General features: G+C 43.9%; 2 protein-coding genes and 1 long non-coding RNA gene across 3 annotated transcripts; 1 reads left to right on the plus strand and 2 right to left on the minus strand.

Annotated features, from left to right (window-relative positions):
- Positions 1-11,842: 11,842 nt before the first annotated feature.
- LOC125548794 lies at positions 11,843-13,003 on the minus strand. The gene is made up of 2 exons (XR_007301168.1): positions 12,292-13,003; positions 11,843-12,198 (listed from the first exon to the last, which is right to left on the minus strand). It is a non-coding gene; the product is annotated as an uncharacterized LOC125548794 (long non-coding RNA).
- Positions 13,004-20,474: 7,471 nt separating this feature from the next.
- Positions 20,475-21,897, plus strand: LOC125548795 (coatomer subunit zeta-1-like). Its single transcript, XM_048712336.1, has 4 exons — positions 20,475-20,768; positions 20,875-20,952; positions 21,422-21,506; positions 21,587-21,897. Exons 1-4 carry the CDS (start codon positions 20,632-20,634, stop codon positions 21,644-21,646), a joined length of 360 nt encoding a protein of 119 aa, XP_048568293.1. The 5' UTR covers positions 20,475-20,631; the 3' UTR covers positions 21,647-21,897.
- A 1,583-nt stretch (positions 21,898-23,480) lies between these two features.
- On the minus strand, positions 23,481-26,841 carry LOC125545236 (protein ALP1-like). The gene is made up of 2 exons (XM_048709129.1): positions 26,616-26,841; positions 23,481-24,752 (listed from the first exon to the last, which is right to left on the minus strand). Exons 1-2 carry the CDS (start codon positions 26,746-26,748, stop codon positions 23,695-23,697), a joined length of 1,191 nt encoding a protein of 396 aa, XP_048565086.1. The 5' UTR covers positions 26,749-26,841; the 3' UTR covers positions 23,481-23,694.
- Positions 26,842-288,358: the final 261,517 nt, after the last annotated feature.

Below are 288,358 nucleotides of genomic sequence, written 5' to 3' on the forward strand. Positions count from 1 at the left end.
TGGTGGATGAGTACTGTACTCCATAGCGTCACCAACCAATCCTCAACAGAAACATCACGAGTGGTGTGTGGCAGCTGGTTAGAAGTTAGAACCGGGTCTTTGACTCAATCGGACTAACAACAAGCTGACGACTCAGCATTCAGCAACGAACATGATAAAACCGGCACGATTCACCAGACGTGCTCATTGAATTTTATTACATCAAGGAACACAACAGTACTCCATCTGTTTCTAAATATAAGTCATTTCAAATATTTCAATACAAACTACATATGCGATAAATCGCGTGTGTACATGCAAGCACGCGAGGTCGTTATCAGAACTACTCGTGTCCACATGATTCGTGCTACTACAATACGCCGTTGCCGTATAACCTTTTCCTGGTCAGTGTACATCAGCTGGTGTAGTGCTCGTATTGCCAGTGCAACCCAATAAATGGCCCACATGGCAGCCTCACGCATTGAAACGGCAGGCGCGTCGACGGGAATTGATTGCACGGCATTAAAGCCTCATATATTGATGACCACCATTCCGCAACGGCAACTCGACGGGTAGTTTTTCTCCTCCCGCCTTCATCACGCTGCAGCACATCTCTTATTTACCGTCCTTCTCATGTTCATCTCCTCTCTCTCTCTCTCTCTCTCTCTCTCTCTCTCTCTCTCTCTCTCTCTCTCTCTCTCTCTCTCCGCTCAATGCCTCACGACGATTTGTTGGCTCCTGCAGCATTTCTACTCCTCTAGCACGGGCACGGCCATGGTGTTGTTTTTTCTGTAGCAAAAATCCTAATCCCGAGCTGGCCTACGTGAGAGTAAACCACTAAATATGGAAAGTGTGCTGAAGATTGGGAGTTGTTGTTTTGTTCGAGGATTCAAACCCGGCTAGAAAAGAAGTAAAAAGAAACTCTACCAATCCCATATTGTGCTGAAGATTGGGAGTTGTTGTTTTGTTCGAGGATTCAAACCCGGCTAGAAAAGAAGTAAAAAGAAACTCTACCAATCCCATATTGTGCTGAAGATTGGGAGTTGTTGTTTTGTTCGAGGATTCAAACCCGGCTAGAAAAGAAGTAAAAAGAAACTCTACCAATCCCATATTGTGCTGAAGATTGGGAGTTGTTGTTTTGTTCGAGGATTCAAACCCGGCTAGAAAAGAAGTAAAAAGAAACTCTACCAATCCCATATTGTGCTGAAGATTGGGAGTTGTTGTTTTGTTCGAGGATTCAAACCCGGCTAGAAAAGAAGTAAAAAGAAACTCTACCAATCCCATATTGTGCTGAAGATTGGGAGTTGTTGTTCTGTTCGAGGATTCAAACCCGGCTAGAAAAGAAGTAAAAAGAAACTCTACCAATCCATACTCTAGACGCACTAAAAGATCTACTAGCCTAATAAAAAGAACAACAGTTGAATGCACTACTCCATACTCCACTGATTCATACCACTAATCCCCATCGGGGAAGCTTAATGCCATGTCGACCTTCTCGTTCTTGGCTCTCCAAGTGGTAGGTTGACATGGGTGTACAACGAGGTCTTGGGTGATGACCAGAGGTGCATGCTACAATTTGTCAGTAATTTTAGTTTTTGCTTGACAAAAACAACATTCCATCATGCACTTCGCATGCAGAAGATAGTGATGTGCAGGTATCCATGTTCATGTTTGGGATTTCCAGAACATGCTACAGTTTCCTTTATTATTTTCTTCATATTTTTTCCCGAACGGATTTGTCGTCTAAATGTTGGAACCCTTTACTATGGAATACTCATCTTCCAAACAGATTCGAAGGAGAAAAACATTGATGCTATTCAGTTTAATCGCCATGCAAAGGAGAAAACAAAGAGAAGTTACTTTGGTTCTGGATGAGTAATTTGTATTTAACTAGGAGCAGGCCTCATTTACTACGGCGAACGTTAATTGCATTGAATGGTAACCTACAGCCCTGCACCCTGATCATAAACACACCAGTAGTTGGCCCACGTTAAATGTATTAACGTTGTGTATTTGCCAGCTTATCTCTGTGTATTGCCGCAGTATCCAGTTAATCACTATATTAAGTGCGAATCGCTAGCATCAATGGTCGATCAGGATAACATCCTCGCGTGGTACCATGTCCCAAAAATTCGTGTCGAATGTATATAGACATATTTTTGAGAGTAGATTCATTCATTTTGCTTCATATGTAGTTCATATTTGAAATCTTTAAAATGTTTTATATTTAGAAACGGAGGGAGTAGATGATTACGCGTGGGCTAGATCATGCTTCGCACTAGTCCCATGGCCACAGACGTGACTACTCGGACTGCACGATTCTGGCCGGAACGCAAAAGTCAACCTGACTTGTTTGAACATGCGACTTTTGGGATTTGTTAGTGGCTCAGGTGTCCGCGTTTTTCCTTATCTTGCTTGGATTTGCAGCTTAAAAAGGTCTGCGAAAATTAGGTCGTCCATGTCAAGTTACCCTCCATTTACTATCAGCTAATTCAGAATCATGCATGCGAGCCCAGTATTTTCAGAACTCAAGTTTCTTTATCTGTAAAAATATTAGTCTCAAAGCAATGTTGAAGGGTTGAAGATAAAAAGTTCCACGTAGCTTGACCTACAGAGATACTTTACCAAAATATTAAGCCCATGCGAGCTAGCTACCTTGTCTAGGATGGAAATTCTGCAGCTTTAAAAAATGTCTATCAAAATTAGGCCGTCCAAGTCAAGCTACCTGCACCCACCGGACGACATCGGCAAATTCAGCATGACGCATCAGCTGTCCCATAATTTGCAGCAATCAAGTTGATTTCTTCATCTGCAAAATATTAGGCCCACGCGAGTCAAGCATGGTTCCAATAATTCCGCGCCACACCTCCGTTCAACTCAGGCTTCCTTTTGTATGAACCGATTTCCCTTTCAACATGTGCGTACGAACAAATCCTTTTGGAAGCAGAAGGCGAAGAGGAGGTAGGTACGTACGAACACACGTTGCTAATGGCGACTGGTCCCGAATGCTGATCCACTAGTAGAACACGATCTCATGCTAGCTAGCTAAGTCAAGAGGAAATAAGGATGCGGATGGAATGTACGCGCCATCGAGACAGCAGGCCAGCCGGTCGAAAGAGAAGGGTTTCATATGGGTCAATGGCTCAACTAGCTAGCTAGGCAGGTTGTCCAAAAAGTGCATCCAAAACATGGAAGGCTATCATTGTAGGGAGAGAGATGCTCAAGAAAGAACTAATTCGACGAGTGGGAGATGGATCAACAACCGAAGTGTGGCATGACCATTGGATAGAGGGCTCCACGTCCATGACTCCAATGGGTGCACTCAAGCCGAACTCTATTCAGCTTGTGGCTGACTTGATTAATCCGGAGACAAATCAATGGGACGTAGAAACCATTCGGAGTCTGTTTTTTCCCCCCGGATGCTGATGCAATTTTGGCCATGCCTAGACCGAGAGCAGCAGGTACAGACATATGGGCATGGGCCTGGGAGAAGTCTGGTATTTTCACAGTTCGGTCAGCCTATCGGCAAACGATGCAAACTAAGCTTCAGCTGACGGCAACGGTAGGCTCATCTTCTGGAGACGAGGGAGTATGGCGTGCTTTGTGGAAGCTGAATGTGCTACCTAAAATTTGAGTTTTCTGGTGGCGAGTGCTTAAGGGCTTCCTACCAAATCATGGTGAGCTGCGATGACGACATATCAAGCAGTCGCCAAACTGTCCCATGTGTGGACATGAGAACGAAACTCTGTTTCATTCGCTGATGGAGTGCGACCATGTGGTATGGTTCTGGGAGGCGGCGGAGAGGTTTTTTGATATACGTATCCCAAGGCTACACCCGATGACATGGTTCAGAGAACTGATTGATCATAAGATGTTTGAGCAAGAGGAGGCTGCTATTATGGTTACGGTAATGTGGGCGGTGTGGCACTCAAGAAATAGATATACTCATGGAGAACAAGTGTATCAGCCGTCGCAATCCATGATCATCATAGAAGAGATAGTGCGAGCGCTTGAGTTCCCTGTTAGTATGAAGAACCAGCCTGTTTGTCCCCCACGGTGGCAGCCACCGGACGAGGGTTGGGTCAAGATCAATACGGATGGAGCTACACTCTCGGCACAGGTGCGAGGAGGAACGGGCTTTGTTGCCCGTGATCATCATGGTTTCTTTCTTAGAGCAGGAGGCTCAAGGTATGAGGGGATAATTGATCCGTTGACACTTGAACTCCTTGCATATAGAGATGCGCTTTCCTTGGCATATGATATGGGGTTACATAGAGTTGAAGTCGAAACAGATTGCCAGGAGATCATACGGCTGTGGGAGTCACCGCAGAAATCGTCATGTTACCATCTCTTAAAAGAGATTGAAGTGTTGAGTACTTTTTTCCGGGGATTTAAGCTACGGTTTGCCAACCGGCGTTGTAATACGGTGGCTCACCGGGTAGCTAGACATTCTTTAGAACTTTCTTTTTCTCAGCTCATGTATGAGACAATCCTTGGGTGACTGGCTGATTCCTTACAGTCAGACATGCTAACGCCAAATGAATAAAGAGCCAACTGGTGTTTTAGCTTCAAAAAAAAAAAGGCAGGTTGCCGATCGAGGTTTACCTGCCGCTGTTGTGGAATTCTTGGAGCTCTTTGCCTTTGCCCGAGATTGGTCACACACATATGCATGTGCCGGTTTTGCTAGCTTAAGTTATAAGCTACCGAGTCAAATCATCTGAGGGAAATGCGTCTGTCACATGTCACACAGCAGGTAGCTGCGGTTGGTCATGAAATGAGGATCTATGTGCTGGGAATTACTCTCTCCGTCCTAGTATAATATAAAAGCGTTTTTGACACTAGTGTACATTAGATGTACTTCCTCCGTCTAAACGCTCTTATATTCCTTTACGGATGAAGTATGTGGCATCGCAATCTCAGGTCAGATCATAGTAAAACTTGTAAGTTAATAGCGAAGTGCACGGCATGTATGCAAATCTAAGGCATATATGGTGGTATCTAGTGAGCAAATGATGCAGCAGAGAATAATTAATCTGCGCCCAAATATTACCGCGCCTGTTGATCAGGTCCCGGCCGGCATCGTGGATGGCATGAAACCCGTTGTCGCTAGCTGCAGTTCGCGGGCGATGAGCCTCCCATGATCCTACTATCGATGGCTGCAATTGCAATCAATTTCTTGCTGGTATTTTATTTGAATATGGTGAAGTGGACAGATATATGCATGCGTAAGGACCATGGTGGCCTGGGTATTATTGCCTCGCGCCGCATGAATGTCGCCTCATGTTGCGCGGGGTATGGCGGATCCTGCGACATGAGGACGGCTTATGGCTACAACTCATTAGGGCAAAATACCTTGGGGGTGAGCCTCTCATGGCCTGCGCTAGGTCGGGAGGATTGCAAATTTGACGCTCTATTTAAAGGATTAAGGAGGACATCCATCTAGGAATTTTCTTGGCCATAGGAGATGGGAGTGGGGTCCAATTTTGGTTGGACCCCTAGCTGGGGACCGAGCCGTTGCGTGAGTGTTTTCCGGGCCTATTTCGATATGCACAGACCCAATGATTCTTTTTTTCCACCGCATTTCAAGGCGGACAACGAAATATTTGGTTCCGTCGCACCTTTGGACAAGCGAAGACTGTCGCTTGGACTAGACTATGGGACACACTGCCTCAGGTACTACCGGACTATCCAAACACTGTATCCAGGCGGTTGGCGCCGACAGCGGAATTGTCGGTGAGCACGGCATATCATGCCATATGGCAGCCACCTTTCACTCCTTGTCTGTCCCCGTAGTGGAAAGCCCCACTACCCCTTAAAATTAAAATATTTGTGTTGCAGTTACTACGAGATCGTGTCTCCTCGGGGACAGAGGTACTTAAGCAGCATGGCCCCGGCGACGGGCTATGTTCCCTCTATGCAGTATCGGAGACTGGGACGCGCATCCTATTCTCCTATACGGCGGAGCGAGTATTATGGGCATTCGTCCATGAGGTGTTAGGCCGGGTCCGACTGGGAGGCCCTCGATCTCGCGGAGTTCCTCCAATATAGGGCTTTGCTACGGTCGAGGCATCGCCACCTTTTTTGGCTTATATTCGTGGCGATGACTTGGACACTTTGGACGACTCGTTATAAGATGGTCATAGAAAAGGTCTTTCCGAGGAAGGCATCTGATTTCTTCTTCAAAATCCTTGTTTTTATGCAGCACCGGCACCCGCTCTCAAGGCAGCGTGATCACGACAGGCTCGGCCTCATGATGGATGCGCTCTTGCCTTTTGCGCGTCGGCTATCCTCCTTGTAGTGCCGCTTAGCGGCTGCCACTAGGTGGCTTTTTTTCTATTTCTTTCATGTTTTCTTGGGCTTAAATGTGTTGTGGCTCCAATCGTTGTTCTTGAGATGTTGGTTGGATGTTGGTTATTTGATTTGTTGCTTTATTTATAAAGCAGGACGAAAGCCTATTTCGAGAGGACTTACCATTGGATGAGATTAATCAAAACTCTACAAACTACTCCTTCTGTCCCATAATATAAGACGTTTTTGTAAGTTAACATAGCTTGCAAAAACGTCTTATATTATGAGACGGAGGGAATATAATATAGAGTTTTTTAAATCAAAATTTACAAACTAGCTAGAGACCTTGTGTCTATACTGTTAGCTCAAATGGTCCAATAGAGAATAGTATATAAACACTATTCTGATCACGGGATCAGAATAATATTCTGATCACAACTTGACCTGCCCCGCTAATAGTACGTTGAACTTCCCTGTGAACTAGGTTGAACTTCCGCCAACATTGCCAAATGAGGCTTGCGATATATCGTTGGAAAGCTATGGACACCAATATCATGACCCAACTTAAATTTTTGGCAAAATATAAGCGGTTTAAGAGCAGTTTTGAAAACCGTTTTTTCTTCGCACAAAAAACGTGAATCGTATTTTCGATCGCATTTCTAAATCGTTTATCGAAATGAGGCATATAATATGGCGTTGGAAAGCTGCTGCAAAACCGCTCCTTCCACATGTTGAAAGTTTTCTCTAATTCCCTATGGTTAAAGAGTAATTTGAAAAAACGTAAAATTTCGTAAACCGAACAGCTGAGTTCGTTTTTTTGATGTCATTTTGAAACGGCTAATCCAATGGAGGCATATGATACGGCATTGGAAAGCTTATGAAAATACGCTACTTTTTCATCTTGAAAGTTTTTTTTCTAATTTTGAATGGTTTAAGAGTAATTTAGAAAATGGTCCAAGTCCTACCGAGTTCGTATTTTCGAGCTAATTTTTTAACCGTGCGTCCGAATGCAGCAAATGATATGGCGTTGGAAAGCTTGAACAAATGCGAAACTTTTTGGTATGTATTGTTTCTCCCAATTCTTTACGGTTTTAAGTCAGTTTCGAAAATGGCGAAAAACGTATTTTTGCTGTAATTTCTACAAACTTTATCAGAATGGGGCAAATAATATACCGCTGAAAAGCTACGGAAAATGCGAAACTTTTTCATGTTGATGGTTTTCTCTGATTCCTACTCGTTTTCAAGTAATTTCGAAAACGGCGGGATCATGCGTTCTGCCTTTATCGCGAAACAGATTTTTCGAAAATGCACCGCGTGAAGAACCTGAACTTCTCAGCGCGTGTACCTGAACTTCACTCTATTTTTCACGTGATTTTTTTTGCTCGTAGGTCTCCATCCACTTCTCGTAACTCTCCATCCACTCACCGGTATTGAGCAAGTGATATACCGGTGGAAAGCTATTGTAAGCACACAACTTTCCCGTGTTGATCGTTTTTTCATACTCGCGATGATTTTAAAAGTTTTTCATCTCAAATTCATTCACTATAGTAGTCGAACTTCGTGTTGTTTTCATGTTGAACTTCTGTGACGTATTTTTGTTTTAAATTTTCTCATCCATTTTGTCAGTGTTACACAAATGATATTCTTTTTGTACAAACCTCTATCACAATATATTTTTTAACTTTCTCCGACCGAGGACTTGAACTTACACAAATGATATTCCTGTTGTTTTGAAGTAAATTAAAGAAATGACGAGATCATGATTTCTGCCTTCATTGCGAATGGAAACGCACTGCGTGAAGTAGTTGAACTTCTCGGGAATATTTGTTTGAACTTCACTCTGTTTCACTTTATTTGTATTTTGTTCTTATATGAAATACACACCATGTAGTACGTGAACTTCCGGTTGTTATCACTTTGAACTTCTCTGTGGTTTGAGAGAATTATTTTAAAACACAAAAAAGAACTTTTTTATGTATTTTGGACATCTAAATACACGATGAACCTCTCTCACAAGAATTTTTTGAACTTTTCCTCGCCGAGCATTTGAACTTCTAGCAACCATTTTTTGTTTATGAGTTGTTTTTAAAAGTGCAAAAAATGGCGTTGTGTTTTTTATTTTTTGAACAGGTAAATCCAAGGTTTTAATAAACTCTGAACTTCTTTGTTATTTCAATTTGAACTTCACCTTTTTTTATATTTTGAGTAAAGAATTGTATTCGATTTTTATACGAAAAAAATCAAACATGGAAATACAAGGTGAACCTCTCTCGCAAGAATTTTTCCACGGGCCGAGCACTTGAACTTCTTTCAACAAACCTTTTAAGCTTTTATTTTTTCTATACTTTTATTCTCACCTGAAATGCATTCCTTGCATTACTTGAACTCCTCATTGTTTTTACCTTGAACTTCTGTCACGTATTTTTGTTCAACCTCTCTCACAACAATTTTTAAACTTTCTCGGGTCGAGCACTTGAACTTCTAGCAACAAAACTTTAGACTTTGCATTTTCATTCTTTTTAATACAAATGCATACCGTATAGTACGTAAACTTCTGGCAGCTATCAGTCTGAACTTCTGAGATCATGTCTTCTGACTTCATCATAAAAACAGAGTCTCCGAAAATGCACTTCGTGAAGAGGTTGAACTTCTGGAGCAGTTGTTTTTGAACTTCACTCTGTTTTCACGTGTTATTTTTTACCCGTAACTCTCAAACCACTTACCGAAATTGAGCAAATAATATACCAATGGAAAGCTGTTGAAAACATGAAACTTTCCCGTGTTGATCAATTTTTCATACTCGTGATGGTTCAAAAGAATTTTTTTGAATACACAAAAACGTGTTTTAAACGGTATACATGAAATTTTAAACCTTTCATCGAAATGTAGCACATAATATACCGTTGGAAGGCTTATGAATAGCAACAAGTTTTTCATGTAGACAGGTGTTACAAATTCGTTGTCGTTTGAGAGCAGTTTTTAAAATGGCAAAACAACGTTGTCTTTTTTTTTGCCTTTTTTCAACATGTAAACAAACGACAGACGTCTCGCACATGAATTTTGAACTATGCTACGAGGAGCACGTGAACTTCTTGCAACAAACCTTTTAAGGTTTTAGTTTTCTATTCTTATATTCTTTATCTCGTAACGCATTCTGTGTAGTAGTTAAATTTCCCGTTGTTTTCACCTTGAACTTTTGTCACATATTTTTGTTCAACCTCTCTCATAAGAATTTTTGAACTTTTCTCGGGCCGAGCACTTCTAGCAACATCATACTGCTCATTGTTTTCATTTTGAACTTCTGTCACGTATTTTTGTTTGTAATTTCTCACTCGTTCATCGGTGTTACACAAATGATATACCTTTTTAGAAACCTGTTGAAAGACGCGGCTTTTGCTAATACGGTTAAACTTTTGTTTTGAGCAAACGTAGACTGATTTTTAACCATTTATTTTGAAATAGAGCATACAATATATCCTTAGAAAGTTGTTGAATAGGAGAAACTTTTTTTTCACAGAGAGCATTTTATTTTCAAATTTTTAATGGATTGGGAGAATTATTTTAAAACACTAAAACAATATATTTTGTGTTTTAGCATGTAAATACACTGTGAACCTCTCCCACAAGAATTTTTGAACTTTCTTCGACCGAGGACTTGAACTTCTAGCAAGAAAAAAAATCTGACTTTGCCGTTTTATTCCTTTTTCTCATATGAAACACACATCATGTAGTACGTGAACTTCTCGCTGCTATCACTTTGAAATGCTCTCTCCTCTTTTTTTGCCCCGACTCCTAAGGCACTCATCAAAATTGAGCATTTAAATCCTAGGATTTTCATAATCTGTGAACTTCGCCCTTTTTTTAATTTGAACTTCTTAGTTTTATTCTTAGAAAAAATGACTTTTACGTAAACATCATGCAAGCTTTTCTTATATTGAACTTCATACTTTAATTTTGCATATAAACAAGAAGGATTGTTTCTGATATTGTAAATAAACATCAAATTTTACAGTTTTTCATTTTTAAACTTCATGGTTGATTCTTTAATAACAAGGGATATCTGAGTTTTTTAATAACGCTAACATCCTAGTTTTTAATAAACATCAAACCACTTCGTTATTTTGGTATGAACTTCTTTGTTATTTCAATTTAAACCCCTAGGTTTTTAAGAAACGAGGAAAATTCAATTCTTTGTAGATTTTCATCTACTCTATTTTTTAAATTTAATTATGTTAGTTATTTCTAGTAAGGGGGAATCTAAGTGTTGTAGTAAACAATGAATCGCTCAGTATTTAAATTTGACTTCTAGAGTTAAAACTTGAACTTCTAAGTTTTTGAATACTTTTTGAACTTCTTTTGTTGTTTTTTATTTTTGAGTTTTCATAGATATCGAGCTTATTCATGTTTTATTTGAACTTCTTAGCTTTATTGGCTAGTAATGTGAAAACCTTTTTATAAACGTCGAACCGCTCCGTTTTATAAACTAGAACTTCTACTTGTGTCTTGATTTTTAAATGTACCAAGTTTTTAGTTGACCTTCTCAGATTTATTTTTAAAACGAAGGAAAACTATTTTTCTACAAACATTTTAACTACTTTTTTATTTGAACTTCTTCCTCAATTTTCTTTTAACTTCTCCATTTGTATTTTAGATATCATGGACAAAATTTGATCATGTATGTACTAGTTAGCATTCCATTTTTTTTGAACTTATCGTTTGTTGTTCTTGAACTTCCTCTTTTTGCGCTTGTGTTATCTTAATTTGAAGCTCCCCTTTTTCTTTTTAACATGGAAATCTAAGCCCTTTTATAAACATTGAACGGCTCTCCTATTTCCGTTCAAACTTCTTGGTTTTTATTCTTTAGTGACGGGGAAAATACGGGTATTTTTGTAAACATCGGACAACTCCGTTGCTTTAAATTGGAGTTCTTGATTTTTATTCTCTAGTGATGGTGAAAATCCGAGTTTTATAACAAACACTTGAACTACTCCATTAATTTAATTTGAACTTCTTTGTTTTTTTAGAAATGGGAATGTGCTTTTTGTATAAACTTTTGATCTGCACTATAGTTTTAGTTTGAACTTCTTTGTTATTTTTTAGAAACAAGGCAATACAAGGTTTTTATAATCATTGAACTCTTTTTTATGTTTTTCCAAATTGAATATCATGATTTTGTAGTTTTCAAACAGGAAAAATCCAAATAATTTATTCTTGTTATTTAGACACAAGGAAAATCTGATTCTTTTATTAACATCGAATTGCTCGCCTTTTTACATTTGAACGTCCTTGTTTTTTTAGAAAAAAGATCGTTCTTCTATAAACACAAATTGTTGTCTATAATTTTTGAAGTCCAAGAAGCGGCGTCGCGCGATGCCGGGCATGGGGAAGATGAACAAAGCTGTCAATTGGTTAAGCGGTGTCCGACAGGGTCGCCCCGGAGGACGGCGGCGGAGAACGACTCCGTCGGCCGTGAGCAGGAGGAAATCCCCACATGCAACTTCTCGTGCCTCGCACAAACTACTAACCAAACTCATACAAACTCAATACAAAAATCGCACAAAGTCCTGCACCGATGTTTCTGTGTATCAAATTAGAACATAATTAAAAGGGGGTATATTTCTACAGAAATCCAATCAGAATCATATCTATTTTTCTTGTGCACATAATGAGAGAGAGAGAGGAACGTAAACAATAAAGTGTCAGCTTGTACTAGCAGCACCAGTAGCAAAATATTGAGAGGAAGGTGGAAGCAACAGTAACACCAGGGAACAATAGCACGGGGCAGCACCACAAGCAAGAGAGAGTGCGTGCATCAACAGCAACAGAACTGCGTCCGCATGCGAGAACCCAGGAGCAGCTGTCGTTGCTCATCCTCTCTCTCCCATTCTCCCGGTCGAACAGACTGTTGAAGAGAACCAGCAGCCATAGCGCCTTTGCAAAGAGAGCAAGTAATAGACGGTCGATCAAAGGTCAGCGGTACTGGTGCCATGTGCTCGCTTGAACAGGGGAGGAAATTATGCTCACCCAATGATCTTGAACTTGAACAGAGTAGAGGAGGAGAGGAAAAATTCCAACCCCAACGTATTTGAACGGGTAAGGGACGGCCAACGCCGTGGGCACATGAAGTTCAGCTCCTTCATATGGGGAAGAAGTAGGGTGGGGAACTGCACCGTATTAGGGACGGGAGGCACTCGGCCCCGCGGTGGCAGGAGGACGGGGCTTGGGCGGCGGGGGAGGAGCTCCATGGCGGCGGTTGGAGGATCTCAGCCACGCGGCGGGGCGGGGATCTCACGGTGCGTGGGTGGGCGCGGTGGCGGGGATCCAATGCGCCTGTGGCACGTTGGTGGTGCCGGAGGACAGCGGGGTGGCGGCGCGGTCATCGCAGCGGGCGGATCCAGGGACGGCGGCGGATGTACCCCAGGGGTGGGGCGGCGCAGTGGTTGAAGCAGGGGGAGATGGCCACCGCGGTCGAACCAGGAGAGGGGGGGGAGATGGCTGTGGTGCGGGATCCTGGTCTACCGCGGCGCGCTTCACCGGAGCCAGGGTCGTGGCCGGGGCCGGCGCCGGAAGGGGTGGGTTGGGGCGCCTCCGCGCAGGTAGTTGCGGGACGGCGGGTGGAGGGTGGGAGGTCGGGGTGTTGGGCGGATCGGCAGCCCCGCGGCGGTGCGCCGGGTGGGTAGGGATCGAGGGGTGGGGAGAGTGATAGGTGCGGGAGGTGGGGGACGGTTTTTTTTTTTCTTCTGCGAGATCTCAGGAAAATGGAATCGCAGCTATACAGGGCGCGTTGTGATCCAAATAGTTATTCTAATCTCATGATTAAAATAATGTCACATATATATATATATGGATTGTGCTATTCGTCACTCTGGGTGAGAAATAGTTATTCTTCACCCACTCTATTTTATCATTAATGCACCGTAATTTTACGTTCCGTAAATTTTGTCTTATTTCCGACACAAAAAGAGACCGTAAGAAAATATATAATCATCGTAAAAAATATTTTATGTTATGTAAAATTGTAAACGTAAAAACATAGTCTAAAATACACATAAACTACAAATTTTCTTGTCTTATGACCTATATTTTTATTTTCTTATATCAAATTTTACGTAGTGAATCAATAGGAATGTAACTATTTGAATTTCAAACGTAATTTAATTATGAAATGATCGTAAGATTACCTCGGGTGAAGATTAATTTATTCTGCACCCTGGGTGATGAATAGTAACACTATATATATATATATATATATATATATATATATTAGATACATTATTTTATAAATTTTGACCGAGAAAAATATCTTCATGTAGAATACCAACTACATTTTTTTAGTTGGGACTACATATATTAGATACATTATTAGACATATTTCCCCATTGTATATATTTAATATTATTTATACAAGTTTTTATAAATAACATTCTTTATAAAATTGGTCAAAGTCTGACTTTTTTTTAACTGCAAAACGTTATGAAACGGAGGGAGTTTTTCTTTCACCCTAGGCGAAAACCGATACTTCCGCTGCAGACTCCCTTCCTTGAACAGTATGTAACCTATGCTCATACATAGATCTCCGATTAGGACGTGCACAAGTCCAAGCTTACCTAAGTTTCGTGACTGTATTTGTCGGCAGACTAATCTAACTCCAGGTCCATTTCCATGTTTCAGAACCCAGAAGATTAGGACGTGTTACCAGTTAAGAGATAAAGTTTCTGGTCTGTGCCTCCTGTCTGGGTGTAAACTAGCAAGATCCGGGAGATATATCCACATCAGAAGATCATATCTCATCGCTGTTCAGGCGACTGATCGAGTGCCATGTACTGATTACTACTAGTACGGCACTACCGACTAGGCTCACCCACCAGTCAGAAAGTCAGCACACGAGGAGGACTTCTGATGTGGTTGCTTTCACGAGTAGTCGAGTTTGGCTTTGGAGGCCTTCCTGGTAGTTGCTGAAGGGGGTTGTTTGATCCTCGAGCAACCTTGCTGAAGGGAGTTGGGCGGGAAAGTGAGGCCGTTTTTCCTCACGACCTGATCCGAGTTCCGTGTTGATCGACAAGGTGTGACATGTACGTGCGCGCGTACGTGGTTGTGTGACGGTGTGAGCATTGCGTGTGGTTGTATGTCTCTCTCTTATGTAGTTAGGAAAAATTGTGTCCCTCGCGGACTTGGCTTTTCTTGCCTTACTATTTTTTTTACCGAGCCTAAGAGCATCTACAGCCGGGTTTCTCATACCCGTCTCAAACGTTCGGACAAGATGTCCGGTCAGTGACCGGTCACAAAAATTCGACCCAACCGGACCTCTTAAACGGGTCTCAAACGCCCGAGCTGACCGACACCCCTCATATCCATCCCAAATATAGGGCGGATATAAGGCGGTCCGGGCATGCCCGGGCGCGTCCGCCTGACAGGTCCGGCCCACCTCGGACCCCGCAAAAAAACTTCAATCCGAACCGAACGGCGAGCTCAAACCTTAGCGCATTCTCTCCCTCTCTCGCTCCGTCCGTCCACTCCTCTCCCTCTCCGGTTCCGATCCCATCCACCACCACGAGCAACTTCGGCGCCGACTCTGGCTCGGAGCTCGACTACATGGAGGAGATGGCCCTCCGCATTGCGCTGGAGCGGTCCAAGGTCGAGACCGGCGGCAGCTCCAGATCTGGAGCGTCGCCGCATCTCCCGCACCGGCCCCACGTCGTCTCCTTCCCCCGCCGTCCGCTCCTGCACGTGGCCAACGCTGGGTGCTTGTGCCTGCGCCTCCGGCTCGCACGCGCACTTCGGAGTCGGAGGCGCGTGCCGCGAGAGGTAGCATGCACGAGAGAGGGGAGCGGCAGAGCAATCCGCGCGCCGCCGCCGCGGGACGGAGCCGGACGTTGACGAGGACGCGTGTCTCCTCGCTTGGGTGTACCGCCGCTCCCTCACGACGGCGGAGACGGACTGTCGCCACCTCCGACGGAAGAACGCCAAGGCGCTTTGGCTATCCATTGAGCAGTCGGAGCGCGAGGCGAAGGAGACAACACTGGGGGAAGGCTCGGGTGGCAAGGCTGAAGCGGGGAGCAGGACAGGGCGGTCCGTCGGATGAAGGGGGTCATCGTCCTCTCCAACTCCGACTCCGACGGCGGCGATGGGTACACCTCGTCGTCCGACGAGCAAGACCCTCCACCAGCCGCGGATGCGTACAGCTGCGCCGACGACCGGAAGGGCAAAGGCCCGGCGAGGAAATGATGATTCCGGCCCCCCTTCTCCTCAATGTTTATATCGTTTTAGTTGTAGAAGTTTATGAACTTGTCCGTGAACGAACTATGATCTTTTGGATGTTGTGAAGTGTGTTTATCCGTTACAGCCGATGTTGTGTTCCTTTACAGCTCAATTTTGTTGTCCGTCGCCTGATCACGTAGAATAGATCAACGTGTGCATGGATAGTATGGATATAAGACGCCGGATATGAGATACGTGGATGCAGAATGACAAATATAAGGGGTGTCTGGCCAGTGCCCGCGGACGCGCCCGGCCGCGTCCGCGGGCGTTTGAGGGGCCGGATTTGCCAAGTCTAGCTATAGATCCTCTAAGACCATGTTTGGACTCACTAGTAGTTTGAAAATATCTCCATCCATTCTCTTGTTCTTTTTCATCAGGTGTATTGAATTTTTCGATGGTTGGACTTTTTTTTGTCTTTCAGCAAGTTTGTAGAAAAAAAGAAGTCAAAATCAACATGTCTCGACTAATAAAGTTCCCCTCTTTGCAATAGAAGAAATCAACACTATTAGATCCATCGTGGAATATTTTTTCCATTTTAATACTTTTGGTGCTGATTTTTTAAAAAAAATTGGTCAAAAATAGAAATTTAGACTTTTGAAAAGAGATTATGCTTGAATCATTTTAATCCGTACCTAATTTGTTTATAAAAGGATAAATCTGCACTTAATTTTTCAAAAATAAATCCAAAATATACTCATACATACAATTTGGGTTGCGGACGTGCAATATGGACGAGTAAAACTTTGCTTCAAAATATGATATAACTTGATCCGCAAATACTAACAAATAAGTTTATTTTTTCTGAGGTCAACTTTTCCATAACTTACACATATATATAGTTCACGCCACAAAAATTTACTCCCTCCATTTCTAATTATTTTCTTTCTAGAGATTTCAACAAGTGACTACATACGGAGCAAAATGAGTGAATCTACACTTTAAAATATGTCCATATACATCCGTATGTGGTAGTTCATTTGAAATCTCAAAAACACAAGTATTTAGGAACGGATAGAGTATATATGGATCTTTTAGATTTCTTTAGAAACGTTCAGGTAAGTATGGTTTTCTCTTTCACAAAAAATAGGCAGCATACCCCCCGGGCGCGCCTGAGGGCAGCGCAACACTGGGCCGACCCAGCTAGCTGGAGGCCACATAATCGTTTTTTCTCTGATTTGTTTTGTTTTCTGTTCTCATTTTTTTTACTTTTGTTATACATCCAAATATTCTAGATATATGTATTACAAAAAATACTCTACATACAATATTTAAAAAGTTGTTAATCTAGCATTTATAAAAATGTTAAATGTGTATAAAAAACATGTTTCTCATGTATACGAAATATGTAATACAAAAAATACAATGTGTCGGAAAAAGTTTGATCATATATGTTAACATTTTGAATAGAGAATCTGAGAAAAATGTTAATCATATATTTCAAAAAAATTAAACATGTATAAAAATGTTTTTGATGTATACCAAAAATGTTTAATGTGTATTAAAAAGTTTTTAAAACATGAACTTTAGAAAATGTTGACTATGTATCAAAGAAATATCAAGCAAACATTTAAAAAATGTAACCATGTATAAAACAATGTTATTGATATAAACCAAAATGTACACTATGTATGAAAAAGTGGTCATCAAACACAAAGATTTGAAAACATCTTAATCATGTATTGAGAAAATGTTAAAGATGTAAAAAAAACTGTTCCTCCCATATATGAAAATTTTAGAACATGTCTTAAAAATTTGGGATATAAAAATTTTAAAAAATATTGATCATGTATAAAAAGATTAATCATACATTTAAAAAATCTTAAACATGTAATAATATTGTTTGCTCATATATACCGACAAAGAACAATGTGTATTAAGAAAGTAGTCATCAAACATATTTTTTTAAAATATTAATGATGCATTTGAAAAATATTAAACAAGTATACAAAAATCTTGATGTATACGTAAAATATACAAAAAAAATATATATGTGTGTGTTAAAGAAATAAGAAAAAAATAAAGAAACAGAAGAAAGAAACAAAAGAAACACCACAGAAATGAAGAAAAATAGAAAAATCAAAGAAAACCCTGAAAATCCATGAGAAAATTAAGACAAACCAACAAATAGAAAGCAAACCTAAAGAAAAGAAAAGAAAAAAGGAAACAAAGAAAGAACAAAGACCGAGAAAGAAACAAAAAGTTGAAGAAAAGGGAAAAACCAGTAAAACCAAGATAGAAACCAAAAAATCTGATGGAAAAACAAAAAAGCAAAAGAAAATAATGAAGAAACAAAGACACTGATAAGATCCTAAAAAATTGAAAAAAATGATTGAAAGCAAATAAAAACGGAAAATGGAAAAAATAAAGAAAATAAAAACAAAAATTGAAATAAAACCGGATCAAACAAGTGCAGTGAGCGAGCGAGGAGCGAAAGATTAGTCGATCCCAAGTGAGTGATGGAGGAGAACCTTGAGACGAGAGAAGTTATAGCAAGACATAGTGACATCACTAATTAAGTGTACCCTTGCAAATGTCATTCCCACCTTCCCAGGATGCGACAAGCGGCGCATTTCATGTGCGCCACTTATTGCAATCTAGGAGTTTCTTTTTTCTCGTTGAGTCGTTTTTTCAAACCTTAAACGATGCAACCAAACCGTGAACCATTTTCACCATTAAATTTCTCACTATATCCCATGTTAATAGGTCTGACAAGCTTATTTTCATGAAAAAATCAAAAAAAAAATCAAGCCGGAATCACGGTTTTCCCTCACCTTTTTCTCTTTTCGAGAGGCATAGTTGTGCCCCTCACGAAAGCAAGTCTTTGCCTTCAGAGTAGCGAAAATAAAAAAATAACTCTTTTTTTTCATTTCCGAGAGGCACAACTATGTCTCTCGTGGAAGCAAACTTGTACCTTCATGAGAAGCAAATCTGTATCTTACGTGAAAAAGAAAAAAACAACGCGTTTCCCCTTTTCGAGAGACATAGCTGTGTCTCTCGTGAAAGCAAATCTGTGCCTTTCACAGAAGAAAAAATCATGTTTTTTTACTCTTTTTGAGAGTGCCTCTCACGGAAGCAAACCCGTGCCTTCATGAGAAGCAAATTTGTACCTCTCACGGAAGCAATTTTTTCTCAAGAGGCACAACCGTGCCTCTCTCGGAAGCAAATCTGTGCATCCATGAGAAGCAAATCTGCACCTATCGCTGAACCAAACGAACACATCCTCCCCCCACCCGCCCCCCCCCTCTTTCTAGAGGCATAACTGTACCACTCACGGAAGCAAATTTGTGTCTCCACAAGAATCGAATCCGTACCTTTCGCCGAAACAAAAAAAACACATAGGAAAATATGTGTCTCTTGCAAAAGCAAAAAAAAATCTCAATTTTTTCTCCAACTAAGAAAAACTGGGAAAATGAAAATCCGAAAAACACCATCTAAAATCCGAAAATTGCTACAAAAAAAATCCCGAGGAGAGCCCAACATATGGCGGCGAGGTGACGCGCTCTCAGCCCACAAAAAGATCCTTGCGGGGCTGTCGCGAGCCGGTACCCAATGAAACGGAACCATTTGCAGGGTAGCCCAATAAGCAGCCTCGGTCGTAGTTTGGGCCGGGTCCGATAAACCACTTTTCTCACACGAAAATGAAAAGGAAATAAAAAAAACTACTCCACTCTGTCCTCGTTGTCTATTGATCTTCGTCCTGGTCGCCCTCCCTCTCGCCTGCGCTCGCACAGCAGACCCGCCGCTCCCTCCGGCACGCCGTCGTCCATCCCGCCCTCCGGCGCCCGCAATCCTCCTCCCCCCGACATGGTATCCCTTCACCTGCGTCCCCACTCTGTCCAGCAATCCGACGGCCGCGCGTCCCCGTTTGCCGTTTACTTAGGGTTTAATGCCCAGAACCGCGATGGCAAAATCACCTTTTGTGGGCGCGTTTTCATCTCATGTCTTCGTCGGCGAAATTGCGCATGCGAGGTTTTATACTCCGAATTTCCGCCTGCAGGATGATTATTTCTCAGAGTTGTTTGGCTTGGTCTTGCCGTAGCGTCCTGCCCTTCGGCAAAACCTCTGCTGGAAGCGGAAGGAGCCTGGCGCAAGTACTACCCGCACGACTGCCTCCGCGCCTCCAGACTGGCTTTCGAGAAAGTCGTCTTCGTGAGACCCAGAAACCAGCGGCATGTTCGGAGGGTAGTTTGCTCTGTGAAAGCGAGAGAGTTTTTTTTTCACTGTAATATTGATCTGCACTCTGGGTAATGTAGAATGCAATTTTAATTTCCATGACTCGGGATTAGTCTGTAGAAACTGCCATCTTCTGGACACTGATTAGCACACTCATGTCTGCAACAAATGGGCCGTGTTTACTGTTGTTGGATCACAATTGTATCCTGCAGACACCATAGGTGTATCTTCTCGCTATGGAGATTCATGCCGTCTTTTGCTCATCTATGTGTCTTTTTCTTGACTTTTGAAAGGATACTAATCGGCTTTCATTTTGTCGCCAATCCATTGGGTTTGGTCGTGTGGGTGGTGTACAACAATGGTGTATATTTTATCAAAACACACACGAATATGCGTGTATTTCGTAAGTGAAAGGAGTCTGTACAACAGAACTGGGAAGAAAACACCTAGCCATCACAAAGTAAACAACAGAACTACTCCTGAATATCTATCCAGCACCACCCTGCATCATCGGTCATCGTCAAGCTGCTGGTCTCACACTCGCGTCCAGTGTCATCTGCCACGTGAATGGATCACGTCTATGATGAATACCTCTCCATGTATTTTTGCATTTTTCTTGTAATCTTGTCTTGCCGGCTAATTGTCAATGGTTGAGTTTCCCCAGTTTTACTGCAGATGTTTAGCTCTACTATAGCAGTCACAACAAGTTCTTTTGTTGTTTGTATCTACTGTGATGCTCTGCTCGACACCATTTTATATGTATTGCCTTTTCTTGGGTAAACTTAGTTCTTGGTATTTCAATTGCTCTTATGTTCTGCTAAGAAAACAAAGTAATTTACTACATCCTATCTGGTAGTTTTTGTAGTTCTATAGTCATCCAGCTATTTACATTGATTAGTTTGTTTTGTTTGTTATTTTGCAGCTGATGTGGTAATGTTTGATGGCTACATTATTGTGTACAAGTTCATCCAAGATCTCCATTTTTTTGTAACTGGAGGGGATGAGGAGAATGAGCTCATTTTAGCGTCAGTTCTTCAGGGGTTTTCTGATGCTGTTGGCGTTCTTCTCAGGTTCTGCATATCCCTTTTTGTGGTTTACCCCCCCCCCCCCCCCTCATGTTGCCAGATTGTTTTCTCTGGATTTACTTATCAATGTGAGTATTTTCTCTCCTTCCAGAAACAATGTAGACAAAAGGACTGCACTTGAAAATCTGGATCTCATCTTTTTGTGCCTTGACGAAGTTGTTGATGGAGGGTAATTCCCATGCTTCCACATGCTATTATGCTACGCAGTTGGTTTCCTTTAAAAATAAATAAATTCCGGCTCCTTTTCCGTGGAGTGGTGCATGCCATAACCATTTTCTGTTTTTTTGTATCTTCAGCAACGAATTCAATTAGTAGCACTTATACTTTCATAATTCGGATCACCTATGTAGAGTTGATAGCAAAGGTTAATTTGAACGTTATGGATGATTTACTGTTCACTGTTTTCAAGAAACAATCGTGCCCGATTTCTATCACCACACAACAACCGTTCAGATATTTATAAATCGGACTATGATTTATGTCTTAGCTGTTGAGGACATGAGCAAAATAACCTCAAGTTAACCTTTGCGCTTGTGCCATGATAATACAGATTTAAAGACTTTCTGGTCTGTCAGATTGTAATTTGTTTGATGAGTTGCGGACCTGCATATAGTTGATTGTTCACAAACGCCTTGCAGGATTGTTCTGGAAACGGATGGAAATGTGATAGCCGAGAAGGTGTCAGGCCATGGATTGGAAGGAGCCGGGTCGTTCACTGAGCAGGTATAACACAGTTGTGATAATGGTTCCAGCTGAAACCTATCTACTTCCAGATGACTTATTCTTCTCCCATCTACTTGCAGACGATAAGCCAAGCCCTAGCGACAGCAAGAGAGCACTTCGCGAGGTCTCTTCTGAAGTAGTGTGTGTAGGCATCTTTCGGGTTGGCGATGCACCCAGCATTGAACTCCTGTGTTTCCTCTTGTAGCACAGTGCACCTAGTTTGCAAGAAAGAAAGAACGAGAAAATGACTTGAATCTTTGCGCGTGAGTTCGTTCGTCTGTTGTTGTGGTGCTCGTCGACATTTTGTCGCAGAGATGTATGTGCGGCCTAAGTGCCTAACTGGTTACCAGATTCCCTTCTAAAGTCTGTATAAGAAACTTGTGATGGTGCAGTCGTTGGTCTTGTTGTCTCACCTCCCTTTTGGTGCATAATAGCAATCCAGCAACAGCACATGATGCTACCAATTTCTTGTGATCTGCGACTTTCTTCCATCCTGTTAAAAAAAGAACCTTCTACCATGATCATTTGAGTTTTCCTCTATATCATCCTGTGCACCTTCTACCATCCTTTTGCTTTCCCTTGCAGGTCGGGCTATTCTTGTTCGCGCGGCTCTCCGGGCCCTTCCTATATATGCTATGAGTGCGTTGCTGCTGCCCATCGGAACGCTTCAACAAATTGACAAACGCTGTAGGGCCTTCTTCTGGTCAGGGCAGGATAAAACTACGGGAGAGCAATGCAAAGTGGCTTGGGACCTTATGTGCGCTCCATTCGCGAACGGGGGTCTAGGCTTCTCCTCGCTCAAACACATGAATGTCTGTCTTCTTCTTCGTCACCTGTCAAAACTGCATGACTCTGGCGCTGCCCCAGCCCCGTCCTACCTAGTTACCAAATATGGCTGGTCTCCTACCCACGACCTGGGCGCTGGGGATTCAGCTGCGTCGCCAGTCTGGCGCGATATCTTTAAACACCTTGACTTCTTCCGATCCATTACGTCGGTTAAACTCGGGAATGGGGCCACCACCTCGTTCTGGAATGATCTTTGGCTCCCAAACAACCAAACTACTCTTGCATCTCACTTTGCTGCTCTCTACACTCACTCCAATAGGCAGTCGGCCTCAGTTGCTAGAGTGCTGGATTCGCCAGATCTGAACCTCGATCTTGCTCCTTGATTATCCCTTGTAGCTGAGAATGAATTGGTTGCATTGCGTAATATTATGGCTTCGGTTAACTTGGATTCACAGGTGCACGACACCAGGGTCTGCAGCCGAGAAGGCAAAGGCCCTTACCACAAGTTTGGCTTATAATGCAATATGGCACGAGCATCCGCCGGACCCGATGGCGGCTGCTATCTGGAAAAATTATGCGCCAAACAAGTGTCGCATCTTCATGTGGTTGACTCACAAAGATCGAGTATACACCAATGAGCGTAGGTTGCGTCGCTCAATCGCTTCCTCTGATGCCTGCCCGTTCTGCGGCACCTGCGAGGATATCACTCACCTTCTTCTCCGCTGCTCTACTCTTCAGCCGCTCTGGGACGAGCTCCACACCCTTTATAGGGGGTCGCCGCGCAACGTCGCGGATATCTGGCATCAGGCCCCGCGGGACAAAGTTTGTTCCACCGTCCTCACCGCAATCTTCTGGAACACCTGGAAGCGCCGGAACACCAAGGTCTTTCGACACGAAACCCTTCACATCCATCACATTGCTAGGGTAGCGGCGGACGATCTGAAGCTTTGGTCTCAAAGATGCAAGAATGCCCTGCGAAAATCGCTGCTCCTAGATTGGGGCGCTATGTTGTCAAGCCTGGCCGAGAGATTGTAACCTAATGTAATCTTCGGCACCCCCCTCCCCCCCCCTCCTATCTCTCCCACTGTAATTCTCTTCTGTGTAAACTGTTTTTATGAAATAATATATGGTTCAGGCCGGCGTAAGCCCGCCGTTGACGCGTAAAAAAAAAAAAGAATATCATGCCAGTAACGAGCAACGCAGACTCTCTTCAAAGTAACCGCAATTCAGGTTACAACTTCTATGACCTATTTAATAATACCAATAACAATCGCAGCAAACCGTCTCAAGGGTAACAAATATCCAGATCACGATTCTATGTTCTGTAGCTATCATTTGTTTCATGTCGAGCAGAGAGAAAAATAGGCGAAGAGGCGCACGGTATGCAGCTAGAGGGCGAGAATCACTCCGGCAATTTGCCGCCTAGCCTGCTGACATACTGGCAAAGCACGTCCCTCTGTGCGACCGCACCGTCGTCGGCCACATTGCTGAACTGCTGATAGTAACCGTCATCATGGTCGTGCGACGCCGGTGCCCGTTCTCTGTGTGTGTCCCCGAGGTCGATCATGATGTTGGTGAGCAGGCAGCAGGCGTAGATGATCCTCGGTAGCCGGTGCTTGTCAGGCCTCCACAGCTCCCCCTTGAGTACCTGCCACCTTTCCTTCAGCCTGGCCATAGCACCCTGCACCACCATTCTCGCCGTGGCGTGCTGCTTGTTGAATGCTGCTTTTGCTGGAGACAGATCGCGCTCTTGGTATGGAGTCATCAGCCAGGGAAGGAGAGGGTAGCCCGTGTCCCCGATGATGTACTCTCTGACCACTGACCCTGCTGGCTCCCCAGGAAGCTCCATTTGTCCGTCCAGCCTCCCGCCTTTCTCGCACAGCTTGTAGAAGCCCGAGGTGCGCAGGATGCAGGAGTCATCCATGCTCCCAGGCCAGCCACTGACAACGTCTCTGAACCGCATGTCGGGGTCGACAACGGCCTGCAGGACCATGCTGTTCCTGTTCTCACAGTCAAGCCAGACATTGCTGTTAGGCTGAGCTGAAGAGCACATGAGGATGTGTGTTGTGTCTATGGCGCCGCAGCAGTTGGGGAGGCCCTGGAGCTTTTCGAACTTTGCTTTGATGGTCGCCATCTCCTCAGGGTCAGGCCACTTCAGATGACTGATTGCGTGATCCTCCAAGGACTCAATGAACTTCCAAGTGATGTTTGAGATTGCTGAGTGGTTCATTCCAAAGCGATTCCCTATGCTCAGAAGTGACTCACCAGTCGTCAGTCTCAACAGAGCAACAGCTACTTGATCCTCCAACGCAAGAATCGTCTTGTCTCCAAACCTGAAATTTCTGAAACCCTGTGTCTTTCTTGAGAAGTCCCCGGTAATAAGAGTGCAAATGTAGTCGAATGTCTTCCTCGACATCTTGAAGACTGACTCAAAGTTCTGGCAGTCTTTGGAGTAGTGTCCTGTGTAAACAACAGATTGCAGTGTCACAATTTGATATCATAATTTATTGTACCACAAAACTGTGTGGCAAACATGAACATCAAATGTATACATTTTACAATGCAAGAGATCCAATTCATTCTTCCCATGCTTTTACAATGCGAGAGATTCAATTCATTCTTCAACATGAACAGCAAATGTATAAGTCTTATCCCTATCATGTCTACATACACTTTGGCAAGGAAGAAGATACCTAATCCTTACAGCGAGTTAAAACTTAGAAATGACAGGTAATGAAAATCTTATAGCAATACTGCGAAATTTCCACCAACTAATAGATAAGTCTACTCTATCAGCATATCTGATGCAACCTAAACAGAGTTATGAATGTGCTGGGAAACTGGTACAAGAAATGGTTAAACTAAGAAAAAGCAAATTGTATGAGTAACTGTAGAAGATAATTCAAAGTATACGAGTAAATCATCGATCCGGATTAATTAAATATATAAATTAAATCAGTACATGCCTTCAGCACTCAGTTTAAAGAGTTGTGTAGATTTCAGACAAAACATTTCCTAGAGCTTGAGGGATTCCAAAATCCACTGTCTAAGGACTTGCGAAACATGTCTTGACCATAAGAGAGCATGGCATCATGCCACATGAGGAACATTTGCTCAGGAGAACTTCTCTCGGGAAACTGTCTGCAATGACCCATTCGCTTCATACTCATACACCATGTTGACAGAGCCTACTGAATCTAAATAGATTAGTCGACTATTTAATTGAATATACAGTTAACGTCTTTGAGAAAGGATCTACGAGTTACATACTAGAGTTGCAATCTTGTAGATATCATTACCATTTTTAAGTAAAGTGGTTGTGGATTCAAACACTTCCTCTTCTTAAGTATTATAAGTGTGAGAAGTTTTAAGAATATTTAAGCTAGTACTGCATCGCTCAACCCATGTGATGATCTGTATGAGCCACAGTAACTGTCTTCTAAATTGGCAGTCCGTCTATTTCTACCCAAATAGTAGCAACAATACTATGACCACCAATAGCACAGAATAAAAACAATTATCGAATTGTGTGGGACTATCTGTGAACAGATAGGCCGGGTTTTCCTCTACAACATGTACAGCAACTTTTGACTGAATTCTTCAGGAAATGTAAACAAGTTACTTCACATGCTTCAGAAAAGGAAAGGAAGGGTTAGTTCTTGTAGCATCGAGGCTTGAACAATCGAGCAAGGGATTGTGGATGAGGTCGACGCAATGGGCACAACTGACACCACCTGCAGAGTTATGAAGCCCCAAAACACCATTGCACACATGCTTGGTAGATCTGAAATGGAGACGAAGAACCAAGAAAACCGCAAATGTCAAAACTAACCGCTCTCCCCCAACAATCCCCGACCCGGTCGAGGCCAGCCATAGCCGCCGCACTCGCAAGCTCCTATTGTTCGTGCCCTCGGAGAACAATCTAGAACGCCCCGCCCGCCGGAGACTGCCCGTGCCTCCGCGCGCCTTACCGTACACGAGCCTCAACAGCCGACCACCCCTCCAAGAAGCGCACCGAACAAAGCAGATTCACTGCACTAAACGCCCAGATTAAGGCCGCTGATTAAGCAAGGCCATCGAACGCGCGCGCGCAGGAAGCAGTGCAAATTCAACGGCGGCCCTCCCTGATCCAGCACCACCGCCGAAATCTGCCCACGCGCAATCTCCTACGCGAGGCGGGAGGGTGCCGCGCATTACCGAGGGCCGCGAGGCCACGGCGAGCCGCGGGACGAGGGACGGGCACGGGCGAGGACGGGCAGCAACAGTGGTCCAACCAGGGAGACGGAAAGAAACAGGAGAGATGGAGCATGGACGTGTGTATACCTGCTGCAAGCCTGCGGGAGAAGGAGTCCCACCAATCGGCGGCGTCGGGCGGGGGCAAGGGCGCCATCACCCCCGCCGGCAGGGCCTTCTCGGGGTGCCGCTTCCGGCGCTTGGCCCCCCTCAGTGGTGCCATGACGACGAGGAGGAGTCGAGGAGAAGGATAGCTAATTTCCGGAGGAGAGATCAAGAAAAGAAAAGAAGCAGCCGAGGCAGGGCAGCGGCAGCAACCCCCCAATGACTTAAAAAGACCCACCCAGTTGTTGCTCACAGTGCCAAAGAAACAGAGTTCGCTGCCGCCGCTATGTTTTTTTTGTAGTGGTGGTAGCATGCAACAGGCCAAGTAGCAGTATGTTTTTTGGCCACAAGATGGCATGCAATTTTTGCATCATGCAAGTGAGACTAGGATCTTGGCAAGATGGGAGCTCTTGGGTTTTTGGAGAACTGTCTTGTGTTTATCCGCGATTCTATCTATGGAAACATCGTAATTCTTTTGCCAGTTTTTATTACCTTCTATGACCGTGTGCATCGACCGATGTAGAGGCCAGGGGCGCTACCCTGTTGTAGCTGATAACACTCGTCTCATTGATCTGTATAATAGGAAAAAAAATCATATGTTTCAAGCCGCGATTTATGATTGTAATGTAAAAAGTTGAGGAAACTGCGCTACTATCCGGTCCCCCTTTATTAATATGCTCGCTTGTTTGCTCCTTTGCGAGATCTAATCTGAGCCGATGGTTTGTGCATGATGCCTCTCGCGAGTTCGTCAATGTAGACCCAGGTGCGGCCCGTGGTTTCTGTGCTCGTGCTTGGCGCGTTGCGCTGCATGTAGGGCCATGGTCACGTTGTATTGGCTTTCTTATATGCTAAGCATCAATTTTGCCTCATTTTAAAAAGATAAAAAATGCCTCAACACATTCATGTGTTGCCGACTCGGGCTTGTGCGGTGAACATCCACAACCTCAAACTCCTCAGCCAGCAGCCATTTGCGAAAAAGAGACTCGAAATAGCTGTTCTGGTGTTCCCAGGGTGGCTGCCATTGTGATCCACGAAGGAAATCATTTTTAGGGTCCTATATGTACCGTTTGTGTATGCTCGTACAATCTTAGATGCATATGGATGGATGTAACATGACGTGCATAGATGCTTCAGACAATACGCAAAGTATTACCACTTCTTATTGTCATAGAAACAATAAAGAGATGGGGTCACTACTAGGTAAAACCTTATACACAAAATCTTACCAGTAGCGGTTGTTAAAAAAGGGCGCTAGTGCTAAATAGCAGTATCGCATGCAGGTTAAACGCGCTACAGATACACACGTAGCAGTAACACGTCTCCCTTTAAACGCGCTACTACTAAAATTCTCACTACTAAGCCGATAGCTACATATAGTAGTAGCGGTCTTTTAGAAACAGCGCTACCGCTAATATTATTTTAGCAGCGCGTTTACGTTGAAAGGCGCTACTGCTAATGAAAATAAAATAAAATAAAAAACAAATAGAAAAGTAAATAAAAATAAAAGAAATAGAAAAAGGAGAAAGGAAAAAAATGTAAAGAAAAATAAATAAAAAAGGAAAAAAATGGAGAAAGGCATAGCAGTAGCGTATGTTCATAAGAGGCGCTATAGATGTAGTAGTAGCGCCTGTTTAGACCCCCGCTATAGAAAGAGAAAAGAAAATAAGAAAAGAAAAGGAAAATATATAGCTATAGCAGTAGCGCGTTTAGTAAAAATCGCTATAGCTAACTTAGCTATAGCGCTTTTTCTGAAATGCGCTACTGCTAAGTTTGACTTAACCAAAAGCGCCCCCTTCCCCGCCACCACTTCTCCCCCAAATCCCTTGCCCCACTTCGCCGCCGTCTCCCAATTCGTCGTCGCCCCACTTCGCCGCCGTCTCCTGCCGGCGTCGACGCCCCCGGAGCCACCAGAGTCGTGCGCCGTCGATGCCACCGGAGCCACCCCCAACGCCACCGGAGCCGCGTGGCCTCATCAACGCCACCGGAGCCGCCCTCAGCGCCACCGGAGCCACCCTCGATGCCCCTGCCTCCCTCGCCGTCACCGGAGACGCCCTGCCTCCCTCGCCACCACCAGGGCCATCCTTTGTAAGCCCCCACCCCTCCTCTCTCTCATGCATAGCACAAACATTGGACAGAGAGCTAGCTAGATAGGTTAACTAGTTTAATTAGGTTAATTATCTAGGTTATTGCAAAATTTTAGTTAGGGCTTTGACAGAGAACTAGTTAGGTTAACTAGTTTAATTAGGTTAATTATCTAGGTTAGTGCAAAAATTTATTTAGGGCTTTGACAAAGAACTAGCTAGGTTAACTAGTTTAATTAGGTTAATTATCTAGGTAAAGTAGGTTAATTAGGTTCGTTAGGTTAACAAGCTAGGTTAACTAACTAGGTTAAATAGCTAGCTTAATTAGGTTAACAAGCTAGGTTAACTAACTAGGTTAAATAGCTAGGTTAATTAGGTTCATTAGGTTAACAAGCTAGGTTAGAGGAAAAATTTATTTTAAAGCATTAGGTTAGAAGGGTTAGAGAAATGGAGTTCCTTTGTAATTTAATTGGGTTCTGTCCTAGGCAGAGAAGGGTTAGAGAAAGTAATGTGTGTGTGTGTGAGAGAGAGAGAGAGAGGAATAGCTAGAACATAATTTGGGTTCTGTGCTAGGCAGAGAAGTGTTCAATGAGGTCATTTTGCAAAGGTTTTTGAGTTTTGAAAAGACCACTATTTTTCTAGGAAAAGAATTTAGGCAAGTTTTATTTTAAAGATGATCCCTTCCTAGACTTTTATTGTTGATTATATCTTTCCATTGAAGTGGTCATGTTATATCTTTTCATTGAAGTGGTTCGATTGTGCCCAAGTGGCCTTTTGTTGTTTCTAGGGAATGAAGCTGAGTGGCCTATGTTTTGCCGGAATGTTGATTCATTTCCGTTCCGGCAAATTTCAGGTGCTCGATTTGTCCACTTTTTAGCAAAGGTCATGCCGAAATTTTCCGTGAATTTCGGCATGACTTGTGCTACAAACTAGGACATATCGAGTGCCTGGGATTTGCCGCACTAGGAAGGAGTCAACGTTCCTGCAAAACATAGGCTTTTTTATGTCATTATTCATTTTATTAGGTCTAGAATTAATTGACTAGATTTAATCGTAGAAACATGGCTAGCAACGATGAAGGACGGGGTTCTGGTGATTGCGACAACGTCTACCTGGCGGGAGACGAATTTTTGAGCCTTGCCGACGATCAACGAATGTTGTTACTGGGCACACCTGTCGCACCGGAGACTGAGACCGACATCCAGACCGGCGTTGAGACTGAGACCGTGATAACCCACAAGAGGGGATCGCAATAGTTTTCGAGGGTAGAGTATTCAACCCAAATTTATAGATTCGACACAAGGGGAGCTAAATAATATTTGAAGGTATTAGCAGCTGAGTTGTCAATTCAACCACACCTAGAGATTAATTATCTGCAGCAAGGTGATCAGTAGGAAAGTAGTTTGATAGTTTTGATAATAGTGACAGCAGCAACGGTAACAGTAACAGTGATAGCAGTAATTTGTAGCAAGTGTAACAGTGATGATAGCAATAGTAACGCAGCAAGATCAATAAGGATAAATTCGTAGGCATTGGATCGGTGACTTGTTGGATGATATTCATCATGAGACAGTTATAACCTAGAGCGATACGGCACTAGCTCCAGTTCATCGATATAATGTAGGCATGTATTCCGTAAATAGTCATACGTGCTTTATTAAAAGAACTTGCATGACATCTTTTGTCCTACCCTCCCATGGCAGCGGGGTCCATATTGGAAACTAAGGGATATTAAAGCCTCCTTTTAATAGAGAACCGGAACAAAGCATTAACACATAGTGAATACATGAACTCCTCAAACTACGGTCATCACCGGGAGTGGGCCCGGTTGTTGTCACTCCGGGGTTGCCGGATCATAACTGTAGTAGGTGACTATAACTTCCAAGATCGGATCTAGAACATGGATATAAAGATGATAACATAAATGGTTCAGATCTGAAATCATGGCACCCGGGCCCAAAGTGACAAGCATTAAGCATGGCAAAGTCATAGCAACATCAATCTAAGAACATAGTGGATACTAGGGATCAGGCCCTAACAAAACTAACTCGATTACATGATGAATCTCATCCAACTCCTCACCGACCAGCGAGCCTACGAAGAAATTACTCACTCCCGGTGGGGAGCATCATGGAATTGGCGATGGAGAAGGGTTGGTGATGACGAAGAACGAAGATCCCCCTCTCTGGAGCCCCAAACGGACTCCAGATCTGCCCTCTCGAGGAAGAACAGGGCCCGGCGGCGGCTCCGTCTCATGGATCGCGGTAATTCTCTCCCTGAATTTTTTCTGGAAATATGTGAATTTATAGTATAGGGGGGTCGTCAGCGGGGCCACCAGGTGGGTACAACCCACCTGAGCGCGCCAGGAGAGGGGGGCACGCCCTGGTGGGTTGTGCCCACCCAGGGCCCCCTCTTTGGTGGATCTTGGCTCCAGTAATTCTTATTATTGATATAAAAAATCCTCAAGAAGTTTTGTTCCATTCCGAGAACTTTTATTTCTGCACAAAAACAACACCATGGTAGTTCTACTGAAAACAACGTCAGTCTAGGGTTAGTTTCATTCAAATCATGCAAATTAGAGTCCAAAACAGGAGGAAAAGCGTGAGAAAAAGTAGATATGTTGGAGACGTATCAACTCCCCCAAGCTTAAACCTTTGCTTGTCCTCAAGCAATTCAGTTGATAAACTGAAAGCGAGAAAGAAAAACTTTTACGAACTCTTTTGCTCTTGTTTGCATAAAAAGCTTAAACAACACCCAGGTTTTCAGCCAACATTATAACTAACCATGTCGACAATAACTCTTAAAGATTATAATGAATCATATCAATGACATAATCAGCTAGCGAGCAATAATAAGATATCTCAAATGGTAACACATTGTCAAAATAACCATGAGTTAATATGAAAATAATGGTATCTCTCTAGCCCTTTCTGAGACCGCAAAACATAAATGCAAATCACCTCCAAAGTTCAAGTAGGGACTAAACATTGTAATTCATGGTAGAAAAGATCCAGTCATGATGCACCCAACATTAGCTACACACAATGCATAAATCATGACCGTTGTGCTCTACTCGGTTTCTGGCGCTTGTTTTTAGAAGGTGATGACACAACATAAAAGTAAATAGAAAGTCCCTTCGCAGAGAGAAGCAGTGATTTGCAGAGGTGCCAGAACTCAGTTTTTAAAACTGAGATAAATGATATTTTGAGACATGCAACCTTCTTATTCACTTCACGACCATCAGTTATCAACATCTTCCATGATAAGCATGCTAGTGGCGGTTCCCAAGCGGTAAAAGTAAAGGTTTTGACTCCATTGGGAGTTTTTGTTTAATTATTTCAGAGATGAACTCTTTTTCATGTTTGCAGTTCGGGACTGGGCATCCCTATTACCGCCCATTTTCTCGTGCGGTGGCGAGTGAATAAACACTCGACCTGAGAATAACCCTCTTAGCACGGAAGATATTGACCATCTCCTGTCATTCCATGAACGATCCAGGCACACAAAACGGATAATGTTTTAGAAGTTTTAGAGGTGGCACATGCAAATTTACTTAGGACGGTAGGGTAATACCATATATAGGTAGGTATGGTGGACTCATCTGGAATAACTTTGGGTTCAAGGTTTTTGATGTACAAGCAGAATCCCCACTTAGTACAAGCAAAGGCTAGCAATTAAGGTTGACAAGCGGCCAGCTAGAGAGCAACAGCGATCATAACCATGCATTATGCGTAAGTAACATTGGACACTAGCATGAGTAGGATATGAACACCATGAATATAAACATTATAGAGGCTATGTTGGTTTTGACTCAACTACATGCATGAACATGTACTAAGTCAAGCCACTTGAACATTCAGAAGAGGATACCATATCATCATACTACATCACAATCATCTTAACGCTATGTTGATATCCAAGATAGAAGCATTATTAACTCCCAGCTACTTATGCATGGCACGAGAAACTATAATCTCTAATTTTCATTGCAAACATGTTTAATCATAACGGGATGAATCATGGATGCTAGGTTAAACATATTTACACAGACAAGACACGTCGAGTTCATACGAGTTTCTCTTTGCCATGGCCAGTTCATCGAATGTCGTCATTATTGCCTTTCACTTGCACGACCGAATGATATGAAAATAATAATAGTGCAAGAGTGCCATGGACTAAGCTGGAATCTGCAAACATTTTATTCAACGGGAGAAGACAAAGCAAAATGGGCTCTTTATTAGTTCAAAAATTATTCATATGAGAGCCACTCAACATTTTCATCATGGTCTTCTCCTTGGTACAACTCAAACAAAAGAAAAGAAATTCAGAGAAACACACTGAAATATTTTTTTGGAGTTTTTGGTTTTCTTAAGCAAGCAAATAACGGAAAAGCAAAAACGAGAAAAACTATTTACACGAGAAAGCTCTCAACAAGCAAAAGAAGAACAAGGACATATTTTTGGGTTTTCTTTTTAGTACTACTACTAAGCATGCATAGAAAGTAAATTAACTACAACTAATTTTTTTGGTTTTTCTAAGGTTTTTCAAACACACAAGAAGAAAGCAAGAAAATAAATCTAAGCATGGATGATACAATGAAAAAGTGTGAGCGCCGACAAATAGAATGATATGTGAGCATGAATATAATGTCGGTGAGAACACGTACTCCCCCAAGTTTAGGCTTTTGGCCTAACTTGGTAATCAGTCAGTAGCCTGGATAATAGTCGGCGTGGTAGCTCACGGAGGCTCTTGGTGCGGATGCCTCAGCACGCCGTGCCGCCACCACTGTTGTGTTATGAGCTCAGGCCTCGCTCTCAAGAATAAAATATCTTTCCTTGTTGTGATAATCATAGAGAGCAGGCGCAGGAAAATATGTGTCCACAACATGTGATTGGTTAAACAACAAATTATAAGTGAAGTTATCAGCCCTTCCCTTGAGAATTTTATGATCTTTCAAGGCATCAAAATCTAAATATCGAGTGGGTAGGATAGGATCAAAGGGCAAAGCTGAGACACCCAGCCCTCGTGCTAGGAGTGTGGCATAAATTCCACCATAGAACCAGCCACTTCTAGCATTGTGCTGAAGTCTGCGTGCAACAATCGCTCCAAGGTTATAATTCCTTTCACCAGTGAGAGCGGTGTAAAGGAGGCTCAAGTCTGGCGCACAAAGTATGCTACAGTCTTGCTTGCCTACTATGCATTTCCTGTTAAATAATGCAAAATACTGAATTGCGGGAAAATGTATGCTCTTTATTCTTCCTTGTCTCACTCCTCTATTTTCACCATAGCAAAGGCTACTCAAGAAAGACTCGTACTCAACCATGGGTGGCTCATCAAGTGAACTCCAAAATGGCAGTTTGCAATGATAAGCAAAATTCTCCAGTGGGATAGTATAAGGATTATCATAAAGCATAAACGACACCCTAGGCTCACGTGGAAAATATTTAAATCCTTTGACAAATGATTCAGTGAGAAGTTGGTGTTGTGCACACTTATCTGATAGGTAGGGACCGAGGCCGGCATTGTGAACATATTGCTAAAATTCTTCCTTAATGCCCACGCCCACCATATATTCATCGCTAGGCCATAAACATGTCTTGGTGGCGGCATCTCGCGTGGAACTTTCACTTGGTTCAACATAAGACCGACGAGCAGAACTGTCACTAGAAGATGCCTCCAAGGATCGTCTCCTCGAAGAACTCCTTCCAAATAGGTTCATCATGACCACGTACAATTTTCTGAAAATAAAATTTTTTGAGTGACAAAATTTTTCAACATAACTTTGTAAGATTGATAGCAACTACTCATAGGGATACATAGAGGCCATAACAAGCATTCAAACAACTTAGAACACTAAGAATTCAACATGCAAGAACATCTACAGCAGCACCAAGAGTAGCTAATTATTCAAAGTATAAGCCACTAAAACAAAAACTAATTGGACAAATGATGGAGTCACATACCAAGCAACAATCTCCCGAAACAGTTTCGGAAATAGAGCTTCGAGCAAAGAGATCGAAATCCGCGGGTTTGAGCTCAAGAACACGGGGAGAGGATTTTTTTTCTGGAGTTAAGTGATGATGTGGTATGAAGAGGTAACTAAGGGGGCCCACGTGGGGACCACAACCCACCAGGTCGCGCCTGGGGGTGCTGGCGCGCCCAGGTGGGTTGTGCCCACCTGGTGCACCTCCATCCGATGTTATTTGCACCAAAAATTCTCAAATATTCAAAAAAAATCATATTAAATTTTCAGGGCATTCTGAGAACTTTTATTTTTTGGTCATTTTTTATTGCACGGGAAATTCAAAAAACAGACAACACATGGCATTTTATTTTATTTAACTAATAAAATAGAGAATAAAGAGTAGGGACAGACAGTAGTGCTTACTAAATTCATCAACTTCATACCGTTCAAAAATGATCCATTAATAAGGTTGATCAAGTCTTATTAACAACCACTTTCGATTAGCATGAAACCGAAGAACTTTCGTAAATCACTAAGTTACCTGAATGGGGATATGCATTTCCCCAACAATAAGTATTTCATATTTCTTTTTGGCAGTAGGTAGAGGTATTTGAAAACTTCCAATAGTGATTGTCAGAGATTTTTCAATAACATTAATACCATTTAATTACTTGGAATTGTTTCTTCAGAAAGTGCACCGTGTGCTCATTACCACTGATATGAAAAGTGGCCTTGCTTATATTGCAATCAATAACAACCCTTGCAGTATTCAAGAAGGGTCTACCAAGGATATACAACATGTTGTCGTCCTCGGGCATCTCAAGTATAACTAAGTATGTCAAAATAGTAACATTAGCAACAACAACGGGCACATCCTCACAGATACCGATAGGTATGGCAGTTGATTTATCAGCCATTTGCAAAGATATTTCAGTAGGTATGAATTTATTCAAGTCAAGTCTTTTATATAAAGAGAAAGGCATAACACTAACACCAACTCCTAAATCACACAAAGCAGTTTTCACATAATTCTTTTTAATAGAGCAAGGTATAGTTGGTATTCCCGGATCTCCAAGTTTTTTAGGTACTCCATCCTTAAAAGTATAATTAGCAAGCATAGTGGAGATTCCAGCTTTCGATATTTTATCTTATTTGTGATGATGTCTTTCATATACTTTGTATAAGGAGGCATTTTCAAGATATCAGTCTAGCGAGTACGCAAAAAGACTGGCCTCAACATTTCAGCAAAGCGTTCAAATTCTTCATCATCATTCTTTTTGGTTTACTTGGGTGGAAAAGGAATAGGTTTTTGAACCCACGGTTCTCTTTCTTTACCGTGTTTTCTAGCCACAAAGTCTCTTTTGTCATATCTTTTGTTTTTAGCTTGTGGGTTATCAAGATCAACAGGTGGTTCTATCTCAACATCATTGTATGGTTCTTTATCATTGGTTGGTTGAGAGTCTTCAAGAAGCTCATCATTATCTTTTTCATTATCATTAGGTGAGTGTTCATTACTAGATTGAGTTCCAGTAACAGAGATAGAAACTTCATTTTCATTATCAGGAGATTTTTCTATTTCAGGTTCACTAGAAGTGTGGAAAGTCCTATCATTTTTCTTTTTCTTTTTCTTTCTAGTAGGACTAGGTGCACTAGTGTTAGCTCTTTGTGAATCTTGTTCAATTCTTTTAGGGTGTCCCTTAGGATAAAGTGGTTCCTGAGTCATTTTACCTCCTCTAGTTGCAACTCTAAGAGCAAAGTCATGCATATTATTATTCATTTCATCAAGCAATTCTCTGTGAGATTTAGCTACTTGTTCTAATTGAGTTTGAACCATAGAAGCATGTTTTCCAACACCTCTAACATCATTTGATATTCTAAATAACAAGTCACTCAAGCAAGCAATCATATCAGAATTATATTTCAATTGTTTCATAACATTTGCATTAAAGTGATCTTGTTTTCTAATATAGTTTTCAAACTCATAATTAAAGGCATTGACTAGGATGCATATTGTGAGGATTGTCATTATCATTGAACTTCATAAGAGAATTTACCTCTACCACCTTAGGCAGTGGTGGTGTATTAAGCCCATGTATTTCTTCAATAGGAGGTAAATTTTTAACATCCTCAGCTTTAATACCTTTTTTCTTCATAGATTTCTTTGCCTCTTGCATATCTTCAGGACTAAGATATAATATACCCCTCTTCTTCGGAGTGGGTTTAGGCGGTGGTTCAGGAATAGTCCAATCAGCATAGTTTTTAACATGTTATTCAATAATTCTTCAGCTTGTCCAACAGGTCGTTCCCTGAAAACACAACTAGCACAACTATCTAGGAAGTCCCTAGAAGCATCGGTTAGTCCATTATAAAAGGTATCAAGTATTTCATTTTTCTTAAGAAATTCACCAAGTGGCGCATCATCATTATCAAGCAAGGTACTAGCATCATCATAAGCATCATTCATAGTAGAAGTAGCATCATCAATAACTTGCGACATATCATAATTAATAGCATGTGGTGATGTTGCAAGTTTATTCATAACAGAAGATGAATCTAAAGCAGAACTGGATGGCAGTTCCTTACCTCCCCTCGTCCTTGAGGGAAATATCTTGGTCTTAGGATCCTTGAGATTCTTCATAGTGATAATATGATAATAATAATCCCAAGTGACTCAACAAATATAGCTATGCTCCACGGCAACAGCGCTATAAAAAGGTCTTGATAACCCACAAGTATAGGGGACCACAACAGTTTTCGAGGGTAGAGTATTCAACCCAAATTTATCGATTCGACACAAGGGGAGCCAAAGAATATTTCAAGGTATTAGCAACTGAGTTGTCAATTCAACCACACCTGGAGATTAATTATCTGCAACAAGGTGATCAATAGCAAAGTAGTTTGATAGTTTTGATAATAGTGACAGCAGCAACGGTAACAGTAACAGTGAGAGCAGTAATTTGTAGCAAGTGTAATAGTGATGATAGCAATAGTAATGCAACAAGATCAATAAGGATAAATTCGTAGGCATTGGATCAGTGACTTGTTGGATGATATTCATCATGAGATAGTTATAACCTAGAGCGATACGGCACTAGCTCCAGTTCATCGATATAATGTAGGCATGTATTCCGTAAATAGTCATACGTGCTTTATTAAAAGAACTTGCATGACATCTTTTGTCCTACCCTACCGTGGCAGCGGGGTCCATATTGGAAACTAAGGGATATTAAGGCCTCCTTTCACTACAAAAAAAATACACTTCCGTGATGATACGTGTTTGTCACAGTAGGTGACATTTTCTGTCATGCATGTACATCCATGACAAATTTATGACAGAATCAAGATAGTCATATCTGTGCTGTCGTAGAAGTGTTCCATGACATTACCAAAATTATCATCACGGAAGTGTCCACTTCCATGACAACAAATCGCGCGTCACAGAAGTGCTTTCGTCAAGGGTGAACGACATATGGCATCCACCGTAACGGAACACCGTTAAGCTATCGGGTCCAGTTTTGGATCTGATAACCCGTTAACAGCCCCGACCAATGGGGATTTTCCACGTGTAAAATCATCATTGGCTGGAGGAAACACGTGTTGGATCACCGTTGGGACATATGTCATCCACTCATTGGACCCAAAGTGCCTATGATACGCCGACACGTGGCACGACCCAACAGAGGCCCATTCCTGTGAAAAGGCCGGCCCGTTTGACTTGGTTAAAAGGTGGCGGGCCAGCCCATGACAAGCCTGTTAACGGCCTGTTCGCATATAGCCCATTTATAGCCCGCTATCCCAGGGCCCGTTTACGGCCTATCCGAATTAGGCCCAATAGTGTCATCTGGGCCGTCCAATATAATTCTAGCCTATTTTAACTTCCGGCCCATGTATGGCCCATGACGTCTTTCGGCCCATATGAGGCCCTTAGTAACCCTCGGCCCATGGTAAAACTGGCCCGTAATGAACAGTGTATCACTTTATACCCATTAACGGCCCATTATTCCGTTGGGCCGTTTCCAGCCCATGATATCTTTCGGCCTTCTCAGGGCCCATTTATTCTTGGGCTCATTTCCAGCATTCGGTTACTTACAGCCCGTTACTGTCATTTTCTTCTTGTGGGCCAAATTCAGCCCGTGGTTACAGTCGGCCCGTTAATACGTTGGGCCATTTTCATGTCGAAAAAAACCCGTTGGGCTGTTTTCATAGAGTTATCAAATACGGCCAATAAACGGCCTGTTATTGTCCACGAATAGTACGACCATGATTGGCGAAATGACGATACACCCCATAGAAGGCCCATGGATCCTATGACCCGTAAAAGGCCCATGGATCGTATAGTCCATAGAAGGCCCATGGATCCTACGGTCCGTATAGAAGGCCAATGGATCCTACGGCCCGTAGAAGGCCCATGGATCATACGGCCCACAGGAGGCCCATGGTTACAACAATCCGTGTGTTGCCATGATTATTTTGGCGTAGTTTCCAAAAATAGGTTATTGTGGCCACTAGAAAAACACAGAAAAAGAAATGCAGTGACTACAAGCAAACAACTAAACAAGACAACAAGGAAATAAATAAGCAAGCAATTAACGCTAGCCTATTACCGCTATTACACATATTACATCCACTGGGCATCAAAGTTCGCCACCAGTGCAAATATAGGGAACAAAGCAGCATATTACATACACTGGCTGTCAAAATTGGCCACCAGTGCAAATAAACGCGGCAGCAAAACAAGAGCATAACTGAAACAACTTCAGAAGAGCTCAAGAAACGTGGTATCCACCATGCTGGCAATAAACTTAGCAAGCTTATTAGCTTTGTCCTGTTTGGTGCTAAAATCCTCCAGCGCTTGCTGTTGCACCAGAAAGTATGCATCTGAATGCTCCAAGGACTTCCGCAGTCCTTCCGCTTCTTGTCGCAGCACAGCTGATCGATGTCTTTCAGCTTGTAGTTGAGACTCAAGAAACCGAACTGATTTAGACAGTGAGTTTGAATAGCTTGTGCAAGCGGTAGTGGCCAGTAACTCCAACACTAATCCAAGACAGGACTTTGGGGTTGTCTCCCTGTCTTCGAGATAGTCTTCCTTAGCTGTTTTATCAGCTTTGTTGGAGACCAACAAGGATGTGTCACTATCCTGAACCTTATCTGCATTACTTCCTTTACCATTGCTTAATAAGGCACTCTTCCCCAATATTTTGTTAGCATTCTAAAAGAAGAAACAAGAAGACACATAATAGTTTAGCATGTACTAGTATATGAAACTCATTTCGGTGAACCAGTTCATTAGTAAGGTGGACAGGATTAAACTACCAAGTCTTCTATTGCCAAGTACTAGTACATAATAAAAGCACCAAACAAACATATATCTATGTCCTATGGTCACTGCATTGTCTTGCCAAATCAAAATAGAGACACGGTTCAAATCATATCAGTTCAAGACAAAGCAGTAGTGAAAGAATACAAAGCGTGGGAAACTACACGGCACAACAAGATTTCAGATGGGTACCACGGGTCTACATGTACAACAACACTATTGGCTCTGTTGTGATGCTAGTAATGTGCATGATATGAGAAGTCAACTGTATACACAATTGAAATTGAAATCAATAGAGATATCGATAAGAGCAAGCCTGTTAAAGAAACATGCGTGAACATACCTGTTGTGCCATTGAAGTTTCAATTGGATCCTTCAATTTAAAAATAAGTTTGTATGAGTAAATACAATGATACAAGAGCAAAGTAGTATGCACGATAGCAATCATAGTTAAAAAAGGCACGCCTAAGCGAGCGCTTAAGCACGCCTAGGCTCTAGGCGTTGGCGAAATGCATTGCGCATAACTACGCTTAATCTGTGCATAACTGCGCATATGCATGCGCTTTGGTCAGTAAAGCGCAAGGCGGTGGCAAAACACACAATTAACGCCTAGCGCTTTTTTGAACTATGATAGCAATGGAATCTTAAATTAGAACAGTTGTTCTTCAGGTTTAGGCACTTGTTCTACATGAACAGAGTACAGTAAGACGCAAGAATATAGTACTTAAAAATAGAAAATGAGCTCATAGACCTTACCACATTCTTGGTTCGGGACCAGTACAGAACAAGGCGTTCCCAGTCATCGTCCAGTAAATGTGTCTCAGGAGAATGTAAGGGAATTTGATGAGTTTCTTTGTTGGTGAAGTATGTTTTCTTCAGGTAATTCCGATACTGCCACCAAGCATTCTTGAAGATAGCAGAGGTATTAGCACAGGTTACCTCATCCCGAGTTTCCAAATCGATCCTTCTCTACAGAGAAAAATGAGAAAATTTGCTGTATTATAACCATCATGGAGGTAGGATGTATGGGACAAAGCAAAGTAATTGCTATGAATAACATTACTTACACATAACTCCTGGACAAAAACCTACAACTGGCATTTTCCTTCATCTTCAGTATAATATTTCCAAGATGGGAAGATACGCACATACGATTTAACAACATCAAATGCGATAGATGCTAAACTACGACTAGTTGGTTGTGCTTCCTCCACAGGAATAGGCATACTAACTGATGGAGTTGGGGTTCGCCGTGGTAGTACTGGCCCTTTGGGCACTGGAGTTGCCTTACTTACTGCTTTTGTTTGGGAGCTCTGTGGTGGAGATGGTGCTGTGTCAACAAGAACTGGGTTACTATCTGCTAGGGTTGGGGTTAGATTGGGTGAAGCTATTTCTCTGTCCATCGCAGTAGGGGTACAATCTGCAAGAGTTTGGGTTATGTGTGGTAGGGCTGGTTCTCGTGCATGTACAACCGGGGTGCTATCTCCACCAAGAGGTAGCACTGTTTTATTTGAAGATCGTGTTTTTAGTCCGCTAGATGCTGGCATCACCCGCTCCAATTCAAATGGCTGATAAACAGGAAACATAGTTGAATGTACAGGCATTGTATGAGAGACAGATGCAATAGATAGTGTGGGAAAAAGAGGGCATGAAATAGTTGACATGTATATTGTTTAACTAAAATGGATAGCATGACATAATTTCACATATATGATGTCTATCTAAACTGGATAGCATAGCATAACATAATTCAAAGATATGATGAATAACTAAACAGGATTGCATGCCATAATTCACCTACATGTTATCTAAGTAATCAGGATCGCATCATTTAATTCACATATGTGATTTATATGCTAAACAGAGGGCATTAGATATGATGTCTGAACTAAGAACATGGTATTAAATATTGTGTATATGATGCCTGCAATGCAAGACACCATATGCATGATATGAGTAGTATAACCGTGCCAAGTTAGAGCATACACCTCGGTGGGGGAATAGGACTGATCATCTGTCTCTGAATCCATCTATGAGAAGCTATCAGGACCCAACAAGAGATCTGCTTCGACAGGTAGCATTGTCTGCGCTGAAGGCCTTGTTTTCACTCCAGATTTTTCAATCTCCCACCCAAATGGCTGATTCACAGGAAGAGTAGTTTAATGTACAAACATTGTCGACAAATGGAAATGTAATGAAGAAAAGGATGGGCAAGATATCATTCAAATATATGATGCCTGGTTAAACAGGATGTCATTGCACATTTCACATATATTATGGCTGGCTAAAAGACATGAGACTGCACAATTCCCATATATGATACAGAAACTAAACAGGTGGCATTACAGAACATGTCTAAACTAAGAAGATGACATATATGATGTCAAAAGTAGGCACTGCAAGGTAACATATGCATGATATGACTAACATCATCATGCCAAGGTAGAGCAAACACCTTGGGGGTAAATAGGAGTGGTCAGCGGCGTCTGAATCCGCCTCAGAACAGATATCTTCCTCTGGATTACAATCTGGAGAGGGGTGGGGAGGGTTTGCCATTGAACCCACCATGGAGCAATGTCTGCATGACATTGTATTGCCACGCAAAACTCTTCTATTTTTCTCTACATGTTCAGCATGACTGTGCAGAATATCTGACACACATACAAAACAAATATGGTGAGATTATGTAAGGAGAGCATGCAGAAATTTAGAGTGATGGTAAAAACTAGTGGATGGATCCAAAAACAATGATAGCAGGCTGATGATTGCTTTAATTTAATAAAAAGATAGATGATGGTTGCTTTACTATTTGTTTCCCACCCAAGATGAACAACATAGGCATACCCTAGGTGAACCAGATATTAGACAGATATACTATTCATTGCTTCCTCGATATGTGCCCTCAACTAATTTAGAACTCAAGTTTGAACATTAATTTGGACCTGACTTGGAGTCCAAGAGGTGAACAGGACGATAAAGTAGTAGGTAATTTTAAGCAATGCATAACATAAGAAGAAACAAAATAGTGCGACCTCTCTTGTGGACCCGTGTACTCCTCGGGTTCATCTGCTGAGTTGATGATGGTGATGCCGTTGTGATGGGTGCCGGCGGCAGGGAAGGAGATCTGAGGCGGCGAAAGACGGTCAGGAGTCGTGATGTCTGGTTTGGTGGATGTTTCTGTCGATGGAGCAGCTCAGTTCAGGTGGACGACGTCGCGGCAGGAGCAGGACAAACCACACAAAGTTCCCTTCGACACCTACCTGTAACTGAAGTAATTCTGTAAGGGCTCATTTGGCTTGCATGATTCTAAAAACACAGGGATAGGAAAAACACAGGAATAGGATAGGAATGCACATGGTAAACAAAGCATTTGTAAACACAGGATTTCTGTCAACTTGAGTGTTTGGTTTACAGGAATTGGAAGAGTAGAGGAATGCAAAGAAAGATGGCCAAAATAAAGTGAAACCATATGAAAGCATGTACAGTTAGAATGTTATTCTGCCACTAATGCACTTGGTCTTGTTTTCATGCATAGGATTTTGAAAAGTAGGTCTAGGTGGATGTTTTGCTTCATTCCTTTCAACAAAATGCATGAATAATTGAATAGTAGAGTGCCATTGGAAAATTCCCTATTGCTATGTTTTTTCTTTGAACCAAAATGGCCCTAATGGATCGACATGAATATATAGTAATAAGTGATGCAACAAGTGTACAACCTCTTTGTCGTAGCTGTGTCGACCTCAACATCATTGGTTTGGTCGCTGAAGTAGTTGAGGCAGAGGTGGCTGTCAGAGGTGTGGAGGAAGATCTGAGGAATCTGTAGACGGCGTCCAGGGCACTGCTCTGTTGTGATGGATCGTTCTGTCGTTGGAGCAGCCCTGGTGAGCCGTAAGACGTCAAGGCTGAAGTAGCACAAGACAGACATCGTCAATCTCAAGTGGGATTCTAATAGCATCTCCAATAGATGATGTAAAATATATGTAAAATTTACATCACCAAAAACCACCTGACTACAACCGATGAGGTAAAAACGGTTGACTCTGAACTTAACTGTCGAAACTGAAATTTACTGTGGAATCTGAATGTTAGTGTCAAAACTGAACGCAATGGTAGCAGAGAGGCACTTGACATGTAGTTTAGGGAGGGCCAGCAGTTCATCTTCAACCTGCACCCCCCCTGAGCCGCCAGCCACCACCGGCCGAACCGCCGGCCCCAACACCGCCTCGCTGCCCCGAAACAACTCCCCGCCACCGGTCCGCCGCCGCCCCGGCCAGCCCTATAGGCCCCCCGCCCCCACCCCGAACCCTAAGATAGATAGTGGGGTACCTCTCTGGCGAGGCCCCGTCCCCGCTGCGCGTGGTTCTTCCTTAACTCCGGCTAGCCCCCCCACCCCCTGAAAATCGACTGACCCAAAAGTCGATTCAGTCGACTGATGTGTAGCTAAATCGGAGCAGAGCAGCAGCACGAGCGAGAGGGAGAGCAGCAGCAGTAGTGCGAGCGAGCGAGAGCCAGAGCAGCAACAGCTGGGCGAGCGAGCGATCGAGTGAGAGCCGGAGCAGCAGCAACAACGCGAGCGAGCGAGAGCCGAAGCAGCAACAGCAGATCCGGCTGGTATGGACGCCACTGACGAAGGGGCCTCGCACTGGGGGAGAGCCGCCGTGGAGATGTCGCCCGCGGCGCCGGCTTCAAGGTAGCCGCACCATGGGGGTACGGGATGGAGCACCGTCGGCGCCGGGAGGTCGAGCTAAGGAGAAGGTGCGATGCGATGAGTGTACAACCTCTTTGGTGGCGCCGAGTAGGCCTCGGCTTCGTCCGAGGAGTCGGTGAGGATGATGCGGTTCCGGTGGAGCAGGTTAAGCGGCGCTGTGGGGATGGAGCAGCTGCGATAGACGAGGCGATCGTCGAAGCAGCTCCTTGGAGGTGGAGGACGGGGCGGCTGAACGGCGGGACGGAGAGATGGACAACGGATCCTCATCCGGGGAGGTGGACGAGGGACGTCGACCTGTTGCGGTGGACGACGTCGTTGGGGATGAGGCTCCGGCTGGGCAGTGGTGAGGTGGCGGACGGAGGAGGGTGGGGTTTCGCGGTTGCAGCGGAGAGGTTATGGCGGCCTGGGATTCTGAATGGCAAAAAGGAGGCAATGGGAAGGGGTGAACCATGACTTAGGGGCGCGCTTTTCCAAAATGTAGGGTGTGTTACAAAAGTACCCCACACCGATTTGAACTAGCGGCCCTTTCAGCTCAGGGTTAGAAGGGGGATTTCGCGCATCGGGATTTGGCAGCTGGAGGGAGTTTTCGCGCGCGTTGTAATTTCGGGATTGCAAGGCGCGGGTTGTGAAGGCGCCAGTTTTGGAAGCACGATATCTGAATTTTCGGGATATAACAAGGCGCCGGTTGAATTTTAGGGACAAGCCTAACGTGTAATTGTTGGAAATATGCCCTAGAGGCAATAATAAATTGGTTATTATTATATTTCCTTGTTCATGATAATCGTTTATTATCCATGCTAGAATTGTATTGATAGGACACTCAGATACATGTGTGGATACATAGACAACACCATGTCCCTAGTAAGCCTCTAGTTGACTAGCTCGTTGATCAATAGATGGTTACGGTTTCCTGACCATGGACATTGGATGTCGTTGATAATGGGATCACATCATTAGGAGAATGATGTGATGGACAAGACCCAATCCTATGCCTAGCACAAAGATCGTGTAGTTCGTATGCTAAAGCTTTTCTAATGTCAAGTATCATTTCCTTAGACCATGAGATTGTGCAACTCCCGGATACCGTAGGAATGCTTTGGGTGTACCAAACATCACAACGTAACTGGGTGGCTATAAAGGTTCACTACAGGTATCTCCGAAAGTGTCTGTTGGGTTGGCACGAATCGAGACTGGGATTTGTCACTCCGTGTAAACGGAAAGGTATCTCTGGGCCCACTCGGTAGGACATCATCATAATGTGCACAATGTGATCAAGGAGTTGATCACGGGATGATGTGTTACGGAACGAGTAAAGAGACTTGCCGGTAACGAGATTGAACAAGGTATCGGGATACCGACAATCGAATCTCGGGCAAGTATCGTACCGATGGACAAAGGGAATTGTATACGGGATTGATTGAATCCTTGACATCGTGGTTCATCCGATGAGATCATCGTGGAACATGTGGGAGCCAACATGGGTATCCAGATCCTGATGTTGGTTATTGGCCGGAGAGTTGTCCCGGTCATGTCTGCATGGTTCCCGAGCCCGTAGGGTCTACACACTTAAGGTTCGATGATGCTAGGGTTATAGGGAATAGATATACGTGGTTACCGAATGTTGTTCGGAGTCCCGGATGAGATCCCGGACGTCACGAGGAGTTTTGGAATGGTCCGGAGGTAAAGATTTATATATGGGAAGTCATCATACGGTCATCGGAATAATTCGGGGGTTACCGGTATTGTACCGGGACCACTGGAGGGGTTCCGGGGGTCCACCGGGAGGGTCCACCTGCCCCGGAGGGCCTTATGGGCTGTGTGTGGAGAAGGGACCAGCCCCTTAGTGGGCTGGGCGCCTCGCCCCTAGGGCCCATGCGCCTAGGGTTTGGGGGAACCCTAAAGGGGGGGGCGCCCCCCTTGCCTTGGGGGGCAAGGCAACCCCCCTTGGCCGCCGCCCCCTCCTCAGATTGGATCTGAGGGGGCCGGCCCCCCTCTCCCTTGCCCCTATATATATGTGGGAGGTGGGAGGGCAGCCGCACCCAAGTTCTAGCGCAGCCCTCCCCCTCTCCCAAGTCCTCCTCCTCTCCCGCGGTGCTTGGCGAAGCCCTGCAGGATTGCCACGCTTCTCCTTCACCACCATGCCGTCGTGCTGCTGCTGGATGGAGTCTTCCCCAACCTCTCCTTCTCCCCTGGCTGGATCAAGGCATAGGAGACGTCACCGGGCTGTACGTGTGTTGAACGCGGAGGTGCCGTCCGTTCGGCACTAGGATCATCGGTGATTTGGATCACGACGAGTACGACTCCATCAACCCCGTTCACTTGAACGCTTCCGCTTAGCGATCTACAAGGGTATGTAGATGCACTCTCCTTCCCCTTGTTGCTAGATTACTCCATAGATTGATCTTGGTGATGCATAGAAAATTTTAAATTTCTGCTACGTTCCCCAATAGTAATATTGTACTTGTACGTACCAAATCAATTCGCACTTCCCTCAACCAAAAAGAAAACGAAAAAAACAAAACTATTCACACCACACAAAGAGAGAGTCTTGCCCCGTTTTACTATAAAAATGCTATTTAAAGCTACTCATACCAACAATTTAGTGCAATTAAATGCTATTCGGTAGTATGAATCCATGTTATGTTCAATTAAATTTTTTTGCTTGCTGTATAATGCATGTAACCTACTCATACCAACATTTTAGTGCATTCCAAATGTCTATACTACCGCTGCAATTCGAACTGAATTTGAATTCGTTTCTCTATTTCAATAACAATCTACAATCATGACTGTTGCCAACTTCAACCATCATTCGTGTATTACCTTAATAACACACCACATGATTACTATAGAGATAGATATGAACTATGTGCACTACATGAACTCGAATTCTATTTTCTGAATACACTTGATGTTGATTCCAAATAATAGTACATTTGATGTACTAACTATATATTCATAATCTAAACCATGTTCCATACGTGTACACTGTGTTTATCACACATAGTATAGTGCCCCGCCCCCTACTTTATGACAAGTATTTTGACCTGAGCTGCAAAAGCCACACATTAGCCCAAATTATGATCAATGTTCTATATGTTATACATACGACTAGCAAGATGCCCATGCGTTCCATAGAACATCAACATGATCAAGGGGAGGCCTAATTTGCAAATATGGAGAGGGGTGTGGGTATCTTTTTTTCAAAATTGCAGTTTCCTTCCTATCTGTCAGATATAAATCGGACGTCCTATATTGCAGGATGGCACCATTATCAACAACTCCGTTTTTTATAAGAGTAGAGATAAAATATATTATATGTAGTATAACATGTTCATAATCACACCATGTGTATCACCGTTATATATATTCACACATGCGTCGGTTTAAAACACTATGATAAATTCTTCAAATATCCGAATTCGCTTTTTATAATGAAGTATGATCCTCTATTCGTCTTTTACACCCACACAATCCTCTTGTCTTTGTAGCTAGCTAGCGCTAACTTTCTCTCGTGCATGCAGACGCCCGCATCCCTCTAACCCTCCCTCAGCATTCTCTAGCTCCATCACGTAAATTCATCTTTTCACTTTAGGTCGTTCACCCACGGTGTGTGTAGGCCCCCAACTCCTTCTTTACGGCACACATCAATCGATATGCCTCTCTAGCCAGGTGTGCCTAGCACAAAACACAAGCTTGCCCTCTTCTCTTATCACTGTCCATGCCTCACTCCCACCACTCTTTTCATCGATCTCGTACTCGCACACTTCTCCCCCCTCGATATAGTATGACTCTTGCACCACCTCCTAGATGCATCCCTCTCTCTCTATCCTAATCCTCGTGCCTCATTTGCTTCTAACACACACATGCATGTATACCGATCGATCTCCCAACATATACCTGGGTCGACTTTAACTATTCCCCCCCCCATCGATCGACGTACCTCACAAGTTATGTCTCTCCTTTCTGTGACAAAGGACGATTGATCTTCCTATGTAGTTATGTCTGCTTACCACATCCATATTGCCCCCTCATCATTCATGCATGCCTCCTGACCCGTCTCTCACACGCACGTGCACAGACAGGCAGCCATCCCCTCTCTTATTGATATTGCAGGCGTGCCCTCCGGTTATCTAGCAAGCCTATCCCACCATTTGTTAGAAGCAACTCCACTACCACCCCCTCCAACACTCTAGCTCTGTCTCTCTCCCAACCTTATTCTTCTCCTACACATATGCATGGATGCCGATCGATCTCCCTTAATACATGAGGTAGATCGATCTCCCTTAATACATGAGGTAGATCGATCTCCCTTAATACATGAGGTAGGCCTCTCTCCTCCTCCACACATATACCAGCCATTGTACATCTATAGTTAATTAGGCCTCCCCCCCACCACACACCGATAGTCGAGCGCTGTAGGTAGGTATCCATGCCATAGAGACAAACTGCACCTGTCCCCTCTCATGTTCCAGTAGGCTAGCCACTCTATATCTTTGACGTGGGCACACACAAATTTGATGGCACTCTTTATCGATCGCACGCGCACACACACATCATCCCTTTCTTCGATTCTATGGACACCTCAAGCTGATGATACCTCCACCCTCTTCTCGTGGATCGCCCCCTCTATATATATGATATATCCAGGACTCTATTTCATACACATTGCATATGTTACATTTTTTGATTGACCCCCCTCCCAAAAAAACTCTCACGAACCCACATACTATATCTCTCTACGTTTGTATCTCTCTCACACAAAACCCCACGTAGGTGGTGTACGTATACAAGAAGAGAATAGGTGCACCGTGCATGTACTCATGCTTCGTGCCCAGCCACACCCTTGCGGGTACACGGTGGAGCTCATTTCTGTACGAAATGGCAGCCCACGTGCTAATTTGAGCGCGTGTAGCGGTTGTTTACCTACAAAGGTCATGTACCACGCGTGCACAAAACAAAGTTTGACTTGATGCATTGGCGCGTTATTTTTAAATAAAGTTATATCGCTCAATGGCAAGTACACAGAATATAAAACGATTTTTATGGAGAAAAAGGTAGTCCGCTCCACTATATACAATGGAGCCTGCCTGCCTGGTTTGTCTCTCTTCAGAGTATCTCACACAAGGCTGCGGTGGCCTCTCTCTCTCTCTCTCTCTCTCTCTCTCCCACCGTTGGTCACTGATCCGGCCACATCCCATCCACCGGCGAAAAGGGAGGACGTGCATCGTTTCTCCATTCGACGGTGCCGAGGCAGCATGTCCCGGTCTGTGGTACACGCCGTTCTCTCTGACCAAGCTCCAGCATGGTAGGGCCTACGCCACCTGCTCGCTGCCACAGTATGGGAAGATTCCACCCGCCGCTGCTCACCTAGTTACATCCCGACGACCTCCAGGTATCCCCTCCGGCCTTGCTCCACTACCTGTCTTCCCATGTCGCTGCATGTGGATCTTCCATAGTTTATTTGCCCAAAATGTAGCTTGTCCGGCGTACTTTCCATATTGCAATCTCGTCCTCACACCGTTTTAGACAAACACAACCGTGTTGTTATCTTCCCTTAGGACAAGGAATATGCTTCTTTTTTGTCGTCGCATGTGTCATCAACTGTTATTGGCCAGTAATTGTTTCCTTTCTACCTCTTTTTTGCAATCAGGGCTATCCATTTCACCTCGTTGCTATTGCGACCTTTTGGTGAACTGCACAAATCACTTTTTTCTTAAGAGTGTTTTGTGCAGTTCTGCCAAAATGTCACACGGGCAACGTCTCTACATTTCATTGCGACTGCACAAAGGGAGATTGGTTTTGCTCTATCCTCCTCATCCAACTCCGAGCCTAATCTTCTCCAACTAGTTAGTCTTAAGAGAGACTGCAAAGGTGACCGGCTTCTATTTGTGTGTTTATTGTTTCATCAGCAGTCCTCTATTATCATAATCACACTTAATATCTTTGAAATAGGGACACCCAGCTCTATTTTAGTGGAACTACACAAAATGATCGAAATGTTGCATGCTCCAGACAGCTACTTTTTTCCCAACATGCCTTGTTGATTTAGACAGAGCCGGGGGACGTTGCTGCCAATGAAAGCATGGATCAATTTTAATTTAACACCTTCTCACAACTTTGTCTTCAGTTGTGATGTAAATATTAGCTCTGATTAGCAAGGAAGTTAGTTTTTTATTGTTTCCGAAAGAGCATCGATGGCAAGACACACGAAACAAAAGCTGAAAGCTCACACCATTGTACAATTTCATGTTGCTGGAAAATTATTTGTATAGTACGTCAATTATGTAAACAAATGCTGGAAGCTTGATAGCATTGCCAGAAGCCTCTTCGGCATCCGGATCCATGTGCCATGCACAAAATTATACTCCTCCGTTCCTAAATATTTTTATTTTTACAAATTTCAAATGGGCATATTTTAGAGTGTAGATTCACTCATTTTGCTTTGTATGTGTACTCCCTCTGTTCCTAAATATTTTTCTTTCTAGAGATTTCAACAAGTGACTACATACGGAGCAAAATGAGTGAATCTACACTCTAAAATATGTCTATATACATTCGTATGTAGTAGTCCATTTGAATCTCTAAAAAGACAAATATTTGAGTAGTCACTCGTTGAAATCTCTAGAGACAAATACTCCGGATTATATTTAAGAACCGAGGGGGTAGTGCACAGCCGCATGGGAGACTCAGACCGGTCGTTGCGCCGCATTAATAGTGAGTAATGAGCAGTCAAATCATAAGCCCCACCTTTCCCACTATAAGTTGCTCGGAAGAAGCAACCATCAATACGCCCTTCTTTGAATCCGCTCATACTACTCCATCCGTCACTGTTTATAGAGTGTGCTTCAGAAAAAGAGAAAATCTCTGGGACCAAGGCGACTAGCGATCGGCCTGAAAAATAGCATTGGTAGTTATAGCATGACGTCTATTACCAGAGGAAATAATGCGTACACACATGCATGTAGTGCTTCCACCCCGGGTAGACACATGCATGCACTTACTCCACTCTGTAGTACTACATCGAGAGAAAATTGAGGTTACCACGCCCTAATTAATTGATCATTAAACCAAACGCGTCTAAAGACTCTCTGGTGGTGGAAATGCATTGAGAGAAATGCATCATAATGAAGCGTGCCCTGTAAACTATGATGGAGGGAGGAGTAGTATGAAGGTGCAAAACCAAGTACGCGTATGGCCAGTCAGTCAACGCACCTCCTCTTGGCATATCACTGACATGTGGGACCGGAGTGTGAGCAAACCGATCTCAATTGTCGGCAAAATGGCCAACCCGCCGTTCCTTGAGAGAGACGAGGAGCGAGAACACACAGACGGGCTCGCACGGAGGCCAAGATATATTCGAGCATGGTTGATCGATATCATCATTACATGTTGGGCTGCTGTTTTCCGCCCTTCTCCGGAATAAATGTGTACTTTATCAAAGATTAAGAAAAAAGAGTACAGAGGCTCCACCATGCGGTTCTAGTACAGTACTACTCGTACTACTAAACCTTGCACTTGGCTTTTCGCCTCTTCGTGAAGTCGAACAACGATGGTACTCCGCATGTTCGGTACTACAGTGTATGCCTATGGCAATTTGACACCGAATGAACTGATGCATGTCCACTGCCTAGGCGAGGGTACATTGCATTAGTCAAAAGGCGTAAGCGAGCTTCACCTTGTCCTGCAAGATTCTCCTCGTTCTGTGAGTTGACGGGACACACCAACAAGTAGTGCTAGTCCATACTCCCTCCTTTCTGGTTAATACGGCTTAACCTTTTTTGCGGGTAAATGAGAGAGTTTTATTCATATATATAAGCATTCTTAGGACGATCAGCCAAGACACTGGTCACTAGGAAGCGAGGTACCCCGCAAAAAAGTAGGAAGCGAGGTGTTTCATCAAGCCAGCTCTCGGCCACATTCAAAGTGCAGCAAGCACGGTCCTCACAAAGATTCGCCGCAAGGTTTGCTGACCTGTTTATGTTGGGGAACGTAGTAATTTCAAAAAAAAATCTTACGCACACACATGATCATGGTGATGCATAGCAACGAGAGGGGAGAGTGTGTCTATGTACCCTCATAGACTGAATGCGGAAGCATTAGCACAACGCGGTTGATGTAGTTGTACGTCTTCACGATCTGACCGATCCAAGTACCGAACGCACGACACCTCCGAGTTCTGCACACATTCAACTCGATGACGTCCCGCGGGCTCCGATCCAGCAAAGCTTCACAGGAGAGTTTCGTCAGCACGACGGCGTGGTGACGGTGATGATGATGCTACTGACGCAGGGCTTCGCCTAAGCACCACTATGATATGATCGAGGTGGATTATGGTGGAGAGGGGCACCGCACACGGCTAAGGAATCAATGATCAATTGTGTGTCTATGGGGTGCCCCATGCCCCCGTATATAAAGGAGCAAGGGGGAGGAGGCGGCCGGCCAGGGAGAGGCGCGCCAAGGGGGAGTCCTACTCCCACTAGGAGTAGGACTCCTCCTATTCCAAGTAGGAGTAGGAGAGGGGGAAGGAAAGGGAGAGGAGGAGAAGGAAAGAGGGGGCCGGCCCCCTTGCCCTAAACCAATTCGGTTTGGGCCTTGGGGGGGCGCCTCACACTCCCCTTGCTTCCCTCTATTTCCACTAAGGCCCATGTAGGCCCATTAAGCCCCCTCCCCGGGGGGGGGGGGGGGGTTCCGGTAACCCCCGGTACTCCGATATATGTCCGAAACCTTTCCGGTGTCCGAACATAGTCGTCCAATATATCAGTCTTTACGTCTCGACCATTTAGAGACTCCTCGTCATGTCCGTGATCACATCCGGGACTCCAAACTACCTTCGGTACATCAAAACACAAAACTCATAATACCGATCGTCACCAAACTTAAAGCGTGCGGACCCTACAGGTACGAGAACTATGTAGACATGACCAAGACACGTCTTCAGTCAATAACCAATAGCGGAACCTGGATGATCATATTGGCTCCCACATATTCTACAAAGATCTTTATCGGTCAAACCGAATAACAACATATGTTGTTCCCTTTGTCATCGGTATGTTACTTGCCCGAGATTCGATCGTCGGTATCTCAATACCTAGTTCAATCTCGTTACTGGCAAGTCTCTTTACTCGTTCCATAATACATCATCCCGCAACTAACTCATTAGTTACAACGCTTGCAAGGCTTATAGTGATGTTCATTACCGAGTGCGCCCAGAGATACCTCTCCGACAATCGGAGTGACAAATCCTAATCTCGAAATACACCAACTCAACAAGTACCTTCGAAGACACCCGTAGATCACCTTTATAATCACCCAGTTATGTTGTGACGTTTGGTAGCACACAAAGTGTTCCTCCAGTAAATGGGAGTTGCATAATTTCATAGTCATAGGAACATGTATAAGTCATGAAGAAAGCAATAGCAACAAACTAAACGATCAAGTGCTAAGCTAACGGAATGGGTCAAGTAAATCACATCATTCTCCTAATGATGTGATCCCGTTAATCAGATGACAACTCATGTCTTTCCTCCCACTCACTTCTTTCGAGAGAAACTCATTCTCTAGAAAGGATCCATTGTTAGCAACGAATGTCTTGCCTTCGGATCTGTGATAGAAGGTGTACCCAACAGTTTCCTTTGGGTATCCTATGAAGACACATTTCTCCGATTTGGGTTCGAGCTTATCAGGTTGAAGCTTTTTCACATAAGCATCACAGCCCCAAACTTTTAAGAAAGGACAACTTTGGTTTCTTGCCAAACCATAGTTCATAAGGCGTTGTCTCAACGGATTTTGATGGTGTCCTATTTAATGTGAATGCAGCCGTCTCTAAAGAATAACCCCAAAACGATAGTGGTAAATCAGTAAGAGACATCATAGATCACACCATATCTAGTAAAGTACGATTACGACGTTCGGACACACCATTATGTTGTGGTGTTCCGGGTGATGTGAGTTGCGAAACTATTCTGCATTGTTTCAAATGTAGACCAAACTCGTAACTCAAATATTCTCCTCCACGATCAGATCGTAGAAACTTTATTTTCTTGTTACGATGATTTTCCACTTCACTCTGAAATTCTTTGAACTTTCCAAATGTTTCATACTTATGTTTCATTAAGTAGATATACCCATATCTGCTCAAATCATCTGTGAAGGTGAGAAAATAACGATACCCGCCGCGAGCCTCAATATTCATCGGACCACATACATCAATATGTATGATTTCCAACAAATCTGTTGCTCGCTCCATAGTTCCGGAGAACGACATTTTAGTCATCTTGCCCGTAGGGCATGGTTCGCAAGTACCAAGTGATTCATAATCAAGTGATTCCAAAAGTCCATCAGTATGGAGTTTCTTCATGCGCTTTATACCAATATGACCCAAACAGCAGTGCCACAAATAAGTTGCACTATCATTATCAACTCTGCATCTTTTGGCTTCAACATTATGAATATGTGTATCACTACTATCGAGATTCAACAAAAATAGACCACTCTTCAAGGGTGCATGACCATAAAAGATATTACTCATATAAATAGAACAACCATTATTCCCAGATTTAAATGAATAACCGTCTTGCATCAAACAAGATCCAGATATAATGTTCATGCTTAACGCTGGCACCAAATAACAATCATTTAGGTCTAAAACTAATCCCGAAGGTAGATGTAGAGGTAGCGTGCCGACGGCGATCACATCGACTTTGGAACCATTTCCTACGCGCATTGTCACCTCGTCCTTAGCCAGTCTTCGCTTAATCCGTAGTCCCTGTTTCGAGTTGCAAATATTAGCAATAGAACCAGTATCAAATACCCAGGTGCTACTGCAAGCTCTGGTAAGGTACACATGAATAACATGTATATCACATATACCTTTGTTCACCTTGCCATCCTTCTTATCCGCCAAATACTTGGGGCAGTTCCGCTTCCAGTGACCAGTCTGTTTGCAGTAGAAGCACCCAGTCTCAGGCTTAGGTCCAGACTTGGGTTTCTTCTCCTGAGCAGCAACATGTTTGCTGTTCTTCTTAAGTTCCCCTTCTTCTTCCCTTTACCCTTTTCTTGAAACTGGTGGTCTTGTTGACCATCAACACTTGATGCTCCTTATTGATTTCTACCTCCGCTACCTTTAGCATTGCGAAGAGCTCGGGAATTGTCTTATTCATCCCCTGCATATTATAGTTCATCACGAAGCTCTTGTAGCTTGGTGGCAGTGATTGAAGAACTCTATCAATGACACTATCAACAGGAAGATTAACTCCCAGTTGAGTCAAGTGATTATGATACCCATACATTTTGAGTATATGTTCACTGGCAGAACTATTCTCCTCCATCTTGCAGCTATAGAACTTATTGGAGACTTCATATCTCTCAGTCCGAGCATTTGCTTCAAATATTCAAATCCTGGAACATATCATATGCTCCATGACATTCAAAACATCGTTGAAGTCCCGGTTCTAAGCCGTAAAGCATGGCACACTGAACTATCGAGTAGCCATCAGCTTTACTCTGCCAGACGTTCTTAACGTCATCATCAGCATCTGCAGCAGGCCTGGCACCTAGCGGTGCTTCCAGGACGTACTTCTTCTATGCAACAATGAGGATAATCCTCAAGTTACGGACCCAGTCCGTGTAATTGCTACCATCATCTTTCAACTTTGCTTTCTCAAGGAACGCATTAAAATTCAACGGAACAACAGCACGGGCCATCTATCTACAATCAACATAGACAAGCAAAATACTATCAGGTACTAAGTTCATGATAAATTTAAGTTTATTTAATCATATTACTTAAGAACTCCCACTTAGATAGACATCCCGCTGATCATCTAAGTGATCACGTGATCCAAATCAACTAAACCATGTCCGATCATCACGTGAGATGGAGTAGTTTTCAATGGTGAACATCAATATGTTGATCATATCTACTACATGATTCACGCTCGACCTTTCGATCTCAGTGTTCCGAGGCCATATCTGCATATGCTAGGCTCGTCAAGTTTAACCTGAGTATTCTGCGTGTGCAAAACTGGCTTGCACCCGTTGTACATGAACATAGAGCTTATCACACTCGATCATCACGTGGTGTCTCGGCACGACGAACTTTGGCAACGGTGCATACTCAGGGAGAACACTTTTACCTTGAAATTTAGTGAGAGATCATCTTATAATGCTACCATCAAACAAAGCAGAATAAGATGCATAAAGGATAAACATCACATGCAATCAATATAAGTGATATGATATGGCCATCATCATCTTGTGCTTGTGATCTCCATCTCCGAAGCACCATTATGATCACCATCGTCACCGGTGCGACACCTTGATCTCCATCGTAGTATCTTTGTCGTCTCGCCAACTATTGCTTCTACGACTATCACTACCGCTTAGTGATAAAGTAAAGCAATTACAGGGCGATTGCATTGCATACAATAAAGCGACAACCATATGGCTCCTTCCAGTTGCCGGTAACTCCGTTACAAAACATGATCATCTCATACAATAAATATAGCATCATGTCTTGACCATATCACATCACAACATGCCCTGCAAAAACAAGTTAGGCGTCCTCTACTTTGTTGTTGCAAGTTTTACGTGGCTGCTACGGGCTGAGCAAGAACCGTTCTTACCTACGCATCAAAACCACAACGATAGTTCGTCAAGTTAGTTCTGTTTTAACCTTCTCAAGGACCGGGCGTAGCCACACTCGGTTCAACTAAAGTTGGAGAAACTGACACCCGCCAACCACCTATGTGCAAGGCACGTCGGTAGAACCAGTCTCGCGTAAGCGTACGCGTAATGTCGGTCCGGGATGCTTCATCCAACAATACCATCGAACCAAAGTATGACATGCTGGTAAGCAGTATGATTTGTATCGCCCACAACTCACTTGTGTTCTACTCATGCATATAACATCTATGCATAAAACCAGGCTCGGATGCCACTGTTGGGGAACGTAGAATTTTTAAAAAAAATCTTACGCAGACACAGGATCATGGTGATGCATAGCAACGAGAGGGGAGAGAGTGTCTACGTACCCTTGTAGACCGAATGCGGAAGCATTAGCACAATGCGGTTGATGTAGTTGTACGTATTCACGATCTAACTGATCCAAGTATCGAATGCACGGCACCTCCGAGTTCTGCACACGTTCAACTCGATGACGTCCCACGAGCTCCGATCCAGCAAAGCTTCACAGGAGAGTTTTGTCAGCACAACGGCGTGGTGACGGTGATGATGATGCTACCGATGCAGGGTTTCACCTAAGCACCGCTACGATATGATCGAGGTGGATTATGGTGGAGAGGGGCACCGCACACGGCTAAGGGATCAATGATCAATTGTGTGTCTATGGGGTGCCCCCTGCCCCCGTATATAAAGGAGCAAAGGGGAGGAGGCGGCCGGCCAGGGAGAGGCGCGCCAAGGGGGAGTCCTACTCCCACTAGGAGTAGGACTCCTCCTATTCCTAGTAGGAGTAGGAGAAGGGGAAAGAAAGGGAGAGGAGGAGAAGGAAAGAGGGGGCTGGCCTCCCTTGCCCTAAACCAATTTGGTTTGGGCCTTGGGGGGGGGCGTCTCACACTCCCCTTGCTTCCCTCTATTCGACTAAGGCCCATGTAGGCCCATTAAGCACCTGGGGGGGGGTTCGATAACCCCCGATACTCCGATATATGTCCGAAACCTTCCGGAACCTTTCCGGTGTCCGAACATAGTCGTCCAATATATCAATCTTTACGTCTCAACCATTTTGAGACTCCTTGTCATGTACGTGATCACATCCGGGGCTCCGAACTACCTTCGGTACATCAAAACACAAAACTCATAATACCGATCATCACCGAACTTTAAGCATGAGGACCCTACGGGTTCGAGAACTATGTAGACATGACCGAGACACGTCTTCGGTCAATAACCAATAGCGGAATGTGGATGCTCATATTGGCTCCCACATATTCTACGAAGATCTTTATCGGTCAAACCGCATAATAACATACGTTGTTCCCTTTGTCATCGGTATGTTACTTGCCCGAGATTCGATCGTCGGTATCTCAATACCTAGTTCAATCTCATTACCGGCAAGTCTCTTTACTCGTTCCGTAATACATCATCCCACAACTAACTCATTAATTACAATGCTTGCAAGGCTTATAGTGATGTGCATTATCGAGTGGGCCCAGAGATACCTCTCCGACAATCGGAGTGAAAAATCCTAATCTCGAAATACACCAACTCAACAAGTACCTTCGAAGACACCCGTAGAGCACCTTTATAATCACCCAGTTACGTTGTGACGTTTGGTAGCACACAAAGTGTTCCTCCAGTAAATGGGAGTTGCATAATTTCATAGTCATAGGAACATGTATAAATCATGAAGAAAGCAATAGCAACAAACTAAACAATCAAGTGCTAAGCTAACGGAGTGGGTGAAGTCAATCACATCATTCTCCTAATGATGTGATCCCGTTAATCAAATGAAAACTCATGTCTATGGCTAGGAAACATAACCATCTTTGATAAACGAGCTAGTCAAGTAGAGGCATACTAGTGACACTCTGTTTGTCTATGTACTCACACATGTATCATGTTTCCGGTTAATACAATTCTAGCATGAATAATAAATATTTATCATGATATAAGGAAATAAATAATAACTTTATTATTGCCTCTAGGGCATATTTCCTTCAGTTTACATGCTGGATAACAAAAAGAAGAGGAAATATTATCGAGCGCTCCTATTTGTAACAGGATATAAGCCAGAATTAAGCGAGAATTGTGGCGAGTGTTCCATGCAATCAACTTCCATTATCACATGCAAGAACCCTCGAAGAGAACCAAATGTTTTGAAGATTGCTTTATCACATTTTAAAAATATAATAAGAGTGCAGACGCTCCTCCATCTGGTTCCTAGTACTACCTCTATAGACTATAGTAGTAGCACTAGTACTAGTAAACTTTGCGCTTGGCTGTTCGCCTCTTCGGGAAGTGCAACAATAATAGTACTACTAGTATAGTGTATGCTTCTGGCAATCTGACACCGAATTAACTGTTGCATGTCCACCGCCTGAGCGAAGGACATCTTGCATTAGTCAAAAGTTTCTCCTTGTCCTGCGAGCCACCGCGGCGCAAGCTTCTCCCATCCTACAAGCTTCTCCTTGTTCGGCAAGTTGACGGGACACATCAAAATAATGCTAGTTCATACTGCCTCCTCTCCGGTTAATATGGCTTAATTTCAAACGATATAAATACACTGTCTGTCACTGTATATTTGTAAAAATACGGTTAGTGGACTTCATAATACGCTCATTGCGCTCAATATATACATTTTCCGGTGTTTATACGGTCACTAGCTCACCCTGGCTGAGTATGTGTGTGCATGCACGTGTAGGTTGAGCACTTGAGTGTGACCGCGTGTGTTCCGTCGTGTGCTCGGACATGCATGCATGAGGGCGTCGCGCGCGTTTTTGCGTCCATGTGTACGTGTGACTTTTGCATACACGTAGGGGGAGTACGTGTAGGGGCCACTAAAGGAGCAATCAAATCACACAGTAAGTTAGTCGGAAGAAGCAACCATCATTTCACTCTTTAATGACACGTACGCAATATAAAATGGTTGACATGGAGAGAAAAATAAAACCACTATATATACACTAGCAGGAGCCTAATCTACAAGCCTGCTTGCTTGGGTTGCTCTCTTCACAAGCATAGAACGACGGTGGCCACACTGCTGGTCACATATCCGGCCTGATCCCGCAGCTGGGGGAAGGGAACAATGTTGTGCGTAGACGCAGTCGACATCGGCGAGGGAGAAAATCCACAGTCGATGCGTCCCAATCGGGGGTCACCGCGGTATGGGCCGATGTCGCGTCCCAACCGCCCTTCTAGCTACAGCCCGACATCCCAGGTAGTCCATCTTCCTTTTTGAGCTGGCTTGCTCCACTGCCGCAGCTCCCCACGTAGCTCCATCTCCATGTTGCTTTGTTGGTCAAAAAGGAATGAAAACGGAGTGGAAAGTTTCCGTTTTTCCTGAGAAAAAATGGAAACAGAGAGAAACCGACATTTCGTTTCGTTGGATCGCACCATCGAGCAAAACCAATGTTTAAATCACGTCTGTCGCGTTCGTGTCTCACCCTCCTCTAGGGCTCGACCCCACATGGTCTCTCGGCATGCCACTCACCGCAAACCGAGTATACGATAACTTTCCCGCCTGCTTGTCGATGGATCGCACGATGGAGTACTAGCACTACTGGAAGAGATTGACGAGTTGGGGAGGATAGCTAGCTGTAGCATGGACTCCCAAGAGCTTTTTACATGCATGTTGTGGCCGGCTATTGCGACCTTTGAACGAAGAGCAGTCGCGTGCACCAGGAAGCAGCGCGGGTAACGCTCTCTCGGCCGGCGCGCCGCTTCAATGCCGGCGCCAGTGAGAGGTCGCGGCCTCTCTGGCCGGGAATGAATGCAGCACTGACCATTTCGGGCGGGAAGCACGTGCGGGTGATGAAGAGGGTTCGGGTTGGTCAGGAGCGGCCGTGGCAGCGGTCCAGATGCCCGCAAACAAGAGATGTTGTACGTTAATATTGCCGCGTATATACTTAACAACGTAAATAATGTGCCAGTTGGACAAATATAATTGGAGATGGAGATGGAAATGGAATTTTACGTAAACACAGATATGCATGTCTATGTCTATGTGTGTGTGCGCGACGACTCTTGCGACCTGGAAGCGGGGGCGTGTTTTTGATCGAGTTTTCTTTCTTGGTACATTAAAAAATTGTCTGCCAGTTTTTGTTTCTTTTTTCCGGGAACGCGCGTATTCTATTTAAAACCACAGCTATGGAGAGATTGTTTTACTCCATTATAGCCTCTTGTTTGATAGAATTTCTCGCGTCTCGCTCTCTCACCCTCTCCATATCAAAACAAGATGACAGTGTCCACACTATCTCTCTCCTCACTGATGGTCATAGATCCGGCCGAATCCTGTCCACTGCGGGAGGTGAGGAGGTGCAGCGTTGATGTTGTCGCCGTCGGTGATGGAGGAAGCCGATGAGCACCATCCTCTCAGAGCCGGCGCTGGCGCGGACGAAGGTCCTCCGCGCCCTTGTTCGCTGCTGTCGTGTGGGCAGATCCCGCCTGCCCGCCTAAGCGACATCTCGCCCACCTGAGGTATAACTTCTTGTACTGGTCCAGCTCCCCAGGTCACTGCATGCGGGTTTTCTTCTATGCAACTACTCCCCAGCTCCCCATGTATAGTAGCTAGGGTTTGTCAGCTGGTCCAACATCACCTACTATTATAGAGGAAATGCCACTCGAAAAGTTGTCCTGATTTATGCCTCGGTGGAGGTATATATTTTGTTTCGACAAAATGTACATGGTGGTTGTGCTGTCATTGTCCACATGCTCCTATTGCTGCTGCTAATCTAATACTATCACTGGTTAAATGAAGAAATGCTTTTTTTCTCGGGTATCCTGGTTTAGTTCCCATTAAGATAATCATGATGCTTCTGTTTGTTGGTGTACTTTTCATAATTCTTATTGACAATTGAGATCTCGTTGTTAATCTTGTAAAACAAAGTAACAACACTATACCTTTTTTATATTTTTGGAAACAGCAATGCGTATCTCCATACCCAGGCATGTCTTCCTCAATTTTACTGGAACTGCACAAAATTGGATGGCCATTGTTGTTCCGCCTCACTGTCCTCTGCCATGTGGTTCTTCCTTCCTCGAGCTTGACTACTGAGAAGAAACAAACCGCAGTGAGGATTTGTCGAACTTCATAGGTGCCTCACCCAAACTTGATGCCAAATGGATGATGCATCACCATGATGACCTATCGATGCTCATGGTTGCGCCTCATGGTTGCGTCGGCTGGTGAAGCTGATCGATTTTCAATGAAAAACAAGTTGTCTTCCATCAGTGCTCTTTGCTTGTTACCCACAAAGATGATATCCTTTGTCAGTTCACCTTGGTTGCAATCCACTTCTGGCTGCGCTTTTCTCTTTCACCCAGCGCCTGTGCGGGAGGGCCACCAACCCCTTCTTGCTCGCTGCCGTACGTAGTGTGGGCAGATCCAACCTCCCGCCTGCTACCTCTTGAGCACTGCGTTGGTTTTCCCTTGAAGAGGAAAGGGTGATGCAGTAAAGCAGCGTAAGTATTTCCCTCAGTTTTTGAGAACCAAGGTATCAATCCAGTAGGAGATCACGCTCAAGTCCCACGCACCTACACAAACAAATAAGAACCTCGCAACCAACGCGATAAAGGGGTTGTCAAACCCTTCTCGGTCACTTACGAGAGTGAGATCTGATAGATATGATAAGATAAGATTTTTGGTATTTTTATGATAAAGAGAAATAAAGATGCAAAGTAAAATAATGACAAAGGAAATAACTAAGTATTGGAAGATTAATATGATGGAATATAGACCCGGGGGGCATAGGTTTCACTAGTGGCTTCTCTCAAGAGCATAAGTATTACGGTGGGTAAACAAATTACTGTCGAGCAATTGATAGAAAAGAGAATATTTATGAGAATATCTACGTATGGTCATGTATATAGGCATCACGTCCAAGAAAAGTAGACCGAAACGATTCTGCATCTACTACCATTACTCCACACATCAACCGCTATCCAGCATGCATCTAGAGTATTAAGTTCAAGAGAACAGAGTAATGCTTTAAGGAAGATGACATGATGTAGAGGGATAAACTCATGCAATATGATATAAACCCCATCTTTTTATCCTCGATGGCAACAATACAATATGTATTGGTTCCCTTTCTATCACTGGGATCGAACACCGCAAGATTGAACACAAAACTAAGCACTTCTCCCATTGCAAGAAAGATCAATCTAGTAGGCCAAATCAAACTGATAATTCAAAGAGACTTGCAAAGATAAACCAATCATACATAAAAGAATTCATAGGGGAATCAAATATAGTTCATAGATAATCTGGATCATAAACCCACAATTCATCGGATCTCGACAAACACACCGCAAAAGAATATTACATCGAATAGATCTCCAAGAAAATCGAGGAGAACTTTGTATTGAGATCCAAAGAGAGATAAGAAGCCATCTAGATAATAACTATGGACCCGTAGGTCTGAAGTAAACTACTCACACATCACCGGAGAGGCCATCGAGTTGATGTAGAGGCCCTCCGTGATCAATGCCCCCTCTGGTGGTGCTCCGGAAAAGGCCCCGAGATGGGATCTCTCGAGTACAGAAGCTTGCGGCGGTGGAATTAGGTTTTCGTGGTGCTCCTGGATGTTTGGGGGGTACGTGGATATATATAGGAGGAAGAAGTACGTCGGTGGAGCAACGGAGGGCCCACGAGGGTGGAGGGCACGCCCAGGGGGGTAGGCGCCCCCTGCCTCGTGCCTTCCTCCCTTGTTTCTTGATGGCCACTCCAAGTCTCTTGGATCACGTTTGTTGATAAAATCACATTCACGAAGGTTTCATTCCGTTTGGATTCCGTTTGATATTTCTTTTTCTCAAAACCCTAAAATAGGCAAAAAAACAACAATTTGGGCTGGGCCTCCGATTAGTAGGTTAGTCCCAAAAATGATATAAAAGTGTAAAATAAAGCCCATTAACATCCAAAATAGATAATATAATAGCATGGAGAAATCAAAAATTATAGATACGTTGGAGACGTATCAAGCATCCCCAAGCTTAATCCCTGCTCGTCCTCGAGTAGGTAAATGATAAAAGAAGATTTTTTTGATGTGGAATGCTTTCTGACATGTTTCTCAATGTAATTTTTCTTTATTGTGGCATGAATGTTCAGATCCATAAGATTCAAGATAAAAGTTTAATATTGACATAAAAATAATAATACTTCAAGCATACTAACTAAGCAATCATGTCTCCTCAAATTACATGGCCAAAGAAAGTTATCCCTACAAAATCATATGGTCTGACTATGCTCTATCTTCACCACACAAAATATTTAAATCATGCACAACCCCGATGACAAGCCAAGCAATTGTTTCATACTTTTGATGTTCTCAAACTTTTTCAATCTTCACGCAATATATGAGCGTGAGCCATGGATATAGCACTATGGTGGAATAGAATGGTTGTTGTGGAGAAGACAAAAAAGGGAAGATAGTCTCACATCGACTAGGCGTATCAACGGGCTATGGAGATGACCATTAATAGAGATCAATGTGAGTGAGTAGGGATTGCCATGGAACGGATGCACTAGAGCTATAGGTATATGAAAGCTCATCAAAAGAAACTAAGTGGGTGTGCATCCAACTTGCTTGCTCACGAAGACCTAGGGCATTTTGAGGAAGCCCATCATTGGAATATACAAGGCGAGTTCTATAATGAAAAATTCCCACTAGTATATGAAAATGATATCATAGGAGACTCTCTATATGAAGAACATGGTGCTACTTTGAAGCACAAGTGTGGAAAAAGGATAGTAACATTGTCCCCTCTCTTTTTCTCTCATTTTTTATTTGGGCCTTCTTTCTGTTTTTTCCTTTCTTTTGGCCTCTTTTTTCGTACGGAGTCTCATCCCAACTTGTGGGGGAATCATAGTCTCCATCATCCTTTCCTCACTTGGGACAATGCTCTAATAATGATGATCATCACACTTTATTTACTTACAACTCAAGAATTACAACTCAATACTTAGAACAAAATATGACTCTATGTGAATGCCTCCGGCGGTGTACCGGGATGTGCAATGATGCATGACTCACATGTATGAAAGAATTATGAACGGTGGCTTTGCCACAAATATGATGTCAACTACATGATCATGCAAGCAATATGACAATGATGAAGCGTGGCATAATAACGGAACGGTGGAAAGTTGCATGGCAATATATCTCGGAATGGCTATGGAAATGCCGTAATAGGTAGGTATGGTGTCTGTTTTGAGGAAGGTATATGGTGGGTTTATGGTACCGGCGGAAGTTGCGCGATACTAGAGAGGCTAGCAATGATGGAATGGTGAGAGTGCATATAATCCATGGAATCAACATTAGTCATAAAGAACTCACATACTTATTGCAAAAATCTACAAGTCATCAAAGCAAAGTATTACGCACATGCTCCTAGGGGGATAGATTGGTAGGAAAAGACCATCGCTCGTCCCCGACCGCCACTCATAAGGAAGACAATCAATAAATAAATCATGCTCTGACTTCATCACATAACGGTTCACCATACGTGCATGCTACGGGAATCACAAACTTCAACAGAAGTGTTTCTCAAATTCACAACTACTCAACTAGCATGACTCTAATATCACCATCTCCATATCTCAAAACAATTATCAAGTATCAAACTTCTCATAGTATTCAATGCATTTATATGAAAGTTTTTATTATTGCCATGTTGTTCTAAAGGACTCTCAAAATAATATAAGTGAAGCATGATAGAACAATAGTTTCTAGAAAACAAATCCACCATCATGCTCTAAAAGATATAAGTGAAGTACTAGAGCAAAAACTATATAGCTCAAAAGATATAAGTGAAGCACATAGAGTATTCTAATAAATTTCAAATCATGTGAGTCTCTCTCAAAAGGTGTGTACAGCAAGGATGATTGTGGTACAATAAAAATCAAAGACTCAAATCATACAAGACGCTCCAAGCAAAACACATATTATGTGGTGAATAATAATATAGCTCCAAGTAAAGTTACCGATAAACGAAGACGAAAGAGGGGATGCCTTCCGGGGCATCCCCAAGCTTAGGCTTTTTGGTGTCCTTGGATTTTACCTTGGGGTGCCATGGTAATCCCCAATCTTAGGCTCTTGCCACTCTTTGTTCCATAATCCATCAAATCTTTGCCCAAAACTTGAAAACTTCACAACACAAAACTCAAAATAGAAAATCTCGTGAGCTCCGTTAGCGAAAGAAAACAAAACACCAGTTCAAGGTACTATAATGAACTAATTCTTTATTTATATTGGTGTTAATACTAATGTATTACAACTTATATATGGTTTATAAGCTCTTTTACTAGCCATAGATTCATCAAAATAAGCAAACAACACAAGAAAAAACAGAATCTGTCAAAAACAGAACAGTCTGTAGTAATCTGTAGCTAACGCAAGTTATGGAACCCCAAAAATTCTAAAATAAATTGCTGGACGTGAGGAATTTATCTATTAATAATCTGCAAAAATAATTAACTAAATATCACCTTTCTAATAAAAATGGCAGCGATTCTCGCGAGCGCTAAAGTTTCTGTTTTCTACAGCAAGATCAAAAAGACTTTCCCCAAGTCTTCCCAACGGTTCTACTTGGCACAAACACTAATTAAACACAAAAAAACACAACCAAAACGGAGTCTAGATAAATTATTTATTACTAAACAGGATCAAAAATCAAGGAATAAAAATAAAATTGGGTTGCCTCCCAACAAGCGCTATCGTTTAACGCCCCTAGCTCGGCATAAAAGCGAAGATAGATTCATAAGGTAATTTAATTTTTTTTTCTAGGGAAGTGTTCCATGCCTTTCCTTAACGGAAATTGGAATCTAATATTCCCTTCCTTCATATCAATAATTGCACCAATCGTTCTAAGGAAAGGTCTACCAAGAATAATAGGACATGAAGGGTTGCAATCTATATCAAGAACAATGAAATCTACGGGCAAATAGTTCCTATATGCAACAATAAGAACATCATTAATTCTTCCCATAAGTTTCTTAATAGTGGAATCTGCAAGGTGCAAGTTTAAAGAACAATCATCAAAATCACGGAAACCTAGCAAATCACACAAAGTTTTTGGAATCGTGGAAACACTAGCACCCAAATCACACAAAGCCTAGCACTCATGATCTTTAATTTTAATTTTTATTGTAGGTTACCACTCATCATAAAGTTTTCTAGGGATAGAAACTTTCAACTCAAGTTTTTCTTCATAAGATTGCATCAAAGCATCAACGATATGTTTAGTGAAAGCTTTATTTTGACTATAAGCATGAGGAGAATTTAGCACGGATTGCAACAAAGAAATACAATCTATCAAAGAGAAATTATCTTAATTAAATCCATTGAAATCCAAGATAGTGGGTTCATTACTATTTAAAGTTTTGACCTCTTCAATCCCACTTTTAACAGTTTTAGCATCAAGATCTAAAGACTCCGAATTTTTGGAACGCCTTCTAGGTAAAGGTGGCTCATCTTCAGCCCCATCATTATCAAGATTCATATTGCAAAACAAAGATTTAATAGGGGACACATCAATAACTTTTAGATCTTCATCCTTATTATCATGAAAACTAGAAGAACACGCTTTTATTAAGCAATCTTTCTTAGCACGTATCCTAGCGGTTCTTTCTTTGCACTCATCAATGGAAATTATCATGGCTTTGAGAGACTCATTGGTATCATTCTTAGGTGGAATAGATCTAAGTTTCAAAGAATCAACATCAAGAGAAATTCTATCAACGTTCCTAGCCAACTCATCAATCTTAAGCAATTTTTCTTCAATCAAAGCATTGAAACTCTTTTGCGAAGTGATAAATTCTTTAATATTAGATTCATAATCAGAGGGCATCTTATTATAATTTCCATAGGAATTGTTGTAGGAATTACCATAATTATTAGAGGAATTACTAGGAACGGCCTGGAATTAAAATTACTTCTATACGCGTTATTACCAAAATTGTTCCTACCAACAAAATTCACATCCATAGATTCATTATTATTCTGAATCAAGGTAGACAAAGGCATATCATTAGGATTAGTAGGAGCACTCTTATTAGCAAACAATTTCATAAGTTCATCCATCTTTCCACTCAAAACATTAATCTCTTCAATTGCATGCACTTTTTTATTAGTAGATCTTTCGGTGTGCCATTGAGAATAATTAACCATAATATTATCTAGGAGTTTGGTAGCTTCTCCTAATGTGATCTCCATAAAAGTGCCTCCCGCGGCCGAATCTAAAAGGTTTCTAGAAGCAAAATTCAATCCGGCATAAAAGTTTTGTACAATCATCCAAAGATTCAAACCATGTGACGGGCAATTACGTATCATTGATTTCATCCTCTCCCAAGATTGTGCAACATGTTCATGATCAAGTTTCTTAAAATTCATAATATCGTTTCTAAGAGAGATGATCTTAGCGGGAGGAAAATACTTAGAGATAAAAGCATCTTTGCACTTATTCCATGAATCAATACTATTTTTAGGCAAAGACGAAAACCAAGCTTTAGCACGATCTCTAAGAGAAAACGGAAATAGCTTCAATTTAACAATATCATTATCCACATCTTTCTTCTTTTGCATATCACACAAATCAACAAAGTTGTTTAGATGGGTAGCGGCATCTTCACTAGGAAGGCTAGAAAACAGATCTTTCATGACAAGATTCAGCAAAGCAGTATTAGTTTCACAAGATTCAGCATCGGTAAGAGGAGCAATTAGAGTGCTAATAGAATCATTATTGTTGGTATTGGCAAAGTCACACAATTTAGTATTATCTTGAGCCATCGTGACACGCAAGCAATCCAACAGACAAGCAAACAAGAAACGGGCAAAAGAGGCAAATAGAAAAAGAGAAGGGGAACGGAAAGAGAGGGAGAGAGGGCGAATAAAATGGCAAGGGTGAAGTGGGGGAGAGGAAAACGAGAGGCAAATGGCAAATAATGTAATGCGAGGGATAAGAGTTTGTGATGGGTACTTGGTATATTTTGACTTGGTAATGGCGCCAGAAATGACTCGTTGTGGGAGTCAAATCTTGACTTGACTTGCCGCGAATCTCCCCGGCAATGGCACCAGAAATCCTTCTTGCTACCTCTTGAGCACTGCGTTGGTTTGCCCTTGAAGAGGAAAGGGTGATGCAGTAAAGCAGCCTAAGTATTTCCCTTAGTTTTTGAGAACCAAGGTATCAATCCAGTAGGAGATCACGCTCAAGTCCCACGCACCTACACAAACAAATAAGAACCTCGCAACCAACGCGATAAAGGGGTTATCAAGCCCTTCTCGGTCACTTACGAGAATGCGATCTGATAGATATGATAAGATAATATTTTTGGTATTTTTATGATAAAGAGAAATAAAGATGCAAAGTAAAATAACAGCAAAGGAAATAACTAAGTATTGGAAGATTAATATGATGGAAGATAGACCCGGGGGCCATATGTTTCACTAGTGGCTTCTCTCAAGAGCATAAGTATAACGGTGGGTAAACGAATTACTGTCGAGCAATTGATAGAAAAGTGAATACTTATGAGAATATCTAGGTATGATCATGTATATAGGCATCATGTTCGAGACAAGTAGACCGAAACGATTCTGCATCTACTACTGTTACTCCACACATCGACCGCTATCCAGCATGCATCTAGAGTATTAAGTTCAAGAGAACAGAGTAATGCTTTAAGGAAGATGACATGATGTAGAGGGATAAACTCATGCAATATGATATAAACCCCATATTTTTATCCTTGATGGCAACAATATAATACGTATCGGTTCCCTTTCTGTCACTGGGATCGAACACCGCAAGATTGAACCTAAAGCTAAGCACTTCTCCCATTGCAAGAAAGATCAATCTAGTAGGCCAAACCAAACTGATAATTCGAAGAGACTTGCAAAGATAAACCAATCATACATAAAAGAATTCAGAGGAGAATCAAATATTGTCCATAGATAATCTGGATCATAAACCCACAATTCATCGGATCTCGACAAACACACCGCAAAAGAAGATTACATCGAATAGATCTCCAAGAAAATCAAGGAGAACTTTGTATTGAGATCCAAAGAGAGAGAAGACGCCATCTTGCTAATAACTATGGACCCGTAGGTCTGAAGTAAACTACTCACACATCACCGGAGAGTCCATGGAGTTGATGTAGAGGCCCTCCATGATCAATGCCCCCTCCGGTGGAGCTCTGGAAAAGGCCCCGAGATGGGATCTGTCGAGTACAGAAGGTTGCGGCGGTGGAATTAGGTTTTCGTGGTGCTCCAGGATGTTTGGGGGGTACGTGGATATATAGGAGGAAGAAGTACATCGGTGGAGCAATAGAGGGCCCACGAGGGTGGAGGGCGCGCCCAGGGGGGGTAGGCGCCCCCTGCCTTGTGCCTTCATCCCTTGTTTCTTGACAGCCACTCCAAGTCTCCTCGATCACGTTTGTTGAGAAAATCACGTTCCTGAAGGTTTCATTCCGTTTGGACTCCGTTTGATATTCCTTTTATTTGAAACCCTAAAATAGGCAAAAAACAACAATTTGGGCTGGGCCTCCGATTAGTAGGTTAGTCCCAAAAATAATATAAAAGTGTAAAATAAATCCCATTAACATCCAAAATAGATAATATAATATCATGGAGCAATCAAAAAATATAGATACGTTGGAGACGTATCACCGCCGCACGCCTTGCCACATCCCGACGACCCTAAGGTATAAGTTTCTTTGAAACTGTCATTGGTCTAGCTGCATGCTAATCTTTTTCGATTCTGTAGTCGAATCTAGGTCTTGGTTCAAAGAGGAAAGAAGGGTGCGGTGGGGTGTCGGGTAGTTTGTGTAGGACTAGATTTGCTGCCCTCACATCGGAAAAAGTTTCAAAGAGAACAAATATGGGACCAACGCAAATATGATGCTTGGCTACATACTCTGCATCACTCATTTATACGTGTGGACGCACATGGTGCTAGCATGTCCCATGTCCCATCCACATGACCGTGCAGTGTGTTTTGAGATGTTGTGCTACTTGTATTAGTACTGTTTTAAATAAATGTTGAATTGAAGCTATTGTATTTTAAGCAATGCCACTCTCAGAATTAACTACTAAACTATTTTAAGAGAATTTCTCTGTTAATATGAATCAATGCAACCATTTTAGAAATGCTACTGTCCTATACTTTGTTTTCCATCAAGATAAGGTAGATGCTTCTTCTTGTGGCCGCATGTTTCATCCTCCTTTATTGGCAGTAATTGTTTCCTTTTTTGCCTCTGTTAAATCAGGGATATCTATTCAACTTGTTGCTATAGCAAACTTAAATGTCTCACCGGCGACTTTACTTGATTTCAGAGTAACTGCACAAAACGAGATTGCATTTCCTATTCGTGTTGGCAGATTCGTACGTGATCTTGTGTGCGTCATGACAGGTTGGTACTTGCCTTCATCCACATGATCGTGCAGTGTGTTTTGAGATGCTGTGCTACTTGTATTGGTACTGTTTTAAATAAATGTTGAATTGAAGCTATTGAATTGCTATCTTTTCCCATTAAGTAGTGAACAAAAATGGGACCAACCCAGACATTATGCTTGTTGCTTTGTTACAACAAACTCTGCATCACTCCCTTTATAAGTAGATGGAAGCACATGTTGTTGTTGCGCCCACTCTCCCCTGGAACTGTTTATGCTTTTTGTTAATCTAATGCCGCTGGTAAAATTAAGCAATGCCATCTCAGAATTAACTACTGAATCTTATTTCAAAACAACAACACTTGTTAGGGATTGGCGGGATTACCATTTTTGTGGCCGCATGTTTCATCCTCCTTTATTGGCTAGTAATTGATTCCTTTTTCGCCTCTGTTAAATCAGGGATATCTATTCAACTTGTTGCTATTGCGACATTTTGCTTCGCTTAATTTTGGTGGAACTGCACAAAATGAGACCGGATTTCCAAATATGTGTTGAGATCTCTTTTAGATCCACCTCAGGCGTTGTTTCAAATCTTGGTCTTGAAAGGTCAGTACCTACTTTCCTCAGAATTAACTACTGAATCTTAGTTCAAAACTGCAACACTTCTTAGGGATCGGCGGGAGTACCATTTCTGTTAGGGATCAGCCGGAGTACATGTTTAAGAAATGTATTGTTCAGATAATGTCTCTGTTATTATATATCAGTTACATTGTTTTACAAATGGTACTATCCTGCTTTGTAGTTCTTTCTACATGTTTAACCAAGGTATTGTTAAGATAATGTCTCTGTTAAAATGAATCAGCCGCATTGTTTTAGGAATGATACTTTTCTGCTTTGTCATTCTTTATACATGTTGAAACAAGGCATTATTAAGATAATGTCTCAGTTAATATGAATGAATCACACTGATTGAGAATTGCTACTCTCTTGCTTTGTTTCCCATTAAGATAAGGTAGATCAGCAGATGTTTTTCTTCTGGGAGTACAAGTCATCAACCGTTATTTCGCAGTAATTATTTCCCTTATACCTTTTGTTGCTTACAGGGATATCAAAATTAAAGCTCGGTTTTATTCTGACTTTGATTTTAGTTGAACTGCACAAAAGGAGCCAATGTGTCTAAGGCAAACTGTTGCATTAGTGGGTCTAGTTGGTCTTACCACTTTGCAGAAAGAAGCAGTCACTGTTTGCGCAACAATACACAAGCAATGATCGAGAAGCTTTACAGAGTATTAGTAGACACTGGTGACATGACTAGTCTACAGAGATGGCTGCTTTACTTGTGATTCGGAGGAACACTAGGCAAACAAGTGCCCAAACAAGTACCAAGAAGCCAGGACAGGACTCCAAGTCTGTTAATGTCACTCTAAGCAACAATGATGGGGCATCTGGGTATGGTAATCTGTTTACCGTACTTTCAGTTTGTTAGTCCACCGATTGGTGGGTTGACACTGGGGCCAATATTCATGTGTGTGCTAATGTGTCTTTGTTTTCTGGCAGCATATAAGTACGAAATCCACAAGGATCCTCAGCTTGATTTTAGTGGAACTGCACAAAATGTTCAGATGGTTCGTGTCCTCCATAATAATACTTCATCATGCACAATACATCGAATGGTTCTCTAATCATTTGTCGTCACCTTGAGCCACCGGACTATCAGATGACAAACTGATGACAAACCCTGCCTATTCCACAATCATGGGCATTACATATTTTGAATGGGAAAAGCTTGTCAAAGTTGACATTAGTTTAATATATTGGAATTGGAAAACCTTGTCAATTTTTGCTGATTGATGTTAGCCAGAAGACATGCATTTGATATTTTTGAGTGGGACGCCCTTTGCTGTGAGCAATGTCGATCATTTTTTCCTATTCCTGTCTTCAGTTAAGAAGTAAATATTTACTCTGCTGAGATGCATAGTCACATGAATGTTGACTTATGTAAGATATTTTAAGAGTTTGTTCTGAATATTGTCTACGTAATGCCAGGCCTTCTGTTTGATTGCAAAGTTGAGCTTGGAATGTTGTGGCATGCGGCATCACGAGCTGTTCACCATGCCTCCTGAGAATAATGCTTCATATTTTTTTGCATGTTGATCTAATGCTAGTGATTTGCTTGTTAGGAAGATCATCCTCTTCTGTTGTTTCTGTGCTTAAGAAGTTCATCGTCTTATGTTTCATTCATAGCCTAGACGACAAGTCAGGTAGGTTAGACGTGAAACCATATGATCTTCCGACCAAATCATCATCTTAGGCCATGATTGGATCATTGTTTTCCAACCAAAACCGCTTGTAAAGCTGATGCTTGTAAATAAAAGCATATGGTCTCGGGCGAAGCGCTTGGTTGGTCGATTTTGACTCGTAAAATATACACCAGTCTCTCAAATTACACGCGTAACCTGCCGGTTTTACTTACAGACCTCGGGCCCTCGGTTTCATTACGCCTGTATTTTACGTGTTGTTTCCGATGACGAGTAAATTACACTTGTATCTTAATACAGTTGTGAAATAAACCAGAGCTCCCAAGTGCGGCCTTATCGTTTCATGCCGTCTCAGTCTCTCGAAGGTGCTCATAGGTGTCCGATGATCCTGGCTTCTTGAATGAGCAGCGGGCGCTGTATCAGACCATCCGTAGGGCCCGCGAGGCCCTCTCCGTCGTCCTTCGAGTTGTTGTGCTCGCCGTGGCGCCGAGCATTGTTAACATGGTCAATGAACATGAGGATTCAGGAGATGACTTTATTTTGACTGGTTGACAGTAGGGACCCACTAGGGCCATAGCCGTACGTACGTAAGTGCCTCCTTATTATGTACAACTATATTTTTTGCTTCCTACTGGTTTCCTAACATCACGGTCCCACACCATTGTCAACCTATGTAGTCAATAAACGAGAGAATTGCACAAGGTGCGGCCGATAGCTGGGACCAAGCAGCTCGAGCAGTATTTGTGTTTTTGAGGCGTGAGCACTGCAGAGTTTTTCTTGGCGATGTTTTCGTTGTTGTTCAGAGGAGAGCAGGGTATTAACTGGGCGGGCTGTGGCCCGTCTAGCCCAGGACAGATATCCAGCCCAGATATTAATTTTTTTAAGATGAAAATGGCTAGCCCAACTATACGTTTTTTTGAGGAATACCCAGGCAAGGTCAACTTGTTATTCTCCGCCCCGCTGGGCTGCAAATCTTTCCTAGGAGGGATGCATTAGGCTTAACAGGAAAATGGACTTTAAATAAATAATAAATGGGATGTAATTATAAAAACCGGGCAGTAACTATAAAAAATGCACCAAGCACGGAATTAGTTTATAAAATATTATTTATGGATTTTGAAAATCTTAATTTGTAATTGTTGCGCGCGCAATGTTTCATTAGATTTTTACGTAATACAAATTTATATTTAATCTGACTAGAAATTTCGGGATAAAAATATTTCGGATCCCATCAAAATGTGGGAAATTTTATTGAGTTCTGTCTTGAACGGTTGGTTGAAATTATTAATCATTGTCATAGCTAGAAAATGGGCTGTACTTTTAACAAACTTTAAATGGGTTGTAGTAAATTCCATTACAATTCAAAAATGGGTTGTACATTCTTACAAATCGCAAATGGGCTATAAGTTCTCTCCCACACACTTGTGGGCCTACTAAGTTGATGCGTCCCCTAAAAAAAGAAGTTGACGCGTATGCAAGGCTTTGTAAACTTATTATAGTCAACACACGGTTCTAGCAGTAGTGGCTGTTGGATGTCCATCCAACGGATGCCGTGCTTCTTCTTTAATCTCGGATATTCTATCTTCACTCGCCCAAAAAATGATTCCTCCCCCTGACATCTGGGGCGCACTGTTACGGAAGCTGACCTGTGGGACTACTAAGTTGACGCGTACCAAGGGCTTTGTCAACTTAGTCAATATGAACGATTCTAGCTATAGTTGTAAGTGCATCTAGTGCCACCCCTAGTTGGTTTTGGAGTATTGACGACAAACCTAGTTGAGGGACTAATGTGTTTGTGAGAATTGCAGGATAACACAGATAGAAGTCCCTCTTTGATTCGGTTTTCCTACCAGAGATGACCCCTAAAAATGTACGAAGACATTGAAGTCAATGGTGGTATATGAAGATATTCACATTGAAGACTATGACAGGAGAAGACACCATGTGAAGCCTATGGAACTCGAAGACTTAGATCTTTCGTAGTTCTCTTTCATTTGTGTTGAGTCATAGGAACCACCGTACTGTTAAGTGGGGTCCAAGAGAACCAGTTTGAACGACTGAAGTGATGCCTAATTAAAAACCTATGTCTTCGAGTGAAGACTATGAGAGCAAATCTTGTCCAGAGTCGGACAAGTCAGCTTTGCTTGTAGCCCAAGTAAAGTTGCCATGTGAGTTTGAAATCTGACCGTTGGAACACGTGTCAGTTCCTTAGTGACCCAGGGTCATTTTGGACAAATCAGGTCGGGTTGCCCAGTGGCTATAAATAGTCCACCCCCTACAACCATAAATGGTTGGCTGCTCAGATTTAGTGCACGGCTTTTGTCGTTTGAGAGCAACCCACCTCGAAGCCTTTGAGAGAAAATTCCTAGCGAGGAGAAAGCCCTAACCACCCAGAGCCAGAGAGAATTGGGCATCACTTAAGTCTTCTTGTCTGAGTGATCTGAAGACCTATTACACTTGAGGACTGTGCATCCTCCAGCCGGTTAGGCGTCGCGTTCTGAGCATCCAAGAGACATTGTGGATTGCCGGTGAACGAAGTCTGTGAAGGTTTGGGAGTCTACCTTGAAGACTTACCAGAGTGATTGGGCGAGGTCTGTGTGACCTTATCTCAAGGAGAATACGGTGAGGACTGGGTGTCCTGAGCTGAGTGTTCAGGACTGGGTGTCCGGGACTGTGTGTCCTTAGGTTTAAATACCTAGCCGCTCCAACCAGACGTACAGTTGTCACAACAACTGGAACTGGTCCAACAAATCATTGTCTTCAACGAGTCACTGGTTTCATCTTCACTTCCTTTTACTTACCGTTACACATTGTGAAGTAATTGCATGCTTGCTCTATCTTTTGTATTCACAATGTGACTGTATGATCTGTTTGGCTTCATAATATCTTCCTACCTAATCCTTATTACACTGCAGCTATTTGTCATTGTGCTTTCACTCTATTGAATACTTGACCATGGCTTGCCTAGTGTAGTCTACCTTCCGCTGCATAGTAATAGGCATATCTCTACTATTTGTCTTCATAACTTCCACGTTTTGAAGACTTTCATAAAAATCGCCTATTCACCCCCCCTCTAGTCAATATAACGCACTTTCAATTGGTATCAGAGCAAGGTGCTCCCTTGTTCTGTGTGATTCGGTTTAACCACCTGGAGTTTTAGCTATGTCGACTGCAGGGATAATCAAAGTCTCCGCTGTGTGCCCCGTCTTCGATGGAACTGAATATCCCTACTGGAAGAATAAGATGCGCATGCATCTTGAAGCCATTGACATCGACCTATGGTATGTCATCGAGAACAGCGTTCCCAAGGCTGGAGAAGGTGTCACTGCTGCTGATGTCAAGAAATTCGTTCAACTGGACTCTACTGCCAAGAATATCATCTATGGTCATCTGACCAAAGGACAGTATGGCCGTGTGAGTGCTTTGAAGACATCCAAGCTGGTCTGGGACTGGCTCTCCAAGGTCAATGAAGGCATCTCAACCCAGAGAGATCAGAGAATCAGTGTCCTTCGCAACCTCTTCAACCGCTTCAAGCGAAATGACAATGAGAATGTCCAGCACACATTTGACCGACTCACTGACATCACAAATGAGCTTCAAGCCCTCGGCGCTACTGAGATCACCAAACATGAAGTCATCAAGACGCTGCTGAGATCACTTGATAGTTCGTTTGACATCCTAGCCTTGATGATTCAAGAACGTCCTGATTTTAAGACACTCGATCCGTCTGACATACTCGAGAGGCTCAACACACATGAGTTTCAGCTTTCTGAGAAAAGAGATATCTACGGTCCAAACTATGGACGAACTCGTGCCTTGAAGGCAAAAGCTGTTTCCTCATCTGAAGAAGAATCTGACAGCAGTTCTGATGATCCTGAAGACATTGGAAGGGAACTTGCAATGCTTGTGAAGAAGTTCCAAAAATTCACCAAGAAGAAAGGCTTCAGAAAGTCTTCACGATCAAGCTCAAGGAATAATGAAGCCTCTGCTCATGACTACAAGAAGAAAACATGCCACAAGTGCAAGAAAACTGGACACTTCATCTCTGAGTGTCCACAGTGGGACAATGAGAACAGAAAGAAGAAGAAGAGCAAGGAATATGACTCTGACGACAAGAAGAAGAAGAAATACTCAAAGTCTTCTTCCAAGTCTTCCTCAAAGTCTTCATCACACAAGAAGAGCTCATAGGGCAAGGCACGTGCTTTTGTTGGCAAGGAAATGGATTCAGAGGAGGAGTCCGCTTCTGAGGAGGCAGAGGTGGAGTCTGAGGAGGAGTCTGATTCTGGCATTGCAAGTCTGGCTACAGCATACGTCGCCAAGTCCATCTTCAACACAGAAGATAATGACTTCATCACCGACACCGATGCAAATGACAAGGACTACTCCACTCCTACCTACTGCTTCATGGCACGCGGTGCCAAGGTAAACACACGCACTACTCACTATCAAACATCTAGTGACGATGACTCTGATTGTGATTCAAAACCCAACTACAAAACACTTGCTAAAATTGCAACTGAACAACAGAAAGCCATGGAACATATTCAAAAACTGTTAGACAGAAGCGATGATCTGTTGGGTGCTGAAATGACTCGATCTGAATCCTTAATTGAAGACATAAAAAATCTTCACGTTAAGTATCAGGAACTTGAAGATCGTCATGATACTCTCTCAACAACTCATGAAAAGCTTTCCTATGATTATCTTCAAAGGAAGCAAGAACTTGAGAAATTGAGAGCGGCTCATGAAGATCTTCAAAAGGAAAACGAGTCACTTCGCGCCAAACAGATCAGTTCCGCTCAGGAAGGATTTGAACCACCATGTCTTAAATGCATTGAGCGTGATAATGCTACTTCTGTTGCTGAATGTTCCACTGCTACTGCTGTTGCAATATCTTCAACTGTCGATGTGGTAACTAACCCCTCTGCTGAGGATACCACCGCTATTGCTGATGAGAATGCTAGGTTGAAGACATTGCTTGAAACAGGGATGTACAAAAATCTTAAAGGGCATCAGACATTATGTGATGTCCTCAAGAAGCAGATTCTGAACTGAAACCCTAGGAAAGAGGGTGTTGGGTTCGTAAGGAAAATGAATGCAGATGGCTCTTACTAGAAACCTGAGCAGTACCCCAAAACCATGTGGGTTGCTGCAAAGGAACCTTCAGCAGATCCATCCAATTTATCTGGCTTCACTTGTGCTAACCTCATTATCATTGATGAATCCTTTGATGCAAACTATGTACTGTTTAAGAATCAGAATGGTGAAGTGTTTGCCAGGTACATTGGTACTAACTGCAGGAATGCACCACCTATGAAGAAGATCTGGGTTCCGAAAAAGTGTCTAGAAAATCTTCCTGTAAATGTCTTCATGACACCTCACATGAAGAAGACAAACCTCAGACCAAAGGCTTCATACGGTCCAAAGGCTTCATACAGATAGAGGACTCACCTGAGTCGCACTAACGCAAATGTTTTGCAGGGAAACCATACTCAGGCATATGAATATGAGAGCGGTTCATCAAACCGCCATGTCCATATGACCAAGAATTATTCTGCCTATTCTTATGAGTACTATTGTCCGCCTTCTAGACTGTTTGCTAGGGCTCCAAAGCCAAAATTCTCAGATGCTGCACTTAGACTTATTGCTTCTAAGCCACCCTTGAAGATGTGGGTGGCTAAGAAAACTTAACTCTTTTTTGCAGGGAAAGGTCTCCAGCAGAAAACCAAAATCTTCTAACGCTATTGCTGGGGACCTTAAACATCTTGTAGGGCGCAAGATAAAATGCCCGAATGGCATCATTATGTACTTCGTTCCTGAATCGCATGCTACTCTCCCTATCAGTCCTAATCTGGATCTAAGTTTTCATAACCCACTGGTTCGTCAAATGTTTTTGCTTCACAATTTTCTTCGTGAAGCCTATCCCCCTAACTGCACTGTAGGGTACGACACCAGCATCTTCAGAATGGATTATTGATAGTGGGTGTACTAATCACATGACTGGCAAAAGAAGCCTTCTTATGGACTCAACCTTACGTCCATCCGACAAGAGCCACATCACATTCGCTGACACAGGTAAAAGTAAGGTATTGGGTCTAGGTAGAGTTGCAATCTCAAAGGATCAACACATGGATAAAGTCATGCTTGTTGAATCCCTTGGCTTCAACTTAATGTCTGTCTCAATGCTTTGCGATTTGAACATGATCGTAATATTTGGAAAATATCGTTGCCTGGTACTAATGGAATCCAACAAGTCTCTAGTGTTTGAAGGGTATCGGAAAGATGATTTGTATGTGGTAGATTTCTCAGCAGGGCCACATCTTGCAGTATGTCTTCTGGCAAAGGCTTCAGAATGCTGGCTTTGGCATCGGAGGCTTGGACATGCTGGCATGAGGAACCTCCACACCCTTGCAAAGAAGAAGCATGTCATAGGCATCGATGGCGTCAAGTTCAAGAAAGATCACTTATGCGGTGCCTGTGAAGCAGGGAAGATGACGAGGGCAAAACATCCCTCGAAGACAATCATGACCACTACTCGACCCTTCGAACTGCTTCACATGGATCTTTCTGGTCCCACTCACTACTCAACTTTTACCACTACCGCTTGCCTCTATGGCTTTGTCATTGTTGATGATTACTCTAGATATACTTGGGTGCACATAATCCTTTACAAGACTGAAGTGCAGGATGTCTTCAGACGCTTCGCCCATCGAGCTATGAACAATTACGGCGCCAAGATAAAGCACATCAGAAGTGATAATGGCACTGAATTCAAGAACACTGGACTTGATACATATCTTGATACCTTGGGCATCACACATGAATTCTCAGCCCCGTACACGCCACAGCAGAATGGCGTCGTCGAACGCAAGAACAGAACACTCATTGAGATGGCCAGAATGATGCTAGATGAATACAAGACTCCAAGAAAATTCTGGCCTGAAGCCATTGACACTGCATGCCATACAATCAATCGTGTTTATCTTCACAAGCTTCTGAACAAGACATCTTATGAACTCCTAACTAGCAAGAAGCCAAATGTCAGTTACTTCAGAGTATTTGGCGCAAGGTGCTGGATCAAGGACCCACACCACACCTCAAAGTTTGCACCAAAAGCACATGAGGGTTTTATGCTTGGATATGGAAAGGATTCGCACTCCTACAGAGTCTTCAATCTCTTTCATTACAAAGTGGTTGAAACAGTGGATGTGCGGTTCGATGAGACCAATGGTTCACAAAGAGAGCAACTGCCAAATGTGCTAGATGAAGTTCCATCTAGTGAATCAATCAAGCTAATGGGAACTGGAGAGATTGTTCCTTCTGAAGCTCATCCTGAAGAAGAACTTATCATCTCAGCACCTGATCCACATGAAGACAATGCTCAACCTGAAGACATTCCTCCCAACAACAACACAGATCAGCAAGAACAAAGTCTTCGCCCTGTACATCCTCGTGTTGCCAATGAAGTGCAGATTGACAGAATAATTGACAGCATCAATGCACCCGGTCCACTCACTCGTTCAAGGGAAACTCAGCTGGCAAATTTCTGTGGGCACTTCGCATTCGTCTCAATTTCAGAACCCAAGAAAATTGAAGAAGCCTTCATGGAACCTGAATGGATTCAAGCTATGCAAGAAGAGCTTCAACAGTTTGAGCTGAACAATGTATGGGAACTGGTTAAGCGTCCTGATCCACTGAAGCACAATATAATAGGAACCAAATGGATATACCGCAACAAGCAAGATGAGCATGGTCAAATTGTCAGAAACAAAGCTCGCCTTGTTGCTCAAGGATATACTCAAGTGGAAGGCATTGATTTTGATGAAACATTTGCTCCTGTGGCTAGACTTGAAGCCATACGTATACTGCTGGCCTATGCAAATCATCATAACATACTTTTATATCAAATGGATGTGAAGAGTGCCTTTCTCAATGGCAAGATTGAAGAAGAAGTGTATGTTGCACAACCACCTGGGTTTGAAGATCCAAAACATCCTGACATGGTATACAAGCTCAACAAGGCACTGTATGGCCTCAAACAAGCCCCTCGGGCCTGGTATGACACACTCAAATACTTCCTGAAGAGCAAAGGCCTCATACCTGGTTCCCTAGATCCCACTCTCTTCACGAAGACATATGATGGTGAACTGTTTGTGTGCCAAATTTATGTGGATGACATCATCTTCGGCTGCACAAATCAGAAGTACAACGAATAGTTTGGCTATATGATGCAAGAGCAATATCAGATGTCTATGATGGGGGAGTTGAAGTTCTTCCTCGGTCTTCAAATACGACAACAACGCAACGGCATCTTCATATCTCAAGAGAAGTATCTCAAAGAGTGCCTGAAGAAGTTTGGTATGCAAGACTGCAAAGGCTTCACAACACCAATGCCAGCCAAACATCATCTGGGTCCCGACGACAATGGTAAAGAGTTCGATCAAAAGGTATACCGCTCCATGATTGGTTCTTTGCTTTATTTATGTGCATCTAGGCCAGATATTATGCTTAGTGTTTGCATGTGTGCTCGATTTCAAGCGGCACCAAAGGAGTCGCATCACTTAGCTGTGAAGCGAATTCTTCGATATTTGGCTCACACCCCAACTCTCGGACTATGGTATCCAAAGGGCTCAGAGTTTGATCTGGTTGGATTCTCGGATGCTGATTATGCTGGTGACAAGGTTGATCGGAAGTCTAGATCAGGCACATGCCACTTTCTGGGACGATCACTTGTATGTTGGTCTTCAAAGAAGCAGAACTGTGTATCCCTCTCCACTGCTGAATCTGAATACATTGCTGCTGGATCTTGCTGCGCTCAGCTTCTGTGGATGAAGCAAACTCTCAAGGACTATGGCATTCATCTGAAGCAAGTGCCACTTTACTGCGACAACGAAAGCGCCATCAAGATTGCCAACAACCCAGTTCAGCACTCGAAGACAAAGCACATAGAAATTCGTCATCACTTTCTCAGAGATCATGTTGTGAAGGAAGATATTGATATCATACACGTCGACACTGAAGAGCAATTGGCAGATATCTTCACCAAGCCCTTGGATGAGAAGAGATTTTGCAAGTTACGGTGTGAGCTAAATATCCTGGAATCCTCAAATGTCCTGTGATCAGGCACACATCCTAACACATGCATATTGATGACTTAGATGTGCAACACGCGAAGTAACGTATATCTTCAATCAATGAATACATACATTCTAAGTGTGAATACATTAATAAGGAATTTGACTTCGGAGTGCCACGATAATTGTGCGCCGTGTCTGGGTCTAATACTTCCTATACGGTGGGTAACGCCACCACCAAACGTTCTATTTTGAAGTGTTTCACTCATGGCGTTACCTTGCAATGTCGTCACATTTGGTTTGACTTCAATCTCAACATGTCTTCACGATTATCTTCACCATGTTGATTATATAGCTATATATATACTAGTGTTCTGTCCTCTACAGCATTCACTTATAGCTATGTCTTCTAGTTTGAATCTTTTGAACTAAGTGAATGTGATCGGACCCTAACCTCTCTATGCTTTCTATCTCAAATTCTATCTCTCCAAGTCATATGCATTCTATTGAAACTGTCGAATGTCTTCTCTGCGTCCTTGTCAGCAGAAGACACAGAGACAACCTTTAAATCCGTTTTCAATGCTCATTAATCCACATGAAATCCGGAGAAGTAGGAATGACCACCCGACAATCCAGGCGTGCGTGGGACGTGGAACTACCCCCAAAATTCCGCATGATGGCCACGTGTTACTCAGATGCGAATCGCCAGGGGCACCTGTGTAATAGCGCAGTGCCGCCCCTGTAACTATAAATACACACTCACAGCGGTCATTATCCCTTTCTTCCACCCTCGCACGAACCCTAGCGCCACCGCTAGCCCTCGACGACGCCGGCGACGAAGCGCTTCGCTGCCGCAACCTCTCCGACGCCGTCTTCACGCCGATCGCGGACATCGTCCTCTCCGCCGTCGCCGTAGGTGTCCTCCGTCGCCAAGTTAGGGCACGGAAGATTGAACTGCTCGGCCTCATCTCCCACTCCGTCTAGCAGTTCCCAGTGTGGTAAATAAAACTTCTTTTTACAGCCCCGGTTGATCCCATGGCTTTGTCACTTTCTACCATAAGAAGTTTCTATTCACACAAGTTAGATAAGTTAGATCTCTCTCATACTACATCTCATATCATGCCTAGTATATTCACTTGTGCTTCACAAAGTAGTTAGATTCCTCACTTGTACTGATCTGTGGGTTCGTACAAATCTGGAACCAACTTCTTATCTATGAGTGAATGTCTTCGCACGATGAGGTCAATGTCTTCTAAACTAATTTATCTTCAAAATCTTCTGAGAATGCATATGACCTCTTCCCCTTCCCTCGCACCTTAATGCTGTCACATGTACATGTCCGTGGGAGAATCCTTTGGTTCTCATAGTCTGCATTCATTTGCAGAATTCTTACAGCATCACATAAATTCTCCTGAAGCCAGTTCCTGTTGGTCCAGCAAGAGAAAGCCTTTGAAGCCTTTGAACGTCTTGAAGCCTTTCAAGTTAAAGTTTATGGCTTCAGAGAAAGCAGCAAGGAAGGGGGGCAGACAGCGTCGTGGCGGAACATCCAGAGATCTGCCAGATGAACTCGCAGAAATGTACAAGACAAATCCTGAAGAGGATTATAGTCAGCGCAAGACCCGAATCCAATGGATTCGACGCTATTGGGCAGAACAGTGGTTCAAATACCGCTTCACAACCCAAGAGTATGCTGAGAAAAGTGCCATCAAAAGACCGTGGGGAGACATCCTATACAAGAACCTTCTACCCAGGTCCAGAGATGAAGCTATTGCCCAAAGCTTCTATCCATGCATGGTCCATGGGCCACAGCCTGATGATGCACATCCGTCGTCACTACTCTGGTGTCGTGACGACAATCTGTTCAAGCGCAACTTCCAGTTTGCCCAAAACTCAGCGAAGTAGAACAAGAAGAAATTTGGGTTAGACTTCAACCCTGGTCCCTCAGCACCAAGGGCAGATGGCACACGAGAAGCAGAACCCAATGTCATCGGTCCTTATGCCAACCTTGAAGGTCTCATCACCTACATCCTGGTTCAAGGGACTGCAGTGAATGAGCCTGCAGCTGACACTGAGTCTGATGACGCGCCCGCAGTGCCGAAGCCAAAGCAGTTGAAGAAGCCAAAAGCTTCAAAGCCGGCCCCTTCACCAAAAATCTCAAGGGCAAAGCCATTGGCAACTGCACCTCCTGAAGACAGTGTGCAGTCTGAAGACTTATCACGCGTCTCCAAGCCCCAGAAGGCCAAGATGCCTCTGTCTCACACTGGCGAAGAGCTAACAGCTGCTGCCATTCTGCGCAACGACGCCATTGATCTGTCAAGTGATGAAGATCTTGCAGATGACGCTCTTGAGAAACTCATCAAGAGCAAAGAAGAAGCAGAAATTTTCAACAATCTGCCTCTCTTTGATGTCGCCATCATCCAAAACTTCATTGATGAGTGGTTTGACACGCCAAACATCAGCTTTGAAGATCTGCAGCTACCCATTGGCCTCAGTGTCGCCTTCCAAGGCGCCATTGCTTCAGAACTTGCTATTGCCCAGCGCATTGTTGAACTGAAGCAGAAGATTGACCATGAAAAGGCTCCGTTCAAGAAGCAAATGGCCAAGCTCAGCGTGCAAGAAGTGAAGAACTTCAAGATCATGATGCATGAGCTCAAGGAAAACTTTCTGAAGAAGCATGCAGAAGCTCAGGGTTCGCGTGAGCGCATGAAGACTCTGGCTGACAGATGTGTGCAAGCCTACAATGAGGCTGAGAAGCGCAAGGCACTTGGGCGTCCTGGCATCGACCCCAGGATGGCCGCAAAGAAAAAGAAGAAGTCTGTTACAGGTGAACCCGATGCACCAAGGCAGGAAGCAGTTCCGATTGTCTTCCCAACTGCAATGACTGGCTCGAAGCCAAAGAGCCGGTCAACTGCTTCAGAGCTCAAGAAGACCAGGACTGCTGAGGCTGAAGCAAGGAAAAGGAAATATCCTGAAGCCTCTCCTACTGCCCCCTCTAAGAAGAAGAGGAAGACCAAGAAAGCTCGGGCTGCTTCCACAGAGCCCTTGATAGTTGAACCCATTTCTATGGTCCCTGAAGCTGAACGACAACTGACAATTCATGAGCCTGCTTCCACAGAGGCTCCTGAAGCTGAAGACATTCCAGCAGCCGATCCCATCGCTGCTGAAGACATTGGTCATCATGACAATGTAGAAGATGATGCAGTCCTTCCTCAGTTTGAAAACAGCGAACTCATCAGCATTGGTCGACCACTGACGCCAATTGCACAGGATGCTTCATGGGCGGATCGCCCACAAGAGGAAGAAGACAATGAGGCCCAGCCCACTCAAACTCCACAGGCGTCGCCCGCGTTGCGCAGGCTTCGCAAAGGTCCAAGGCCTCACGTCTCTGCTGAAGACATTCCGGCTGCATCAGCCGAAGAAGAAGTACCACAAGTCCCCTCATCTCACCAAGAAGCAGTTCTTACAGAGAACGTGTCTGTGACCGACCCTCCAGCTCGTCAAGTGGAGGATGACAATCATGAGGCAGCCACAACCAACAATGAAGCTAATGTGGAGCCCTCCCCACCTAAAGCATCAGAAGACAGCGAAGCCACTGATCCTGACACTTCTGTTCCTGAGTCTGCTGTCGGTCCCCAGTTCGACTATCATGTTGAGCACAGGCCTCAGGTCCAGAAGCCAATCCCAAGACTGCCAAGGTTTCCAGGTCCTGCATTAGCACCTGGCTCCTTCAACATCAATGGCTTCAGGGCAGACAATACATTCTTCAATAGCTCCAAGAACCCCTACTCAAGGGAAAGGATTTCATCAGATTGGTTCTGGAGCTATCCTCAGCGAAGCTACTACTCATGCATACTGTACAACCAAGGTCGCATCTTCCCACACAAGCGCCTTGACGTTGAAGCTATAGCTGGTCTGCCCTGTCTAGAAGAAGCGTTGGATTGCTTCAAGCAAGTGGGTCTGCTGCAGTTTGTTACTGATGAAGAGCATTGGAATGAAGAGCTGCTACTACAATTCTATGCCACACTTCACATCAAAGGGTACAACAGAGATCCGAAGACTTGGGTCCTGGAGTGGATGACTGGCAATGTTCATCACGAAGCCAATGCATTTGATATCATTGAGCTCACTGGCTTGCCCACTCCTGGCGATCTCTTCGAGCAAGGCTGTCAGCTGCATACTGAAGCTATTGAAAGCATCTTTCAGAGGCCTGAACCCAATATGAGTCAGATGCTCAGCATGATGAAGCCATTGCCCCAAGATGCTGCTTATCCCACAGAGTTCTTTGTTGAAGACCTTGAGTATCTGCCAAGAACCATCTATCACATCATCAGGCGGACTCTCTGGCCCATTAAAGGCCACTCTCCAAATGCCAAGATCGAGGGTGCAATGAAGACTTTGATATTCTGTATCCTTCATGGCAAATGCTTCAATGCACATGACTTCTTCATACGCCAACTTGCTGCATCAGGCTCAGATCTGTTTGGTTTGAAGTTCTATGCCCCTTGGGTAATGAGGCTGATCAAACTTCACTCTGCTATCCTGTATCAGCCCTCTTCCCGCAACCATCGTATCTTCTTGCCTGATGTGGATACCTCTGCTGAAGCCATCTATCCTGCACCGGCCAAGCAACCTCTGAGTCTTCAGAATGCAAAACACCAGAGCTTCACTCAAAACATTGAAGGAATTGAAGCAGTCTCTCGGGTGTATCCGTTGGCTGGCACTACACGTGCACCACACCCTACTTCCACTGAAGCCACTGACAGCACAACTGCTCCAAGACCCAAGAAGCGCTCTCGCGTTCTCAACGACCGAGAACTTCTTGTGGCCCTTCATAAAAAACAGGATAGGCATCATGACTGGCTGAAGCGTCAGATGAAAAGCCTCTTGGTGGATGTCAATCGCATTCGAAATCTTGCCACCAAGAATGCTTTCGTTGCCCATGAAACCTGTCGCCGCACATGGAAAGGGCTCTCGATGATGTGTTCTGAAGCTGATCTTCAAGAGGATGGCTTCACTGAGCGATTCAAGTTTGACTCCACACCTCCTAGAAGGGCTGTGCTGCGAGGAACACCATCACTTGAAGACTCTGAGTTCTCTTCATCTGCTGCCACAGTGAACGCCAAAATTATCGAGGATGAAGATGATGCTACTTCACCACCACCTTCTTCAGCACCGCCAAACACCACCAACGACCCTGCTGCTCATGGGAACGAGTAGAAAACTCTATGTCTTCAAACCTTTTTGGTCCTTACTGACAAAAGGGGGAGAAGCATATGGGGTTGATAGTCTTCAAGCGGGTCCATATGGGTGGGTGCTTTATTTTTTGCTATATTTTGCTTCGTGCTTACAACTCTCGTTTTGCTTCATTTGGTTCTTTGAATTGTAACACTAAAACTCGATGGTCGTCTGCTACTTGCTTGCCACCTTGTTTTGTGAAGATAAATTCTGCATGTGCGACGATAAATTCCGCACTTAGATCATTCTATAGACGTCCATTTTCCATTATGCATGACATTATCTTCATATACTTTTACATGCATAGTGGAATGTCATCATAAGGTGAAGTGGATCTCCACAAGTACAACCTGCCATGTGCATTTGCATTCCAAAAGCAAATTACTTATATGCACATCTTCAGGGGGAGCCCTTGCAACTTATGAAGAAAATTCCTTATCCTTTAAAATTTCACAGATTATATTCCCCGTTGAAAACTTCAACTAGTTTGTCATCAATCACCAAAAAGGGGGAGATTGTAAGTGCATCTAGTGCCACCCCTAGTTGGTTTTGGAGTACTGACGACAAACCTAGTTGAGGGACTAATGTGTTTGTGAGAATTGCAGGATAACATAGATAGAAGTCCCTCATTGATTCGGTTTTCCTACCAGAGTTGACCCCTAAAAATGTACGAAGACATTGAAGTCAATGGTGGTATATGAAGATATTCACATTGAAGACTATGACAGGAGAAGACACCATGTGAAGCCTATGGAACTCGAAGACTTAGATCTTTCGTAGTTCTCTTTCATTTGTGTTGAGTCATAGGAACCACCGTACTGTTAAGTGGGGTCTAAGAGAACCAGTCAGAACGACTGAAGTGATGCCTAATTAAAAACCTATGTATTCGAGTGAAGACTATGAGAGCAAATCTTGTCCAGAGTTGGACAAGTCAGCTTTGCTTGTAGCCCAAGTAAAGTTGCCGTGTGAGTTTGAAATCTGACCGTTGGAACACGTGTCAGTTCCTTAGTGACCCAGGGTCATTTCGGACAAATCAGGTCGGGTTGCCCAGTGGCTATAAATAGTCCACCCCCTACAACCATAAATGGTTGGCTGCTCAGATTTAGTGCACGGCTTTTGTCGTTTGAGAGCAACCCACCTCGAAGCCTTTGAGAGAAAATTCCTAGCGAGGAGAAAGCCCTAACCACCCAGAGCCAGAGAGAATTGGGCATCACTTAAGTCTTCTTGTCTGAGTGATCTGAAGACCTATTACACTTGAGGACTGTGCATCCTCCAGCCGGTTAGGCGTCGCGTTCTGAGCATCCAAGAGACATTGTGGATTGCCGGTGAACGAAGTCTGTGAAGGTTTGGGAGTCTACCTTGAAGACTTACCAGAGTGATTGGGCGAGGTCTGTGTGACCTTATCTCAAGGAGAATACGGTGAGGACTGGGTGTCCTGAGCTGAGTGTTCAGGACTGGGTGTCCGGGACTGTGTGTCCTTAGGTTTAAATACCTAGCCGCTCCAACCAGACGTACAGTTGTCATAGCAACTGGAACTGGTCCAACAAATCATTGTCTTCAACGAGTCACTGGTTTCATCTTCACTTCCTTTTACTTACTGTTACACATTGTGAAGTCATTGCATGCTTGCTCTATCTTTTGTCATTGTGCTTTCACTCTATTGAATACTTGACCATGGCTTGCCTAGTGTAGTCTACCTTCCGCTGCATAGTAATAGGCATATCTCTACTGTTTGTCTTCATAACTTCCACGTTTTGAAGACTTTCATAAAAATCGCCTATTCACCCCCCCTCTAGTTGATATAACGCACTTTCAGTAGTGACCGTACGATGTCCATCCAACAGCCGTAGTGCTTCTTCAACCTCTAGTCTTCTTGCTCAAGCCGCCCAAAGCAGCGCCGATCGTGCCGCGTGCTCCTGCCTCACGTGGCCGGCTGTGATGCCGTAGAGGCCTCATCGCCCCTACTACTTCCACCGCTGGCCAGTCCATCCCTCTATTCACCCACACCCCCTATTATGCCGCGGCAACGGCAGCCTCACACCGCAGCCGAACCAGTGAACCCTCGTACTCCTCTCCAAGCGGGCTTCCACTGCCGCGTCTTCCCCGGCTCCGCGTCGTCCCCTTCCTAGGCCTCGCCGTCGTCCACCGCCCTGGTGCTCTCGGCGCGGCGTGGTAAACGTGGTCAAGGAACGGCTTCCATCGGACGTGGACTGTACGTGGAGAGACTGAAAGCTGGGTCCACGACAGCAGCAAGGAAGTGCCTCCTTATTATGTGGAAAATAATGATTCCTCCACCTGACAGCAGGGACCCTCCGGACGAGCCATCGTATTTCGTGAAAAGAATGTTTGCCCCCCGACTGCTGGGACCCATCGGACGGGCCACCGTATTGCATGAAAAAAAATTCCCGTCGCTGTCAGCTCGGACCCACCGGAAGTGCCTCCTTATTACGCACAAAAAATGAATACTCCCCCTGCTGGTTGGGACCCACCTTGGTGGGAGGCTGACTTGTGGGCCTACAAAGTTGACGGGGATGGAGTGCTTTGCCAACTTAGTCAATATGAACGATTCTAGCTCCAGTTACCGTATGATGTCCATCCAACGGCCGTAGTGCTTCTTCAACCTCTGGTCTTGTTGCTCCAGCCACCCAAAGCAGCGCCGGTCGTGCCGCATGCTCCTGCCTCCTATGGCCGGCTGTGCTGCCGCAGAGGCCTCACCGCCCCCTACTATTCCCACCACTGGCCAGGCCCTGCGGCGACGACAGCCTCACACCGCAGCCGAACCAGTGAACCCTCGTACTCCTCTCCGCGCGGGCTTCCACTGCCGCGTCTTCCCCGGCTCTGCGTCGTCCCCTTCCCAGGCCTCGCCGTCGTCCACCGTCCTGGTGCTCTCGGCGCGACATGGTCAACATGGTCAAGGAACGGCTTCCATCGGACCTGGACTATACGTGGAGAGGCTGACAGCTGGGTCCACGGCCGCACCAAGGAAGTGCCTCCTTATTACGTGCAAAATAATTATTCCTCCACCTGACAGCGGGGACCCACCGGACGGGCCACCATATTTCGCAAAAAGAAGTTTCCCCCTGACTGCTGGGACCCACCAGCTACATCTTTGCACGCAAGGAAGTGCGTCCGGGCAAAAAAAATGATTTGCCCCCATGACTACTGGGACCCACCAGCTACATCTTCGCATGCAAGGAAGTGCCTGACAGTCGGGACCCACCTGGTCGAAGCGTACGTAGCGTTGTCATTCTGGTCGCGAACGTGTACGTAAATACTGGTCGATGTAGAGGCGCGCACGTGTCATAGTAGAGGCGTGCACGTAGCATGTACACGTACGTACATCGACCAGTGTGCAAGAAAGCAAATACGGCCACGTACATACATACGGGCAGGCTCTCGAATGTCTACTCGCGCATACGTACGGCTAGGGCTCGTGTACATGGCTGGGTCGGAACGGAGAAACAGCGTCATTGTCTTGTTCATGGGGAGCCAACCGGCTGGGTCGGAATGGAATGTGTCGTCGTGTTCATCGGGAGGGCTTGGACGAAACAGCAGATGGAAACGAGGCCTGGCGTACCGCAGAACGGAGGAAACAGCCTTGTGTTCGACCGGCCACGTTCGAAACGGGATCCTGTTCATCAGGAGGGGTCTGACGTATCACAAAACGGAGGAAACGGACCTCCTACGGTCGAAACAGGGGTCCTGTTGACCGGGAGGGGTGTGGCGTACCGCAAAACGAAGGAAAAAAACTTGTGTTGGAGCACTACGGTCGAAACGGGGGTCCTGTTCATCGGGAGGGGTGTGGCGTACCGCAAAACGGGACTCCACGGGATACTGTTCATCTCCACCGTCGACCCCCTCCAGCCTCCACGGGCTACTGTTCATCCACCGTCGACCTCCTCCAGCCTCCACCTGCGACTGTTCATCGACGGGCTCCTGTTCATCCAGCCTCCACCGCGCGCTACTCCACCAGCTACTATTCAACCAGCCCTCTCCACGGGCTCCTGTTCAACCACCCCTCCACGGGCTACTGTTCATCCAGCCCTCCACCGTCTATTGTTCATCCTGCCCTCCACAGGGTGGTCCTGTTCATCCTGCCCTCCACGGGGTCCTGTTCATCCAGCCCCAACCGGCTCGATCGATCGGGGTCCTGTTCATCCAGAGGCAACACCACGGGGTCCTGTTCATCGATACATCCATTTTGCATCATGCTTTTAAATCGATATTTATTGCATTATGGGCTGTTATTACACATTATGTCACAATACTTATGCCTATTCTCTCTTATCTTACAAGGTTTACATGGAGAGGGAGAATGCCGACAGCTAGGATTCTGAGCTGGAAAAGGAGCAAATATTAGAGACCTATTCTGCACAGATCCAAAACTCCTAAAACTTCACGGAAGACGTTTTCAGAATATATAAAAAATACTCAGTGGAAGAGATTCACCAAGGGGGCCACACCCTGCCCACGAGGGTGGGGGGCGCGCCCTACCCCCTAGGCGCGCCCCCCTACCTTGTGGGCCCCCTGGTGGCCCTCTGGTGGCCATCTTCTGCTATATGAAGTCTTTCAATGGGAAAAAAAATAAGAGGCCATCTTCTCGGACGAAACTCCGCCGCCACGAGGCAGAACCTTGGCGGATCCAATCTAGGGCTCCGGCAGAGCTGTTCTGCCGGGGAAACTTCCCTCCCTGAGGGGGAAATCATTGCCATCACCATCACCAACGCTCCTCTCATCGGGAGAGGGCAATCTCCATCAACATCTTCATCAGCACCATCTCCTCTCAAAACCCTAGTTCATCTCTTGTATCCAATTCTTGTCTCCAAGTCCGGGATTGGTACTAGTAGGTTGCTAGTAGTGTTAATTACTCCTTGTAGTTGATGCTAGTTGGGTTAATTGGTGGAAGATCATATGTTCAGATCCTATATTCATATTAATACCCCTCTTATTATTAACATGTTTATGCTTTGTGAGTAGTTACGTTTGTTCCTGAGGACATGGGAGAAGTCTTGCTATTAGTAGTCATGTGAATTTAGTATTCGTTCGATATTTTGATGAGATGTATATTGTCTCTCCTCTAGTGGTGTTATGTGAACATCGACTACATGACACTTCACCATTATTTGGGCCTAGAGGAAGGCATTGGGAAGTAATAAGTAGATGATGGGTTGCTAGAGTGACAGAAGCTTAAACCTAGTTTATGCATTGCTTCGTAAGGGGCTGATTTGGATCCATATGTTTCATGCTATGGTTAGGTTTACCTTAATACTTTTGTTGTAGTTGCGGATGCTTGGAATAGAGGTTAATCATAAGTGGGATGCTTGTCCATGTAAGGGTAGTACCCAAGCACCGGTCCACCCACATACCAAATTATCAAAGTACCGAACGTGAATCATATGAGCGTGATGAAAACTAGCTTGACGATATCCCCATGTGTCCTCGGGAGCGCTTTTTGTTGGGGAATGTAGTAATTTCAAAAAATTTCCTACGCACACGCAAGATCATGGTGATGCATAGCAACGAGATGGGAGAGTGTTGTCTACGTACCCTCATAGACCGAAGCGGAAGCGTTGATGCAACGTAGAGGAAGTAGTCGTACGTCTTCCCGGTCCAACCGATCCAAGCACCGTTACTCCGGTACCTCCGAGTTCTTGGCACACGTTCAGCTCGATGACGCTCCCCGAGCTCCGATCCAGCAAAGCTTCGGGGAGGAGTTCCGTCAGCACGACGGCGTGGTGACGATCTTGATGTTCAACCGTCGCAGGGCTTCGCCTAAGCACTGCTACAATATGACCGAGGTGGAATATGGTGGAGGGGGGCACCGCACACGGCTAAGGAACGATCACGAAGATCAACTTGTGTGTCTATGGGGTGCCCCCTGCCCCCGTATATAAAGGAGTGGAGGAGGGGAGGGCCGGCCCTCTCTATGGCGCGCCCTAGGGGAGTCCTACTCCCACCGGGAGTAGGATTCCCCCTTTCCTAGTCCAACTAGGAGTCCTTCCATGTAGTAGGAGTAGGAGACAAGGAAGGGAGAGGGAAGAGAAGGAAGGAGGGGCGCAGCCCCTCCCCCTAGTCCAATTCGGACTAGGCCTTGGGGGCGCGCGGCCTGCCTCTCCCTCTCCCCTAAAGCCCAATAAGGCCCATATACTCTCTTCCCCGAATTCCCGTAACTCTCCGGTACTCCGAAAAATACCCGAATCACTCGGAACCTTTCCGATGTCCGAATATAGTCGTCCAATATATCGATCTTTACGTCTCGACCATTTCGAGACTCCTCGTCATGTCCCCGATCTCATCCGGGACTCCGAACTCCTTCGGTACATCAAAACAAAATAACTGTCATCGAAACCTAAGCGTGCGGACCCTACGGTTCGAGAACAATGTAGACATGACCGAGACACGTCTCCGGTCAATAACCAATAGCAACCTGGATGCTCATATTGGCTCCTACATATTCTACGAAGATCTTTATCGGTCAGACCGCATAACAACATACGTTGTTCCCTTTGTCATCGGTATGTTACTTGCCCGAGATTCGATCGTCGGTATCTCAATACCTAGTTCAATCTCGTTACCGGCAAGTCTCTTACTCGTTCCGTAATACATCATCCCGCAACTAACTCATTAGTTGCAATGCTTGCAAGGCTTAAGTGATGTGCATTACCGAGAGGGCCCAGAGATACCTCTCCGACAATCGGAGTGACAAATCCTAAGCTCGAAATACGCCAACCCAACATGTACCTTTGGAGACACCTGTAGAGCTCCTTTATAATCACCCAGTTACGTTGTGACGTTTGGTAGCACACAAAGTGTTCCTCCGGCAAACGGGAGTTGCATAATCTCATAGTCATAGGAACATGTATAAGGCATGGAAGAAAGCAATAGCAACATACTAAACGATCGGGTGCTAAGCTAATGGAATGGGTCATGTCAATCAGATCATTCAACTAATGATGTGATCCTGTTAATCAAATAACAACTCTTTGTCCATGGTTAGGAAACATAACCATCTTTGATTAACGAGCTAGTCAAGTAGAGGCATACTAGTGACACTCTGTTTGTCTATGTATTCACACATGTATTATGTTTCCGGTTAATACAATTCTAGCATGAATAATAAACATTTATCATGATATAAGGAAATACATAATAACTTTATTATTGCCTCTAGGGCATATTTCCTTCAGTCTCCCACTTGCACTAGAGTCAATAATCTAGATTACATCGCCATGTGATTTAACATCAATAGTTCACATCTTTATGTGATTGGTTCACATCTCCATGTGACTAACACCCAAAGGGTTTACTAGATTCAATAATCTAGTTCACATCGCTATGTGATTAAGACCCAAAAAGTGATCATGTTTTGCTTGTGAGAGAAGTTTAGTCAACGGGTCTGCCACATTCAGATCCGCATGTATTTTGCAAATTTCTATGTCAACAATGCTCTGCATGGAGCTACTCTAGCTAATTGCTCCCACTTTCAATATGTATCCAGATTGAGACTTAGAGTCATCTGGATCAGTGTCAAAACTTGCATCGACGTAACCCTTTACGATGAACCTTTTGTCACCTCCGTAATCGAGAAACATATCCTTATTCCAGTAAGGATAATTTTGACCGCTGTCCATTGATCTACTCCTAGATCACTATTGTACTTCCTCTCTTAACAAAGTGTATGGTATACAATAGATCTGGTACACAGCATGGCATACTTTATAGAACCTATGACTGAGGCATAGGGAATGACTTTCATTCTCTTTCTATCTTCTGCCGTGGTCGGGCTTTGAGTCTTACTCAACTTCACACCTTGTAACACAGGCAAGAAACTTTTTCTTTGACTGTTCCATTTTGAACTACTTCAAAATCTTGTCAAGGAATGTACTCATTGAAAAAACTTATCAAGCGTCTTGATCTATCTCTATAGATCTTGATACTCAATATGTAAGCAGCTTCATCGAGGTCTTTCTTTGAAAAACTCCTTTCAAACACTCCTTTATGCTTTGCAGAATAATTCTACATTATTTCCGATCAACAATATGTCATTTACATATACTTATCAGAAATGCTGTAGTGCTCCCACTCACTTTCTTGTAAATACAGGCTTCACCACAAGTCTGTATAAAACTATATGCTTTGATCAACTTATCAAAGCGTATATTCCAACTCCGAGATGCTTGCACCAGTCCATAAATGGATCGCTGGAGCTTGCATATTTTGTTAGCACCTTTATGATTGACAAAACCATCTTGTTGCATCACATACAACTCTTCTTTAATAAATCCATTAAGGAATGCAGTTTTGTTTATCCATTTGCCAGATTTCATAAAATGCGGCAATTGCTAACATGATTCGGACAGACTTAAGCATAGATACGAGTGAGAAACTCTCATCGTAGTCAACACCTTGAACTTGTCGAAAACCTTTTGCGACAATTCTAGCTTTGTAGATAGTAACACTACTATCCGTGTCCGTCTTCCTCTTGAAGATCCATTTATTATCAATGGCTTGCCGATCCTCGAGCAAGTCCACCAAAGTCCACACTTTGTTCTCATACATGGATCCTATCTCAGATTTCATGGCCTCAAGCCATTTATCGGAATCTAGGCTCATCATCGCTTCCTCATAGTTCGTAGGTTCGTCATGGTCTAGTAACATGACTTCCAGAATAGGATTACCGTACCACTCTGGTGCGGATCTCACTCTGGTTTACCTATGAGATTCGGTAGTAACTTGATCTGAAGTTAGATGATCATCATCATTAGCTTCCTCACTAATTGGTGTAGTAGTCACAGGAACAGATTTCTGTGATGAACTATTTTCCAATAAGGGAGAAGGTACAATTACCTTATCAAGTTTTCTACTTTCCTCCCATTCACTTCTTTCGAGAGAAACTCCTTCTCTAGAAAGGATCCATTCTTAGCAACGAATGTCTTGCCTTCGGATCTGTGATAGAAGGTGTACCCAACTATCTCCTTTGGGTATCCTATGAAGACATATTTCTCCGATTTGAGTTTGAGCTTATCGAGATGAAACTTTTTCACATAAGCATCGCAACTCCAAACTTTAAGAAACGACAGCTTTGGTTTCTTGCCAAACCATAGTTCACACAGTGTCATCTCAACGGATTTAGATGGTGCCCTATTTAACGTGAATGCAGCTGTCTCTAAATGCATAACCCCAAAACGATAGTGGTAGATCGGTAAGAGACATCATAGATCGCACTATATCTAATAAAGTACGGTTATGACGTTCGGACACACCATTACACTATGGTGTTCCAGGTGGCATGAGTAGTGAAACTATTTCACATTGTTTTAATTGAAGGCCAAACTCGTAACTCAAATATTTTACCTCTGCGATCATATCGTAGAAACTTTTATTTTCTTGTCACGATGATTTTCCACTTCACTCTGAAATTCTTTGAACTGTTCAAATGTTTCAGACTTATGTTTCATCAAGTATATATCCCCATATCTGCTCAAATCATCTGTGAAGGTCAGAAAATAATGATACCTGCTGCGAGCCTTAACACTCATCGGATCGCATACATCAGTATGTATTATTTTCAATAAGTCAGTTTCTCGCTCCATTGTTCCGAAGAATGGAGTTTTAGTCATCTTGCCCATGAGGCATGGTTCGCAAGCATCAAGTGATTCATAATCAAGTGATTCCAAAAGCCCATCAGTATGGAGTTTTTTCATGCGCTTTACACCAATATGACCTAAACGGCAGTGCCACAAATAAGTTGCAATATCATTATTAACTTTGCATCTTTTGGTTTCAATATTATGAATATGTGTATCACTACGATCGAGATCCAACGAACTATTTTCATTGGGTGTGTAACCATATAAGGTTTTATTCATGTAAACAGAACAACAATTTATTCTCTTACTTAAATGAATAACCGTATTACAATAAACATGATCAAATCATATTCATGCTCAACGCAAACACCAAATAACACTTATTTAGTTTCAACACTAATCCCGAAAGTATAGGGAGTGTGCGATGATGATCATATCAATCTTGGAACTACTTCCAACACACATCGTCACCTCACCCTTTACTAGTTTGTGTTTATTCTGCAACTCCTGTTTTGAGTTACTACTCTTAGCAACTGAACCAGTACCAAATACCGAGGGGTTGCTACGAACACTAGTAAAATACACATCGATAATCTGTATATCAAATATAATTTTGTTCACTTTGCCATCCTTCTTATCCGCCAAATACTTGGGGCAGTTCTGCTTCCAGTGACCAGTCCCTTTGCAGTAGAAGCACTTAGTCTCAGGCTTAGGACCAGACTTGGGCTTCTTCACTTGAGCAGCAACTTGCTTGCTGTTCTTCTTGAAGTTCCCCTTCTTCCCTTTGCCCTTTTCTTGAAACTAGTGGTCTTGTCAACCATCAACACTTGATGTTTTTCTTGATTTCTACCTTCGTTGATTTCAGCATCACGAAGAGCTTGGGAGTTGTTTCCGTTATCCCTTGCATATTATAGTTCATCACGAAGTTCTACTAACTTGGTGATGGTGAATAGAGAATTCTGTCAATCACTATCTTATCTGGAAGATTAACTCCCACTTGATTCAAGCGATTGTAGTACCCAGACAATCTGAGCACATGCTCACTAGTTGAGCGATTCTCCTCCATCTTTTAGCTATAGAACTTGTTGGAGACTTCATATCTCTCAACTCGGGTATTTGCTTGAAATATTAACTTCAACTCCTGGAACATCTCATATGGTCCATGACGTTCAAAACGTCTTTGAAGTCCCGATTCTAAGCCATTAAGCATGGTCCACTAAACTATCAAGTAGTCATCATATTGAGCTAGCCAAACGTTCATAACGTCTGCATCTGCTCCTGCAATAGGTCTGTCACCTAGCGGTGCATCAAGGACATAATTCTTCTGTGCAGCAATGAGGATAAACCTCAGATCATGGATCCAATCCGCATCATTGCTACTAACATTTTTCAACACAATTTTCTCTAGGAACATATCAAAATAAACACAGGGAAGCAACAACGCGAGCTATTGATCTACAACATAATTTGCAAAATACTACCAGGACTAAGTTCATGATAAATTTAAGTTTAATTAATCATATTACTTAAGAACTCCCACTTAGATAGACATCCCTCTAATCCTCTAAGTGATCATGTGATCCAAATCAACTAAACCATGTCCGATCATCACGTGAGATGGAGCAGTTTCATTGGTGAACATCACTATGTTGATCATATCTACTATATGATTCACGCTCGACCTTTCGGTCTCCGTGTTCCGAGGCCATATCTGCATATGCTAGGCTCGTCAAGTTTAACCTGAGTATTCTGCGTGTGCAAAAACTGGCTTGTACCCGTTGTAGATGGACGTAGAGCTTATCACACCCGATCATCACGTGGTGTCTGGGCACGATGAACTTTGGCAACGGTGCATACTCAGGGAGAACACTTCTTGATAATTAGTGAGAGATCATCTTAAAATGCTACCGTCAAACTAAGCAAAAAAACATGTATAAAAAGATAAACATCATATGCAAACAAAAATATGTGACATGATATGGCCATCATTATCTTGCGCCTTTGATCTCCATCTCCAAAGTACTGTCATGATCTCTATCGTTACCGGCATGACACCATGATCTCCATCATCTTGATCTATATCAATGTGTCGTCACATGGTAGTCTCACCAACAATTGCTCTTGCAACCATTGCTATCGCATAGCGATAAAGTAAAGCAATTATTTGGCGCTTGCATCTTATGCAATAGAGAGATAACCATAAGGCTTTTGCCAGTTGCCGATAACTTCAACAAAACATGATCATCTTATACAACAACTTATAACTCATCACGTTTTGACCATATCACATCACAACATGCCCTGCAAAAACAAGTTAGACGTCCTCTACTTTGTTGTTGCAAATTTTACGTGGCTGCTATGGGATTAGCAAGAACCAATCTTACCTAAGCATCAAAACCACAACGATAGTTTGTCAAGTTGGTGCTGTTTTAACCTTCACAAGGACCGGGCGTAGCCACACTCGGTTCAACTAAAGTTGGAGAAACTGACACCCGCCAGCCACCTGTGTGCAAAGCACGGTGGTAGAACCAGTCTCGCGTAAGCGTACGCGTAATGTCGGTCTGGGCCGCTTCATCCAACAATACCGCCGAACCAAAGTATGACATGCTGGTAAGCAGTATGACTTATATCGCGCACAACTCACTTGTGTTCTACTCGTGCATATAACATCAAACCATAAAAACCTAGGCTCGGATGCCACTGTTGGGGAACGTAGTAATTTCAAAAAATTTCCTACGCACACGCAAGATCATGGTGATGCATAGCAACGAGATGGGAGAGTGTTGTCTACGTACCCTCGTAGACCGAAGCGGAAGCGTTGATGCAACGTAGAGGAAGTAGTCGTACGTCTTCCCGGTCCAACCGATCCAACACCGTTACTCCGGCACCTCCGAGTTCTTGGCACACGTTCAGCTCGATGACGCTCCCCGGGCTCCGATCCAGCAAAGCTTCGGGGAGGAGTTCCGTCAGCACGACGGCGTGGTGACGATCTTGATGTTCAACCGTCGCAGGGCTTCGCCTAAGCACTGCTACAATATGACCGAGGTGGAATATGGTGGAGGGGGGCACCGCACACGGCTAAGGAACGATCACGTGGATCAACTTGTGTGTCTATGGGGTGCCCCCTGCCCCCGTATATAAAGGAGTGGAGGAGGGGAGGGCCGGCCCTCTCTATGGCGCACCCTAGGGGAGTCCTACTCCCACCGGGAGTAGGATTCCCCCTTTCCTAGTCCAACTAGGAGTCCTTCCATGTAGTAGGAGTAGGAGACAAGGAAGGGGAAGGGAGAAGGGAAAGAAGGAGGGGGCGCAGCCCCTCCCCCTAGTCCAATTCGGACTAGGCCTTGGGGGGGCGCGCGGCCTGCCCTAGGCAGCCCCTCTCTCTTTCCCGTATGGCCCAATAAGGCCCAATACTTCTCCCCCCGTATTCCCGTAACTCCCCGGTACTCCGAAAAATACCCGAATCACTCGGAACCTTTCCGATGTCCGAATATAGTCGTCCAATATATCGATCTTTACGTCTCGACCATTTCGAGACTCCTCGTCATGTCCCCGATCTCATCCGGGACTCCGAACTCCTTCGGTACATCAAAACTCATAAACTCATAATATAACTGTCATCGAAACCTTAAGCGTGCGGACCCTACGGTTCGAGAACAATGTATACATGACCGAGACACGTCTCCGGTCAATAACCAATAGCAGGACCTGGATGCCCATATTGGCTCCTACATATTCTACGAAGATCTTTATCGGTCAGACCGCATAACAACATACGTTGTTCCCTTTGTCATCGGTATGTTACTTGCCCGAGATTCGATCGTCGGTATCCAATACCTAGTTCAATCTCGTTACCGGCAAGTCTCTTTACTCGTTCCGTAATACATCATCCCGCAACTAACTCATTAGTTGCAATGCTTGCAAGGCTTAAGTGATGTGCATTACCGAGAGGGCCCAGAGATACCTCTCCGACATTCGGAGTGACAAATCCTAATCTCGAAATACGCCAACCCAACATGTACCTTTGGAGACACCTGTAGAGCTCCTTTATAATCACCCGGTTACGTTGTGACCTTTGGTAGCACACAAAGTGTTCCTCCGGCAAACGGGAGTTGCATAATCTCATAGTCATAGGAACATGTATAGGTCATGAAGAAAGCAATAGCAACATACTAAACGATCGGGTGCTAAGCTAATGGAATGGGTCATGTCAATCAGATCATTCAACTAATGATGTGATCCTGTTAATCAAATAACAACTCTTTGTCCATGGTTAGGAAACATAACCATCTTTGATTAACGAGCTAGTCAAGTAGAGGCATACTAGTGACACTCTGTTTGTCTATGTATTCACACATGTATTATGTTTCCGGTTAATACAATTCTAGCATGAATAATAAACATTTATCATGATATAAGGAAATACATAATAACTTTATTATTGCCTCTAGGGCATATTTCCTTCACTTTTCTCTATATAAGAGTTTGTCCAGGCTTGTCCTTTGCTACAAAAAGGATTGGGCCACCTTGCTGCACTTTATTTACTTTTGTTACTTGTTGCTCGTTACGAATTATCCTATCACAAAACTATCTGTTACCACCTATTTCAGTACTTGCAGAGAATACCTTGCTGGAAACCACTTATCATTTCCTTCTGCTCCTCGTTGGGTTCGACGCTCTTACTTATCGAAAGGACTATGATAGATCCCCTGTACTTGTGGGTCATCAAGACTCTTTTCTGGCGCCGTTGCCGGGGAGTGAAGCGCCTTTGGTAGGTGGAATTTGGTAAGGAAAAATTTAGATAGTGTGCTGAAATTTACTGTCACTTGTTACTATGGAAAGTAATCCTCTGAGGGGCTTGTTTGGGGTATCTTCACCCTGACTGGTAGAGCACAGAGTTGCTCCTCAACCTACTGAACCTACTGAAAATGAAAATGTCTGCTTTGAAATTCCTTCGGGTATGATAGAGAAACTGCTAGCTAATCCCTTTTTAGGAGATGGAACAAAACATCCTGATGAGCATCTAATATATGTGGATGAAGTTTGTGGATTATTTAAGCTTGCAGGTGTACCCGGAGATGTAGTTAAGAAGAAGGTCTTCCCTTTATCTTTGAAGGGAGATGCATCGACATGGTATAGGCTATGTGATGATATGGGGTCCTGGAATTACAAACGATTGAAATTGGAATTTCATCAGAAGTTCTATCCTATGCATCTTGTTCATCGTGATCGCAATTATATATATAATTTTTCGCCTCGCGAAGGAGAAAGCATCGCTCAAGCTTGGGGGAGGCTTAAATCAATGTTATATTCATGCCCCAATCATGAGCTCTCAAGAAAAATGATTATTCAAAATTTTTATGCTCGGCTTTCTGATAACAATCACACCATGCTTGATACTTCTTGTGCTGGCTCTTTTATGATGAAGACTATTGAATTAAAATGGGATTTATTGGAAAGAATTAAACGCAACTCTGAAGATTGGGACCTCTACAATGGTAAGGAGTCAGGTATGACACCTAAGTTTGATTGTGTTAAATCTTTTATGGATACCGATGTTTTCCGTAAATTTAGCACTAAATATGGACTTGACTCTGAGATAGTAGCTTCTTTCTGTGAATCTTTTGCTACTTACGTTGATCTCCCCAAGGAGAAGTGGTTTAAATATCATCCTCCCATAGAAGTAAAAGTAGCTGCACCTATTATAGTTGAAGAAAAGATTGTCACTTATAATGGTCCTATTGCTCCTACTTCTTATGTTGAGAAACCACCTTTTCCTGTTAGGATAAAGGATCATGCTAAAGCTTCAACTGTGGTTCATAAAAGCAATATTAAAACTTATACACCTCATGAGGAAATTAAAGTTGAACCTGATATTGCTATTGTTAAAGATCTCTTGTCTGATAATATTGATGGGCATGTTATTCATTTCCTTGATGAGACTGCTAGAATTGCTAAACCTTGTGCTAAAGATAAAAACAGACCTGTGGTAGGCATGCCTGTTATTTCTGTTAAAATAGGTGATCATTGTTATCATGGCTTATGTGATATGGGTGCTAGTGCTAGTGCAATACCTTATTCCTTGTACAAAGAAATTATGCATGATATTGCACCTGCTGAGATAGAAGATATTGATGTCACAATTAAACTTGCCAATAGAGATACTATTTCACCAATGGGAATTGTTAGAGATGTTGAAGTCTTGTGTGGGAAAACTAAATATCCTGCTGATTTTCTTGTTCTTGGCTCCCCACAAGATAGCTTTTGTCCCATTATATTTGGTAGACCCTTCCTGAACACTGTTAATGCTACCATAGATTGCAAATGGGATGTTGTTACTATCGGTTTAGATGATATGACTCATGAATTTAATTTCTCTAAATTTAGTAGACAACACCGCGAAGAAGAATTACCTAGTAAGGATGAAATTATTGGTCTTGCTTCTATTGGCGTACCTCCTAGTGATCCTTTAGAACAATATTTGCTAGACCATGAAAATGATATGTTTATGAATGAAAGAAGGGAAATAGACGAAATATTTTTTTAAATAGGAACCTATTCTAAAAAACAATTTGCCTGTTGAAATCCTAGGGGATCCTCCTCCACCCAAGGGTGATCCCGTGTTTGAGCTTAAACCGTTGCCTGATACTCTTAAATATGCTTATCTTGATGAGAAAAAGATATATCCTGTTATTATTAGTGCTAACCTTTCAGAGCATGAGGAAGAAAGATTATTGAAAACTCTGAAGAAGCAGCATGCTGCTATTGGGTATACTCTTGATGATCTTAAGGGCATTAGTCCCACTCTATGTCAACATAAAATAAATTTGGAAGAAGATGCTAAACCAGTTCGTGATCATCAACGATGGCTGAATCCTAAAATGAAAGAAGTGGTAAGAAATGAAATACTAAAGCTCCTTGAGGCAGGTATAATCTATCCCTTGCTGATAGTCAGTGGGTAAGTCCTGTCCATTGTGTCCCTAAGAAGGGAGGTATTACTGTCGTTCCTAATGATAAAGATGAATTGATTCCTTAAAGAATTATTATAGGTTATAGGATGGTAATTGATTTCCACAAATTAAATAAGGACACTAAAAAGGATCATTACCCCTTACCTTTTATCGATCAAATGCCAGAAAGATTATCCAAACATACACATTTTTTTCTTTCTAGATGGTTATTCTGGTTTCTCTCAAATACCCGTGTCAGCCAAAGATCAATCAAAGACTACTTTTACTTGCCCTTTTGGTACTTTTTCTTATAGACGTATGCCTTTTGGTTTATGTAATGCACCTGCTACCTTTCAAAGATGCATGATGGCTATATTCTCTGACTTTTGTGAAAATATTTGTGAGGTTTTCATGGATGATTTTTCCGTCTATGGATCTTCTTTTGATGATTGCTTGAGCAACCTTGATCGAGTTTTGCAGAGATGTGAAGAAACTAATCTTGTCTTGAATTGGGAAAAGTGCCACTTTATGGTTAATGAAGGTATTGTCTTGGGGCACAAAGTTTCTGAAAGAGGTATTGAGGTTGATAAAGCCAAGGTTGATGCTATTGAAAATATGCCATGTCCCAAGGACATCAAAGGTATAAGAAGTTTCCTTGGTCATGCCAGATTTTATAGGAGGTTCATTAAGGACTTCTCAAAAATTTCTCGGCCTTTGAATAATTTATTACAAAAAGATATACCATTTGTCTTTGATAATGATTGTGTTGAAGCATTTGAAATACTTAAGAAAGCATTGATCTCTGCACCTATTGTTCATCCACCTGATTGGAATTTACCCTTGAAATTATGTGTGATGCTAGTGATTATGTTGTAGGTGCTGTTCTAGGGCAAAGAGTTGATAAGAAATTAAATGTTATTCAATATGCTAGTAAAACCCTAGACAATGCTCAAAGAAATTATGCTACTACTGAAAAAGAATTCTTAGCAGTTGTATTTGCTTGTGATAAGTTCAGACCTTATATTGTTGATTCTGAAGTAACTATTCACACTGATCATGCTGCTATTAAATATCTCATGGAAAAGAAAGATGCTAAACCTAGACTTATTAGATGGGTTCTCTTGCTACAAGAATTTGACTTACATATCATTGATAGAAAGGGAGCTGAGAACCCCGTTGCAGACAACCTGTCTAGGTTAGAAAATGTGCTTGATGACCCACTTCCTATTGATGATAGCTTCCCAGATGAGCAATTAAATGTCATAAATGCTTCTCATACTGCTCCATGGTATGCTGATTATGCTAATTACATTGTTGCTAAGTTTATACCACCTAGTTTCACATACCAGCAAAAGAAAAGTTCTTCTATGATTTGAGGCATTACTTTTGGGATGACCCACATCTTTATAAAGAAGGAGTAGATGGTGTTATTAGACGTTGTGTACCTGAGCATGAACATGAACAGATCCTACGCAAGTGTCACTCTGAAGCTTATGGAGGACACCATGCTGGAGATAGAACTGCACATAAGGTATTGCAATCTGGTTTTTATTGACCTACTCTCTTCAAGGATGCCCGTAAGTTTGTCTTATCTTGTGATGAATGTCAAAGAATTGGTAATATTAGTAGACGTCAAGAAATGCCTATGAATTATTCACTTGTTATTGAACCATTTGATGTTTGGGGCTTTGACTATATGGGACCCTTTCCTTCCTCTAATGGATATACACATATTTTAGTTGTTGTTGATTACATTACTAAGTGGGTATAAGCTATTCCAACTAGTAGTGCTGATCATAACACTTCTATTAAAATGCTTAAAGAAGTTATTTTTCCAAGATTTGGAGTCCCTAGATATTTAATGACTGATGGTGGTTCACATTTTATTCATGGTGCTTTCCGTAAAATGCTTGCTAAATATGATGTTAATCATAGAATTGCATCTCCTTATCACCCACAGTCTAGTGGTCAAGTAGAATTGAGTAATAGAGAGCTCAAATTAATTTTGCAAAAGACTGTTAATAGATCTAGAAAGAATTGGTCCAAGAAACTTGATGATGCATTATGGGCCTACAGAACTGCATATAAAAATCCTATGGGCATGTCTCTGTATAAAATGGTTTATGGAAAAGCTTATCACTTACCTCTCGAACTAGAACACAAGGCATATTGGGATATTAAAGAACTCAATTATGATTTCGAACTTGCTGGTGAGAAGAGGTTATTTGATATTAGCTCACTCGATGAATGGAGAACCCAAGCCTATGAAAATGCCAAATTGTTTAAAGAAAAAGTTAAAAGATGGCATGATAAAAGGATACAAAAGCGTGAGTTTGATGTAGGTGATTATGTACTGTTATACAACTCTCGTTTAAGATTTTTTGCAGGAAAACTTCTCTCTAAATGGGAAGCTCCTTACGTTATCGAGGAGGTCTATCATTCCGGTGCCATAAAAATCAACAACTTCGAAGGCACGAATCCGAAGGTGGTGAACGGTCAAAGAATCAAACATTATATCTCAGGTAATCCCATAAATGTTGAAACCAATGTTATTGAAACCGTAACCCCGGAGGAATACGTAAGGGACACTTCCAGAACGTTTCAGACTCCGAAAAGGAATAGCCTCCTACGTTATTGAAACCAATGTATATCTCCTCCTTTGTAACCGACCTTGTGTAACCCTAGACTCCTCGGATGTCTATATAAACCGGAGGGTTTTAGTCCGTAGGACAACACACAATCATACCATTGGCTAGCTTCTAGGGTTTAGCCTCTTTGATCTCGTGGTAGATCAACTCTTGTACTACTCATATTATTAAGAACAATCAAGCAGGACATAGGTTATTACCTCCATCAAGAGGGCCCGAACCTGGGTAAACATCGTGTCCCCTGCCTCCTGTTACCATCCGCCTTAGATGCACAGTTCGGGACCCCCTACCCGAGATCCACCGGTTTTGACACGGACAGCCAGGCACTATGTCATCTCCCTCCTCCTCCAACCACGAGGGCAACGATGCTTGGCTAATGAAGATAGAGCTGAAGAGAGAAGAACCCATGGAGATCAACAAGGATGAAAGGATCAAGAAGGCCATGGAGGACCAAGTTCCGGCAACAGAAGACACCCTTCAACTTGATCACAATTTTCTTACCCCAACAGAGATCGAAGCTTTCAAGATGATTGAGTTAGCTCGTATACAAAATAAGTATCTCACACATGAAAATATTTTGTTGAAGGAGCACATCATCGCACTCAAGGGCATTATCCGCAAGTTAGAAGACCTCCTACGCTCGATGTGTGACTATCCATCATCAACAACTCCACCTTCTTCACCAACAAAGGAGACATAACCACATGGGTATGGGCACTCCCCTTGGCAACTGCCAAGCTTGGGGGAGTGCCCTGGTATCGTATCACCATCACTTTTATCTTTACCGTTTTTCTTAGTTTGATCCTTTTGGTAATATCTTGATCTAGTAGAATAAAAGTTCTTAGTATGATCTAGTTGTGAGTTTTGCTTTATGATCCTTCTATGTAATCGAGTCCGTGAGCTATATAATAAAGATTAGTGTTGAGTCAAGGGCTTGATTATTTTGCCATGATCCTAAGGGAATAAAAGAAAATAGAAAGAAATAAAAAGAAATAAAGAGATCATGTGAGTCTTATGGAGAGTCATGAGCTCACATAGAAAAGGTATGATGAATAAAAGTTATTGAGAGTTGGCAAACATAGTTTTGGTCATCGTTGCAATTAATAGGAAGTAATAAAGAAAGAGAGGTCTTCACATATAGATATACTATCTTGGACATCTTTTATGATTGTGAGCACTCATTAAAATATGAGATGCTAAAGAGTTGACGTTGGACAAGGAAGAGAACGTAATGGGTTATGTTTTCTTACATCTGAGATAAATTATATTGTCATGGATCCTCCAATGATACGTCTCCAACATATCTATAATTTTTTATTGCTCCATGCTATATTATCTACCGTTTTGGACTATATTGGGCTTTATTTTCCTCTTTTATATTATTTTTGGGACTAACCTATTAATCGGAGGCCCAGCCCAGAATTGCTGTTTTTTGCCTATTTCAGTGTTTCGAAGAAACGGAATATCAAACGGAGTCCAAACGGAATGAAACCTACGGGAGCGTGATTTTCTCACCGAACATGATCCAGGAGACTTGGACCCTACGCCAAGGCATCAGAGAGGCGGTCACAAGGGTGGGGGGCGCCCCCCCTAGGGCGCGCCCCTGCCTCGTGGGCCCCTCGGTGCTCCTCCGACGTACTTCTTCCTCCTATATATACCTACGTACCCTGAAACGATCAAAAAAGGAGCCAAAAACCTAATTCCACCACCGCAACTTTCTGTATCCACGAGATCCCATCTTGGGGCCTGTTCCGGAGCTCCGCCGGAGAGGACCGTCATCACGGAGGGCTTCTACATCATCATAGCCTCTCCGATGAAGTGTGAGTAGTTTACCTCAGACCTTCGGGTCCATAGTTAGTAGCTAGATGGCTTCTTCTATCTTTTTGGATCTCAATACAAAGTTCTCCCCCTCTCTTGTGGAGATCTATTCGATGTAATCTTCTTTTTGCGGTGTGTTTGTTGAGACCGATGAATTGTGGGTTTATGATCAAGTCTATCTATGAATAATATTCGAATCTTCTCTGAATTCTTTCATTTATGATTGGTTATCTATGCAAGTCTCTTCGAATTATCCGTTTGGTTTGGCCAACTAGATTGGTAGTTCTTGCCATGGGAGAAGTGCTTAGCTTTGGGTTTGATCTTGCGGTGTCCTTTCCCAGTGATAGAAGGGGCATCAAGGCATGTATTGCATCGTTGCCATCGAGGATAACAAGATGGGGTTTATTTCATATTGCATGAATTTATCTCTCTACATCATGCATCTTGCTTAAGGTGTTACTCTGTTTTTAACTTAATACTCTAGATGCATGCTGGATAGCGGTCGATGAGTGGAGTAATAGTAGTAGATGCAGAATCGTTTCGGTCTACTTGTCACGGACGTGATGCCTATATACATGATCATGCCTAGATATTCTCATAACTATGCTCAATTCTGTCAATTGCTCAACAGTAATTTGTTCACCCACCGTAGAATACTTATGCTCTTGAGAGAAGCCACTAGTGAAACCTATGGCCCCCAGGTCTATTCTCATCATATCAATCTCCATCACTTTAATCTTGCTTTTCTTGTTTACTTTGCTTTTACTTTTTACTTTGCATCTCTATACCAAAATACCAAAAATATTATATCTATCAGATCTCACTCTCGTAAGTGACCGTGAAGGGATTGACAACCCCTAATCGCGTTGGTTGCGAGTAGCTATCACTTTGTGCAGGTACGAGGGACTTGAGCATGGCCTCCTACTGGATTGATACCTTGGTTCTCAAAAACTGAGGGAAATACTTACGCTACTCTGCTGCATCATCCCTTCCTCTTCGGGGAAAACCAACGCAAGCTCAAGACGTAGCAAGAAGGATTTATGGCGCCGTTGCCGGGGAGTCTACGGAAAAAGTCAACATACCAAGTACCCATCACAATCCCTATCTCTCGCATTACATTATTTGCCATTTGCCTCTCGTTTTCCTCTCCCCCACTTCACCCTTGCCATTTTATTCGCCCTCTCTCTCTCTATCCTCCCTCTCTTTTCCGCTTGCCTTTTTGTTTGCTTGTGTGCTAGTTTGCTTGCTTGTCGTTATGTCTGAAATTGGGGAAGTTATCACCAATATGGGCGATAACAATATCATGGAAAATTCTGATGCTCCTGCTGAAAAACCCCCTACCACACAGTACATCGAAGGATTTATAGCAGAGTGGCAATCACACACTTATTACATCGTTGTCTCAAAGAGAACTTATTACAATAAATATGGCTTAAGGCCATCTAGTATCGATAACAGCGGAAGACTCGGAAGATAAATGGGTCCATCAACTCCAACGACATCACTGAGTATAGAACCACGACCTAAAACACCTTACTCGTCGTCTGAAAAGTCTGCAACATGAAAGTTGCAGCCCGAAAACGGGTCAGCACATGGAATATGCTGGCAAAGTAACACATAGATAGTAATGGAATGAAACAGCTATACTATATGCATATATGGCTGGTGGAAAGCTCTATGGTTACAGTTTTTGCGTAAAGCCAGTTTTTCCCTACTACAAAGGAATAAATTTATTTAACTATCATGGTGGTTGTGAAACATCAAGAATGGTTGACAGCATTCCGATCCCAATTAAGTGAATAATTAAAACCCAACAATATTAATTAGAAGTAACATGATGAGATTCACATGATATTCAAGAACTAGATACTCAAGTTGTCCATAACCGGGGACACGGATAATCATGATTAGTTTATACACTCTGCAGAGGTTTGCGCACTTTTCCCCACAAGACTCGATCGCCTCCGTTTGGTTTCTCGCACTACACGGTGTTTGAGAAGACGGATGACCGAGACACAGTCTTTCAGAAGCGCTAGCACCTTACTTGTGGGATAGACCGTACCACCTACAACCCCTACATCTGCTAGTCCACCCCGTAAGAGTTCGCACAACTTAGTCAACTATGCCAGAGCCCATAATGGCTTGTGGCTGCACACGGAAGTTTCTAGCATGAAAGATCTTATGATCCCTTTGAGCCTGGGTGGCGGTCCAAAATAAAAACAGGCAAGTCCTGATAGACATCAGGTGCCTCAATCCACCCAGATGTGTGTTTAAGTTGCCACCTTAGATAAACCATTAAAATTATCAACTCACATCTGTCATGGATATCACTCACCCAATCCACGTCTACTAGCATAGCATGGCATAATAAGGAAACGTAGAAGTAACTCCCAAAGGTTTCATAATAATACAGGTGATAGGTACTACCTCATCTACTTCCCATCCCACAATTTATTTAGATCCTAATCATGCAATGTGTGAGGATTGATCTAATGCAATAAAACATGGGTTGTAGAAAAGGTATGATCAAAGTGTTACTTGCCTTGCTGATGATCCGTGAAACCTAGGGTTTCGAAGTAACAAGCGGCGCAATCCGGGTGATCTATCACAGACAAACAACAAGCACACAATAAGTACTCATCTAATGCACAGGTAAAACTCGAACAAGAGAACGAACCAGAAGGTTCAACTTAAGAACTCCGGTTGCAAAGAAAGAACGAACCGAACAAAGAAACGGAAAACAACGGCGGAAGAAAAAAAACTCGGTTCTAGCAAGTTGAAACTAGGTCAAATTTTACCAGGGCAAAAACTTGTTTAAGTTGATTAGACGGAACGGCGGTTTCGAAACGAAACTCCAGGCGCTTGAATCACCTGATTCCGATAAACGAGTGAGAAGAAAGACTAGAACGAAGATCAGATCTGAGATCACGATCGCGGAATAAATCTGACGAGAAGAAAAAGAAGAACGGTTAAACGAACGGACGTTCGTTAACCTAGAAGAATCCGGTGATCACGTTCGTTAGGACGAACGGTCCGGCGAACGGTCCAAAGGCAACTAAATTGGAAAAGAAAACGAATCCGATCTAGGGTTTCGGAGAAGAAAACCGAAACGAAAAACCGATCTAGAAAACGAATCAGAAGAGAAGAAAAGAATCGGAACGATTAGAAGAAAACGATCCGAGGAAAAGAGACGCGGGGCAACCTCCGGCGAGGTCTCCGGCGAGGGGCTCCAGCGGTGTGGCATAGGGCGGCGGCGGCGTGGGCAAGGTGCGGCGGCGCGGGTGTGGGGTGCGGCTTGGGGCTTGGGGGCTTGGGGTTTGATTTGATGGGTTTAGAGGGGGGGTGTTGGGGTATTTATATTGGGGAGGGGAGGAGAGACTTGGGGTAGGGGACAAGAAAAAGAAAGGAAAAAGGAAAACGAAACAAAGGAAAGGGGAGGGGGCTAGCTGGCCAGAGTCCTTTTAGGACTCGGCTTGAGCGAGGGGAGGCGGCGGCCTGGCGCTCCTGCGCCTGGCGCCTGGCGCACGGGAGGCTGGGGCGGTGGCTGGATGGGCCTTCGGCCTGGCTGGCCTGCGGAAAGTTTTTTTTTAAAACGGTTTCGCGCGCAGAAAAACACAGGAAAGAAAATCTAAACGGGCTCCAAAAATTCTAAAGTAAATTTTCCCCGACTCCTAAAAATGAGCCGAACAAAATGAACTTTACTCCAGACCTAGAATGCAATTTTTGAAAACGCGCATTTTCCCTATCCAAATAAAACGCAAACAAAACTCCGGCAAAACCAAAATTGATCTATTTATTAAATCTTCATTTTTTCCTAAAGTTGGGAAAGTCATATTATTCCCTCTCTTATATTTGATATAGGAAAAATAATTGAAGATGAAATAAATAAATCAAATGATCCTCTTTTCAAATTCGAGAAAACTCTCAAATATGAATATAACAAAATCCCCAACTCTCTCTGAAGGTCCTTGAGTTGCGTGAAATTTCTAGGATCAACCAAAATGCAAGAAAAAAATATGTTATGCATGATGATTTAATGTATAACATTGCAAATTGCAAATTTGGGATGTTACAAACCTACCCCCCTTAAGACGAATCTCGCCCTCGAGATTCGGGTTGGCTAGAAAACAGGTGAGGGTGGTCTTTGAGCAAATCTTCTTCTCTCTCCCAGGTGGCTTCATCCTCTGAATGGTGGTTCCACTGTACTTTGCAAAACTTGATAACATTGCTGCGAGTAACTCTGCTGGCAAACTCGAGAATCTTGACTGGCTTCTCCTCATACGTTAAGTCGTCCTTCAACTGAATCGCTTCGAGTGGTACTGTATCTCTTAGCGGTACCTCTGCCGTCTCGGCGTGACATTTCTTCAGCTGAGAAACATGGAATACATCATGAACTCCTGACAGTCCCTCTGGTAATTCCAACTTATAAGCGACTTCTCCCATACGCTGCAAGATCTTATACGGTCCAACGAAACGCGGTGCTAATTTTGCCTTAACTCCAAAGTGCTTAACTCCTCGAAGTGGGGATACTCGAAGATAAACTCTGTCTCCGGTTTCGTAAACTGTCTCCTTGCATTTAGAATCTGCGTAGCTCTTCTGCCTGGATTGGGCTACCTTGAGCCTTTCGCGAATCAACTTAACTTTCCGTTCAGACTCCTTAATCAAATCTGGTCCAAAGAATTGATGGTCTCCAACTTCGTCCCATGACAACGGTGTCCTGCACCTCCTTCCGTATAAAGCTTCGAAAGGTGCCATCTTCAAACTGGTTTGGTAACTGTTGTTATAAGAAAACTCCGCATACGGCAAGTTATCGTCCCAACTAGATCCATAATCTAGTGCACAAGCTCTCAGCATATCTTCCAAAATCTGATTGACTCTCTCGGTCTGTCCATCTGTCTGCGGATGAAAAGCTGTGCTGAACTCTAGTTTGGTTCCTAAAGTTTCATGCAACTGATTCCAAAACTTTGAGGTAAATTGGGTTCCTCTATCTGATACGATACTCCTTAGAACTCCATGCAAACAAATGATTCTAGTCATGTATATCTTTGCCAACTTAGCACTAGTGTAAGTGGTCTTAACTAGAATAAAATGTGCTACCTTTGTCAAACAATCAACTACTACCCATATCGAGTCATAGCCTGCTTTCGTCCTGGGTAGTCCTGTGATAAAATCCATGCCTATCTTATCCCACTTCCATTCGGGTATCGGCAATGGTTGTAACAATCCTGCTGGCTTCTGTTGCTCTGCCTTTACTCTCTGACATACGTCACAAACTGCTACATATGCTACAATATCCTTCTTCATTCCGGTCCACCAGAATGTTTCCTTCAAATACAAATACATCTTGGTATTCCCTGGGTGAATCGAATACGGTGAATCATGTGCCTCTTGCAAAATCAACTTCCTGACCTCCGGGTCATTGGGCACATAAACACGGTCCTCAAACCATAAGGTATCGTGCTCATCCTCACGAAATCCCTTTGCTTTTCCTTCGCTCAATTTCTCTTTTATAGAAGCAATCTCCTTGTCAGATTTCTGAGCTTCTCTGATTTTATCCATCAGTGTTGACTGAATCTCCAATGCTGCTACGTAGCCTCTCGGAACTATTTCCAAACATAGCTCACGAAGGTTTTCTGCTAACTCCTTGGGTATTTTCCCCGTCATTAGGGTATTGACATGGCTCTTACGGCTCAATGCGTCAGCTACTACATTAGCTTTTCTGGGATGGTAATGCAATCTCATGTCATAATCCTTGATGAACTCCAACCATATCCTTTGTCTGAGGTTCAACTCCTTCTGCGTGAAAATGTACTTCAAACTCTTGTGATCCGTGTACACCTCACAATGATTTCCAATGAGGAAATGTCTCCACGTCTTCAATGCATGCACTACGGCTGCTAACTCCAAATCATGCGTGGCATAATTCAACTCATGAGGCTTCAGTTGCCGTGAAGCATACGAAACAACTCTTCCTTCCTGCATAAGCACTGCTCCAAGTCCTCGACGTGAAGCGTCGCAATACACCTCATAATCCTTGGTCTGATCTGGCAAAATCAATATTGGTGAGGTAACCAAGCATTTCTTCAACTCTTGGAAACTAGCCTCACACTCCTCAGTCCATTTGAACTTAGTGTCCTTCTTCAACAATTCAGTCATAGGCTTTGCAATCTTTGAAAAGTTCTCAATAAATCTCCGGTAGTATCCTGCGAGTCCAGGAAAACTCCGGATCTCTCCAACTGTCGTTGGTGATTCCCATTCGGTTACGGTCTCAACCTTAGTGGGGTCAACTGCTATACCTTCTCTGGATATAACGTGTCCGAGGAATCCAACTTCCTTCAACCAAAACTCGCATTTGCTGAATTTGGCGTATAACTGATGTTCCCTTAGCTTCTCCAAAACCAAACGCAAATGTTCCTTATGCTCCTCTTCATTCTTTGAATAAACCAGGATGTCATCAATGAACACTACGACGAACTTATCCAAAAACTCCATAAACACTTTGTTCATCAGGTTCATAAAATAGGCAGGTGCGTTAGTCAATCCAAATGACCTAACGATATACTCATACAGTCCATATCTTGTGGTGAATCCTGTCTTAGGTATGTCCTGCTCCCGAATCTTCAATTGATGGTACCCTGATCGCAAATCGATCTTGGAAAACACTTTAGCTCCTTGCAACCGATCAAACAGATCGTTGATCATTGGCAGTGGGTACTTGTTCTTGATGGTTACTTCATTCAATCCCTGATAATCTACAACCATCCTTAATGATCCATCCTTCTTTTCCACTAGAAGTACGGGTGATCCCCAAGGCAAAGAACTTGGGAGAATGTAACCTTTATCCAATAACTCCTTAATCTGATTCTTAATTTCCACCAAATCCTTTGCTGGCATCCGGTATGGTCGCTTCGATATTGGGCCGGTACCTGGCAAAAGCTCAATTAAAAACTCAATGTCTCTATCCGGTGGCATGCCTGGTAATTCCTCAGGAAATACATCAGGAAAATCCTTTACCACTGGTACTTCTTCTTGCACAACTCCTGTTAAAGAATTTACTTGTGTCCTGTTTGGCACATGACGGGATACATACTTGATCCTTCTTCCTTCTGGTGTGGTAAGCAAAATTGACTTACTAGCACACTCAATATTCCCTTCATACTTTGATAACCAATCCATGCCTAATATCACATCCAATCCTTGAGATTCCAATACTATTAGGTCTGAGGGAAACACATAGTTACCAATCCTTAATGGTAACCGATCACACCATCGTCTAGCCATAAACTCCGCTCCTGGTGAGCTTACTAACATGGGTGACCTAAGGGCTTGGGTTGGCAGGTTATACTTATCCACAAATCCCCTTGATATGTATGAATGCGATGCACCAGTGTCAAAAAGAACAAGTGCGGTAAATGACTTAACCAAAAACTTACCGATTACTGCATCGGGTTGATCTTCAACCTCCTCCACATTAACGTGGTTCACCTGTCCCCTATTGAAAGGGTTCGGCTTCTTCCCAGAGCTTCCATTGCCATTTCCATTCTGGCCTTCGGGACATTCGTTGGCATAATGTCCGGTCTTGGAACACTTGAAACAGGTGACTTGACTCAGGTCTCTCTTGGTTGGGGTTGATGGGATGGTACGGTTCTGGCCGTTGCTTCCTCCATTCCCATTACCATTCTTGTGGCCATTATGGTTGTGCGAGCTACCTCCTCCATGGGTGTGCTGAAACTGAAATCCCGGTTTAGGGGTAAAGCGGGGCTTCTGCTGGGCTCCAGAGTTATACTTCCCCTGTCCATACTTCCTCTTACGGTTCTCAATCTGCTGTTGCTTCCCTTCAATCATGATGGCACGATCTACCAACTCCTGGTAGTTGTTGAAACTTGCTACCATCAACTGCATGCTTAGCTCATCATTCAATCCTTCCAGAAACTTCACCTGCTTAGCTGCATCCGTAGCAACGTCATCTGGAGCATAACGTGCTAACTTGCTGAAGTCGTCAACGTACTGGCCAACTGTCCTTCCTCCTTGGCGTAAGTTACGAAACTCACGCTTCTTCAGGGCCATAGCTCCTGCTGAAACATGGGCAGTGCGGAAAGCTTGCTGAAACTGATCCCATGTGACAGTGTCAACTGGGTAAGTGGCTGTGAAATTCTCCCACCATGCTGCCGCGGGTCCGTCAAGCTGGTGTGCGGCAAACTTCACTTTCTCACCATCCGTGCATCCTGCAGTGGTCAACTCCCTTCCTATCTTATGGAGCCAATCGTCTGCTACTATTGGCTCGGTGCTACTGGAAAACACCGGCGGATTCAGCCTAAGGAAACGGGCTAAGTGGTCAACAGGTGGCGGTGGTGGTGGGTTGTTGTTGTTGTTCTGTTGGTTCTGGACTAACATATTCATCAATTGATTTTGCTGCTGGATCAACTGAGTGAGCTCCGGTGGGAATCCATTGTCACGTCTCGGAGGCATCTGAGGGTTTAGAAAAGACGAGAATTGAGAATAGAGTGAGGTCTAAAGGGAAAACACTACCCCAATGCACATGAGCAAATGCACACAAAATCACTTCATTCAATCAAACAAGGGCTTACAATCGGTCTAAACTATCGCAAAAGTGCTCGACTATAATGTTTACATGGGGAAATACTACTACTATCTGGTGGTCATCTAGAAATTTGAACTGGTGGAAGACTCCATGATATCTGCTCCAGCTTCGTCTTCAAAGTCGGGTTCACTTGGATCCGAATCGGTGTCGTCGATGATGATGTAGTTGTCCGGACATGCGACGTACTCGTCCTCCTCCTTGGATGCTAACTTCCTCTTGAGTTCTTCAATCTCCTGCTTAAGATCTCCATTGTGTCTTGCTAGAGCTATGATCTCGTCCATGTAGTCCTTGCGTGTAGACTTCAGTTCTCCTTCTAGCTTGATGATCCTTGCCTTCGCATTCTTCAGCTCTATCATATCATTGCACATCTGGTTCTCGTGGCGTCGAATGTGCTGGTTTAACTCCTGGATGAAAGATGCAATGGATATATCCTTCTTGGTGCTGACTAACTCCCATTGTTCATCTCGGCGTCCGCAAATCTGGTAGATAGTGTCCTTGAGGTCTTCTTGATAAACTTCTCCAATGCGTCCTATGGTGATATGAGCTGCCATGCTCTTTCCCAGACTCCAGGTTGGTGCATTGAAAACACTATCTATGGGTTTCGTGATTGGCGCGAATGTTCTCCCCGGAACGTGAGCTTGAATCTTCCAGCGCTCCTCTTCAGGCAGAACGGCGTTGAAGGTTCCCGTGAAGCTTGGTAATCCAATATTCAGGTACTTGGTGACTTCCTTCAGGTGAAATCCAAAAGGTGTGCCTTCATCCGGTTGGGCGTACTTAATCTTCGCGTTCGTCATCCTAAAAGAGTAGAAAAGATGAGGAGTTAGAAAATGAGAAGAGAATGGTGTTCTATGGCTTTAACTTAGTGGTCGTGTCCTACAGTCAGCGTGTGCTCTGATACCATTCTCTGTCGCGACCCGACCCGAATGGATCAAGCGCTCTGTGCTCAGGTGTCATCCCTGGATCAGTAATGCTGACACCACACAGTACATCGAAGGATTTATAGCAGAGTGGCAATCACACACTTATTACATCGTTGTCTCAAAGAGAACTTATTACAATAAATATGGCTTAAGGCCATCTAGTATCGATAACAGCGGAAGACTCGGAAGATAAATGGGTCCATCAACTCCAACGGCATCACTGAGTATAGAACCACGACCTAAACCACCTTACTCGTCGTCTGAAAAGTCTGCAACATGAAAGTTACAGCCCGAAAACGGGTCAGCATATGGAATATGCTGGCAAAGTAACACATAGAGAGTAATGGAATGAAACAGCTATACTATATGCATATATGGCTGGTGGAAAGCTCTATGGTTACAGTTTTTGCCTAAAGCCAGTTTTTCCCTACTGCAAAGGAATAAATTTATTTAACTATCATGGTGGTTGTGAAACATCGAGAATGGTTGACAGCATTCCGATCCCAATTAAGTGAACAATTAAAACCCAACAATATTATTTAGAAGTAACATGATGAGATTCACATGATATTCAAGAACTAGATACTCAAGTTGTCCATAACCGGGGACACGGCTAATCATGATTAGTTTATACACTCTGCAGAGGTTTGCGCACTTTTCCCCACAAGACTCGATTGCCTCCGTTTGGTTTCTCGCACTACACGGTGTTTGAGAAGACAGATGAACGAGACACAGTCTTTCAGAAGCGCTAGCACCTTACTTGTGGGGAGACCGTACCACCTACAACCCCTACATCTGCTAGTCCACCCCGTAAGAGTTCGCACAACTTAGTCAACTATGCCAGAGCCCATAATGGCTTGTGGCTGCACACGGAAGTTTCTAGCATGAAAGATCTTATGATCCCTTTGAGCCTGGGTGGCGGTCCAAAATAAAAACAGGCAAGTCCTGATAGACATCAGGTGCCTCAATCCACCCAGATGTGTGTTTAAGTTGCCACCTTAGATAAACCATTAAAATTATCAACTCACATCTGTCATGGATATCACTCACCCAATCCACGTCTACTAGCATAGCATGGCATAATAAGAAAACGTAGAAGTAACTCCCAAAGGTTTCATAATAATACAGGTGATAGGTACTACCTCATCTACTTCCCATCCCACAATTTAATTAGATCCTAATCATGCAATGTGTGAGGATTGATCTAATGCAATAAAACATGGGTTGTAGAAAAGGTATGATCAAAGTGTTACTTGCCTTGCTGATGATCCGCGAGACCTAGGGTTTCGAAGTAACAAGCGGCGCAATCCGGGTGATCTATCACAGATAAACAACAAGCACACAATAAGTACTCATCTAATGCATAGGTAAAACTCGAACAAGAGAACGAACCAGAAGGTTCAACTTAAGAACTCCGGTTGCAAAGAAAGAACGAACCGAACAAAGAAACGGAAAACAACGGCGGAAGAAAAACAACTCGGTTCTAGCAAGTTGAAACTAGGTCAAATTTTACCGGGGCAAAAACTTGTTTAAGTTGATTAGACGGAACGGCGGTTTTGAAACGAAACTCCAGGTGCTTGAATCACCTGATTCCGATAAACGAGTGAGAAGAAAGACTAGAACGAAGATCAGATCTGAGATCACGATCGCGGAATAAATCTGACCAGAAGAAAAAGAAGAACGGTTAAACGAACAGACGTTCGTTAACCTAGAAGAATCCGGTGATCACGTTCGTTAGGACGAACGGTCCGGCGAACGGTCCAAAGGCAACTAAATCGGAAAAGAAAACGAATCCGATCTAGGGTTTCGGAGAAGAAAACCGAAACGAAAAACCGATCTAGAAAACGAATCAGAAGAGAAGAAAAGAATCGGAACGATTAGAAGAAACGATCCGAGGAAAAGAGACGCGGGGCAACCTCCAGCGAGGTCTCCGGCGAGGGGCTCCGGCGGCGTGGCGTAGGGCGGCGGCGGCGTGGGCAAGGTGCGGCGGCGCGGGTGTGGGGTGCGCCTTGGGGCTTGGGGGCTTGGGGTTTGATTTGATGGGTTTAGAGGGGGGGGTGTTGGGGTATTTATATTGGGGAGGGGAGGAGAGACTTGGGGTAGGGGACAAGAAAAAGAAAGGAAAAAGGAAAACGAAACAAAGGAAAGGGGAGGGGGCTAACCGGCCAGAGTCCTTTTAGGACTCGGCTTGAGCGAGGGGAGGCGGCGGCCTGGCGCTCCTGCGCCTGGCGCCTGGCGCACGGGAGGCTGGGGCGGTGGCTGGCTGGGCCTTTGGCCCGGCTGGCCTACGGAAAGTTTTTTTTTTAAAACGGTTTCGCGCGCAGAAAAACACAGGAAAGAAAATCCAAACGGGCTCCAAAAATTCTAAAGCAAATTTTCCCCGACTCCTAAAAATGAGCCGAACAAAATGAACTTTACTCCGGACCTAGAATGCAATTTTTGAAAACGCGCATTTTTCCCTATCCAAATAAAATGCAAACAAAACTCCGGCAAAACCAAAATTGATCTATTTATTAAATCTTCATTTTTTCCTAAAGTTGGGAAAGTCATATTATTCCCTCTCTTATATTTGATATAGGAAAAATAATTGAAGATGAAATAAATAAATCAAATGATCCTCTTTTCAAATTCGAGAAAACTCTCAAATATGAAAATAACGAAATCCCCAACTCTCTCCGAAGGTCCTTGAGTTGCGTGAAATTTCTAGGATCAACCAAAATGCAAGAAAAAAAATATGTTATGCATGATGATCTAATGTATAACATTCCAAATTGCAAATTTGGGATGTTACAAACCTATACCTCCTAAAATTGATCTTGGGGACTTCTGTCCTATTAAATTTAGCCCTTTTGATTACTTTTGCTTGCCACAAAGAAAACTTGCTGCCGAACATAGAGAATATGAAATGAGTTTCACCGATCTATCTTATTACTATGGCAATACCTAGATCTATCCTCGCTTTTATGCCTAGCTAGGGGCGTTAAACGATAGCGCTTGTTGGGAGGCAACCCAATTTTATTTTTATTCCTTGCTTTTAGCTCCTGTTTAGTAATAAATAATTTATTTAGCCTTTCTTTTGTTTGTGTTTTTTGTTTTTAATTAGTGTTTGTGCCAAGTAGAACCGTTGGGAAGACTTGGGGAAAGTCTTGTTGAACTTGCTGTAAAAAACAGAAACTTTAGCGCTCACGAGAACTGCTGTCATTTTTATTTGAAGAGTGATATTTTGTTAATTCTTTTTGCAGATGATTAATAGATAAATTCCTCACGTCCATCAATTTATTTTAGAATTTTTGGGGTTCCAGATCTTGCGCTAGCTACAGATTACTAGACTGTTCTGTTTTTGACAGATTCTGTTTTTCGTGTGTTGTTTGCTTATTTTGATGAATCTATGGTTAGTAAAATAGTTTATAATCCATAGAGAAGTTGGAATACAGTAGGTTTAACACCAATATAAATAAAAATGAGTTCATTAAAGTACCTTGAAGTGGTCTTTTGTTTTCTTTCGCTAACGGAGCTCATGAGTTTTCTACTTTTAGTTTTGTGTTGTGAAGTTTTCAAGTTTTGGTGAATTCTTGTGATGGATTATGGAACAAGGAGTGGCAAGAGCCTAATCTTGGGTATGCCCATGGCACCCCCAAGATAATCCAAGGACACCAAAAAGTCAAAGCTTGGGTGTGCTCTTTCGTCCACTTCCATCGGTAATTTACTTGGAGCTATATTTTTATTCACCAACATGATATGTGTTTTGCTTGGAGCGTCTTGCATTATTTGTGTCTTTGTGTTTTAGTATGACACAATCATCCTTGCTGTACACACCTTTTGAGAGAGCCATACATGAATTAAAATTTGATAGAATACTCTGTGTGCTTCACTTATATCTTTTGAGCGTTATAATTTTGCTTTATGGGCTTCTCTTAGATCTTTTAGAGCACGGTGGTGGATTTGTTTTAAAGAAACTATTGATCTCTCATGCTTCACTTAAATTATTTTGAGAGTCTCTTAATAGCATGGTAATTTGCGTAATAATAATATGCTTGGTATTCAAGATTTGTGAAACTTTCTTTTGAGTGTGTTGAATACTAAGAAAAGATTGAAGCATGATAATTGTTTTGAGATATGGAGGTGATAATATTAAAGTCATGCTAGTTGAGTAGTTGTGAATTTAAAGAATACTTGTTTTAAAGTTTTTGATTCCCGTAGCATGCACGTATGGTGAACCGTTATGTGATGAAGTCGGAGCATGATTTATTTATTGATTGTCTTCCTTATGAGTGGTGGTCGGGGACGAGCGATGGTCTTTTCCTACCAATCTATCCCCCTAGGAGCATGCGCGTAATACTTTGCTTTGATAACTTCTAGATTTTTGCAATAAGTATATGAGTTCTTTATGACTAATGTTGAGTCCATGGATTATACGCACTCTCACCCTTCCACCTTTGCTAGCCTCTCTAATACCGTGCACCTTTCGCCGGTATCATACACCTACCATATACCTTCCTCAAAACAGCCACCATACCTACCTATTATGGCATTCCCATAGCCATTTCGAGATATATTGCCATGCAACTTTCCACCTTCTAGTTCGTCATGACACATTCATCATTGTCACATTGCACATCCCGGTACACCACCGGAGGCATTCATATAGAGTCATATTTTGTTCTAAGTACCGAGTTGTAATTGTTGAGTTGTAAGAAAAATAAAAGTGTGATGATCATCATTATTAGAGCATTGTCCCAGTGAGGAAAGGATGATGGAGACTATGATTCCCCCATAAGTCGGGATGAGACTCCGAACGAAAAATAAATAAAAAAGAGGCCAAAGAAGCCCAAATAAAAAGAGGCCATAAAAAAAGGAGAAAAGGCCCAAATAAAAAAATGAGAGAAAAAGAGAGAAGGGACAATGTTACTATCCTTTTACCACACTTGTGCTTCAAAGTAGCACCATGATCTTCATAGTAGAGAGTCTCTCATGTTATCACTTTCATATACTAGTGGGAATCTTTCATTATAGAACTTGGCTTGTATATTCCAATGATGGGCTTCCTCAAATTGCCCTAGGTCTTCATGAGCAAGCAAGTTGGATGCACACCCATTTAGTTTCTTTTTGAGCTTTCATATACTTATAGCTCTAGTGCATCCGTTGCATGGCAATCCCTACTCACTCACATTGATATCTATTGATGGGCATCTCCATAGCCCATTGATACGCCTAGTTGATGTGAGACTACCTTCCCCTCCTTTTGTCTTCTCCACAACCACCATTCTATTCCACCTATAATGCTATATCCATGGCTCACGCTCATGTATTGCATGAAGATTGAATAAGTTTTGAAAAAGTTAGAGTATGAAACAATTGCTTGGCTTGTCATCGGGGTTGTGCATGATTTAAATACTTTGTGTGGTGAAGATAGAGCATAGCCAGACTATATGATTTTGTAGGGATAACTTTCTTTGGCCATGTTATTTTGAGAAGACACAATTGCTTTGTTAGTATGCTTGAAGTATTATTATTTTTATGTCAATATAAACTTTTGTCTTGAATCTTTCGAATCTGAATATTCATATCACAATTAAGAAGATTTGCATTGAAATTATGCCAAGTAGCACTCCGCATCAAAAATTCTCTTTTTATCATTTACCTACTCGAGGACGAGGAGGATTAAGCTTGGGGATGCCTGATACGTCTCCAACGTATCTATAATTTTTGATTGCTCCATGCTATATTATCTACTATTTTGGACTATATTGGGCTTTATTTTCCTCTTTTATATTATTTTTGGGACTAACCTATTAACCGGAGGCCCAGCCTAGAATTGCTGTTTTTTTGCCTATTTCAGTGTTTCGAAGAAACAGAATATCAAACGGAGTCCAAACGGAATGAAACCTTCGGGAACGTGATTTTCTCACCGAATGTGATCCAGGAGACTTGGACCCTACGCCAAGGCATCGAAGAGGCGGTCACGAGGTTGGGGCCTCATGGGCCCCTTGGTGCTCCTCCGACGTACTTCTTCCTCCTATATATACCTATGTACCCCCAAACGGTCAGAATAGGAGCCAAAAACCTAATTCCAGCGCTGCAACTTTCTGTATCCACGAGATCCCATCTTGGGGCCTGTTCCGGAGCTCCGCCGGAGAGGGCCGTCATCACGGAGGGCTTCTACATCATCATAGCCTCTCCGATGAAGTGTGAGTAGTTTACCTCAGACCTTCGGGTCCATAGTTAGTAGCTAGATGACTTCTTCTCTCTTTTTGGATCTCAATACAAAGTTCTCCCCCTCTCTTGTGGAGATCTATTCGATGTAATCTTCTTTTTGCAGTGTGTTTGTTGAGACCGATGAATTGTGGGTTTATGATCAAGTCTATCTATGAATAATATTTGAATATTCTCTGAATTCTTTTATGTATGATTGGTTATCTTTGCAAGTCTCTTCGAATGATCCATTTGGTTTGGCCAACTAGATTGGTAGTTCTTGCCATGGGAGAAGTGCTTAGCTTTGGGTTCGATCTTGTGGTGTCCTTTCCCAGTGATAGAAGGGGCAGCAAGGCACGTATTGCATCGTTGCCATCGAGGATAACAAGATGGGGTTTATTTCATATTGCATGAATTTATCTCTCTACATCATGTCATCTTGCTTAAGGCGTTACTCTGTTTTTAACTTAATGCTCTAGATGCGTGCTGGATAGCGGTCGATGAGTGGAGTAATAGTAGTAGATGCAGAATCGTTTCGGTCTACTTGTCACGGACGTGATGCCTATATACATGATCATGCCTAGATATTCTCATAACTATGCTCAATTCTGTAAATTGCTCAACAGTAATTTGTTCACCCATCGTAGAATACTTATGCTCTTGAGAGAAGCCACTAGTGAAACCTATGGCCCCCGGGTCTATTCTCATCATATCAATCTCCATCAATTTAATCTTGCTTTGCTTTTTTACTTTGCTTTTACTTTTTACTTTGCATCTCTATACCAAAAATACCAAAAATATTACATCTATCAGATCTTACTCTCGTAAGTGACCGTGAAGGGATTGACAACCCCTAATCACGTTGGTTGCGAGTAGCTATCGCTTTGTGCAGGTACGAGGGACCTGAGCGTGGCCTCCTACTGGATTGATACCTTGGTTCTCAAAAACTGAGGGAAATACTTACGCTACTCTGCTGCATCATCCCTTGCTCTTCGGGGAAAACCAACACAAGCTCAAGACATAGCATCCAACATGTTGAGCTTGCCTTTCTCCCTCATGCTAGCCAAATTCATCGCACCAAGTAGAGATACTACTTGTGCTTCCAAATACCCTTAAACCAGTTTTTCCATGAGAGTCCACTATACCTACCTATGGATTGAGTAAGATCCTCCAAGTAAGTTGTCATCGGTGCAAGCAGTAAAAATTGCTCTCTAAATATGTATGACTTATTAGTGTGGAAGAAAATAAGCTTTATACAATCGTGTGATATGGAAGAAATAAAAGCGACATACTGCATAATAAAGGTCCATATCACAAGTGGCAATATAAAGTGACGTTCTTTCGCATTAAGATTTTGTGTATCCAACTATAAAAGCGCATGACAACCTCTACTTCCCTCTGCGAAGGGCTTATCTTTTACTTTTATCTCCTACATTGCATAAGGGTCATAGTGATCTTCACCCTTCCTTTTTACACATTATCCTTTGGCAAGCACAATATGTTGGAAAGATCCTGGTATATATGGCTAATTGGATGTGAGTTTTCATGAACTATTATTGTTGACATTACCCTAGAGGTAAAACGTTGGGAGGCAAAACTATAAGCCCCATCTTTCTCTGTGTCCGATTAAAACTCCATACCCATAAGTATTGCGTGAGTGTCAGCAATTGTGAAAGACTATATGATAGTTGAGTACGTGGACTTGCTGAAAAGCTCTTATAGATTGACTCTTTCCTATGTTATGATAAATTGCAATTGCTCCAATGACTGAGATTATAGTTTGTTAGTTTTCAATGAAGTTTACGATTCATACATGAAATTGTGATTGAATTATTACTCTAGCATAAGAAATCATATGACAAGAATTATATAAGTTGTTGTTTTAAGGACAAGCGAGGTCTAAGCTTGGGGGAGTTGATACGTCCATTTTGCATCATGCTTTTATATCGATATTTATTGCATTATGGGCTGTTATTACACATTATGTCACAATACTTATGCCTATTCTCTCTTATTTTACAAGGTTTACATGGAGAGGGAGAATGCCGGCAGGTGCGATTCTGGGCTGGAAAAGGAGCAAATATTAGAGACCTATTCTGCACAGCTCCAAAAGTCCTGAAACTTCACGGAAGACATTTTCAGAATATATAAAAAATACTCAGCGGAAGAGATTCACCAGGGGCCACACCCTGTCCACGAGGGTGGGGGGCGCCCTACCCCCCTGGGTGCGCCCCCTACCTCGTGGGCCCCCTGGTGGCCCTCCGGTGGCCATCTTCTGCTATATGAAGTCTTTTGATGGAAAAAAATAAGAGGCCATCTTCTCGGACGAAACTCCGCCGCCACGAGGTGGAACCTTGGCGGATCCAATCTAGGGCTCCGGCAGAGCTGTTCTGCCGGGGAAACTTCCCTCCCAGAGGGGGAAATCATTGCCATCACCATCACCAACGCTCCTCTCATCGGGAGAGGGCAATCTCCATCAACATCTTCATCAACACCATCTCCTCTCAAAACCCTAGTTCATCTCTTGTATCCAATTCTTGTCTCCAAGTCCGGGATTGGTACTAATAGGTTGCTAGTAGTATTAATTACTCCTTGTAGTTGATGCTAGTTGGTTTAATTGGTGGAAGATCGTATGTTCAGATCCTATATGCATATTAATACCCCTCTGATTTTGAACATGTTTATGCTTTGTGAGTAGTTACGTTTGTTCCTGAGGACATGTGAGAAGTCTTGTTATTAGTAGTCATGTGAATTTGGTTCGTTCGATATTTTGATGAGATGTATGTTGTCTCTCCTCTAGTGGTGTTATGTGAACGTCGACTACATGACACTTCACCATTATTTGGGCCTAGAGGAAGGCATTGGGAAGTAATAAGTAGATGATGGGTTGCTAGAGTGACAGAAGCTTAAACCCTAGTTTATGCGATGCTTCGTAAGGGGCTGATTTGTATCCATATGTTTCATGCTATGGTTAGGTTTACCTTAATACTTTTGTTGTAGTTGCGGATGCTTGCAATAGAGGTTAATCATAAGTGGGATGCTTGTCCATGTAAGGGTAGTACCCAAGCACCGGTCCACCCACATACCAAATTATCAAAGTACCGAATGCGAATCATATGAGCGTGATTTAAACTAGCTTGACGATATTCCCATGTGTCCTCAGGAGCGCTTTTCTCTATATAAGAGTTTGTCCAGGCTTGTTCTTTTCTACAAAAAGGATTGGGCCATCTTGCTGCACTTTATTTACTTTTGTTACTTGTTGCTCGTTACGAATGATCCTATCACAAAACTATCTCTTACCACTTATTTCAGTACTTGCAGAGAATGCCTTGCTGGAAACCGCTTATCATTTTCTTCTGCTCCTCATTGGGTTCGACACTCTTACTTATCGAAAGGACTACGATTGATCCGCTATACTTGTGGGTCATCATTCATCCACCCCCACCGGGAACTGTTCATCCAAACCCCCTGCACCGCTCACTGTTCATCCAGAGGCATCATCGATCGGCTTCAGTTAGCAGCAGTAGCGAAGGAATCGCTCGATCGGGTTCAGTTAACAGCCATCGATCGATCGCTCGGGTTCAGTAACGCGTAGCCTTCAGTGCAATCACTCGGGTTCAGTTAGAGCCCAACGCCTCACTCGGGTTCAGTTAGAGCCCAACGCCTCGCACCCACGTGCGTGCGTGTATCAGAGAAACGCGCATCGCTCGGCCCCGACCACCCACCGTAACCGGGAACACCCTGATATTTTCCTTGCCCTTGCTTCTACCATGGTTTTTTTCCGTCATGGATGGCCCAAAGAATGTCATGCAGTTGCGTCTCCGGCCCGCCCAGGACGAAACGCCCATTTTCTGTCATGAATTTTTGTCATAGAAGTAGGAGCCCACCACATCTATGATGATACCGGGTTTTGTCACAATATCGTCATAGAAGTGTCATAAGTATGACAGAAAAAAATTCATTTGGCCCAAAATGTCACGGATGTGTCTTTTTTTGTAGTGTTTTAATAGAGAACCGGAATAAAGCATTAACACATAGTGAATACCTGAACTTCTCAAACTACGGTCATCACCGGGAGTGGGCCCGGTTGTTGTCACTCCGGGGTTGCCGGATCATAACCATAGTAGGTGACTATAACTTGCAAGATCGGATCTAGAACATGGATATAAAGATGATAACATAAACGGTTCAGATCTGAAATCATGGCACCAGGGCCCAAAGTGACAAGCATTAAGCATGGCAAACTCATAGCAGCATCAATCTAAGAACATAGTGGATACTAGGGATCATGCCCTAACAAAACTAACTCGATTACATGATGTATCTCATCCAACTCCTCACCGACCAGCAAGCCTACGAAGAAATTACTCACTCCTAGTGGGGAGCATCATGGAATTGGCGATGGAGAGGGGTTGGTGATGACGAAGAATGAAGATCCCCCTCTCCGGAGCCCCAAACGGACTCCAGATCTGCCCTTCCGAGGAAGAACAGGGTCTGGCAGCGGCTCTGTCTCGTGGATCGCGATAATTCCTTCTCCCTGATTTTTTCCTGGAAATATGTGTATTTATAGTATTAGGGGGGTCGTCAGCGGGGCCACCAGGTGGGTACAACCCACCTGGGCGCGCTAGGAGAGGGGGCGTGCCCTGGTGGGTTGTGCCCACCCAGGGCCCCCACTTTTTTGGGTCTTGGCTCCAGTAATTCTTATTGTTGATATAAAAAATCCTCAAAAAGTTTCATTCCATTCCGAGAACTTTTATTTCTGCACAAAAACATTTTGCTGAAAACAACATCGGTCCGGAGTTAGTTTCATTCAAATCATGCAAATTAGTGTCCAAAACAAGAGGAAAATCATGAGAAAAAGTTGATACATTGGAGACGTATCAGACTGGTGCTGAGACTATGACCGGCGCCGAGACCGGCACCGAGTCTGGAAGAGCCAGTATAGAACCGAAAGCAAAGAGGCAACGATGCCCAAACCAGCTCATGACTACTAGACTCGTGGTCATGGAGGTGGACGATGGTATTTTTGAGCCAACAGCGCCCGCGGAAGCGCGATCATGCTACGACAATCAACTAGGCTACATCGTATGGACAACCGCCACCATCAACGATGAGAAACTAAAGAAGATAGAAAATATGAGGGCCTCCCTCCTAAAGAAGCTACACCAGATGTTCTTGTTCCCGGGCCGGGATGAAAAGGAATATAAAAATCCAGATAAGGACCCGACAATGAAGAAGATAAACAAACACTCCATGACCAAGTTTAGCGACGCGTTGGCTGCCTGGAAAGCAAGGGTGAAACATCGAATCGTTAATAAAAAGGAACCCTACTCCGAGATTGTAAAGGATAATCCGACAATCACAGAAGAGCAGTTTGAAATATTCAAGGCGGCTTGCGAGGTCGAAGCTGCCAAAAAAAGTCGAAGTACATGAAGGGGCTTCAATAGAGGAACATGGGGTGCCACCACTTTAGAAGCCGTGGTTACGGCGGGAAGAGGTCCATATGGGCCAAGGAGGGCGCGGAACGTGAAAGTCTAGGCATCCCAGTCCCCTTGGCGGACTTCACTATCCTGCAGGACCGTGAAGTCCTCACGGCACGACACCATTGGGACTCAGTCAAGAAGGTTTTCGAGACGAACCCGGTCACGGCGGAGTTCATGAGACTACCGGTAATTTTAGTTTCTGATCAATTCGACTGCACATTTAGTCATATTTGTAAACGATCCTTGTTCCTTTTGCACAGAGAGCAGCACATGATTGCGGCCGAAAGCGACTCGCCGCCTGAGGCGTTGGCAAGGCCCAAGTGGGACATCCCATTCAACTGGGCATTGAACATATTGAAAGGACTCCCGGTGGACACTCCGTCGTCGTATGGACACATGCATGGCGTCGGAGATGGCGCCACATGGAAGATGTACTACCGTGAGACCACAGAGGAGAGAAAGGAAAGACAGAGGTTAACTGAAGAAAACATCGACAAGAAGGTTGAGATTGTGGTTGAGAATAAATCAGCTGAGGCAGTTGCAACAGCGGTAGCTGTCGCAAAATAGGTGATTGCGAGATATGTCTAGTGTCTTGGTTTCAGCTGTTTTCCGTTGGAGCAGGCAAAATCCAGAAAAAAATGCAGCAGACTTTCCCCTTGCCGACTTCTTCGGGTGCAGCTCGACTAGCATTGCACCAGCACCTGCACCTGCTGCTGCATCGACTCCCGCACCAGCTCCCGCACCTGCTCATAGTAGCCCGTCCTCCATCTCGGATGTGCTCGGCGGTGCTTCATCTTTGGCTGAGCTTGACGCCCTCATGATATCTGTCACACCAGCCCTCTTCAATAAATGTATAATCTCCTGTTTCTGTTGCCTTTCGGATGTCTCACATTGCAGACATGTCTTTGCAGGCCGACGTAACCCCATGCACATATTGTACACCATCGGCGACCATAAGGTGGACGTGGGGAAGGCAACGATAATGAAGCCGAAGGAATCGTTGTTCCACAACCAGCCGATCCCCCTTGATGTCTTCAAGGTATCCGTGGTCAGTGTCAAACCGGGCCATGAGAATTTGGCTCCTCCGGTACTAGGGGGATGATGACGAGACCCCGCGACGGCTTGGTGGTTGCAATGGGTGGGTCCTGTTGTGGCCAAAGAGTATGCTTCGTCTGGAGGCAATCGGGAGCACATCGACGAGCACGCAGCCTCAGCAAGGTATGAACATCAACACCCCACCTACCCAATTAGCGTCGGCTATCGTGCTAGGTGATAGCGGACGGGGTGAGGAAGAGGCTCCATTAGTCACTGATGACATCGCCATAGATGAGGATGACGATGACACTCAACAGTATCTCAATATTGGCGCCTATGATGAGTACTCAGGATTTGAGCGTCATGAGTCGGTGCTTGAATTGCCGACTCCGGAGGCTGAACGTATTATAGACGAACTTACAGTAGGAAAGAAGCATAGGAAGAGACGGAGGAAAGGCAATAAAGCTGCTTCTATGATCCAGCCGCCTCAGCAGCCTCGGGTTCAAGACCGTATACCTATCCCCGGTGCGGCAAAATGGCATATCACCGGTGAACCAATCCTACCTAAGGCAACATTAGAGGCCACACACGGCGATCTAAGGAGACTTCATGACGATGTGCTGTGGAGAGAGAAAAGCCTCATCACCTCGGAAAATCTAGGATACCCACTCTACGTGGTTAACGTGCCGCGACAAAGGTCGTACGTCCACACATGTGCCGCGGACAAGTTCTTCCTTCGATTCGATTACATCTTTGACATGTTTCACTTGAAGAAGCTGGATTTTACGTTTGTCTGCCTTTATGCCTTGTACATGAACTACATCATCGAGAATGAGCAGATACCTTATATGTGTGTTGTTGACCCGTACTTCATGCACGAGGGCTTCTCGGCAGTCTGCGCACAGCACCGTGAATACGTGAGGGACTACATTGCCGGTTTCATGGTCGCCAATAAGGACAAGGAGGCGATTCTCGTGCCTTATCATCCCCTATAAGTCATCCGCACGGATATCCTTCCTTCGATTTCAATCATTCATTTGCATGGTGGAGGCTAATTAATTTGAGGTGTACTTATGTTGCGCAGGTGCGGCTGCCACCCTCATCATCCTTTACCCCCGATACTCCCACGCTCTTTACTTGGACTCGTTGAAGAACATGAACAAAAAGGATTACACCCACATCAAGTCTGTTCTCGATAGTGCTATCTTTTACTACGGCGTACGGGGTGGAGAGGTCAAGGACAAGAAGACAAGGGACGGCAGGCCCGCCTTCCGCCATAAGACCGACTTCTGCTGCATCCAGCAACCGAGTGATACTCGTAGTGATGGATTCTATGTCCTATACCACATGCTGGAGTACAGACAGGATCAGAAGGACCTTCACATGTCAACTAAATCCGGCGATGCCCATATTCTGCAATGGGCAAAGAACGTAGGAGGTATCCCGGATCATCGACTTCGAGCTGAGTTCTATCACATCCAGCATAAACTTGCCCAAGTCATCATGAAGGAGGTCCTCGAAAAAATAGGTCTGTTGTATGAGGAAGGATAAATGTCGCGGGAAGACGTCCGAACACGCATAGCCGCTCAGCGTCTCGACCTGAAGCCTTTCACTAAGCTCGGGGACTATCTCCCTGACTTGGATGGATGGAACGACATGTTGGAGTGGTTGTCTATATATGACAATGTGTCCGTTTAGTCCATACTTTCTAAATGACGAAACTTTGAGTTAGGCATGACGAAACTTTATTTGTGATGTAATTAAACCGTCCTCCTCAACTAGCGAAGATCACTCTGGTTAGGGCATTTTGGGTACGATGAACTTTGTTATTTATGCTTATGATATGTTGCTTCTATTTTTCCAAGTCTGTCTCTTTCATTGCTCAACTATATATGTTGCATATCATCGACTCATGTGACAATGCAGGTGCATAGATCATTGATGACAAAGAAGTGCAACGCCAAGAGTATACGACGAGTGGCCAGAGTGTCAGGCCCAGGTGTACCGGTTTCCAGTACACCGAGCGATAGCCAGTAGTTAGTTTAGGTTCATGCTAATGGGAGAGAGGGATATGAACTCATGTACTGTATAGTTCTGCTCTCACTCAAAGTGATAGCTCTTCTTGCGTATATCATTGTTTAGATGGATGATGATGTAGTTGCAAGTAATCGAGACTTGTATCGCTATTTTCGAGATGAAGACGAGAGACCACTTTGTGTTGGATGATGATTATGATGATGACATGATTTGATGCTATGATTACATTTGTATGTGTATGATATGCTAAAGATTGTTGTATAAATCCTATTCAAATACAAAACAAATATACAGGAAAAAAACTAATAAAACTAACAGTAGCGAGGGGAATAAAGTTAGCAGGAGCACGCTCTTACCAGTAGCGCGTCAAGTTAAAAGCGATGCAGCTATTAGCAGTAGCGCGTAGAACTAAAGCTCGCTGCTACTAACCGTGTATAGCAGTAGCGCATAGAACTAAAGCTCGCTGCTACTAATCGTGTATAGCAGTAGCGTGGGGCAACACACGCTACTGATACATGTTAGTTATAGCGCTGTATCACTAGCGTGGGACCCCACGCTACTGATATACCAAATACCCGCGCTACTGCAAGGCTTTTCCCTAGTAGTGGGTATCTCATGAAATATTTTTGAGGCAATCATAAATACGGATGGGTACGATGGTATTATAGTGAAGGTTGTCATAAATAAACAAATTGACAATTTGATGTTTTTTAATAAGTTAAACCAGTTTGTCGAAGCCCGACCTAGTCCTATGGTAGAAGAGACTTCTTGGGAAGCTTGACTGGTGAGTTGCGTCGATTCAAACTAGAGATCTCATCTTAGAGTTCTTGTCTCTCTTGATTTATGTATACTAGTAGAATGCCCATGCGTTGCTACGGTCTACGGTGCATATAAAAAATAAAAAATATAAGGAGTTTTACATCTGTGCCCCTGGTTCCTTAGGCATAATCATTCAACCCCACGCTCTTGACATTTGCTTACTTTTACCCACTCTTTTGTATGAAACCCTCAGAAATGGTCACAAACGATGGATGCCGTCGGTTCAATGCTTTGACCGTTAACTCTGACGAGTGGGGCTTCGCTCGACTGTGGCCCCCGTTGGACCTGGCAATTGGGGCCGCGTCAGACGGTGCCAATGTTCGCCGTTGGGCCGCGGTTAGACTGTTGGGCCCTATGCGCGCCGTCTCAGCAGAAGACTGCTATGCATGCACGTCGAGCTAGCCTACCTGCATGCGCCGATGCCCACCACCACGATGTGCTGACCGAGCCTCTTTCTGCATGCGAGCCATCACAGACGCAGGGACGGTCGCTGTCGCTGGTTCGTCTCTTCTCGCACGCTTGTCTCCTCGATGTAGAGCATCATTTCAGACTTTTCGATCCACTCGCATATATTCAGCGTGGCACTTAAAACCTGTTGGCAATTAAAGTGGCGTATCAATCGACGCGGCTCATTTGAACGTAGCAAATCCAGAGCATGGTCGGTGCCACTCCCCTTCCCTTCCCCTTACTTAAACCACCCACCCCTCCACCTATTATCCACACATCCATTTGCGCCGCCCCCTTCTCTTCTTCACCCAAACCTAGAGCACTCTCAAAGCGAGGAGAGGATGCAGTACAACGGCCCCACCTTCGAGCTCCCACCGACCGTGCCGGAGAGGCGCTATCTCGTCGGCGTCGTCGTGGAGACGATGCTCCGCGTGTGGGCGTTCTCACGCTGGAGGGGTGCAAAGGAGTTTGCCCAATGGTTCCTCGGTGCGGGCTTCGCCCACGTCCCGGTGGACTCGCCGGTGATGTTCCGACTGGAGGAAGTGCATCCAAACTCCACCACTCGCCGATATGGCTCATAGTCAACTTCACCAACAAATTTGATGCGTACTACCTCCTCAGCAAGGTGTTTTGGAGTGGGTGCGAGTTCATCGTATTCACCACCCACAACATCTTCATGGAGTTCAACAACATCTTCCCACCCGCAACGGTATGCACAGCCTCCCCTACTACATCGGCAAGGACGACATGGAGGAGGAGCAGTGAAGATGGTGGTGAAGACCCGGTCTCGTGAAGCTTGTCTTGCCCTAGGGTGTTAGGGCTTTTTATATATTTATATCTTAATTATGTTGTTGGTTGTACCGTGAACTTTTTATCTCTGTCGTGTTATATCGTGTTGGGTTTTCAGGGAATGAACTATTGAACAAGCTGAAGAATTATTGAATAACATATTGAAAAATTATGATGATTGGACTCTTCCTGAACCACCTCCTAAACCTACTCCGAAGAAGAGGGGCATCTTATATCTCAGTCCCGAAGATATGCAAGTGGCAAAGAAATCTATGAAGGAAAAGGTATTAAAGCTGAGGATGTCAAAAATTTACCTTCTATTGAAGAAATAATTGAGCTTGATACAACACCACCTAAGGTGGTAGAGGTAAATTCTTTAATGAAATTTAATGAAAAGGATAATTATTATAACTAGCTAATACCCCACGTGTTGCTGCGGGAATTTATAGTATTAATTTTTTTGAGAATAAAATTAGGCGAATAATAGACCTCTACATTCTCGTCATATATGAATTGTAGCTGTGGTGGAGCCAACATCCAAACAATGTGTACATAGTCTCTAAGATTTACTTCCTCTATTCCAAAATAAGTGTCGTGGTTTTACTTCAAAACGGAGGGAGTGTAATTTTACTCATGTTTTATATATGTGAAACACACATATATGTACTTGAACTTTTACAATATAACAAATACATTGTAGTGTCTTGTGGCCTTCTCGACATGGTTGTAATAATTTTTTGCTTAAACATGAATTATAAATTGATAATAAAGAATTAAATCTAAACTATCCAAAAGACATATTTTTATTCATGCAGATTCATATGCATTGGATCATTGGTACAACGACGTGCTATACAAATGGTTTTTAACCCCTTTCCGAGACGACATTTGGAACCGTCGCCAAGTGAGTGTGGGTGATAGGGGGGTCCTTCCCACACGACCCAGAAACCGTCAGCGATAGGACACAGGCTGGGGCCAAATGAGCTCGTGTGCGATCGGGTGAGGCATCGAAACCCAATCATTTCTGTCCGTATCTACATCCCACACGGTGAATCCCGGAAAATCATTTCCGTTCATGCAAGGTGGCCTAACGCAAACAGTTCGCTGCCGGAAGCCGTGTGTGATTGTTAGTTGATCGAACACGCCTACTTTCTATAAACCGTGCGGGTTGTTTGAGTTCATCGCCCATGATGCTGTCTGAGTAACCGTGTGCAATAGGAAAACCCCAATAAGCAGGGTAATTAGCCTATTATTGATAATCCATGTACTAATCAAGTTGATATTTCTTATAAAACACACCAGATATTTCATATCCGTATAACAGCAACCAGGATTTCATAATCGAATTACATCAGATAGCTTCGGCACTCAGTTACGCCATTACACAACAGCACCAAGTTTCTCATGCAGCATCAAAAACCTTTGGAAAGTAGCATCATACATAGTAAATAGACAGATGAATCTCATATGGGAAACTGCAGAAGCGGAAGGCAAATATTGAGACTTCAATGATGTTGAATGTCCTTGCAACTTTAGGCTAGTGGCTATGGATAATTGCCCGCCGAACCTTCGTCCTCTTCAGCAAGACTTCAATATTGTACCGTGGATGTTGAATGAATACCTTCCTCACCTCTTGACCATGCAGGTGGTTTGAGAGGCAATCATCGGTGAACTGCTTTGAAAAGTACTAAAAACAAAGATATGCATATATCGCTGTTATAAATTTTAAAATGGCACAAGGGGTAAAAACAAGGTAAAAGAGTTAGTACCATCCTATAGTTGACAGATGTCTTCTGCATTGTGCAAACAAAGATCTTGATGTTATTTGTCGCAAGTTTCTTCATCCTAACAATCTTTCTGAGTTTCTTGACTTGACTGATATTCATGGACATCTCATTTCCCCATATGCAAAATGGGTCGAACAGTGGGTCTAAGACTCTAACAACAGGACCTACATGTGCAAGACCAAATTGTACAAAACCTAAATATTAGAATGATTCCTGCAACTGCACAATAATGTGCTATTAGCCAAAGGACCATGCTTGAACAAACCTCGATGGTAAACCGCAGTATCTCCCATTGTTTCCCTGCAACACACATAAGGAAGATCTTGATCAGGTTAACTGAGAGTTGCCATACTATCAGTAGAATATGTATTGAGTACAGCCAAATTCGATTGGTGTCACATGCATAACAATACAAAATTATACCCACAACAAATGAAAATCAAATTGCAGAACTGAACCAAACAGTCAAATGGACAGGAGACCAAATGAACCAAAATAGTTAACTGAGCACGACATTGTAGAATAGAAACATGTACTAGAAGATAAGATAGTTAACAAAACAAAGAATGCTTGGGAATAGTACTACGAAATGTAGCAACTGTTGGACAAAAGTGCTAACTCAACATTACATTTCAAAGGACCAAAGTATTAATTGAACATCAGATTGCATATTAACATTACAAAGGACAAATCACTAGAAGGCACTGGCGGTGGCCTCGAGAAAACAACATGAACTGTATTTTAAAGTAGACAACCGCGTGGCGGTGTCGACGGTGGCCTCAAAGACGAGGTGCTCCTCCAAGATCTGGCGGTCGGCACACATGGCAGCCGTAGCGACCTCGTGCGCGCGTGCGGCCGCATGCTACTGAGCTCCATGTTATACTGAGTGCAAAATGGTTGTGGGTGGCGCTTAATTGGAGGAGGGGACAGTGATTTCGGTGGAAGGTGTCGCGCCGTCGGTCGGGACATGTGGGACGGGAAAGGAGGATGGTGTGGGTGGGGTGTGGATTACCTGACCATATCAATGAGGCCGCACAACAAGAAGAAGGTTCGGCAGCGAGAAGGCCGCGCAGCAAGAAGAAGGGTCACCGGCAAGGTGGCGGTGCTACAAGAAGAAGGGTCGCCGGCGAGGAGGCGGCGCTACAAGAAGAAGGTAGCCGACGAGGAGGCGGCGCTACAAGAAGAAGGGTCGCCGTCGAGGAGGTTGAGCTGCCAGTAAGCAGTAGTGAAGGTTTGAGCTTGGAAAGCAAGGAGGAACAGTGGAAATGTGGCTTTTGGTGGGAGGGAGGGGGCAGGGAGATATATATTAATGCGGTGGAAAAAAATTCGCTCGGTGCCGCGAGAAACTGGCACGCAAGTGTGGTTCAAGCGGGGGCGGTGGACTGTAGACGATGAAGCTTCCTGCGTAAGCCAGACAATACGGTGCACCAAGATATTTTATATCGCATCCCACACAATTCTTTCTAGTAAACTGTTTGTGGTATACCTAATTTTTCCATTATGTTTTGAAAGACAAAATGGTGTTATGGAGGGAAAGGATGGTGTTTGAATTGCTAGAACAATTACGTATAGTGAACATGCAACTAGTACATGAGTGTCGTGTTTAAATTTGGAATTATTCCGGGTTCATTTGGCATTTTTATGCATTAATTGAGTTTCTGGTCATTTAATGTGCATAATTAAAATTTGAACTACAAGCACATGCTCCAATGCACCAAAGTTTGTTGAAAAATCACATGTGTGTCTTTGGGTGAATTTATTTGTCCCATGCAAGAAATGGGAATGAAATTCAAACATCTGGGCATCGTGGCTCGGCCGGAAAGATTGAGAAACTTGGTTTTTTAATTCCTGTAAATCCAAAACACGCCTGAAAATCATGAAACTTGGCATGGTGTCATGACATGGCACCAACATGCTGCGGTAATTTTTTCGGCCGAATTAGGAGAAGCTTTGGTGTAAGCTTCTTGCAAACCGGGGTTTCCCTCAAGAAGGCTCGTGGTTCCCAGAGGGAACATGTCACCTCCGTGTGCGAAACGACATACGTACACTACCTTCTCCCACCCTAATTTTTTTACACGGGCAGATTAGGCCAAATATAAGTATCGTGCTAAATTTTGGAATTATTTCGGATTCGTTTGGCCTTTTTATACATTAATTGAGTTTCTGGGCATTTAATTCGCATAATTCAAATTTGAGCTACAAGCACGTGCTCCAGTGCACCAAAGTTGGTTGAAATGTGTCTTTGGGTGAATTTATAGGTCCCATGCAAGAAATGGGAATGAAATTCAAACATCTGGGCGTCGTGGCTCGGCCGGAAAGATTGAGAAACTTGGTTTTTTAATTCCTTTAAATCCAAAACTCGCCTGAAAATCATGAAACTTGACATGGTGTCATGACATGGCACCAACATGTTGCGGTAATTTTTTTGGCCAAATTGGGACAAGCTTTGGTGTAAGCTTCTTGCAAACCGGAGCTTCCCTCAAGAAGGCTCGTGGTTCTGAGAGGGAACGTGTCACCTCCATGTGCGAAATGACATACGTGCACTGCCTTCTCCCGCCTTAATTTTTTACACAGGCAGATTAGACCAAATAGAAGTATTTTGCTAAATTTTGGAATTAATACGGGTTCGTTTGGCCTTTTTTATACATTAATTGAGCTTCTGGGAATTCAATGTGCATAATTCAAATTTGAACTACAAGCACATGCTCCAGTGCACCAAAGTTGGTTGAAAAATCACATGTGTGTCCTTGGGTGAATTTCTAGGTCCCATGCAAGAAATGGGAATGAAATTCAAACATCTGGGCGTCGTGGCTCGGCCGGAAAGATTGAGAAACTTGTTTTTTTAATTCCTGTAAATCCAAAACATGCCTGAAAATCATGAAACTTGGCATGGTGTCATGACATGGCACCAACATGCTGCGGTAAATTTTTTGGCCGAAATGTGGCAAGCTTTGGTGTAAGCTTCTTGCAAACCGGAGCTTCGCTCAAGAAGGCTCGTGGTTCCGAGAGGGAACGTGTCACCTCCATGTGCGAAACGACATACGTACACTGGCTTTTCCCGCCTTAATTTTTTTACACAGGCAGATTAGACTAAATAGAAGTATCATGCTAAATTTTGGAATTATTCGGGGTTCGTTTGGCCTTTTTATACATTAATTGAGTTTATGGGCATTTAATGTGCATAATTCAAATTTGAACTACAAGCACATGCTCGAGTGCACCAAAGATGGTTGAAAAATCACATGTGTGTCCTTTGGTGAATTTCTAGGTCCCATGCAAGAAATGGGAATGAAATTCAAACATCTGGGCGTCATGGCTCGGCCGAAAATATTGAGAAACTTGGTTTTTTAATTCCTGTAAATCCAAAACACGCCTGAAAATGATGAAACTTGGCATGGTGTCTGACATGGCACCAACATGATGTGGTGATTTTTCTGTCCGATTTGCGAAGGCGCACACATAAACAATCAAGAAAGTCATTTTGGAACAAGTGCTGTCACGTTACAAATCGAAAACACAAGTATTATTAAAACTATGGGCCTTCTACTTACCAATTACGTGCCACCACGCGTCCCCTTTTTTTATTGTCTAGGAGGTGCCGTGCGGGGTAGCTATTTGAGTATGGGAGGCGTGCGATCAGACCCCTGTGCGTGCTCATCGGGAGGAGAGCCCTTTGACCTCTACCCGTCGCGCACCTCCCTCCCAACGTCTTCATTAATGGCACCCGAGCCCCTGTTCTATGACGTGGCTATATGTCTCATTGGACTGAGATTTAAGAGAGAAAAATGAAAATCTGAAAAGAAAGTTTTGCACGGATCTTGATGTAAGATCCGACGGACCTATATAGCATCGACTATGACTTATAGCAAGAATGATGAATATAAGGACGATGACAGTGGATAATAATTGTCTTACATATTTAGGAACATAATTAAAATCCCCGCAAAAAAGGAACATAATTTAAAAAAGCCACATGCGGCAATGCCCGAAATACACAAGGGCAAAAGAAGAAGGAAGACAACGATCTGGCTCGCTGATCTCTACTTTCTTGATGCATTGCTGCAGGCCGCGAGAACTAGTCTCCACGGCGAGCGGCGATGAGTTCTTTCTTGTCCTCAAGATGCTGCTTGAGAGCATCCATGGATTCATCCACCAGCCTTCTGCACTTGATGCGCAGCATGGCATTCTCATCCATAAGTTTCTCGACGATGACGCCGGGCCTCTTCAACAAGGCAGTGGTCTCCTCCTACTGCTCCGCACTTCTGATGATCTTTGCCCTCAGCAGGTCGCGCTCCGCCCGGAGCTTCGCATTTCTCTCATTTAGTTGTCGGATGATGCCATAGCCTGTTCAAAAGAGGCTTTCATGTCGTCTTGCAACCTCGCCCAGACGGAGATCTGATCCATCTGGCTATGGACGATCGCATGCATCCGCTTGTAAGAGTCCTCGCCTGCCCGCGAGACATTTTCCCAGGCCGTCGCGGCGCGGGACGGCATCTCTGCTGCATTGGTGGCACGGCGGGACATCTCTTATGCTTCCGCGGCACGGCCGGACCAGTCTGCAGCATCGATGGCGTGACAGGACCTCCGTGCTGCTTCGGCGGTGCGGCGGGACCTTTGTGCTGCTATGGCCACGCGGCGGGATATGCCGCCTGCATTCGCGGTGAGGCGGGACATCTCTCGTGCTTCCGCTTCCATGCTCGCATCTCCCTGGTGGCAATCTCTCGATCCAAAACTCACGCTGGCCATGGCTGACGCAAGGGAATGATGACAAATGACTTGTTTGTTTTTGTGGATGAGGAGTTGAGGAGGAATGTGCAGTCATCTTGGAGTAGTGGTATTTATAATCGAGTACTAATACACTCCTAAGTGGGAAACCGTTTAGGTTTTGATCTGTGTGAACAGGTTTGCAATTTGTAATGTGACGGGATGCAGGCTCAAAATTTACTGACAGTTATAGGCGCGGCACTATTCTCGAAAGGCGTAACGTGGGCACATACGCCTTCTCGGCCGTGTACGTGGCATTTGCACCATAGGGTGCACCGCAATAGTCAATGTCAGCACATGTCTTGTTCCAACAACCGTGCACCCTCGTTATTACCTTCGCACACGCTTCTTTTAATTAGAATGTGTGTGTCCGTCTAGCGCACACACGTTGATCTATCTAAATGTTTCAGTTTGTTGTGGCCAATCGCAAACAGTTCATCCGTGTGAAGCGTATGCCATCAATCGCAGACACTTTGATCTGGCTGACCCGTTTCTGTTCTGTTGCCTAATCGCAAATAGTTAATCCTTCTGAAGCGTATGCCCTCAATCGCACACACCTTTATCTAGCTGCCCGTTTCATTTGTTCCTCCTCATCACAAACAGTTCATACGAGTGAACCGTATGCTATATATCGTACACGCCTTCATCTGGCTGCCCCTTTATTTTGTTCCGCCTCATTACAAACAGTTCATTAAACTAAATTGTATGCACTGCATCACACGCAACTAATATCTGAACCGTGTTTGATGGCTCCACCATCGCAAATGTTTTGCACTTTTTTGACGGTTCTTTTACACCACCATTTGCGATTATTGCATCGCACACAGTTTCGTCGAAGAGTCTCTGATCATAGTGTCGCGTTAGCAGGATCCTGCAGTAGTGGATCATCATGAATTGAGAGTATTCTTCTTGACTACAATCGAAGTTGATCAACCTAATGATCACTAGTTAATGATTTAAGCAACCTCGCACCTAATTCTAGAAGGAGGAGTAGTTCATGAGATTCTTTCATGTGTGGTTAACACTGTCCTGCATGCAGCGAAAAAACAACATTATTGAAGTGGTTAAACTTGTACAGTCAGCATAGTGAGAAACGAAACATGTGGTTGAAGGACTAATAGGATGGCTCAGAAGAATTTTCAGCTCTATCCATCTTTGCAAATCAAACAAACAAAAAATGCATTAAAGGAAGTAGAAATTGTGAATTTAGTTTATAGCTAATATTTTTGAAGAAATACATTGCATGGAGAAATCTAGGGGAGAAAATTATTATGCTATCTACTCCAAGCAAAAGTTGCATGCTTATCCACTGTAACTACTAAAATTCATAGATATGAGTCGCATGTGAATGGCAAAATTAACATAATAGAAGACTAAACGATGCATGTGCTCATTCAGTGTGAATCAGAATATTATGAGATGAGTGCGAATAGAAAGATACCTAAGAAACAATGAAGCAGTCATGGACCTTGCCGACAAAACCTCAAGCACCTTTCGAGTTAGAGTATAACCTGGTAAATTCAAAGCCATAACCTCAGGGATAAGAGGAAGCATGGGATGATGTAAACTAGGAGCAGATAGCTATTCGAGAGTACATGCCGATGGAAAAGATAACGACTTGAGCAGGTGGGCGCATCGGATGATTGCTTACATGTTTCTAACTACGAATTAGTGGACAGGGTGATATACATGCATCCCCAACTTTGGCGGTTCTTCCCTCTCATGCATGGCTCAATTTAAAGAGATGAATGAACCTAAAGCTGAAACTATAAATTTGTAGAGCAGTTTCTGCAGAGGGATTTAATGGTGGTTGAGAACTGTTTCGGATCAAGGTGGGAGGGAGACAATGGGAAAAGATACGTAACTTGTTAATAATTGTTGTTGTTAGCATTGATGTTTATTAAAAGACATAATGAAAATCTAAGTGGGGGAGATGAGAAACGGGTGTAGGACGTACCAAATGAGCACTAGAGACAGGAAGCTCTGCGGTAGGATCCCTTTTTGCTCAATCAGTCGATGGGTTATGGCTGGAATTGAAGGCACGATAGTGCTGATTTCGATCAGTTCTGTATGCTTAATTTGACCTTTTTATTCCTTGATGACATAAGAAGGAAATACCGAAGGGAAAAACAAATCCCGAAGAATGGAGTACAGAACCTGTCGCCGTACTCGGAAGTTCGTCGCTCTTGCCGCAAACCAAAATCAGGAGTAGGACTTCCTACTCACACGAAGGAGATCAGCTTTCGAAGAGGATGGCTACCATTGCGGCAAGTGTGGGGTCTCAGCATCCCTAGATACACCACATTCTCTTGTTCGACCAAACAAAAAATGAATCAGTCATCACGAAATCAATGAATGAACCAACAAACTATGCTTGGTGAGTGGACTCTCTATGGCACCAAAGAACAATGACGTACCAACCACTTGCGGCCCCTAGATGTCGTCTCTATAGAGGTCGATGTACTTGACGGCGAGATGTTGTGGGGCAAGGCCAGGTTGGGGGCCGCCACTATAGATGAAGCCCCAGTTGACAGGGACGAAGCCGAACTCACCGAGGAAACTAGACGTGAATTTGTGACTGACCTGAGCTCATCGAGAGTTAGGCGTGCAAGCTCGTCGCAACCGGAGTCTGCGGCAGGTCTTCCAAGGACAGCGGCAGCAGGTTCCTCACCGCGTACCACCGTCACGCCAGTCTCGGCCTCAACCACACCTTTTGCTCTATCTCCTCATGACCGCTGATGGGAAGCACGCGAGGAGGCCCCTCCAGGCTGTATCTGTCAAACATAGGTCCTGCCCGGCGTCGCATCCACTCCATAGCAAAGGATTCCGATCAACTAACCAGAGAGCTGGATCCACCACCCGCATCCAGTCCATGAGGCCGGCTCCATACAATGGCACCACAGAATATGATCGTCAACTGAGGAGGACCATGTGACCAACTGACCAAGGACGCATGAACCACACTGAGAAGAGGAATAGCCTGGTCAACATGGCATGCAAGGGATTAAATCATGTGCTTACCGATCATGAGAAAAGAAACTGACGAGATGGAAGGGAGATAGACAGGTGAACTTATGACGATACATGCTCTAGAGAACTGGATAAGGTCGGCGTGGCTACCAGAGCATCTTTCCAGGCCAGAAATAAACCTGCTCCGGACCCCAACGGCTGGTCCGATCGGGCGAACTGACCAAAGCTAACCTTCTCAGCTACACCGGAGTTACCTTCATCGGAATTAACAACGAGAAGGGAGAGGAGCATGGCACCACGGAAGCCGCCTTGGGGACGCAGTCATAACACCGACATGGGAAATAACCGGAGATAATCCCGGAGAGCCGCTGCAGCAAGTTGGACCGGCGGCCGTGCCGGTAGAGCGTCATTGATGTTGCTTGAAGCTACGTCGGTATTTCCCCAAAGAGGATGGGATGATGCAGCACAGCGGCGGTAGGTATTTCCCTTAGATGTGAAACCAAGGTTATCGAACCAGTAGGAGAACCCAGCAACACAACGTAAACATCACCTGCACACAAATAACAACTTCTCGCAACCCAACGTGTTAAAGGGGTTGTCAATCCCTTCCAGGGTACGGCGCCTCAAGATAGGCAAACGGACGTGAGATAAATTTGTAGTAGATTGATAGATCAAATGCCAAATAAATAAATAAGAATAAATTGCAGCAAGGTATTTTTGGGTTTTTGGATTGATAGATCTGAAAATAAACGCAAAGAAAAATAGATCATAAAGGAAAATAATATGAGAAAGAGACCTGGGGGGCGTAGGTTTCACTAGTGGCTTCTCTCGAGAAAAATAGCAAACGGTGGGTGAACAAATTACTCTTGGGAAATTGATAGAACTTCAATTACTCATGACGATATCCAGGCAATAATCATTACAAAGGCATCACGTCCAAGATTAGTAGACCGACTCCTGCCTGCATCTACTACTATTACTCCACACATCGACCGCCATCCAACATGCATCTAGTGTATAAAGTTCATGGAGAAACAAAGTAATGCAATAAGAACGATGACATGATGTCGACAAGATATATCTATGTAGCAATAGACCCTATCGTTTTATCCTTAGTAGCAATGATACACACGTGTTGGTTCCCCTTCTGTCACTGGGATCAAGCACCGTAAGATCGAACCCACTACAAAGCACCTCTTTGCATTTCAAGATAAATATATCAAGTTGGCCAAACAAAACCCAAATATGGGAGAAGAAATACGAGGCTATAAGCAATCATGCATAAAAGAGATCAAAGAAACTCAAATACTTTCGTGGATATAAAAAGAGATAGATCTCATCATAAACTCAAAGTTCATCGGATCCCAACAAACACACCGCAAAAGAGTTACATCATATGGATCTCCAAGAGACCATTGTATTGAGAATCAAGAGAGAGAGAGAGGAAGCCATCTAGCTACTAACTACGGACCCGAAGGTCTACAAAGAACTACTCACGCATCATCGGAGAGGCACCAATGGAGGTGGTGCACCCCATCCAAGATGGTGTCTAGATTGGATCTGGTGGTTCTGGACTCTGCGGCGGCTAGATGAATATTTTGTCGACTCCCCTAGGGTTTTGGGAATATTGGGGTATTTATAGAGGAAAGAGGCGGTCCGGGGGGCACCTGAGGTGGGCACAACCCACCAGGGTGCGCCTGGGCCTCCTGGCGCGCCCTGGTGGGTTGTGCTCCCCTCGGGGCACCCCCCAGGCGCAGCTAGGGCCCGTTGTGTTCCTTCTGGCCCATAAAAATTCCCCATAAAGTTTCATGGCATTTGAACTCCGTTTGATATTTATTTTCTGCGATGTAAAAAACATGGAAAAAATAGCAACTGGCACTTGGCACTATGTCAATAGGTTAGTACCAAAAAATGATATAAAATGACTATAAATGATTATAAAACATCCAAGATTGATAATATAACAACATGGAACAATAAAAATTATAGATACGTTGGAGACATATCAGCATCCCCAAGCTTAACTCCTACTCGTCCTCGAGTAGGGAAGTGATAAAAATAGATTTTTTGATGTGGAATGCTGCCTAACATGTCATATCATATTCTTTTCTTTATAGCATGGACATTTGGACTTTTATATTGTTCAAAGCAATAATCTAGTTTTGACATGATAATTTAAATACTCAAGTATATCAGCAAGAAACCATGTCTTTCAAAATATCAACGCTAAAATAAGCTATCCCTAGCCCATCATGCTCAGTCATTGATCCATTCATGAAACACACTCGCATATTAGCTACACCCAATACTCAAGTACAATAATATTGCCTCCTAGTTGGTGCTTTTATAAGAGAAGATGGAGACTCAAATTCAAAATAAAAAATTGCATAAAGTAAAAGAAAGGCCCTTCATAGAGGGATGTAGGGATTTGTAGAGGTGCCAGAGCTCAAAGTGAAAAACTTAGAGATAAAGAACATTTTGGGAGGTGCATCCATCCCCCCGATGAAAAAAACTTAGAGTTCGCAATACTTTCCATGCTTAGATATATCATAGGCAGTTCCCAAACGGAAAATAAAGTTTATTCCTTTTTTCACCATACTTTCACTTTCCATGGCTAGCCGTATCCACGGTTGCCCTCCATACCAACACTTTCCAAGGAATTTATTATTTGACAACATAAAGTAAATTCATTTTTGCATTTCGGGACTGGGCTTCGCTAATACCTTTGCCTTACTCTCGTGCAATGACAAGTGAATAAACACTCATCTTGAGAATAACACATCTAGCATGGAAAATATTAGCCACCCCTCACTGCTCCGTGAGCGAAACAAACACACAAAAGAGAAGTTTATTTTTGAAAATTAGAGATGCACATGCAAATTTGCTTACAATGGCAAAAGAATACCGCATATAGGTAGATATAGTGGGCTCATGTGGCAAAACTGGTTTAAAGGTTTTTGGATGCACAAGTAGTGATCATACTTAGTGCAAAATGAAGGCTAGCAAAAGACTGAGAAGCGACCAACCAAGAAATGAATAATCTCATAAGCGAGCATTAAGCATAACTAACACCGAATAATGCACCATAAGTAGGATATAATTTCATTGCATAACTATTGACTTTCGTGCTTGCATAGGGAATCGCAAATCTTAACACCAATATTCTTACTAAAGCACAATTACTCATCAAGATGACTCACATATCACATCATCATATCTCAAAACTATTACTAAGAATCAAGTTTATTTTGTCCAATGATCTTCATTAAAGTTTTATTATATCCTTCTTGGATATCTATCACTTTGGGACTAATTTTCATGTGTTGCTTTTGACAAGCTCAAATAAATATAAGTGAAGATCATGAGCATAATTTTTCTTTCTCTCAAATTAATTTAAGTGAAGCAAGAGAGAATTTCTTGAAATTTTTACTAACTCTCAAATAAATCTAAGTGAAGCAAGATTGCATTTCTTCAAAAATAATAAGCACACCGTGCTCAAAAAGATATAAGTGAAGCACTAGAGCAAGTCCATAGCTCATAAAAAATTAAGTGAGGCATAGAGAGAAATTCTAACAAGTCATGACATAATTTTGGCTCTCTCAAATAGGTGTGTCAAGCAGGGGATCAGGACTTAAAACACCAAATAAAACAAGAAAAGACTCATATCATACAAGACGCTCCAAGCAAAACACATAGTATGTGACGAATAAAAATATAACTTCGAGTAAAATACCGATGGTCGTTAGAAGAAAGAGGGGATGCCACTCGGGGGCATCCCCAAGCTTAGTTGGTTGCTAATTTTTGGATAATAGCTTGGCATGCCGCGACATCCCCAAGCTTAGGCTCTTCTACTCCTTATTCCTTCATCCATCGTAAGATAACCCAAAACTTGAAAACTTCAATCACACAAAACTCAACAAACCCTTCGTGAGATCCGTTAGTATAAGAATAATAAATTACTACTATAAGTGCTGTATCAAACCAATTCATGTTTTGTTCTTGCATTATATCTACTGTATTCCAACTTTTCTATGGCAAAAACGCATCAAAGAAAACCATAGAGTCATCAAAATAAGTACACAACACAAAGAAAACAGAATCTGTCAAAACAGAACAGTGTGTAGCAATCTGACTATTTCGAATACTTCTGTAACCCCAAAAATTATGAAAAATTAGGATGGCCTGAGAAATTTGTATATTGATCTTCTGCAAGTAGAATGGGTATTTTATCACTCTCTGGTAAAAATGAAAATTATTTGCGAGCGCAAAGTTTCTGTTTTTTCAGCAAGATCAAATAACTATCACCCAAGAAGATCCTAAAGGATTTACTTGGCACAAACACTAATTAAAACATAAAAACACAATCATAACAGTAGCATAATTATGCTAACACTCAAAAACAGGAAGCAAAAAGAAAAAATAAATTTTATTCATTGGGTTGTCTCCCAACAAGCGCTATAGTTTTACGCACTTAGCTAGGCATAACGCAAGGATCTAAGTTTTGTCATCTTTGTTCTTAACCTTCTGAGAGGTGCTTACATCATGGGGTTTTGTAAACACAAAATAGAACACATTATCCATTGAAACCTTAGCATTCCTAAGTTGATGTTCATCATAACCTCTCTGATTCCCCACAACAATCCAAGAGTAATGTTGGTTAACATTATTGAAAATTTGTTGGATTATATCTAGAACGGGGACTTCCTTTTTGAGGTTCTCATTAAAGATTTTATTATCCCCAAGCAAATGTCTTACAACATAATCACAATTGTAAATAATTTCATCTATCACATGTTTTTCACAATTCATACCATAAAAATCAAAGATTTCCCTATCTTCCCGTAATATGTAGTCAAACTCATTCATAAGAACGAGTGTGGCCAACTTTTTAGCCCTAGGATTCTTTATAACGGGAAGCTCAAAAAACAATCTTTACAAAGTAGGATGGGTACGTATAAATTTACTTTCAAGTTTCAGAACTATGCTGAAATAGCACATCTGCATAAGGTCTAGTAGTTTTAAGTATAGGAGCATCATTAAGACTTAGATTCCCAACACAATTGAAAAATTCTTGGATACGTTCTTTTCCCATAACGTTTCCTTGCCCCAAGATAAAAGTTTTAGCATCCAGATTGCCAATACATCTAATTTTAGGAGTTGGGCCATCATCTGTTGGTGCCATACCGAAATCACTCATGATTGCAAGCAAATGATAGATTTGACGAGAAAGCGGTGAACGAAAAAGAGAGGCGAATAAAACGGCGAATTTTTGTGAAGTGGGGGAGAGGAAAATGAGAGGCAAATGGAAAATAATGTAAATTACGAGGAGATGAGATTTGTGATTAGGAACCTGGTATATGTTGAAGATCCTCCCCGGCAATGGCGCCAGAAATTCCTTTTGATGTCGCTTGAAGCGACGTCGATCTTTCCCCAATGAGGAAGGAATGATGCAGCATAGCGGCGGTAGGTATTTCCCTCATATGTGAAACCAAGGTTATCGAACCAGTAGGAGAACCAAGCAACACAACGTAAACAACACATGCACACAAATAACAACTTCTCGCAACCCGACGTGTTAAAGGGGTTGTCAATCCCTTCCGGGGTACGGCACCTCAAGATAGGCAAACGGACGTGAGGTAAATTTGTAGTAGATTGATCGAACGCCAAATAAATAATAAATAATAAATTGCAGCAAGGTATTTTTGGGTTTTTGGATTTATAGATCTGAAAATAAACGCAAAGAAAAATAGATCGCTAAGGCAAATAATATGAGAAAGAGACCCGGGGGCCGTAGGTTTCACTAGTGGCTTCTCTCGAGAAAAATAGCAAACGGTGGGTGAAGAAATTACTGTTGGGCAATTGATAGAACTTCAAATACTTATGATGATATCCAGGCAATGATCATTACATAGGCATCACGTCCAAGATTAGTAGACCGACTCCTGCCTGCATCTACTACTATTACTCCACACATCGACCGCTATCCAACATGCATCTAGTGTATTTAGTTCATGGAGAAACGGAGTAATGCAATTAGAACGATGACATGATGTAGACAAGATCTATCTATGTAGAGATAGTCCCCATCATTTTATCCTTAGTAGCAATGATACATACGTGTCGGTTCCCCTTCTGTCACTGGGATCAAGCACCATAAGATCGAACTCACTACAAAGCACCTCTTCCCATTGCAAGATAAATAGATCAAGTTGTCCAAACAAAAGCCAAATATCGGAGAAGAAATATGAGACTATAAGCAATCATGCATAAAAGAGATCAAAGAAACTCAAATACTTCCATGGATATAAAAAGTGATAGATCTGATCATAAACTCAAAGTTCATCGGATCCCAACAAACACACCGCAAAAGAGTTACATCATATGGATCTCCAAGAGACCATTGTATTGAGAATCAAGAGAGAGAGAAAGGAAGCCATCTAGCTACTTTCTACGGACCCGAAGGTCTACAAAGAACTACTCACGCATCATCGAAGAGGCACCAATGGAGGTGGTGAACCCCATTCGAGATGGTGTCTAGATTGGATCTGTTGGTTCTGGACTCTGCGGCAGCTGGATCAATATTTTGTCGACTCCCCTAGGGTTTCAGGAATATTGGGGTATTTATATAGCAAAGAGGCGGTGGGTTGTGCTCCCCTCGGGGCACCCCCCAGGCGTAGCCAAGGACCGTTGTGTTCCTTCTGGCCCATAAAAATTCTCTGTAAAGTTTCGTGGAATTTTGACTCCATTTGATATTGATTTTCTGCGATGTAAAAAACATGGGAAAAACAACAACTAGCACTTGGCACTATATCAATAAGTTAGTACCAAAAATGATATAAAATGACTATAAAATGATTATAAAACATCCAAGATTGATAATATAACAGCATGGAACAATCAAAAATTATAGATACGTTGGAGACGTATCAGCCATCACGCAGACATTGGATCCTCCCGCCAAGCCGTACTGTGGACAGGGGAAAGGATCTCTCCTCAGCACCAAATCGGTTCGGGAGAATCACAAAGGGGAGTCGGGCCAAAGATTCTGTCGGAGGGGAGCGAGAGGGGCATTGTAAGCCGCGCCGGACTGTATCGAGGGGAAAGGGAGCGATAGGTTGTAAGGAGAGAAACGCCCGTGGGCAGCTTGTGGTGGCCTGGTGGGTTCTCCTGCTAGTAGCGTAACGAATCGATGGCTCTTAAGATTTCTCATAGGTTACAGAAGGAAGAGGAAAAGAAAAACTAAATCACACGATGTAATAGATGATGTGGCTAGACTGCTTAGGTGGAAAGAGGTGCATGGTTGCATGTTGATTGCTGATGTGGACATTGTGCACGGTGAGAGAATAGGTAGTAGTGGGGATCAACTTCTTAAGAATGTTAGATATGCATCCTAGTTAATGCCCTTATGAGTTTGATAATTATATTAGAAAGCAAGATCACCTCAATGCAAATGTTATAAAACAATTGAAACACAACTCTGATATGATTTGTTGCCTGAGTGACTTGTTATTTAGAATTACCAATGATGTTAGAGGTCTAGGAAAGCATGCGTCTATGGTTCAAACTCGACTAGAACAAGTTGCTAAATATCAAAGAGAATTGCTTGATGAAATGAACAATAATATAAATGACTTTGTCGTTAGAGTAGCAACTAGAGGAGGTAAAATGACTCAGGAATCACTTTACCCTGAGGGAGACCCAAAAAGAATGGAACAAGACTCTCAAAGACTTAACACAAATGCACCTAGTCCTTCTAAAAATAAAAAGAAAAAGAAAAATGATAGGACTTTGCATGTCTTTAGTGACCCTGAAGTAGCAAAGCCTCCTGGTAATGGTAATGATGTTTTCATTTCTAATGTTGAAACTCAATCTGGTAATGAACACTCACCTTCTGATAATGAAAAACATAATGATGAGGTTCATGAAGACACTCAAACAAATAATAAAGAACCATACAATGATGTTGAAATAGAACCAGCTCTTGATCTTGATAACCCACAACCCAAGAATAAAAGATACGATATAAGAGACTTTGTTGCTAGAAAACATGGTAAGGAAAGAGAACCATGGGTTCAAAAACCTATGCCCTTTCCACCTAAATCACCTAAGAAGAAATATGATGAAGAATTTGAATGCTTTGCTAAAATGATTAGGCCAGTCTTTTGCGTACCCGCTTGACTGATATCTTAAAAATGGCCCCTTCTACAAAGTACATGAAAGACATAATCACCAATAAGAGAAAAATACCGGAAGCTGAAATCTCCACCATGCTTGCTAATTATTCTTTTACGGATGGAGTACCTAAAAAACTTGGAGATCCGGGAATACCAACTATACCTTGCTCCATCAAAAGAAATTATGTGAAAACTACTTTGTGTGATTTAGGAGCTGGTGTTAATGTTATGCCTTTCTCTTTGTACAAAAGACTTAATTTGAACAAACTCACACCTACTAAAATATCTTTGCAAATGGCTGACAAATCAACTGCCCTACCCATCGGTATTTGTGAGGATGTGCCCTTTGTTGTTGCAAATGTTACTATCTTAACAAACTTTGTATATACTTGAGATGCCCGAGGACGACAACATATCGATTATCCTTGCTAGACCCTTTTTGAATACTGCAAGGGCTGTTATTGATTGCAATAAAAGCAATGTCACTTTTCATATCAATGGTAAAGATCATACGGTGCACTTTTCAAAGAAACAATTTCAAGTGAATGGTATTAGTGTTATTGAAAAATATTCGACACTCACCATTGGAAGTTTTCAAATACCTGTACCTACTACCAAAAAGAAATATGATATACTTATTGTTGGGGACATGCATATCCCCGTTGAGGTAACTTAGTGTTTTACAGAAGTTCTTCAGTTTCATGCTAATCGAAGGTGGTTGTTAATAAGACTTGATCAACCTTATTAATGGATCACTTTTGGGAGGTATGAAGTTGATGAATTTAGTAGGCACTACCTTCTGTCCTACTTTTATTTTCTCTTTTTTCTTAGTTAAATAAAATAAAATGCCATGTTTTATCTGTTTTCTGAATGTCCCGTGCAATAAAAAAATGACCCAAAAATAAAAGTTCTCAGAATACCTTGAAAATTTAGTATGATTTTTTGAATATTTCTGAATTTTTGATGTAAATAACATCAGAGGGAGGTGCACCAGGTGGGCACAACCCACTTGGGCGCGCTAGCAGCCCTAGGCACGCCTTGGTGGGTTGTGGTCCCCACATGGGCCCCCTTACTTATCTCTTTAGCCCATGTCACCACCTACCTCCAGAAAAATCACCATTGCTCTCTCTCTCTCTCTCTCGTGTTCTTGCTCTCAAACCTGCGGATTTCGATCTCTTTGCTCGAAGCTCCGTTTCCAAAACTGTTTTGGGGGATTGCTACTTGGTATGTGACTCCTCCATTGGTCCAATTAGTTTTTGCTTTAGTGGTTTATATTTTGAATAATTAGCTACTCTTGGTGTTGCTGTAGATGAGCTTGCGTGTTGAATTCTTAGAGTTGTAAGTATTTTAAATGTTTGATATGGCCTCTATGCATCCCTATGAGTAGCTACTATCAATCTTGTGAAGTTTTGTTGAGAAAATTTTTGTGCACTAAAATTTTCATAATTTTGTTCATACGAAAAAGATGAGTTTCTTTTGGAAGTTTGCTTCCAAGAAGAGCTCCAAGGGAGTTATTGGGGAGTCATCAGACAATGATCTCCGCACCCGGAGAATGGCGGTGGTACGACCATGTGAATAGCTGCACAACCCATTCATGGATGGAGCCGGAATCCATCAAGAGTTTGCACAATTTGTTGCTAATGCCGGCCTCATCGACTTGATCGCAACTGAGTGTGAATAGTATCATCTCCTCGCAAATTGCTTTGTACAAAGTTTTCATTTCTTAAGCAAGAATAACCCTCCTAAGGTGCAGTTTAATTTATATGCTTAGACCCGTCAGATACCACTTACTGAATTTTGTGATATATGCTTGATCCATTCTGACGGGGAATTAAGAGAGCTTCGGCCCGCAGAGTTTGAGGGTTTTTACCACACTCTGTCAGTGGGGGATGAGAGAGGGGTGTCGAGTGTCACCGCCACTAGCTTGCAGTTTCCTTCAGTGCATTATTTTATTCTATTCATTGCGAAGTGTTTACTTGCTAGAGAGAAGGTTAGTGCACTTAGTGCCCCCGATTTCACTGTCCTACGCCACGCACTCTACGGCGACAACACTTATAGCTTGGGTGTTATTGTGGCACATCGGCTCCACATTAACAGATCCAAGGGTAAAATTCATGGCGGTATTTATGCTACTCGCTTAGCGAGTCACTTTAACATTCAGATATGCCAGCATGATTATCGCTTGCCCAAGGTTTACTTAGATCGTCAGGCTATGGCACATCATCACTTTATTGATGGCGATAACACTACTATGTATGTTCCTTATACCATAGTCTTTAGTGAAATTACCTGTGATGTTATATCGTTTCCTGCACCTGCTTTGTTTCATTCTATTGCCAAGGGCAGATACAGGATCATGCCTGAGGATATTGTCACCTACCGGAACAACCAGGCTATGGACAAAGAGGAGCCCCGGGAGTGGGATGCTCAGGTACCAGCTCCACAACACTTCAACATAGAACCTGATGGCTTCTTCGAGTGGTGATTACCAAGTTAGGCCAAAAGCCTAAGCTTTTTCATTCATTAATTGTTCACACATTCCATTCCAGTTGTCGGTGTTCACACTTTCTCGTTGTATCATCCATGCTAGATTTATTTTCTCGCCTTCTTCTTGTGCGTTTGAATTTTTTTGAGAAAATACAAAAATATTTCCTACTTATTTTCGGTTTTTCTTCCTAGTTAAATTAGTTGTAGTATTAAAAAAACCAAAAAGATTTCTCGATTCTTCTTCTTACTTGATGGGAGCTTTTCTGTGTAAATGGTTTTTCTCGTTTTAGTTTTTCCTTCTTTAATTTGCTTTCTTCTAGAAAAACTAAAAACTCCAAAAATATTTCAGTGTGTTTCTCTGAATTTCTTTTCCATTTATTGAGTCATTCCAAGGAGAAGACCACGCTGAAATCATTGAGTGGCTGTCATATGCATTATTGTTGATCTAACAAAGAGCACAAATTACCTTGTCCTCTCCTTTGAATAAAATCATTTACAGATTCCAGCTTAGTCCATAGCACTCTTGCACTATTGTTATTTTCATATTATTCGGTCATGCAAGTGAAAGGCAATAATGACAATATTTGATGAACTGGCGGTGGCAGAGAGAAACGGGTATGAACTCAACTTGTTCTATTTTTGTAAATATATTTAACCTAGTATCCATGATTCAGCGTATTATGGTTGAACATGTTTGCAATGACAATTAGAGATTATAGTTTCTCATGCCATGCTTAAGTAGATAGGAGTGGATAATGATTTATCTTGGATGTCAACATTGCATTAAAATGATTGTGATGTAGTATGATGATATGCTATCCTCCTCTGAATGTTTGAGTGGCTTCACTTGGCACATGTTAATGCATGTAGTTGAATCAAAACCAACACAGCCTCTATGATATTTAGGTTCATGGTGTTCATATCCTACTCATGCTAGTATCCAATGTTACTTATGCATAATGCATGTTCATGACCGTTTTCGCTCTCTAGCTGGCCGCTTCCCAACCTATTTGCTAGCCTTCGCCTGCACTAAGCGGAATTACTGCTTGTGCATCAAAATCCTAAAACCCAAGTTATTCCAGATGAGTCCACCATACCTACCTATATGCGGTATTACCGTGCCCTTCTATGTAAATTTGCATGCGCCACCTGTTGGGGAATGCAGTAATTTCAAGAAATTTCCTACTCACACGCAAGATCTATCATGGTGATGCATAGCAACGAGAGGGGAAGAGTGTTGCCCACGTACCCTCGTAGACCGTAAGCGGAAGCGTTATGACAACGCGGTCGATGTAGTCGAACGTCTTCACGATCCGACCGATCTTAGCACCGAAGGTACGACACCTTCGCGATCTACACACGTTCAGCTCAGAGACGTCTCGCGAACTCTAGATCCAGTTGAGTGTCGAGGGAGAGTTTCGTCAGCACGATGGTGTGATGACGGTGATGATGAAGCTACCGGAACGGGGCTTTGCCTAAGCACTGCAACAATATGACCGAGATGGATTATGGTGGAGGGGGGCACCGCACACGGGTAAGAGAATTGTCAACTTGTGTGTCTATGGGGTGCCCCCTCCCCATATATAAAGGAGTGGAGGAGGGGGAGGGGTCGGCCCTCTATGGCGCGCCCAAGGGAGTCCTACTCCCACCGGGAGTAGGATCCCCCCTTCCCTAGTTGGATTAGGAGAGGAAGGAAGGGGGAGAGAGGGGGAAAGGAAAGGGGGGCCGACCCCCCACCAAATTCGGATTGGGCTTGGGGGGCACGCCCCCTCCTAGGATCCCTTCTCCTCTATCCCACTATGGCCCAATAAGGCCCATATAATTCCCGGGGGGTTCCGGTAACCTCCCGGTATTCCGATATATTCCCGAACTCACCTGGAACCATTCCGATGTCCAAACATAGGCTTCCAATATATTGATCTTTATGTATCAACCATTTCGAGACTCCTCGTCATGCCCGTGATCACATCCGGGACTCCGAACAACCTTTGGTACATCAAAACACATAAACTCGTAATATCAATCGTCACCGAATGTTAAGCGTGCGGACCCTACGGGTTCGAGAACTATGTAGACATGACCGAGACTCATCTCCGGTCAATAACCAATAGCGGAACCTGGGTGCTCGCATTGGTTCCTACATATTCTACGAAGATCTTTATTGGTCAAACCGCATAACAACATACGTTGTTCCCTTTGTCATCGGTATGTTGCTTGCCCGAGATTCGATCGTCGGTATCTCAATACCTCGTTCAATCTTTTTACCGGCAAGTCTCTTTACTCATTCCGTAATGCAACATCCTATAACTAACCCATTAGTCACATTGCTTGCAAGGCTTATAGTGATGTGCATTACTGAGAGGGCCCAGAGATACCTGTCCGATACACGGAGTGACAAATCCTAATCTCGATCTATGCCAACTCAACAAACACCATTGGAGACACCTGTAGAGCATCTTTATAGTCACCCAGTTACGCTGTGACATTTGATAGCACACTAAGTGTTCCTTCGGTATTCGGGAGTTGCATATTCTCATAGTCATAGGAACATGTATAAGTTATGGAGAAAGCAATAGTAGTAAACTAAACGATCATCGTGCTAAGCTAACAGATGGGTCAAGTCAATCACATCATTCTCTAATGATGTGATCCCGTTTATAAAATGACAACTTTTTGTCCATGGCTAGGAAACTTAACCATCTTTGATTAACGAGCTAGTCAAGTAGAGGCATACTAGTGACAGTCTGTTTGTCCATGTATTCACACATGTACTAAGTTTCTGGTTAGTACAATTCTAGCATGAATAATAAAAATTTATCATGATATAAGGAAATAAAAATAACAACTTTATTATTGCCTCTAGGGCATATTTCCTTCAGTCTCCCACTTGCACTAGAGTCAATAATCTAGTTTATATTGTAATGATTCTAACACCCATGGAGTCCTGGTGCTGATCATGTTTTGCTCGTGAGAGAGGTTTAGTCAATGGGTCTGCAACATTCAGATCCTTATGTATCTTGCAAATCTCTATGTCTCCCTCCTTGACTTGATCGCAGATGGAATAGAAGCGTCTCTTGATGTGCTTGGTTCTCTTGTGAAATCTGGATTCCTTTGCCAAGGCAATTGCACCAGTATTGTCACAAAAGATTTCCATTGGACCCGATGCACTAGGTATGACACCTAGATCGGATATGAACTCCTTCATCCAGACTCCTCATTTGCTGCTTCCGAAGCAGCTATGTACTCTGCTTCACATGTAGATCCCGCCACGACACTCTGCTTGGAACTGCACCAACTGACAGCTCCACCATTTAATAAAAATATGTATCCGGTTTGTGACTTAGAGTCATCCAGATCGGTGTCAAAGCTCTCATCGACGTAACCGTTTACGACGAGCTCTTTGTCACCTCCATAAACGAGAAACATATCCTTAGTCCTTTTCAGGTATTTCAGGATGTTCTTGACCGCTGTCCAGTGATCCACTCCTGGATTACTTTGGTACCTCCCTGCCATACTAATAGCAAGGCACACATCATGTCCGGTACACATCATTGCATACATCATGGAACCTATGGCTAAAGCATAGGGAGTGACTTTCATTTTCTCTCTATCTTCTGCAGTGGTCGGGCATTGAGTCTGAATCAACTTCACACATTGTAACACGGGCAAGAACCCTTTCTTTGCTTGATCCATTTTGAACTTCTTCAAAATTTTATCAAGGTATGTGCTTTGTGAAAGTCCAATTAAGCGTCTTGTCTATCTCTGTAGATCTTGATGCCCAATATATAAGCAGCTTCACCGAGGTCTTTCATTGAAAAATTCTTATTCAAGTATCCTTTTATGCTATTTAGAAATTCAGTATCATTTCCGATCAGCAATATGTCATCCACATATAATATCAGAAATGCTACAGAGCTCCCACTCACTTTCTTGCAAATACATGCTTCTCCAAAAGTCTGTATAAAACCATATGCTTTGATCGCACTATCAAAGCGTATATTCCAACTCCGAGAGGCTTGCACCAGTCCACAAATGGATCACTGGAGCTTGCACACTTTGTTAGCACCTTTTGGATCGACAAAACCTTCTGGTTGCATCATATACAACTCTTTTTTGAGATATCCATTAAGGAATGCAGTTTTGACATCCATTTGCCAAATTTCATAATCATAAAATGGGGCAATTGCTAACATGATTCGGACGGGCTTAAGCATCGCTACGGGTTAGAAAGTATCATCGTAGTCAACTCCTTGAACTTGTCGAAAACCTTTTGCAACAAGTCGAGCTTTGTAGATAGTAACATTACCGTCAGCATCAGTCTTCTTCTTGAAGACCCATTTATTCTCTATGGCTTGCTGATCATCGGGCAAGTCAACCAAAGTCCATACTTTGTTCTCATACATGGATCCCATCTCAGATTTCATGGCCTCAAGCCATTTTGCGGAATCTGGGCTTATCATCGCTTCCTCATAGTTCGTATGTTTGTCATGGTCAAGTAACGTGACTTCTAGAACAGGATTACCGTACCACTCTGGCGCGGATCTTACTCTGGTTGACCTATGAGGTTCAGTAGTAACTTGATCAGAAGTTTCATGATCATCATCATTAGCTTCCTCACTTACTGGTGTAGGAATCACTCGAACTGATTTCAGTGATGAATTACTTTCCAATAAGGGAGCAGGTACTGCTACATCCTCAAGTTCTACTTTCCTCCCACTCACTTCCTTCGAGAGAAACTCCTTCTCTAGAAAGGATCCATTCTTAGCAACGAATATCTTGCCTTCGGATCTGTGATAGAAGGTGTACCCAACAATTTCCTTTGGGTATCCTATGAAGACACATTTCTCCGATTTGGGTTCGAGCTTATCAAGTTGAAGCTTTTTCACATAAGCATCGCAGCCCCAAACTTTAAGAAACGACAACTTGGGTTTCTTGCCAAACCATAGTTCATAAGGTGTCGTCTCAACAAACTTTGATGGTGCCCTATTTAACATGAATGCAGCTGTCTCTAAAGCATAACCCCAAAACAATAGCGGTAAATGATTGAGAGACATTCGGACACACCTTACGCTGTGGTGTTCCAGGTGCGTGAGTTGCGAAACTATTCCGCATTGTTTCAAATGAAGACCAAACTCATAACTCAAATATTCTCCTCCATGATCAGATCGTAGAAACTTTATTTTCTTGTTATGATGATTTTCCACTTCACTCTGAAATTCTTTGAACTTTTCAAATGTTTCAGACTTATGTTTCATCAAGTTGATATACCCATATCTACTCAAATCATCTGTGACGGTAAGAAAATAAGGATACCTGCCGCGAGCATCAACACTCATTGGACCACATACATCAGTATGTATTATTTCCAACAAGTCTGTTGCTTGCTCCATTGTTCCAGAGAACGGAGTCTTAGTCATCTTGCCCATGAGGCATGGTTCGCAAGCATCAAGTGATTCTAAAATTCCATCAGCATGGAGTTTCTTCACGCGCTTTACACCAATATAACCTAAATGGCAGTGCCACAAATAAGTTGCACTATCATTATTAAACCTATATCTTTTGGCTTCAATACTATGAACATGTGTATCACTACTATCAAGATTTAGTAAAAATACACCACTCATCATGGGTGCATGACCATAAAAGATATTATTCATATAAATAGAACAACCATTATTCTCTGATTTAAATGAATAACCATCTCGCATCAAACAAGATCCAAATATAATGTTCATGCTCAACGCTGGCACCAAATAACAATTATTTAGGTCTAAAACTAATCTCGAAGGTAGATGTAGAGGTAGTTCCCCCACACTTAAATCTTTGCTTTTCCTCAAGCAAAGGCATATGCCAAGAGAAAGAATGTGAACAGTGAGCTCAGTAAAGAATGTCCTGATAAAATAGATCTTCAAACAATGCATGCTTTCGACTTAGCTAGTGAAAATTAATGGTTAGGACTGCTTCAAAGCAATAGGATACTAGTAGGCTTGACCATTTTAAACTTTTACAATGATAAAAGAAGATCAACTAGTTCAAATAATGACTGTGCCAAAAGGTTCCTAAAGAGAGCATGATCCAAAAAATAAAAAGAAAACTTGTGATCAGATCACTGATTGAATTTGAAGGTAGTAATGACAATATTTCATCGGTCTCACCAAAGGAACATACCATCGATCTAGAGAACATAGTATACACTTGGTTCGACAATTACATTTTTTAAATATAATTAACTCCTATCTGATCTAACTAGATTTCACAAGCCACCGATCCACGGAACATGACATGCTACTGTTAGGTAGATCAGATAATTATTCTTTATAGGATTTTTTTAAATGAACAACGCATAAGCACAAACAACAGGAATCCTCACTTCTCCATGTCTGGTTCACATGCTACTGATCCAGGGAACATAGCATGCTAATCCATAGTGGTTAGGTGATTGCTCTCAATGGGAACACACTTAGCACAAATTCATCATCTAAACATGGTGATCTAGGTGTATCATAGTAAATGCAGAAAATGATTAAGTTTTCTAGCGTACTAGGGATTTGAGCACTCAAAACTAATAGCTTCCACTACTTTCAGCAAAGCAAGCATTGTATAGATCACTAGTTTACAAGGCATTCAACACTTAGTTCACATATTCACATCAATCACCCTATGTCAAAGGTAAAATGCAGTGGACGATATTTAAGAAATGACTCAAGCAACCCAAATAACAATTCAATTCAGCAAGCATCAATGGATGTTGATTTCAAAATGGGTCATGAAACAGCTCACCAGGCTTTGATCATGTAGCACTCGCTCGATCACCTCTCCAACTGCAGCTCTTCTCCTTTGCTTCCTCATGGACGCTCCAGCTTCACTCTTCTTCATGTGTGCTCCTTGCTTCTCCTCGTCACCATGCTCTGAGTCCACCGGGGTCCCAAGGGATGTCACCTCGAACCTGGTCAGCATGTATTGATTCGTGCACAAGAAAAAACCTGAAAAGGCACTCAACAAAAGAGACAATGCAAGTGGTAGGGATAATATCCTCCAAGTCATCAATCGAGTATCCAATTACATAAGCATAGCTATAAAGCACATGTTTAGGATGGTAGAAACCAACAAGGTCAACACTAACATGAGGATGATGTTTATCATTAAGCTCAAGACTAGCATGGGAATGATATGTTTCATTAAGCATAGGACTAGCATAAGGAAAATAAGTGTCATCATCAGGAATGAGAGCAATACCACCAATAGTGTATGTATCATCATATCCAAGCAAATGAGTTTTCAAGTCAATCTTAAGTGATGGTATCATGTAATGCAAGGTAGTAGCAAGCAATTCATATGGGGGCGTGTCATTAAGAGGATTAGATAAAACTTCCACATCAGGCTCTTGTATGACAATAGGCAAATGAATCTCAGGTTCTTCATCTTCATCTACAACAAGTTCTTTTACTTCTTCAGGAGAGAAAGAAATTGGATCTTCAAGTTGATCACTTGGGCATTTAAGCTCTAGATCATCTTGTTCCTTGGCTTTGAGTACATCTTCAATCTGAGGTCTCTCTTCCTCTGGAATCTTGCTATCTTGCTCAGCTGAATGTGATGCTGTTGAAACCTCACACACCTCAAGGGATATCCCAGCAACACTCAGCTCAAGGAGGGAAGAGATAGTACTGCCAGCCTTGATGTTCTTCTCAATCTTCCTTACTTCTTTGACTAGCTCCTTCCCACTCTTGATCTTCTTCATTTCCTCTAGTATAACCTTCCTAATAGGATCATCCTCGGCACTCCAAGTGAACTTGAGACTCAAAAGTGTGAGCTTTTCTATGTCATCAAACTCATCTTGTGTGGGCACTTGCACATGAGATTGCACAACATGTGTTGGAGTTGTTGGTTGACCAAATGGAGGACCATTTAACTCCATTGGACACATCTCCTGGTGCTGCGGTATATGATTAGGAGGTGAATAAAACTATTGTGGTGCATGGTTGTGGCTCTCCTCTTCATACCTAAATCCCTGTATATGATAACTAGAGGCAAACGATGAGATCTTAGGGTTGTTGCTCCTACATGACATATTCTGGTTTTCAGGCCACCCATGTGTGTAATTGTTTTGGTATGAGCTATGTTGTTGAGCAAAGCTCATGCCAAAACAACCTGGAGGGTGAGAGTAACCATGCTGACATTCAGCAGGTGAATGGCCCTGAAATCCACAGATATGGCATGTAGGAGCAACATAAGGATGGCCTCTAGAATAAGGATCATAAGATCTAGGCCCATCCACAAAAACTACTTCTCGCTGTCGGGCTAAATTATCTAATTGATGGGAAATCTTACTTATGAGTTCTTGAATACTTTCCGTGTTGTTTGTAGTGTTGCTCGCATAAGCCTGATGATCTGAATAGTAAGCCATAACCGAGAAGATAGTTCTAACCTGCAAAAAGGAAAAGAAAACAAAGAGGGAATAAACTAGAACAAGGGTTAGGAGTTAGAAATATATCACATATATATGGCACAAACTAGAAAAAGAAGAAAAACCTAGTCTATAGCCTAGTAAGGTCACTCGACGCTAGTCTCCGGCAACGGCGCCAAAATGGTCAATTGTGAGAATAGTGGGGTTTTTACGCCAAAACTACGGATGTCGTGTTCTCCACAGGGACTAGGCGATCAGCGATGGTGCAAGACTAAATCTAGGTAACACAATTCAGATTATGAATGCCAGCAAATAAACCTAAACTAAACAAGGTTATACCCGAAGATCTTTCACAAATAAAATGCAAATAGCACACAGAGATTAAGATATTACTCATAGTCTTTTTGGTATTTTCATATTATTTTAGAAACTAAATATTGACACAGGACATCATCATGAACCAAAAGAATGTAGCAAGAGATGATAACAAATATAACTAGCAGATATACATAAGAAAAGGACATATCAAAGGTAATGGGACAAGGACAAAAATGTTTGACATCACAGATACTACAAACTGAACAAGTTTCTACAACAACCACATTACACAGGGAATTGACTCAACTAATTCTCACACAGGGAAGAAACAAGATTATGTACAGAACACAGTTGTTTCACATCACATACACATGTCACTAGTACATAGCTATCACGGAGGCTGAAAAATAAATGATAACAAAACTGACTACCACATAGAGCAATTTCAACATAAAATTCAGAACAAGTAAACTGAATGTAACAGACAACTACTTGACAAGTGAATCACACATATTGAAGTAGGGTAAAATAGTTTACAATCGAATGAGTTTCAACAATAAGTGTTCGCAGAAATTACACACACACACACACAAAGGGAGAAGTAGCAGCAATTTGGGTTTGGAGAAGAGCAGCAGCAGCGACGTTAGGGAAAGAAGAGCAGCAGCAGGTGAAGGACAACAGCAGCAAGGCAGAGAGAAGAAGAAGAAACGGTAGGGGTACAAAGAAGGAGCAGCAGCGAAGAAAGGAGGCAGCAGCGTGGGGGCTCGGAGACAACAGCACAGAGGAGGCAACAACAGCAAGGGGAATAAGAACAAGAGTAGCAGTAGGGTTAGGAGAAGAAGAAAGGTGGAGGGGCAGCAGGGAGATGGATGGGAGGCAGCGCGAGGTGGTGAGGCGGCGCTGGTGGCGGCGTTGATGGAGGCGCGGTGGTGGATCGGGCGCCGATGGTGGTGCTGGTGGATGGTGGCGAAGATGGCGCTGGTGATGGCGTGGGTTGCGGTAGCGCGGGTGGAGGTTGAAGCTCTGTCAGACTTGCCCTCCAATACATAGTCCTATCAACATACAACTAACCCTAAGGTGTGATCCACGCGCGCGCTCATATGATGGGCACCGAAGGACAGAAACATAACCAAAAGCAAATTAAATCAATCATAGCAATTCATCAACCACCGATATGACAACGAAAATCTACTCAGACATCATAGGATGGCAACACATCATTGGATAATAATATGAAGCATAAAGCACCATGTTCAAGTAGAGGGTACAGAGGGTTGCGGGAGAGTGGACCGCTGTAGATAGAGGGGGGAAGGTGATGGAGATGTTGGTGAAGATGGCAGAGGTGTTGGTGAAGATCGCGATGATGATGATGGCCACAGCGGTGTTCTGGCGCCACCGGAGGAGAGGGGCCCCCTTCTTCCTATTCTTGCTTGACCTCCTCCCTAGATGGGAGAAGTGTTTCCCCTATGGTCCTTGGCCTCCATGGCATGGGAGGGGCGAGAGCCCCTCCGAGATTGGATCTATCTCTCTGTTTCTCTCTGGTTCTGCGTTCTTCGATTCTTCCCTTTCACCGTTTCTTATATATATGGAGATCCGTAACTCCGATTGGCCTGAAACCTTCGCCGTGATTTTTTTCCGAATATTAGCTTTCCTGCGGCAAAAGAAGAGCGCCAACCGCCTTACGGTGGGCTCACGAGGGTAGGGGGTGCGCCCTAAGGGGGGGGCGCCCCCCTGCCTCGTGACCACCTCGGGCACTGGTTCGCGTTGATTTTCCTTCCGAATTTTCCATATTTTCCAAAAATAAGCTCCGTCCGTTTTTATCCCGTTTGGACTCCGTTTGATATGCATATTCTGCGAAACCAAAAACATGCAACAGACAGGAACTGGCACTGGGCACTAGATCAATATGTTAGTCCCAAAAATAATATAAAAAGTTGCCAAAAAGTATATTAAAGTTGAATAATATTGGCATGGAACAATCAAAAATTATAGATACGACGGAGACATATCAGCATCCCCAAGCTTAATTCCTGCTCGTCCTTGAGTAGGTAAATGATAAAAAAGATAATTTTTGATGTGGAATGCTACCTAGCATAATCTTGATCATATGTCTAATCATGGCATGAATATTAAGACACGAGTGATTCAAAGCAATAATCTATCTTTTGACATAAAGACAATAATATTTCAAGCATAACAGCCAAGCAATTATGTCTTATTGAAATAACATAGCCAAAGAAAGCTCATCCCTACAAAATCATATAGTCTGGCTATGCTCCATCTTCACCACACAAAATATTTACATCATGCACAACCCCGATGACAAGCCAAGCAATTGTTTCATACTTTTGACGTTCTCAAACCTTTTCAACTTTCACGCAATACATGAGCGTGAGCCATGGACATAACACTTTAGGTGGAATAGAATATGATGGTGGGGGTTATGTGGAGAAGACAAAAAAGGAGAAAGTCTCGCATCAACTAGGTGTATCAACGGGATATGGAGATGCCCATTAATAGATATCAATGTGAGGAGTAGGGATTGCCATGCAACAGATGCACTAAGAGCTATAAGTGTATGAAAGCTCAAACTGGAAACTAAGTGGGTGTGCATCCAACTTGCTTGCTCATGAAGACCTCGGGCATTTGAGCAAGCCCATCATCGGAATATACAAGCCAAGTTCTATAATGAAAATTCCCACTAGTATATGAAAGTGATAACTCAAGAGACTCTCTATATGAAGAACATGGTGCTACTTTGAAGCACAAGTGTGGAAAAAGGATAGTAGCACTGCCCCTTCTCTCTTTTTCTCTCATTTTTTTCTCTTTTTTGGGCCTTCTCTTTTTTTTGGCCTTTCTCTTATATATATATATATATTTATTTTTTTTCGTTAGGAGTCTCATCCCGACTTGTGGGGGAATCATAGTCTCCATCATCCTTTCCTCACCGGGGCAATGTCCTAATAATGATGATCATCACACTTTTATTTACTTACAACTCAATATTACAACTCGATATCTAGAACAAAGATATGACTCTATATGAATGCCTCCGGCGGTGTACCGGGATGTGCAATGATCTAGCGTAGCAATGACATCAAAAAAAGGACAAGCCATGAAAACATCATGCTAGCTATCTTACGATCATGCAAAGCAATATGACAATGAATGCTCAAGTCATGTATATGATGACGATGAAAGTTGCATGGCAATATATCTCGAAATGGCTATGGAAATGCCATGATAGGTAGGTACGGTGGCTGTTTTGAGGAAGGTATATGGTGGGTTTATGGTACCGGCGAAAGTTGCGCGGTACTAGAGAGGCTAGCAATGGTGGAAGGGTGAGAGTGCGTATAATCCATGGAATCAACATTAGTCATAAAGAACTCACATACTTATTGCAAAAATCTATTAGTCATCGAAACAAAGTACTACGCGCATGCTCCTAGGGGGATAGATTGGTAGGAAAAGACCATCGCTCGTCCCCGACCGCCACTCATAAGGAAGACAATCAATAAACACCTCATGCTCCGACTTCGTTACATAACGGTTCACCATACGTGCATGCTACGGGAATCACAAACCTTAACACAAGTATTTCTACAATCCACAACTACCCACTAGCATGACTCTAATATCACCATCTTTATATCGCAAAACTATTGCAAGGAATCAAACATATCATATTCAGTGATCTACAAGTTTTATGTAGGATTTTATGACTAACCATGTGAATGACCAATTCCTGTCATCTCTCTAAACAGATATAAGTGAAGCAAGAGAGTTTAATTCTTTCTAAAAAAGATGTGCCCGTGCTCTAACAAATATAAGTGAAGAAAAAGAGCATTCTATAAAATGGCGGTTGTCTAAGTGAAGAGAAACATGCAATCCAAACTTCAAATGATATAAGTGAAGCACATGAAGCATTCTATAAAGCCATACTAAAAAGATATAAGTGAAGTGCAAAGAGAATTCTATAAATCAACCAAGGACTATCTCATACCAGGATGGTGCATAAAAAGAAAAATAAAAACCTAAATTCAAAAGACGCTCCAAGACTTGCACATATCGCATGAACGAAACGAATCCGAAAACATACCGATATTTGTTGAAGAAAGAGGGGATGCTGGGGTTGTTGAAGAAAGAGGGGATGCCTCCCCAGCATCCCCAAGCTTAGACGCTTGAGTCTCCTTGAATATTTACTTGGGGTGCCTCGGGCATCCCCAAGCTTGAGCTCTTGCCTCTCTTCCTTCTTCTCACATCGAGACCTTCTCAATCATCGAACACTTCATCCACACAAAACTTCAACAGAAAACTCGGTAAGATCCATTAGTATAATAAAGCAAATCACTACTCTAAGTACTGTTGCAAACCAATTCATATTTTGTTTTTGCATTGTGTCTACTGTAATATAACTTTTTCATGGCTTAATCCACTAATATAAATTGATAGTTTCATCAAAACAAGCAAACTATGCATCAAAAACAGAATCTGTCTAAAATAGAACAGTCTGTAATAATCTGAACATTCACCATACTTATGATACTTGAAAAATTCTGCCAAAATTAGGAAAAATAAAAAATTTGTAAAGAAATATAGTGCAGAAAGAATCAGAACCATTTGACGTTCCAGCTAAAAATGTAAAATCGTGCACTACAGCCAAAGTTTCTGTCCTGCACCGTACAAACCATCAAGCAAATGTAAACATCCTAAAGGCAAACCTTGGAACATTATTTTTATAATACAATGGAATTGTACAAGGGGATAATTTTTTTTTGAAAAGCTCCTGTAATCAAGATTCACAAAGTTGTCGTGAGCATGAACAAAGTTCAAGGAGCTCTCCCACTTCAACAGTGCTTGTCTTTCTCACTTTCACTTTCCTTTTTGAAAAGTTTTGGGTTCCCCTCTTTATTTTTGTTGTTTTTAAACTATATGAAAGCACTCAACAGAAATAAATGACTCTCTAAAACTTCCGGGTTGTCTCCCTGGCAGCGCTTTCTGTAAAGCCATTAAGCTAGGCATATAGTGCTCAAGTAGTGAATCCACCCGGATCCCAAGGAATGTCAAAGCCAATTTTAATTAACAATGATTTGTAATTTAGTAGTGAGCACAAAGCAACATATATCAAGCAATGACGAAGTCTAACTCTCTTCCTATGCACCGGCATGTCATAAAAGAACAATTCATGCACACCTAGTAAAGGCCAATGCATAGTATAAACAGTTTCTTGCAATTTTATCATGTTGGAAACATAGAGAGGTGGAGATATAGTTCCTCTCTCATAATAATTGCAAGTAGGAGCAGCAAGCACATGCATATTATATTTATCAAAATCATCATGTGCAACGGTAAAAGGTAACCCATCAATGTAATCCTTAATAAGTGCAAACTTCTCCGATATAGTATAATCGGGAGAATTCAAAAAGATAATAGGACTATCATGCGTGGGTGCAATAGCAACAATTTCATGTTTAACATAAGGAACTATAGTAAGTTCATCTCCATAAGCATAATTCATCTTGGCTTCTTGGCCACAAGCATAGCAAGCATCATCAAAAAGGGATATTTCAAAAGAATCGACGGGATCATAGCAATTATCATAATATTCATCCTTCGGTAAGCATGAAGGAGAATTAAACAATGTATGAGTTGAAGATTTACTCTCATTAGAAGATGGGCACAGGTGATCAATCCGCTCTTCCTCCTTTTGTTCTTCGCTCTCCTCATCTTTTTCATCCAATGAGCTCACAGTGCCATCAATTTCTTCTTCCATAGACTCCTGCAAAATATTAATCTCTTCTTGGACAGCGGAGTATTCCTCAATATATTTTTTAACATAGGTATTAGAAGCATAATTATCATAGCAATATTTAAGTATAGAAAAAATTTCAGATTTGTGAAAAGTAGCATCATACTTTTCAATCAAAGAAGCAATTTCATAAGCACCCTCAAAAGCAACAAATTCTTCAATTTGTTGAACATCATAGTAACTATAAACACCTTTAGCATAAGATTATAAGATTCCATTATCAATAAACTCACATTGGTAGGGAAGGTGTTTCTTAGGGTTTTCAGAACAACAAGTAAAATCATATAATTCACATAAATTCCAAGCATAGCATTGCAAACGTTGAATTTGACTCCATAATAATTTCCCTTTTTCAGATATACGGTGTCGCACATAACAAGCATGCTCATCTAAAGATTTGCCCTCAACTAAGCTAGTTGGGGTTTCAGCACGAGCACATAGGGATCGAAGATGATCCAAGTAATAAGCTTCAACAGTGTGATAGATTTTGATTGGTTCTTCAACCATTGGTTTAGTAGGTACAACTATTTTTTTGGTATTTTGCGTTTCCTACCCATAACTGAAGATAGGAAACAACTAAGAACAGCAAATAAAAATTACTTAGTGATAAAGCAAACAAGCACACACAAGAATATTCACCCCACGCTATTGCTCCCCGGCAACGGCACCAGAAAAAGGTCTTGATAACCCACAAGTATAGGGGATCGCAATAGTTTTCGATAAGTAAGAGTGTCGAACCCAACGAGGAGCTAAAGGTAGAACAAATATTCCCTCAAGTTCTATCGACCACCGATACAACTCTACGCACGCTTGACGTTCGCTTTACCTAGAACAAAGTATGAAACTAGAAGTACTTTGTAGGTGTTGTTGGATAGGTTTGCAAGATAATAAAGAGTACATAAATAAAAAGTAGGGGCTGTTTAGATTAAGAAACAATAAAGTAAATATAGTGAGTGTGGAAAAGTGGTGGTAGGAGTTGCGAAATTGTCCCTTAAGCAATTGACTTGTTTACTAGACCGACAACAAGTATTATGTGGGAGAGGCCACTGCTAGCATGTCATCCCTTACTTGGAATTCTATGCACTTATGATTGGAACTATTAGCAAGCATCCGCAACTACTAATGTTCATTAAGGTAAAACCCAACCACAGTATTAAGATATATTGGTCCCCCTTCAATCCTGTATGCATCAATTTCTATGCTAGGTTGAAGCTTCTATCACTCTTGCCCTCCAATACATAGTCCTATCAACATACAACTAACCCTAAGGTGTGATCCACGCGCGCGCTCATATGATGGGCACCAAAGGACAGCAACATAACCATAAGAAAATTAAATCAATCATAGCAATTTATCAACCACCGATAGGACAACGAAAATCTACTCAGACATCATAGGATGGCAACACATCATTGGATAATAATATGAAGCATAAAGCACCATGTTCAAGTAGAGGGTACAACGGGTTGCGGGAGAGTGGACCGCTGTAGATAGACGGGGGAAGGTGATGGAGATGTTGGTGAAGATGGCGGAGGTGTTGGTGAAGATCGCGGTGATGATGATGATGGCCACGACGGCGTTCTGGCGCCACCGGAGGAGAGGGGGAGAGGGGCCCCCTTCTTCCTCTTCTTCCTTGACCTCCTCCCTATATGGGAGAAGGGTTTCCCCTCCGGTCCTTGGCCTCCATGGCATGGGAGGGGCGATAGCCCCTCCGAGATTGGATCTATCTCTCTGTTTCTCTCCGGTTCTGCGTTCTCCGATTCTTCCCTTTCACCGTTTCTTATATATATGGAGATCCGTAACTCCGATTGGCCTGAAACCTTCGTTGTGATTTTTTTCTGAATATTAGCTTTCTTGCGGCAAAAGAAGAGCGTCAACCGCCTTACGGTGGGCTCATGAGGGTAGGGGGCACGCCCTAAGGGGGGGCGCCCCCCTGCCTCGTGACCACCTCGGGCACTAGTTCGCGTTGATTTTCCTTCCAAATTTTCCATATTTTTCAAAAACAAGCTCCGTCCGTTTTTATCCCGTTTGGACTCCGTTTGATATGGATATTCTGCGAAACCAAAAACATGCATGTAAGTGCATCTAGTGCCACCCCTAGTTGGTTTTGGAGTATTGACGACAAACCTAGTTGAGGGACTAATGTGTTTGTGAGAATTGCAGGATAACACAGGTAGAAGTCCCTCATTGATTCGGTTTTACTACCAGAGATGACCCCTAAAAATGTATGAAGACATTGAAGCCAAAGGTGGTATATGAAGATATTCACATTGAAGACTATGACAAAAGAAGACACGTTATGAAGCCTATGGAGCTCGAAGAGTTAGATCTTTCGTAGTTCTTTTTCTCTTGTGTTGAGTCATAGGAACCACCATACTGTTAAGTGGGGTCCAGGAGAACCAGTCAGAATGACTGAAGTGATGCCTAAACCAAAAAAAACCTATGTCTTCGAGTGAAGACAATGAGAGCGAATCTTGTCCAGAGCCGGACAAGTCAGCTTTGCTTGTATCCCAAGTAAAGTTGCCATGAGAGTTTGAAATCTGACCGTTGAGACACGTGTCAGTTCCTTAGTGACCCAGGGTCATTTCGGACAAATCAGGTCGGGTTGCCAAGTGGCTATAAATAGCCCACCCCTACAACCATAAACGGTTTGCTGCTTAGATTTTAGTGTACGGCTTTTGTCGTTTGGGAGCAACCCACCTCGAAGCCTTTGAGAGAAAATTCCTAGCGAGGAGAAAAAGCCCTAACTACCCAGAGCCAGAGAACATTGGGCATCACTTAAGTCTTCTTGTCTGTGTGATCTGAAGACTTATTACACTTGAGGACTGTGAATCCTCCAGACGGTTAGGTGTCGCGTTCAGAGCATCCAAGAGACATTGTGGATTGCCAGTGAACGAAGTTTGTGAAGGTTTGGGAGTCTACCTTGAAGACTTACCAGAGTGATTGGGCGAGGACTATGTGACCTTAGCTCAAGGAGAATACGGTGAGGACTTGGTTTCCTGAGCTGCGTGTTCAGGACTGGGTGTCCGGGACTGTGTGTCCTAAGGTTTAAATACCTAGCCGCTCCAACCAGACGTACAGTTGTCACAGCAACTGGAACTGGTCCAACACATCATTGTCTTCAACAAGTCACTGGTTTCATCTTCACTTCTTTTTCTTACTGTTACTCATTGTGAAGCCATTGCATGCTTGCTCTATCTTTTGTCTTCACAACGTGAATGTATAATCTGTTTGGCTTCATAACTTCTTCCTACCTGATCCTTATTACACTGCAGCTGTTTGTCATTGTGCTTTCACTCTATTGAATACTTGACCATGGCTGGCCTAGTGTTATCTAACTTCCGCTGCATAGTAATAGGCATAATCTTTGCTGTTTGTCTTCATAACTCCCACGTTTTGAAGACTTTCATAAAAATCGCCTATTCACCCCCCTCTAGTCGATATAACGCACTTTCAATTGGTATCAGAGCCAGGTGCTCCCTTGTTCTGTGTGATTCGGTTTAACCACCCGGAGTTTTAGCTATGTCGACTGCAGGGATAATCAAAGTCTCCGTTGCGTGCCCCGTCTTCGATGGAACTGAATATCCCTACTGGAAGAATAAGATGCGCATGCATCTTGAAGCCATTGACGTCGACCTATGGTATGTCGTCGAGAACGGTGTTCCCAAGGCTGGAGAAGGTGTCACTGCTGCTGATGTCAAGAAGTTCACTCAACTGGACTCCACTACCAAAAATATCATCTGTGGTCATCTGATAAAAGGACAGTATGGCCGTGTGAGTGCCTTGAAGACATCCAAGCTGGTCTGGGACTGGCTCTCCAAGGTCAATGAAGGCATCTCAACCCAGAGAGATCAAAGAATCAGTGTTCTTCGCAACCTCTTCAACCGCTTCAAGCGAAATGACAATGAGAATGTCCAACACACATTTGACCGGCTCACTGACATCACAAATGAGCTTCAAGCCCTCGGCGCCACTGAGATCACCAAACATGAAATCGTCAAGACGCTGCTGAGATCACTTGATAGTTCGTTTGACATCGTAGCCCTGATGATTCAAGAACGTCATGATTTCAAGACACTCGATCCGTCTGACATACTTGAGAGGCTCAACACACATGAGTTTCAGCTTTCTGAGAAAAGAGATATCTACGGTCCAAACTATGGGCGAACTCGTGCCTTGAAGGCAAAAGCTGTTTCCTCATCTGAAGAAGAATCTGACAGCAGTTCTGATGATCCTGAAGACATTGGAAGGGAACTTGCAATGCTAGTGAAGAAATTCCAAAAACTCACCAAGAAGAAAGGCTTCAGAAAATCTTCACGATCAAGCTCAAGGAATGATGAAGCTTCTGCTCATGACTACAAGAAGAAAACATGTCACAAGTGCAAGAAAACTGGACACTTCATCTCTGAGTGTCCACAGTGGGACAATGAGAACAGAAGGAAGAAGAAGAGCAAGGAATATGATTCTGACGACAAGAAGAAGAAGAAATACTCAAAGTCTTCTTCCAAGTCTTCCTCAAAGTCTTCATCACACAAGAAGAGCTCATCTGGCAAGGCATGTGCATTTGTTGGCAAGGAAATGGATTCAGAGGACGAGTCCGCTTATGAGGAGGCAGAGGTGGAATCTGAGGAGGAGTCTGATTCTGGCATTGCGAGTCTGGCTACAGCATACGTCGCCAAGTCCATCTTCAACACTGAAGACAATGACTTCATCACCGACACTGATGCAAATGACAAGAACGACTCCACTCCTACCTACTGCTTCATGGCACGCGGAGCCAAGGTAAACACACGCACTACTCGCTATCAAACATCTAGTGACGATGACTTTGACTGTGATTCAAAACCCAGCTACAAAACACTTGCTAAAATTGCAACTGAACAACAGAAAGCTATGGAACATATTCAAAAACTGTTAGACAGAAGCGATGATCTGTTAGGTGCTGAAATGACTCGATCTGAATCCTTAATTGAATACATAAAAAATCTTCATGTTAAGTATCAGGAACTTGAAGATCGTCTTGATACTCTCTCAACAACTCATGAAAAGCTTTCCTATGATTATCTTCAAAGGAAGCAAGAACTTGAGAAATTGAGAGTGGCTCATGAAGATCTTCAAAAGGAAAACGAGTCACTTCACGCCGAATAGATCAGTTCCGCTCAGGAAGGATTTGAACCACCATGTCTTAAATGCATTGAGCGTGATAATGCTACTTCTGTTGCTGAATGTTCCACTGCTAATGATGTTGCAATATCTTCAACTGTTGATGTGGTAACTAACCCCTCTGCTGAGGATACCACTGCTATTGCTGATGAGAATGCTAGGTTGAAGACATTGCTTGAAACAGGGATGTACAAAAGTCTTAAAGGACATCAGACATTATGTGATGTCCTCAAGAAGCAGATTCTGAACCGAAACCCTAGGAAAGAGGGTGTTGGGTTCGTAAGGAAAATAAATGCAGATGGCTCTTACTGGAGACCTGAGCAGTACCCCAAAACCACATGGGTTGCTGCAAAGGAACTTTCAGCAGATCCATCCAATTTATCTGGCTTCACTTGTGCTAACCCCATTATCATTGATGAATCCTTTGATGTAAACTATAAACTGTTTAAGAATCAGAATGGTGAAGTGTTTGCCAGGTACATTGGTACTAATTGCAGGAATGGACCGCCTATGAAGAAGATCTAGGCTCCGAAAAAGTGTCTGGAAAATCTTCCTGTGAATGTCTTCATGACACCTCACTTGAAGAAGACAAACCTCAGACCAAAGGCTTCATACGGTCCAAAGGCTTCATACAAACAGAGGACTCACCTGAGTCACACTAACGCAAATGTTTTGCAGGGAAACCATACTCAGGCATATGAATATGAGAGCGGTTCATCGAACCGTCATGTTCATATGACCAAAAATTATTCTGCTTATTCCTATGAGTATTATTGTCCACCTGCAAGACTGTTTGCTAAGGCTTCAAAGCCAAAATTCTCAGATGCTGCACTTAGACTTATTGCTTCTAAGCCACCCTTGAAGATGTGGGTGGTTAAGAAAGCTTAACTCTCTTTTGCAGGGAAAGGTCTCCAGCAGAAAAACAAAATCTTCTGACGCTATTGCTGGGGACCTTAAAAATCTTGTAGGGCGCAAGATAAAATGCCCGAATGGCATCATTATGTACTTTGTTCCTGAATCGCATGCTACTCTCCCTATTAGTCCTAATCTGGATCTAAGTTTCCATAACCCACTGGTTCGTCAAATGTTTTTGCTTCACAATTCTCTTCGTGAAGCCTATCCCCCTAACTGCACTGTAGGGTACGACACCAGCGTCTTCAAAGTCTTCAGAATGGATTATTGACAGTGGGTGTACAAATCACATGACTGGCAAAAGAAGCCTTCTTATGGACTCAACCTTACGTCCATCCGACAAGAGCCACATCACATTTGCTGACACTGGTAAAAGTAAGGTATTGGGTCTAGGTAGAGTTGCAATCTCAAAGGATCAACACATGGATAAAGTCATGCTTGTTGAATCCCTTGGCTTCAACTTTGTCTGTCTCAATGCTTTGCGATTTGAACATGATCGTAATGTTTGGAAAATATCGTTGCCTAGTACTAATGGAATCTGACAAGTCTCTAGTGTTTGAAGGGTATCGAAAAGATGATCTGTACGTGGTAGATTTCTCAGCAGGGCCACAACTTGCAGTATGTCTTCTTGCAAAAGCTTTAGCATGCTGGCTTTGGCATCGGAGGCTTGGGCATGCTAGCATGAGGAACCTCCACACCCTTGCGAAGAAGAAGCATGTCATAGGCATCGAGGGCGTCAAGTTCAAGAAAGATCACTTATGCGGTGCCTGTGAAGCAGGGAAGATGACAAGGGCAAAACATCCTTCAAAGACAATCATGACTACTACTCAACCCTTCGAACTACTCCACATGGATCTTTTCGGCCCCACTCACTACTCAACTTTTACTACTACTGCCTACCTCTATGGCTTCGTCATTGTTGATGATTACTCTAGATATACTTGGGTGCACATAATCCTTTACAAGAATGAAGTGCAGGATGTCTTCAGACGCTTCGCCAATCGTGCTATGAACAATTTTGGCGCCAAGATAAAACACATCAGAAGTGACAATGGCACTGAATTCAAGAACACTGGCCTTGATACATATCTTGATACCTTGGGCATCACACATGAATTCTCAGCTCCGTACACGCCACAGCAGAATGGCGTCGTCGAACGCAAAAAACAGAACACTCATTGAGATGGCCAGAACAATGCTAGATGAATACAAGATTCCAAGAAAATTCTGGACTGAAGCCATTGACACTGCATGCCATAGAATCAATCGTGTTTATCTTCACAAGCTTCTGAACAAGACATCTTATGAACTCCTAACTGGCAAGAAGCCAAATGTCAGTTACTTCAGAGTATTTGGCGCAAGGTGCTGGATCAAGGACCCACACCACACCTCAAAGTTTGCACCAAAAGCACATGAGGGCTTTATGCTTGGATATGGAAAGGATTCGCACTCCTACAGAGTCTTCAATCTCTTTCATTACAAAGTGGTTGAAACAGTGGATGTGCGGTTCGATGAGACAAATGGTTCACAAAGAGAGCAACTGCCAAATGTGCTAGATGAGATTCCAGCTAGTGAATCAATCAAGCTAATGGGAACTGGAGAGATTATACCTTCTGAAGCTCATCCTGAAGAAGAACTTATCATCTCAGCACCTGATCAACATGAAGACAATGCTCAGCCTGAAGACATTCCTCCCAACAACACCACAGATCAGCAAGAGCAAAGTCTTCGCCCTGTACATCCTCGTGTTGCCAATGAAGTGCAGATTGACAGAATAATTGACAGCATCAATGCACCTGGTCCACTCACTCGTTCAAGGGCAACTCAGCTAGCAAATTTCTATGGGCACTTCGCATTCGTCTCAATATCAGAACCCAAGAAAGTTGAAGAAGCCTTCATGGAACCTTTATGGATTCAAGCTATGCAAGAAGAGCTTCAACAGTCTGAGCTGAATAATGTATGGGAACTGGTTAAGCGTCCTGATCCACGGAAGCACAACATAATAGGCACCAAATGGATATACCGCAAGAAACAAGATGAGCATGGTCAAGTTGTCAGAAACAAAGCTCGTCTCGTTGCTCAAGGATATACTCAAGTGGAAGGCATTGACTTCGATGAAACATTTGCTCCCGTGGCTAGGCTTGAAGCCATACGCATTCTGCTGGCTTATGCAAATCATCATAACATACTTCTATATCAAATGGATGTGAAAAGTGCCTTTCTCAATGGCAAGATTGAAGAAGAAGTGTATGTTGCACAACCGCCTGGCTTTGAAAATCCAAAACAAGCTCAACAAGGCACTGTATGGCCTCAAACAAGCCCCTAGGGCCTGGTATGACACACTCAAATACTTCCTGAAGAGCAAAGGTTTCATACCTGGTTCCCTGGATCCCACTCTTTTCACGAAGACATATGATGGTGAATGTTTGTGTGCCAAATATATGTGGATGACATTATCTTTGGCTGCACCAATCAAAAGTACAGTGAAGAGTTTGGATATATGATGCAAGAGTAATATCAGATGTCCATGATGGGGGAGCTGAAGTTCTTCCTTGGTCTTCAAATACGACAACAACGCAATGGCATCTTCATATCTCAAGAGAAGTATCTCAAAGATTGCCTGAAGAAGTTCGGTATGCAAGACTGCAAAGGCTTCACAACACCAATGCCAGCCAAACATCATCTAGGTCCTGACGACAATGGTAAAGAGTTCGATCAAAAGGTATACCGCTCCATGATTGGTTCTTTGCTTTATTTATGTGCATCTAGGCCAGATATTATGCTTAGTGTTTGCATGTGTGCTCGATTTCAAGCGGCACCAAAGGAGTCGCATCACTTAGCTGTGAAGCAAATTCTTCGATATTTGGCTCACACCCCAACTCTAGGATTATGGTATCCAAAGGGCTCAGAGTTTGATTTGGTTGGATTTTCGGATGCTGATTATGCTGGTGACAAAGTTGATCGCAAGTCTACATCAGGCACATGTCACTTTCTGGGACGATCACTTGTATGTTGGTCTTCAAAGAAGCAGAACTGTGTATCTCTCTCCACTGCTGAATCTGAATACATTGCTGCTGGATCTTGCTGTGCTCAGCTTCTGTGGATGAAGCAAACACTCAAGGACTATGGTATTCCTCTGAAGCAAGTCCCACTTTACTGCGACAACGAAAGCGCCATTAAGATTGCGAACAACCCAGTTCAGCACTCGAAGACAAAGCACATTGAAATTCGTCATCACCTTCTCAGAGATCATGTTGTGAAGGAAGACATTGATATCATACACGTCAACACTGAAGAACAATTGGCAGATATCTTCACCAAGCCCTTGGATGAGAAGAGGTTTTGCAAGTTACGGTGTGAGCTAAATATCCTGGAATCCTCAAATGTCCTGTGATCAGGCACACATCCTAACCCTTATGCATATTGATGACTTAGATGTGCAACACACGAAGTGAAGTATATCTTCAAATCAATGAAGATATACATTCTAAATGTGAATACATTAATGTGGAATTTGACTTCGGAGCGCCACGATAATTGTGTGCCGTGTCTGGGTCTAATACTTCCTATACGGTGGGTAACGCCACCACCAAACGTTCTATTTTAAAGTGTTTCACTCATGGTGTTACCTTGCAATGTCTTCACAGTTGATTTGGCTTCGAAACTCAACACATTTTCATGATTATCTTCACTATGTTGACTACAGATATATATATATATATATGCTAGTGTTCTGTCCTCTACAGCATTCACTTATAGCTATGTCTTCTTAGTTGAATCTTTTGAACTAAGTGAATGTGATCGGACCCTAACCTCTCTTTGCTTTCTATCTCAAACCCGATCTCTCCAAGTCATATGCATTCTATTGAAACTGTCGAATGTCTTCACTGCGTCCTTGTCAGCTGAAGGTATAGAGACAACCATAAAGTCCGCTTTAAATGCCCATTCCTCCACATAAAATTCGGAGAAGCAGGAACGACCGCCCGACAATCCAGGCGTGCGTGGGACGTGGCACAGACCCAAAACTTCCGCAAACTGGCCACGCGTTCCTCAGATGCGAATCGCCAGGGGCACCTATGTAATAGCACAGTGCCGCCCTTGTGCCTATAAATTCACACTTACCGCGGTCATTATCTCCTTCTTCCACCCTCGCATGAACCCTAGCGCCACTGCTAGCCCTCGACGACGCCGGCTACGAAGCGCTTCGCTGCCGCAACTTCTCCGACGCCGTCTTCACGCTGATCGCAGACATCGTCCTCTCCGCCGTCGCCGTAGGTGTCTTTCATCGCCAAGTTAGGGCACGGAGGAATGAACTGCTCGGCATCATCTCTCACTTCCGTCTAGGAGTTCCAAGTGTGGTAAATAAAACTTCTTTTTACAGCCCCTTTGATCTCATGGTTCTGTCACTTTCTACCATAAGAAGTTTATCTTCACACGAGTTAGATCTTTCAATCTGCATCTCATAACATGCCTAGTATATTCACTTGTGCTTCATGAAGTAGTTAGATTCCTTACTTGTACTGATCTGTGGGTTCGTACAAATCTGGAACCAACTTCTTCTCTATGAGTGAATGTCTTCGCACGATGAGGTCAATGTCTTCTAAACTGATTAATCTTCAAAACCTTCTGAGAATGCTTATGACCTCTTCCCCTTCCCTCGCACCTTAATGCTGTCACAGGTACATGTCCGTGGGAGAATCCTTCGGTTCTCATAGTCTGCATTCATTTGCAGAATTCCTACAGCAACACATAAACTCTCCTGAAGCCAGTTCCTGTTGGTCCAGCAAAAGAAAGCCTTTGAAGCCTTTGAAAGTTTTGAAGCCTTTCAAGTTAAAGTTTATGGCTTCAGAAGCAGCAGCAAGGAAAGGGGGCAGACAGCGACGCGAAGGAACTTCCAAAGATCTGCCTGAAGACCTGGCAGAAATGTATAAAACAGATCCAGAAGAGAGTTATGGGCAGCGCAAGACCCGAATCCAATGGATTCGACGCTATTGGGCAGAACAATGGTTCAAATACCGCTTCGTCACCCAGGAGTATGCTGAGAAAAGTGCCATCAAGAGACCATGGGGGGACGTCCTTTACAAGAATCTCATACCTAGAACCAGAGATGAAGCCATTGCTCAAGGCTTCTACCCATGCATGGTCCGAGGACCACAGCCTGATGATGCACATCCGTCGTCACTACTCTGGTGTCGTGACGACAATCTGTTCAAGCGCAACTTCCAGTTTGCCCAACAATCAGCGAAGCAGAACAAGAAGAAATTTGGGTTAGACTTCAACCCTGGTCCCTCCGCACCAAGGGCAGATGGCACACACGACGCAGAACCCAATATCATCGGTCCATTTGCCAACCTTGAAGGCCTCATCACCCACATCTTAGTCCAAGGGACTGCCGTGAATGACCCTCCAGCTGACTCTGAGTCTGATGAAGCTCCTGCTGTACCGAAGCCGAAGCAGTCGAAGAAGCCAAAAGCTTCAAAGCCAGCCCCTTCATCAAAAATCTCAAGGGCGAAGCCATTGGCAACTGCACCTCCTGAAGACAGTGTGCAGTCTGAAGACGTATCCCGCGTCTCCAAGCCCCAGAAGGCCAAGGTGCCTCAGCCACTCACCGGCAAAGAGCTCACAGCTGCTGCCATTCTGCGCAGCGAAGCCATTGATCTGTCAAGTGATGAAGATCTTGGAGATGACGCTCTAGAGCAGCTCATCAAGAGCAAAGAAGAAGCTGAGATCTTCAACAATTTGCCGTTCTTTGATGTCGCCATCATCCACAACTTCATTGACGAATGGTTTGCCACACCGAACATAAGCTTCGAAGATCTGCAGCTGCCTGTTGGCCTCAGCGTTGCCTTCCAAGGCGCAATTGCTTCAGAACTTGCCATTGCCCAGCGCATTGTTGAACTGAAGCAGAAAATTGATCATGAAAAGGCTTAGTTCAAGAAGAATATGGCCAAGCTCAGTGTGCAAGAAGTGAAGAGCTTCAAGACCATGTTGCATGAGCTAAAAGAAAATTTTCTGAAGAAGCGTGCAGAAGCTCAAGGTTCACGTGAGCGGATGAAGTCTCTGGCAGAACGATGTGTGCAAGCCTACAATTAGGCCGAGAAGCGCAAGGCACTTGGGCGTCCTGGCATCGACCCCAAGATGGCCGCGAAGAAGAAGAAGCCTGCTATGGCTGAACCAGAGGCATCAAGGCAAGAAGTAGTTCCAATTGTCTTCCCAACTGCAACGACTGGCTCGAAGCCAAAGAGCCGGTCAACAGCTTCAGAGCTCAACAAGATAAGAACAGCTGAGGCTGAAGCCAGGAAAAGGAAAAGCTCTGAAGCCTCTCCTACTGCCCCCAGCAAGAAGAAGAGAAAGATCAAGAAATCTCGGGCTGCTCCCACAGAGCCCTTGATTGTTGAACCTATCTCTATGGTTCGACCCAACACAGAACGACAACTGACAGTTCATGAGCCTGCTTACATAGAGGCTCCTGAAGCTGAAGACATACCAGCAGCCGACCCCATTGCTGCTGAAGACATTGGTCATCAGGACAATGTACAAGATGATGCAGCCCTTCCTCAGTATGAACAAAGCAAGCTCATCAGCATTGGTCGTCCTCTGACGCCAATTGCACAAGATGCGTCATGGGCGGATCGTCCTCAAGAGGAAGAAGACTTTGAGGCCCAGCCCACTCCAACCCCACAAGCGCCGTCTGCGTTCCGCAGGCTTCGCAAAGGTCCAAGGCCTCAAGTCTATGCTGAAGACATTCCGGCTGCATCAGCCGAAGAAAATGAAGAAGTACCACAAGATCCCACTCCCCCGCTACACCAAGAAGCAGTTCTCCAGGAGAACGTGCTTGTGACTGACCCTCCAGCTAGTCAAGCGGAGGCTGAAAATATTGAGGCTGCCACAACACACACTAAAGCCAATGTGGAGCCCTCCCCACCAAAAGCTTCAGCAGACAGCGAAGCTACTGATCCAAACACTTCTGTTCCTGAGTCTGCTGCTGGTCCTCAATTTGATTACCATGTTGAGCACATGCCTCAAGTCCAGAAGCTAGTCCCAAGGCTGCCAAGATTCCCTGGTCCTGCATCAGCACCTGGCTCCTTTGACATCAATAGCTTCAGGGCAGACAATACGTTCTTCAACAGCTCCAAGAACCTCTATTCAAGGGAAAGGATTTCATCAGATAGGTTCTGGAGCTATCCTCAGCGCAGCTACTATTCATGCATCCTATACAACCAAGGTCGCATCTTCCCTCACAAGCGCCTTGATGTTGAAGCCATTGCTGGTCTGCCCTGCTTAGAGGAAGCGCTAGATTGCTTCAAGCAAGTGGGTCTGCTGCAGTTTATAACTGATGAAGAGCACTGGAATGAAGAGCTTCTGTTGCAATTCTATGCAACCCTACACATCAAAGGATACAACAGAGATCCGAAGACTTGGGCCCTGGAGTGGATGACCGGCAATGTCCATCATGAAGCCAATGCATTCGATATCATTGAGCTCACCGGCCTGCCCACTCCTGGCGAACTCTTCGAGGAAGGTTGTCAACTACACACTGAAGCTCTTGAGAGCATATTCCAGAGGCCTGAACCAAATATGAGTCAGATGCTCTCCATGATGAAGCCACTGCCTCTTGATGCTCCTTATCCAACAGAGTTCTTCGTTGAAGACTTTGAGTACCTGCCCAGAACAATCTATCACATTATCCGGCGGACTCTCTGGCCTATTAAAGGGCACTCTCCAAATGCCAAGATCGAGGGTGCAATGAAGACTCTGATATTCTGTATCCTTCATGGCTAATGCTTCAACGCACAGGATTTCTTCATACGCCAACTCGCTGCATCAGGCTCAGATCTGTTTGGTTTAAAGTTCTATGCTCCTTGGGTAATGAGACTGATCAAGCTTCACTCTGCGATCTCATATCAGCCCTCAGCCCGCAACCATCGGATCTTCTTGCCAGATGTGGATACCTCTGTTGAAGCTATATATCCTGAGCCTGCCAAGCAACCGTTGAGTCTTCACAATGCAGAACACCAGAGCTTCACTCAAAACGATGAAGGTGTTGAAGCCATCTCCAGGGTGTATCCTTTGGCTGGCACTACACGTGCGCCACACCCTGCTTCAACTGAAGCCACTGATAGTGCAACTGCTTCAAGACCCAAGAAGCGTGCTCGTGTTCTCAATGACTGAGAGCTTCTTGTGGCCCTTCATCAAAAACAAGATAGGCATCACGACTGGCTAAAGCGTCAGATGAAAAGCCTCTTGGTGGATGTTAATCGTCTTCAAAATCTTGCCACCAAGAATGCTTTCGTCACTCATGAAACCTGTCGTCGTACATGGAAAGGGCTCTCAATGATGTGTACTGAAGCTGAACTTGAAGAGGATGGCTTCACTTAGCGATTCAAGTTTGACACCACACCTCCTAGAAGGGCTGTGATGCGCAACACACCATCACTTGAAGATTCTGAGTTTTCTTCATCTGCTGCCACAGTCACTGCCAGAATCATTGATGAAGAAGACGATGCTACATCACCGCCACCTGCTTCAGCACCTCCAAGTTCCTCTGCACCGCCAAACACCTCCAACGACCCTGCTGCTCCTGGGAACGAGTAGACACTCTATGTCTTCAAACCTTTTTGATCCTTGCTGACAAAAGGGGGAGAAGCATATGGGTTGATAGTCTTCAAACGGGTCCATATGGGCGGGTGCTTTATGTTTTGCTATATTTTGCTTCGTGCTTACAACTCTCGTTTTTGCTTCATTTGGTTCTTTGAGTTTCTTTGAGTTGTAACACTAAAACTCGATGGTCGTATGCTACTTGTTTTCCACCCTGTTTGCAAAGATAAATTCCGCACTTATCTCATTCTGCAGACGTCCATTTTCCATTATGCATGTCGTTATCTTCATATACTTTCACATGCATAGTGGATTGTCATCATAAGCTGAAGTGGATCTCCTCAAGTACAACCTGCCATGTGCATTTGCATTCCAAAAGAAATTAACTTATATGCACATCTTCAGGGGGAGCCCTTGCAACTTATGAAGACAATTCCTTATCCTTTACAATTTCACAGACTATATTCCTCGTTGAAAACTTCAACTAGTTTGTCATCAATCACCAAAAAGGGGGAGATTGTAAGTGCATCTAGTGCCACCCCTAGTTGGTTTTGGAGTATTGACGACAAACCTAGTTGAGGGACTAATGTGTTTGTGAGAATTGCAGGATAACACAGGTAGAAGTCCCTCATTGATTCGGTTTTACTACCAGAGATGACCCCTAAAAATGTATGAAGACATTGAAGCCAAAGGTGGTATATGAAGATATTCACATTGAAGACTATGACAAAAGAAGACACGTTATGAAGCCTATGGAGCTCGAAGACTTAGATCTTTCGTAGTTCTTTTTCTCTTGTGTTGAGTCATAGGAACCACCGTACTGTTAAGTGGGGTCCAGGAGAACCATTCAGAATGACTGAAGTGATGCCTAAACCAAAAAAAACCTATGTCTTCGAGTGAAGACAATGAGAGTGAATCTTGTCCAGAGCCGGACAAGTCAGCTTTGCTTGTGGCCCAAGTAAAGTTGCCATGAGAGTTTGAAATCTGACCGTTGAGACACGTGTCAGTTCCTTAGTGACCCAGGGTCATTTCGGACAAATCAGGTCGGGTTGCCAAGTGGCTATAAATAGCCCACCCCCTACAACCATAAACGGTTGGCTGCTCAGATTTCAGTGCATGGCTTTTGTCGTTTGAGAGCAACCCACCTCGAAGCCTTTGAGAGAAAATTCCTAGCGAGGAGAAAAAGCCCTAACTACCCAGAGCCAGAGAACATTGGGCATCACTTAAGTCTTCTTGTCTGTGCGATCTGAAGACTTATTACACTTGAGGACTGTGAATCCTCCAGACGGTTAGGCGTCGCGTTCAGAGCATCCAAGAGACATTGTGGATTGCCAGTGAACGAAGTTTGTGAAGGTTTGGGAGTCTACCTTGAAGACTTACCAGAGTGATTGGGCGAGGACTATGTGACCTTAGCTCAAGGAGAATACGGTGAGGACTTGGTGTCCTGAGCTGCGTGTTCAGGACTGGGTGTCTGGGACTCTGTATCCTAAGGTTTAAATACCTAGCCGCTCCAACCAGACGTACAGTTGTCACAGCAACTGGAACTGGTCCAACACATCATTGTCTTCAACGAGTCACTGGTTTCATCTTCACTTCCTTTTTCTTACTGTTACTCATTGTGAAGCCATTGCATGCTTGCTTTATCTTTTGTCTTCACAACGTGAATGTATGATCTGTTTGGCTTCATAACTTCTTCCTACCTGATCCTTATTACACTGCAGCTGTTTGTCATTGTGCTTTCACTCTATTGAATACTTGACCATGGCTGGCCTAGTGTAATCTAACTTCCGCTGCATAGTAATAGGCATAATCTTTGCTGTTTGTCTTCATAACTCCCACATTTTGAAGACTTTCATAAAAATCGCCTATTCACCCCCCCTCTAGTCGATATAACGCACTTTCAATGCAACAGACAGGAACTAGCACTGGATCAATATATTAGTCCCAAAAATAATATAAAAAGTTGCCAAAAAGTATATGAAAGTTGAATAATATTGGCATGGAACAATCAAAAATTATAGATACGACGGAGACGTATCAAACATCTCATATGCTTCATGACTTTTAAAACGTCGTTGAAGTCCCGGTTATAAGCCGTAAAGCATGGCACACTGAACTATTGAGTAGTTAGCAGCTTTGCTCTGCCAGGTGTTCACAACATCTGGTGTTGCTCCTACAGAGGGTTTGTCACCTAGCGGTGCTTCCAGGACATAATTCTTATGTGCAACAATGAGGATAATACTCGAGTTACGGACCCAGTCCGTGTAATTGCTATCATCATCTTTCAACTTAGCTTTCTCTAGGAACGCATTAAAATTCAACGGAACAACAGCACGGGCCATCTATCTACAATAACATAGACATGCAAAATACTATCAGGTACTAAGTTCATGATAAATTAAAGTTCAGTTAATCAAATTACTTAAGAACTCCCACTTAGATAGACATCTCTCTAATCATCTAAGTGATCACGTGATCCATATCAACTAAACCATGTCTGATCATCATGTGAGATGGAGTAGTTTTCAATGGTGAACATCACTATGTTGATCATATCTACTATACGATTCACGCTCGACCTTTCGCTCTCAGTGTTCCGAGGCCATATCTGCATATGCTAGGCTCGTCAAGTTTAACCCGAGTACTCTGCGTGTGCAAAACTGGCTTGCACCTGTTGTATGTGAACATAGAGCTTATCACACCCGATCATCGCGTGGTGTCTCGGCACGACGAACTGTAGCAACGATGCATACTCAGGGAGAACACTTACACTACAAAAAAATACACTTCCATGATGATACGTGTTTGTCACAGTAGGTCACGTTCCATGAAAAATTTATGACAAAATCAAGATAGTCATACATGTGCTTTCGTAGAAGTGTTCCATGACATTACCAAAATTATCATCACGGAAGTGTCCACTTCCATGACGATAAATCATGCATCACAGAAGTGCTTTCATCAAGGGTGACCGACACGTGGCATCCACCGTAACGGAACACCATTAAGCTATCGGGTCGGATTTTGGATCCGATAACCCATTAACAGCCACGACCAATGCCGATTTTCCACGTGTAAAATTCTCATTGGCTGACTGATCCACGCGCCAGCTCCGCGTTGGCACAGGTGTCACTCATCAACGGTCGAGATGGACCTATGATATGTTGACACGTGGACCGGCCCAAAAGTGGCCCACAAAGTTTAAATGGGACGGCCCAACCGAAGGGCCATAAGATTTAGCGGACCATAATGGGCTGGCCCAGCTAAAGGCCCACAAAATTTAGCGGACCATAATGGGGCGGCCCAGCTAAAGGCCCACATGATTTTGCAGACCATAATGGGCCGGCCCAGCTAAAGGCCCACAAGATTTTGCGGACCACAATGGGCCGGCCCAGCTAAAGGCCCACAAGATTCTGCAGACCATAATGGGCCGGCCCAGCTAAAGGCCCACAAGATTCTGCAGACCATAATGGGCCGGCCCAGCTAAAGGCCCAACATTCTCTGTCAAATTGGCCCATCAACGACCTGTCCTAAACTTGTCATCAACTTGGCCCATGGTCACTTCTGGCCCGTTAACAATCCGCTAAGTAATTAGGCCGAATTACGGCCCAGTGTATTTCCGGCCTGTTAAAGGTCCGGCTTTATTTGGGCCCATTATAGGCCATCAAAACTTTCAGCCCATAAATGACCGTGAAGGATTTGGGTCATATTCGTCCATGTCTGACATTCGGCCTGTTAGAGGCCCACTATAGCTTTGGGCCACTTTTGGCCTGTTGTCATTTCCGGCCGGTTAATGCCGGACGTAAACCATGGGCCATATGTGGCCCAACGTCATATCGGGCCCATTAACGGCCCATATAAAAATGACGATAATCTAGCCCGACCGAAGTTCGGGCCTGTTAAAGGCTCGTCTATTAGGTCGGCGCATTTACGGCCCGTCCGAATTTCGGCCTGTCAAAGATCCGCATCGTAAGTGGGCCACCATTTCGGCCTGCTAAGTCCAGTGGGTTATTTGGCACAATTAGGGCCCAATCTCACTTTCGGTCTATTAAAGGCCCATGTTTTTATGGGCTCGAGATATTTACACCTGTAAATGACCTATTTTTACTGAGGGCCCAAATTATGTTTAGGCCTGTTAAAGGCCCACTATGGGCACAGGCCCACCAGAAAAATATGAAAGCATATGCTGATTTAGGCCCAGATATTTTTAGTGGGCTACATGCCAATTTCGGCCCGTAATCGTTTTTAGCCCAATTGGAATGGGCCCGACGAATGTTGGCATGTTGGGATCCTATGAACCTTTCGGCCGAATACATTACTAAGATAAACCTACACTATACAAAAATAGCGTCGTAATTACTGCAGCCTGAGGCAGCATCATAAATGTTGTATCACAACAAAATAAATTCCAACCATACAACAAAAGTCCTGTTGGCACAAAGTTTACAGTCCTTCCAGATAAAAGCACCATCAGATGTATAGAAACACAGATCATTTGACCTGAGTGCTAATGTTTCAGGCTGGAGAATCTGATGGAGCAGCACAATCTCCACCTTTTTTCCGCCATTGCTCTTGAACAACGAAGCGAATGTCTGATTGTCTAGTTTCAAAACCATTCATATCTTGACGACATTTCTCAACCACTATTCTTGTTTCCGAAACAACGTCCATTAGGGATTGGACTTGTGTCTGGAGCACAGATATATCACTCTGTCTAGCAAGAAGATTTTGTTCAGTAGGCGATTTGGATGAGGTTACCTTGACAACCAACTCAGAATTACGAAGGAAGGTGCTTTTTGCACTGTTAGTGGAGAGATACTGACGCACTGCAGCAAGAGGTGACATTGTGCTTGTAGTAGCCTCGTCACCTTCAGGTGGTTGTGGCTGTTCAATCATTTGTTCCATAGCTTCCTGAAAGTTTGAACTTGTAGATTAGTGTACCAGATAACTTACTAATGAGACAAAAACAAAAAAGTAGGTTAAACGTTTATACATAACTTATTTTGGTGAACTACTGTAATACATTAGCATGTATTGTAGTGCCAACTACATAATAAAATCACTTTTGGAACATATGTCCATGTAGCATGCCTATTGTATTGTCTATTTCCTCACATTCGTTGACATTTAAGGATAAAGAGACATGGTTTAAAGTAGGATGAACATAGTATGACATCATTCATATCATGGGCAAACAGATATAAAACAAACATGCTATTTTATCATTGTGTGCGCATGTGAACATAACAACTAGATTACAGATCAAGACCAAAAGAATATCATTCATCTCTTTTAAACCATGTAAGGTGAAATGATACGTTAAGACAACTGTGAATAAAAGTGAATAGAGTAACTGACATTGGTTGCAAACCAAGTAGTTAAATGAACACATCACAGTACCAATCAGTTCAAGGCAGGAGGAGTAAGGACTTACAACAGCGGCTTGAACTGGTGTGCTCATGCCCTTCATCTTGCTGGTGTGGCAATCCTTGAAGATTTGCACTGCATTCGGTTCAGGTTCTTTTTGGTCCGCACGGGCTTTCCTCTGTATTTTGAACAAGTCAATATAGATACGATAATATGGCACAAAAAAAGAAGGAAGTAGCAGCTATTTACAAGAGCCTCACAGTGTGCAATATAGCTACGAGATCCTGTTGTCTGTTGGAATTTCACTTTAGAACGGTTGGTTTTGTTCTTCAGACAGTTAGCCTAGAAGAAGATACACTTGTAAGGCACATACATAAATACAAGTTCAATATGTGGTCTGATCAAATACATATAGCCTACCTGATACTTTGGATCAGAACAGTGTTTAACGAGGGCTGTCCAATCTTCATCTGTAATATATTCCACTAGAGATGTTTGGGCGATTTCATTGTTAGCCTTGCCTTCAAAGTGAGATTTTCTAAGGTGGTACCGATACTGTCGCAGAGCAGACTGAAAAACATGAGTGCATGCTTGTTTAGTTGCATCATCTTTCGGATCCAACTTGAACCTCATCTGTTGAAAAAAGAATGTGAGTCTTATTAGGAGGAAGCTAGAAAGTATGGGACAGAGCAAGACAATATTACTAATTGTGATGAATAACATTACTTACGGATAAATGGTCAAGGAAGGTGTTAAACTGCGTATTGTCTTTCTCATTCCTGTACTGGATCCACATTGGGAGGATACGTGCATGACACCTAACGGCAACTGCTGCCTCTGATACTAACTTGGCTGACTCTGTAGCATCACATGGCCTTTTTAAACCTGTCTCAAAATGGATCTCCATTCTTCCTCCTTTAGATTTTGTTAATCTGTCAAGCATTATCTCTGATGTCTGTTTCCGCTTGCGCCGTGGTGCTAGTTCAACAACGAATATGGAAAGTGTTAGTGTACATCAAACTATGAGAGTACATATAAAGGAGCATGCAACTGCAACTTGAATTGTTCAGGTACCGTCTTGGTGTTGATGTTCATGAGGTTCATCTGATCTTGCCAAGTCCTGTTGTGTCAGCAGTGCTTCGGAAGTAGTGTTAGGTGTGAAGGCATCTTGGGAACTGGCCAGTTCCGGAGCAAACGAACGAGTAACTGGTTGAGATGCTGGTACAGTTGAAGCAGATGCTGCAGCTGGTGGAGCAGGTGATACTGTGTTTGTAGATTTAGCCGGTGGACTTGGACCTTCTACTGCACTATAAGTACCAGCAGAATCTCGATGACAGAACCTTTTCCATTTCACCCGACGAGTAACAGCACTCCCTACTATATTATTTTCCTTGCTCTTTTTTGACTTTGCCATGTCAAGCTGTACCCACAGCACAAAAGAATAAAATCACTCTTCAGAACTCATTGATGCATGATACAGACGAGCAATACTTTGATGTAAGACAACCGTATGAGGATGGAATATGTAAGAAAAACAGGACGGCATGACATATTCACAGCTACGATGTGCAAACTAAGCAGAAGGATTTTCAATAAAATAGAAGTAATGCAAGCTAGACACCATATGAAAGATGCAACCAATATTACTCTGCCAAGTTAAAAGTGTCTTGTCATAAGTGGAAATTCGAAAAATTAGAAGCAGTACAACGTAGAAATCAATGCAAGATGCAACCACTATCAAACTGCCATATTAAAAGCATCCAATCATGAGTGACTGATGCGGGATACACAACAGCAGTACTTTGATGTAAGAACATGGTATGATAGATAGATGCAGTGTATTCTAGACACAGAAAGCCATGTCATATGCACATGTATAACGTATAAACTCAGTAGGTGCAATTTAATCAAAATAGAAGAAATACAAGCTAGACAACATATGCAACATGAAACCAATTATCACACTGTCAACTTAGAGCAAGCACCTGCGATGGTGGAGTACGGGAGATGAACTCATCATGTAGACTTGGGACTTCAACTTCATTAGCAGTAGAAGTGGCAAATCTAGAGAGTCTCTATTTGCGTCGGTGCGGAGGACCACCAACATCCCCTAACTTACTCTTTTCCTTCCTATTTTCTGATATTGCCTTATGAAGTCAAAACCACAAGAAGATGAATAAAATTAGCTCTGCATAACTGGTTGATGCATGATACAGACAAACACTACTTTGATGTAAGGCAAGCGCAGGATAGGAGGATGGAATATATACAAAAAAGACAGCGTTTCATATTCACACGTACGATACGAGGATGGAATATGTATGAAAAAACAGTAAGCGGAAGGCATTTCAACAAAATTAGAAAAAAATGAAAGCTAGGCACCATATGAACATGCAACCAATATCACTCTATCAGGTAAAAAGTGTCTCGTCGTAAGTGCCATTTCAAGAAATTAGAAGCAGTACAAGCTAGAAGACAATGCAAGATGCAACCTACATCATAGTCCCAAGTTAAATGTGTCTTATGGGTAAGTGATCGTTGCAGGTATAAGTTGTAAGCTACGCAGATGCAATTCAACATAATCAGAAGCAATACAAACTAGACATCATACGGAAAACGCAACCACGTATAATAGTTCCAAGTAAGAGCAAGCACCTGTGATGGTGGAGTAGGCAAGATGTGCTCATCATGTACATGTATGTTCTAGAATCAGGAACACATGTCATATTCATAGGCATTATGTGTAAAGTAAGCAGATGCAATTCAAGTTAGAGGCAATACAAGCTAGACATCATACGCAACATCCAACCACATATAATAGTGTCAAGTTAGAGCAACACCTGTGATGGTGGAGTAGGGGAGATGTGCTCATCATCTACACAGCTACGTTGACTGTCCAGCCATGTGTTGTCTTGCGAATCTTGTTGGGAGGATGGCGGAGTAGAATCTGTAGAGACCCCCTGTTTGAGTTGCTCCGAAGGACCACCATCATCCACTACCGGACTAATTTCCTTCAGCTATAATGATTTTGCATTGTGAAGTCAAACCGATAAGAAAAAGGATTAAATTCGCTCTTCAGAACTCATTCATGCATGATACTGACGAACACTACTCGGATGAAAGGCAAACACATGATGCGAGGATGGAATATGTATGAAAAACAGGATGGTGTGACATATTCACACCTATGATGTGGTAACTAAGCAGAAGGCATTTCAACAAATTAGAAGCACTGCAACCTAGAAACCATATGAAAGATGCAACCAATATCACTCTGCCAAGTTCAAACTGTATGGCATTTCAACAAATTAGAAGCAGTACATGCTAGAAATCATATGCAAGACACAACCAATATCACAGTGGTGACTTAAAGGTGCCTTATCATAAGTGACTGACGCGGGATATGCAAGAATAGTAGTCTGATGTAGAAACAGGAACACATGTCATATTCACAGGCATTATGTGTAAAGTAAGCAGATGCAATTCAACAAAGTTAGAAGCAATACAAGCTAGACATCATATGCAACATGCAACCACATATAATAGTGCCAGGTTAGAGCAAGCACCTGTGATGGTGGAGTAGGGGAGATGTGCTCATCATCTACACAGCTACGTTGCCTATCTAGCCTTGCGTTGTCTTCCGAATCTTGTTGGGAGGATGGCGGAGTAGAATCTGTAGAGAACCTCCATTTCAGTTGCTCGGAAGGACCACCATCATCCAATCCCTTGCCAATTTCCTTCAGCTTTATTGATTTTGCATTGTGAGGTCATACCGACAAGAAAAAGGAATATCATTCGCTCTTCAGAACTCATTCATGCATGATACTGACGAACACTACTCTGATGAAAGGCAAAGTCATGATACGAGGATGGAATATGTACGAAAAAATGGACGGCTTAACATATTCACACCTATGAAGTGGTAACTAAGAAGAAGGCACTTCAACAAATTAGAAACACTGCAAGACACCATATGGAAGGTGCAATCAATATCACTCTGCCAAGTTACAACTGTCTTGTCATAGGTGGCATTCATCAAACTAGAAGCAATACATGCTAGAAATCATATTCAAGATGCAAACCAATATCACACTCCCAACTTAAAGGTGTCCCATCATAAGTGACTAATGCATGATACACAAGAAGAGTAGTTTCATGTAAGAACATCGTGTGATAGACAGATATAGTATGTACCAAAAACAGGAAAGCGTGTCATATTCACATGTATCATGTGTAAGCTAACCAAATGTAGTTTACACTAATTAGGAGCAATACGAGCTATACACCATATGCAACATGCAACCAGATATCACACTGCCAAGTTAGAGCAAGCACCTTGGATGGTGGAGTAGGGGAGCGGAGACTTGGACCTTGTAATGCACTATCAGTACAAGGAGAATCGGTACAGATGCTCCGTTTATGTTGCTGCAGAGGACCACCATCATCGCCTTCCTTACTCTTTTCCTTCCTATTTCTTGATTTTGCCTTGTCAAGTTAAACCCACAAAAAAAGGAATAAAATTTGCTCTTCAGAACTCATTGATGCACGATACTGACGAACACTACTTTCATGTAAGGCAGTCGCATGATAGGAGGATGGAATATGTATGAAAAATAGGATGGCGTGACATATTGACATGTATGATGTATAAAGTCTAAACTAAGCACAAGGTGCTTGAACTTGTTAGAATCAATGCAAGCTAGAAACCATATGAAAGATGAAACCAATATCACTCTGCCAAATTAAAAGGGTGCCCTAACAAATGTATTTGACCAAATTAAAAGAAATACATGGCAACAGGCTAGAAATAATATGCAATATGCAACGAATAAAGGTGACTCATCGTAACTGATTGATGCAGGATACAGAAGAGAGGTAGTTTCATGTAAGAATAAGGTTAACACATAGATGTAGTGTGTACCAAAAATAGGAAGGCATGTCATATTCACAGGTATAGTGTGTAAACTAAGCATATGCAATTTACCCTAATTAGAAGCATTACAAGCTAGACACTGTATGCAACATGCAACCACATATCACACTGCGAAGTTAGAGCAAGCACGTGTGATGGTGGTGTAGGGGAAGTGCGGTCTTCAGGTACAGAGCAACGTTCAATATCTTCATTTAGGCTTGTTGTTTCTTGAGAATCATGTGGAGAGGATGAAATTGCATTCTTTATAAGAGTATTGCGTCTCATATTAACCCACGCGCGTGACTGTCTCATCATAGGCGATAGACGCAGGATACACAAGAACAGTAGTTTGATGTAAGAACATGGTGTGATAGGCAGATGTAGTATGTACCAAAAACAGCAAGGCGTGTCATATTCACATGTATAATGTGTGAGCTAAGGAGATGCAATTTAACAAATTAGGAGCATTGATGAGGGATACACAAGAAAAGTAGTTTGATGTAAGAACATGGTTAATAGAAAGACATAGTGTGTACCAAAAACAGGAAGGCATGTCATATTCATAGGTATAATGTATTACCCTAATTAGGAGCATTACAAGATAGACACCATATGCAACATGCAACCACATATCACACTGCCAAGTAAGAGCAAGCACCTGCGATGGTGGTGTGGGGGAATTGCGGTGATCAACTAGAGAGCTACGTTGACTATCTTCATTTAGCCTTGCTGTTTCTTGAGAATCATGTGGGGAGGATGACACTGCACTCTTTAAACGAGTAGGGCGTCTCACAGTAACCCACTCGGGTGACTGTCTCATCATAAGTGCTTGACGAGGGATACAAAAGAGCATTAGTTTGATGTACGAACATGGTTAATAGACATATGTAGTATGTATCAAAAACAGGAAGGCATGTCATTATCAAAGGTATAATGTGTAAAGTAAGCAGATGCAATTTAACCAAATTGGAAGCAATACAAGCTAGACACCATATGCAACATGCAACCACATTTGACAGCGCGAAGTTAAAGCAAGCACCTGGGGTGGTTGTGTGTGGCAATTGAGATCATCAACTGCAGAGCTACGTTTACTGTCTCCAACTGCTCACACTGCACCCATTAGAGCGCTGAAACGCTTAGTGCTTATCTTCGAATTACACTAGAGTGACTTCTGTATTTTCTTTTCTGCATTCATCAACACTGCGTCAGAGTCTGAAATACCCATGCGTAAAAAAACAATAGTGTGAGTATGGGTGAAGTGTGTGCACAATTAGTACAGTGTAAAGGTAGCAGATAGCAGGTCGGTGAGAAGTAAATGACGGGAGACATATGATAGCTCTACAACATGCATGGCACACTAAATTACTACAGGATTCTATGAAAATAACAGTCGACTGAAAGAAAATAGGCCAGTCCATTTTTTTTGCACCGTCTGATGTACAAAGAATGGGCAGATCGCCTTCATCTACCTCCAGCCACTCAGTGTTGACGATCTTCCTCGAAATGCCAGCGACCACCGGCCCAGTTCCTCCCCTGCATGCGCCCTCCCCTCGACCTCACCGCACCGCTGTGTTTGGCACCATCCCCTGGGCCATCCATTCAAGCCCCGCTGACCTCCATATCGGGCGCAAGCAGCTCCTGTGCCCCACACCCCTATGATAGACACCGATGCACTGCTTTCCTGGGAAACAGGCGAACTAGGTGCTTCGCGCGCCTAAGCGGGTGCTGCTTCTTTTAATTGCGGTTCTACTGACCCTGAATTGAAATCCAGGCGGTCTACTAACCTGTAGCAAAGGTGAAATAGTAAAAGGGAGGAAACCTTATGCATTTAGTATCACGAAGAAGATGCAGTAAGAAGTGCTCAACTAGTTTCTTTCGTGGGATGAATACGGTGTGAGCGAAGACATAAGATTTGCACGAATAAGGGAAGAGGAGTACCTCTTTCTGCTGGCAGTGGTGTGTCATCCTTCTGTTTTTTTGACGATCTTCTTCTTGTTCACCGGAAACCAGAAGTTGTGGAGGACGGTGCAGCCTTGGACGAACCCATGGCCAAGTTGTTGAGTGTGGTGCGGTGGCCATCTGCCGGCGGCGGGGAAGCAGATCCGAGGCGGCGAACAACGGCGTAGCGGGAACAGCTCTGGTGCGGTGGACGGTTGCGACAGTGGAGCCGCAGCAGTGAGGCGCAGGATGGCGTGGTCGGAGTGGTTCTAGTACGGCGCACGTCGGCGTCGGCGTCGTGGAGGCAGCTCTGCCTCGGTTTCAGCTGAAGTCCTTGAGGGTGTTGCGGTTGCGTTGGACAACGACGTCGGGGTACCGGCTCCGGCGTGATGGAGGAGGGCGGCGGTGGATTGGCCTCTATGGGTGGAGGACGCAGGAAGCTGGGGTTTCACGGCTGGTGGAGAGGGCATTTTCATGCCCACGGAGTATGAATGGGGAAACGGAGGGAGGGGGAACTAAGGGGGAACAATGTTTTGGTTTGAGACGCGCTTGTTTGAAATTTGGGGAAAGTTACAAACTTTTCCCCCATCTAAAATTTCGGACATATTGCGGGTTGGGGGTAGGACAGTCATGCCAGGTGTCCCATATGTGGGCGAGATAGATTTCGGCCGAGCGCATGGGTAGGCGCCCATGGCGTATGAATGCTTCTCGGAGGCGGTTGAGACTTGCGTGGTGAAGTTACAAACCTACCCTGGTTTAGACCTTTGGACATTGGGCCGATGGGCTACACGGGTCAGAGTCAGGATAGTAATTTCCTACCACCAAAACATTAGTCTCGCGCGGTTTCGGGTGACCAGAGGCCTATTTGGCGCTTCGTTCAATATTTGGGAGTAGAAGCATTAACGTTTTCGGTTCTCTTGAATTGAACTTTCAGGATTTGTCAAACTTCACAAATCTTTACTCTTGAAAATCCTAAAGCTATGATTATTTTGGAATGGAGGGGGTACATTTGAATATACATTGTACACAAGTATATATTAAAAAATATGCAACTTACCTCAGTTCATGCATGGTTCCAGATATAATCTCCTTGGTTGCCAAAAAAAGAGGTAGATATGCGTATGAATATATATAGCATGTTCAAACTCACAACAAAGATTGATGCCCCCTTTTACATCTGATTTACAAATGCCATTATCTCGGGTTCAAATAGATGAATGCACTTCCTATGAATTCGAATCTTCGAAACCCCCTTTATGTTGAATTCGACATGTATTCTATTTCGTAGCTAGCAATTTGGAATGTATCCATGCAAGTGACAAATGTATAAAGTGCTTCACACTAACAACATGGAGTGCACTAATTAATGTTTATATATGAATTGCAAAAGCATCCATTGCCTGTATTTCAAACCGCTCTCACTCTTTGGATCGATAATATGAAATAAACACATGCACATGCTAGAGTATGGGTGTCTGATAGACCGATTTTCGTCCATACACAATTTGCAAAATTCATGATCTCATCCAAAAATAATAATGACATTTATATTTTAATTTAATGCGTAGAACCGCCTTTTACACGTAGATGCACTATGCCTCGCCCCGTTCTCACAAACAAATTATATATCTCTCTATCTAACGCATAAGTTCACACACTTTATATGCGTCGGCATTTCTCTTTCACACATGCTCACAATCTCTCTCAGGTGTCGGGGTGTCTCACTCACATGCTCTCTCTGTTTCTCTCTCTCTTTCTGACTACTATGTACCACTCTTTTCACTAATCTCAGTTGGAAAACGCTATTTCTCTCACATGCATATATACACATGCACGGTCTCTACTAGCCCTCTATACGCACATATATGTGCATACGTGTCTCCCGCACGCACATTATCTTTAGGCCTCTCTCGCACACATTGCCCCCCCGACACACCTCTCTCTTAGTAGTTGGCAGATATGATTTCATCATATCATTCGGTAGGATATCCCTGGCTGTTAGGCTGGATGGTAATACGAGGCAAAGTTTTACCCTAGTTCGGATCGGACCCTTGCAGTTGAAGAAAGAGCCTACTCCTAGTACTGTAAATTAGTGATAGGGGTGTGTACAAAGTACACGTGAATACCAAGCATTGTGTGTGTATACTATCGACGAACTAGCCCCCAAGCTTGTATAACATACTAAGGGCCTAGGGTTACAAATCATATATAGTCGGCCTATCACCAGTCGGGATAGAGTCCTCCGCGACTCTGGTACTGTCGTGTTGTACGCTGAGTCCTCCACATGGGTCTTCGTATAACACGTCTCGGTCTAACCTATATCTGGCGCATGATGGAACCGACCCATGAGTCTTCATGTTGACCCACCACAACTAGAAATGATGTGCCCACCACGCCACACACGCAATCGGCCACTAAGAAAATAATCATATACACTAGTACAACGGTATCTAGCTCACGATACGTCTCCATATTTTGTTGATGACACTGACACACTTTGCATTTGATGCGTGCTCCGTATTTTGTTGATGACACTTACGGTCATTGTATTTGAAGCGAAAGCATGATATGGTCACTGGACTTCAGAATAAGCTCATCACGGTCACCACATACATTTTGTCGTGCTAACCAACATGTGGTTGGATGGTTAGAGGACAGTGGTTTCTCCAGCCCACCAAGGATAAAGTCCCGGTGCTTGCATTTATCTTGTGTTAATTTCAGTATTTTCCGGTGATGTACGTTCAATGGGAGGAGACGTTCCACTCGACTACGAGGCACCTATGGTGACTTCGTAAAATCTCAAGATCATATATGTTGGCCCACTCTCTCGAAGGTGCTCATAGGGGTAGGGTTCGTGTGTGTGCGCTTATAGCAGTGAGTGTTTGCGCGTATATATGAGCCCTTGCGTCTGTACCGTGTTAAACAAATACATATCATGATTATACGGTCACCGGCTCACCCGTACAACTCTGTATTTTGTTGATGACACAATAAATTGACCAGTCAAACGTTCCACGCGGCACAACTAGTGTTGCACCATCGGGGCGCGTAACCGTGGGGCCCACCTATCAGCCCGTATATGAAAGAAAGAAATGGTAGTTTGAGTCTGTACTGTGTTAATAACATAGGAGTACATTTTAGGGTGATCATACGGTCACTGGTTCACAATACAACTCCGTAATTTGTTGATAACACAATCAATTGACCAGTCAAACGGTCCACATTCAGCAGCGCACATTACCATAGGGCCCACCCGTCAGCGCGTATATGAAGGACAGAAATGGTAATAAATTAGTGGTCGGTGGGTATTCGAAGTCGTGAGACCTCTGGTTGTCAGTCACTGGCGGTTGGGGAGGCGTTCATTGGCCGGTGGGGTGGGGATCCCCGGAGAAAAAGCTCGGCGAGGGGGGGGGGCTAGCCGGTGCTGCGGCGGACCGGCGATGGGGAGTGGATTCGGGGAGGGCAGGCCAGCCACGGGCAGCGGGGGCTGGCGGTTCGACCGGTGGTGGTTGGCGGCTCAGGGGGGTGGAGTTTGATGATAAATTGGAGGCCCTTGATTTCGTATCCAACGGCTGGAAAATCTAATGACCAGAGATGAAAAAGTCAGTCGACTGACGTGTAGCCTCACCCCGCACGTACACATGCACGCACGCAAGACACACACGCATGTAGGCGTGCAACACTGACACGTACACATGCACTCACAAACACACGCACGTACGCACCCATGCATGCAACACTGAAACGTACCCTTGCACGCACGCAACACTCGCACACCTACATGCACACAGCACACGACGCAAGACACACGCTCAACCTATACGTGCATGCACCCTTTGTTAAGGACATGGATTGTTACGGGTATTAATCAATCTTATCTGTGAGAAGCAGAACATTGATGTTTGCAGCAGTCTTTATGAATCACAACGTATCGAACAGGCTATCAACATAGTAGGCTTATCTACATGAAAAAGATGATGTCACACTCAATGAACAATCATCAGTTTATGAAATGCCCGCTTCTGACCACCCTGGCCCACCAAAGGTTCCTCTGTTGTGCGCTGCCTGCGTTGGGTCACTAACATGTAGGCCATGCACCCAAAGAGCCCACACGGCAGTGGAAGAATGGCGCGTTGTCCTAGGTCAGAGTCGAGGGTGCACTCGCAGCACGCCCGGCTGAACACGCCTCCGTGCCGCATTCAAATGCCTCCATGAAACCCGCCCGTGTGGAAGCCGAGAAACCCACTCTGGACACACGTACGTTCATGACCGGGCCGGCGTTAAACGCAACACCGGCCGAGCTCCTCCCTTCCGCCATCTATTTAATCTCCTATTTAAACGAGGCCAAACGCCGGCCAAGAATCGCACACCTCCGCCGCTCCCCTATCTCCTCCACCATTTTGTCCACTCTTACAATGTCTTACGAAGAGTAGTTATTCCGCATCCAAGACGGTTGGGTAGCCCGCCGGATACGAGCTATGCAGCTCGCTAATCCACCTCCCTCCCCTCGCCCGACGGAGTCAGTTGCCGCCCCAAGCCGGTGCACGGTTCAGCAACTCACCGCTCCAGGCCAGCTCGACGAGGAGCGGCGCACGGGCGTCGTTGCTGCCGTCCACGCCGCCGCCTCGTACCACGTCTCCCATTTCTGTGGCCGAGACTCCCATGCCGGCGGCCGCGCCATGCAAGCAGCGACAGAAGCCGGGTGCACGGAGAGCGACGAGTCAATGGCCAGCGCCTCCGCGTCCGCCGCCATCATCGAGGAGAAGTAGAACACGGGAGGCCGCCGCCGCTTGGGTCCCATGAAGGCCACCGCGGAGGCGACGCCGGCGTACACAACAGGTGTCTTGCCGGATCCTTTTGTTGCGAGGACCTTCGCCGACCCCGCATGGGCTCCACGAAAGAGGGGAATGTTAGGATGAACTCAAGCCGGTGCCGGCCATGGCGAAGTAGTGGCCGGTGATGAACTCGAACCGATGCCGGCCAATGATATCAGTTGGGCAGTGGGGAAGCGAGCCGTCCTTTGCGCTGAAGCATATACCTCCGGGGCTCCCGGCAGTCCGGTGATCATGCTGCCAGACATGAGGAACACAAATTGATTGGCGGGCGACCATTCAGGCCAGGTATTATATACCTGTGTTATCCAGAACTAGCACCGCGGAGTTCATTTGAATGTAATGAAATCTGTCATGTTTGTATGAAAATCCGGTATTTTATATGATTTCTGTTGTTGTTTATATGAAATATCAGTTTGTCTACGTGTTTGAGTGAATTTCGTCCGGTTGGTTGAGTTGCTGTCATAATGTGTGCGGCTACGGTTGGATGGCGTAATTTGCGGGTCGCCGGTCGGTCTGCGGGCGACTCGGGCAGCGTTGTGGGACAAAAAACACAGCTCGCGCGAGCTCGTCTCCAACGTGCGCGTTGGAGGATGCATGACAGCATGAGCACCCGAGCCATTCCTCGTTCATCGATGGCAAAGGCACCGGTGGACAAAAGGGTCGCCAATATTTTGGCTACCCCGGGCAAGATCCAAACAGCCCCTCCCAACAGATTCAAATCCCTCGTTCGCCGTGGAATTTTGCCATGTGTTGTTTTCATGGACTAGCAAGATGCCCGTGCATTGCACGGAACATCAAGATGCATTTTTTACAAACTCCCGCATGCATGCAAGGGATAATTAATGTCCTCCTTTGCTAGTACCATGAGGCAAACACCATTAATATTTCATCGATTAGTGTTAGTGGCCTTGTATATCTGCAAATTGTAATTTTGATAGTGGCCCTTGTATATAAAAATGGAGGGAGAAAGATGAGAGATAAGGTGAGGAGGAGTGGGGCGTGGTGGTGACTGGTGGTCGGACTGGGCGGAGGCATGGGGATGGACGGCGCATTATGTCTAGGTTTGTATCTCTCTCTCACACACACACGTAGGTGGGGGACGTGCACGAAGAGAAGAGGTGCACACACGGCGCACGTACTCCCGTCTCTTTCCCAACCACACCCGCGCGGGTACACGGTGGAGCTCATTTCTGTACGAAAAAGGCAGCCCACGTGGTAATTTGGCACGTGTACTGGTTGTCCACTTGGTGGAGGGAGGATCGTCTACCACGGGTGAACAAACAAATTGTGACTTGATGCGTTATGTTAAAAAAAAAGAGGCAAACCATGTGGGGCCTACCTTAGAGGCAAGGCTCTATACACTGGAGTACTTTTGATGTGTTCCGTCAACTCGCAGAACGAGGAGAATCTTGCTTCGTACGCCGTCTCCCCCGCCCACGGCGCGGTGGCTCGCAGGATGAGGTGAAGCTTGCTTACGAGTAGTAGTAGTAGTAGTAGTAGTAGTAGTACTATACGCCTTTACGCCCGCTCCCTCACCCACACGCACGGTGGCTCGCAGCACGAGGAGAAAATTTTACTACTCCCTCCGTTTACTCCTCGTCCCTACTACATACTTACTTTGGTTAGTACTCCCTCCATTTACTTATACAAGGACACTATAAAAAAATACATTTTGCATCTATACAAGGCCACAAATAGTAATCGAGACAAAAGTTACTACTCCCTCCTTTCTAGTTTATTGCTCAATTTCAAAATCTCTTCAACCAAGGTAGACGGTGAGTGGTCGAATTAATTTCGTAGTTTGCACAAGTAATTAGTACACTCGTTTTTCTCAAGAAGTTATGTTTACCGAGGCATTAATTAGAACGAATGCATGAATGACCACTAAATTTCCATGAACTTGTACATGCATTGGTTAGTTTCCTCTTGACACTGCTTGCGTCGGGTGATCTAACGCACCTCGAAATCCAACATGTAATGGTACTACTACTAGTATAGTAGAATTGTGACTTGTCAAACGGAAAAACGAATGTTTTTTAGATGAGCCCTATAAACCCTACTGGGTATGTACTACGTAAAAATAGATTTTTCCAAAACTAAGTCGCTCCCTTTCATGAATTCTGTAGTATACTCCTCCGTTGACGCTCCCTTTCATGAATTCTGTACTTCCTGTTGCCGTCATGTGGGACAAATAGCAACTGGGTCGACGTGTCAAGCACCAAATAACAGTGCAGAACAGCAGGGGGGACGCACCCCACTCGTACCGGCCCAGTAGTAATGAGCAATGAGACGTCAAATCACAATGGCGCACCTTCCTAGACGGACGAAGCAACCATTATTTCACACTTCGGTTCGCCATCATCTCAAACCATGTAGTATTTCTTCTGCCTCAAGAGGGACACGCACATCGCCTTGGTACATCATGACACGTGGGACCGCATGACAGGCCATGCTCCCCCGCCGATCGCTCATGAAAATCACCTCATTTTTACTATACTTCCTCCGTATCGGTTTACTACATGGCATGCACGTCGTTCTAGGTTGAGAATTTAACTAGCTATATATGTGATGAACAGTACTCTAGCCTTTTAAAAAATGTATACTTTTGTACAGTAGTACTATCGATGGATTGCGCCATGGAGCAAAAATTGAAATTAAAAAAAGGTGGTACATATAGAGAGCGCTCGTCGCCAAATTATGCATATAGTACTATTAAAAAAGCTAGTACATGCTTAATTGGGGTGCTAAATTCTATTAAAGAAATACTAGTAGTATGTACATACTGAAGAGTTAAAGTAACGAGAAGAAACATAACATAGTTCTGCTGGAGGCTCAGCACAACACACCCCTCAAATTAAACTAAGCACACGTGAAATTAAACTATGCAAGTAATCCGGTAGACACTGCATTAGAAGTTTAGAACCACCATGAGCAACGACACTGCCACCTTACTCGGAGTCCTCGTCCACGTCATCGACTTCGTCCTTGTCCCTCTCCCTCTTGGCCGATACTTGTTTGCTTGAACCGCACACTTTGCTGTTGCTCTTCATCCAACCCTTGTAGATATTGAAACAAAGGTAGCCATCCATTGCAGCATAGTGGATGTGGTCTATATCTAGTACATTTCGCTGCCATGCATGACGACGAAACATGTGATGAGGTTTCTCCAGTTTACGGTACGAAGGATGAACCATGGCTCCTGCCAGGGTCAGCATTGAAGGCTGAAGAGAGAGCACCAGCCGAGTCTTTTGGAGGTCGAAGGGGTTGCCTACAACGAGGCCTATCCGACCCAGGACTTCTTTGTCGTCCTTAAAGTCTACAGTAATGAATTTCACTGTTTTGTCCTTGAGGAAGTTCTTAAAATCCTGGCACTCAACGTCGACATGGCATATGTGGTAGACCAAGCAAACGTTATGTACGCAAACCTGGATCACGGCGGGCTTATTCCTCTCTTCATCCTTTATATCCTTCCCTCGTCCCAGGATTGTGGTGTACTCAACATCTAGCCCAGCGACCCACTCATCATCTGAGTGTTCGAACATGCGTCTGAAGCGAGAAAGGCATCCTTTCACCGTCGCGGAAGAACGGGTGTAGATGACGTCGAACTCATCGCCGGTGATGGTTCTAACCTTGTACTCACCGCCGATCATGGAGATTTGGGATGCCATGGATTTGGGAGGAGGGTTAGGATTAGTGGAACTGTCGTAATGTGAATGGACGGGACGACTAGGAGCGAACTACCGTAGTATTGAAGGACGTGCAGGGACGACTAGGAGCGAACTGCCAGCGTGCGAACGGCAGGGTAGTGGCATTCCATTCTCCCATGATACGGGCTTCCGAGAGCCCTTGGATCTGAGATCAAACAGTTGCATGGTGTGATTCTAGACCTATGGGTGAATATCCTATCCTGGAGGGTTATTTTGCAAATTTTCAGCAACTTAGCATGCGACCGTTTGATCTCACATCCAAGGGCTGCCAGCAGCCCGTATCATGGTCGCGTCTACCACGACCGTCGCGTCGCTCGCGCGGTCACGCCCTTGGAGATTTAACACGGTGCGTTAGGCTATATGATGTTGGCATGTCATATATAGTCATCACTTAGTCACTCATACTACAACAAGGTTGGCTATAAGTGTATTTTTTTACTCCTCTCTATCTCTTTCTTCATAATGGAGGTGGTCAGTAATCGGGAGACTCACGCCGGCCGTAGCCCGCAGTTAAAATGATAATGGAAAGTCAAATCACGGGGCCCCACCTGTCCAGCAGTAACTCACTGTCAAATCACACAGCCCTACGTTTGCAGCAGCCTACTCCCTTGTCTTCTCGCATCTCTATTGAACCGACTAGACGGAACTGCCCCGCCTACCGCGCAGGAAAAGCTCCGCCCTCGACTTTTAAATACAACTACATCCGCTTAAGAATCCAATGATATACTTTTTGTGATATAGTAACTCATATTTAGTTAGTCAAATGGATGGCCTAGACCTACATGCAGGCCCTATAAACCGAGACGCCTAAAAATAAAAAAATCCGAGACAGAGAGGGTAGTTCAGCACGTATCTTTTTAGATCAATATAGTCAGGATTCACCAAGGAGCAAAACCAAGTGGTAGGCTGCTCCTGTCGTGTTGGCGTAGCAACTCAAGCAGGGTCAGTCCACACACGAAATGGCGACACACTTAACCGGACCCCTTTGGCCGACATGTGGCTCATCCACTGTCTTGTTCCATGTGTGATGCACCAAATTATAGTTCGGAGCAGCGGTTGGAATTGGAGGCACCCCGGTCGTAGCGCCGCAGTAGTAGAAAATGAGCGATGAGGGGTCAAATCACAAAGCCCCACCTTTCCCGCATTAAGCTGGACGGACGAAGCAACCATCATTTCACTCTAGGGCGCAAGAGCATAAAGAAAAGAGAAAACAATGATGCGTGCGGCAGCTACCTAGGGCACCCTGGGGTAGGGGTCTCCACTACAGATCCTTTTCTAAAAGCGCCTCCACTACAAATTGGCTTCTCCCTCGTCCTCTTGAAGAAAACCGATGATGAGTGCGGTGGTAGGGTTTGTAGGAGTACTACGGCGTGCGGGGCCACTTCGTAGTAAATGGGTTCGAGTCTACGCCTTAAATATGTGCGGGCCACTTGGTTTTACGGGAACGAAGCAGCATTTTGGTTTCGGGGACCAGTGGAGATATAGTACGTAAAAAAATTGTGGACGTAGGTTCGACCATAAGGCAATGAAGCATGGGCCCTGCATTTTGATATACCCAGGGCCGCGTGAAATTTTCTACTCTACTCAAAACTAGTAAGGTACACATGTATTGAACGCATGAAATTTCGAAACCAAATTATGAATAAATACACACTATAGCATGTAAAGGTTTGAGTCATATATGCATGATGTAAATGTTCGTTTAGTTCTTATAGTTCATCTCATTCAAAATCAATTAGTTTTATAAAAATGTTAAGATTCATGGGGTTGTGCATTATAAATCATAAAGTAAAAAATAAATAATGGCAATTCATTTAGAAAAAATAATCAATTATGATACAGAAGATTCTAGAATAAAGGAGAAGTGCTTGTGTTTTGAGGTTTGTGCATTATGCTTAAGTTCAACCATGGAGTCTACTAAATTGTACATGTGGCAGATCTGGTGGAATGTTGATGATATCCAACGGCCAGTAGTGCTCAGATTTGCCTATCTCTGCACTGTCGGGTTAGCTTCATCCAGCGCCATCTTTCAAAGTTATTGGCACACTATATAGTTCGTGTGCCATAGTTGCATGTTTTGGAAAAAAGCTACTAGTGGGTTGTCCTATCTATTTAGGAATAGAAGATGTATACATGGAAGTTGTAGGGAAAGAGATGACATGGAGCTTCTCAATTCCTATGAGTAGGGATTGGAAAAGAGATGTCATTTGGTTCACATCATAGGAACTTTTCTATTGAATCTAGAGATGACATGTATCTCAATTCCTATGAGCAGGGATTAGAAAAGATATGTAATTTGGTTCATATCATAGGAACTTTTCTATTGAATATACGCTAATGTTTATTTTCCTTTGAAATTAAGGGAGTATAGGAATCCATTCATATGAACCAAGTGGCTCTAAAGCTATAGAAATGATATCATGTTTATTTCCTTTGAAATGTAGAGTATATTAATCTATTCCTATGAACCAATTGGCTCTAAAGGAAAAAATCCTATAAAAATCATATCATATAGAGTTCCTATGATATTCCTCGACACTAAAGTATGCTTAAAATTGCTGCGGGTGATACGATGGTCTTTCTTTGTAGACTCCTCACCCATCTTTATAGTTACCTCTCAAAGATGAATGAAATGATATATAGTACATGGTATTCTACATGTGCAATTTGGTACATGAAAACTCGGTAAAAGTTTGCGAGGTTCGAATTTTCAATAAAGCTATATGCACTGCATTTCGGAACGGAGGGAGCATACGGCAGTTGCTAACACTCACGTGGAAGATTTGTGTGGAGGAGGAGTGGCTGTTCTGTTAAATGACATGGCAAAACTGACACTGTCGGATGCCGATCTAACGGTTCTTACGGCGTTCGTCAGGAAAAGGCTTGTGGCGAACATTTGTCGGATAATGATTTACGGACACATGCATTGCATTGATACGTGCCCCCCCAATGCTAGACATACAAACAATTACAAGATTTTACAGGCTCTTTACTTCTAACAACCAATCACAAACTTTGCCCCCTGATTTTCAGGGGGGTGGGCCGCCTCCCACCCCAATTGACCAATCAAATTAACTCAATCTGTAAAAACATGTAACTTGTTTGTACGTGTAGCATTGCTCGTGCCCCCCTCTCTCTCACGCACACGCACCCTCATGAGTCACGACTCTCCCGAGTCCTCTCGCAGACTCGCACGTCGCACCCATCGTCTATCTGCAGGTAGACGTCACACACATATGTGCTCTTCACACCCTATCCTCAGAACTTCTAAAAAAACAAAAGATGGCGCGCGCATTTTATTTTAGCTCACACGTCACACACTTAAACTATTACTCTTGCGTCAAATGTTCTTTGGGCATAGTATATTGTACTCTCACGAAGAGAAGCGGTGCACGCACGCAGTCTCTCACACCCACTCACGGGTACACGTAGGAGCGCATTTTTTTGAAGCTGGTACAACAAAATCACTCCACTATATATAAATGCAGGAGCCTTAGCGCTTGCTTTACTAGGGTTCCTCTCGTTCACTCTCTCATGCTCTCCAGATCTAAGCAACACGTAGGTGGCCACACTCTCTCTCAGCTCACGACTGGTCACAAATCCGCCCGGACAACCTCGACCGGGGCAGGGGTGTAGATGCATCGTTCACGCTGTCGTCGGCGGCGAGGGAGGAGACAACGGCTACCCGCGCGTCCCGATCGGCGGCCGTGTCGTTCTCTCCGAGAGAGCACTGGCTCGGGAGGGCCTCCGACCCCTTCTTCCTCCCTGCGGTATTCTGGCCAAGATGCGGCCTCCCGACGCCGTCTTTGCCACATGCCGACGACCCTCAGGTATATATTCCTTCGAACCTGCCTTGCTCTACTGCCCCAGCTCCATTCGTGTGGATCCTTTTCTACTTCCGTCCACTGTTCCAAAGCCACCTAGACTTCTAATATTATTAGAAGTAAAGCTAGTTCATACAGTCGACTCAAAGCGTTGGTTCAAACAGGGAAGAAAGTGGGAAAGTTGTAGCATGAATCTAGGACTTTGTTCTAAGAGGAAACAGGGGAAAGTATTAATATCTCACTACAAAAAAATACACTTCCGTGATGATACGTGTTTGTCACAGTAGGTCGCTTTTTTGTCATGCATGTACATCCATGACAAATTTATGACAGAATCAAGATAGTCATACATGTGCTGTCGTAGAAGTGTTCCATGACATTACCAAAATTATCGTCACGGAAGTGTCCACTTCCATGACGATACATCGCGCGTCACAGAAGTGCATTCATCAAGGGTGACCGACACGTGGCATCCACTGTAATGGAACGCCGTTAAGCTATCGGGTCGGGTTTTGGATCCGATAACCCGTTAATAGCCCCGACCAATGGGGATTTTCCACATGTAAAATCATCACTGGCTAGAGGAAACACGTGTCGGCTCATCGTCGGGACAGATGTCATCCACTCACTGGACAGAAGGCGCCTATGATACATCGACACGTGGCACGGCCCAACAAGTTTAAATGGGCTGGCCCAACTAAAGGCCCACAAGATTTTGCGGACCATAATGGGCCGGCCCAGCTAAAGGCCCACAAGATTTTGCGGACCATAATGGGCCGGCCCAGCTAAAGGCCCACGAGATTTTGTGGACCATAATGGGCTGGCCCAGCTAAAGGCCCACAAGATTTCGTGGGCCATAATGGGCCGGCCCAGGTAAAGGCCCACAAGATTTTCGTGTGCCATAATAGGTCGGCCCAGGTAAAGGCCCACAAAATTCTTGCAGATCATAATGGGTTGGCCTAGCTAAGGGCCCACGAGATTTCGCCGACATTAATGGGCCGACCCAGCTGTAGGCCCACAAGATTTTGAGGACCCTAGTAGGTCGGCCCGTTAACTGGCTACCATGTTTTGGGCCAAATGTCGGCCCATATTTGATCTGGTCTATTAATGGCCTACCACGCTCCGGGCCTAATAGTGGCCCATATGAGATCCGGCCCGTCAAAAGCCTACCATGTTCTGGGCCAAATTACGGCCCAGATCAGGTCCGGCCCTTTAAGAGGTTTCGGGCCTAATTATGGCCCATATTAGATTCGGCCCATCAACTGGACACTATGCTTTTGGGCCCACTTTCTAAAGGCCCACTTAGTAATTCGGCCTGATATTAGTTTTGGCCTGTTAAGGGCCCGTTTAACATTTCGGCCCTATATTAATTTCAGCCTGTTAAAAGCCCGTCATATAGTTGGGCCTAACTACGGCCGGTTTGCATCCGGCCTGCTCGCAGCGGATATCTGATTGGGCCAAACAAGGACCGAGATAATTTTTCGGCCTGTTAAAAGCCCTGATTTGATTCGCACAATCATGGACCGGTGTTCATTTCGGGCTGCTGCCGGCCCGTGAGCTGAATGGCACGTTTCAGGCCCAACCTACATCATGATTGCATGACGACCCGATTATGTACCGTAATTTTACGGTTTGGCCGGTTTACTGTGAAGACAGGATATATATATAGTAAAATACCTGCATCATTGTGAATAAGAAAAAACCTATACTATACAATAAAGAAATTAGGGCATATTACATCCACTGGGCATCAAAGTTCGCCACTATGATAATAAAGCACAAGCAGACAGCAGATTACATACACTGGGCATCAAAGATCACCACCAGTGCAAATAAACACACCGACAAAATAATATACAAAACCGACAACACTTCAATAGAGTTCAAGAAAGGTTAGCCCTGCTGGGAGCTGTAGCGCAAGCAGCTGAGCAAGATGATGAGACTGCGCTTGTTCAACACTTATATCTTCCTCACTCTGAAAGATAAACAAGCAGACAGATGACAGGTTTTGCACATAAAAGTATCAGTGCTGACAATTCATCACATTTCTTACTGACGAATAAAGTGACACAGTGTAAATTTACATTAACACAATATGGTATTGTTCAGGTCAAGACGTGGCAGGAAATGACATTGTGAAGGAGTTGGCAGCTTCACGACACCACTGGATTACAGATCAAGAACTCATAAGTATGAATGGTTAGTGTGCTGTCAATTTATACCATTTCAGATTGGCAAATAAAGAGACGGTTTAAATAATAGTAGAATGATATGACATTGTTCATAGTTAAGACATTGCAGAATATGACATTGTGCTATAGTGGGTAGGTTCACCACACCACTGGATTACAGATGAAGAACAGAAGCATACATGCAGTGCAAAAGAAGATCACTTGCTCTGTATAGTTTAATTTACATGGTATGAAGAAGGAACTTGGTTGTACAACTGAAAACTTAAATTGAGAAAGGACAAACTTTTGTTTATGAACTACATATAATAAAATATAAACAAGCAATTTGATGCAAACACCAAAAATAAACAGCTGTTGCAGTCATGCCTAACCAAATATATACAACAAAGTTTGAAGGCTTGAGATGGACAAACTTACATTATTGGTGAAGACAGGCTCTATAAAGGCCTTCTCCATGCTGATGGGGGGATTCAAGAAGTTTACCACAGAATCTTCTTCAAAAGCATTGCCTTTATTCTACATTTTGTAAAGAGTTCTCGGCGTTCTGGGAACGGGGGTCCCCAGACTTGCCTGCCTGCGGCCTGCGGCGTGGCTCAAGTGGGGACCCAACGCGGCCCATCTTCATCAGCTCAAGCTCGAGACCCTCGCGAGGGGCCAAGCATCGCGGGGCGGATGACAGGAAGCCTCCTCAGAGGCAGCCTCATCAGGCAGGCTCGCGAGGAGGCGGAGAGATCAAGGCAGGGGTACCTTGCGAGGAGCCCGTGACGCAAGCCATGACGATCAAGACCAGGCGGGCGCCGGCCTGCGCAGTGTCCTTATTTCCCCTTTGGTGCAAAGGGGGCAAGCACAGGCCAAGGCATCGGGCAAAGTTTACCATTCTGGTGCAACGAGACCAAGACCAGCAGAGCGGCAGGACGAAGGTCACCGTGGAGCCCAAGACGGCGTCATCACCAGAGCTTTTGGCAGCCGAAGACCACCTTTGGTTAGGATAACTTGTACTAGATGTTCCCCTTCAAAATGGCCAATTGTTGGCGCCCTTCCCGCTCATTATATGGGAGAGGCCCAGGGCCCATATAAATAGAGCTAGCCACCACAGAAGGAAGGAGAGGACACCCAGGAGGGACCGAAAAAGAGAGATAGAGAGAGAGAGAGAGAGGCGACTGAACTCGCCCAAGCAGTTCATCGCACCAGCTCAAGAACACCTCTCGCGAGGCTGTTCTTCCCTTGTACTATTCCTCATCAGCCCCTGAGGCAATCCACCACACCACACACTGGAGTAGGGTATTACACCACAACGGTGGCCGGAACCAGTATAAACCTCGTGTCCCTTGTGTTGTTCGTTGTTTCCAGCTTAGATCACGCGAGGAGATTGGACGTAGATCGGTAGGGGGGAGATCTCCGCGCGCACCCCAGTGTTCGAACCTCACGGGTCTGCCGGAACCCGAAATCGGACAAGAGTAAATATAGATGTGATAATATACGAAAAAATGGAGAATATTTAAGATAAGATGAAGAGTGATGCTACATAACCAAGTAGCTATAAATGTAAGTGCAGCGATACAGGCAAAAGGTACAGCCAAGAGCAATGCACAGCTAAACTTCTTCAGTACCAACCTTATGGTAAGAGTAAATATAGATCTAATGTGTAGAAAATGGAGGGCAAAGGAAAATAAGCTGCAGAGTGATGGTACATGAACAACTACCTGTCATTATAAGTACACTGATAAAGGACAGCATGTACTTACAAGAACAATGCAGAGCTAAAAAAACATTGGCATTGGATATATTCTACACTAATGTAACCATTCATACAGATCAGATAATTTGGAGGGAACAATTGATAAGCAAGCTATCATGCATACTGTTGTCACATAATGAACCAGGTATGTATGCAAGTACAGTGATACAGGACAACAGGTACTAACAAGAGCAAAGCAGCGGGCAGCATATTTGCGATATCCTGTCATTCTTGTCAAACCAGAATTCTTCTTCGAGCAAATTTCCTGCAAAAAAGATCCGTAAGGCACATGCAGAAAAGTAGAAGTTCAAATTGTCATGTGATTTCATAGATAGTACCTCATCCTGGGAATGAGACCAGTGCATAACAAGGTTTTTCCATTCAATGTCTTCTAAATTTAGCACAGGAGACTTCACCGGAAATTCGTTTATAGACTTGCCATCAAAGTATGATTTCCTCAGGTAACACCGATACTGCTGCAATGCTTCCTTGAAAAGCACAAGCAAGCTTTGCTTGTCATGACTATCCAGATTGACCCTCGCCTAGTTACAACAATGTAATGTAAATCATTGATGTGTTCAATCAGCAAAAAACAGGAAAATAATAACCATGAATAATAGCACTTACAAGTAAGTTGGACAGGAAGATGTGAAAATGGTGTTTGTCTTCACAATAATCTTCCCATTATGGGAATATATGCACGTAGTCCCTAACAACATTGAAAGCATTGTCTTTTAAACTGGGAATAACTGGAATGGGGTTCCAATCTGCAAGAATTGGCCGTCTCTGCAGTTGGGGTAGGTCTTCGGCCGGTGGACTTGCTGTACTTTTTGCTGGAGTGGGATTTTTCTATGGTACAGCTGGTGCTATGGCAAATGAAATCGGTATACCTTTTGCTGGAGTGCAGGTCCTGTGTGGTGGGGCTAGTGGTGTGGCCAGTGAAGTATGGGTACAGTCTGCTAGAGTCGGTCCTACATTTTGTGTCAATGGTTGTATAGCCAATATAAGTGGGGTGCTGTCTGATTTCGCCGGCACCACCACGTTTTTCAAGGACTTTGCTGGTGCTCCTTCAGGTTCGGCAATCACCCTCTTCCTTTTTGATGTCTGATGCACAAGAACAACATTTGAGTAGAAAAACATGGTATGATGACAGATGCAATATGTATTGATAATGGATGGGCATGGCATCTCGACATATATGATGAGTAAACTAAGCAGATGGCGGTGCAACAAAGTAGAAGAAATGCAAGACAACATATGCAACATACGCGCAATCAATAAAACCTTGCCAAATTAGAACCGGCACCTTGATGGGTGAACAGGACAGGCCATCTGCCTTTGACTCCTCGAGGTTAGAATAGTCATTAGGATGATATTCTGAACAAGAATCAACAGGTGGGGAGCGTGCGAGTTTCATTGCTTCCAGAATGGCACTCAATGCCTTGCTGCCAATTTTGTAAGTCATTGCAGTGTTCCACAATATTCTTCTGATGCGCGGATTCTGATATTCACTGTAATTGCGTATAATATCTGAGAACCATGAAAACATAAATAGTTGTGAGATTATCTTTGTAATGCAGATGATATTCTAATATAGGGGCGCCCCTGTAAACACTTGTGTGCTATCGCTGGATTCTGATGAGAGAGCTCATGTGTGCTGTAATATGGTGCGTGCATTTATATAATGTGGCACAAGTGCACAAAAAAATTGGCTCCAGAAGTAAGGATAGCTGGCAGATGATAGGTTCATAATATACTGTATAGAGAGTTTATTGCCAAACCATGATAACAAGAGCACACAACAACTTGGCAGATCATAGTGTACATAACAGGGGTACACCATAACCAGGATATATAAATCGGGAAAGTGGAACTGGCTGGAAATTACGGTGTTGTATTGCCGCTAGTAATTGAAAGCCTATCGATCACGTACAGGCCAGCTCTATTAGCTGTTGACTGCAGATGTCCCTGCTCCCCTTCCTGACAAGGAACATACTGTGCTTCCCATACAGAACACCGCACGGGTCGGCGGCCGAACCACCGGCCCCACCGCCTGTGTTCCTCCGCCACCCCCACCCATGCCCCCACCCACGTCGAGTTTTCTTCGTTCGACGAGGCCCCACCACCGCCCCCCACGACCACCGTCCCCACCCGATCCCCTTCGATCGCACCGGCGAACTCCGGCGAGCTCTGAAAAATCGACTGACCCAATTTTGAAATTTAGTCTACTGTGATTTAACTAGTGTGGAATATAAAAGGGGAAAACCATAAGCACTGCGAGTATGGTGTTGAGTGTGCCATGGCGGATCTGAAGGTGCAAACCGTACAAAGGCAACTTCGCAACCAAGATAAGAAATCAGAGTAAAGCAGTGGCGATCTATTTTCTTGCTACGACAAATAAGTTGAGCAGATACGAAAGAGTACCGCCACTGGTGCGGCGCCATGTACGCATGTACTGAGAATTTGACGGTGCTGCGGTAGCGATGGCTGTTGGCGGCGTGGAAGTAGATCTAGGAGGGTAGACGGTGGCGGCGGGGCGTGGTGGACGAGACGGTCGTAGGAGCGGCGTCGGCAAGGTGGACGACGGCGGGGATGAAGCGAGAGGACGGGATGCAAGGATCCTGGTCCGAAGTCGTGGATGAGAGAGGTCGATCTCTTGTAATGGACGGCGGCGTCGGGGTATCAGCTCCGGCATGGTGGAGGAGGACGGTGGTGGATGGGGTGGCGGACGGCGGCGGACGGAGGAGGGTGGGGTGGAGAGGGTGTTTTGGCGCCCACGGAGTACGAATGGGGAAAAGGGAGGTAGAGAGGAAGGGGGAACCATGTATTCAGGGCGCGCTTGTCTCAAATGCGAGGAAATTTACAAACTTAGCCCCCGTTTCAAATTTCTACTACATCACAGCAACACTAGTCGGTTGGGGATAGGACGGTAATCTCGCATACACCGAATATTTGCCGACGAGTGTTTGTTTTTGGCGCCCACCGTGTATGAATATGAATCGGGGAGGGAGTCGATTTCGGCCGAGGACACACTGTGTTTTGGCGCCCACCGTGTATGAATCCGGGTGAGAGGTGGTTACGTCACGTTTGGGTGAAATTACAAACCTATCCCTATCGAAACCTATAGAAATCCAGCATATAGGCTTTGCGTGGCAGGGATAGGCAGTAGTGATCCCCATCTCGCGGATTTTGGTTTCGGGCGGTTACTGCGACTTTCCCCGCTTCATTCAAATTTTGCAGAGTGCACGTTTACCGTGCCAACTCAATTCGAATCCCGTTTGTATTCTATTTTTTTCGGGCGAGATCCATTTTCAATTGGAATTACATTCTATATACATCATTTTTTATATATACTTTCAAAAGCACAACAAACAATTCTGCTCCTTTATATGTATAATATGATTTACAAATACAACGATCTCGAAATCTTAAGGTTGAATTCGAAAAAATTTAACCAAATTATGTTCTACTAAAATGTTTGGATCAGTAATATCTACATATTAAATAACATAGATGTGCGTGAATTCATATGAGTATGCATGTTTGATAGATCAATTTTGGTTCGAGTATGGATTACATGTATCATCATCTCGAATTCAAATATTTGAATCCCTTTTTTGTTCACTCCTTTCACGCCCATCTCTCTCGCATGCATGCTCCTTCAGGTAGCTATCACTCTCTTTTCTCCAGCTCTCCCGCACGCTCACTTCATGTTGCTCCTATCCTCGCAAACATGGTCTCTCGACGTCTCCCTTGAGAAGTATCACACTCTCCCTATCATTATAAATTACACGGTTTTCATTATCTCTCACGTCTCTACTGTTCTCTGGTATCACTCGGTACCTAAGCTTTCTTTTTCACCACCAAACACATAGTCTCCACTCGTCTTTCACTTTGTCTTTCTCTCTATGGGATTCTCTCACACACCCTATATGTCTCTACATATGACTCATACCACTAAAATTACTCTCTCTATCTCTCCTGTAGACACAACATTTGTTGTAGTCTCCTTTTCGTCTCCATCCCAGACTGACATTATTCATTTGTTTACCGATTAGACAACCCCGACTACCGTCTCCTCTCTCTCTCTCACAGAAACACACGCACAACTCATGCTTCCACTCCCCTTCCCGACTACCGTCTCTCTCTCACACACACACAAAACTCTCGCTTTAGCACCCCGACTCGTATTTCTCTCACAAACATTCATCGACTAGCTAGCCTCCAGATTGGTTTATACACCCGCACACTCGTGCTTCCACCATCGCATACATGTCTCTCTCCCGCTCCTTGTATCTATGTAGATTTTTCTTCCCTTCTTGAGACACACCCTCTCGATCATGCACACACACACTATCGCCTCATTTTAAGCTGATACCTATCGCACACACTCCTTGTGTCTTTTTCACACATGCACTCCGTCCTCCTCCACTCGCCCTCTCTCTCACACACACATGGGCTTTTTGCAACAACTAGCAAGATGCCCATGCGTTGCACGGAACATCAAGATGCATTGTATGAGTAGTTTATCTTGTGGGGGAAAAGGATGAACGAGGGAAGGCCTTATTTGCAAATGTGGAGAGGGGTGTGGGTATCTTTTTGCAAAATTGCCATAGTTTCCTTCCTATCCGTCAAATATAGATCGGACGGCCTATATTGCAGGATGGCAGGAACACGATCATCACCAACAATGCTTATTATAAGAGTAGGGATAAAAAATAGTGTTGGTGATGATGGTGGGCCTGCCATCCTGCAATGTAGGTCGTCTGATTTATATCTGACGGATAGGAAGGAAAATATGGCAATTTACCCGCACTCTTCACCACATTTGCAGATAAGGCCTTCCCTCGTTCATCCTTTTCTACCACAAGATCTTGATGTTCTGTGAAACGCAGGGGCATCTTGCTAGTAAGAGTAGAAATTAGACATATACCACTTCTTGAATCTTGAAACCAACAACATTCCTCCCTTATCTCATCAAAACCGCCAAAGGAATATATTTTGAGTGATACATAACATATTTTTAGTGATATACGTATTTCAAAGCTAGACTTTTTCTATCAAATCGGTGAATATGTATTAATCCAGTGGTAGAGACAGGCCTAGGGCAGCTAGGGCTACAGCCCCGGGCCTAGAAACAACTTCCTTCGTAATTTCTTCATGCAAAGCATAGAAAATCATAGAAGTTTATCACTCAACATAGCACAGCCCCAGGCGTAGTCTGCATCTAGCTCCGCCACTATATTATTCTACTTTGATCTTGTGGCAACGCATTGGCACATTGCTAGTAGTTATTATAATTTTTTGGACAGCAGACAAACGGTGGAGTACATATACGAAGAGAAGAGGCGCACGCACGCAGTCGGCCTCTCGCTGTCTCGCACACATGAGTGTTACGTAAAGGCGACGTTAACAAATAAACCCTAAAACCCTAGGGGCACGATTGCTGCATTCGCGGGTACCGGGTACGTGGTGGAGCACCTTTGTAGGAATAGTCAGCTCGCGTGATAATTTGATCCATAGGAGTTGATGGTCGGGACCACAGGTGAACGACTTGGAGCGCGGTGGCTCGCCAGTTGCCACCGATCGAGTAGCCACGTTTAAAATATCATTTTTTAGCGGGGTTAAGAGTTCCGATTTTCAATGGCGCGTTATAAGTAGTAAGTAGTTTTTACAACGATTGGTATGGAGCGAAAATGGAATTCATCGTACTACATACCTCCTTGGCGTATGGTTGTATGGTTTGTTTTTTTTTGCGATGGAGGTTGTATGGGTTTATATTGCGAGATGTTGAACCTGGTAGTTCTCGGGCAAATACAATGGTTTAGATTTAGATGCTGGTTTTCTTTAATGAAAATCGGAAGGGGAAACACTTCTTCGATTAAAAAAACTACTACCTCCATTCTAGTTTACTAGTCCCCATCGTACTTTGGGTCAAAGTTTGTCCACGAACTTTACTTGTAAAATGTGAATGGAAAACGAGATTTTGTTATACCCAAACAAAAAAGGACTGGAGGGAGTGATTGCTCTGACACGGATGCGACCTCTCATAGCGCAGGCATTGAACCGGCGCGCCGGCCAAGAGGGCCGCACTCGCTGCAGGCCCGGGTGAGCACGCCTCCTCACCGCGTGCAACCAGCTTAAGACTGCCCCACCTGCCTTCATTGAATCCGCGCGTGTGCCGGCAACACGACCTTCCGCGAGCCGGCAGGCATTTTAGAACACAAAAAATGACAAAAATATAATTAATTTACGCATGGTCTTGACTTGTTGTGCTCGCACTGGTAGCAAGAACTAGTAGAGGATTTTCTTTATTTATAACTCTCCTCACATTTTTTTGGCTTTGAAGTGAATCATGGTTGTGGACATTATGTATGAATGTGCAGATATCTGTGAACATGAGTTTGATGTGGAAGTTGAACTTGGAATGTCGGGCTTGCACGTGAACTATACCATGTCCAATGCTTCGTCTGTTATTGTTTGGAAAGTAATTGTTGTTATTACATGACCTGAAAAAAAACATTTTGTGCCACATCAGTAGATGCACGGACATCACAACAGGCATGCTGACTGGATAAACATTTGAACCTAGCTATTATGGAGGAAATTTTGTATTGACAACAGTTTTAGATAGCAGGAGACGCCTAACCTGCTCTGCCTCTGCTAGCTTATTTCTGGCTTCTTCCATCTCTTCTTTGGCTTGGGTGAAGAGAGCATCTGATTGCCCTTTTCGCTTCTTCAGGAACTCAGCTACATTCTCAAGGGCTGCTGCATGCTTTGTTTCAGCCTTTACTAATGCCACGAGGACACGAACAGCCGACGACTCCACCTGGCTTGTGTGTAATCTAGCATCATCTGGGAATTTGCACCTTGTGTCTAATCCAGCATCATTAGGGAACTAGCACCTTGTGTGTAATCCAGCCTCATTTTGGAAACATGATCTCGAGGTTGACCATACTTCCCTCCTCGTAGGAACTGCATCCTTACATGAAGTTACTTCTTTTTTAGATCAATACCCAGAGCAACCTAGATCCATTTAGTAGAAGCCAGATAAACAGAACTCGGAGAAGTGAATTCAAAAGGAAAAAATAAATAAAAACAGACTACAAGGTGAGAACGCCCACTTCCTACATCAAGCTAAAAATGAAAGCATTAGGACGATTAAGACTCTTCTTATTACACATCGAAGAACACCACGCTTAAGAGAAACAGAAACTACAACATATACACATCGAAGAACACGAGGCTACACGAAAGTAATTGAAAGGGTGTTACTTACCAAAGCTCGTTTTACAGGTTCGGTGCAGCTCCTCTTTAACTTGCCACGCTCCTTGAAGATGTCCCAAATATCTGTTTGGTCTTCATTGCTCCTCTGCATGTTCGCACTCATGGTTTTAAAATCTAAACATGGCAAGAAAAATATACTACTAGTAATACTCGCGCATCTTGTGGGCAACATTAAAGCACTCGTCTGCCATGTTAGAGCATCTCCAACAAAATAAAATACTCATACAAATGCATCTTGATGCGTGCAACACATGGGCATTTTGCTAGTTCTAAAACTCTTTCCATCATTTGCCACACTACTAGTTGCAGATGAAAAACCTACCCAAGCACGACGCGATACAGGAGCGACGCACAATTACAAGCTGATATTCTGTTGGACAATGGAGGCTATAACCAATTACTTTTACGGGAACAATAGCACCCAGGAAATTTGAAGGGTAGGTATGAACAAAATTGGAACTACACATGTACTGCTAAGTGATTCAATACACACATTACCAATCGAGGAGGGGAACGATGGTCGCGACGGCCTCTGTGAGTCATGGTCGGCAACGGGAGTCAGTTCATTGTCCACGACGGTGGTACTTCTGCGCTTGGCGTCGGCTTCCGGGAAGCAGATCCGAGACCTTGGAAGACGATGCCGGGGAAGAGGCTCCGTGTACGACAACGATGGTGGACCGGCTCCAGTGCGGCGTACGAGGTTGTTGATGAGGCAAATGCGCTGCGGTGGACGAGTGCGCCGATGTAAAGGGGAGGAGCACGAAGGGTGCGGTGCTGTGGAGAAGTCTATTTTGCGGTGGGGATAGAAATTGGGGAGTATTTAGGTCTACTACTCTAGGTGCCGGGGTGGGGTTGGCTGGGTAGGGTGAACCTGAAGTTACGAAAACAGCCCCCTACCAAGCGTTATCCGTAGGCCTGTTCCGAAGGCTATGATGGTAACTTCCCACTGCTTGAATTAGGGTCGTGGGAGATTTTCCCGCCGACCTCAAAATTTTGTGACACTGGACTCCCCGTGTGGCGTGTTGAGTGATTCGGCTAAGCAACTAGCGAGTAGTAGTACTAAACTCTGCATATTAGGTTTGACCGAAGTCAAACTTCCTAAAGTTTGACCAAGTTTATAGAAAAATATAAACATTTACCATAAAAAATATTTATGATGTGAAAGTACATTCAATAATGAATCTAATGGTATTTATTTGTTATTGTATATGTTAATATTTTTTGTTATAAGCTTTCTGAGAGTTTACAAAACTTGACTTTGACCAATGCTAATACACAGACTTAAATAAAAATGGAGGGAGTACACATTTGTTTTCTTAGTTTGTAGTGAACTAATCATTTGTTGAAATTGTGAAATAAATATATAGGCTATTGACTTCGAATGTAATGGTCTATACAATTCAATAGTTACAATCATTGTCGAATCCCAAGGTGTATACAAGGTCTATAGTACTTCACAACATGCTCAAACTCACATAATCCAAGTCAAATGAGAATCTAAATGCATTTCATAGTTATTACTTTGTAGGATGCAACAAGAACAACCATAACTCTACATCAGCCATTACAGAAGCAACATTTTGACATATCCCAATGTGTGAATGAAACGTGCAGAGTGAGCTTTTGAAGATGGAGCAGATAGGGCGGGAAAGATTGTATGTATGTGGACGAGAGAGTAGGAGACAAACCTAACGAGACAAAGAGAGAGAGAGATAGAGAGAGAAAGAGAGAGGAAGAAGTTAGGTCTGTGAGAAAGATGCATACATGTAATATACATGAGATGCATGTGCATCTAGATTCTGTATACGTGGAAGGAGAAGAGACAACATGTTTGATGAGAGAGCAGGAAAAACATGGATGAGAGGGGAAGGATCTCGTGGGTTGAGGGATTGACAATTTTGTGCGGGGGAGAGAGGGATTGGTAATTTTGTGCAAGAGAGAGAGGGTGGCGGGAGGAGTCAGTCAGCCGTCGTCACATCACCCTGCTTCCAAATGACCCCGCATTCTCTAGCGCAGTGTGGTCGCCGTCTTCGATTTGCTCGGTGCCCTCTTTGAAGATTGAGGTGCTGTGCATGTTGGGGTGCAAAGAAGCACAAGAGAGAGTGGTCGCCGTATAACCTTGGATGGGGATGAATTGTGAGCTCGGGGGAGTGTGTGTGTTGTGTTGCGTGTGTCTTTGTGTGTGTGTGTGTCAGGTATTGAGAGAAAACAAACCTAAGGAGAGAACTGGTATTCACGAAGAGATTGTGCGGGCCTTGAGGTGGGCAGGGGCCAGGTGAGGGTGTCAAAATGTGCGCGTTGATGCATGTGTTGCATGCGACCGTGCGAGGGACGGACGAATCGAGAGAGATGATTGTTGTGTTACAGATGCTCCTCTCTCTGTCTCTCTCTCCCCCCTCTCTCTCTCACACACACACACAAGTAAACTAGAAGACCGTTCTCTCATGTATACACAACGTATCCGCATCTGTCTATGTCTCACTCATGCACGGTCATTTGCACATTCACACCTCTCTATGTCTGTATCACACGCACACCGTCTTCACATTGCCCTTCCGCCACAACACACATATGGACACATACACACGTTCTCTCTCGGTCACACACACAAAATCAGTATTAAAAAAACTAGGGCGCACCTAAAACGTCCAAATCCAAATAAACACGGACTGGAGCTAAATTCAAATATATGGAAATATTGAAGCGTCAAGAACTTTCACAGGAAAAAAGTTGAGTAATATTCGAGGATTGTTTTCACACACACAAAAAGGTTCGGTGGATGTCCTTCGAGCGCGACACGGTGATGCACCGTTTGATCGACCGCGCGTCCGCGGTTCACGCGCTTGCACAGGATTCCGTATCATGGTCGTGGTACTAAAGCTGGTCACAATGGGCAAGAACATAAGTTAGTAACTAATAAAAGCGCTGCCTAAGTCTAATGTTTACGTGTACTAGTACGGTTTTCTTTTAAGTTTGACCAATCTTATATATAAAACTAAAGTAAGCTCCCACACGCGCACTCATCAATATGCCGCCGCCGTTGCGCATGCCAGCGCCCACCTGCTCCGGCCAACAATTTCTCGCCCATCACCGCCGTATCGCCACCATCCCTGTGCCATGAAGCCGAAGGATCGCCCGCTCACGTCGTCTGCAGTCCCTCCTCGCGATGCCGCCGCGCTGCCAAGCACGCGAGCAGCTGGTGGAGCCACGTCTATGCACGCAGCATACGAAGAGGAGGACGAGCGCGTGCTCCAGCACGCCAGCGAGGAGGAACTAGTGTGTCATTGTCGTCTCCGCCCGTGTGGAGGAGGCGCACATGGTGGCTGTCGCGGCGGAAGCCGGTCGCGCGTGCGTCGAGCCCGCAAACCGGGTGCGGACACGGAATCTACCTTCGAGACCTTGAATGCCACGTGGATCCTGCAATCTGAAGGAGCAATTTGGGTCAGTCGACTCGTGTGAGGCGTTTGATGCAACATGGATGGCTAGAAGGGCTTCTTCCACCTCTTCTGCCGTCTTCTTCCTTCGCTCCATCAAACTTCTTTCACAAATCGACTGACCCAAATTATACTACTAGTACGAACGTATTAAGTACAGTAGGAACACAAAGATACGAGCAGTAGTACCAACTGGAAGAAGAACAGTAGTAAGACATAGTACTAGTACTACTGTACGTACTAAAGAGTTCAAATAACGAGAAAGAACATAAAAATAGTTCTGTTGGGGCCTCAGCACAACACACCCTTGAAAATAAACTAATAAGCAACTAGTCCGCTTGACACTGCAGTAGAACCAGCATGAGCGACGGCACTGCCACCTACTTGGAGTCCGAGTCCACGTCCTCGACTTCGTCCTCGTCCCTCTTCCTCTTCCTCTTCGCCGATGCTTCTTTGCTTGAACCGGACACTGGGCTCTACTTCTTCATCCAACCCTTGTAGATATTTAAACAAAGGTAGGCATCCATTGCTGCGTACAGGATGTGATCTTCATCTAATGTCTTCGACTCCCATGCATGATGAAACTCGTGATGAGGTTTCTTCAGTTTAGCGTATGAAGGATCAATCATGGCTGCTGCCAGGGTCTGCAATGAAGGTTGAGAGGAGGACACCAAGCTTGCCTTCTGGAGATCGAAGGGCTGGCCTACAACGAGACCTATCCGACGCAGGACGTCACTGTCATTCTTAAAGCCTACAGTAACGAATTTCACTCTTTTGTCCTTGAGGAAGTTCTTAAAATCCTGGCACTCAACGTCGGCATGGCATATGTGGTAGACCAAGCAAACGTTATGTACGCAAACCTAGATCACGGTGGGCTTCTTCCTCTCTTCGTCCTTTAGATCCTTCTCTCGTCCCAGGACTTTGGTGTACTCAACATCTAGCCCAGCGACCCACTCATCCGTTGAACTGTTGAACATGCATAGGAAGCGAGCAAGCCATGCTTTCACCGTCTCGGATCCACGAGTGTAGATGACGATGAACTGATCTCCGGTGATGGCTCTAACTTGGTACTCAGCGGCGACCATGGAGATTTGGGAGGCCATGGAGGGTTAGGAGAAGTTGAACTGTTGTATCCCGCAAAAAAAACTGGGAGCGAACTAATGTGAAAAGACGGTACGACAGGGAGCGAACTGTTGTAAGGTAGAAGACGGGGACGAGTAGGGCATTCGAATGGCGTGGGGTTGCTGGCTTGCCTGGTGGATAAACGGCTGCAAGCCCCCAAAGAGTTCTCAAGAACTATGCGGGACCCACTAGATGTCATGTCTACTAGACCTATATTGTAGGCCTGACGGTATAGCTTCTGCATGTTCGCACGCCATGCTGGCGTGTGGATGTAACTTCACTTAATTCCGTCAAACATCACGCCTCCCACGACCTTCGCCTCCCTCGCGCGGTCGCGCCCTTTGAGACTTCGACTGACTATAAATGAGCATTTTTTTTGCCTTTTTTTAGAGAAGCAATTTTTTTGCCTACTCCGCATGCATGATACTCCCTCTGGTCCTTTTTACTCCTGTCAACCGTTTGCAAAGTGTTTGACCAAATTTATACTTTTTTTTGAACACCACCTTATATTAATTAACCAGCCACATCAGTACATTCATTCAATACAATATTCACCACACAGGGCGGTACGTTATTTACAAGAATACCATCTAATCTATTGTCAAAGCTATACTTAGCGATTAAGTGTGCCACCTTATTGGCCGAACGGCTAATCTTTGACAATTGAAGATTGTTGATCAACTTCGAGATGCTCAACGCTTTCATCTTCAGGTCACGCATAGCAAACCTGTCAACGCTTTGACAGGCATCAATGAAATCCCACGACCAAATTTATACTAAAAATATCAATATCTACAATACTCCCAAAACACTTAGGCGCGGTGCATTAACTTCTACCTCGTTTCTTGTTTCTTGACATATCAACCAATAGGAGATGTGGGTGTGCATGCTTTTAATGACTTGAGACTACCAAACACGACATGCAGTGGTTAGTTCATTGCATGCAATGCTATTAATTAGCAAATAAACATTAAGATCTCTCGTTTTCCCCTCCTCCTTGGTCACAGTGCACAATCTAAGATGACTTGCTCACCTAGACGGAGGGAGTACTGATTATAATGAGTATAAGAACTATGTTTTATAATGAGTGTAAAAATATTGATTTGACATTGTGAATGTTGACACATTGTGGAATAGTTTTTGAAGTCTGCAAAAGTACTCAACTAGTGCTGTCGTTCTCCACAAAAAATGTGTTTACCAATGCATGCATGAACACTAGTTACTCTAACCCCCCTCTCTTCTTTAATTCTTTGCCACATCAGCATGTTTGCTACGCCCGTGTGCATGATACGAGCTAAGATACCACCATTATGGCCAGCCTTAATCATCGCACGCAATAATTTAGTGCACCTTGAAATATGAACATGTGTGGGGCGTGTTTGTTTTTAATGACTTGAGACTATACCTAGCCCGGCATGCAAGATGACTTATTATGCACCGTTCCCCATACCTGCAGGAAGCCCGTTCGTCTCCAAATCTTTTCTTCTCCATGTGTGGAAACAATATGCCTGCCAAACTCTCCTTCTCCCTCCGGCGGTCCCACCACTCCACCCCGTGTGAAAAAATCTGCATGCATGACTCTCCTCCCCCCACGCTCATCCAATCCGTTGTGACCAGCAATATTTCCACCCCTTCGCTCCCCCGTAATTTACTCCAAAAAATATGCCCACGTAGCTGTTACTTAACTACAGGTGCATTCGGTCACTGACATATGGGCCCAACAGGGGTCTGGCCCACATGTCAGTGACGCAACTGGACCGGCAGTTAAGCCAGTGCAGCTCAGTCCATATCTTACGTAGGTGTGCCATTGCTCGCTATAAATACTGCACCTCCCACGACATCGCAATCTCCTCCCCCTCACGTTCATCGCTATCTCCTCCCCCTCCCTCTCACGTAGACCACCATGGCATCGCCCCTCCTAAGCCCTAGGAGCCCCTCGCTGCACCGCGCGGACGTTCATGCGTCATCGTTCCATTCCTCGCCGCCACTAGTCGAGGAGGACGCGTCGGTGTTCCGCTCCTCGCCGCTACGCGACGCGTCGCCGTTCCATTCCTCGCCGCCACTAGTCGAGGAGGATGCGTCGGCGTTCAGCTCCTCGTCGCGACGCGAAGCGTCGCCATTCCGTTCCTCGCCGCCACTAGTCGAGGAGGACGCGTCGGTGTTCCACTCCTCGCCGCGACGCGTCGAGGTGGACGCGTTAGCGTTCCCAATCTCGCTACCACGCGCACCGGGGGACGCGTCGGCTTCCTGCTACGAGGAGAATGTCGCGCTGCTCGCCGAGCCCCCCAGCCTTGAGGAGCTTTGGAAAGAAATGGATGTCGCCTTGTGGGAGGCTTTGCCTCCAGCAGAGCGCGCCAAAATAGAGGCGGAGAAGAAGGCCGGGGAAGAGAAGCGCACCGCAGAACAAGCTGCCTGGGAGGCCTATGTCGCATCCGAGAGAGTCAGGCGATTGGCTCTTTGGTAGAAGGCTCGTGCGAGGGCCGTGAGGGTGGCGGAGGACGCCCGTGCCAACGCCCTGAGTGCATTCGGGCCCAAGCGCCTCATCTACGCTTAGCGGTACGTGGACCGGGTGCACGCTTCCAGCGAGGAGGAGTACCTGTTGGCGCTGGATCACAACACCGATGAGGTCGCGCTCGCCCGCCGGCAAGCCGCCAATCAGCACCTCGCGAGTTGCGAGGCTGAGGAAGAGGCGTTGTGTCGGCGCGCTGGGAAACGGCCGCGCACCAGGGCACTCGTGGCGCACCGCAAGCTCTCCTGCGAGCATCATGGCTTTTAGGAGGAGTATAATTTTTGTTTCGTAAGGCGATCTCATTAGTTTTGGGACGCAAATGATAAATCCTGAATGTTCAGGAATTTTTAGTGTCCTTAATTAAGTATGTAAAAGGGAAAGTTTGGAAACCTTATGTATTCGTACGCATTTTGCAAGTACGTGCATATAGCACAAACTTTACTATATACTATCGCACTACACGTCTCTCTCGATATATGCTTGCAGACTGTGCTACTCCCTCCGTCCAGGTCAATAAGTCATCTTCGGTTGTGCACCGTGACCAAGAAGGAGGGAAGCCTTATACACCTAGACGGAGGGAGTACTACTATTACTTATGTACGTGCAAATGCACGTTTTAACATTACGATGCGGTTTTTGTAAAAGTAGAAAAACAGCACTAGTCAAGCTTGTGAAACGATTCAATGCAAAACAAATGCAAAAATGCTCGTTTGATTGTTTACTTTTAGCTTCCTTCTCTGTGGTTATTTCTCTGTCGTACTTTGTACGGAGTATCTCACTGGTTGGAAAGGCATGCAAATTCCCAAACTGCTTCCTACACCCTGTATCTCACTGGTTGCCGGTGTTGATGTTGTCGCCCATGTCGTCGAGGATGAGGTTGCTGAGGTCGGGGAAGAAGTCGTCGTTCGCGAAGTCGTCACTGCCAGCAGTCATGCGAGTGCGCTCCCCAAAAACCTAATCGCCCCTCTCCCGTACAGGATCACGAGAGGCGGGGTTTCGGAGGCCTGCTGTCCCTTCTCCCGGTGCACACCGAAAGGAGGGATGGAGAAGACTTGCTTGGCGGTGCAATGATCTGGAACGGTGGTGAGAAACTATATAGTGCGGGCCGGGTAGGTCGTGGGAGTATAGCTCTGTCCTCGGCTCGGCTCAATCCCGCAACCTGCGGCGTGTCGTGACAAGGCGTGGCGTGGCGAGGCGAGCGAGGAGGAGGAGCGCGTGTGTAGGTCTCCTCTTCTCATGCTCATACAAGTGGTAGAAGAGCTCACCTTATAAAGGCCTACTAGCAAAATTCCAACATCGACCAGGCCGTCCATGAAATAGGAGTGGCTGTAGGGGACGTTGCGCTAGTTGAATATATGATCAAGTTACTACGAAATTTAATACGAATAAGCACAAAATAAATCATGACGGCTATAACAGAGATGAAACTAATCATGTGGACTAGCATAGTAGTAGGATACATAGTAGAAACATGAATTCTATGATGATTTCGAACAGGAAGGACAGAAACACATACGGTGCAACGGGAGCAGCACCGTTGGCGTTGAGGTTGTCGCCCATGTCCAAACACCACGTAGACACGGTCTTTGAGCATGGTTCGTAGTCGTTCCACGCTCGGGCATTGAAGTTTGTAACTATTTTAGATTAGAATATACTACTCCTCCGGTGCTAGTAGTAGAGCAGAGTCCTACTCTACTACTCTACTCAAGCATGTTAGAGCATAGCATTGTAGGGAGTACCAATACTGTGATCACTCAAGCAAGTTGCCTGGTATCAACATGACCCTACGCTGCTGGTATGTGTCTCGTAAGTCAAGCGGCGTGCTGTAGTCATCATCTCCTGTCCACTTCCCGCAGCACATATTCGCTTCTCCATCTTTGTCGGCACATAATCTCGTCCAATCTTCCATCCCCGCTAAGGCGCCTCCCCCCCCCTCGTCCGAAACCCAAGCACTAACAATGGCAAAACCGAGCAGCGTCCGCTGAAAGAGTGGCTGGAATTCGCTCCCCACAGAGGTAATCAAGCTCATTGTTTCGCGTGTGGACAATCTCAGTACCATGTCACTCGCCGCATGCTCGTTGGGGCTGTACCGTTTACTCAAAGCCCTTAGGTCGGAGCTTTTTGAGCCAGCTCCTTGCTTGCTGATGCCGCCTGATCTTCAGAAACGGCATGTCACGCAGCATGACGATCGTAGGGTGGCGAGCATCAACCCCCTTGACTGTGATCCGATCCCCGTCAGCCTCAACTACATTAACGGTATGTACTGGGTCGGCATGAACACGTCTTGGATGGTGCTCGTCGAAGGTCGCGGCAGCTGGATGCTCGTGGAGGTCTACACCCGGCGATTGATCCCCCTTCCTTCGATTAACGCTGCACTGCTTTGGCACCGTGGCCCAGAATACTCGGAATCTTACAGTAGCCAACATGATACCAAGTTTGATTTGCTCAAGGTTGTAATCTGCCAAGTGCCCACAAGATCTGTGAATTATGAAGACTTCAGGCTAATTGCGTTCTCCAACCGCGGTCTCGCCTATCTGACAGGTCACTGCGGTAAGTGGATAAATCTGCACGTCCATCACAGGATCATACATCCTCCATGGTTCTCTAATGCCATTGAACACAAGGGCTTCATTTACGCTGTCGACTCCTTCGATGGCTGGACGTATTGCTGGCCTACTCCAGTCATCGCTACAAATGGTTGTTACAGCAGTATGTTACTTTCCTATGATATCATGATGGCTTGCTTATATTACTGCCAACATTTGCTGAAAAATATTCATGCTCATAACATGCTGTTCTTGAGATTGACTAAACCAAGAGCCCTTTTTTATTTGACTCCAACTTGATATGATGTTGTAGGCCGCCTGGTGTCCCTACCCTTCCTAATCCCAGAACCTTTCAAAGAAAAGTGGCATGGCAGTTGTAGGTGGTTCTTGGCTCGATCAGACGACGGCGAAAGATTGATGATCGTTCGCACGTACCGGACGTGTTGTTTCGCGGAATACAATCACAGTCACTGCAAGCTCTTTGAGTAGGATCCCAGCTTCTCTGGGCCTTCAGGAATTTTTGACTGGAGGCTGGTAAGTAGCCTTGGTACACGATCTCTGTTTGCCAGACTGAATTATCCGATTAACCAGGAGATAACCGACGGCAAGGATCATGATGGTAGCGTGGTTTCGTTCATCAGGCAAAATTGTGTGTACACAGCGTACCATGCGTCTCTGCATGCACCATACCCTGATATGTGCCGCCACGCTCTGCAGCCCAAAGTAGGAGAGAGGGTCGCAAGTATCAGACTTTGACCTGCTAGCTAGAGTTTCCCCCGTCAGGCACCCATCTAGTTCAAGCCGTCAGCCAATCTCCACAGCTTAATAAATAGTAACATCTAACTGAGCTAGTTAGTTAGATGCGTACACTTGGTGTAGTAGGATCTTTATTTAGTTTGATGCATACACTTGTTCTTTTTTGGTAGCCCTTTTGTAATGATGGCTGATGTTTGGTTTGGAAGAGAGAGCTGCGTCTTCACTCTTCTGCCTGCTTACTGCTTCTATTGCACCCCAGCCCTGGTTGCTGCTGCTGTTTTCAATGTACAATCAGTAGTATATTTCGTCTGTTGGTTGAATAAATGTGTTGTTAGAATGACAAACACAATGTTTTGGAAGTCGTTGCACGGTTCGATCCTTTAGTGCCCCGTACCGTACGTAGCACATACTATTTATCGTATGGAACACATTTTTTTTTGAAACTCGGAACACATTTTCCACTTGTTGATAACATGCAGCCCACTGATGAAGGCCCAATAGAGAAGCCCATAATTAACTGGAAGGGAGGCTCTCACATGAATCCGGCCCAGGTACATGCTCGTGGTCCCCTAAACATAAATAAGTAAATAAATAAATAAATAAATAAAGCTAAATGCTCATGCACCAGTTCTTTGGGAAAATAGGTAGCCTAGTATTTCTTTTTGAAGAATACCCAAGCTAGGCCTATTTGTTTTCTCCGAATTACTGGGCTGCAAATCTTTCAAGACGAGGAGGGATGCATTCCGGCCTATCATAAGAGTATGGTCAATGTCTGCTAAAAGTATTATCAAAAGGGGTTGAAAATTCCAAAAAAATTATAGCAAATGGGATATAAGTTTATTTTTTTGTTTTTGTTCTTCATTGATATCTTATACGTATTTCATTGGATTTAACATGACACAGTACTAATTTATTTTCAAATTTGTTTTAGTTTGGCTATTAATTTTTGGATTAAGAATATTTCGTTCCCCAACAAAAATTTGCGAATTTTCAAAATTTCCCACATATTTAGTTAATTTTTTGACCCTGGTACAGACCAGAAAATGGCCAGCAATTCTAAAAATGGAAAATGGGCTGCAATAAATTCCATATGAATTAGAAAATGAGTAAAAATTATAAAAATAATAGCAAATGGGTTGTACACGCCATAGATTTCGAGGTTGACTTGTTTACGCAAGGCTTTGTCAGTGAACACACGATTCTAGCAGCAGTTAGTGTTGGATGTCCATCCAACGGCCGACGTGCTTCTTCAATCTCTGATCTTCCTGCTCCAGCCGCCTAAACTAGCGCTGGTGGGTCTACCTGCTCCCTCCTCTTGTGGCCCGCTATGATGCCGCGCAGGCTTCCCCGGCCCACCCTACTCCCTTCGCTGGCCTGGCCGCACGCAATCAACTGCCCCCTTATTACACGAAAAAATGATTCCTCCCACTGACATCTGGGGCGCACCGGTTGGGAGGCTGACCTGTGGGCCTACTAAGTTGTTGCGTACGCAGGGCTTGTCAACTTAGTCAACAAACGATTCTAGCAGCAGTAACCATTGGATTTGAATCGAACGGTCCTGCTGCTTCTTCAATCGCTGCTCTTCTTGCACCAGCCGCCCAAACCAGCGCCGGGGAGACCGCCTACTCCTGCCTCAAGTGGCCGGATGTGCTGCCGATGAGGCCTCATCGCCCCCTACTACTCCCACCGCTAGCCAGGCCCTGTCGCGACGGCAGCCTCACACCGCAGCCGATCCAGTGAACCCTCGTACTCCTCTCCGCGTGGGCATCCACTGCCGCGTTTTCCCTGGCTCCGCGTCGTCTCCTTCCTAGGCCTCACCGTCGTCCACCGCCTTGGTGCTCTCGGCGCGGCGTGGTCAACATGGTCAACGACATTCCATCAGAAGAGTACTGTACGTGGAGCGGCTGACAGCTGGGTCCATGGCCACAGCCCAGTTTTTTTGTGATTTGCCAAGTAAGTCGCTTTTCAGGCCTGTTGGGCTGCAAATCTTTCAAGACGAGGAGAGCTTTCATTCGGCTGGCCGAGAAAATGGCCCATCAGTAATGAGAAATGGGATGTACATTTTAAAACACATCAAACCGGCAATTAGTTTCAAATATCTTTTTTTCATTTCGAGATTTGAAATTACATTAATTTTTATGCATGGAGAATTTGTTGGATTTCATATTGATATACATTTATTTTTAAAATCAGTTTGAATGTGAGTCGAAATTTTGGGATTAAAAACAGTTCGGACCGCACCGAAATATGCAAAATTTTGTATAATTTTTTAACCGTGGCCACAATATGGGCTGTAATTCTAATAAAAAGAATATGGGCTCCAAAAGAACCTTAATAATTAGCAAATGAACTGTAAATTATTAGAAATAATGGCAGATAGGCTCTATGCTGTTTTCCACATATTTGAGGCTTTCCTAAAAAAAGGTTGACGCACAAGCAGTAACTGTTGGATGGCCATCCAATGGCCGTCGTGCTTCTTCAATCTCTGCTCTTCCTGCTCCAGCCGCTCAAACAGGCGCCGGCGGGACTGCCTGCTCCCTCCTCCCTGCGGCCAGCTCTGCTGCCATGCAGGCCTCACTGCCCCACCATACTCCCATCGCCGGCCTAGCCATCCCTCTACTCACCCACACCTGTTGTTATTCTCCGGCGGCGGCAGACGAACCAGTAAACCCTCGTACAGTCATACTCCCCTCCGCATGCGAAACAACTGCCGAGTCTTCCCTGCCTCCGTGTCGTCCCATTCCTAGGCCTCGCCGTCGTCCACCGCCCGGGTGCTCTCGGCGCGACCTGGTCAACTTGGTCAACGACCAACATGCATCTGAAGTGAACTTTACGTGGAGAGGCCGACAGCTGGGTCCACGGCCGCACGCAAGGAAATGCCTCCTTATTACGCGCAAAATAATGATTCCTCCACCTGACATCAGGGAGCCACCGAAAGGGCCTCTGTATTTCGCGAAAAAAACATTACCGCCGCTGACAGCTCGGACCCACTAGCTATATCTTCGCACGCAAGGAAGTGCCTCCTTATTACACACAAAAAAATGAATACTCCCCCTGTTAGCTGGGACCTAGTATAGTGGCAGGCTGACTTGTGGGCCTACTAAGTTGACGGGGACGGAGGGCTTTGTCAACTTAGTCAATATGCATGATTCTAGCTCCAGTGACCGTATGATGTCCATCCATTGGCGTAGTGCTTCTTCAACCTCTGGTCTTCTTGCTCCAGCCGCCCAAACCAGCGCCGGTCGTGCCTCGTGCTCTTGCCTCCCGTGGCTGACTGTGATGCGGCGGAGGCCTCACCGCCCCATACTACTCCTACCGCTGGCCAGGCCATCCCTCTACTCACCCACACCCCCTGTTATTCTATGGCGACGGCAGCCTCACACCGCAGCGAACCAGTGAACCCTCGTACTCCTCTACGCGTGGGCATCCACTGCCGCGTCTTCCCCGGCTCCGCGTCATCCCCTTCCTAGGCCTCGCCGTCGTCCACCGCCCTGGTGCTCTCGGCGCGGCGTGGTCAACGTGGTCAAGGAACGGCTTCCATCGGATGTTGGCTGTACGTGGAGAGGCTGACAGCTGGGTCCATGGCCGCAGCAAGGAAGTGCCTCCTTATTATGTGCAAAATAATTATTCCTCCACCTGACAGCGGGACCCACCAGACGGGCCACCGTATTTCGTCCCCTGACTGCTGGGACCCACCAGCTACATCTTCGCATGCAAGGAAGTGCCTGACAGTCGGGACCCACCTGGTCAAAGCGTACGTAGCATTGTCATTCTGGTCGCGAACGTGTATGTACATATATACTGGTCGATGTAGAGGCGGGCACGTGTCGTAGTAGAGGCAGCCAGGGTGCAAGAAAGAAAATACGGCCACGTATGTGTACATACGGGCGGGGTCTCGAACGCCTACTCGCGCATACGTACGGCCAGGGCTCGTGTACATGGCTGGGTTGGAACGGAGAAACAGCATCGTCGTCGTGTTCATGGGGAGGCAACGGAATGTGTCGTGTTCATGGGGAGGCAACGGAATGCGTCGTGTTCATGGGGAGGCAACGGAATGTGTCGTTGTAGGATCGAAAGTATGTCTAGATGGGGGTGATTAGACTACTTGACCAAATAAAAGCTTAACCTTTTCCCAATTTTAGTTCTTGGCAGATTTTAGCTATTTTAGGACAAGTCAAGCAATCATCACACAATTCAAGCAAGCATGCGAAGAGTATATTGGCAGCGGAAAGTAAAGCATGCAACTTGCAAGAATATAAAGGGAAGGGTTTGGAGAATTCAAACGCAATTGGAGACATGGATGTTTTTCCCGTGGTTCGGATAGGTGGTGCTATACTACATCCACGTTGATGGAGACTTCAACCCACGAAGGGTAACGGTTGCGCGAGTCCACGGAGGGCTCCACCCACGAAGGGTCCACGAAGAAGCAACCTTGTCTATCCCACCATGGCCATTGCCCACGAAGGACTTGCCTCACTAGCGGTAGATCTTCACGAAGTAGGCGATCTCCTTGCCCTTACAAACTCCTTGGTTCAACTCCACAGTCTTGTCGGAGGCTCCCAAGTGACACCTAGCCAATCTAGGAGACACCACTCTCCAAGAAGTAACAAATGGTGTTTTGATGATGAACTCCTTGCTCTTGTGCTTCAAATGATAGTCTCCCCAACACTCAACTCTCTCTCTCACAGGATTTGGATTTGGTGGAAAGAAGATTTGAGTGGAAAGCAACTTGGGGAACGCTAGAGATCAAGATTCATATGGTAGGAATGGAATATCTTGGTCTCAACACATGAGTAGGTGGTTCTCTCTCAGAACATATGAGTTGGAAGTGTGGATGTGTTCTGATGGCTCTCTCTTCGAGTGAAGAGGAGGTGGAGGGGTATATATAGCCTCCACATAAAATCCAACCGTTACACACAATTTACCAATCTCGGTGGGACCGAATCAACAAACTCGGTCGGACCGAAATAGTAAACCTAGTGACCGTTAGAGATTTTCGGTGGGACTGACATGCAACTCGGTAGGACCGATTTTGTTAGGGTTAGGGCATAACGTAATCTCGGTGAGACCGATTACACAAACTCGGTGAGACCTATTTTGGTAATTAGCTAACCAGAGAGTTGGTCAGATAAACTCGGTGGGACCGATTCGCTCTTCTCGGTGAGACCGAAATGTTACGAAAAGGAAACAATGAGTTTACATTGCAATCTCGGTGGGACCGATTCGCTCTTTCGGTGAGACCGAAAAGTTACAAAAGGGAAACAGAGAGTTTGCAATCCCATCTCGGTGAGACCGAGATCCCTATCGGTAGAACCGAATTGCTAGGGTTTGGCAATGGCTATGACAAGTGAAACTCGGTGGCGCCGGGTTGAAAGAATCGGTAGGGCCGAGTTTGGCTTAGGGTTTAGGTCAAATGTGGATATGGGAAAGTAGTTGAGGGTTTTGGAGCATATCACTAAGCACATGAAGCAAGAGGCTCATTAAGCAACACCTCATCCCTCCTTGATAGTATTGGCTTTTCCTAAAGACTCAATGTGATCTTGGATCACTAAAATATAAAATGAAGAGTCTTGAGCTTTTGAGCTTGAGCCAATCCTTTGTCCTTAGCATTTTGAGGGTTCCACTTTCACCATCCATGCCATGCCAATCATTGAGCTTTCCTGAAATAATCATCTTGGAATAGCATTAGCTCAATGAGCTATATGTTGTTATGAATTACCAAAACCACCTAGGGATAGTTGCACTTTCAATCTCCCCCTTTTTGGTAATTGATGACAACATATAGATCAAAGCTTCGACAAATGATAATAAGCATGAAATATATCGTCGCTTTGAGAAGTATGTGATAAGTAAGAGCTCCCCCTAAATTTGTGCCTATTTAAGATTTGCTTTGGACTGCAAATGCACAAAGGGTTAGAGTCATGGGTTACTCTTCCATGTCACATACATCTTGGTGGAGCGCTTAAAATGATAAGAATGAAATACATGCACTCATCACCAAGAAAAGTGAATGATCACATAAGATAGATAAGATAATAGCATTCACCAAGCATTAAGTGTAGCTTATGATCAAACACATGATCATCAATGTCTCACAGATAACGGCATAGTATCTCAAGCACTCAAAAGCAAACAAAGTTCGAAAAACCACCAAATAAAGCAAGAGAGAAAAAACAACACTCTCTCTCTCTCGAAGCCTATGATCTATACATTTTTCTCCCCCTTTGGCAACAAGTTACCAAAAAGTTCCTAGAAAATGCATAGTGCTAGATCGACTCTCAGGCTTGATCTTCTGGTGGTGGTGGAGTCCGGAGCACTCCAAGGACGAAGCCTTCTGTAGACGTGGTTGGAGTTGAGGCTGAAGTAGATGCTGGAGCTGGTGGAACTGAAGCTGTAGTTGGTGCAGAAGTGGTGGCTCTGGTGGCAGCAACTGGCACTACATGTGATCTCTGAGCTCTTGGCACTCTGGCAAATGCATCAGTTGTAGTCTTGCCTCTCCTCTCCTGCATGTCATCCTGAAGTTGTTCCACTGCAGACTGAATCTCTGTTACTTTGACATCCAAGTCATAGAACTTTTGTTCCATGATCCTCTCTAAGCTCTGCTGATTCTGAGTGAGGGTGGCCAGTCCTTGCTCAATCCTCAGTGTGGATGCAATCAAGTAACCAAGCTGCTCTTGTTTGGTTTTCAAGAAATACTCAGATGCCTCCTCTTGAGTTGGCATCTTGGCAGCTTTCTCCTTCCTTGCCTGCTCCTTCTTTGCTTGTGCTTGTGCAGATGATGGTTCATTCTCATTCATGACAACTTGATTATCTTCAAAATCTAGATGGATGGGTAGGTGTTCCTTGTCCAATAAGTATATGCCTGTGCCCATCTTGGAGTTGATTAATTCCTGAATTTGTGGGGCATATCCACAGCTCCTCTTCTGATCAGCTGCTGTCCTCTTAATGGTCTCTACTATGAGGCTCATGACCTTGAATTTCTGAGGCACATCAAATACATGAAGCAAATTGATTGCATGGCCTCTGATCATCTTGTGATCACCTGACTTGGGCAATAGAGTGTGCCTAAGGATCCAGTTGATGGTTGGTAGCCCTGATAGAAGATAATGCACAGACCCAAACTTGAAAGTATCAAGTGCCTCGTTTGGAATTTCCTTGTACATATTGGACATAGAGTTGTGGTCCATCTTCTTCTTGGCATAGATATCCAAGTCATCCTCATGCTCCTCTGGGGCATTGATGAGCTGTGCCCACTCAGCAACAGTAGATTGGTACCTCGTACCTTCAGACATCCATGTGATCTTTCCATCTGGGTAGAAATGTGCTGTGGAGTAGAATTGCATAATGAGTTCCTCGTTCCACTTTGTGAGCTTCTGCCCAACAAAGTCTGCTACTCCATAAGCATTGAAGCTGTCATACACTCCAGGGTAGTGTTCTTCATTGTCCTTGATGTACTCCCAATTGACCCATCTCATGTCACAAACTATGGGCTTCTTGTCCAACAAAACTGTCTCATAGAAATCTTGCTGTTCCTTGGTGTGAAACCTGTAATCAACAACAGTCCTTCTCCTTGAAGCATATGGATCTGCTTCTCTCCACTTCCTCAGCCCCGAGTCTCTTCTGAGCTTCATGTCCTCAGCCACAGGATGAGCATCATTGTGGTCTGGGATCTTGGGCTTGAACTTTCTCAGAACATGCTCTTCATCATCTTCTTCAGCAGCTTCAGGCACTGGGGCCTTGTTCTTCTCAGTTGCAGGTATGCTCCTCGTATTTCTCTTTGGGGCAGACTTTGGCTTGGAGGCAGCTTTGGGTGCTTCTTTGGGCTTGGATGCAGCAGCCCCTGTCCTGATAGCATCACCCATAAGCTTAGGTGCCTTAGGTGCTGGTGCAGAAACCTCTTCTTCTTCCTCTTCTTCCATGATGGAAGCCTTTCCAAGCACTCTGGCTACGGTCTTCTTGACCCTTTCCTTCCTTTTCTTTCCTTCAGCAGCAACTGGCTCTATGGTTGCAGGCTTTTCAGGAGTCTGAGTTGAAGCTCTAGCCTTTGGCATAGGCTACCTACCTGCTGGCTTTTTGACTTTTAAGCCTGGCTTTGTGCCTTGAGCTGAGCCATATTCCTTCTTGAGCACAATTCTCTTTGATGTGGCTTCCTCTTCCTCTGCCACATAATCTTCATCCTCAGAATCTGAAGTTCTCTTCTTCCTCTGTCTGGTGGCAGCTTTTGGCAGATTGCTAGGGGTGCTCCTGCTGCCTTCAACTGAAGAGCTGGAGGGACTAGTGCCCTCACTCATGTGCACTTGCTGTTCTGACACATTCTGGCTGTCACTCTGATCTGACATGATGAACAAGCTGACTGCTGACCCTGTGAATAGTTTATAGATGAGGTAGAGTGGATGAGCATCATAAAATGCAGAGATTTTTGCAAAAGAATGATTCAAAAACTTAGTTTTAGTTTCCCACTGAAATCATCTCGGATCTACCGATTTTTAAACTCGGTGATACTGAAGCAGTTTTGGAACCTAAACTGGTGAACTCGGTCAGACCGAGTCACAGTTCGGTGGCACCGAGACTGCTAGGGTTTCACAAAGTTCCAAAATCGGTCACACCGATAAGTAATTCTCGGTCAGACCGAGTCTCACTTGTGCAATGGCATAAGCCAAATCAGTGGGACCGAGTTTTTCAACTCGATGGGTCCAAGATGGTTTCGGCGGAAACCTAACCCTAAAAATTTCGAATCAAAACTAATCTACGAACGCATTGACTGGATAGGAGTGTTTCAATCATGGCAAGAATCATTAAGAACACAATGTGCTAGGAATCGGACGGGGAATAGCACTGTGATCGAGTCCATACCCTAGTTCGGCGGAGACTCGCTATGGCGGCAATGGCGGGGTAGAATTCCGTTGACGGCGATGGAGACCAGCGACTGGAGGCGGCTGGCGGCGAGGAGACGATCCGGAGACCACGTTGGCAGAGCGAGCTATCGCGCGGGCGAAGGGGTTCGGAGAAATTTCCAAATTTTTGCCCACGACTATATATAGCCCGACCCTGTCGGTGTGACCGAGTGGAACAACTCGGTGGCACCGAGATGCAAAACTGTATACAGTTATTGCAACTCACTCGGTGTGACCGAATGGTTCAAATCGGTTGCACCGAGATCGAAAATTCAGATCAACTTAATGATCTCGGTAGGACCGAAAGGATATCGGTCAGACCGAGAATCATAAAGAGGTTTTGGAAGTTTAAGTCTATGACGAATCGGGGACTCCGAGTGCTCCTCACACAGAGTGGTTCGAATCTGACTTGATCAAATTTTGTGATGTAGCATGAATAGAGTTTGAGACGAGAAAAGCATAGATAGCTAGAGGAGGTTCTTAGGCATTCTTGTCCATCCACTTGGCAAAAGGGAATAAAACCAAACAATCAAAACAACAAGTGGATGTCCTCGAATGAGTAAAATATGCAACCAACATGCTCACACAATAAAATGGCAATTGAAATATGTGACAAAGCATGCACAACCAATTCTAGCATCTATCAAGCAATTGCGATGACTAGGTCATCTATATATGAGTATATTGACTTAGGAGTCAAGTGAGAACACTTGATCATACATAGGTCATACTCATCGTTTAAGCTCAAGTGGGGTTACCACTTTTACATAAAGCATTGTTGTGTTCACATCTTTAGAGTTGCTTTAGCTCAAGTCTTAGAGTAAAGCTCCCCCTAGATGTGATATCCCCCCTAAGAGGGATGAACTAACCTTGGGTTTTGTCGATGATGACTTCATGTAGATGTTGAAGATGTGGATGCTCAATGTTGATGTATATCACTTGGAGCTATCCATTTGAGTGAATTGCACTTTCAATACCTACATGGGTTAGTCCCACAAGGAACAAACAAGGATATCCATTGACATAGAGTGATGCACACACAAGATGATGTCCATGAAAACTTTTAGGTTACCTTGTCCCTTGTCTTGCCAACAAGAGGGTTTGTGACTCCTTGAACTAGTGCAAGATGTGGAAGTTGATTGCACTTGTTCTTGCCAAAATAATAAGAGTGAAGTATGTTGGCGGAGTCACCCTCAAGAACTCTCTAGTTCTTCTTCTTTTGGATCCACACCATCTTGATGGGAATCCTTGGAGTTGTAGTCGTACTTGATGAAGTGGAACTTGAAGTGGTCTTGGGAATCCACTTGACTAGGGTCTTAGGAGCTTCTTCGAATGCATCAATTTCCTCTTGAAGCTTGTCCTTGCCTTTTTGCTTGTAGTCTTGTGGTGGAAGATCATCTTGAGCTTGTGTCCCCTTGAAGGAAGTATCATACTTCTCTTGTTGAGGAATAAACTTTGTCTTGGGGTATTGATCTTCTTCCCACTCAACTCCATTGGCATTGAACTTTCGTTCAAGACCAACACCTTGATTCTTCCGGTGCATTCCTTGCTTGCGCACAATTTCCTCGAATTGCTTACTCCCGGTAAGGCTTTTGTACACTCCTTTCTCTATAATTCCCTTCAATAAGCTATTTTCTTGCTCAAGTGTAACTTGGCTAAGAGAATCATTAGTGGAATCAAGAGAAGTACTAGAAGCAACAATATTGGATTTAGCATGATCATTGTTACTACTAGAAGAAGAATCTTTCTTGTTCTTGTTACTAGACTTGACTTGAGGCATGTAAGTAGATAAGAGTAAACGCTTGGCAATGTAAGAAGAACTTTTCTTGTGGAGATCATCATTGATTGCCTTTAAAAACTCATGCTCTTGCTCAAGATTGAGCTTTTCAAAGCGTAACTTCTCATGAGCTCTTAAAAGTTCTCGATGATCTTTGAAGATAGTTTCATGAGCTAACTTGAGAGTGTTTAGTTCATTAGTTAGAGCCTCAATCTTCTCCTTATCATTGTCATTCGTTTTATCTTGATTAGCATGATTAATTGACGTTTCATCATACTATTCATCACTAGAGTTGTCAACAAGCAAATCATCACCTAACAAGTCATCTTCATCACTATTAAAATCAACATACTCGGGGTGTGTTACCTTAGGACCTTTGGCCATGAAGCATCTTCCAATTCCTTCATTTGGTGAGTCAAATATGTCGTAGGAGTTGGTTGACACAAGTGCTAGACTGGCAACACCTTCATCTTGAGTATATTCGGAATCGGAATGATAACTTCTCTCGGAGTGGTCGTCGGAGTCGGAGCCGGATACCCATTCACCAACATGAGCTTGATGTCTTCGTTTTGTGTAGCTCCTTGATGATTTTTCCTTCCTTTCCGAATCCTTGCTTCTCCGTGAGTATCTTCGTTCATAACGATCATCTCTACTCCTTCTCTCTCTTGGAGGTGATTCTTCTCTTTTGCTTATTCTTTTTGGAGAGTCTTCTCTTCTCTTGTAGGGAGCCGTACACTCATTGGAATAGTGTCCGGGTCTTCCACAATTGTAGCAGTTTCGCTCTCGACTAGAAGATCTTTTGTCATTGTAGGACCTTGACTTGGAGCTTCTATCTTTGCTTCTACTCTTGTAGAACTTGTTGAAGTTCTTCACCATTAAGCTCAATTCTTCATTGAAGTTTTGTTTGTCACTTGATGATGTAGGGGCTTCTCATGAGGCTTTGTAGGCACCACTTGATTTGTTGTGAAGTTCCTCTTTATCCTTAAGTGACATCTCATGAGCAATAATTCTTCCAATTACCTCCGTTGGCTTGAGATCTTTGTAGTTGGGCATCATTTGGATCAATGTGCACACGGTATCATATTTTCCATCCAAGGCTCTTAGAATCTTCTTGATGATGAATCTATCGGTCATCTCTTCACTTCCTAAGCCGGCAATCTCATTTGTGATGAGAGCAAGCCTAGAGTACATTTCAGCGACACCTTCACCATCCTTCATTTTGAACTTGTCAAGTTGACTTTGAAGCACATCCAATTTGGATTCCTTGACGGAGTCGGTACCTTTGTGCATATCAATCAAAGTGTCCCAAATTTCCTTTGCATTCTCAAGACGGCTGATTTTGTTGAATTCTTCGGGGCACAATCCGTTGAAGAGAATATCACAAGCTTGAGCATTGTATTGCAGCATCTTCAACTCATCCGCGGTAGCTTCACGGTTTGGTTCTCTCCCATCAAAGAAGTCACCTTGCAAACCAACACACACAATAGCCCAAACGACGGGGTTATGTCCAAGAATATGCATTTTCAGTTTATGCTTCCAACTAGCAAAATTAGTACCATCAAAGTAAGGACCTCTACGGTGATAATTTCCCTTGCTAGACGCCATACTCTCCTAGGTTGTGAAACCAAGGCTATGACCACCAAAAGCTATGGAAATCAAAGCAAATGGAGACCAAAGCTCTGATACCACTTGTAGGATCGAAAGTATGTCTAGAGGGGGGGTGATTAGACTACTTGACCAAATAAAAGCTTAACCTTTTCCCAATTTTAGTTCTTGGCAGATTTTAGCTATTTTAGGACAAGTCAAGCAATCATCACACAATTCAAGCAAGCATGCAAAGAGTATATTGGCAGCGGAAAGTAAAGCATGCAACTTGCAAGAATATAAAGGGAAGGATTTGGAGAATTCAAATGCAATTGGAGACACGGATGTTTTTCCCGTGGTTCGGATAGGTGGTGTTATCCTACATCCATGTTGATGGAGACTTCAACCCACGAAGGGTAATGGTTGCGCGAGTCCACGGAGGGCTCCACCCACGAAGGGTCCATGAAGAAGCAACCTTGTCTATCACACCATGGCCATCGCCCACGAAGGACTTGCCTCACTAGCGGTAGATCTTCACGAAGTAGGCGATCTCCTTGCCGTTACAAACTCCTTGGTTCAACTCCACAATCTTGTCGGAGGCTCCCAAGTGACACCTAGCCAATCTAGGAGACACCACTCTCCAAGAAGTAACAAATGGTGTGTTGATGATGAACTCCTTGCTCTTGTGCTTCAAATGATAGTCTCCCCAACACTCAACTCTCTCTCACAGGATTTGGATTTGGTGGAAAGAAGATTTGAGTGGAAAGCAACTTGGGGAAGGCTAAAGATCAAGATTCATATGGTAGGAATGGAATATCTTGGTCTCAACACATGAGTAGGTGGTTCTCTCTCAGAACATATGAGTCGGAAGTGTAGATGTGTTCTGATGGCTCTCTCTTCGAGTGAAGAGGAGGTGGAGGGGTATATATAGCCTCCACACAAAATCCAACCGCTACACACAATTTACCAATCTCGGTGGGACCGAATCAACAAACTCGGTCGGACCGAAATAGTAAACCTAGTGACCGTTAGAGATTTTCGGTGGGACTGACATGCAACTCGGTAGGACCGATTTTGTTAGGGTTAGGGCATAATGTAATCTCGGTGAGACCGATTACACAAACTCGGTGAGACCGATTTTGGTAATTAGCTAACCAGAGAGTTGGTTAGATAAACTCGGTGGGACCGATTCGCTCTTCTCGGTGAGACCGAAATGTTACGAAAAGGAAACAGTGAGTTTACATTGCAATCTCGGTGGGACCGATTCGCTCTTTCGGTGAGACCGAAAAGTTACAAAAGGGAAACAGAGAGTTTGCAATCCCATCTCGGTGAGACCGAGATCCCTATCGGTAGAACCGAATTGCTAGGGTTTGGCAATGGCTATGACAAGTGAAACTCGGTGGCGCCGGGTTGAAAGAATCGGTAGGGCCGAGTTTGGCTTAGGTTTTAGGTCAAATGTGGATATGGGAAAGTAGTTGAGGGTTTTGGAGCATATCACTAAGCACATGAAGCAAGAGGCTCATTAAGCAACACCTCATCCCTCCTTGATAGTATTGGCTTTTCCTAAAGACTCAATGTGATCTTGGATCACTAAAATATAAAATGAAGAGTCTTGAGATTTTGAGCTTGAGCCAATCCTTTGTCCTTAGCATTTTGAGGGTTCCACTTTGACCATCCATGCCATGCCAATCATTCAGCTTTCTTGAAATAATCATCTTGGAATAGCATTAGCTCAATGAGCTATATGTTGTTATGAATTACCAAAACCACCTAGGGATAGTTGCACTTTCAGTCGTGTTCATCAGGAGGGCTTGGACGGAACAGGCGATGGAAACGAGGCCTCGCGTACCGTAGAACGGAGGAAACGACCTTGTGTTCGACCGGCCACGTTCGAAACGGGATCCTGTTCATCGGGAGGGCTGTGGCGTACCGCAAAACGGAGGAAACAGACCTCCTATGGTCAAAACGGGGGTCCTATTGATCGGGAGGGGTGTGGCGTACCGCAAAACGGAGGAAACGGACTTGTGTTGGAGCGCTACGGTCGAAACGGGGGTCCTGTTCATCGGGAGGAGTGTGGCGTACCGCAAAACGGGACTCCACGGGATACTGTTCATCTCCACCGTCGACCCCCTCCAGCCTCCACGAGCTACTATTCATCCACCGTCGAACTCCTCCAGCCTCCACCTGCGAGTGTTCATTCACGGGCTCCTGTTCATCCAGCCTCCACCGCGCACTACTCCACCGGCTACTGTTCAACCAGCCCTCTCCACGGGCTCCTGTTCAACCACCCCTCCACGGGCTACTGTTCATCCTGCCCTCCACCGTCTACTGTTCATCCTGCCCTCCATGGGGTGGTCCAGTTCATCCATCCCTCCACGGGGTCATGTTCATCCTGCCCCAACCGGCTCGATCGATCGGGGTCCTGTTCATCCAGAGGCAACACCACAGGGTCCTGTTCATCCAGAGGCAACACCACGGGGTCCTGTTCATCCACCCCCACTAGGAACTGGTCATCCAAACCCCCCAGCAACACTCATTATTCTTCCAGAGGTAGCATCGATCGGCTTAAGTTAGCAGCAGTAGCGAAGGAATCGCTCGATCGGGTTCAGTTAACAGCCATCGACCGATCGCTCGGGTTCAGTTAGAGCCCAACGCCTCGCTCGGGTTCAGTTAGAGCCAACGCCTCGCACACACGCGCGTACGTGTACGAGAGAAACGCGCATCGCTCGGCCCCCAACCTCCCACCGTAATCGGGAACTCCCCGAAATTTTCCTCGCCCTCGCTTCTACCATGATTTTTTCCGTCATGGACGGCCCAAAGAATGTCATGCAGCTGCGTCTCCGGCCCGCCTAGGACGAAAAGCCCATTTTCTATCATGATTTTTTGTCATAGAAGTAGGAGCCCACCACATCTATGATGATACCGGGTTTTGTCACAATTATCGTCATAGAAGTGTCATATGTATGACAAAAAAAATTCGTTCGGCCCAAAATGTCACGGATGTGTCTTTTTTTTGTAGTGTTTGTCACTGTTTAAATAACCGTATTTCGTATTTGAGCAAATAGGGATGTCTGTCTCCATATCATTTCGGGATGTCTATCTCCGTATCGTTTCTATCCGCGTAATCAAAAGCACACACCTTAGTTTTAGTACAACTGCGCAAAATGAGATGGCTATCCCTCGTTGCCGTCGTCTAACCTCCCGTCCTCAAGGTATCCCTACATTGGTAGTAACTAAGGTAGAATGACCAACGCAATCTAAAAGAAGCTGATTCGTACGTTTTACTTCCTGATTGGAGTGCAGGGACGAGCAAAAACAACTGCATCCTAGTCCGGAATGCACTTTCTACCAGTTCATCCATGGACCGAGGACTAGCTGGCACGGCTGCATGGCGGTTTTTTGGACAGGTGCACGGACAAGAGGCATTGTGGTCTGCTTATTTCTGCAAATAGCGGTGCTTAAATTTAGTGGAATGCACAAGCATTTCAGTTGGTCAGTACGCTGCATGGTTCAGTTCAGCATTCCAGCTGAGACCACAATTATAATTGGTTATTCTGGAATGAGAGAACCTAACCCTAAATGGTGGCAACAAGAAAAAACCAGAGTGAACTCCAGGAAATTTAAGCCTGTCGGGAGGCCCTTTGCTCAAAGAAGCCTTGCTTGTTTTTTCCTGATTTGTAAACCTTCTCACAACTTTGTCTTTTGCTGTGAACTAGTATATGTTAGTTATGTTCTATGAATCATTGAGATGTATAAAATTGCTTAACTTATGCTTTTCAAGTTTTTTATGAAGACGAGTTTAATGTGAGTGTTCCACATGAGCGGTGGACTAGCGTGTGAACGTTTGAAATTTATTACATTATGGCCTCAATTAACTGCATGAACCACTATAACAAGATACATAGTTGCTTATATGTCAGACAGCGGATTGTTGATTGTTAGCTGGTCAATAGCCTAGTGTTGAAGCGAGCTGAGCCAATGTGCTGTGTTTTGCACAACGGCTTACAAGTGGGGTAGCACCAACAGTGTTTACAAGTACTTATGTATACGTCGGCGCATGGTTCTCGAACGAGTGCTCTATTTCATCAAAACACACACTGCTCGTCTGATAAACCATGACAACTTATGTCTTACCATGCCATATTCATGAAAAAACTAGTGAGGACGCATCTATTTCGGCAACAATTACGATGGTTCTCAAATGATTCATGGGCACACAAAAGTAGCAGCAGTTCCCATAGACGGATTCAAACAGAGTAGTAGCCCCAGAGGGGTCGATAACAGGCAAGGTTCGGATAATTAGACACAATCCAAAATACTATTAAACACTAGATGGGGCAACTATTTCATGCATCGATCTAATTTGGGCTGGACACAAGACGGACCTTTCCATGAACATCATCGAGGACGTCCCGCAGCAGCTCAATCCTGTGAACCTTCATGAAGACAACCTTGTGGCCTTGTCACTGATAAACTTGTTTGTGGAGGCATGCCACGTCATCTTCCTGGGTAAGCTTGACAAGAACAGTATGCCTCACAAACGAAGGATTAGCTTTGAACTTCTTGTGCTTCAGTACACCCTGGACAACACGCCTGACAACAGTGAGGCTAGAATACAACTCTTCATTGGTATAACCGCAAATGGCTTCCAGGATCCAACAGCCTAAGAACTCTGTTTTCCCAGTGCGTATATTCAGGTCGTCCGCCTCATTGCGAGTGACATGTACAACCACACAATCCTGGGTGGCGTCGAGGTTATCTCACCAACAACTGCATAAAAGAGATTTTCGATGTCGGCGAAACTAAACTCAGGTATTCCAGAACTGCAACGATAAAATTGTGACGACAACACCTCGGAGCTCAACTCCCCGGGACACTGCCACAACCCCTAAATGACAGGAGGCACCAAGAATAATGTTCTCGTCACAAATCCATCGAAACGATTCCAAGATACCCGCGTGATCCTAAAATTTTTTTTAGTGAAATTTGGGAAGAGAAGAGTCAAAAATCTACGTCAGGATGCCTTACCAGAGCGATGAGGGGACTGGGGAGTAAAAAGAATTCCTAAACTCTCCGATATATAATTCCTAAATGACTCAAAACATTTTTCTAGACTCAACAACGGCTGCTAAAAACGATCAAGCAGTGGGGCTCCTAAGGTCGGGGAAGGCTCTGATTACCAACTTGTAACGCCCTCGATGCGGCTATATCTCCCACGTGTCGAAGCACGACTTAGAGGCATAACCGCATTGAAAGCAATGTCGCAAGTGAGGTAATCTTCACACAACCCATGTAATATATAAGGGAAAGAGATACATAGTTGGCTTACAATCGCCACTTCACACAATTACATGAATAAAGCATTACATCAAACAGATACAATCAAGGTCCGACTACGGAACCAAAATAAAAGAAGAACCACAAATGCGACAAGGTCCCCGATCGACCCCAACTGGGCTCCACTACTGATCCACTAGAACGAAACAACACAAAGGACAAGATCTTCATCGAGCTCCTCCTGAGTTTGGTTGCGTCATCTGCACGGACTCATCGGCACCTGCAAGCTGGTTTTGGTAGTATCTGTGAGCCACGGGGACTCGGCAATCTTGCACCCTCGCGATCAAGACTATTTAAGCTTGTGGGTAAGGTAAAGGTATGAGGTGGAGCTGCAGCAAGCGAGTAGCATATATGGTGGCTAACATACGCAAATGAGAGCGAGAAGAGAAGGCAAAAGCACGGTCGAACAACTATGATCAAGAAGTGATCCTAGAACAACCTACGTCAAGCATTACTCCAACACCGTGTTCACTTCCCGGACTCCGCCGGAAAGAGACCATCACGGTTACACACGCGGTTGATGTATTTTAATTAAGATCAACTTCAGGTTTTCTACAACCGGACGTTAACAAATTCCCATCTGCCCATAACCACGGGCACTGCTTTTGAAAGTTCAAATCCCTGCAGGGGTGTCCCAACTTAGCCCATCACAAGCTCTCACGGTCAACGAAGGATATTCCTTCTAGCGGGAAGACCCGATCAGACTCGGAATCCCGGTTGCAAGACATTTCGACAGGGTAAAACTAATCCAGCAACACCGCCCGAATGTGCCGACAAATCCCGATAGGAGCTGCACATATCTCGTTCTCAGGGCACACTCATATGAGCTCTCCATACAACTAAAACCAAACCTCGAGTTTCCCCGAGGGGGCGCTGCACAGGACTCTAGTTTGGACCAACACTCAGAGGAGCACTGGCCTGGGGGGGTTTAAATAAAGATGACCCTTGAGTCCACGAAACCCAAGGGAAAAAGGCTAGGTGGAAAATGGTAAAACCAATGTTGGGCATTGCTGGAAGAGTTTTATTCAAGGCGAACTGTCAAGGGGTTCCCATTATTACCCAACCACGTAAGGAACGCAAAATCCAGGAACATAACACCGATATGATGGAAACAAGGGCGGCAAGAGTGGAACCAAACACTAGGCAAAAGGCCGAGCCTTCCACCCTTTACCAAGTATATAGATGCATTAATTAAATAAGAGATATTGTGATATCCCAACAAGTAAACATGTCCCAACAAGGAACAACATCTCCATGTTCCAACAAGTAACAAACTTCAATCTTCACCTGCAACTAACAACGCTATAAGAGGGGCTGAGCAAAGCGGTAACATAGCATAACAACGGTTTGCTAGGACAAGGTGGGTTAGAGGCTTGGTTCAACAATATGGGAGGCATGATAAGCAAGTGGTAGGTATCGCAGCATAGGCATAGCAAAAGAGCAAGCAAAGATAGAAGTGATTTCGAGGGTATGGTCATCTTGCCTGAAATCCCGCAAGGAAGATGAACGAGTCCATGAAGAAGACAAACGGACGTAGTCGAACGGATCCTCACAAACGCAACATTATCGGAACCAACCCGAAGAAGCAACACCGGAAAGAAGCAAACAATCATGGTAAACAACCACCACATAGACATGGCATGATGCACAAACAATTATGATGCATCTCCAGTTTAATGAAGCCTGGCATGGCAAAGTGCACAAACAACACTACAAGTTAAGTGGAGCTCAATATGCAACGAGTTGCATATTGACGAAACACCACATGCCTTATTTAGTTCTCTCTCACTTATGTACTCAACAAGATTAAATGTTGTTAGCATGGCAAGAGGTGAAACATGATGAAACTATCTAATCTAGGCAAGTTTAAATGAGGTCGGAACAACAAAACAACAAGTCCGGAAACTCCTCATATGCATATATTAGGTTTGGCACTGTTCTGCCCTAAACACAATTTTGGAGTTATTAAACATGCAAAGTAAAGCCACCATGTTAATCTAGGAATTTTTCCACCCCATTTACATATAAAGTTTGTTAAATTCCGAGTTACGGTTACTTAGTTATGAATTAAAGCATTTTAGCACGGCATAGGAGCAAATTAAAGCAAACATCATTTTAAGCATTTTAAACATGGATGGAAATGACATATTATGAAACTAGACAAGATTTTAAACAAGTTTCATATATAAAACATTTTAATCCGCTGCACGGATGATGAGTTATTAAATGCACGAACATGGAGGGTTTTTCTGCAAATCTGTTGTCTCTGGAATAAAGATAAAATCACAAGATCTGGAAAAAAACCCATTACGGGACAAAACAAGAACTGGCCCAACAGGAGGATATCAACAAGGGCGCTGGGGTGTGCCTCACCCATGGGCCAGGCCCAGTTTGCGGAGAGGCCTCGCTGGCCGGATCGGGAGGTGGGCTTGGCACGGATGGACCTTGCTGCGGGATACGGTTGCTGGGTCGGCTCGGATGGACGCGGCCCATGCGCTGGTCAACGCGCGCGGCTCCTTCACTTGCACGATCTGGAGCAGGGGATGTAGAGGCTGGCGACGCCGGCGAACTTGGCGTGGGGGAAGGAGGTCCTGCGGTGGCCCGAGGGTGCAGGGCGTCTCGGAGGCCGGATCAGGTCGCGGGAGGTCGCCGGGGTTCCGTTCCCTGCCGGATCAAAGTGGAGGCAGGCCGGCGGACTTGGAGCTCCACGCGGTGGCGGCTTCCATGGCTGGACTCGAAGGGGACACAAGGGACGGGCGCGGCGAGGCGGAGGGAAATTGGCGACACTGGCCGGCCGTATGGGTCATGGAGGACGGAGGGGAGGTGCGGCACTAGGGACTGCTGGTCGGGTGCACAAGGTGGCCAGCGCTGCTGCTCGGGCACTGCCCTGATGCTTTTGTGGCCACGAGAAGGAGAGACAGAGATCAGCGAGAGAAAAGGAGAAAAGAGAGGACGAGGGAACGGGCAGGGACGTGACCTGAGTGGCCGGCGCAGGAGAGCTTCAGCTCGGCTGGTCGGGGTCTTGGCGAAGCGGGAGTGCACGGACGAAGGCGGCTGCGAGGACTCAGCTCTGTTGGTCTTCGGGGAGGACGAAGGGGAGGCACAGGAGCTTGGGGACGGCTCGCCTCAATCTGGATCAAGGACGACTGCAGGCTGTAGGGTTGGATCGAGCAGAGGCCGGTGAGGTTGGTCGGGGATGGATTGGATCGGCTTGGTGGTTGGTTGGGCGCTGAAAACAAAGAGAGTGGCGGCGGGGATGGATTGGATGGATGTTAGGATGGGACAGGATCCCTAATTCCTAGGGTTGCCCATTATATACGCTAGTGGGTTAGGTTAGGGGCTAACGGAACCCTCCGATCGCAATCGGACGATCGCGAATAAAATAGCTAGGGAGTCCAAATAGGAAAACGGTGACGTTTTGTAGACGTTTGGGGATGATCTGGACCCAATGGTGACGACTGCTCGGGTCGGGTCCGGGACAACTTTCGGACGCGCGCGCGAGCAGGGTCGCGGGATGACGAGAGAGGTTAGGTTGGGTCTGGCGGAGTGTGAAGCGCGGGTTGGTCTGAGAGAAGAGGGGAGAGATGCAGCCCGGCACGGTTTCTGGAGACCAAAAACGTCCGACGTTAAACCGGCTATATTGCCGCTATAGTTATCCGTTGGGGCATCAAATGGACTCCGACCGCGATGAAACTTCGCAGGCGGTCTACTAACAACAAAACAACACCGCACGCCAACTTTCATCCCATTCCGAGAACATTTTCCGGCCACTTATAAAATACTATTTCGGACATGCCGCGGGCACGTGCAAGTGTGTCTGGGCTTAGAACGGACAACGGAAAGAACGCGGGAACCCGGACAAATGCAAGTTTTGAAAACATGATGATGCAATGCACATGATGACATGATAAGATGCGACACGCAAGCAAATGACATGGCAACAACAACGAATAACTTGAAGACACCTGGCACATCGGTCTCGGGGTGTTACAACACTCCACCACTACGAGAGGATCTCGTCCCGAGATCTAGAATGGCACCAGAGGGGAAAGAAAGAGGAAGAGGTGAGGTGAAACTATGTTGCTTCTCTGACAAACAAGTGAAACCAAAGAACCTTGCGAGGTTGAACAAATTCGAGAAAAGAATACAACGAAGGTGAAGAAAGTCGAAAACACTCCGTTAGAAAAGAGGGACAAAGAATCATTGCGAAAAAAGCCTTGAGGTTGAAGGGCAAGATATAGATTGAAACCACTCTGGTTAAAACAAGATAGAGAAGGATTAAGAATGATATAATTTGGAGAGCACTCTGACTGTAAATGGAAGGAATTGAACATGAATTTGACAAGATGAGGGGATACTTGATGAAAACAACAATACGCTGCCTCCGGAACTACTGAAAGAATGGCACAATGGGTAAGAACAATTTCAGGCGGCACTCCGGTTGAGAAGGGAGGCAAAGAACTTGACAGGATGGGAAGAACTCGAAAAGCAGGCATGACACTCTGGTTAAAAGGATAAGGACGAAAAGAACACGATCCTGACAAAACAAGAAGATGGGTTGCAGAGAGCAACATCACAATGCCTCCGGAACGAAAGAATAGAAGATAGATCGTCACAATAAGAGATCGGAGAAAGAAATGACAACTCTCGCAAATAGAATTGAAAGAGCATGCCTACGAAGAAAAGTTGAATGGAGTTGTTGGAAAACCAACAATGAAAAGAGTAAGCTTGATATGGTCTTATGGAATACATCTCAAATTATGAGGTGACAACCTGCCACTCACGGGAAAATAATTGGATAGATATGAACAAATTGACGAGAAAGTATATCGCACCGGAAAGAATAAATGAAGAAATTGGATCATTTATAAGAACCATAGATATCAACAATCCTTAGGGAAAGCTTTAGGTGAAATATAGCCCAAGTAACTCCAATGACGAGATTGATGGATTTAAAATACCTCATTCTTAATAACATGTGAATCATGAAACATGAACTCAAATTATCAAGAATGACATAATACCACCTCCAATGATACGGAAGAAAGGATTGCACTCCGGATAGCAAGATGAAGAAAACTTGAGCTTCTTAGCAAAGAATGTCGATGAACACTTCGAGAAGGAATTAAATCCTTTATGAACCATCATGTAGAACCTCCATGAAGAACTCCGTTAAACAAAATGATGATCAAACGACAAGAAGGATGAAAAGAATAAGATTGAAGCCTTGCAATGATTAGATGAAGCTTTGCGACGAGATAAAGTGAAAGCTTGGAACTCCGGAATGAAAGATAAAGCATCTCGAACCGAGAATTTGATGAGCCTCCGGAATAAAGAATTAAACGCTTGGATGAAACGAGAATAGAATTACATTATGCTTATCCTTCACCAATTAAATTGATGACAAGCAACGGATTTGGCATACTACTTATTCTCGTTGAAAATATTAAGAGAGATATAGCGTCAGACTTGGGAAGGTCTTTCATGAACCACCGATAGGATGAAACAACGAAAGAATGGATATGATAAACGAATGACGAGAAGTCTTGAATGAACCACCATAAGAATTAAAAATGAACAAAGAAAAGATAAGGAAGACACCGGGAAGAATTTAGCAAATGAACGAAGATGCTTGAGAGAATTTAGATACATGAGAACGAAGAGATCACGAGCTGATAAGAGAATACTTGAATGATGCACCGGTATGATTTGGAGAACGAGAGCTGAAAGATGGAATGAATAATTATGAGATGATGGGCTCCGAAGTATCAAACTGAAAAGACTCTTGAATTGCTCCGGATGGGTGAAAAGAATTATCACGAAGAAAACAATTATGAGAGGACGGCATAAGGCTAGCACCATGAATCTTGAAGATAATGGAGCAAGATTAAAGAGAAACTCTTCTTCGGTCTTCAAAATTCCAAGAATGACGACGAGAAACACCACCATGAATTGTTGAGATACTCCGGGAGAATGAATATTAGAAAGGTTGAACCGACGATGAAAAGAATTTAAAAGATCTTGGAGAAAGACATTTGATTGATGATAATCCATTCTTACGTCAAACTTTAGAAAAGAATTTGAGAATAACTCCGGAAAAATTTAGAAGAGTCAGGTAAGATCCTGGGAAAAAGACCTGTGGGTTAGGGCCCACTCGATAGATACACCGTTGAACGATTTGAAGGAGAGATTACACCGGTTCAATTAAATGGCTTGAATGAGATAACATCCTTGAAAGAGCTGGAATGAAAGCAGAGTGGAAACATGAATCTTCGAGATATCTTGAGCACTACGGAACAATTGAATAACGAGCGTGGAATGACTGAATGTAAGGTGCACCGGCATGAGAAGGCATTTGAAATACGGAAAAGAATATGATTAACACCGAAAGCTTGAATTGAATCCACCGGAGAAGAAAAAGAATGAATAATGATGAACTTGAGGCTCCGTTAGTATCTTCATGAGCATCACCGGATAAGAAAATTGACGGAAAAAGAATGGAGAGGCTTCCCATCAATAAAGGATACTTGAATAAGAAATCTGAGTCCCTAAAGAAAACAAGGGAGGGAGGGCGGGAAAAACAAAGGCAACTTGGGATGGATGAACGAACACCGTTGGGAAAGCTGAGATTGGATCTTGCGGATGTTGAAATGTTTAGATCCACTTGAAGAGAAACACACCGGTGAAAAGGATTGACATGACAAACTCGATGATCGAGAAGGGTTGGTATTCACATAGAAATATGAGAACACCGCTTGGAAAAGGTATGGAATCAACATTTGACTTTGAAGCAACTCGAATACCACAACTCAAAACAAAACAAAGGATTGGCTTGCGGAATAAGCCGGAACAAACATATGATAGAGATTTCGTCCGAAGTTTTCGTGGTGGGGCCTACACGGGCTCGATCGTACAGCACCATCATGTACAAGGCAGTGCACATGACATACGAAGCGTCCCCGAGTCGGCATAGCCAAGGACTCTTTAAGACACAACGAGACCACTGTAAAACCAACCGTGAATAGGCGTACCACTAGACGTCGAACCCCAATTTCATATCATCTATCCGTCAGAAAGATATCCTAAGAGCTACTTGAATTCCCACTTATAAACTCCCGAAACTTTCCGGTTATGCAATCAGGTGTTGGGGATACAGGGGAAGCATAATATCTCACCCAAAACTAGCAAATCCTACATCCAGCTGTATCCATCCTTCAACACATAACCAAGAAACCTTCAGAAATCGTCTACCTCAACCTTCGAAAAGCATCCGTTATACGAGTTATGGCAATACTCCCGAACTCCCACCCCGGTACTGGGTGGCGTCGAGGTTATCTCACCAACAACTGCATAAAAGAGATTTTCGATGTCGGCGAAACTAAACTCAGGTATTCCAGAACTGCAACGACAAAATTGTGACGACAACACCTCGGAGCTCAACTCCCCGGGACACTGCCACAACCCCTAAATGACAGGAGGCACCAAGAACAATGTTCTCGTCACAAATCCATCGAAACGATTCCAAGATACCCGCGTGATCCTAAAAAAAAATTTAGTGAAATTTGAGAAGAGAAGAGTCAAAAATCTACGTCAGGATGCCTTACCAGAGCGATGAGGGGACTGGGGAGTAAAAAGAATTCCTAAACTCTCCGATATATAATTCCTGAATGACTCAAAACATTTTTCTAGACTCAACAATGGCTGCTAAAAACGATCAAGCAGTGGGGCTCCTAAGGTCGGGGAAGGCTCTGATTACCAACTTGTAACGCCCTCGATGCGGCTATATCTCCCACGTGTCGAAGCACAACTTAGAGGCATAACCGCATTGAAAGCAATGTCGCAAGTGAGGTAATCTTCACACAACCCATGTAATATATAAGGGAAAGAGATACATAGTTGGCTTACAATCGCCACTTCACACAATTACATGAATAAAGCATTACATCAAACAGATACAATCAAGGTCCGACTACGGAACCAAAATAAAAGAAGAACCCCAAATGCGACAAGGTCCCCGATCGACCCCAACTAGGCTCCACTACTGATCCACTAGAACGAAACAACACAAAGGACAAGATCTTCATCAAGCTCCTCCTGAGCTTGGTTGCGTCATCTGCACGGACTCGTCGGCACCTGCAAGCTGGTTTTGGAAGTATCTGTGAGCCACGGGGACTCAGCAATCTCGCACCCTCGCGATCAAGACTATTTAAGATTATGGGTAAGGTAAAGGTATGAGGTGGAGCTGCAGCAAGCGAGTAGCATATATGGTGGCTAACATACGCAAATGAGAGCGAGAAGAGAAGGCAAAAGCACGGTCGAACAACTATGATCAAGAAGTGATCCTAGAACAACCTACGTCAAGCATTACTCCAACACCGTGTTCACTTCCCGGACTCCGCCGGAAAGAGACCATCACGGTTACACACGCGGTTGATGTATTTTAATTAAGATCAACTTCAGGTTTTCTACAACCGGACGTTAACAAATTCCCATCTGCCCATAACCACGGGCACTGCTTTCGAAAGTTCAAATCCCTGCAGGGGTGTCCCAACTTAGCCCATCACAAGCTCTCACGGTCAACGAAGGATATTCCTTCTAGCGGGAAGACCCGATCAGACTCGGAATCCCGGTTACAAGACATTTCGACAGGGTAAAACTAATCCAGCAACACCGCCCGAATGTGCCGACAAATCCCGATAGGAGCTGCACATATCTCGTTCTCAGGGCACACTCAGATGAGCTCTCCATACAACTAAAACCAAACCTCGAGTTTCCCCGAGGGGGCGCTGCACAGGACTCTAGTTTGGACCAACACTCAGAGGAGCACTGGCCCGGGGGGGTTTAAATAAAGATGACCCTTGAGTCCGCGAAACCCAAGGGAAAAAGGCTAGGTGGAAAATGGTAAAACCAATGTTGGGCATTGCTGGAAGAGTTTTATTCAAGGCGAACTGTCAAGGGGTTCCCTTTATTACCCAACCACGTAAGGAACGCAAAATCCAGGAACATAACACCGATATAATGGAAACTAGGGCGGCAAGAGTGGAACCAAACACTAGGCAAAAGGCCGAGCCTTCCACCCTTTACCAAGTATATAGATGCATTAATTAAATAAGAGATATTGTGATATCCCAACAAGTAAACATGTCCCAACAAGGAACAACATCTCCATGTTCCAACAAGGAACAAACTTCAATCTTCACCTGCAACTAACAACACTATAAGAGGGGCTGAGCAAAGTGGTAACATAGCCAAACAACGGTTTGCTAGGACAAGGTGGGTTAGAGGCTTGGTTCAACAATATGGGAGGCATGATAAGCAAGTGGTAGGTATCGCAGCATAGGCATAGCGAAAGAGCGAGCAACTAGCAAGCAAAGATAGAAGTGATTTCGAGGGTATGGTCATCTTGCCTGAAATCCCGCAAGGAACATGAATGAGTCCATGAAGAAGACAAACGTACGTCGAACAGATCCTCACAAATGCAACGTTATTGGAACCAACCCGAAGAAGCAACACCGGAAAGAAGCAAACAATCATGGTAAACAACCACCACATAGACATGGCATGATGCACAAACAATTATGATGCATGTCCGGTTTAACGAAGCATGGCATGGCAAAGTGCACAAACAACACTACAAGTTAAGTGGAGCTCAATATGCAACGAGTTGCATATTGACGGAACACCACATGCCTTATTTAGTTCTCTCTCGTTTATGTACTCAACAAGATTTAATGTTGTTAGCATGGCAAGAGGTGAAACATGATGAAACTATCTAATCTAGGCAAGTTTAAATGAGGTCGGAACAACAAAACAACAAGTCCGGAAACTCCTCATATGCATATATTAGGTTTGGTACTGTTCTGCCCTAAACACAATTTTAGAGTTATTAAACATGCAAAGTAAAGCCACCATGTTAAACTAGGCATTTTTCCACCCCATTTACATATAAAGTTTGTTAAATTCCGAGTTACGGTTATTTAGTTATGAATTAAAGCATTTTAGCATGGCATAGGAGCAAATTAAAGCAAACATCATTTTAAGCATTTTAAACATGGATGGAAATGACATATTATGAAACTAGACAAGATTTTAAACAAGTTCCATATATAAAACATTTTAATCCGGTGCACGGATGATGAGTTATTAAATGCACGAACATGGAGGGTTTTTCTGCAAATCTGTTGTCTCTGGAATAAAGATAAAATCAAAAGATCTGGAAAAAAACCATTACGGGCCGAAACAAGAATTGGCCCAACAGGAGGATATCAACAAGGGCGCTGGGGTGTGCCTCACCCATGGACCGTAGTCGAACCAGTGAACCCTTGTACTCCTCTCCGCACGGGCTTCCACTGCCACGTCATCACCGGCTCCGCGTCGTCCCCTTCCTAGGCCTCGTCGTCGTCCACCGCCGTGGTGCTCTCCGCGCGGCGTGGTCAACGTGGTCAAGGAACGACTTCCATTGGAAGAGTACTGTACGTGGAGAGGCTGACAGCTGGGTCCACGGACACAGCCCAGTTTTTTTGTGATTTGCCAAGTCGCTTTGTCAGGCATGTTGGGCTGCAAATCTTCCAAGACGAGGAGAGCTTTCATTCGGCTGGCCGAGAAAATGGCCCATCAGTAATGAGAAATGGGTTGTACATTTTTAAAACACATCAAACCGGCAATTAGTTTCAAATATTTTTTTTTTAATTTCAAGATTTTAAATTACATTAATTTTTATGCGTGGAGAATTTGTTGGATTTTATATTGATATACATTTAATTTTAAAATCAGTTTGAATGTGAGTCGAAATTTCGGGATTAAAAACAGTTCGGACCGCACCGAAATATGAAAAAATTCGTATAATTTTTTAGCCGTGGCCACAATATGGGCTGTAATGCTAACAAAAAGAATATGGGCTCCAAAATAAACCTTAAGAATTAGCAAATGGGCTGTAAATTATTAGAAATAATGGTAGATGGGTTGTATGCTGTTTTCCATAGATTTGAGCCTTTCCTAATAAAAGGTTGACGCACAAGCACTGACTATTGGATGTACATCCAACGGCCGTCGTGCTTCTTCAATCTCTGCTCTTCCTGCTCCAGCCGCTCAAACAAGCGCCGGCGGGACTGCCTGCTCCCTCCTCCCCGCGGCCGGCTGTGCTGCCGCGCAGGCCTCACCGCCCCACCGTACTCCCATTGTTGACCTAGCCATCCCTCTACTCACCCACACCTGTTGTTATTCTCCGGCGAAGGCAGACGAACCAGCAAACCCTCATACAGTTGTACTCCCCTCCATGTGGGAAACAATTGTCGAGTCTTCCCTGCCTTCGTGTCATCCCCTTCCTAGGCCTCGCCGTCATCCACCGTCGTGGTGCTCTCAGCGCGGCATGGTCAATGTGGTCAACGACCGACTTCCATCGGAAGAGTACTGCGCGTGGAGACGTTGGCAGGTGGGTCCACAACCACAGCAAGGAAGTGCCTCCTTATTACGTGCAAAATAATTATTCCTCCACCTGACAGCAGGGACCCACCGGACGGGCCACCGTATTTCGCGAAAAAAACATTTCCCCCCTGACTGCTGGGACCCACTAGCTACACCTTCGCACGCAAGGAAGTGCGTCCGGGCAAAAAAACAAAATGATTCGCCCCCTGACTGCTGGGACCCACTAGCTACATCTTCGCATGCAAGGAAGTGCCTGACCGTCAGGACCCACCTGGTCGAAGCGTACGTAGCGTTGTCATTCTGGTCGCGGACGTGTACGTACATATATACCGGTGGATGTAGAGGCGCGCACGTGTCGTAGTAGAGGCGCGCACGTAGCATGTACACGTATGTGCAGCGGCCAGGGTGCAAGAAAGAACATACGACCACGTATGTGTACATACGGGCGGGGTCTCAAACGCCTACGCACGCATACGTACGGCGAGGGCTTGTTGACATGGCTGGGTCGGAACGGAGAAACAGTGTCATCGTCGTGTTCATGGGGAGGCAACGGAATGCGTCATGTTCATGGGGAGGCAACGGAATGCTCGTGTTCATCGGGAGGCAACGGAACGCGTGGGAGCCAACCGGCTGGGTCGGAACGGAATGCGTGGTCGTGTTCATCGGGAGGGCTTGGATGGAACAGGTGCTAGAAACGAGGCATGGTGTACCGCAAAACGGAGGAAACGGCCTTGTGTTCGACCGGCCACATTCGAAACGGGATCCTGTTCATCGGGAGGGGTCTGGTGTACCATAAAACGGAGGAAACGGACCTCCTACGGTCGAAACGGGGGTCATGTTGATCAGGAGGGGTGAGGCGTACCACAAAACGGACGAAACGGACCTCCTACGGTCGAAACGGGGGTCCTGTTCATCGGGAGGGGTCTGGCGTACCGCAAAACGGGACTCTACGGGATACTGTTCATCTCCACTGTTGACCTCCTCCAGCCTCCACGGGCTCCTGTTCATCCAGCCTCCACCGCGCGCTACTCCACCGGCTACTGTTCAACCACCCCTCCACCGTCTACTGTTCATCCAGCCCTCCACACCATGGGGTCCTGTTCAACCACCCCTCCACGGGCACCCCTCCACCGTCTATTGTTCATCCAGCCCTCCACACCATGGGGTCATGTTCAACCACCCCTACACGGGCACCCCTCCACCGTCTACTGTTCATACAGCCGTCCACCAAACCACGGGGTCCTGTTCATCCAGAGGCAACAGCCCCGCTCACTGTTCATCCAACCCCCCCCCCCCCCCCCCCCCCCCGCAACACTCACTGTTCATCCCAGAGGCAGTATCGATCGGCTTCAGTTAGCAGCAGTAGCTAAGGAATAGCTCGATCGGGTTCAGTCAACAGCCATCGATCGATCGCTCGGGTTCAGTAACGCGTAGCCTGCAGTGCAATCGCTCGGGTTCAGTTAGAGCCCAACGCCTCGCTCGGGTTCAGTTAGAGCCAACGCCTCGCACACACCCGCATATGTGTACGAGAGAAATGCGCATCGCGTGGCCCCCGACCTCCCACCGTAACCAGGAACTCCCCGAAATTTTCGTCGCCCTCGCTTCTACCACGGTTTTTTCCGTCATGGACGGCCCAAAGAATGTCATGCAGCTGCGTCTCCGGCCCGCCCAGGACGAAAAGCCTTTTTCTGTCATGATTTTTTGTCATGGAAGTAGGAGCCCACCACATCTATGATGATACCGGGTTTTGTCACAATTATCGTCATAGAAGTGTCATATGTATGACAGAAAAAAAATTCATTCGGCCCAAAATGTCACGGATGTGTCTTTTTTTGTAGTGTTATACCTTGAAATTAAGTGAGAGATCATCTTATAATGCTACCGCCGAACTAAGCAAAATAAGATGCATAAAGGATAAACATCACATGCAATCAATATAAGTGATATGATATGGCCATCATCATCTTGTGCCTTTGATCTCCATCTCCAAATCACCGTCATGATCACCATCATCATCGGCTTGACACCTTGATCTCCATCGAAGCATCGTTGTCGTCTCACCAACTATTGCTTCTACGACTATCGCTACCGCTTAGTGATAAAGTAAAGCAATTGCATGGCGATTGCATTTCATACAATAAAGCGACAACCATATGGCTCTTGCCAGTTGTCGATAACTCTGTTACAAAACATGATCATCTCATACAATAAAATTTAGCATCATGTCTTGACCATATCACATCACAACATGCCCTGCAAAAACAAGTTAGACGTCCTCTACTTTGTTGTTGCAACTTTTACGTGGCTGCTACGGGCTGAGCAAGAACCGTTCTTACCTACGCATCAAAAACCACAACGTGGTATAGTGATTGCTTTTTGATCTTCAGAAAGAACCCTGTTCATTGAATCCGATTCAACTAATGTTGGAGAAACTGACACCCACCAGCCACCTGTGCGCGAAGCACGTCGGTAGAACCAGTCTCGCGTAAGCGTACGCGTAATGTCGGTCTGAGCCGCTTCATCCAACAATACCGTTGAATCAAGAATCAACTAGTGACGGCAAGCAATATGTATATACCCACGCCCACAACTCCTTTGTGTTCTACTCGTGCATATAACATCTACGCATAGACCTGGCTCGAATGCCACTGTTGGGGAACGCAGTAATTAAAAAAAAATCCTACGCACATGCAAGATCTATCATAGTGATGCATACCAACGCGAGGGGAAGAGTGTTGTCCACGTACCCTCGTAGACCGTAAGCGGAAGCGTTATCATAACGCGGTTGATGTAGTTGAACGACTTCATGATCCGACCGATCCTAGCACCAAAGGTACGGCACCTCCGCGATCTGCACACGTTTAGCTCGGAGACGTCCCGCGAACTCTACATCTAGCTGAGTGTCGAGGGAGAGTTTCATCAGCACGACAGCATGATGACGGTGATGATGAAGCTACCAGAACAGGGCTTCGCCTAAGCACTGCAACAATATGACCGAGGTGGATTATGGTGGAGGGGGGCACCGCACACGGCTAAGACAATTGTCAACTTGTGTGTCTATGGGGTGCCCCCCTCCCCGTATATAAAGGAGTGGAGGAGGGCGAGGGGCCGGCCCTCTATGGTGCGCCCAAGGGAGTCCAACTCCCACCGGGAGTAGGATCCCCCCCCTTCCCTAGTTGGATTAGGAGAGGCGGGAAGGGGAGAGAGGGGAAAGGAAATGGGGGCCCGGCCCCCCACCCAATTTAGATTGTCCTTGGGGGGGGCTCCTAGGCTCCCTTCTCCTCTCTCCCACTATGGCCCAATAAGGCCCATATACTTCCCGGGGGGTTCCGGTAACCTCCCGGTACTCCGGTATATTCCCGAACTAACCCGGAACCATTTCGATGTCCAAACATAGGCTTCCAATATACCGATCTTTATGTCTCGACCATTTCGAGACTCCTCGTCATGCCCGTGATCACATCGGGACTCCGAACAACCTTCGGTACATCAAAACACATAAACTCATAATACCGATCATCACCGAACATTAAGCGTGCGGACCCTACGGGTTCGAGAACTATGTAGACATGACCGAGACTCATCTCTGGTCAATAACCAATAGCGGAACCTGGATGCTCATATTGGTTCCTACATATTCTATGAATATCTTTATCGGTCAAACCTCATAACAACATACGTTGTTCCCTTTGTCATCGGTATATTACTAGCCCGAGATTCGATCGTCGGTATCTCAATACCTAGTTCAATCTCATTACCGGCAAGTCTCTTTACTCATTCCGTAATGCAACATCCCGTAACTAACCCATTAGTCACATTGCTTGCAAGGCTTATAGTGATGTGCATTACCGAGAGGGCCCAGAGATACCTCTCCGATACACGGAGTGACAAATCCTAATCTCGATCTATGCCAACTCAACAAACACCATCGGAGACACCTATAGAGCATCTTTATAGTCACCCAGTTACGTTGTGACGTTTGATAGCACACTAAGTGTTCCTTCGGTATTCAGGAGTTGCATAATCTCATAGTCATAGGAACATGTATAAGTTATGGAGAAGGCAATAGTAGTAAACTAAATGATCATCGTGCTAAGCTAGCTAACGGATGGGTCAAGTCAATCACATCATTCTCTAATGATGTGATCCTGTTTATCAAATGACAACTTTTTGTCCATGTCTAGGAAACTTTACCATCTTTGATTAACGAGCTAGTCAAGTAGAGGCATACTAGTGACACTCTGTTTGTCTATGTATTCACACATGTACTAAGTTTCTGGTTAGTACAATTCTAGCATGAATAATAAACATTTATCATGATATAAGGAAATATAAATAACAACTTTATTATTGCCTCTGGGGCATATTTCCTTCACCACCTCTAAAAACTTCAAATAAATATCCTTTTTATGTGCCTGGATTGTTCATAGAGTGACAGGAGGTAGTCAGTATCTTCCATGCTAAGCGGGTTATTCTCATGATGAGTGTTTATTCACTCGTTCTTGCATGAGAGGGGCGGTAATAGGGATTCCTAGTCCTGAATTCAAAATTGCAAATAATTAAACAAAACTCCCCAGGATTGTTGTTGGTATGGACGGTACCCGTGGATTCGGATCAGGCGTGGCGTGTGCTTGTTGGTGGAGGGGGAGTAAACCTTTACTTTTTATCACTTGGGAACCTCCACTAATGTGTTTAGCATGGAAGATACCGATAACTAATGGTCGTGAAGTAAACAAGAAGGGTGCATTTATCAAAATTTCATTTACCTCTGTTTTAAGAATCTGAGCTTTGGCACCACTGCAAATCACTGTTTCTCTCTATGAAGGGACTATCTACTTACTTTTATGTTGTGTCATCACCTTCTCAAATAAGCGCCAGATCCTGAGAGCACTATTGTCATCCTCATGCATTGTGTGTAGCTAATGTTGGGAGCATAATGACTGGATCTTTTCTACCATGAATTACAATGTTTAGTCATTGCTTGAACTTTGGAGGTTCTCTGCATTTATGTTTTGCGGTCTCAGAAAGGGCTAGCGAGATACCACTATTGTCATATTATATCATGGTTGTTTTAACAAAGTGTTGTCATTTCAGATATCTTATTATTGCCCTCTAGTTGATTATGCCATTGATATGAGTTAGTGTGATTTTTAAGAGTTATTGTCGACATGGTTAGTCATGATCTTTGCTAAAAACCCAGGTTCTACGTAAGCTTATTTATGTAAACAAGAGCAAAAGAGTTCGTAAAAGTTTTTATTTTTCACTTTCAGTTTATCAACTGAATTTCTTGAGGACAAGCAGAGGTTTAAGCTTGCGGGAGTTGATACGTCTCCGTCGTATCTACTTTTCGTAACGCTTTCCTCTTGTTTTGGACTCTAATTTGCATGATTTGAATGAAACTAACCCGGACTGACGTTGTTTTCAGCAGAACTACCATGGTGTTGTTTTTGTGCAGAAATAAAAGTTCTCGGAATGGCACGAAACTTTTTGGAGAATTTTTATTTAATAAAAGAAAAATACTAGGGCCAAGAACCACCAAAGGGGGGTGGGTGAGCACAACCCACCAGGGCACCCCCCTCCTAGCGCGCCCAGGTGGGTTGTCCCCACCTGGTGGCCCCGCAGGCCCTGATTCCGATGCTATAAATTCACATTTTTGGAGAGAAAAATCAGGGAGAAAAAATTATCGCGTTTCACGAGACGGAGCCACCACCACCTTGTGTTCTTGATCGGGAGGCCAGATCTAGTGTCTGTTTGGGGCTCCGAAGAGGGGGATCTTCGATCTTCATCATCACCAAGCTTTCTCCCTCGCCAATTCCTTGATGCTCCCCACCCGGGGTGAGTAATTCCTTCGTAGGCTCATTGGTCGGTGAGGAGTTGGATGAGATTCATCATGTAATCGAGTTAGTTTTGTTAGGGCTTGATCCCTAGTATCCACTATGGTCTGAGATTGATGTTGATATGACTTTGCCATGCTTAATGCTTGTCACTTTGGGCCCGGGTGCCATGATTTCAGATCTGAACTGTTTATGTTATCACCATTATATCGATGTTCTAGATCTGATCTTGCAAGTTATATTCACCTACTACGTGTTATGATCCGTAAACCCCGGAGTGACAGTAGTCGGGATACTTTCCGGTGATGACCGTAGTTCGAGGAGTTCATGTATTCACTATGTGTTAATGCTTTATTCCGGTTCTCTATTAAAAGGAGACCTTAGTTTCCAATAGGACCCAGTTGCCACGGGAGGGTAGAACAAAAGATGTCATGCAAGTTCTTTCCATAAGCACATATGACTATTTACGGAATACATGCCTACATTATATTTATGAACTGGAGCTAGTGCTGTATTACCCTAGGTTATGACTGTTATATGATGAATATCATCCAACGAATCCACCGATCCAATGCCTATGAATCTCTCTTATATTGTTCCTGCTAAGTTACTACTGCTATCTTTACTATTACACTTGCTACAAAATCATTGCTATCACTGTTACTGTTACTATTGTTGTTGCTACAACTATCAAAACTATCATACTACTTTGCTACCGATCACTTTGCTGCAGATAATTAATCTCCAGGTATGGTTGCATTGACAACTCAGCTGCTAATACTTGCAAATATTCTTTGGCTCCGCTTGTGTTGAATCAATAAATTTGGGTTGAATACTCTACCCTCGAAAACTGTTGTGATCCCCTATACTTGTGGGTTATCACTTATCATAACACAACCTAGAGTTTCAGTTAAGTAACTGAATCCATGACAAGCCCTTCATCAAATATCATCAAAGATCATGTGGTGGAGAAATCAGCACTACCGACTCATCAAATATCACACCAGACGGAGTACTAGATCCGTAGATTAGCACGTTCACGCTGCTGCTGGGCCTCCATATCCCAGTTAAACTATGGACGCACAAAAATCACCCGTCATCCCAATACATCAGCCATCAGGTGATATCCGTCTAATCTATTTTTATAAACAAATTTATTCTTTCAAGAACAAATACTCTGGCATGTATATTTTAACGTGCAGGGCAAGGATTCACGATAAATGTGACATCATATCACGGGCATGGAGCGCCCGACAGCACCATCTTACGACCTAGCAAATGATTCGGTACACTTCTGCTGTGAACCGCCACACTTCTGTCACGAGCCGTTCCTACTTCAACATCCGGGTCTCACCTTGGGGCACCCATGGTTTCACTTTGATCCGTTTTCACCGTTACAAACCGCCGCTTCCACCGAGGCCTCGAGAGATTGACTAAACTATTATTGAGATTACTGGAGGAGATCCACGGACGCGATATACGAATCATCTGTCGTCCGAACGAATCAGGTGAAAGCTGTCCAATCAATTGTCATTGACACATTTTATTTTCTTCAAGAACAATAACTATCGTTTGTTTAATTTCTTATGCAGAATTCATCATTACAAAGGAGACCATCAAGCTATGGCCCTTGCCTACACCGGATGGATCAATGGACATGGACATTTATAACCCGTTGAGATTCAACATATGACAGCGGTCCACTGTTCAAATATATGCCGGTTTACATCACGGTCAAATATGGAGAATCTCAAGACAACTCTTCGATTCGTCTTAATACTCGAGAGCTACAATGATATGACTCAGCGAGTCTTGCCAGTTTCAGCAAATTCAAGAACCCCAAGACGTTGAAGGGGAAGATAACCTAGTCCCGGAGGCTGCTGCCATATTGATGAAAATTTAAAGGCCGTAAGAAAAAATCTGGCTCAAAACGAAGATTCCGGTTTAAAATCCGGCTCAAAAGACATCTCTCTCCCATAAAGCTTTGAAGATCTCAATATCCGGTTTAAAATTCCGGCTCAAGAAGAATTCATCTCTCGCAAGTTCGAGTTCTCAGAAAAGTTAAAGGTTGCCAAAGATAACTTGCTGCCATGACGCGCAGTTCAAACATGGGTATCCTGCCTTATCTTATTAGTCACTTGGGGGCTTCTTGTTCAAACATAGGTGTATTCACCAAAGAGAACATAGCGTTACTACCCTTTTGACCGAATAAGTCACTTGGGGGCTTCCTGCTCATATTTGAACCATAGCTATGAATATCCCTCTTGATCATCTCAACGCCACACTTGTCAATATGTCACTTGGGGGCTTCCTGTTCAAACATAGGCGTATTCGACCAAAGAGAACATAGCGTTACTACCCTCTTGACTAGGTTTGTTCAAACATAGGTGTATTCAACTAAAGAGAACATAACCTTTCCGGGTCATTCTACCTGTAGCCAGCTGCTTCAACTCCATCAGGTCATCCTGATTGACCCATCGAACTCTTAACGATCAGTCTTTACGGCGTATTCGACCAAGATCTGAGCTTGTTAAGGTTAAAATGCTGGTTTGTCATGTGAGAGCACGGCTTACAGATAGTCAGGATAGATCCAGGCTTCATAAGCTGCCTTCCTTGAAACTTAAATAAATCGGCCCGTGATGTATGTTGTTACTCTGACCCCGCGTACTCCTGACAAGTCTATAAAGCAAGCCCTGACTTTATCTGGGTTCGAATGTCGATTGGGTACTGTGAGTCAGGCTCACGGATAGCACGTACCTTCCAGTGGCTCCGGCTAGTTTCATCGAAGAAGACACTTTCGTTTGGCGGCCTTCAGAGGCCTCAAAATTTTTGCTTTCTTTTCTTTATACGGTTTCTTTTTTTCCATCTGGTTTTTACGCATCGGGCCAAGCTGCCCTATTTATGGCTCATATTTGAAGCATCTTTTGGGTCTCTACAACCCGCCAGGATGGCAGACTCTAAGTCGCCAGTATATGATAATAGCCCAACTTGGCTGGATGATACGTCTCCAATGTATCTATAATTTTTTATTGTTCCATGCTATTATATTACCCGCTTTGGATGTTTATGGGCTTTATTATACACTTTTATATTATTTTTGGGACTAACCTATTAACCGGAGGCCCAGCCCAAATTGTTGTTTTATTGATTATTTTACGGTTTCGAAGAAAAGGAATATCAAACGGAGTCCAAACGGAATGAAAGCTTCGGGAATGTGATTTTCTCAACGGAAGCAATCCAGGAGACTTGGAGTCTACGTCTGGGAAGCTTCGAGGTGGCCACGAGGCAGGGAGGCGCGCCTGCCCTCCTTGGGCGCGCCCCCACCCTTGTGGGCCCCTCGTGGCTCCCCTGACCTACTTCTTCATCCTATATATATCCATATACCCCCCCAAACATCGAAGACGAGAATAGATCGGCAGTTCCGCCGCCAGAAGCCTCCATAGCCACCGAAAACCAATCTAGATCTGTTCCGGCACCCTGCCGGAGGGGGGAATCCCTCTCCAGTGGCCATCTTCATCATCCCGGTGCTCTCCATGACGAGGAGGGAGTAGTTCTCCCTCAGGGCTGAGGGTATGTACCAGTAGCTATGTGTTTGATCTCTCTCTCTCTCGTGTTCTTGAGGTGGTACGATCTTAATGTATCGCGAGCTTTGCTATTATAGTTGGATCTTATGATGTTTCTCCCCCTCTACTCTCTTGTGATGAATTTAGTTTTCCCTTTGAAGTTATCTTATCGGATAGAGTCTTTAACGATTTGAGAACACTTGATGTATGTCTTGCACGTGCTTATCTGTGGTGACAATGGGATATCATGTGATCCACTTGATGTATGTTTTGGTGATCAACTTGTGAGTTCTGTGACCTCGTGAACTTATGCATAGGGGTTGGCACATGTTTTCGTCTTGACTCTCTGGTAGAAACTTTGCGACACTCTTTGAAGTTCTTTGTGTTGGTTGAATAGATGAATCTGAGATTGTGTGATGCATATCGTATAATCATACCCACGGATACTTGAGGTGACATTGGAGTATCTAGGTGACATTAGGGTTTTGGTTGATTTGTGTCTTAAGGTGTTATTCTAGTACGAACTCTATGATAGATCTAACGGAAAGAATAGCTTCATGTTATTTTACTATGGACTCTTGAATAGATCGATCGGAAAGGATAACTTTGAGGAGGTTTCGTACCCTACCATAATCTCTTCGTTTGTTCTCCGCTATTAGTGACTTTGGAGTGACTCTTTGTTGCATGTTGAGGGATAGTTATATGATCCAATTATGTTATTATTGTTGAGAGAACTTGCACTAGTGAAAGTATGAACCCTAGGCCTTGTTTCAACACATTGCAATACCGTTCGTGCTCACTTTAATCATTAGTTACCTTGCTGTTTTTATATTTTTCAGATTACAAAAACCTATATCTACCATCCATATTGCACTTGTATCACCATCTCTTCGCTGAACTAGTGCGCCTATACAATTTACCATTGTATTGGGTGTGTTGGGGACACAAGAGACTCTTTGTTATTTGGTTGCAGGGTTATTTGAGAGAGACCATCTTCATCATACGCCTCCCAAGAATTGATAAACCTTAGGTCATCCTAAAGGAAATATGCCCTAGAGGCAATAATAATGTTATTATTTTATTTCCTTATATCATGATAAATGTTTATTATTCATGCTAGAATTGTATTATCCGGAAACATAATACTTGTGTGAATACATAGACAAACCAAACGTCACTAGTATGCCTCTACTTGACTAGCTCGTTAATCAAAGATGGTTATGTTTCCTAACCATAGACATGTGTTGTCATTTGATTAATGGGATCACATCATTAGGAGAATGATGTGATTGACATGACCCATTCCATTAGCTTAGCACCCGATCGTTTAGTATGTTGCTATTGCTTTCTTCATGACTTATACATGTTCCTATGACTATGAGATTATGCAACTCCCATTTGCCGGAGTAACACTTTGTGTGCTACCAAACGTCACAATGTAACTGGGTGATTGTAAAGGAGCTCTACAGGTGTCTCCAAAGGTGAATGTTGGGTTGGCCTATTTCGAGATTAGGATTTGTCACTCCGATTATCGGAGAGGTATCTCTGGGCCCTCTCGGTAATGCACATCACATAAGCCTTGCAAGCATTACAACTAATGAGTTAGTTGCAAGATGATGTATTACGAAACGAGTAAAGAGACTTGCCGGTAACGAGATTGAACTAGGTATTGAGATACCGACGATCGAATCTCGGGCAAGTAACATACCGATGACAAAGGGAACAACGTATGTTGTTATGCAGTCTGACTGATAAAGATCTTCGTAGAATATGTAGGAGCCAATATGAGCATCCAGGTTCCGCTATTGGTTATTGACCGGAGACGTGTCTCGGTCATGTCCACATTGTTCTCGAACCCGTACGGTCCGCACGCTTAAGGTTTCGATGACAGTTATATTATGAGTTTATGAGTTTTGATGTACCGAAGTTAGTTCGGAGTCCCGGATGTGATCACGGACATGATGAGGAGTCTCGAAATGGTCGAGACATAAAGATTGATATATTGGACGGCTATATTCGGACACTGGAAGTGTTCCGGGTGATTTCAGAGAAAACCGGAGAGCCGGAGGGTTACCGGAACCCCCCCCCCCCCCCCCCCGGAGAAGTAATGGGCCATATGGGCCTTAGTGGAGACAGAGGGGCAGCCAGGGTGGGCCGCGCGCCTCCTCCCCCCTGGTCTGAATTGGACTAGGAGAGGGGGGGCGGCGCCCCCCTTTCCTTCTCCCTCCCCACTCCTACTAGGAGGAGGACTCCTCCTTGGCGCGCCATAGGGGCCGGCCGGCCTCCTCCCCTTGCTCCTTTATATACGGGGGCAGGGGGCACCCCTAGAGACACAAGTTGATCCACGTGATCATATTCTTAGCCATGTGTGGTGCCCCCTTTCCACCATAATCCTCGATAATATTGTAGCGGTGCTTAGGCGAAGCCCTGCGACGGTAGTACATCAAGATCGTCACCACGCCGTCGTGCTGACGGAACTCTTCCCCGACACTTTGCTGGATCGGAGTCCGGGGATCGTCATCGAGCTGAACGTGTGCTAGAACTCGGAGGTGCCATAGTTTCGGTGCTTGATCGGTCGGGCCGTGAAGACGTACGACTACATCAACCGCGTTGTCCTAACGCTTCCGCTGTCGGTCTACAAGGGTACGTAGATCACACTCTCCCCTCTCGTTGCTATGCATCACCATGATCTTGCGTGTGCGTAGGAAAATTTTTGAAATTAGTACGTTCCCCAACAGTGGTATCAGAGCCTAGGTTTTATGTGTTGATGTTATATGCACGAGTAGAACACAAGTGAGTTGTGGGCGATATAAGTCATACTGCTTACCAGCATGTCATACTTTGGCTCGGCGATATTGTTGGACGAAGCGGCCCGGACCGACATTACGCGTATGCTTACACGAGACCGGTTCTCCCGACGTGCTTTGCACAAAGGTGGCTAGCGGGTGACAGTTTCTCCAACTTTAGTTGAACCGAGTGTGGCTACGCCCGGTCATTGCGAAGGTTAAAACAGCACCAACTTGACAAACTATCGTTGTGGTTTTGATGCGTAGGTAAGATTGGTTCTTGCTTAAGCCCGTAGCAGCCACGTAAAACTTGCAACAACGAAGTAGAGGACGTCTAACTTGTTTTTGTAGGGCATGTTGTGATGTGATATGGTCAAGACATGATGCTGAATTTTATTGTATGAGATGATCATGTTTTGTAACCAAGTTATCGGCAACTGGCAGGAGCCATATGGTTGTCGCTTTATTGTATGCAATGCAATTGCGCTGTAATGCTTTACTTTATCACTAAGCGGTAGCGATAGTCGTGGAAGCATAAGATTGGCGAGACGACAACGATGCTACGATGGTGATCAAGGTGTCGCGCCAGTGACGATGGTGATCACGACGGTGCTTCGAAGATGGAGATCACAAGCACAAGATGATGATGGCCATATCATATCACTTATATTGATTGCATGTGATGTTTATCTTTTATGCATCTTATCTTGCTTTGATTGACGGTAGCATTTTAAGATGATCTCTCACTAATTATCAAGAAGTGTTCTCCCTGAGTATACACCGTTGCGAAAGTTCTTCGTGCTGAGACACCACGTGATGATCGGGTGTGATAGGCTCTATGTTCAAATACAACGGGTGCAAAACAGTTGCACACGCAGAATACTCAGGTTATACTTGACGAGCCAAGCATATACAGATATGGCCTCGGAACACAAAGACCGAAAGGTCAAGCATGAATCATATAGTAGATGTGATCAACATAGCGATGTTCACCAATGAAACTACTCCATCTCACGTGATGATCGGGCATGGTTTAGTTGATTTGGATCACGTAATCACTTAGAGGATTAGAGGGATGTCTATCTAAGTGGGAGTTCTTTAGTAATATGATTAATTTAACCTAAATTTATCATGAACTTAGTACCTGATAGTATCTTGCTTGTTTATGTTTAATTGTAGATAGATGGCCCGTGCTATTGTTCCGTTGAATTTTAATGCGTTCCTTGAGAAAGCAAAGTTGAAAGATGATGGTAGCAATTACACGGACTGGGTCCGTAACTTGAGGATTATCCTCATTGCTGCATAGAAGAATTACGTCCTGGAAGCACCGCTGGGTGCCAGGCCTGCTGCTGGAGCAACACCAGATGTTATGAATGTCTGGCAGAGCAAAGCTGATGACTACTCGATAGTTCAGTGTGCCATGCTTTACGGCTTAGAATCGGGACTTCAACGACGTTTTGAACGTCATGGAGCATATGAGATGTTCCAGGAGTTGAAGTTAATATTTCAAGCAAATGCCCGGGTTGAGAGATATGAAGTCTCCAATAAGTTCTATAGCTGCAAGATGGAGGAGAACAATTCTGTCAGTGAGCATATACTCAAAATGTCTGGGTATAATAATCACTTGATTCAATTGGGATTTAATCTCCCAGATGATTGCATCATTGACAGAATTCTCCAATCACTACCACCTAGCTACAAGAGCTTCATGATGAACTATAATATGCAAGGGATGAATAAGACTATTCCCGAGCTCTTCGCAATGCTGAAAGCTATGGAGGTAGAAATCAAGAAGGAGCATCAAGTGTTGATGGTCAACAAGACCACTAGTTTCAAGAAAAAGGGCAAAGGGAAGAAGAAGGGGAACTTCAAAAAGAACAGCAAGCAAGTTGCTACTCAAGAGAAGAAACCCAAACCTGGACCTAAGCCTAGAACTGAGTGCTTCTACTGCAAGCAGACTGGTCACTGGAAGCGGAACTGCCCCAAGTATTTGGCGGATAAGAAGGATGGCAAGGTGAACAAAGGTATATGTGATATACATGTTATTGATGTGTACCTTACTAATGCTCGCAGTAGCACCTAGGTATTTGATACTGGTTGTGTTGCTAATATTTGCAACTCGAAACAGGGACTACGGATTAAGCGAAGATTGGCTAAGGACGAGGTGACGATGCGCGTGGGAAATGGTTCCAAAGTCGATGTGATCGCAGTCGGCATGCTACCTCTACATCTACCTTCGGGATTAGTATTAGACCTAAATAATTGTTATTTGGTGCCAGCGTTGAGCATGAACATTATATCTGGATCTTGTTTGATGCGAGACGGTTATTCATTTAAATCAGAGAATAATGGTTGTTCTACTTATATGAGTAATATCTTTTATGGTCATGCACCCTTGAAAAGTGGTCTATTCTTATTGAATCTCGATAGTAGTGATACACATATTCATAATGTTGAAGCCAAAAGATGCAGAGTTGATAATGATGGTGCAACTTATTTGTGGCACTGCCGTTTAGGTCATATCGGTGTAAAGCGCATGAAGAAACTCCATACTGATGGACTTTTGGAACCACTTGATTATGAATCACTTGGTACTTGCGAACCGTGCCTCATGGGCAAGATGACTAAAACACCGTTCTCCGGTACTATGGAGAGAGCAACAGATTTGTTGGAAATCATACATACAGATGTATGTGGTCCGATGAATGTTGAGGCTCGTGGCGGATATCGTTATTTTCTCACCTTCACAGATGACTTAAGCAGATATGGGTATATCTACTTAATGAAACATAAGTCTGAAACGTTTGAAAAGTTCAAAGAATTTCAGAGTGAAGTTGAAAATCATCGTAACAAGAAAATAAAATTCCTACGATCTGATCGTGGAGGAGAATATTTGAGTTACGAGTTTGGTGTACATTTGAAACAATGTGGAATAGTTTCGCAACTCACGCCACCCAGAACACCACAGCATAATGGTGTGTCCGAACGTCGTAATCGTACTTTACTAGATATGGTGCGATCTATGATGTCTCTTACTGATTTACCGCTATCGTTTTGGGGATATGCTCTAGAGACGGCCGCATTCACGTTAAATAGGGCACCATCAAAATCCGTTGAGACGACGCCTTATGAACTGTGGTTTGGCAAGAAACCAAAGTCATCGTTTCTGAAAGTTTGGGGCTGCGATGCTTATGTGAAAAAGCTTCAACCTGATAAGCTCGAACCCAAATCGGAGAAATGTGTCTTCATAGGATATCCAAAGGAAACTATTGGATACACCTTCTATCACAGATCCGAAGGCAAGACTTTTGTTGCTAAATTCAGAAACTTTCTAGAGAAGGAGTTTCTCTCGAAAGAAGTGAGTGGCAGGAAAGTAGAACTTGACGAGGTAACTGTACCTGCTCCCTTATTGGAAAGTAGTACATCACAGAAACCAGTTTCTGTGACACCTACACCAGTTAGTGAGGAAGCTAATGATAATGATCATGAAACTTCAGAACAAGATACTACTGAACCTCATAGATCAACCAGAGTAAGATCCGCGCCAGAGTGGTACGATAATCCTGTTCTGGAAGTGATGCTACTAGATCATGATGAACCTACGAACCATGAAGAAGCGATGGTGAGCCCAGATTCCGCAAAATGGCTTGAAGCCATGAAATCTGAGATGGGATCCATGTATGAGAACAAAGTATGGACTTTGGTTGACTTGCCCAATGATCGGCAAGCAATTGAGAATAAATGGATCTTCAAGAAGAAGACTGACGCTGACGGTAATGTTACTGTCTACAAAGCTCGACTTGTCGCAAAAGGTTTTCGGCAAGTTCAAGGGACTGACTACGATGAGACCTTCTCACCCGTAGCGATGCTTAAGTCTGTCCGAATCATGTTAGCAATTGCCGCAATTTATGATTATGAAATTTGGCAAATGGATGTCAAAACTGCATTCCTGAATGGATTTCTGCAAGAAGAGTTGTATATGTTGCAGCCGGAAGGTTTTGTCGATCCAAAGGGAGCTAACAAAGTGTGCAAGCTCCAGCGATCCATTTATGGACTGGTGCAAGCCTCTCGGAGTTGGAATAAATGCTTTGATAGTGTGATCAAAGCATTTGGTTTTATACAGACTTTTGGAGAAGCCTGTATTTACAAGAAAGTGAGTGGGAGCTCTGTAGAATTTCTGATATTATATGTAGATGACATATTACTAATTGGAAATGATATAGAATTTCTGGATAGCATAAAAGGATACTTGAATAAAAGTTTTTCGATGAAAGACCTCGGTGAAGCTGCCTACATATTGGGCATCAAGATCTATAGAGACAGATCGAGACGCTTAATTGGACTTTCACAAAGCACATACCTTGACAAAGTTTTGAAAAAGTTCAAAATGGATCAAGCAAAAAAAGGATTCTTGCCTGTGTTACAAGGTGTGAAATTGAGTAAGACTCAAAGTCCGACCAATGCAGAAGATAGAGAGAAAATGAAAGATGTTCCCTATGCTTCAGCCATAGGCTCTAACATGTATGCAATGCTGTGTACCAGACCTGATGTGTGTCTTGCTATAAGTCTAGCAGGGAGGTACCAAAGTAATCCAGGAGTGGATCACTGGACAGCGGTCAAGAACATCCTGAAATACCTGAAAAGGACTAAGGATATGTTTCTCATATATGGAGGTGACAAAGAGCTCATCGTAAATGGTTACGTTGATGCAAGCTTTGACACTGATCCGGACGATTCTAAATCGCAAACCGGATATGTGTTTACATTAAACGGTGGAGCTGTCAGTTGGTGCAGTTCTAAACAAAGCGCTGTGGCGGGATCTACATGTGAAGCGGAGTACATAGCTACTTCGGAAGCAGCAAACGAAGGAGTCTGGATGAAGGAGTTCATATCCGATCTAGGTGTCATACCTAGTGCATCGGGTCCAATGAAAATCTTTTGTGACAATACTGGTGCAATTGCCTTGCCAAAGGAATCCAGATTTCACAAGAGAACCAAGCACATCAAGAGACGCTTCAATTTCATCCGGGATCTAGTCCAGATGGGAGACATAGAGATTTGCAAGATACATACGGATCTGAATGTAGCAGACCCGTTGACTAAGCCTCTTCCACGAGCAAAACATGATCACCACCAAAGCTCCATGGGTGTTAGAATCATTACTGTGTAATCTAGATTATTGACTCTAGTGCAAGTGGGAGACTGAAGGAAATATGCCCTAGAGGCAATAATAATGTTATTATTTTATTTCCTTATATCATGATAAATGTTTATTATTCATGCTAGAATTGTATTATCCGGAAACATAATACTTGTGTGAATACATAGACAAACCAAACGTCACTAGTATGCCTCTACTTGACTAGATCGTTAATCGAAGATGGTTATGTTTCCTAACCATAGACATCTGTTGTTGTTTGATTAATGGGATCACATCATCAGGAGAATGATGTGATTGACATGACCCATTCCATTAGCTTAGCACCCGATCGTTTAGTATGTTGCTATTGCTTTCTTCATGACTTATACATGTTCCTATGACTATGAGATTATGCAACTCCCGTTTGCCGGAGTAACACTTTGTGTGCTACCAAACGTCACAACGTAACTGGGTGATTGTAAAGGAGCTCTGCAGGTGTCTCCAAAGGTGAATGTTGGGTTGGCCTATTTCGAGATTAGGATTTGTCACTCCGATTGTCGGAGAGGTATCTCTGGGCCCTCTCGGTAATGCACATCACATAAGCCTTGCAAGCATTACAACTAATGAGTTAGTTGCAAGATTATGTATTATGAAACGAGTAAAGAGACTTGCCGGTAACGAGATTTAACTAGGTATTGAGATACCGACGATCGAATCTCGAGCAAGTAACATACCGATGACAAAGGGAACAACGTATGTTGTTATGCGGTCTGACCGATAAAGATCTTCGTAGAATATGTAGGAGCCAATATGAGCATCCAGGTTCCGCTATTGGTTATTGACTGGAGACGTGTCTCGGTCATGTCTACATTGTTCTCGAACCCGTAGGGTCCCCATGCTTAGGTTTCGATGACAGTTATATTATGAGTTTATGAGTTTTGATGTACCGAAGTTAGTTCGGAGTCCCGGATGTGATCACGGACATGACGAGGAGTCTTGAAATGGTCGAGACATAAAGATTGATATATTGGACGGCTATATTCGGACACCGGAAGTGTTCCGGGTGATTTCGGAGAAAACCGGAGAGCCGGAGGGTTACCGGAACCCCCCCGGGAGAAGTAATGGGCCATATGGGCCTTAGTGGAGAGAGAGGGGCAGCCAGGGTGGGCCGCGCGCCTCCTCCCCCCTGGTCCGAATTGGACTAGGAGAGGGGGGGCGGCGCCCCCCTTTCCTTCTCCCTCCCCACTTCTTTCCCCTCCTAGTAGGAGTCCTACTCCTACTAGGAGGAGGACTCCTCCTTGGCGCGCCATAGGGGCCGGCCGGCCTCCTCCCCTTGCTCCTTTATATACGGGGGCAGGGGGCACCCCGAGAGACGCAAGTTGATCCACGTGATCATATTCCTAGTCGTGTGCGGTGCCCCCTTTCCACCATAATCCTCGATAATATTGTAGCGGTGCTTAGGCGAAGCCCTGCGACGGTAGTACATCAAGATCGTCACCACGCCGTCGTGCTGACGAAACTCTTCCCCGACACTTTGCTGGATCGGAGTCCGGGGATCGTCATCGAGCTGAACGTGTGCTAGAACTCGGAGGTGCCGTAGTTTCGGTGCTTGATTGATCGGGCCGTGAAGACGTACGACTACATCAACCGCGTTGTGCTAACGCTTCCGCTATCAGTCTACAAGGGTACGTAGATCACACTCTCCCCTCTCGTTGCTATGCATCACCATGATCTTGCTTGTGCGTAGGAATTTTTTTTGAAATTACTACGTTCCCCAGCACATCCACTTGAGGGAAATTTGCTACTGTCCTACAAACCTCTGCACTTGGAGGCCCAACAACGTTTATAATAAGAAGGTTGTGTAGTAGACATCAAGCTCTTTTCTGGCGCCGTTGCCGAGGAGGTTAGCGCTTGAAGGTATCTTTAGATCTTGCAATCGAATCTTTTTGTTTCTTGTTTTATCACTAGTTTAGTCTATAAAAGAAAACTAAAATGGAATTAAGGGTACCTCATATGCTTCATCTTTTTAATATCTAACATGAAAATAAGGATTCCGATAATTGTGCTCAAGTGCTAGAAGAAGAATGCATTATAATGTTTGGCACTAAATATTTGAATGATGAGCTTGATTGCAATGTTGTTAGTATGAATTCCTTGTATATCCATGATGCTGATGATATGCAAAGCCACAAGCTTGGGGAAGCTATTTTTGATGAAGATGATATTTTTGTCCCCCAAGTTTTGATGAGCAAATTTATTATGATGAAATCATGCCTCCTATTTATGATGATTATATTGATGAAAGTGGATTTGGAGAGGTCATGACTTTATTTAGTGATGAATCCACTATTTCGGAAGAGGTTCCAATTGATTATGAGAACAAAGTTGCTATCTATGATGATTATTGTGATGACATGTATGCTATAAAGAATTAACCATGAAACTTGTCATCATGATTTTAGTTTTCAATTGGATTATGCCTCACATGATAGTTATTTTGTTGAGTTTGCTCCCACTATTCTGAATGAGAAGAATTTTGCTTATGTGGAGAGTAATAAAATTTCTATGATTGTAGATCATGAAGAGAATGCTTTATGTGATGGTTATATTGTTGAATTCATTCATGATGCTACTGAAAATTATTATGAGGGAGGAACATATGTTTGTAGGAATTGCAATAATATCATGTTTCCTCTCTATGTGCTTAAAGTTTTGAAGTTATGCTTGTTTTACCTTCCTATGCTAGTGGATTATTGTTCCCATAAGCTGTTTGCTCACAAAATCCCTATGAATAGGAAGTGGTTTAGACTTAAATGTGCTTGTCATATGCTTCATGATGCTCCCGTTATGTTTCAATTCTTATCCTTTATGTGAGCATCATTGAAATCATCATGCCTAGCTAGGGGCGTTAAACGATAGCGCTTGTTTGGAGGCAACCCAACTTTATTTTTGTTCCTTGATTTTTGTTCTTGTTTAGTAATAAATAATTCATCTAGCCTCTCTTTAGATGTGGTTTTATGTTTTAATTAGTGTTTGTGCCAAGTAAAGCCTTTAGGACCTTCTTGGGTGATTGTTATTTGATCTTGCTGTAAAAAACAGAAAGTATGCGCTAACGAGAATAATTTTCATTTTTTACCAGGGAGCGATAAAATACCAATTCCACTTGAAGTAAATTAATAAAAAAAATTCCTAGGACTTCCTAATTTCTCAGAATTTTTGGAGTTAAAGAAGTATTCGAATCCTACATATTACTATAGACTGTTCTGTTTTTGACAGATTCTGTTTTCTATGTGTTGTTTGCTTATTTTGATGAATCTATGAGTAGTATCGGAGGGTATGAACCATAGAGAAGTTGTAATACAGTAGATATTACACCAATATGAATTTAGAATGAGTTCACAACAGTACCTAAGTGGTGATTTATTTTCTTATACTAACGGAGCTTATGAGTTTTCTGTTAAGTTTTGGGTTGTGAAGTTTGCAAATTTTGGGTAAAGATTCGATGGACTATGGAATAAGGAGTGGCAAGAGCCTAAGCTTGGGGATTCCCAAGGCACCCCAAGGTAATATTCAAGGACAACCAAGAGCCTAATCTTGGGGATGCCCCGGAAGGCATCCCCTCTTTCGTCTTCATTCATCGGTAACTTTACTTGAGGCTATATTTTTATTCACCACATGATATGTGTTTTGCTTGGAGCGTCATTTTATTTTGTCTCGCTTTCTATTTTAATAAAATACCAAGATCTGAAATTATTAAATGTTAGAGATTCTTCACATAGTTACATAATTATTCAACTGCCCATTGATCTTCACTTATATATTTCGGAGTAGTTTGTCATTTGCTCTAGTGCTTCACTTATATCCTTTTAGAGCACGGCGGTGGTTTTATTTTGAACAAATACATGAACTATCATGCTTCACTTATATTATTTTGAGAGTCTTTTAGAACAGCATGGTAATTTTCTTTGGTTATGAAACTAGTCCTAATATGATGGGCATCCAAGATGGGTATAATACAAACTTTCATATAAAGTGCATTGAATACTATGAGAAGTTTGATACTTGATGATTGTTTTGAGATATGAGGATGGTAATATTAGAGTCATGCTAGTTAAGTAGTTGTGAATTTGAGAAATACTTGTGTTGAAGTTTGTGATTCCCATAGCATGCACGTATGGTGAACCATTATGTGATGAAGTCGGAGCATGATTTATTTATTGATTGACTTCCTTATGAGTGGCGGTCGGGGACGAGTGATGGTCTTTTCCTACCAATCTATCCCCCTAGGAGCATGTGCATAGTACTTTGTTTTGATAACTAATAGATTTTTGCAATAAGTACGTGAGTTCTTTATGACTAATGTTGAGTCCATGGATTATACGCACTCTCACCCTTCCACCGTTGCTAGCCTCTCTAGTACCGCCCAACTTTCGCTGGTACCATAAACCCACCATTTACCTTCCTCAAAACAGCCACCATACCTACCTATTATGGCATTTCCATAGCCATTCCGAGATATATTTCCATGCAACTTTCCACCGTTCCATTTATGACATGCTTCATCATTGTCATCTTGCTTTGCATGATCATGTAGTTGACATTGTATTTGTCGCAAAGCCACCGTTCATAATTCTTTCATACATGTCACTCATGAGTCATTGCACATCCCGGTACACCACCGGAGGCATTCATATAGAGTCATATTTTGTTCTAAGTATCAAGTTGTAATTCTTGAGTTGTAAATAAATAAAAGTGTGATGATCATCATTATTAGAGCATTGTCCCAGTGAGGAAAGGATGATGGAGACTATGATTCCCCCACAAGTCAGGATGAGAATCCGGACGAAAAAAAGAAAGAAAAAAAGAGGCCAAAAAAAGAGAGAAAAGGCCCAAATTAAAAAATTAAAAAATAAAAACAAAAAATGAGAGAAAAAGAGAGAAGGGGCAATGCTACTATCCTTTTACCACACTTGTGCTTCAAAGTAGCACCATGATCTTCATGATAGAGAGTCTCATATGTTGTCACTTTCATATACTAGTGGGAATCTTTCATTATAGAACTTGGCTTGTATATTCCAATGATGGGCTTCCTCAAAATTCCCTAGGTCTTCGTGAGCAAGCAAGTTGGATGCACACCCACTTAGTTTCTTTTTGAGCTTTCATACACTTATAGCTCTAGTGCATCCATTGCATGGCAATCCCTACTCACTCACATTGATATCTATTGATGGGCATCTCCATAGCCCGTTGATACGCCTAGTTGATGTGAGACTATCTTCTCCTTTTTGTCTTCTCCACAACCACCATAGCACTATTCCACCATAGTGCTATATCCATGGCTCACGCTCATGTATTGCGTGAAGATTGAAAAAGTTTGAGAACACCAAAAGTATGAAACAATTGCTTGGCTTGTCATTAGGGTTGTGCATGATTTAAATACTTTGTGTGGTGAAGATGGAGCATAGCCAGACTATATGATTTTGTAGGGATAGCTTTCTTTGGCCATATTATTTTGAGAAGACATGATTACTTTGCAAGCATGCTTGAAGTATTATTATTTTTATGTCAACATTAAACTTTTGTCTTGAATCTTATGGATCTGAACATTCATGCCACAATAAAGAAAAATTACATTGAGAAATATGTTAGGTAGCATTCCACATCAAAAATTCTATTTTTATCATTTACCTACTTGAGGACGAGCAGGAATTAAGCTTGGGGATCCTGATGCGTCTCCAACGTATCTATAATTTTTGATTGTTCCATGCTATTATATTACCCGTTTTGGATGTTTATGGGCTTTATTATACACTTTTATATTATTTTTGGGACTAACCTATTAACCGGAGGCCCAACCCAAATTGTTGTTTTATCGCCTATTTTAGGGTTTTGAGGAAAAGGAATATCAAACGGAGTCCAAACGGAATGAAACCTTCGGGAATGTGATTTTCACAACAGAAGCAATCCAGGAGACTTGGAGTCTACATCTGGGAAGCTTCGAGGTGGCCACAAGGCAGGGAGGCGCGCCTGCCCCCCTGGGCGCGCCCCCACCCTCATGGGCCCCTCGTGGCTCCCCTGACCTACTTCTTCCTCCTATATATATATATATATATATATATATTCATATACCCCCAAACATCGAAGACAAGAATAGAGGATCGGGAGTTCTACCGCCAGAAGCCTCCGTAGCCACCGAAAACCAATCTAGACCCATTCCGGCACCCTGCCGGAGGGGGGGAATCCCTCTCCGGTGGCCATCTTCATCATCTCGGTGCTCTCCATGACGAGGAGGGAGTAGTTCTCCCTCGGGGCTGAGGGTATGTACCAGTAGCTATGTGTTTGATCTCTCTCTCTCGTGTTCTTGAGGTAGTACGGTCTTGATGTATCGCGAGCTTTGCTATTATAGTTGGATCTTATGATGTTTCTCCCCCTCTACTCTCTTGTGATGAATTGAGTTTTCCCTTTGAAGTTATCTTATCGGATTGAGTCTTTAACGATTTGAGAACACTTGATGTATGTCTTGCACGTGCTTATCTGTGGTGACAATGAGATATCATGTGATCCACTTGATGTATGTTTTGGTGATCAACTTGCGAGTTCTATGACCTCGTGAACTTATGCATAGGGGTTGGCACATGTTTTCGTCTTGACTCTCTGGTAGAAACTTTGGGGCACTCTTTGAAGTTCTTTGTGTTGGTTGAATAGATGAATCTGAGATTGTGTGATGCATATCATATAATCATACCCATGGATACTTGAGGTGACATTGGAGTACCTAGGTGACATTAGGGCTTTGGTTGATTTGTGTCTTAAGGTGTTATTCTACTACGAACTCTATGATAGATCGAATGGAAATAATAGCTTCATGTTATTTTACCATGGACTCTTGAATAGATCGATCGGAAAGGATAACTTTGAGGTGGTTCCGTACCCTACCATAATCTCTTCGTTTGTTCTCCGCTATTAGTGACTTTGGAGTGACTCTTTGTTGCATGTTGAGGGATAATTATATGATCCAATTATGTTATTATTGTTGAGAGAACTTGCACTAGTGAAAGTATGAACCCTATGCCTTGTTTCAACACATTGCAATACCGTTCGTGCTCACTTTTATCATTAGTTACCTTGTTGTTTTTATATTTTCAGATTGAAAAAACATATATCTACCATCCATATTGCACTTGTATCACCATCTCTCCGCTGAACTAGTGCACCTATACAATTTACCATTGTATTGGGTGTGTTGGGTACACAAGAGACTCTTTGTTATTTGGTTGCAGGGTTGTTTGAGAGAGACCATCTTCATCCTACGCCTCCCACGGATTGATAAACCTTAGGTCATCCACTTGAGGGAAATTTGCTATTGTCCTACAAACCTCTGCACTTGGAGGCCCAACAACGTCTACAAGAAGAAGGTTGTGTAGTAGACATCACTGGATTTTCATGATGATATTGAATGATTGAGGTTTTCAAACCAGGTTATATTGTTCAAATCTTTAATAGCCAACATGGCTGGATTTTTATTATGGTTATCAATAACCAATATTATGATTGAGGTTTTCAAAGTTGCTTCAGCGCAATGGCTATTATTTATCAATGGATATGATTTGTTATACAATGGACCTTTATTATGCAGTCTGTCGCTTTTATTTCTTCCATATCACACGATTGTATAAAGCTTATTTTCTTCCACACTAATAAGTCATACATATTTAGAGAGCAATTTTTACTGCTTGCACTGATGACAACTTACTTGGAGGATCTTACTCAATCCATAGGTAGGTATAGTGGACTCTCATGGCAAAACTGGTTTAAGGGTATTTGGAAGCACAAGTAGTATCTCTACTTAGTGCGATGAATTTGGCTAGCGTGAGGGAGAAAGGCAAGCTCAACATGTTGGAGGATCCATGACAATATAATTTATCTCAGATGTAAGAAAACATAACCCATTACGTTGTCTTCCTTGTCCAACGTCAACTCTTTAGCATATCATATTTTAATGAGTGCTCACAATCATAAAAGATGTCCAAGATAGTATATCTATATGTGAAGACCTCTCTTTATTTATTACTTCCTATTAATTGCAATGATGACCAAAACTATGTTTGCCAACTCTCAACAACTTTTATTCATCATACCTTTTCTATGTGAGCTCATTATTCTCCATAAGACTCGCATCTCTTTGTTTCTTCTTATTTCTTTCTCTTTTATTTTATTCCCTTAGGATCATGGCAAAATAATCAAGCCCTTGACTCAACACTAATCTTTATTATATAGCTCACAGACTCGATTACATAGAAGGATCATAAAGCAAAACTCACAACTAGATCATACTAAGAACTTTTATTCTACTAGATCAAGATATTACCAAAAGGATCGAACTAAGAAAAACGGTAAAGATAAAAGTGATGGTGATACGATACCGGGGCACTCCCCCAAGCTTGGCAGTTGCCAAGGGGAGTGCCCATACCCATGTGGTTATGTCTCCTTTGTTGGTGAAGAAGGTGGAGTTGTTGATGATGGATAGTCACACATCGAGCGTAGGAGGTCTTCTAACTTGCGGATAATGCCCTTGAGTGCGATGATGTGCTCCTTCAACAAAATATTTTCATGTGTGCGATACTTATTTTGTATACGAGCTAACTCAATCATCTTGAAAGCTTCAATCTCTGTTGGGGTAAGAAAATTGTGATCAAGTTGAAGGGTGTCTTATATTGCCGGAACTTGGTCCTCCATGGCCTTCTTGATCCTTTCATCCTTGTTGATCTCCATGGTTTCTTCTCTCTTCAGCTTTATATTCATTAGCCAAGCATCGTTGCCCTCATGGTTGGAGGAGGAGGGAGACGACATAGTGCTTGGCTGTCGGTGTCGAAACTGGCGGATCTCGGGTAGGGGGTCCCGAACTATGCGTCTAAGGCGGATGGTAACAGGAGGCAGGGGACACGATGTTTACCCAGGTTCAGGCCCTCTTGATGGAGGTAATACCCTATGTCCTGCTTGATTGTTCTTAATAATATGAGTAGTACAAGAGTTAATCTACCACGAGATCAAAGAGGCTAAACGCTAGAAGCTAGCCTATGGTATGATTATCTGTTATCCTATGGACTAAAACCCTCTGGTTTATATAGACAACGGAGGAGGCTAGGGTTACACAAGGTCAGTTACAAAGGAGGAGATATACATATCCGTATTGCCAAGCTTGCCTTCCACGCCAAGTAGAGTCCCATCCGGACACGGGACGAAGTCTTCAAACCTGTATCTTCATAGTCCAACAGTCTGACCAAAGGATATAGTCCGGCTGTCCGAAGACCCCCTAGTCCAGGACTCCCTGAGTAGCCCCTGAACCAGGCTTCAATGACGATGAGTCCGACGCGCAGTGTTGTCTTCGGCATTGCAAGGCGGGTTCCTCTTCCAAATACACCATTGAAGATTTTGGATACAAGGATAGTGTCCGACCCTGCAAAGTAAGTTCCACATACCACCGTAGAGAGAATAATACTTCCACGAATCTAATCTGTTGACACATTTTGACAGCATGACATCATGCCATGGCCCGGTTTTTATTCGAACCGCTTTTCTTAACCAGCTCCGCACATATCGCGAGGCGGTTTTCTTGACACGTCTTGTCAAAGCAGAGATCGTGTTCCCCTTATCACGGGATTCTCATCAATACGGACGTGGGTAACCCAACCGCGCCATCAATTACGGCGCCTGGGGAATAAGCGGTTTTGCTAGGCAAGTGGGGAGGCACATCGCCTCTTCCGCCCTTATAAAAGGGATAAAGATTTACTTTTTTCACCCATGCCTTCTTCCTCCTCGCTTACCCATTCCCGCACACTCGAGCTCTAGAGCCCAAGCTCGCGTTCTTCTTCTCGAACCACTCCAAGCATGTCTGGAGCAGGAGGCAAGTGGATGGTCTCCTCCGTCACGAAGGAGAACATCAAAGAGTTACGGGAAGCCGGATACCTAGCTGCGGATATCGCGCACCGGCTGCCGAATGCGGGGCAGATTGTCCCAACGCCCGAACCCCATGAGAGGGTAGTTTTTCTTACCCATTTCGTCCGTGGACTGGGATTCCCTCTCCACCCGTTTGTCCGCGGGCTCATGTTCTACTACAGGCTGGATTTTCATGATCTGGCCCCCAATTTCATCCTCAACATCTCGGCGTTTATCATCGTGTGCGAGGCCTTCCTCCGCATCAGGCCCCACTTCGGCCTATGGCTAAAAACCTTCAATGTCAAACCGAAGGTGGTGGGAGGCCAACAAGCAGAGTGCGGAGGTGCCATGGTGGGCAAGATGCCTAATGTCACCTGGCTCGAGGGCACCTATGTGGATACCATAAAGGGGTGGCAATCAGGGTGGTTCTACATCACTGAGCCGCATGACTCCAACTGGGTGGCGGCCCCCAATTTTCAATCTGGAATCCCCATGCGGCTCACCTCCTAGAAAAAGAAGGGTCTGTCCTGGGGTTCTTCGGTAGAGCTGACCGGACTCCAGACCTGCATCCAGAACATGACGAGCAGAAAAATCAAGCTTGTCAATATGGTCCAGGTTATGCTCTTCCGCCGGATCCTTCCGTGACAAAGACGGGCATTCAATTTGTGGGAGTTCGACTTGGCCAAGCACCACATGCTGCGAGAGCTCTATGACACGACGCACGAGGATGTCTGGAGGGTGTTGTTCAAGAGCGCCGAGATGCCTCCCTCCCTCACCGAGGACCCCGGACTCAGCGCAAAGCGACGCGCCAATCCGGTAGGTTTTTATATATCTCAGGGTATTTATTTGCCCCGGTTTAGTTGTCTGCAGGAT

This window comes from Triticum urartu, chromosome 3 (genome assembly GCF_003073215.2).
Source record: "Triticum urartu cultivar G1812 chromosome 3, Tu2.1, whole genome shotgun sequence".
Lineage (NCBI taxonomy): Eukaryota > Viridiplantae > Streptophyta > Magnoliopsida > Poales > Poaceae > Triticum > Triticum urartu.

What these genes read in the sequence shown, in the direction of transcription:
- LOC125548795 (XM_048712336.1), top strand. Translation starts at nt 20,632, where the DNA reads ATGTTTGATGGCTACATTATTGTGTACAAGTTCATCCAAGATCTCCAT. An exon ending in GACGAAGTTGTTGATGGAGG is followed by an intron (nt 20,953 to 21,421) that starts GTAATTCCCATG and finishes AACGCCTTGCAG; the next exon opens with GATTGTTCTGGAAACGGATG. An exon ending in CCGGGTCGTTCACTGAGCAG is followed by an intron (nt 21,507 to 21,586) that starts GTATAACACAGT and finishes ATCTACTTGCAG; the next exon opens with ACGATAAGCCAAGCCCTAGC.
- LOC125545236 (XM_048709129.1), bottom strand. Translation starts at nt 26,748, where the DNA reads ATGGCACCACTGAGGGGGGCCAAGCGCCGGAAGCGGCACCCCGAGAAG. An exon ending in CTCCCGCAGGCTTGCAGCAG is followed by an intron (nt 24,753 to 26,615) that starts GTATACACACGT and finishes TTGTTTACACAG; the next exon opens with GACACTACTCCAAAGACTGC.